This window comes from Varroa destructor, unplaced genomic scaffold (assembly GCF_002443255.2).
Source record: "Varroa destructor unplaced genomic scaffold, Vdes_3.0 BEIS01000006.1, whole genome shotgun sequence".
Lineage (NCBI taxonomy): Eukaryota > Metazoa > Arthropoda > Arachnida > Mesostigmata > Varroidae > Varroa > Varroa destructor.
In genome coordinates this window covers 21,231,948-21,504,077 of record NW_019211459.1, presented here as the reverse complement: position 1 = coordinate 21,504,077, position 272,130 = coordinate 21,231,948, and the positions used below count along the sequence as shown (strand labels likewise).

The window sequence follows — 272,130 nt, the reverse complement described above, 5'->3', positions numbered from 1 at the left end:
TGCTTTGTTGCTTTTTACAAGGAAAAGCCGTGACAATCAATTGACACAATTTGTGTGTCCGATGGGTTTCGAGGAAATGTCTACATTGAGACTTGCAGTTACCACGTGTTTATCAGCTTTTCGAATTAAGTTTGAGCTCCTTGGCCATCGAATATTTGGATTTTTCTTTATGATTTGGATAGTTCTGGATGGAACGACAGCTTACAACTCTCACCAGAAGTCGTTACTCGAAAGGGTACGCTCGAAAGGGTCTGACAAATAGTAGCTTACACAGAATCATCTGGCCAGACCAACGGCCAAATCAGTCGTGCGGCTTCACTGTCTATATCTAGCGCAATAAATTAGATCAGACGTCTACGGGACACTCTCGCCATCGTATTACGCGTACTAAGGCGTACTACATAAAACGTCGTTGGTTCGTCTTTGGATGAAACTCAAACTGAATAGACTCAAGCCGGTTATTCCACTTTACGCCTTTATAAGGTTTGTATTCGTTATCGTGCAAAAGCTAAACCTATAAAAACTATGCACCTATAAAAATCTGAGAAAATAAGATATTTTCTTAGTGAAAAAAGAAAATTGCTCCAGCAGCTACACGGTGTAGCGGTATTTAGATTTGAGTAGAATGGAACATAGCTTTTTATCAGGTAGATTGAAAACACTTAGAAGCAAATTGGAACGATGTTTGATGAGTGACGCTGGCAGGCAAGTAGGCCAACCTACCACGGCCGTATCTGAAGATCCAGTATTAAGTGTTCCTTAACTAGTAGTAAAATTGCAAGAGCTTCACAGGGGAATACATGCAAATTTGTAGAACTCAAAATTCAATAATCATAGTTATAATAAAATAGCAAGCTAGGTGACACAACTTGCCACTAGCGGCTAATTTGGCCGCTTGTAAGTTCACGCATCTAAGCGTTATCCCATCATCATTGGACTTTACGCAGCTGAAGATCTGCGTTTAATTAGGAAGACAATAGTATTTGAAAGGATTGGTTATACGACCGGGATAAATATTCGAGAAGCATCGGTAGGTTTAACGTGAATCGAATTGTTTAGGGTGAAAGGTCAAATATAATGTATGGCAAGGAAGAGGGAAATTATCCAGAGGACGAAGACATAGCGGACCTCTCAAACAAACTGAATGATAAAATTCTATAGCTATTTTAAAGAATTACGCGTTTGTAAATAGAGCCGATCTATATATAAAAAAAAAAAAGAATTCGGTTATATATTATGTGTCCAATATATTCATTATAAGTGGTCATCCTGCTTTCAAGTCTAGATAATCCCGTAAAAATGACACGTCGCAGGCTTAAACGCTATTTACAGTGGAACTATTCAAGCTACAATTAGCAAATGTTTCGCATTGAGACATAAGCAGAACGGCTCTCTGTATTAGGCAGATTCGTCAGCGGTCGTCAGCGCATGCCATCCAGGCCCCATATAGCCAACCTTAAAAGGATAAGGTTAGTCAATATGACGTTATATTTTATTAATGTGGTCCTTATGAGAAATAGTATGTAGTTATTACCTACTGTTTGTGGGAGATATTTCTTACAACTACTTATGAATATATATTAGTACTCTCGGCAAGCAGAGGTGAGCCTCTTTTGACAGAAACCTTTACCACAATCGATATTATAGACTATATGGCATTATTATTGGTTATCGTTATTACATCGAATTAGTTCAAACAGATGTCACAGTCTTACTACTGATATAAAGGATTCTCAACTGGAGAAGGCGATAAGACAGCAGCCATTATTACCATCAAGGGCTGATCATAGCAATTCCAGCCTGTAGGACTACAATCTGAGAGGGAGTCCAAGGACATCTTTCATTGTGAGCAGGATAATTCGATGTGTAACGAAGCCAGAAAAGCCAAGCCAAGCCAAGTCGAGTCATAAAGGCAAGGGATGGCCTAGAAGAAGCAACTCGATTACCCGATCCCGTTTGTCTGCTTAAGACAAAAACTTTTATAACTGCTCATTTTGGTTCTCTTCGAAAGGAGCAAGTAGTTGCACACGCTCGGTTGGTACGTCGCCTTTATGTAGGAACATATAGAAATGATATCGTTATTATTACCGAGAAATAATGTAGTAATCATTTTCCAAATAGACGGTTCGGGCAAAGTGTTGCTTTAGCGGGCAGGGTGTCGGCAGCGAATTCTGCACAATCTGGAGACTGCAATTCAGCTATAGATCAAATTATCCTCTGTTAGGGAAGATAATAGTCATATACTCTGTGCTCTCGTAAGCTGCTATTCCAATGCATGACCCCTAACTAACTACAAAAGCATTCTGTGCGTTTTTGCAGAAACATGCTAGGCCAAGGTCATTTAGACGAAGCCTCGTACGATTTTGGTGCCGCATTTAGATGACATGGGGGTCCAGACAATTGCCGAACACTTGAACTTCCGTGCCAGTCATGCGGGTATTCGTTCGCTGCTAAAAGCTACGACGCATGAAACGTCACTTCAAGGACCTCAAGTATCTTTCATTAGTTAGGTTATAGACGCCCCGTCAATTACAACGTATTATATGAAACAGACGAAAGGAATTATCGGATCACGTACTGAAATTCTATCGGAAGCTCCGTCGAACACTAGCGTTACACTTAGACAAGTACTGTTTTACGTCCCTACCAAAATTTGCCCTCAAAGCCTGCAGTGGACGATGTTTACCTTTCTTCTCGAGTTCGATATATGCACGTTTCACTTAGTGGAAAATATCCGCACGGACTTTTCCCTCTACAGTTATGCTTAGATTTGTCCGCGACGTTTGCAAGGCTCGATCTGAGAAGCCCCGTTGCTACTGGATATTAAGGTTCCAGCAGCGCTATAATGTCGGCCACACTAAGCAGTCAACCGAGTCTTCTCAGATCGGCTCTCTACGAATGTAAATATATGACGCAGGTTTGTTTCCTTTGCCCTGTTTACTGTACTGTTAATTTTTCGAAATTAAAGAAGTTGCACAACTCCGAAGCACGCCCTTACCTCTACGTCCGCCCCAATATTACTTTTCGTGTCTGCTACGGTAATGCTTAACGCACCTTTTCAGGTTCACTGCAAAAACAGAAGGCAACCTTGATCAATCCCAAGGCCGATACAATGATCGACGACTGTTTAACACCTTCAGTTTTTATTACTAGTACACGATGTGCAGCAAGAGCTGGAAATCGCTCAGGAAGCAAGGACAGGGTTAATGAGGAGCTGTGAATCCGATGGTCGATCGGGCGCCAGAGAAACAAGTTTACAAATGTTTTAACGTATTGATTGCAATACGTTTTTTTTCGAAAAAATGAAGGTTAACGTTCAAAAAGAGCATTCCTAATCGGGCGACCCAGGTAGAATTTGTATATTTAGTTTGGATAAAATTAATGACTAGACAAATCACCGAGCTCTCATCGCGGAGAGCGGGAAAGAAAGAGGAGGCTTACCATTTTAAAGCACTTAGTTGAAAGGAGGATAATATGGGCTCATAGTCAAGACAAGTCGCTTGTTAGTTTAAGTTTGGGTGCGACATATATAGCCTGATAACTGCTGATATAGAAAAATGTATGTAAACAACGATGTGTGTACAAGGAAATGTATGAGGGTTTCCCGGGGCATTTGTTCACAGTCGCATTTATTTTCGTAAATGGGCGCTAGGTGGCAAAAAGTTTGTTGTTACCGTCGATTTGCAGACATTATTCGCTTAAGCACGCTTTCAAATCGCCAAACGAACTATTCCTGTTTGTTTTTATTTGTATCAGTTAAGGCCGATCTAGCCACCGGGGGCATCCCGTACCAGACATTAAAGCCGACTTGCCGCTATGCGATATGCTCTATAAACTAAAAATGCTAAAAGGACCTACGACCCGCCAACACACACGCTGTGGTCGAGGGCAAGAATCATTTGGACGCACCCCGTGCCAACGGATCAGTAATATAAAGAAACCCTGCATCATTATAATAACTCATAGACTACAGGACGGTGTATGGCCAGGTATAACATCTAACACAAGGCGCTCTTATAGCAAAGTAATGTATACGCATGTTGTTATATTGTTGTTCTACACTCAACAATAGTTCGGATAAAGTGCGCATGATCCGATTGTATCTGCTTAGTTAGATATAAATTCATTTGGCTCATAGTAGGTGCGTTATAAAATAAAAAAAAAAAAAACGTTTACCCGCTCTCAAAGGTTTAGGCAGTATATGATGTGGACGTTCCGCTTTCTAAATGACATCCCATCTTGGGAAGGAATAAGATCTGCTTTTGTATCTGGCATGGCCATATTTATCGAATGTTGTTTCGGCTGCTAGCGGATCCGAACTTTGGTTATTACGCTACCGTTGTACTATAGCTATAAGGGTAGAAGTTTATTCGATTGTTTGAAGCTCTATCGGAAGATAGTCTTATCAGGTTTATGACTACACTATGAGATGAAGGTGTGCCTTAAGTTAGAACTGATATACTTAATATAACCACCTTTTAGTAAAAAATTATTGTTGTGATCAATAATTGTCGTCAATATTGTTGAAGCAGGCACTCTTTTTATTTAGCATATCTTAATTTTTTTCGCATCATTTTTGCCCATGGCTCGAAATGTTGTCAGATCGCTTCATGTTTTCTCACTGGTGCTCAATTGCCACATGAAGCGATCTGACAACATTTCGAGCCACGGGCAAAAATGATGTAATATAGATATTATTACTATACTAGCTAGAGTATTGAAGTAATGCAAAAACAATTTTATAGGTTATTTGCAAAATCCTTTTTTTTTTGAGATTGTTTCTCATAATTTTAATGTAGCTTCAGGTAAGTGTTTTCCGCGAGAGAAATGGGCACTTTTTTGTCTTCTGCATAAAAGCTGCAGATGTTAACAAAATCTCGTCTTGAAACGACCCTTTTTTAAGGCCTCCTAGGCGCATCATTCTAACGTAAATCCTGTTTATCTTCGTATTATGTGACCTGTAAACAAGAACGAATGCTTTGCGAACAAGCTTTCTAACGAGTTTTGACAATCATGATCGCTAATTATAGTCTTTATAAAATTAGTAATTAATAGTTCATTTTTTTGTTTTTTTTTTTAGTTCGTTAAACAAATGTTTCTCGTCTATCGCGTCTCATTTTCGGTAGTTAACCTCGTCCGTCCGAGTGCGGTCCTTTCATAGGAAAAGAAGCAATGGGCCCTAGTCTTCAAAACTCGAAATCTATGTTACGTCTTTACATCTATCTTCAACATTTTTTGATCGAAAAGGAATTCACAAATGGGCCACTGGTTTGTTCCATTATCCACTACGGGTACGGACTTAATACGATGACAGCAGAATACTACTGGTTGAACCCGGCACCGCTCATAGCGTCCGTTATGCGATGCTCCGAAGATCTTATCAGTCCTTGGCATTATAATCCAGCCAACGGGATTATAGTGATTTTTTACTGCTATGAATTCAAGACCTCATCAATCGCAGCAAACAGATCAGGTTATCCGTCTGGGCTGTTGGTTCAGGATGAATTTTTGTGCTTCATCTCCTCCAAAAACACCACCGCGCCGGCCACACTTTTTTGTTGTTAAAGGCCCAGTTTGTGTATTTACATGAAATTAGTTTAGGTATCAATTTTGTAGAACATCCTACAAGCACGACACAATTTAACCTACCTTATTTGTTTATTTATTTTTTTTTTTTTATAAAAGGCAGGTACAATATATGCTTTTTTTTTTTGTTTGTTGGGCCGATTCTGTCGACTTTCGGCGCCTATTTCAGTTTCAACATTCAAATAAAGTAAGAAGAAGTAATTAAAAAAAAAAAAAGAACTTAACAGAAGAAGCTATACGTTACGGATTAAGCAAATAACTATCTCAATATAGCCATACAGCTTAATTTGATCCCTTCAAATATCTATGATATCGGCTCCACCTACTAGTTCATCAGGTTTTAGCTTATCGTGTCTTTTTTATATTTATTTTTTCATCGTATCGTATTTAAGTTTGTCGTTCAGTCGAGTGAAATAAACAAGCTTGTGCCACAAAGTTTCACCCCGACGCCTGCACCGGCGGAGGCCAAGAATGATACGATCAATTTCTGACATTTCACTCCACATTGTTTCCGATGGCGGAACTAGATGTAGAAAGTACTTGAGAAGCAGCCGATACAAGAAACACTATAGGGCTTCTGTATGTCACCAAAACAATAGCTTCATAGGCGCGCTGAAACGCAAACGTAACATAGCGACTATGTACAGCAATTAGTCCGTAAAAAATGCGAATAGGCTTGTTATCGTCGTGCGGCGTAGCCGTACTCAGTGGCCTGCTCAAATAACAAAATTTTCGCATTATAAAAACGCTTTCTATTTTTAAAAAAAATCTGTCAAACATGTATATGAATTGAGTTTTTACCTTAGATCCTAGTCGGCATAGTCGTCCAGCTCGATTATCTCACGAGAACAATACCATCATTTCGCCTTGTCCGCATCTGGCTGGCAACAGAAGTTGAGCCATACTTCTTCTGTTGTTAACGTATGCTCCAAGCAAGTTTTTTGTCGATTAGAGCTCCGCAAATTTCACATGGAGTACACCACATCCATATACAACTGGCCAAAAGTCAATCCACCGGTCAATCCACCCATTTTAACTGAATTGCCGTATTTTAAGTATCTCATTTATAATTCTAGCTTTGGCCGACACAGCCCGTAGACTCTAAGCTGTGCTTTCGTAGTATGCCTCTTCAATTGCGACTATGTGTTCTTGGTCTGCGAGTTCCAGCATTTTGTTACTTCATCGCCAGTTTTTAGAAGTCCAATCTCTGTTCTTGAAATGATTGCTGCATTATTTACATAGTGCTGTGTTTTCGCTCAAAGTCTCCTCGCCGAACGTATTTACTAATTTTCAGTGAATTTTCGCAGCGTTGTGGCCTTCGAAGGACAAAAACTTCACTAATAAATCTTCATTTCGGAACGTGAATATACTGTTTCTTTTGAAGTAATTCCTCTTCGTGAATGATTCGTTGGTTTTCATTCACAAAGTATTTAACAGCTGAAATTTCCTCTGTTGACGGCACGCGCTTCAAAAGTTGTATTTGCTTGTAAAGGCCTAGCATACAAATAAACGAGACATATTAATGTCTCGTTTAATGGATTTATGGGACAACACCAAGGCCTAGAGGTTTTTTTTTTATCTTTTCTTCAATAGGTGGTTACATTGAATGATGACACAAATATGATTGATATAGTTGTTCTCTTTCAGAAATGTCACTAAACCTTGAAATTGTTCAAATTTCGTTATTTTTTTTAGATTCTTTCAATGAATTTTAGATTCTTTCAATGAATAAAGACTTAACATGATGTTAATTTTTTATTAAAATTGAACTTACCAATTGACATTGAGAAATTCATTCAAATAATCACTCGAGATACGTTTTAACCCCATTGTTACAAAACCAATACGATCAATTGCACCTTTTATCATTCAGCAGTCTTAAAAGTATCCATTGTACGTAAAGAAATAGGTGCTGCATTTGTATTCACTCGTCGTCACTCATTGGTAAGCGTCAAGAAAAACTACCCTTACATAGAATACCATTTTTCCCCCTTTTTTTTTTCATCTTTACCTTTTAAGCGGCATTTTCGATCCTAGAATTAAGATTTAGCTATCGCGCTCCGATTAAGCTTATCGATTTTTTTCGACCGGTATCAAGAACGACCTCCCTTCCCTCCTCTCCCCACATAGATATCCATGTAAACATTCGGCCAACAGAAACATTTTGCCAATAGGAACACTCTTCCAATAAAAATTCTATTTAAAAATAGCCCATCTTAGCCTATACAATTTTCTTGTAGACGTGCATCTAGAAAATCCTGCAAAAAAAAAGGCGAACTTTAAGAAGACGACTAATTAGCCCAAACTAACCTGAAAAAAGGCTATCATCCAGTTAATGTTGCGCAGGTCAGGTGCGATGTTACATATAGACATATATATATACATATATAAACCTCGTGCTTGCTATATATGTGTATGTATATACAGCATGTTCACGACGTTCCTAGTAGAATCTAATAGAACTCAAGAAAAGTTGTGAAATATTCTAGATTGAGGGTCAACCAATGGCGAAACAATCTTCACACCCTGAAAGGTATGAGATTAAGAAAGTCCGCGTACTATAAAAAAACACCCTCGTTTCTGTAAACAGCTTGGAGCGATAATATGTATATATAATTTATTGTATTAAAAATGATTTTAATGAAAGTCTTATAAACCGTGTATTCGGTCCATCCAGGTTCATGTGATTCTTACATACAGATATACAAAAAAATATTTTTCTTCATATCAGTAAGCAAAGGTAGCTAGTGACACATAATTATATAGTAGTAGAAGGTGAAATATGCTTATCGATTATAGGCCTCATTTCAAAAGGAAACCGTCCAATAGTTTTGAGGACGTGAACGAGATAAGCGTGATAACACAAATATTTTGATAACAATGAAGAGCTTCGATAACCCTAGCCAAGATACTGACATTGAGGATAAAGCATATTTCAACAGCGTAGACGACGGTGCAAGCTATTATGCTAGTCCGATGCGACATCTGACCAATGACGACTTCAATAATGAAGGGCCAGTAATTCAGACTCAAGAGAGTGGTACAGGTTTGCATGGCGGCAATAGCAATAGACGACGAGAAAAACGTCAAGGCTCTCAATCGATAAGCCATTCTATTAGCGACCGGAGAAGTACACGATGGTGGCCCGACAGCCGTCAAAGCACTAAAGAAAGTCGAAGCAAACGGGGAAGTCGAAGTAGTCGGGATAATCGGGAAAGTCGGAGTAGTCGAGACAATCGGGAAAGTCGGAGTAGTCGGGGTAATCGGGCGAGTGCAGGCAGACAGGGAAATCAAAAAAACCAAAGCAGTAAAATAGGTCAGGAAGCTCAGAAAAGCGTTCAAGATGACAACCATGAAAGAAGACACAACGTGCAGGGTTTGTTCGATGAAGCCGAGCCTGATTCGGGTTTTTCCGGTAGCTCTCACACTGCCATCAAGGACAAGCAAATCTCTGCAGCTGCGGATAAGTCGCCCGGTCAGGGCGAGAGTAGTGAAATAGATAAGGCAAAGTTCAGCCCTGAACAATCAAGCAAGAAAGACACCTTCCGATTATTGGGGCAGCCCGATGTTGGTCGAACACCCAAGAGAAAAGTAAAAAAATCTATCAGTGAAGACAGCGTTGTACAGTTAGAGGAAAAACGCCGTAATCAAATTGATACTCCTAAGAGTACCACTAAACTGGCCGGTGTGGTGCAGGAAAGCAAAGACGATTTTAGGAATGTGAGTTTAGTGTTAAAGGTTGAAAAGAATGAAAGCGTGGGCGGAATGAATTTAACCCTTTGCGTCAGTTGTCTCGAAAACTGTAAGAAACCAAGTATCGAAAATCTAGTCGGTGACGAGGAAAGCAACTGTAAGCGAACCGTTGACGGAACCAAGACCGATAATGGCGATTTAACCCTCCGTAGCGGAGGAGGGTCCGCTCAAAGAACTGTTTTCCTGGAAAATATAATTATGATGAATGAAACTTTTAAAGGCAAATTCTTCGAGTTACGATGTTCGGTGCCTATAGGCAATTCAAACGGACCCCCAATTAATCTCGAATTCAATTGTGAGGACGATACATATAACGGAGCCAAGAGTCGTCGAACGCATCCTGGAATCACGCTTCCCTCTTCATGCAGCCAGTGTCCCACAGGAGTGCACAACGTTTTTGCTGATACATCATTTATGCAACCTTGGTTACAAAACTCTTGCTTGTTGACCGAAGCGGAACCAGCATCACGAGGAGGTTACTCGACTAAATTGGACCACGATGGCTTAAAGAAGCTCAACAGATCCTCAGTAGGATGGGGTGTCACAAGTCAGCCGGAAACCGTAAGATTCCCTGAGGCTGACTGTGTGTGTATGCAGCGTGCTGACAACCTACCCCCTACTTACTTAAGTCCTTTCTATCCTTCCCAAATGCCTACCACGTTTCCATCAGGCACAACGATGCCATCCACTCAAGCCTTCAGAAATTCTTTCTCCGCGCGGAACTCCCGAGATAACCTAGCATCAGAAAACTTTACGGGAAATAGTTTCAGACTACCTTCGACGGGGTTCTCACAAAATGCCTTCTCTACGTGGAACCGTCGAGGAAAATTTGCATCCGGAGGTTGCGCGAAAAATGCCCCCGGAGCACCCTTGACCGGGTTCTCGGGAAGTGCTTTTTCAGCGTGGAAGGATACTTTGGGTAACCTCGCACCTAAGAAAATCGCAGAAAGTGCCTATAAAGGAAAACTTGAAGCTTCATCTTTGCAAAATGTCTTTTCGGCAGGGAGGAGTGGTATAGATAGTCTTAAATCGAGGAAATTTACAGGAAAAGCTTTTGGAGGACGGTCAACCCCACCGCGAGATGCCTCCTTAGCGTCGAAGAGTACCCTAAGAGAGCTCGCATCTGGTAGATTCTTGAACAAAGACATAGCAAAACCTTCTACTTCATTATCGCGAATTGCACGGTCGGCGTGGAAAGATAATCCAGATAGCCTTAGATCACGAAGATTTATGGGAAAGCCCTTGGCACCGCTCTCACGAAAAACCTCGGGGAAAATAAAGCTTGCAGCTCGCAGGTTTGCAAAAGGAGATCCCGAAAGACTTTGGACTCCATGTTCACGAAATGTATTCTCAGCATGGAAGGGTCCTCAGGGTACCCTTGCGTCTGAAAGATACACGCGAAGAACACTAGGCAGAGGCTCAACTCGGTTTGCACCAAGCCAAACCCGTCCCTTAACAAAGAAAGACCTTTGGAATGATATCGCATCAGAAACATACGCACAACAAGCTCTGAACGAAGGTCCAAGTCTACAAGCGGTAAGTGAAACTTCCTTTTCAATGGGACCAGGCTTCTGGGACGATATCGCATCGAAACGATACGCACGAACTCTCAGCAGAGATTCAGTCACGCTCGACGAAGGCCACTTCTCACCAGGGAGGGATCTCCGGAATGATATCGCATCTGAAAGATACATTCGAAGAAACCTAAGCGGACGGTATTCACAGTTTTCCCCAAATACTCGGTCCGCAGGGCTCGACGTAAGGACTAGTCGGATACCCGCAAAGTATGCACGAGGTACTCTGAACAGAGACTTGATCCGGTATCTGCCCGGTGCCTTTTCACGATTTACACATGCTTGTTTATCAGGAATTCCACTGCTGTCTAGAGGAATGCCTCTAGACCATATCAGCCGCTTTTGCCAGTTCAAGCGTTACCGGGATCCACAAACTCGTAATTTGCGTCTACGGCACCATATGTCTCCTCTAAACCCTACACTACATTAAATATTATGTCATCCAGGGGTGTTTGCCGACAGAGGATGACAGATCTACATAAACGGTACTGATGGACGTCGGTTTGCTGAATTGTAAAGACCTGGGAAGTTTTCGCCGTCCAAACGCTCTTGATGTACTACTAAATTTATCATAGTTGTTAGAGCTGAAATGTTTGGGGGTGATCTTTACATTATAGTTGTAAAAGGACAACTATTTATGTGACTTCTCCAATTTACTAACTTAATAAAATGACAAAATAAAGACTTGATTAATCCTACTGGTAATGTGAGTAATCACTGCTGCTACTGTAATCATTGATTGACAATTAAATATAATGTTCAAAATAATGCAAGTACTTGCTGAATACAAATGATTGATTACCAGCTACATTCGATTCGGATAAGAGTATTTATGAGATTGCAGAAAGTTCTTTTTCTGATGAATGGATAGAGCACAATTCTGTTAGAAAACTAGCATATTAATTTTTACTCGCCCTGGGTTACTCCGTAGTCCAAAGCTACTAGTCTTACCTAGGGATGACCTTTTCCCTATCTTTCACTTCGGCTACAGTAGCACAATGGAATAGAGGACTTACATGTCAGAATCTTATTTTTACCTCTCCACATCATTTTTATGAGATGAGATGATCGAAACATTGATTAAATATCATCACGACGCCGTAACCATTTTTTGAATGCCACCGTCTACGACCATAGTTAGAGCCATCCTGTTCTCTTGCAGAAGTTAAAGAAGAAAACTTATGACCATTACAAGTGTTTTGATCTTCACATCGACTGGTGCCTTAGGTAAATAGTACCTTGAACGACTTGTCTTTTCCAGCACGTAGCGGCTTTGAATTTATACCACCCCGCGTGTCCCGGAGTTCGCGCGTGAACACGTTACCACTTCACCATTACAAAAAACCTTGGAGACGTCTATGAAGCCCACAATGTTTTAAGTTTTGCGCTTAGTTTGCGATAACGTGGCTAGGAATTCCATCAGACAGCTGTCTCCCATGGCTCACGAAACGAAGTCTGCCTATGTCAAGGTTTCAACCTAAACCACAATGTGTTCCTAATATTAGCACACAAATATATTTCCTACTAATATATCCCCGAAAAACGCTTGCCACTGCTTTCAAGCCAAACCTTCTCTTCGCTGTCGATCAGCTGTAAGGGACCCTCACCCTCGAAATCGGAAAGGGCCACTGCAGCCGTCAGCCCGTAGGCGGGTCGGTCCGTCCGTCAATCAGTCGCTCGACTGACTCTTCCATTGCCCAACTGTGTGATGCAGAGAAAGGAAACTATACGTAGATGCTGCTACAGCGGCCCGTTGAACGGCCGCAGTGCGCAGCAGCCGTCAAAGGAGTGAGAACACAGAGTTTCTGAGGTGTTCGTTTGTGAAAGATTACTTAGTTATGGCCGGCTGTTGCCCTGTGCTCGAATAGCGACGTGCATTTAGAGGTTTCGAGTTTGTGTCACCCACGAGGTCAACATCTGACGAACTGCTAGCACTAACAAAGCATAGATACAACCAGCATGCTCATAGTCTGAGAGAAGCGTATGTACATGCACATAAATAACTAACTGTCTGACTGTGCGTGCCGCGGAGGTCTATATCGCTGATTTGTAGTAGGACCGAGCGGACTGTAACACCGAGCATGCACGTAACGCGCTATCAGTGTTTTTCGAAAAACAAAGTGAGTAAAAAACTATAACGCATACGTGCTCATTAGAGAAACGCGTGTTAATTTATACCATATGCCCTACTACTGCCAAACACCGGTATCGACTTAATTATCAATATGACTTTAGCGGGTGAGTAAGGTTGACAAAAAGTGAACCGCGTTCGGTGTTTTACAACTGGGAAACCAGTTATTACAATCGTTGCCAATACAACTGGTGTTGTAGGTCACCAAAAGTTTTAGCGTCTTTTATCCTATGCGGTAACGGAATGTCAGTGTCAACGGTCGTGCGCCGTCGCTTCCCAGGCGACGAGGAGCCGATATATGACGACATAACGATGACGCCATCGTCAGGCGCCAGGGCTTCCGGAACTGGATCATCAACGTCGAGATTATCGTTCGGTAGAGACAACAAGCCCTTTGTACACGTCGAAGTACCGAAGGGTGTCTGGGCGCTTTTGTCATTAACATTTGCCTGCTCTATCACACTGCTCTATGTCAATGTTGACATACGCGCGATTAATATTGACGAGTTCAAACAGATCAAGAATATCACAGTGAATCAGGCAGCCAGCTACGCGGGATTAGAGCACTGTGGGTCAAGTCCAGTTGCGTGGTTACATGGTAAGGGCCTTGAAAGCGGGCATCTCCGTCACGTAATCGATGGGTTCCAACGTGCTGGATATCGGGTAGAGACACGTAAACCTTCCAAATGGGATGTCCTATGGTCTCATGAATACCCCTTTGGCGATCTTGGTTATGAAATTAATAATCTAACGCCTGGCCAGAGGGTCAATCATATCCCCGGAACGGGGTATATCACTAATAAGGTCAGTCTGGCTACAGGAAGCACGACGAAGCATATACCCATTGCATTTAAATTACCCCGCCAGAAACAAGACTTTCTTACTTACGCTAAGAACAATCCGAAGACTCTCTGGGTACAGAAATCAAACAGTCATCGCGGTATAGTGGTCAAGACTGCAGATGAGGTCGATTTTCATCTTGAGGATACCTTCGTACAAGAGTTTATAAAAAATCCGCTACTTATCGATGGTCACAAATTTGACATAGGAGTGTATGTGGTCATGACATCGGTGAAGCCTCTCCGAGTGTACATTTTCGAGGGTGATATTCTGCTACGTTTTTGTTCGAAGTCCTATAAGCTTTCTCGCGACCCGGACACATACGTGGTAGGAGATAACTATTTACCTATTTGGGAAGTACCGTCTCTGAAAGCGTTCTTCACAAAACATAGGTTTTCAATGAAAGACAGTTTAAACATGCACTTGCGTCAGAGTGGTCTAAATCCTGATAAGATTTGGAATCAGATTCGTGAAGCTGTGTCAAGTGTGTATTTCGAAAAGCAACGAGACATTGAAAAAGCTTCGAGGCGCTTTTTATCGACTACGCCCTTCTTCGAGATGGTCCGCTTTGATTTTCTGGTTGACAGCCAACTAAACGTACATCTGCTTGAGGCAAACATGTCCCCCAATCTGAGTTCGGCACACTTCAAGCAAAATGCTCGTCTGTACGAACAAGTCATCTATAATATGCTGTCTGTGACCGGGATATCGACTCCTCGTTCATCATTCCATCAGGGTCACTCCGGGATGGTCGTGTCCGATCAGGACCTTGTCGTGTATCCAGGACAATGTGTGGCCGATTGTGCTGGTGATGGCAATTGCCGTTCATCTGAACTTTGCGCACTTTGTGCCACCTGCTGGGAGGACGACACAAAGGAGGCGCTTATATTAGCCTTCAACGAACACATAAATCGCGGTAAATTCCGTCGCCTCATACCCCTTCCGGATCGGGACCCAGCTGACAGTGATTTTATGAAGCATCCGTATAACCGGCTGATGTATCTTTGGTTTAAGGGGAAATGCCAACTTGACGAAACCTTCTGTAGCTAGACATCGTCCGATGTTGGTAATCATAACAAACAGATTCTTGAATGGTATGCGGGTATCGTTTGCCTTCCGTTCGCGAGTCTGCTTCTCTTGGAATTCCTTTAGCCGACCAGATTTCTGTTTAGGAAACAATCGCTGATATAAAATAAACTCTTGCACCAAATAAGCCTGTATCTAGCTAAAAAAATGTTAATTCCTAGCCTGGTCACAATAATTTGTAACATATTTCAAATCAATGGTAAGGGTACTCAATTACATTCTTTCTATTTTGAAATTTGTCAACAAATTAAACTAGAGTAAGCGATAAAAATAGGACACGGTCATGTCTATCCGCAGCTACATGACATAATCTGCTACATCTAGATTTATGTATGCAGAATTATATCTACGTAAGCTTTTTGCACGGGGCTAAAATCTCTAGAAACCAACCGGTTTACTACTCAGCTCAGCAGAATACTTAGATCCTTACATTTTATCGCTTTCCTTTAGTAAGTACTAATTACTAATCGTTTAAGCAGGACAGTTGAAAAGCTCTGAAGGCGCAAGGCCTTGTATAATTTTGAACGCGATAATGACAACTCGCTATACTATGTTATATAAAAATATGTAGGAAGGAGGAACATAGCCATGTTTTATATATCGATAAATGTGCCTTTAGCGTCAATACTGATTTCGGTGCAAATGTAAGCACCTCTTAATGTAATTATTGACAGATATATTTTAATAGAGAGACAATTATACAAGATTGTAATGACAGATATTTATCGAACTGTGTTTGCCACAATTCAATGACCATATTACCGACAGGCCCGGCAAGGTAACGGAAGCTGCCTATAGTATGATCCGTGTGCGCTTGGTCAGCTCGACGATTATAAAAACAAATGCAAACTTGCTACCGCAAGTTTACGAAGTTCAAAGAAATTTATTTAGCTATCTTGTACGTATATGGACACTGCATTAGGTACGTTCTTAAAAACAGATTCGAGGAAAAGCTATGCGTTGCTAAGGCGTCTTATCATTACTTAATTAAATTAAACTCATGATCTTGTTTAACAAGTTAGTAACTATTGCGCGGCGGCAGATGAAGAAGGCGGTCCATTTGCAACCACTGTGGGATCTCGCGTCCAGTACCCCTTCTAAAATTCAAAGTTTCCTTCAAATTAGTAAAATACCCAATTTCGGCTTGCCATTGAACTTTGATTAGCGTCAACGCAATGACACTTCCTGCTCGCGGGACTCTGCTTTAATTAACCCCTATTATACCGTTATTATCCCGTTATTGCGTACTGAATAAGTGACAGCGCTCAGTAGTTCTAGCCGTCACAAATAAAATAAAAAGCTTAGCTAAGATGGAAAAAATCCTTTTATTTAGATAAAATGTACCCTAATGAGTGGTGATGATGAGCTTGGAGTATCCTGAACTTGTTTGTTTCCATTCAAACAACTATCCACAGCTAGTTACATGCTAAAATGCTTCTCAGCACAAAGTAAACATTCTAAACAATCATCAGCAGACCACATCAAAATGATTTACTAAATCATAGACTAGATTGAAGCTTGCGTCAGAGCTCCGAAGAGAATAAATCAGCGAATAATAATAACATCAATAACAAGTTCAATCTACTTATCTCGGCAGGTTCCTATTAAATGAATGTAAATGTAGTAACAACTTACTCTGCAACGCTATGAGTTTATTCAATGCTCAATCATATATTTTAACTTATACCTGTGGCCATTTAACAATAAGCTCTGTGATTTTGTACTCTCTGGTAGAAAGCAGCCTTTACATTAGGTCTGTATTAACATAGGCCTTCAGTATCCGAAGGTATGCAATCAGACGGATTTCCGTAACCTCCTCCACCGGGAGTTTCCACGCGAAGAATATCATTGCATTTTACGTAAAGTGTGTTTTTCGAACCAAGGTTTACCTGTAATGTCCCGCAACGTACACAGAGGCTGATGTTTTTCTTCAATATTGCCAGAAAACAGGAAGATGCCGACAAAGGAAATCCAAACATGTGTATGAGCTAACTGAAGTGTTCACTCTCATGTAACATAAAAGAAAAGCAAAAACTTTACATTAGCTAAACACATTAGAAGCATAAGACACATTGTTGTTGATTGCAGAATATCTGTTTGGAACGTTTTATCTATGAAGTTATTTACCTCACGACCGTTAGCCATGATAAGGGTGTTTCGACCCTTGATTCCATCCCGTCCACCTTCCATGCCGTAAGGGGCAAACACTCTGCGTTCAGTTAGCACTGACAAGGTGAAGTTCTTACGGAACATCAACTCTCGAACGATACCGTTGCCACCACAGTGGCGACCTGCTCCGCCTAAATAAGCAACACGAAAAGGTTCAATTAAAAAAGCATCTTCCTCTAACTCATAGCAAAACGGTTCTTCTTTTCAGTTATTTCTTATGGCGTTCGCCAGTATGGAAAAAGCTTTGCTAACCATAACGTTCTGAACTTAGGTTTGTGCTTATTAGCTTCATGTTACAGTTCAGAGGATCGCGTCAAGCTGTCCTCTTCTATTTGTGACCTGTACGTTGAGCAAGGACTCAGTAATGGACTACAAATTTGTACTATCTACCAAAAGTCATACCCATAATTACCTAAGACTTTAATCTTACGCGCTATGGGCGTCGGCCCAGTATGTTGGGATGGAACTTGCAAAGTGCGATTTCGGATAACGTATATAAAATGGTACTTATTGGTGAGCTTCTGCTTGTCATTAAGACAATAAACTAGGCTCAATTAGAAAAAAAAAAAAAACTAAAATCCAGTTACCAGTGTTGTTTCTGACGTGGAAACGATTCACTATAACAGGGTATCTCCGTTCGAGAATTTCAACATCGGTAATTCGGGTATTCGTCATATGCGAATGTACTGCAGAACGACCATTCCAATTTGGGCCGGCTCCAGTACCTCCGCCAATAGTCTCGTAATATCCACACGTTTCGTCGCCAAATGTAACATTGTTCATGCAGCCCTGAACGACAATGAAGAGAGCGATATCAACTGGACGTCACGTATCGAAGTGATGTAGAAAAAAAAGAGTGAAACGCTACGATGCCATTCATTATACGTATGTTGCATCATACGCTGCATTTGGAAATAGGTCACCAATTAGATGGGAAGAAAGTAGGAAGACCACATGAAAATCTGTTATACGCCTAAAATGCATAAAATTTACTCTATGCATAAATGTATTACTTGAGCCACTATGTTAGACGAACTCATATACGAAATTAGGTGGATACCTGCGAGGCGGCACAGACTTCAAATGCCTTCAGAATGACATCGCACAACCGTTGAGATGTGAGTACATTTCCACCTACAACAGCTGCTTCATCTGACGGACGCAGTAGAGATCGTGGCGGAATGATGATCATAATTGAGGATAGACAACCCTGATTCAACGGTATATCGTGACCTACCATGGATCGAAGGCAGTAAATAATAGCCGAGTGTGTAACGGCAAACGGCGCGTTATAGTTACTATAGACCTTGAAAAAGATAAAAAAAAAAATATGGTATTCGGCATTATTGAATGAGTCAATGTTCACCAGCAGGTATTCTTGTATATAACGTAATATCAACGAAAATGGTATATAGGAGTTTGTATGATTTATAATGAAGAACAAAGGTGAAGTCCTGAAATATTGGGAGAGGCCTCGATCGAGATCGAGATTAACTTTTTTATTGGCTTGGATTTAGTTCTAGGCTTAAAAACGGCCACAGCCAATTTAGAAAAATAACATTTTCTTTATACATTTAAAAACAGTGTCGAAGCAGATTACAAATAATGGATTTTACAAGTGTGCTTCTTCGGCGAGTAACGTGGTTTCTCTGCATCGACCTCTATATAACCCAATTTATATTTTGATTCAGTTACATTACATACTTATCATTTCGTGTTAGAATTTTATGTGTTTAATCCCAGTCGCGGTACACTGTATTTATCGTCCTTTTGAGTAGGAACACGTACCTCAATGGCGGTGCCGGTGAAATCAAACACAGCCTTTCCGGTCAAACAATCAATTTCCACCTTCAGCTTAATTTCGCTGCCATCATCCATAGAGTCAACAGCAGACAAGCAGACCTGTCGAATTTTTTCAAGTCAAGAAAGGTAATGTCAATTACGTTTAATCTTGCATAAATGAAAAGTCAAGCTCAACTCAATGGTGGCAATGTTTGTATTTATGTAGTATAATGCGCTGTGGGGAAAACTATTCATTACGACTTCATTAGCACGTTCAAAGATTATATACCCTGATCTAACGGTCCACACTTCGATATGGACCTTGTAAGCCCCCGACCAGTAAGTTCGTGTTTTCTCTCACGGGAAACTCACGGGATCTCAGGGGAAGTGCGAGCCTATCCATCTCTAAGCAATGCCTACTTCTAACTGTTTGTTTCGATACCTTGGTTTGGCCTTTGCCTCCTAAACGCTTTCCGATATCTTTCAAAAGCGTAGTAACAGCGAGCTCAGCGTTCTCTTGAATGTGATGCATGTAAGCTTGTACACCATCAAGACCAAATTCTTCTATAAGTCCCTTCACGAGGCCGATTCCTATACAGAACAAGTATAGATATTCAAGCATCATGAAATTATTCAATATAACCAAGATGTGCTGTTGTGAAGTTTTTTTTTCCGCAAAGAAGGGGACTAGAATCTGGCAAATTACAGAGAAACACTATTGCTATTTGATATGCGTAAACATTACACTAACTAAACCGTTCTCGAACAGATTTAAAATTAAAAACTGCACCATAAACATTACTGTATGTACCCTTATTATTGGCTGCTATTTGCGCTTGCAAGTCTGCAATATTCTCGCGCACGTTTCGTGCTCCCGACGAGTTCTCTACACGCGCCGGCGCCATGAGCTTATCGATGAGTGCCTTCTCTTGAAATACGCCACGATCGACAATCTTGAAGCTAACAAAAATTGCACCCTCTTGATCGAGATTTTGCGAAGTTGTGGGCATAGAGCCTGGCGTGATCCCACCAATATCTGCGTGGTGGCCTCGATTTGCAACGAAAAACACAGGTTTCAGTCGGTCCTTAAAGAACACCGGCGTTATAACTGTTAAGTCAGGCAAATGGCTGCCCCCTGCTTTTGGATGATTTGTGAGAATCACATCGCCTGGGTGCAGATCACCCCTAAGTGCTTCAAGTTGGAACTGTACCGCCACCTGCATAGCTCCAAGATGTACAGGTATATGTGGAGCATTGGACACCAATCCACCGTCAGGACCAAAAAGCGCACAAGAAAAATCTAACCGCTCCTTAATGTTAGTCGAAATCGATGTCCGTTGCAAAACTTTGCCCATCTGTTCTGCGATGCTCATAAACCGGTGAGAAAAGATTGACAACTGGATATTGTCCAACGTTGCAGTTAACTGTTTACGAGAAGATGTTGTGTACTCAATAAAGATCTCAACATCGCCTTGAGCTGTGATTCTCGCCTCGCAGTTTGGCTCCACAATAATGGTTCCAATTTTGTCGATAATGATCGCAGGTCCTGTGATCACTGAGCCGGGCGCGAGTTTTTCCAAAACGAATATAGAAGTATCTAGGAAACCTTCTTCAAAGAAGCATGACATTTTTTTTTCAGGTGTAGGCACAACCTTTTTTGGCACGTGCGATGGACTATCTACGTAAAAATCAGACATCCCAATTGCTCTGACCCGGATATCGTCGACTATGACCTGCCGATCGGGCAAAACGAAACCGAATTCAGCTTCGTATCTATTGTGAAAGCATGTCAGAAAATCGCCGTACTTCGTAAATTGTTTATCTGGCTTATTTACAGTCATGGCCTGGCACATCAAGGCACAATCGGTCTTCTCATAACGCATGTTAAGGTAAACCTCGTGTCTGATACGGTCTTTACGGAATCCGTCGTCGAGAAGAGGCTTATCGCATTCTTGAAGCAATTGCTCAACTTTTGATTCGATCTCTATGAACGACTCTGGCGTATACGCGACAGCCGTGGGAAGCTGACGTTCCTGAATGACGTCAGCCAACGCAAGTCCATATGCGGACAAGATGCCCGAATATCGGTGAATAAAAATTTTAGAAATGGAGAGATTTTTGGCAACAGCGCAGGCATGTTGGCCTCCCGCGCCCCCGAAACATGCCAGGACGTGTTTCTTCGGTTCAAAACCCTTTGATTGCGTTATCGATCGAATCGCTCGACACATTGTCTCGTTTGCAACTTTAATGAAGCCGAGAGCTATCTCCTGTACACACATCGGTTTTTGTCCAGATGATTTTAAAAATGTATTTACCTCGCCAGTAAGTTTCTCCATAGCCAGCATTGATCTCTCTTTATCCAGTGGTTCGTTCTCACTTTGGCCAAAAATTGTTGGGAAATATTCCGGCAAAATTCGTCCAAGGCACAAGTTCGCGTCTGTAACTGTTAACGGGCCACCTTTTTTGTAGCAAACAGGACCAGGGTGAGCACCGGCAGATTCTGGGCCCGTGACAAAGAGGCCAGCTCGAAAAAATAACATCGAACCACCACCTGCTGCCACCGTATGGATATCCAACTGGGGTGACTGGACCACTACCCCTGAGATCGTTGATTCGTATGTGAAATCAAACGTACCGTCGTATCGACTTACGTCGGTCGATGTTCCGCCCATGTCAAAGCCGATAACTGGCGTTGAGGCGGTTGTTCGAGCGTAACCAACAACGCCACCTGCAGGACCAGACAGGATGGAGCGGGAACCACAGAAACGATCCATTCGAGTAAGTCCACCGTTTGATTGCATAAACAGCACTTTATTCTGCGTGAGACTTTCATCGAACCCGCGACAGAAACCCTTGAGGTACTTCGTGATACACGGTGTGAGGTATGCATCAAGCGCTGCCGTAAAGCCGCGGGGCACTGCCCGCACCATCGGCATGACCTCGGATGAAACTGAGACGTGCATGAAACCAACTTCTTCAGCGATTTGTTTTACACGCTGCTCATGATCTGGAAATGCGAACGAATGAAGTAGCACTACGGCTAAACTTGAGATACCTTTACCTTTTACGATCAATAAATCCTGACGGAGTTGGATTTCATCTAGAGGTTTCATAACTAACACCTGTTCTCCGGTGATACCATTGCGACTTTCGATCCCTCTCCAGTTCATTTGACAACGTTCATTTTTCAGGACAACCCGCTCGTTGACCTCAACAACATCTTCGTAGAGCACGTCGGGACATCGCACTTGAAGATCGAATATGTTCGGCCTCGCTTGATTACCAATAAACAACAGATCCCGAAATCCGGCTGTTGTTGCCAGTGCCATACGTTCACCTTTTCGTTCGAGAAGGGCATTTGTAGCAACTGTAGTCCCCATTCGAATCCATTCGATGTTGGCAGCATTGATCGGTTCTCGAGAAGGTAACGTGTGACAGCCTTCGTCGCTTAAGATTCGTCGAATTCCCTCAGTCGGGGCATCCGCGTAGTTAGAAGGATCTTCGGATAGTAGCTTTAGGACACGAATTTTCCCATTAGGGCATCGAGCACATACATCAGTGAACGTGCCCCCACGATCGATTGCAAACTGAAACATTTCTCCGAGCTCTTCTCACTGTACGCCGAAAAATTAAAAATTAAAAAAATTAAAAACCAGTCTAATATGTGCCACTCACACAACTAGCCCTGCAATTTGCCTATGCACACGAACCGTTGCTTGGATTAGCTACAGCGTCTCCTCATGCTACCAGTCTTCCTATTACAGGTTTTTTTCTGGCCCAACAGTGTCTAAAATCGTGGGAAATAAAATGTGGAGAGTGCTAAGGGGCTTCTGAGCTGCCTTTCGTTCAAGAGTGGCCTGTGAAGCCAAGCAGTGGCCATACTGAAATCATCAAAAGACTAGTCGACTCTCGATTGCTCCAGCGCCTCCAACGATAACGCTACACTTTCTACGACGACAGGTCCAACAATAACGCAAGCATATTGAAACACCACATCATCCAAGCGGGATCCATTTATAAGGCGCTCTTCACCGACGCTAATAACTGAGATGTTTCTTCAACAGATTAGTGTCCTTACAGTGTAACCAGCTCAATGGATAGTCGAGCCTTTTGTCATCTCACTGCTTGATGCCTAGTTAAGCGATTGTTAGCATTTATCGAATTTCTGACACAGTTGCTATGGAGACTGAGCTCAGACGCCAGCTCAGAGAGGCGGCGGGAATAGCTGACTGTCAGCTGTGCAGTCAACATCTGACAAGCAACCATTTTGCTCTTTCCAATGGCGGAAGGCTTTGATCTTAACACGACGACCGGACTTTGTCCTATTTCACCTTCCGACTGTTGACTTATTTAGATAATAACTGTTTCAATTGAAATATTATACATATATATATATTATACATATATATATATATATATCTAACAGTTCAGAGAATGCAAAATTATGATTAACAATTTGTTAAGCGTCGACACTAGATTGGTGTACATTTTAGATATGGTATATCTAATGGATATTCTGGTCTAGACGCTACACAAAGGTACAGTTATCTTGAGACTGATACGGGTCTCATATAGATAGGAACCTTTCGTGCGCATCTTATAGGTTTAGGCCGCCTAAGGATTTTACTGCACGTGCGGTTATTTCTTTCTATTTCACATGCTGTTACAGATAAGTCGCTATCATGTATGTTGAGTAATATTTGTAAATATTTCACTGACTAGTTATCTGATAAAGCAGTCTACAAAAGAAATCCTTCCATAATAGTCTACACTATTTGTACATGTCTGTAGTTATATGTAGTAATAAATTTCAATGTAGATATTGATAAATTTGTCTAGAAAGAAATTTCCAATTACCATATTTTAATTAATTTTTTCCATGTGCAAATGTATCCTAGAATATATTACTTAGAAATATTTTTATCGTTACTTTTTGCAACCATAACAGATGGTTTACGTCGCCGAAATCATTCTTCTTTATGATACATTACAGCAAGATAAATTGTGACTTGTGTGGCCGTATGGTCCATTACTCGGATATGCAGTGAGAGTTGGTGAGTACCTTTCTCTACCCTATGAGATACCTAAGAAAGTTATACTCCAAGATTATCAAGCCTCGAATATTTCTCAGAATAGTTCGTTGAAAAGGTGGTCACCTGACCCTCTGAGCCCCCGGCAGGCGATCAATTGCAATTCTACAAGCCACTCGAAATATAATTTTTTACCTATTCTAGCCTAATTATTGCTGTTTCTCATGTTTTTTAATGATCTTTTTTTGTTTTTTTTTTGCTACCCAACTATGCATAGATCCGCTACGGTAGAGTATTTTGAACAAAATATATAGCATGCGCAAAATATACAGTTTCTGTTCTAAAGTTTCCCTATATTTACGAGAAGCGTCTATCGACACTGAAACAGTTACATAACTTTAAGAAAATACCACGCATCTTGTCCAGAATGTTGGGCCTATCGGACCATCTCACCGAGCCTTCTATGCTTTGTTCCGTCTCCATCATGTCTACACTACCAGAAGGAGACTCGCCGCCGATTGGTTCGTTATAATTCCGTCGTTTTACCGCTGTTCGTTTGCATCGCGTTCGGTCGATGTCATCCCGTCTATTAACGAGAGAGGCAGACAGTTAATTCGATGGTGCGGCCGCTACCTAGATAGAATCTAGATAGTAAGTGTCGAAAGTGGTGGGGCAGCAAAGTAAAAAAAAGGACCGAGCAGATAGGACAGCAGCCTGTCTGGCTAGCTGGGTGAGCGAAAACGAGCGAACCGCTGAGTCTGCCGCTACGGTAGTGGCACAGAGGCCAATCACCAAGTTCTACAGAAAACTAGCAGTAGTAGAATTTCTGCTAGAGCTGCGTGATTACCATTTATGTTACTGGCCGAAGAAGGATTTCAGCAGGAAAAGTGCAGTGGAACGGCCGGTTCGCGGATCTGCCCATCCGGCCAGGACCAGCCGTACTCCAGTTGGGCTGCAACAGCGACCTGCCATCAGTAGAAGCCGGAATAGAACTGCGGTTTAACCGCGGGGACAGTTGATACCAGTGAAGTTGATTGTGATTTTCGTTAGGTTCTGCGTTTTCGAACGGAGAAATTGGAAAAAACTTTCGACAAGCGAAATTCTTACTGCAGGAGATCCGCTGCACAAACGCCGATTGTCTAGGACTCAGCAACTATTGCAGTGGCAGGGCAGACATTTTTCGATCAGTCGGTCAATCGTGGAAAAGAGTGTCCCTACATTACCCTTTTGGATGCATATGTAGAACTGCATGTAATTATTGTTGAGTTTGTTGTCGTATTATGTCGTGTGTGCGTATGCGGATGTGTCTCCATATAATCTCATTTTCGTGTACGTCGTCCTATGTCGAACCAACCTTGCGATCTATGCTATTTCTTGTCGTCTGATTGGCAGAAAGAGCCAGACGTCCATAACTGCACAGGAATGAGATTGTTCCTCTCTGCTAAGTTTGTCGGAAGAGCGCAAAAATCGAGGCTAGATTAAAAAACAAATCTTCTTTTCAAACAAGCTATTACCGGAATCGTCTCAGATATTTCGACGACTGACCTACTGTTCGCGTTCATCATTTGCAAGGAAGGCGAACCAGTGACTAAAAAAATAGAACACTTACCGGATTGTATAGACAACACTGCTTGTTTTCTTTCTATTTGGGACTACATCTAGCTATTCGAAACTCGTGGCTTACCTACTCACCAGCTGATTGGAAATTAATCAGCTACCTTGTATATTTAACTGTTAATGCTAGCGCTCGACGTGGATGTACGCCTGCCCGTACCGATTCAGGATCAGCTGTCTATTCAACTGACCTGAAGCAGGGCTACTGAAATGCTATAACAACAGATATTGCTACTGCCAAATAGAACACTGCTGTTCTCCTGAGAAGATTATTGCCGGATTCGTTGATGTATTTGTCGTTCTCGATTCATTTCGTTGTCATCAATCGGTAGCTGGTAATGTAGCCTCAATACAGCTGATGCCAGAATGGAATACGATTGGATCGGTCGTACGTAGAGGGTGTTGACGTGACGTTACCGGTGGTGGTGCTGCCGCTCTAAGAGTAGTTGCTGTTAGCAACGATGATGACGCTGGTGTCTTGCAGCTGAGAAAGAAAAGATTTACTGCACCCGTTGCTTAGCTAGGAAAAAAAAGGTAACAAAGGCGATTCACGTCATCGTTGAACAGGTTTAACAAACAAGCGTTGTAGTATTTCATGAGGAGCGTCAACCTAAAAAAAAAGAAAAATTAAAGGGGGCTAAAAGAATACGGAAATTGGTTAGTAAATAAAAAGTTCAGTTAGAGAGACAATTTTTTCGTCGCCAAAATTCAACCGGTTAGCGTATCCTAGTAACCCCAGTTTATTATTTTTTGTAAGGACGGAAGCCCTCATGTCAGCGCTAACATCGTTATAACGACCGATAACGTACGATTTATTAGTGAAATAGAGTTCAATCACTTAGTGGAAAAAGCTAGCCGATCTTGACCTAACAACTCCGACGTATTTGCTGCTTTGTATTTTATTATATCAGAAGTGCTTAAGCTGATTGCGGTCATTTTGCTGCTGCTTCTAGCCCAGCCGACGTTCGCGTCAAACGAGCGTCGCAATCAGCAGGCGAAAAGTGTTGGCTGGGCCCCCCTCTAAAGAACAAAGCAAAAAGAAAACATAACTGTATTGTCCAGCGACTCGGATTCTGACTGGCGCTGTTGGACTGATTTGGTAGGTGGTAAAAGGCGATGCTGGTAGAAGAAAAATAGAGGATTTAGTCTTGCGCGAAGGTCTATGCCATTGAAGAACGGTGTATATGGGAGCGTAGCATTATTTCTCTATCGGAGCAAACGACTGTGGATTGCCTTCGGAATAAGTAGTGCTTGTCCGGTCATTGGTGGTCACGGTTCTTGCCAGACTTATCGAATAGTCACGCAAATTCGAAAGCCTCCGCTGCCGGCTAGACCAAGAAGCGAAACACGACTCTCTCCCATCGCTGTTTTCCCAACGATCAACTGACAAGCACTTAATAGAAAAGGATACACAAAACCTACCGTAACAGCGATAGCGAAAGTGCAGAAAATCGGCAATAAAGTCCAGGTCAAGACTTTTTGTTATCGAGCAGGACAGCGTAAGGACCAGCAGACAAAACGACGACGAAGACGGGAAGAGCATCGAATAATTCTTGATCCTACTGGATTGCAGTCATGGGCGATCAGCTGACTGCTGAAGAGGTTCGTATCGTGGGACATGCAGTTCAGCATTGAGTGTACAGAAAGGAATTCCTTGGTTTAGGGCCACGAGACTATGTTGAATTAACAGCTAACAATTTTTTATGACGCCTTTTATTCGTCGTTTAGAAATACCGGGTAAGTTTTTGTCCAGGTTACAACATAGTCGGGCAATGAAAATGTGTAGTTAATGTTCCTTACTGCGTTGAATTATGGTTTCGGTGTAGCTAAACACCGCAAAGCTCCCGCGATTATTTAAACATTTTAAGTTGTAAGTGGGGTACTATCATTGAAGCTGCTGATTCAGAATCGTACATGTGGGGTACATCTGCTGCATACAGAGTTTGGTCCATATCTGCTTAACTACAACCTTACGTGGATATTTCTTAAGATGTTTTGCTCACTTGTGGCAGGCTCATTTGGTTGCGCCTCAGGCCACACAAACTGTAAACGCGCCACATGCTATTATCGCTCTCCAAGGACACTATAAGAGATTGCAGCAATATAGACAAATAAAAAAAACCTATCCAAACGAAAGTAGACGACACGCACATTTGAAAATATTTGAGATTAAAAATATGCTGCATTACTTGAGTCAAGCAAGAACCCTATACGTGCTGCTTAAATTTTCGACTAGGGGTTGTATATGTTCAGGAAGGGTATCTCGTACACGTGTTTGACCTGCCAAGGGTGACTGTAGATTGAAAATTATGTGCCTAGTTTTTTTCTGCATATCGCGTTGAGTGATTTTTTTTGTTACAAACTTTTTTCCGTAGTTGAGGAAGAAACGCCTGGCTCGGCTAGCAACGCCTCCAGTAGAGGCTACGCCTGCAGTCACTGGTGGCGCTGCTCCAATAGTGACCGCCCCTGTGAGTCCAGCTGTTCCTACGGCATCCCCCCATGGACCCCCTGGTTCCACAATAACCACGACACCGTCCACTTCCAGTGTGCATGGAAGCAAAAAGGATATAGGTAAGCAAAAAGAACACAGTTTTCACGGGGCAAGCGATCCGTTTCTTTTCCATGGATACCCTCCAGAGCAAATTGAACTTATGAAATAGATTACACCGTGCTTTTGCAGTGAATCTGCAGTGTTTTCAAGCTTATTTTTAGTCACATTCGCACAATGGTTTCGTTTTAAATCAGTGGTTAAAATTAGACGTACGTTTTTTTCGAACTCAAATTAATGTAGTGGAAAAAATGTAAAACAATTTCAGACGAACAGCACTAGGCAAACGCTCGGTATTCTACTGTCAATAACAGGTTCGGGTCCTAGATTCACCTGCAATTGCACCACTGTATTTATTAATAGTATCGGTTAAACTAACGTAACTTTCGGTAACTCTGTCACCAATTCCTAGTAAACCTAATGGTGTGTGTAACTTCTTAGAGACAATTTTCGATTTTGTTTTATTATATTCTCTTCGCAGATGATTTATCGACTGTTGTTTCAGCAGCAACAGCTCGCAAATCTTCAGAAGATGCGACTGGCATGGAGTTGGACGAGTCTACGAACCACAGCGTAAGTCATAGCCATGCGGGCGCTCATCATGCCGGATCGAAGAAAGGCGGACCGGCTGGCCTACCAGTCGAATCCTGTAAAAGACAGAAGTCATTACAGGGCACGGAGCTAACCAGAGTTCCCGGAGTACACGCGTACGACCCAAGTACTGCACCTCCTCCGAAGCGGTTAGTGTTTAGTGTTGAAACTACTGAACAGTTAGCTTCAACTGAAGATTAATGTGCAATTCTCGCACTAAAAACTTCCAATTGAGCCATATATCTCCCATATATCTTGAGCCATATATCTTGACAGTACAATGCGACCAGACAGGCCACTATCTGTTGTAGCATTACGTAATTAATACAGCGCACCAATGCAGATACATAGCTTCTGCACTGGATGAATCGCAAGGCTTTTCAAGCCTAGTTGTCAGCTGTCCGATTAATAGTCTTCCATTTGAATTCATTCAACAAATTATTGCTACTCTTTTTCTAAACGCGCGTCGCTGATCATGCCCGTTCTGTGGATTAGGTCGACACCTGACAGCGACGCTGAAGCGATGGAGGTAGATGAACCGAGCTTCGATAGAAGCACAACTGCAACAACGATACCCTCAGCAACGGCCGGTGCAGTTGTCCAAGCACAACATGCACGTGCGTTCGTTGCGTGCACGTCGATAGTCAGCACAACCCAAACGAGTTCGACGACGACGACAACGACGACAACAATGAACCGGATGGAACCCACAATAGGAGGGACGATAGGGAGCGCAGATGTCGCAGCAAAAATTTCGTTGACCGAAAGTGACCCAAACTTCACCAGAATGCAGGACACTATTCGCAAAATCCTACTCCCTGAAAAAGCTAATCCAGTCTTGCTTGAAGTTGGTGCAAGCATAAACCGTAGTACAGATTTCACAGGCGTCGCTCACATTGTTAGTATTAGCAATCGTTTTACATACGATAGGATGTGGTGTGTGTTATGATGAACAACGTGACGGTTAGAGCCTTCAACACCATTTAACATATTGTGCAAATTCTCGTTTCTTTTTATCTAAATCATCGCTGTGAGAGAGAGAAATAAAATATCATTTATTTCTCTCTCTTTCAAAACATATATATATCCCGTTGATAATCAGTAGTGTTCAACGAGTGCAATTTAAACCCATGCAATGGGTTTTGACGATTCGACTTTTCCAAGAATTTCTCTTCATGCGTTCTGTGTGTATGTTTGTTTGTTATTAACTCCTATTGTGGTTATAGGTTGTAGCTAAATGTATTGCCATGTACAGAGAAGCAGAAAATGAGGTGTCAAGACCCAAAGCTTCTGGGCCTACGAGCGCCTTCACATCTGGAGCAGCCTCATTGCCTGTCCCTGCTGAATCCGACAATCCAGTTAGCTATCTGGCAGGCTGCTACGAGAGAACTTTTGTCCTGGAGAAGGAGCTCCTTCGACGAAGTGAGGGATGTCCCATACAAGAGGTGCTGACAGAAATAAGAGTCCAGTGTCTAGCATACAGCCGATTACTTTTGTCTGGAGCGATTACCTGCCGGTGGTTAGAGGCTAAAAGTCGATCAGAGTGCTCGGCCCCTGATGGCCGCGGCTCTTCGAGTTTACATGAGCTGCACGAAGAGTTCTTCAACTCAATGCTCCAAGAGAAATTCCCGCCGAATTTTGTCGTCGATCTCATATTGGGCTGCAGTCATGAGGTGTGGTAGTGGTTTTGTGATTGAAGTTTTATTAATCGTCTAATGCTTGCCTGCTTAGTGGCTGTAGAGTACGAATAGTAATTTAATACGATAAAGGATTACTTTCTTGAGATTCCGGTCCTTAAATATCTGCTGGTTTCTCTATTACAGTTTCTAATTAAACTATAGACTATTACGGTTTTATGAAGAGTTAACTAAACGAGTGCTTAGAAAAAATAGAAAAAATAGTTAAATTCGACCCGAATTTAATAATATTTTAGAATAGGCAAGAAAAGTATATATGCGCTTTTTATCGGTTGGAAAATACAGGACTGTCTATTCGTTTACCTCTTAAGTACATGAAAAGTTTATCTTAGTGTGCTTTTGAGGCATTTTAATAAAATTACAGATAGTCCTTTGTTGCTGCTATTAAATAGAAACACCTTGATCTTCTTTTTATGAGCAGGAATTTGCTAGTATTTTCAATCCGGTAATCAAAATGTTATACATTGGTATGGGAGGTGCTTCCTACGCACATCAGGGCTATCGCGAGTACCTGAAGCTTTTACGGGAACTTTGCACTGTGAAGTACGCTTCGAGCAACGTTCGGCCGTTTTGCGATTTACTGGTTTCTAACGAAGCCTTCCTACCACTCGAAGTTCTAGATAGCCCATACGCAGGCCTTGAGGTAATGCATCGATCACTGCTTGGGCCGTTCCTTTCACTGAGCTTATTTGCTCAGGACAACCCGGAGGTAAGCGTAATGGTTTTTGTATGAAATATATCTGTATAGTAGTTTAAGAAATCCACTATTCCCGTGCTCAATATTTGTATAATATGACCTGACCATTCTTTGGTTTTTACTCTCGTTATCATTTTTAATGAGCTCTTTATTACAGAAGAAATTTTGTCACAATTTATCACTGCTTTTTAGGTACTATTTCGGGTTGGGAGAAAGCAAATTTAAACGATTTTATATGCAAGTAATATAAAATTCTGAATCAACTGGCTCATGTGACAGGTTGTTTCGGCTTTCTTCGGTGGAGATCACTCGATATCGCCCAATGGTGTATCGCTAGTTGGGCGTAGTAATCAAACAGAGGCCAGCGTGTTACAAGATATGATGCACCTCAGCAGGCAGTTACTCTGCGATATTGTTCACGCTATTCTAGTGAACCCATCATCACGGGCGATTATGCTTTCATGGCTAGTATCCGTCGTGAAAGCGAATGATAAACGATCTCAATTACGCCCTGATGATATGGTCGTGGCGACAGATGGCTTCATGATCAATCTTATGGTCGTAATGCAACAATTAAGCCTCAAAGTCCGCGCTGATAAGGTACGCCCTAATAATCGATGTATATACATATAGAATAGAACAATGAAACGTTTTGACAAGTTTACAAGGATTATTCTTACCGGTTTGTTCGTTTTTATGCTATACAGTTTGTTAGGAATTTGGGCTAGTCGAATACGTAGAGCCTAGTTTCATAATTAGAAATTGTCCTCTCTTATATAGTATTACTATTCTACTAGTATTACTATATAGTTCCGTTTGTGTCAAGCATACGAGTAGCTTGTATCGTTACTATCAATTTTATCATAGGTGGACCCGTACTATTTGTTCCACCCGACCAGTCAGCTGGGCGAGCACCAGTATAGCGTCAGCAAGGACACGTGCCTTCGAATGACAGAACAGGAGTTGATTGAATTTCGGGCCGAGCTTAAGGCTAATCCGTCGTGGCAACAAAAGGAGACGAAGTTCACAACTGAATGTATGTTTCTTAGCGTTTACGTCCACCATCTCTCCATCGTTCCGTGTGTTCAACGATACGTACGACGGTTACGCTATATTCGTGAGCTGCAACGTGCTGTCACTGAGTTGGAAGGAACCGAAAGCCTATGGAAAGTTATCCCTCACCTAAACAATCAAAACAGTCGGAGCTTAGCAAAATGGCGCAGTCAACTTAAGAAACTGCACATCAGTAAACAGTCAGCTGATGTGGTCCTCTTTGACCGGTCGTTGGTACTACGTTGTCTCGACTTCTACGACAATCTCGCTCAGCTTCTTCTGCATATACTAGGCACGCCCGTTACGCAAACAAGCAGTAGCAGTATGATACCGCCTGTGTCAAAGCTGTTCTCCGCGATGCCCGCCTGGTTTATCGAAGACATTGCCGACTTCATTCTGTTTGTCATCCAGCATAAGCCTCGATACGTCAGCGAATTGAATTCGGCGGCTTTGGTACACCTTCTCGTGTTGCTTGTATGCGCCCCACACTATGTTTCGAACCCTTATCTGACAGCGAAACTTATCGAAGTTATGTTCCTGCTGTCGCCAGGCGTTCAGAAGTTCACCGAAAAGCTCTACCTGCAGATTCGGACAAATCCGATTGCGGAACAGCATCTGATCGTGTCTCTAATGAAATTTTATGCCGATATCGAAACGACGGGCGCATCGAGCGAGTTCTATGATAAGTTTACGATTCGCTACCACACTTCCATCGTGTTCAAGTTGTTATGGGAAAACCAGAATCATCGACACCAGGTGATCGAGGAATCATCAAACGGGAAACAATTTGTCAAGTATGATCCATTATACGTTTTGAAATCGAAACTGAAAGTATAAAATTGTTTTCCGATTTTTCTTGATATTCGGTTTATTCAATTTAAGCTTTTATTTTCTGCTTTTACTTTTATGACCATGTGTTCATCCTGCAGATTTATTAACATGCTCATGAACGACACGACGTTTCTACTTGACGAAAGCCTACAGTCATTGAAAAGAATTCACGAGCTGCAGGAAGCGATGAAGGATCAGGCAGCGTGGACTTCCCAGCCACGTGAAGTTCAACAGTCACGGGCCGCGCAACTTGCCACGGATGAACGGCAGTGTCGATCCTATCTGACTTTGGCGCGAGAGAGCGTCGACATGCTGCATTATCTCAGCCAGGACATCAAGGAGCCGTTCACAAGGCCCGAGCTTGCTGACCGTTTGGCAGCAATGCTCAACTTCAATTTGCAACAGCTGTGCGGGCCTAAGTGTAAGAATCTCAAGGTTAAAAATGGCGATAAATATGGCTGGGAACCGCGCCGACTACTAAATCAGTTGGTTGATATCTACCTGCATCTTGACTGTGATAAGTTCGAGCAGGCCATCGCTAACGATGAACGCTCATACAGGTAGGTAGCTGTTCCCTGCTTTAGGCAAACTGTTCGATCAATCAAACTCATTTATTCATTTCTGTTTTCGTTTAAACACTTTATTCAACCAGATAAATAAACTGATGATAGTAACTTGGCACAATAAATCTAAACGTATTCTTCGGTTTGTTAGCGAGCCAGGCTATCAGATAAGTATTGTCTTACCTAATTCAATGTTATGTGGTATAGTGTGTCAAAGCTATTTTCCACAGGAGGATTTGTATGGAGTTTTAGGTGGCCTGATGGCTCGCAGGGTTTGCTGTTCACTGCATAATCTATTTACATATATCCAGCTCCTCTAGGTGACAACTGAAACACATATTCATCTAGGCTATATATACGATTTAGATACATACAGCGTGTAGCCTTGTGCAGGTGTCTACGTAGAAGACGTGTACTTTCAAATTAGTTTCTTATATTAATCTTGCAGGCCTGAACTTTTCGAAGATGCAGTGTCAAGAATCAACAAGGCGATGCTTAAGAGTGATAGTCAAATCAAGCAGTTCCAGGACCTAGCGGCTCGCGTCCACCGGGTGCTCAAGGTGATTATGATAATAAATCTATTAGACTTATCGTGTTAAGACATTGATTATATTTCAACCAAGATTTTTTATATGCTCATTACGTAACTAATACACTCTCATTCAGGAACGACGTGAGATAGACTTCTCCGACGCTCCCGAAGAGTTCCGCGACCCGCTCATGGACACACTTATGGAGGATCCTGTATTGTTGCCGTCTGGCCACACCATCGATCGAGCCACCATCGTGCGACACCTACTTAACTCTGCTACGGACCCCTTCAACCGGCAACCTCTTCAGGAGGACATGCTTACCTCAGGTAGGTAGCTGTTCTAAAACGTAGATAGTTCTCGATTTGTCGTATTATCTTCACTGAGCCTTAATTAACGTTCGTTCTAGTTCGTTATCATTATTATGCACTAGGAAGATGGTGACAGTCACCTTATTTATGTGCGTAACATTGACCAAGTTATATATCTTCTATATTTTCAGGGCAAGAGGATTGGAGCGTTATATTTCTTCATTTTCCTATTGCTGTATAAGTATAGTTGTATTTTCTTCAGCTTTAAACGCTGCCATATACTTGTATTAACACTGAATATAAGACCTATGCTTCATTTCAGCTACGGATCTCAAGGCAAAGATCATGGAGTGGAAAGCACAAAAATATCAAGCAGCAAGAAGCAGCGCGAGTGCATCTCACAAAATAGGCTGTGAAACTTGTCCAATGGAGAAGAAATCGAATAATGACGGAACAGGAGCCGGGCCCTCAAGTGGGCAATCTTAGATCGCTCAGAGGATTACCCCCAGAGTAAAACTGGAAATAATTGATGAGGGACGACCTAGCCAACAACAAGGAGACACCGTCACTATAATTAATAGGGCAACAAACGAATGAAGCACAAATGCTGCTTGTGAAAAAAACTTCTTCGAATTTCGTCTGCTTACAAACGTGATGGGATGACGAAGCGACACACGAAGAAACACCTGACGCAAACAAGCAACAAAAAACAAAACCCAAGTATGCGTACATATATATATTATATATAATATATATATATATATATATATATATATATATATATTATATATAAGACTCAGTCACGTGTGAATATACTGCTATTATATAGAAAAAGATACAGTAAATATATTACGTTAAAGCGTTTACATGGAAAATGACCGGACTATCCACCCGCAGAGATCACATGGCAGTAAGGTCTTGTAAATTGATCCTTTTCATAATTATAGTACGCGTTTTTTCAGTTTTTTACTTTCTACACGACATTGTAAGTCTGTCATATAAGCAGGGCCTGTAAGTACTCTAATAGACTGCGTACATACATTCGTTTGTCCCAATGTTTGTGTACGTATTTGTAGGCACAATGCGAGAGGTTCGTAGAAACTGACAACCATCTTCCACTTTCTACAGCGCTTGATTAATTTCAAATGAACTTGAGCTTCACCGTAACAGAAAAGTGGCTAAAAACGTATTTCACATTATGCTTCTATTGTTTGACAACGGGGCAAATCTTGACCAAAGCAGGTAATAGCCCAGCGCTCTGCTATTTCTGAGTACGCGTCCGCTAAAGCAAGAGCCCATTGTATCAAGTGCAGTTAACATGTCAGAATAGGGCAAAATCCGCAACATGTGTTACACACATGGTAAAAGCCGCCGACAGGGAAACGATATCCAACAAGGGATGCATCGAATTTTGTAGTTTCCTGCTTAGCTAGGGGTACGTGCTAGACAATATATCGAAAGGATCGATACAGGCAATGCTTGTGGATTGGTTCCAATTAGAATTCAATCGAATTATTGAAGACTGTAGGTAATCTACCTATACAATATGAAGCTAATTGAATGGCTCTAAGATAGTAAGTTGTCATAGCTTGCTTTGTTCTGTCAAGCGGTCGATTCGCTAAGCCTAATTCCCGGTAACAGTTGAACGGCCAACTGAGATAGCCATGCTCAAGAAACACGCTTTGCAGACAAACCCTATAGAGTCACGCACACTGCACTTTGCTAATTATTCCATTAGCAACTCGAAATTATGGCCGAGATCGGGGATGAACAAGGTGCTTTCTAGATTTGTTTTTGCGTAACGTCAACGAGTAGAGAGTTTTACATGGCTATCAATGTATCAATGGGTGGGACTACCAAGGCTGAATTACGACGGATGATGAATTTATAGAAATAGGTTATACGGTGCTGCATTTCGCAACCTGACATAGTCTACGTATGAGTGATATGAGAATTTTGTTAACGAGTGGGTGATTTTATCTGAGGTAAGGGTAGCCAAGTATGCGCCCCTTCTCGGCTCGGCGATAAGTGACAACAAATGGACTAGAAGTTTTTACGTTGACAGATTGAGTATGAAATTCATCATACAGTGCTTAACAATTTTTATCAATGGCAAATTTTTGTCAAACTCATAATTTAACCTTGACCCCCGTTCGTGAGTTACAGGCAAATGCAAACAGATTCAGACGGCCCTTATTAGAAATGCTTGGATAACAACACATCATTTTTCGCCTTCAGATAACAATACGGATTAAAATATTTCAATTAAAATAGGTCTCGATTCTCATCTCGAAAGTGCGAGCACTCTCGTTAGAATCACATTGAAGGCATATCGACATGACTTCGACCCAGCGTTTACGAGAAAACCACTCCGGTTTTTTCTTCAGGCCAAATTAACAGGCAAACTCTTGATACTGGACGAAATGGTTCGTAAGTCAAGAATCAGAGAAAATGATAAATGGACGTGGCGTGATAGGGAGTGATCAACAGTGTATATGAACATGATGGATGCGAGTGTGAACCACAATATTATGACTGATGACAGTTTTATAAATTATACCACGACCGACCGACCGACCAGCCGGAGTCTGTACAAAAAACTAGGAATGATTTATAAAACAGCTGAAGCTGAAACAATGTAGGTGTAAATAAACGATACATGTTTTGCACTTAGCTCACTATATCTGTCTTTATTTAATGCATTTGTATATTATACATAGTGTATATCATTACAGTTACAAGTCTATGTATTAATGTACCATCGTCCAAAAATTTTCAATGAGAACAGTTGATAAAAAGCCGCAAGGATGCTCAACTTATTGAGAGCATTTATCTCTTGTTTATAGATGCAATAAACAATTGAGCTATTCAATGAAAACTGCGTAACCGTAAACCCTTAGTAACTCAATCATTTTCTGTGAGACGTAGCTATAAAAGAAAATGCCACTGAAATATAAACGGCATCTATTTAAATCTATTTTGCCTTTTTATTAACAAGACGAATGTCCTTTTTCACTGGACGTCTCAGGCAGCGAAAATCTATAGTTGTTGGCGCTAAGTTTGGAGCTTCTCTAATACGATGTCAGGGGCATCTCGAACGGATGAATGTGGCGATCCTTAGGCGTATCGCATGATCCTGCCCAGCGAACCCAGACGCGCTCTGAACGTCTGCACGAATCCACTCGTAACCGACAATGAGAAGTAAACGTCGAGTTGTTGGAACCACACACCTACATATATGAAAGTGATAAGTTAAAAGATCAATATCGACGTATTGATATTGCAATGCTACGTAGCATATTTCCACTGATAATAGCATCTATCTATAAATAATGTGACCATTTGTTGAGCGGTACGCATTCAGTTAACAAAAATAAACACAATGCAAATATGCTCACCGGACGTGCGTTCGGATCATACGGGCACGAGTCAGGACATCTGCAAGAGGCCTGGCCTTGGTGTTCGTGACACTCCTGATTGTTTGGGCAATATTTGGTTTCGCACGGCACTGAAAGCCACAGGTGGATCATCTGGTAGGTTTAGAAGGTCTAGAAGCAAAAAGAACACGCTTGTGTGCGCCGCTGTAACATATTTTCTTAATGGCATAGTTACAGTTGTGCAGTCCAGTTGTTATTAACTTATATCGTAGGTAACTTTTTATCGAACAACAAATACGTTGTAGACGGTTAACCTGCTTTTAATCTGATGCGAAAGCCCAATGATTCAAAAAGGCTTTCGTATTTTGATTTTTTACAGCTTCAGGAGTGTTTGAGTACGTTACTCGGTTATTCTTTTAATGTAGCAGACAACAATAATGGATGCGGTTCCAAAAAGATTAGGCGCAAACGTTAAGGTGATGAACTCGTTTAGGAACTTACGGTCGCTAACGGTAGGTCGACGCGGTGGCAGTTGTGCAGCAATAGCTGCATTTAACCGATCGATATGGTCGAGAGTCACTGTAAGTGGAGGTCTCACCGATACCATGACGCCGGGCCGCACTGAGTTTAAAAAGAAGTAGCGGATATCACCAATACGCAAGAGCTCACATTCGGCATGGAGACCCTGGCAAAGTATCATAAAGGTAAGTGCGAAAAAAAAAATTTGAAATAGAGAAATTTCAAACCGAGCAAAACTTCATATTTACTGATTAATTGTTAGAATAGACGAATCCAAGGTGATTACATTTTACTAAAATAAACAAGCCATCTTAGACTCATCAGTGATGTCTTGGTTTTCGAGCACCGACGTCTGAAAGCGTTGCCAATGTACATGGCCCCTCAGACACAGCGCGCGTATATCCTACTGCCATTGCACCACTTTGCTATCCGGCTTGCGCGAGTATTACGGTTATCGGCTTGAGAAAGAGCTTAAAAACGGTAATATAATATATACGAATCTCCTTTTAATTTTTCCTACATGCCTTGACAATCATGATGGAGCCTGCAAGGTCCGAACTGCCTTTCATAACCCGGCGGATAGCCACCTGAACGGAATTCTCATCCTGAACGCTGAAAGTTTTAGGGATGATTATCAAGAGAAGATCGGTTGCACGCATGCGCATCTCATGTTCTATATACGTATGCATGAAACGTTTTTAAAACAACGGTTCGTATTTGAAAAAAAAAACAAAGAAAAATACAAAAGCGCAGAATAAAGTCGCACCTAAATGGTAGTGTCAGTTTTTTTAAACATTGCCATTTAAAGTTCCTCTTACCGGTCAACAGTCGCTGACACGATTACCTTGGAGGCTTTTTCCGCAGTTGCAATGTCCAGTCCGTTACAAAGATTCTCAGAACTTCCTGATGAACTTTGTGGCGAAACACTCATAGCACTCAAGGCGACGACCAGCGTCACGCTAAAGTGATACATACCTGCCGCGATAGAATTAAGTTTTATGATAGTTCTTGTATTTATACAGATCTATAGATATCGGCAATCCTCTACAGCGTGTCATTCGGTGTTTTTTCGTGTTCCATTTTCGTGTTCCTTTAAGGAGTATTGTTTTGAAAGATCTATGCAGATGGTGATAAACTTTGATCTCTTTAAGGCCTTTGTCTTATAGAATAGGAACATTTCAACTTCGTTTCAATTTAAATTGCAACTCAATCTTACTATTCTATCTAGCAGCCAAATTTTCATTTGAGAATAGTCTAAGACAGTCTGTATGTATTAAGAAACCAGTTGCGCTCAAACAAAGCCCGTTACCAAACAAACACCATTACATTGGGACAAACAAAATGTTGTTACTGTGTATATTTATATTAACTATTTTTGGGAACTGGGGTACGTTAACGTTGATCATACTCACTGAAATTCGGTGATAAAATATCCATTCTTATACTCACAAACTTAGCACAAGTTTTAAACGAACTGTAGATATATCGAACACAATTATGTAGATAACAACTTGATACAATGGGGGTTATCCTGCCGTACAAGGTGTGTACGCCAAACTCAAAGGCACAACATAGTATTATTCACAGATTAACTATGTTCACAGTCTAGGTCCTTTTTTCCTGTGTTTAAACCAACGGATTGTCGAGCAGAGCAGGCTTACGTCGAATCTGGCCCAGCAGCAGCAGCTGACTAGCGATTGCGTAGGAGGCATTTGCGCCAAACATGGCGAAAAGCGAATACTCGCCACACGGCACAGCCCATGTTGACGATACGAAGAGCTGCCTTTAGTTCTTCGATGGCGCTGAAAAAAGGCGGCTCCACCCAATCGGCAGTAGCCCTCGGATTCATCGTTGATGTCCTTCATCTAGCCTGCTTTTCGGGTAACCTACCCCAAAGGTACATACAAATGGACGTAAACTACCAGGCCGATATCTACACGTTTTCGTAGCAACTTTCTGAATAACTTGCTCATTACCACGAAATGAAGTGGCATCAAAGACAAGTGCGTGTATTTATATGGGCACCTTCAATAGTAATATGGATCGAAATGTCCCGTTGCTCTCCTATTATACGTTGTGTTCAACAGCTTAGTCATCCATGCAATACAAGTTATTATTGCCCATTAGTGTGTAGCAGTTATGAATTTCTAAACCAAAGCGATACATGAAGAAAACGCTTGCGTACGAAAAATATCGTCGAGACAAAATCAGCAGCAGTAGACAGGTGAGACCGTCGAACCCGTTCCCGCTATCGAATACTGTGTAAGCTATAGATGTTCAACGTGCTCGCCGTGCCCATTACATCGTAGCACCATAATGTAGCGCTAAACCTACGATTCATTTTTAATACATTAATTTCATCAGCGAAAAATTATGTGTTTGCGATAGGAAAAGGGATGTGCTATATGGACAGCACACATGTGCAATACCTTTGCTTCGATATGATTTGCTTTGGGTTAATTGTCATCTATATAACGGTTAAGAATCTCAAAAGAAACCCGACGCCCAGATCTAGGCATTTACGAGGCTAGGTCATGGTAGACATATTATAGCAAACAATTAAAACAATCATAGAGTCCGCCCCCAAAGGAAGACACTATTTTCCCATCGAGCGACTATTACAGGCAGATAGACTAGACACAACTGTACGCCTCGTTGGCTAAGCTGTCGGTCCTGATTTGGTATAGAAATAATGACAACGCTCTAGTTGCTGACAATTTTGTGTTTCGTTTCTGTTACGGGTACTTGAAATCACTAGTCCCAGATAGCTAGACTTGGATCAGGGTGGCCGACAAAACCTGCTTTGCCTCAGGCTCTTGTGAGTAGCCGGCAATAAATGATATTTCAAATGCATCGTAGGATGCGTCTAGCGTGCTAAGTTTCGAAAGCTTTTCTGGTCCTGGCTGAAAGCTGCTCGAAACAGTTGTAGCGCAGTGTGCTGCCAGTGGGGGATTTCCTATGTTAGCAAGATGGCCTTACCGGGACACTGCAGCATAGGACCGTTTAAGCGGTGAAACGTCCGTGTCGTTAGGATTTCGAACTGTCTCCGCAGCCTCCACTGCGCAAACACTAGAGCCGCTTCTGTGAAGGTATCGAAGAGCTGAGCGAAAACTCTTCGAAAGCGGAAGTGGCACGTGGATCCGATTTGAAATTTGAATTGTAGCGGGGCAAAGGAACGGTGTCGACTTCTGTCGCTTGTTTTTGTGAACTGGGTGTAACCCACATAAATGTTGATATAGCTACGGATGAAAAAAACAAGATTGTTCCCTGCGCTCTTGCTCGATGGACATCAAGCTCCGGCGCCTGACTACTTCAGTCTATTCACTATTATTTATGACGATTCGATCCAGTCCGGCGATCCTGAGTAGACCGACTCAGAAAACATTTATATGGCGGATACTTTTAATTTATCTAAAAGTCGTTTGAATAGCTATCTGGATACATTCAAATGCATGTTAAACGTTCAGTTCCCAGGTATGGATTTGTCTGCTTTTTGAGGAGTAAACCGCACAAAGGCACTGACAACACCAGGTATTGCCTTCGTGAAGGATGGTATTCTATCCTACGAAAATTTCAGTAGTCAGCCTAAAATCACGTAGCCATAATCTCCCTGAATAGGATAAAGCTGCGTTTTATTGGAAATGTAAACTTGGTATAACCAATGTTCTATTGTGGCCCCTCAGAAGCATCGGTAATGGAACATATGACTCTGTTTTTACCTTGAGACTTCCTGGTTGGATTGTGGTTGTCTTTCACTCGGTGGAAAACGTGGCAGACGGACAAATGTCAAGTTCAGATAATTTTGTACACTAGAATACTAAAATTATTTGTTACTTTCGTGCTGGTTTCTTCTAAGAAGTGGCATAAAAAGATGAAGGGCATTTGCTTGAACTATGCTTGAAATCACGCGGGTTTGAGATCGAATCTTATACGTATACTGCCGCCATCATGGAGACAAACACAACTTATAAATGTCAGATGAGCCTAAACTCCCTAGGAAAAATGCCTAATGACTTTTACAACGCTTGAAATGACTACTGACTGAGACCTACCGAACAAAACAATTTTACTTTTAATTACCATTGTCATTATTACTATCGTTGCAACTTTGAATGTGTTAAAAAATCGTCCCCCCAGGGGCTAAGTTAAATCCTCTCTTATGAGAAGTCGTGTCGTCCGTTAAGACAATTATAGTTTTCTTTTCACTCAATATGGGTAAAGCACTTTAAAATTTTACTTCAAAGATACTTTAAGTAAACAATATCCGGGAAAAAATTGATGGATGGCCACTTTATCGTAAAACATCGGTAATCTCGATATATAATTGTCTACTTTAGCAGACAAAAAATATGCAGCATCTGGCATGATATGGCAAGGCGCCATATACTTGATCCTCTGAACGTCTCTTACAATATTTCTTATTAAAATGCTAGAGACGTTTGTATATGGTCGTCGAAGACTGGTAGAGTTGGCAGTTACGGGATGCCAACCGTGCTTTTGCTGTTACTCGTAATTCGAATACGTTTCAATTCAAAGACGTAACATTATCTAGGAGCAGAATCAGAAGATGAAATTTATATGCTCTTAATGTTACAGTAGATAGATAAGGTAGAAATATGAGTAAACATAGCTATAAAAATAAAGCTAAACTGCCAATTGCGTCGATTTCAAGGTTGATTAGGTACTAGAAATGGTAATGCAGGGCTATTTTTATTATTAAAAAATTATTAATCGATTTGATAAAGCAAAGCTGCAGCGTCTTTTTGGGCTATTCAAACTTTAGGACGCCTGTTGAAACAAGAGGGGGGTGTGGTATAGATGCTAATGCGCATCTCTATCGGTGTGGCATCATGGTAACTGTGAGAGTGTAGCCATGGCTGACTTAAACCGCATCGTTTGCAAAACGTTACTGCGGCATCTTGTTCTTCATTGATCTGTTGAAGGAAGGCTCTGCTCGGTAAGACCCGTCTGAAATAATACCTTATAGCTTAAATACCAAACGTAAAAGAGCTTTGACACGTATTGTCTAAAATTTGTCCTTGAAGCAATGCAATGAACACATTGTTTGTCAGTTATTTTTTTTATCAGCGTAGGAAGTGAAGTCAGGACATACACTTCAATTGCTTGAAACTATTCGTGAAGACTATTTCTTTTTTGCGCAACAGTACCTCACTTTGTTCAAGCATGTACACCATATATATATATATATATATATATATATAGGATGGGCATGCTTCACTACAGGGAGGGGGCGAGGAAATAGGTGACGAGATCTCGCTGATATGCAAAAGGAACGTTATCTACGAGGGGTTAACACGAATCCAACTTAAATAGGAATGCTCGATCGCTTCACTTGAGTTCTTGCACAGTTTGACATCGTCGCTTTAGCAAGTTATAACTCGCTAAATGACGCTAAGTTTCGAGCATTGCCCGAACTAGTGACTTCTCCGAAAAGTATCTTCGCACAGTTCTCTGTATCTTCACTGATGCGCTAGATAGACATGGTAGCTTATTCTCACGCAAAAGAAGTTATGTAGGAATAGAGAACTTCGTAGATATAAACGGTGAAAACAATCACTTCAGGTGACACCGAGACGCTACTGCGCCGGTTCGCAACTCGGCGCCCTTTCTAGCGTTGTCGGGATCACAGATCTGATTAATAAAGAGTTTCGAGTCGTTATGCTGTAATTTACGACAAAACGGAGGAATCAGGGAGATATTGGAGAGAAAGAGCGCATATTGTCAAAGACCTGCTGGATCGTCTTGGGATAGAGTAACAAAACATACATTTCTATCGCGTCAACTATAAGAAGTACAGCATGCTTAAATCATAGTACCAATAGACCGATATTATATTCATACATGAGAAGATATGATAAGATTGTAACAGTTATCAGAGTGTAACTAGTTTATTACCAACGACAAGTTTTAAGTGTCTCTAATTATGTCTATAGTGTTTACAGGCGTCCACTTTATCGCTGCGTTGACGGGGTAGATTGAATTTCATAGGATTCTACAACATAGAAATTACTTCTTGGCAAAAGAAGTTTAAAAAAAAATCATGGCATAAACATTTCGACTCTAAATAGACCCTTACTCAGCTGGTGGTCTAATGAAGGCGCCTATTCGAAAACAAAGTACACCTACTTACACTGTATTAGAAAAAAAAACATAGTTAGCTGAAAAATTAATTATCGGAGCTATATAGACTATAGTTTCAGCAGTTTTCAGATAATGTTATGTATTGTATTATCAGATAATGTTATTATGTAATGATAATAACTTGAAATGCGTTACGTACCTTCCTGGACCTAATATATAAGGGGAAATCATTTGAAAGAAACAAATATATACTTGCCACTTAGTAATGTGACCCTTTTCTCAAGAAGCAGACCTCTATATCTACTTGTTCCCTTAACAATTAGTGTCCTGTATTTATTTATGTTTTACTAAAATACGTTCGCTCGATGAGGATCTTAAGCAGAGAACAGATATCGTGCCCGCGCTACTGAAGATTGTGTTGACGATAACGCGACCACCGCGCTGAATATCTACCGTTGCTAGGAATAACAGTCCCAATGTACGTTCTTAAATCCTTCAGTCTGCTTTGCTCACGAGCGCCGTCTGCTGTCTCCTGCAGGTGGTATATCAATAGACGAGATTTTGTTTGAGAATTTCAACGGCGCCGCCACAACCGCCAACATTTAAAAGCCCGCGGTCGATGTACAATGTCCCTTCTTCGTATAAGGATAACACTTATTTAGGCGTTATCAGAAAAGGGATCTCTGACGAAGTCGGCGGTACAATGTGCCTACAGAGGTCAGTGCGAAACTGATGCGGCACTCATAACTTGGAAGCTGGCTAGGGCAGTGTTGTCATCTTCTGCATATTTCGCAGAGTCGGACGAGCATAAGGCTTCTAAAAATATAATCATTGCATTGTTTAGCTGTCCTGCCTAAATCTAAAAGACCGCTAATTAAGCTACCAAGGAACATGGCTATTTTATAGCAAATATTGTATTTGTTAACTATTTCATCATGGGAAATAAGTTTGCTTTGTGAATAATTTCCTACTTCGTGTGTTTCACATGATTAGTCAGCACTCGAGTCAAGCTCCAGAAATTTGCCGACAAAATTACTTCGAACCATACAAAGCTACCGGAAGGATTCAGTTTAGACATATCAAATGCACAAAACACTCACAAAATTCTTAGCAATTGTTCGAGTTCGTTGGGTATTGTCCTATTCGTCTCACTCAGCCTTCCAAGTTAGCGCGAAGTAGTCACCCTTGAACGATGGTCCAGGTACGGTGACATAATTCTCGCCCAGGTGAACTTGATCAGGAATCGCTGAAACAATCCTCTACCCATCGGCTCTTCACGCCGCTTGTGCTATTGTTAGAAAGGCTGCGCACTGATAAAAAAAAAAACAGATTTCGAGTACTGCAGCAATGGCTGGCTTCAAAGAGTCGACACCTCGCCCTTTCTGGCTCTTCGTGCTCCTCACATTTGCATTGGCCCCTCGGTCGGGTGTTACCCGAAAGTTAAAGGCACTACATTAACTGCGAAGGAGAAGATTTAACTGTTCGAGGGGGGGGTGGTTGGAGGGGCTAGACGTGATGTCATTTTAGAACGGCTCCTTTCTTGAAGCTTAAGGTTGACGAAGGTTGAGATTGTTAAGGGTCAGGTTATTGCGGGGGACTTTACCATCTGTTCGCCCGATCGTTTTGCCTGGTTATCGAGGGCCCCTTACGCCAACGACGAAACGAACTCTTATGAAGGCTCGACCACGACGAGATTGCCGAGGTCGCCTCCCGACGGGTGCTCCTCATCCTCTTCGTCGAATGCTTCGCGTGGACTCATTTTGCTGGACCGTAATAGATACGCCATACCCCCCAGAGGCAGTTCGACGACTAGAATCAATTGAAAGAGGTTGATTTTGCAGTCCAACTAAGGACTCGTCGAGAAAACTGTCGCAGAGGACAGAGAAAAAAAGAACGGGCGGAAAGCCTCAAGTCGTTGCGCCCGTAGGCGGTTTGAAACAGGAAGAAAAATGCGGGTTGAGCTTAAAATGAACTGGCAGCGTAGATCAGTTCGTTGGTGACGACACTAGAATGTGTTCTTCAGCACTCAGATCCGTTTCGAAGTAGGTGCTCAATTGAGGGGTACCTGCTGCACAAAAAGAACGAGGGCTTCGTCCTCGTCCACCAACGCAACATCGACAACAACACATCGACCTGTGCGAACAGAAATACGCATATAGGCCATACATAACACATCGGATGTGTCTGCTTCTATTGCTGCCAATGACAAAAAAGCAGTGAAAGCGCACGAGTGTCAGGTCACTAAGCTGAAACAAATACGGTAGAATGCAGAAAAAAGGGCACACTGACTTTCATGCCCTCATTCATGATCATGCCCGAGGGCAGTTTACCGAAGCGACTGTAAAATTCCGATCCTTGAGAACTCGTATAAAGATGATCGCCGATGGTTAAATTACAAAAATTCAACAAAATGGGTACTTCATTATTTATCGCGCTAACTCTGATATGCATATATCTGATCGTATAGGAGGGCATCGCTACACATTATAATTAAGGGTGGGCATTTAATGAAATATTTCAGGCTTTTCTTCGTTAACGACTCTTACCAAATTTCTCGACACTATTGGGTATTCTTACGGTGAGTGACGTTTGGCGGTTATGCCACCAAAACTTAGAACACATAAAATATTAAGGACTCCGTTGTAAGATTCATTAGGAACGTTCTTTTCTATATGTTTGCGTAGCCGGACAAAAGTCAAACCGTATGCCAACGAGCGGGGAGTTCGTTCTCGTTCATCTTCTGCCTAATTTTCTGTTCGTTGACCTTATCTCCAATCATCTCTGCTCTCCCTGAAAACGATTGGGTTCTTGCAAAAGAGTCAAAATTAAATCGTTTGTTTGCGAAAGAAAAACAACACATTCGAGCGACAGCTACAATGCTATATCGCCTTTTTTTTTTTTATTTCTTCAGTTTTTTGTCGATTCATACAAGATACTTATGTTCAACTTCAGCGTTCGATCTCTCGGAAGCTCTACATTTGCATATCTTATTGCACTGTGACCTCGATGATGGCTCCATTGTTCAACATACAAGAATGACTGTATACTTTATACTCTGCAAAACCAAAAAAAAAGACCGTTATCGTATTAACACGGAGACTCCCTCTATCGCTTTGACCAGTGAGTATGTTCGCGCAGGCAGTACGCAGAAGAGACGAGACAGCTTTTAGTTCTATCCATCGAACAACAAGACGCCTAAGACAATCCACTCGGACGTAGAAGCGAAGCAGAAGGTCGGCGAAACACAGCCTGAATAGAAGGAAGGCATCGTGCACCGAGCGTTCTTGTCCGTTATGGTGTGGCCTCCTAAACAAGCTAAAAGAGTTAGGGGGGCCAAAACTAGCTATGCCAGCCTATTCCAAATCCTCCACCCACTCGTCTCGGCGGCATTGAGCCATAGAAACGTACATATACAACGTATAATGAGTAGGGCGAATAAAACTAGGAACTTCAATAGGGCCGCTAAAAGCCTGTTCGGTGGCAGAAGACTACCTAGTATCATCAGTGCGAAACCATAGACCCGTAAATAGTTCAACAAAGAAGAAATTGATTTTTTAGGTGGTGGTAAATCGGCAACCTGAGAAAGAAGAGCGAAACGAGGAGCGACGCGAGTAGAGAAAATGGCAGGAAATTCGATTCACGCTTGTAAATCCGTCCTAGCTAATCGAATCGGGTTTGTCTCTTATGCTTTACAACTGTAGCTCTTGTATGCGTGCGTACTAAGTGAGGCGGACGAGCTGCTCGATAGAAGAGATAAACACACCATAATGTCGTTGTATTCGATAGCTGTAGACCATAGCACGCCTCAAGTTCGATCTGGGGAAAAACAAAGATGCAAGTCCCCTCTAGTTCAAAAAACAGAATCAAATACTGTGATTTTCATTTGGTGCGGGAGAGTTGAACTAACTACTATTCAAGTAATTTTCCACTCTATGCTCTATATATATATATATATATATATATAGCATATACCGCAATTACCTAGCTCAGCATGAAAGCCTTTTTTTTTTTAGAAAAAAAAACCTTTGATAGACAATACGGCCAGCTACTCATTCTGACTAATTTTTAGCTGCAATGAGGTGTTGCAACCATGAAAACTTAACATACTATTATTTGCGAAATAAACCAAGTGTTGATCTTTCCATACTAAATATATACTCAATATTTTACTTTTCCTATTCTACTCTTGTATATTCGCGCATTTTCAATGTGGGGTTCAGCTCACCGCTCGGTTCCACTCTCGGTTGGAAGCTATTCAATTGGAACCCAGTGAAGGCTAGCTGCAAAGTAGCCGCGCTTTGCCAGAAAGCTATGAAAAGGCGAAGCTTTAGAAGACAAGGAAGGAACTGGTGTGATAGTACTTTTTCTATTTGACCCTCACCCCTCGCTACCGTTTGTATCCCACAAAGCAGGACTATCCTAACCAAGCAGAAGTTCAGGACGGGGTTAGTGACGACAAAGTGATGGGTTTGCTTCTGCTTTTAGCTAAAGCGTGTATTTTTTATTCGTTGTACTGCGCTCGCACGCGAGCCGAAGTGCTCTCCGCCGGGAGAACGACAGCTCCTGACTATGCACCAGAAGTGGATTTTTTAGGCAGGTGCCTCTATAGCGCTCATGCCCCCTCCTTTCAACCCGACACTGATATGGAGCGCGAAGGACGGAGGTCCTCCCGCGCAAAGCGAGCCCGCATTGAAGGTTAACCCCATGGAGGTACACGATGAGGTACAGAGGACTTCTCCCTTTCGTTCGCTGCGAACTCAGCTTCATTTTGCTACCGCATGATTTCTTAGACCACCGGAGCCAAATCAGACATGTGTCGAACAAATATGGGTTGCACCCTTCTGTCATGTGCCAAAGCCTTATGGCGAAGCAGGAGAAGTAGAGAATGCTTGTTGAAGTATTATAGTTTTGTAAACGTCACCGGCGGACCTCAGATTTACTCAGTATTGACAGCGTTCACTAGTCAGTTAAAATTGTAAACAGCATTAGAGAGAATGGTCGCTGCTGCTAAACATGGCGACCCTAATGATTGCCCTTGCTTACCAACCAAAAAACGCGTGCAAAATCAAGGGTGAAGTGTCGATGTAAATGCTACTTAAAACAATGAATATATGCAAATTTCGTCAACATATAGATCACGGCTTTTAAATACGTTAACGTTTTGCACTAACGTTTTTTCCTAGAAGCACGTGTAAGATTAATGCACCAGGGCTACTTAGTGTGCACGGTTGAGAGAGTGGCGTCATGCCGTGTCGAACTCGCCCCAAAAACTAGTCGCAGGTGCTTCATCATGATTTACGTAGAGGACGGGTCAGATGGGTTGAAGGTTAAGGCATGAACTCAGAAGGTGTCGACCCGAAGTACTGTCTGTTCTCTGTTTCGTGCTACACGCTTGACGTACGATGAAAGCTCGATGATTCGTGATCGAAGGGCACGCTTGGGCCAGCACAAGCGCCGAGGAGGAAGCTTCAGCATGCTCTGCATGATCATAATAGTTATAATTAATAATTATTTTAATACGCGCACTTTATTCAAAAGATCAATAATGACGTTCTTATTAGTTTGACATAAACTGCCGAGTGTGTCAATTGAGACTCCATATTATTTACTGGCTTTACACGTTTGAAACACCTTTTCGTGGTGTTGATCTGCGTTAGGACATAAAATACGTCTTTATAAGTTATGTTGCCTACGTATCTATACGGTGTATATTTTCACGGTGAATGTAATCGATGTTTTTTTTCCACATTTCACACAGTCTATGCGGCGGCTATTAAGCATTGTATTTGAATGGACCGTGCAGTCCTTAACAGTTACTTGTAAGTAGAAAGGTGTTTCCTGCAAAAATTGTCAATATGAAAGAGTTTCAACTTACTCGATCCAATTATATATAGAAGATCATTTTCGAAATTATTTCGTGCGGTTTGATGTTGGCGACTTAACCGCTAACGGTTTCATTTAAGGATCGAATCATACATACATCGAATACAACTAGAAACAAGAGGGGCAATGTTCTACAAAAAACTAAGTCAAGATAAAGCTTTTGTTACTCAGCATGTGCATGCGAACAAGTTGTAACTTACTTGTCTTTCGATCCAGTCCACAAGCTATAAAATTGATTCTAGTTTTAGAGAGAGAATCTGGCACTGGTATTTTCGAACAATTCTTTTGAGTAGTTGAACGATAGGTTAAAGTGTGCCGTTCTGCTCGCATGAGCAGTTTAAAAATATTATGTTTTCCTCTATTTTAAGGGATAATGGTGGCAATTTACATCAGCGTTCCTGGTTGACACATCAATTGATATTTGCTAATTTAACCAGAATTCATTTACGGCTTGTCTTAAATAGTATATTTTTAACTCAGACATATAAAGAAGTCTGTTACGCTGATTACACGTAGTGTGCTGTTGCTTTAGAAAAAAAATACTGCTGAACAACTAAATCGAATGGGTTGGCTGATCCCAGGGTCCGGATAACCCAACTTTCAAAATGCCCGCCACTGACTTTCGTCTACCGTTTGGCTTCCATAATTGTAGCTAGGTCCTACGATGTGACAAAGTGCGCATGACGTTTCGCCGTACTATACCGATGTTTATATGACAAAAAAAAAACAGCTTGAGCGCCAAACAATGTCCTATATTTTCCAGTAATATATATAGCAAATTTTCAGCAAGGAAATAATATTTGTATATTACTAGCGACAGTTTAAGCGCGGGAGTTTCTACCTGCGGTTTAAACCATTGTCAATAGCTGTCCTCGGTACTGTCACTTTCTGTTTCTTGACTGCAGATCTGTTCTCTTCAAGACGGCAGAACAGCGCCTAATATCCGCAGCTATCATTTGGAGGCTTACGAAACCATAGTCACAGACACTTGGCCTTCCCGGTTGTCCATTTCTCTTTTGAAATCATGTTCGTCTTCCTCTACTTTAATTAAGTAAGCATAGCAACAGACAATCAGACAGAATTAATAGAGGCTTGGTAAGGTAGCGGCAGGCATACGACGAGTGATATACTTTCGAGTAGAGTTCCTAATACAGTTGTCTAGAACCCTATGATCATATACAATGGATTTTCTCAGCTAAGGGCTAGTAGTGTCGCTTGTTACTCAGACGATCGTTAGGTGGACGTCTGAAAAATAGGAAGGTTTTTGTCAAGAAACAATGCTAAAAGGAGGCTATACGGCCGAACAATTTTCAGCAACCCTGTGCACTGTTGTCATAATGTCGAAAGGAAACCAACGCGACGTTCCTCTGAAACCGCCACTAAAACAAAGAGCAGGTTCGGGTCTATATATATATACGAAGGCTGTCATCGCTATTTGAAATTACCATTTCTTCGAGAACGTTGTCCTCCTATGAAAAGGTTGGCGCTTTAAAAATGTCTCGGCACACTTACACCTTGGAGCGAACGATTCGTTTATCTATTAATGTTGTACCTGGATTCAACTTGATGATGACTAACGTACCGAGCACAAGTAGATGGGTAAAGGTATCTATCTGACCACTATCCGTTTTATAGGTCTAACCGCGGCGAGGCGTCAAGGTTCTATCTTGACCTGTGTTATAACGATACAAGTGGGTTACTACAAAATAGCTCGCTGTTCTGAGTGCAACGCTTCGACGTGCTTTTTCTCACCTAAGACCATGATATTTTGAACTAAGTTAACTTCAGTTAAGTTGAGAGCTTACTTTTTTACTTTTTGGTCGAATATGGAACCATGTCATGTCGTACACTTGCGAGCTTCCATAGTTCGAATAAAGCCTTTATTGTTCAGTTGCTTCTGTCGTCTTATCACTTTAGTAAGTGGATTTTGTATGCAAAAGTTAGTTACTATCTACATTTGCATACTGAATCTGAACTTTTTGAATTCTATATAGAATAATAGAAGTCAGAGAACAGTGTTTAATCTATGTAGTTACTAGTCGTTTTCTTTTGACCGTTTATTCTTGGCTATAATTCGAGCCAAGTGACTCTATCTAACCCCGAGCTGCTGGAACGTGGGCAGGTCGAGGAAGTTATCAGAATCGATGCTTTCTGTATTGCTTGCGCTCTACGTTTAAGGACCGATCACGTGTTTCGCCGCTAACTCGACAGATTCAATTTCACAAGCGAATGCGTTCGGAACCATCAGACAAACGCTCCCTGCGACAACACGCACCCGTCTGTCAAGCGATAGGGTGACAACCGAATACAAAGGTTCATTTCAACATGGAACTAGACAATCAATACGACAACAATAATAACAGGCATCAGTAGCCGAGCTTGTTACTCACTAATTTTATTCTACGATGAAGCTACATATTAGCCACTTTGTGCTTGAATGAAAAAATTCAGCCAAGACCTCACTTGAAACGTGTGCAGCTTTACTTTCTACAAGTTGTATCATATACTAACAACCTCAAATAATTCCAACATCGCTAAACATTCAGCAAAAAATGACCGTTGGAACATTGTGTTAATGTACGATTGCTATCATAATATGTGAAAGCTCATAGTATTTTTGTATATAAAGAAATTCGTTTTAGCAGTTCTTTATTAAGGAGCGCAGCAAAGTATGGTGCTATTTTACATTGGCCGCCTATCGGTGCCTTCGATCGTGGGCTTTTCACCACACTGTGGCCATCAGTAGCCCGAAAAACTACCATGCTCTTTGATACGCTTAGTAACCAACACTTAAGTAATTAATAGGTAATAAGTTTTGATCCGGTAATTGTCCAGGCTGCTTGATAGATGTCGAAAATTAATTTAAAATTTTTTCTTAATGTCGTCGTCATTATTGGTATCGTCGCCGTCGTCATCATCACCATCATCATCATCATTGTCGTCGTCGTCGTCGTCGTCGGTTGATGTGCGACGTGTGCACGATCAGCAACTGTGCTTAAGCGGCGTGTCACTAAGGCGAGAAAGATTTAGTCGCACGGGGTATACATTCGCAGTGGTGGGGTTACTTCACTTCGTGATCAACTTCTCAGCACATAAGCTACCACGTATGAGCTAGTACTGGTTTGCTATCCTTCTTTATGCGTCCACACTTTCGGTCCGTAAAATTTTCCCGTTGAATTGTACCTCGTTTGCTGGTTCATTTCGTGTCTGACGGCCTTCGTTGTCGGCCGCTCCCTGCTTATTTCACTTCAGTCTTGGCTCAAATGTGATTACTGAGTCCTCGGTTCACCTTCATCCCCATTACACTCTGCCGTCCACTAGGGGCGTGGGCGTCCACTGTTGGGGGTGGACTGCCAGCATTAGGGGCAACAACATCGGCAGAAGCAAACCGGTAATAGTCAATAAAAGTAAAGTACTTTATCCTCAGTGCTTCTTCGTTTGCTACTTCACTGCGAGAACAGTCTCCGCTACCGTCGCCGCTGTTTTGCACCTTCAGAAGCAGTGCTACGATCGTCGATGGCGTCGTGCGCCACCGTAGCAGCAGAAGCTACCTCAGGAGAGGTTAAAGTCATCATCTTTCCCAGGCTCGTCTCGGCAGCACGTGACGCTTGTTCTTTTCTTTCCACTTTTTGCTCATCATTATTATTATTATCATCATCTTGGTTGTTGCCACTTTTTGCTACGTCGCTCCGTCTTCACTTTAGTCAACTACTCTGCCTCGTTTGCTTTCGATGATGCTGCTGGTCATGATGGCGATAATGTTCCCTGTTATTCGCAATTTATTGTTGTCGTTGTTGCTGTTGTTGTTCGATTCTCTCGTCGAGTCGCTCTCATCTCGTCGTTGACTCCTTCGGCTTAATTTTGTTCTGCTTTTCGGCGATATTTTTCTTCTTTCCTACTTCTGCTCTGTTCTTATTCCTGGCTCTCGCTATCGCCCCGGCTGCTACCGCTGCCGGCACTTCACTTCTACTGCTGCTATATTCGGTTACTTGTTTCACTATCCCCGCGCTGCGGTCCAGCCGTCCGAGTTTGCGGCCTGCATCTAGCCAGAGCTGTTGGCCGTTTTTGCCCCAGGTGTGGTAAAGAGCCATCGTTTTGCTACAACTGCGTCTGCTGCTATGTCTTGTTTTGTTCTGCTTCTTGTTGTCGCGTATTGACGCCGGCCTACGTTACTTTTTTTTACTTTAGCTCTGAGCTTTAGGACTGCGAAAAGACCATTGCGTTGAGCTTGTCAAGTCAGCGAAAGGCGGCCGGCTAGCTAGAACGGGGAAGATACCGGAGAGAGCGGCGGGAGGAGGGGGTACGAAAAGTCAGAAATGATTTGGCAACGTGACTTGGTAACACTAACAGGTGTTGCTGCCATTGTTGTCGTTGTTGTTGTTAGCGAGCGCTGCTGTCCTTGTTAGATCATGTTGTTCATCTATTTTATATAGCGGTATGCTGGTACAGCGTTCGCGGATGAAAACCGTACGGTACATTGTAGACATCGAAGGAAGCCTGTGCACCATCACATCGATGTTGACGTCCGCATTGAATCTACTGTGTTTACCAGACAGACAAACAGACACAAACGAGAAAGCGAAGAGGACTCAGATCGCCTCGATGCTGCCGTCTTGTTGGTGAGATGTTGGAAAAGAACGACGAAAGCTCTGCAGAACTCGCGTCAGAGGCCAGCCACTCCCGTAACCGCCCCCTCCGCCTTCTTCAAAGCGTCCATCGGTGGTAATTGCCAACAAGAAAGGACGATGTACGCGGGTGACAGCGTGCTAGACGAAACGGTTATACGATGGCGCGGTGATCTATACATGTTTTACCCCCAACCCTGTATCTACTCTCAGGCGTTTAGCTGCTGTGCGCGAGTCCAGCCGTTGAGTGTTGACGGCAAAGCAATCGGCTGATCGAGCTTGATCGAGCAAAAAACAGATCGAAACAGGTGGCCGCTTCTTGACGTTGGTCGGAGTGTAATGCGAGGAGCGCTACCTTGGTTCTAAGAGGAAAAGTTATTATCACTATGTTTGCCTAGATACCATATGTTTCTGTCTTAAGAGATAAGTTGTTTACGCAGCTAGCGATGGATGTTGCACCGGGATGGCAATCCCGATGAGCAGTGATCATACGAAGTAGTAGTAAAAATAGATTTTGTAATGCCTATTTAAGACACAGCTTGTGGGTTTCAGCTGATAAACAATTTGCTCAGATGGATCGGATAGTTATGTCGCACCCATCGAAGGAGTTTATTGTACCATTATTTGATCGTCCGGGCTCTATTAAGGCAGTATAACGGTTTTAAAGTCTGACAACTTTGGATCTTCTTTCTCGCGTTCGTTCTCTTCTCGAAGATGCTTCTTCCGGTCGATAACAAAGTCGATTTCATGTTTACTATTCTCTCTGGATATTTTTTTGTATATCAGTTCGATGCAATCTTTTGATGCACACGGTCGTCCCCAGTCTAATCAAAGACTTGTGGTACAGTCCGAATTTACGTCAAGCGTTATATGCATTTGTGTCTAATAAAGTGACGTTTTCTTATAATCTTTTTATGCCACGCTGATATTAATGCCCGACTATGGGATAAACTGGTTAGCGCTTATCAACAGAGATGAAAGATTACGTGAGCATCTGTGCCTATAGGATACAGCGCCGTTCTTATATATCATCGTAGATTTCTGTATGTATAGTAAAATAGTGCTTCGGTGAACGGAACAATGTTTACGTTCGTAATAGATGATGAATCTATAGACAAAAATGGCTAGTGCCACAGCCATAACGATGCTCAGGCATTGTTGACTGTTTAGGTTACGTTGCTTTAATCTGACCTTGGCGGCGCTAAATGTGAACATCTCCAGCTTCCGGCCGTCCTATTGAATATAACGGTCGATCTGTATGATACATTACCTAGCAAGCCTGTAATGCCCGCTTATCGTATAAAGGTCAACTTGATGATAAGTTTGACACCATTTTCATGCAAGTGTCGTTGACCTGCTGTAAGCACAATTAAAGCCAAAGTGATTTCCGCCTATTTAGGCCAGAAAAAGTTAACTTTTTTATGGCGCTAAATTTCAATTTGAAAATGTTTCTATACAAGTGCGGGATGACTAATTTAATAAGCAACGGGTGTCACTGATATTATCTGCAATATTGATCGGTCACGAGCATTGTGTCTCGTTCTATATGTGGATAAGCCTGTACAATGATCTCGCTGCTGAAGTTACCGCTTGCTACCGGATACTAGTTTTCTTTTTGCCTACTTGACTCAGATATCTCATGACTTATGACGTTGTTATTATTAGGCCGATAACTATAGTGCTAATTAACGTCGGTACTTCAGTGACGATTTGCTTTGCTTATTTCTTTAATTAATTAAACTTTCTATTACTGCTGATCTCTTACCTTGAGTCCGTACTTGTAGGTTTGATGATATCCTTGCTTGTCGATATGGCGATGATGGCCACAAAATCCAAGACTCCGTGGGGCCCCGCTTTATCATTTTTCTTCCACCTCACTCACGCACCCATTCGTACGGCCAGCCTGCCTAGAGTATTTTCCAACTCCTAAGGCATTGGCCTATCTTATTGGCTTTGACGGTTCTAAGGGATGACTAGCAGTAGAAATCATACTGCGAATAATAAATATTATTGCTGGTTGAGGCGACAATTGGCCCTAACGACTCGAGCTAGCAAGCATGCGAATATGCCCATGATTGGCCTGAAGAAAAAGTGTTACTATTTCCTGTACGGTTAGCTGGTTTATGTATCATTTTATTTGGCGATTATTAGTAGGAAAGCATAACAATGTGGTAACATTTCGGTGAAAGCCGTCACAATAGAGGGTTCATAAAAACTCTACCTTTCAGATTTATGATGGAAACATTATTGATCAGAGGCCGGACACCTGTGGGTTATCCGCAAAAGCGGCCTTTTTTGGACGAGTTATATCAAATCATTAAACACAGCGAAACTTCGATTATCGATTTCCATCTTTCTCTGTTGGCGACCTGTGTGGACAGCTTTTGGTTGGAATTGAGCAGAAAATGCGCGTCAGAGATATATAGAGACTAAGAAAATTACCTGAATTTTCTTCAGCGTTCACTAAATGACTTTTTGAATAATGAGTCTTTCAGGATAGACGCCTCACTGTACGTTCCTTCCCTAGGCTCACATAGTATTAGGTCGAACTTATCTATGCAGTCTAAGTTAACCGATATTGGCTTTCTCTTGGAATTAGCGCATATCATTATTTTTTGTTTGCCTCACGTATCGTACCCTTCAATAAATCTATTTGTAAAATTAAATAGAAAAGAATTGCGACTTGTATTGGTTTTTTTGAATAAAAGAGTCTGCGGCTTATTACAACTACTGCTGCTTCAGTTGTTGTTGTCGTCATCGTCGTCGTCGTCGTCGTCGTCGTCGTCGTTGGTCTGGCTTCTATTGACTCTACCTTTTGTTTATTTGCACCAATGTGTCAAGCTTACAGCCTCTGCCACGTCTATTCTCGGACTCCGATCTCTTTTCTCTAATCAAGACGATTCTCTTAGTTTTCTTTTTCTTCCATAGTTTCTCCTGTTTTCCGATCCGGTGCGCGGTCAAAGAAGATTTATCATCGGGAGCGTAGACATAGGGACAAAGCAGGGAGAGAGACCTGTATTCGTTCCCACTACGACAGTTGCGCGACAACCTCTCAGCAGTGGGTCGTGGCCCCCAGTCACAGCCCCGGACACATACTACCGTTAGTACAGCTGAGCTGACTGTTACAAAGCACGCACCATACACAAACGGTAGTTTTAAGGAAAGAACAAAAAGGAGGGATTCGCTCGCAATTGGCTCGCGTCTCTGGTGCAGGCGACAAGTCGCTTAAGTCGAATGAACAATAAACGCCCTCTCGGTTTGTCGACCGTTGGTTGTGGTTTAGCTTTGGGGCGATCGGGCTCGTGTCATCGTCCAGGCCGTGATGATGAGTAGTGGCGGCAGGATCGCGTGGCCACCGCTTAACTCCAATGTTCAGAGATAGATAGATAGAAAGCGGGTTTTGTATTATGTGTCGGCTGTAAAATGCGAGATAGAAAACAGCTGTGGCCTGTGGGATTTACAGTCAATTATCAAGCCTACCTACTCGAAGAATAAAGGTTCAATATGTGAACAATAATTACATAATAAACAAGGGTAAAACGTTGGGTCGAATCAGCAAAACGTCAGCACATACGGTCGTTAAAAATGGCTTAATATAAATTAAAGAAATAGAAATCACCAAGGCGATGAGCTCTCCCATGTTACTCTACTTTAAGGTGACAAAATGGGCTTAAGTATACTAACTTTTTTTTTTTACTAGTTTACTTACTTTTTTTTTACTAGTTTTTTTTTTTTTTCAAAATTCTTAGAAGGTATTCAGGACGTCCAATAAATACAATATTAAATTATCTCCTCCAATAGATCTCTGTGTCTAAATGATTAAATGAAGGTTTATACCGCAAAGCCATCGTTCACCACACGTTACGACACCATGACAATGTGTCTAGAGGCGGGAAGGCGTGTTCTTGTCGTCTGATTATGCATAATACGGTTCCAGTTCCACTATTCCCATTCTGAGATTTACCTTCGAAATCTGGAGTAGGTAGAAGTGTTTGCTGTCAGAAAGAATGCGTGGCGGCTCGCCAAAATGGATCGTTGGGCATTGTTGAAACCGTTCGTCCTGATCGATTTGTCTTTGTGACATAGCCTCTAACGCGCGATTGATTAGGCGAACGCCTATAAGTGAAATGTATCGAAATACTGCGCTAATTCGGTAGATGATACAGCGCGGGTCCGACGTAACTCTGCAGGCGGAAAGAAGCGCGCCCCAATCATCACAGTGACTAGTAGTCATGAACTCAAACAAGTGTCGTCACTGATTTGGGGCTTATTATCTTCCAAATGATCTAATAATATCGATAGGGCCTATTGATCAGCACGAATCATTTAGGCACAGGTTTGCCTATTGCATGTTTTGGCCTATAGACAAACGAAGAAAAAACTCATCCCTAGGAACGTCAAGAACTCTGGCCGCCTCAGTAATATTCAAATATAGTTAATACGTTAGTGATAATAATTAATAAAATGATGGTAAAAATCCTGGCCTGTTTGGATTCCGTTCGATTTCCTCGTTATTCAGTCATTATATAGGTAACGCCAATTAAAAAAAAGTATTTTTCCTACGTCAGTCCGCAAAGTCACATGCTGTTTTTTTAAGCATGAAAAGCTAAGGAGGAGTAGAAACAAAAGGCCCAATTTGCCATTTCCGGGTGACACGTTTAACTAACTGAATTAGAGCGGAACCTGCGCAACTGCGGAATCTTAGAGATGGACATCTTTGATTAATTATTATTAGAAAACAGCCCAGAAAATACACTCGGTCAAGTACATGTTGCATTCTAGATATAAATGAGATAAATAAAAATACAGAAATTATCCTAATGAAAAATACTACACAATTTATACAAACGCTAGGTGTGTGTGTGTGTGTGTCATACATAAAAACTCACAAGTTAAAGCTGCGAATTAGACTTTCTATTTCTTCTACCGTACGTTTCACATCTGTAGTGATGCTGTTGGCGGTGTGTATTTTCAAGCAAGATTCTTGGTATCAGCTTGTTTTTTCTAAAATCTCAATCCATTACGGGGTGCGAAACGATTCTGATTTAAAAAAAATATCACACAAATCAGCCTTATTCATACTATTTCATACTTTGTACAAACGTAGTGATGTTAGCGCATACGCAGACTGATAATCCACAAGATGGCTTTTTACGGCGACAACTTATTTTTTCAGTTAGCATTGTCGTATTGAGGCCAAATCTAACAAATACAAGTTACACGCATATTATAGACGTATCAATATAAGTTTGAGCCTTAGTCACACTTGATGTTGGCGTCATCATCTAACTACCAATTATATCAGGCTCAGAGGAACCCTCACCGGAGGGTTTCTGATGACTGAATATGGTCGAGTCACACTTCGGTAATTAGCTCGGCAGAAAGCCGATGCTACTACTCTGGGGAGCGGGATGATCTTGATATAACAATATGATCAGAAATAACAGAGAGGCTGCAGAGATGGATCAGTTAGTGTACTAGGCAGATATTTTATGAATCACCTTGTTTTTATTGTCGGCAACGATGAGCATACTTATTATTGGTAAGTTACATTTCGGTTCAAGCTTAGCTCGCAACCTCATACTGATCTGTATGGCCTGCAATTGCACTATTTAATTTCACCTACGCAATAGGACGCCAAGATTTTTTCCAATGATTTACTGATTTGTACATGGTAAAAGCCATTGTATAGACTGAAGATCTGTTTCTAGCAAAATATGTCACATGTATAACAATATGTCTTCTTTCTGAGCTGATTTTCCTAGAATCGATTTTTCCTAAGTTTTCGGGACCAACAATTTTCAGAGTCAATTTGTATCTTAGACGTTAACAAAATAATGCTTCAATACTAGTGCAGCTATTGTCCTACTAGCTCCGATCAATAAAACAGGCCTATTTTCAGCAATAATTTTTGAGTGTATGAAACAAAGTGTTTAAAGTATCCTGAGGATAGTCGAATACAGGACATTGTTATTTTTTTATATTTGCAACGCAGCCTTTGGTGCACCTTATCTATCGCTTTTATTTTTTTTCTTACTATAAAGATGAATATTAAATCAAGCAAACAATGAAACGTTCGTCGAGACCGAGAATCCTAGAGGATTTTCCGTATCATCGAAGCGCCATTGTGCGGATCGCTAGTCAATGACCAACCAGCGCCCGCTGTAACGGTGAAATATTTACAGCTTTTGGCCGAACTTGTGTTTATCCTTGGCTGATTTGCTTCTGTTTTTCAAAGTGAAGGATGAGTCAATGGCGGGTGATGGCACTGCATGTATACTGCTCGGCAAACCAGTCGACTCCATTGTCATTTAATTCTGCTAACTGCCGACATTTTGCCTGCGACCTGGTAAGGTCTCTGGTTTATCGCTATCGTATCAAAAGGCTTGCCCGCGCCCGATGGTAAAGCAACGAAAAAAGCGAAAGCCTCGGAGTGGATAGACATGTCGCTTATTGGACGTCCTTTGATCACTATCCGGCAACTGATCAGCTGAGCAGCCCAATCAGACAGCGGGCGAACGAGATTATTCCCATGAACAACGTCATCAGGATCATCAAGAAGGAAAGTGCTCATGCTGACTGTTAGACCCACTTACCCTTCTTAGAAGCTATGAAAATCTGTCATACGAGAGCTGTCTTAGGTCTGGCCCTGCTCCCGCGCCACGTAAATCGACACACACGTACATATAATAGGTGTATTGGAAAAACCTTTGCACACCTGTTTGCCAGCGACCCTGATCCAACAAGGCGGCCGCTAACACTTAAAGGAAAGACGACAAAACCTCGCGGCTTCTACTTCAGTCAAGCTGTAGTAAGAGCCAATGAGTCAGAACGAAAAGACACTAACCAATTTCGTCGCGTTCGGCCCTGTTCTTCTTTCTTTGCTTAAGCCTGGGTAGATCCGCCGGTAAACAGTTGCTAGCTGTGGATGTCTCCTTTTCAATTTACGTGGACAAGACAAAAAACAGAGAAGTTCCCAGCCCTTCTTCTATGGCGATGAACGCAATGTTGAAAGTAAATCAGCTTTCTCAGAATTCTAGAGCACGCTTTTCATACACGCCTATCATGCATATGGGTGTAATGTCCGTGATGGAATCTGATACACCACAACAATTAGTTAATCATCCTTAAAGTAGCGCTTTTTTTGAAAACTTGATTTAGGACCGATGAGGACCAACAACTGGGCCTTCCAGTAATCCAGAACGCTGTAATCCAGCGTTCACTCTATACCCAACACATTTTAAGCTGCGAAAACAAATGCAACTTAGTATTATATGGGTAATGTGTGTCATCGTACATCTTAACGTTCGCGCTAAATATATGCTGAGAATAATTAACAAAAAAATGCCCAGTGATACCATATGTCACAAAAACAACAATTCGGCAAAATAGAAAACACTTGAATTTTCCCTTCTGAATAACTGTGATTACTAACGTACGAATCGAGGTAGCGATTAATTTCGACCTATACCAGCTGGCAACAAATATGGATTATTTCAACCGGTGCCACCGTTTAAATCATTCGCCTATCAATGCTGTTTCATAAACGTCCCCGTATTACTCGATACGTACGTAGGTATGACATGCAGTGAAGACTCTTGGATTTTTTTCTCAGTCCTCTTTGTCTATAGTTCCCTTGCCTCAGAATTAACTACGACTACAAAACGAATGTGTATTTACTTCTCGCATCAGAGATGGATATCCGCCCGCTGTCAGACCAGATCAGTTGACGCCGGCCGTAGCGGTTATACGCACAACAGAGCGTGACATCACATTCACAGTTGATGGCTGTGTGTAAGGGGCTTCGGTCAAAGGGAGGTTAGAATATAATCAAACTACGGTGGCGGAGCGGAGCGAACTGGGCTACCAATGCTTTTGACGCAGAAACTACATCGTTCATACAACGAAGACAGGAAGATATCAAACGATGTTTTCGAAAATTTATTTTTCAGTAATTACAGCCGGGGCTATGCAGAGTCCCACACTCAATACGCATTCTACATAGCCCATGGCTAACCATTTCTGGCAAGGCAAGACGAAACGCCGTCACTACTGATGCCGATATAAAACGCTACCTTACGTATGTTTGGTGAAGGTGACATTGCACGTAAAGACCTTTTTAGAAATTTTCTGAACCCAATTCGCTCGACGAACGAGGTGTTAGGTAAAAAAAAAGAACACTTTTTTCCCTTACAGGCAGAATTTAGTATCATGTACATGCATAGAGTAGGAATGAGTCGCATTCAAGCGCGCACCGTCGGAGCGGGAGATCGTCCGGCACAGACTAACGACGATTAGTTAACATTGTTATAGAGTATTATCAAAAAAAACTGACAAGATAGTCTAAATTAAACAAAGATAACGGTTTTCCTATGCAGCTTAAAGCAAGCTTACAAGTCCTGTCCGATGGATTTTCTGCATAGTGACGGAAACTGAATATGTAAATGGGGGGGTACTAGGATTGTTTCTATATGTATCAACAACAGAACTATCAAGACCGAACGTAAGAAGCCTAACGCTGAAGAACGAAGCATTCCTATTAGCAAATATAAATAAAATAAATTAATAAGCGTCTTTATTTTAATTTGCGTAGCAACGTTCCGTTGACCGCCATTGTTCGATAAAGTAACTGAACATTCACAATTTAGGTAGCAAATTGTGACTTCAGAAGTCGCTAGTCAGGTATAAGGCGTTTACCGATGTTTGTCACTCGTTGCATTCAGTCCGTAGGTCCTTTTTTGTTGCTACGGTAGATCGGTCTACTCGGTCAAAGGAACTCACAGGTCAGGTGACAGTTCCTCAAAGTAAAGCCTCAAACCACTCAGCATTCTACATTAGGTATTGTATACGAAAAAAACGTGCCACTTTGATAAAGTAGCCTCTTAACAACAATAACAAAACTAATCGCATGGAACGCTGCGGTCGATCCCATTTGAATCTATTCGCACGCACACACAGATTCGAAAATTAGAATAATCATCGTCAGGGCATCCCTGATTCACATATAAACATCCCCCAGGCCAGCAATCACTTTGAGAGATGAAGCTTAAAAACGAAATAACGAGCGAACAATAACATTTTTCGTTTGGGCTGACCGATTTACCGCTTCATCTAGTGGCTTGACCCGATTTGCACCGAGGTTTGATAATTGTTTTGTGAACAATTCTCGCCCCAGGACCTACTCCAACGGCGGCACATGGCGAACAGAGAAGGACCCCGCAACCCACTTCTACGCATCGAATTCTGCCGAAGAACGGGAACGAGCAGGACCATGTCTGGGCACGAACGTCGCCGCAGGGACATCTTCGAGCGACACACTTATATTCATCAAGGTAACGGAACAGAAACCATATCAAAGCACAATAATGCGGGGCCGCCCGCACCGGGTAGCCCCTTGGTGAAGGCGCATCAGCTGGAGGGAGCAGTCGTCTCGGGGGAGCGTCATTTGCGCAGAGAGTGAAGTTGTGAAATAGTTCGACCCGAACCTGTCACGAATCGAGCGCCGCGATTTCGATTGGGTGGCGATTTTTGGGTTGTTATTTCGTGCCGCCACCAAGTGATACAAACAATAATAGAAGAGCCTGATACATTGCTGGTATCGGCATGGAAAAGATTTTGACAATAGCAATTATTATTATTAGTTGAGAAACTAAAAAGCTTGACTTGTACATCTATAGTAGCGATCTGTATAAATACGCAACCAGTCGAAGGGCAGAGAGGAACTTTTTAACCAAATCCTATCCTCAAAAAAGACTAAAGAAAACAATATTAGAAGCGTCTTGTGCGATTAGAGGTTAAAACTCAACTGCCCAAGACCGATGCCTGACTGTTACTGTCTATATCTAATAATGAACTATTTGTCTGCCCCACGTTCAACATACTTGTTTAGTAGCTCTTGTGTTTCTTTTTATAAACGTAAAAATGCTATAGGACCGAAGCCTCTTCTCACATTACGCAAGAGACCCTTTTCGACAAACTTCTCAACCTACCGATCTATAATACTTTCCTAATAATGCTCGCTGAGAACTGAATAGATATGGGGAACTCATCGATTTTGAACTCGGCAAAATTACTCTCTATTAGTACTAATTGTTCCCAACAAGCGACAGAACTTATGACCCTGACTACCCAGAACACGATCATCTGGAAAGATTATGGCAGACTTTCCAGCTGATAAAAGGCTCCCTTCGCTATAAAGGACCACCCCTGAGAGGCTGCCATAATGGACCAGTAATCTGCTTAAGCCATCTTGCCAAATCCTTTCGGCACGTATTATGTGACATTACAATTCCAGTCCGCATGGAGTAGACTTCTTTTATTTACAGCTATATAATAAGTTGCCCAAAAGAAATATCCCGATCCCCGTAAGAGCTTTCAACTTTTAAAGGCAAACAAAGAAACTCACCCAAGCCCTGTATGCATTCAAATATACCATCGATAGGTTGATTGACAAAGAAATAATTCACAACTGATCGATATATGAACCACTTATAAACACACACAATAAATAAATATACAGCGTACTTGAAAAGTTAATTTCGTGACCGAAATATTCCATGGCGGGAAGTTCAATTTCGACGACTCTCGTTAGGCTTAACGCCGGCAGGTTGAATATTATCACTCGGACGCCGTACGAACAACTAACCACTCTGATCGACTACTCGATCTATGTAAAGACCACATGACAATAAAGATGGTCAATAAAATTTTCACTAGTTGGATCCTAATTTAGCTTCATCAACTGATTCAGACGGGTGAATCGAGCCTGGTCTATTAGTCTCATTCAAGTGTCGTTCAGTATTAGCGTTCATCGATACAATCGTCTGCGATTAACAACTATCCAACGACTCTCAGCTATCTCCATAGAGGCCATGACTTGAAACTAACCCTTACTGGCGGATTCTTCCATCAGTAGTGGATTGCGTCGTATCTGAGTGTAGTTACGCGACTGATCGATGATGAACGACCAAAATTTCTGATGAAACCACACAAGACTGACGCTTACTACAATCACGCTACCCGATCGTATCGGCAATTCAGAGGAGGGATAAAGTTACAATGAGATCCCTCATAACGATACAGGATGCCTGCTAAGACGTCCTATAATTAGCTTTGTGCACAACGAAAGGACATCTATACATACTAGTAGACTAGAGCATTGCTCGACCTTTACTGGAAGAACTATATCAGGCATTATTGTAAACCCGCTATTAATTGACCGTATATCTGACCCTGGACCTAGTAATAGAAACATGTTTTGCAGGAACATGTTGTAAGGAAGTGGACACAGATGCAATGTAGATTGAAAGCTGAAGTGGAAAACGAAGCAGTGTGAAGGAAACTGCCAGAAATCACATATATACTGTATGTCAGAGAAAATTAAGTGCACAGGAGCTCGAACGAGCCGCACCTACGTGTTTCACATTATTTTCAATATTATTATTTGCTGGCCAACAGTTTCACTAGTTTATTGATTATTTATTTAGCCATGTAGTACATATCCATGGACGGCTCACCCCGGGGTTCTTCTACCGGAGATATACCTGTTTTTATTAACCTGAATTGTTTGATTCGGTTTTCCTGTATGAATACAAAAGCCGACAAAGAGGCCCTTCGACGCGATTTAAAACGTACCGTGCGCTATATTTATAAAGGAAAAACATACACATAATACGATTTCCATACCTAAGCGACCTAGTAATGTCGTTGACCTTTTTACAGGCCGCCAGACTCAGCGAAGAATAATAATCGACTAGAATCATTTTGTCGCGATCGAGTGCGCTGAGTAATGTCGTTGATGACAGAATCGAGAGCAGCTATAGAGCCGTATCCGCCGTGTCCACACATGTACAAGGAAAGACGGCAAGCATCTATCGGATACGTCTTTCGACTCATGGCGTCGATTTCGCTGAGTTATCGTTCTATGCCGAAGTAGCAGATCTCGCTCTTCAGGCACTCACTCCAAGCTATGAATGAAGCTGCCCTGCGCTTCATGTTCCCCGTTCAGATACGAGTATATCTAAGGAATATCACTCAACGCCAATAAACAGGCTTTTCAACGATTCAATTGATGATGATCCTAATTCCCCGCTCTTTAGGCCGTCTTAACCAGACCTAAGCATCTTTTTGCGTTTTATGGTAGCAAGGTCGTTAGCAAGCTAGCTTGTCAGCAAGGCCTCCTCTAACGACTATCTTTCTTGGAACCCTTTCCCGCTATGGCATGTTCAACAGAGGTATCTGTGCATACCTATAAAAGAAATGTAAACCCGACCAGTACTGTATATCAACGTGATCTTGAGGGCAACAAAAGTTATGTAAGTTCTATTTGCTTGTATCCATAAGCTAAATAAAAGTTTCACGAAGAACACAGATATGTTTTCCCCGAGTGGTTTATTTTTAATTCTAACCATTCCCTTATATTGTATTGCAATATTGACTTTATAACAGCATCAAATTAAGGGCCTTTCGACGATTCTTGATATATATTACGCGTCGCTTAGGATTTCGACCGATATTTAGAAACAGCAAAAAAAAAGCCATCTAAAAGTTTCTGCGGTCTGTGTTTCGCGATTTGTCGGGTCTGTTCTCGAGCTTCGTAGGGGGGGGCTTCGCATACAACAAGAATGTTTTGCCAGCCAAGGCGTTCTCCTATGGATATAAATTATGACGTAGTTATGGCGCAGGGATGCTAAACTATTACTGGAGTATTATATAAATAGCACTAAGTGGTTAGCATATATGAAAAAAGCTTAAATTATTTGCATATGGTAAACTGAAAGAAAGAGATCCCTTTCAGTTGTAATCATGGTGCCATTAAAGACTCTGTTGTCATACTGTTACATTAATCACTTTGTTCAAAGGGCTCGGGGCAAATTTATCAGCAAGCACCTGGCCATCAAAACACGGAATGCGTTTTTCTGGGATTCTATTTCGAATAAGCTTTAACATATCAGTATCAAAGAGGAGACAGACTCCTGTTCTACATAGACGCTTTCAGATGTTCATCGGCGGCAGTACGGAAAACAGCCTTGTTACGATAAGGTTCGTGTAGATATTGCATTGAATTATTAGTTTACATTATCACACGTTAGCCTATAACTCTTATTGAAAAACTTCGCTAAAGAGCAGCGTGGGAAACTGCCTTTGGCTACTCAAAGAGCATAAAGTAATGTATTTTTCACGCATTATCCAAAAGTATCGCGGCCAGCACCCTGATTCAGCACATCAATCGACCATTACCCCTCTGCTAAAAAGTTCCTAGAGGGCTTTAGCCCCTGAAAAGGGCTATCGTTTTCGATTGCTGACTCCCCAACATCAGCGATATATGGCATACACAGGTTTACACGTCCGTTCTGATACAGTCACAGAACCGCCTGGCCTTTCGTAGTCTTTTCCAAATCCTTGACACGATATCCGCCTTTCCGTATTCGAATAGATGTTTTTTCTCCCCTTATGATGTGTGGCGATAAAAATAGAATCTTAGCGCCTACTCTTCGTGCTGTTCCTGTTTTTGGTTGGAAACTCTGCTGTCACGGATGACTATACCGAGAACGAGTCGAACAAGACAGGCTGAGCAGTTCTGAGATAAATGTTCCTTGTCTCGTTCAACAACTCCAGAAGCATTGGACCAGCACCGAGTAAATGAAGGAAGACTCTATTTAATACGACATTGAGATGGAAAAGTTACTCAGTGGGTAGACTAGCATGCCCACTCGACGGTAACCGTGTAATTATGGTGTTGCATGTTAAATAAACGTGCATATGTGCACACTATGATGTTCGAACGTAGCAAATGATCGACCTAGAGTTTCATGTTGTTTTGAGCACGACACGTGCACGAATCAAGTATACAGTTAAGGCTTACAACAAAGATACTGTACGTAAGTTAAACTTTAAAGAGTGTCTGTCTATTTAATGGTTTGAATTCGCTCGCGGAAATGTTCGCAAACTTCTAGCCTGTAACGTCGTCGCATCTTAGATTTCCCTTGCTTTATAGTACTATGCACGATTCATTTCAATGACGGTAGCACGAGCTATGAGGCTAGTATTCACCCCCTTAGTTTGCCCTTCAAGGGCCAACCCACTTGGATGCTCTGTAGACCGCCCATTACCCGTTACATTATGGGTGGTTTCGAATCAACTACACAACGACCAGAATTCAAAATGTGCGCCAAGAAAGCCTAATACCACTAGTCATAGGATACGCCAAATTGAAAGAACCGCATTTTAAGGCCGGTTAGTTCTGCTAGATGCTTCGACGACGGCAAATCGACTTCTCAACGCCCACAATTAGATGTAATCCCTTCGCTAGTCGTTTCGTGCCTGTCTGTCGCCCATTGTCCGGCTATATTAGATAAATCAAATTTATCGATAACATAGCCCACAAACATCCCACGGTGCTTATGTCGATAATTATACGCTAGTTGTTCAAAACAATAATCATACCATTTACCTACGATAAACTACCTACTATTAATTAATAATTCCATAACTTTCGATATCTAACTTAGCTAAGTTAGTAAGCTGTCTCCCTAAGCTAAACATCTGACGCCACACATATTTTGCCCGGATGCTATCGATGCCTACATCCGTTACGTATAATAGTAAACAACTCAAATACAGCACATGCCCATGTTATCACGTTAGTTTAAATAAAGGTCAGGTTGTAGTTAGTGGTGGGTTACAACTCCCTGAAAAATCTCGACTGCTTTGTCGGGGCTCAGCTGGCGTGCGCGCTTCGTTTAAGCGTCGCACCACTTCATCGTCGTAATTCAATTAGTCGACGACGAAGGCGCGGGCCAACTTCACTCCTGTTCTGCATGTTGTGCGTATCGCGGCCTCAACAGCCATCCTTTTAGTAATTGCTACGGCCAATGCTTGCACTCAGAGCCTTTAAACTCTTCACCTTAACCACCCAGCCCGACTGCATGCAAAATGCCCCTGCGCAGACCTACTATAACAGCAACTGCTGGCACTAAGTCTGCCCTGGTTATTCGGCAGCGAGCTGATCTATTTTTGCAACATTGTATTTATTTGACGGTACGAGTAGTTCCGACATAGTTGATCTATGAGCGCGCTTTATATTCGAATTTATGCCATCCAGCTGTAACGAACGGCGACAGAAAAAACAGACACCATATAGTGAATGATACATATTCACTGGATGACTGTATCGTAATCAATGTCGGATAAACGAGACACTACAAATCAACTATGCTAAAATTGCAGGAACTTTAATAAACTTTTTACGTTCTTTATATATATACACGTTTATTGTGTGTTCGTATGGACAGTGGTTTCCGACGGGTGTACTCGTCAAATTGAGGTAATCCGTATCAACATTTGTCGGAATGTATACAGTAATCTAACGGTACTATGCTTCCAACGGTGCTGGTCGAGATAAGGTATCGCAGGTCTATTCTGTCTAGGCCTGCAGGACATAGAGGTCTACACTGTTGCAGCATCACACTTTTCTCTAACCGGCCCCGTACTTTATTTGGTCGTATGCTCGAACAAACTCTTCCACTAACCTCGAACCTATCGACATACTTTAATCAACGAATATCTGTATCATATCAATTATAGCTGTGCTAATACGATATCAGATATCGTTTGCTGCCTTTAAGTAACGCTATATTGTCATATCCGACTCCCAACGATTCAGCTCCTGCCAAGCAAGGATACCTCGTATCTGCTTGGATCAATTTTTACCGACATGGAGAACGGAACCTCCTTTTTAAATTATTGTTTCAATATTTAGTCCACACTTTCCATTGCTTTATATGAAACAGCGTACAACGTACCATGGTCGTGTTCGAGTGTGCCCCTATCAACACAACATTGAGCAGGCGATAACATTGCCCTTTTTGCGCAAAATGAGGATAGAGTTAACTGGACTTTTCATGCAATTAGCCTGTCGGTGTTATTATAGATATCTATCTAAATTATACACCCTAACCAAAGCCATACAAGAGGCTAAAAGGTTTAAGGCTGTTTGTTAGCTCTGGACACTGGCTCAGATCGCATGGCTGCTATCTCTTCGGATTACAGTCGCTTTTTAGACAAATTATTATACTTAAAGCTGAATTTGTATGCATAGAATTAGCGTGAGTTAATTAATAAATGAGTTTTCGAAATCACCGATTTGATACACGTACGTACACACACATACACTGATGATAGGTCGGGAGTGGGGGGAGCCGCTGCGTCACCACTCCTAAATTAAATGCCGCATGTAGCCTAAGTGAAAAGTCATCAAAACCATCTACCTTTTTTTGCCTGTAATTATTACTAGAGTCGCCTGCTCTGACATCGGACTGCTGTACTCGAGTTCGGACCCTCAATTACTTACGCCTACCGCTTATTACAGGACATTCATCTTAATAGTGCGAACAAAATTGGCGAAGGTTTTAGATCTTAGGTTGGCAAAGCAACCGGAGGTAAGACGGTCAATTTTTTCTACTATGGCATTAAACTGCGTATTTAGTATGCTAATTATAATATGTAGATAATATTTGTGACTGCTGACAGCCAGCCGATAAGTTGCATACTAATACTTCAACGCTGCCTGCATAGGTAAAGCTCCGAAGTGAATCACCTCACAGAATACATGTCCGAAAAATCGCCTCAGACGAGGCCTAAGACGTTTTTTCATCGGTACCCACTACACCAATCACTCGAGGCGGAAAAAGTTAAAATTGAGTTGGTCTTTAATCCAGTTCAATGCAACCAATTCGGTATATGTAAATTTTTCCCATTTAGCTGCACCGCGCATGGGATGTTTCCCTTGACGAATAGAACACCTACGCATTTCTACTACTACTCAGCCTACTACTCAGGCTACCTCTCAGGCGCACCTACTACTCAGCTACAGCTAAAGACGTCGTATTGTATAACCATATCTGCCTATATTCTTTTTATTTATTTTATCTTGCTTTGAACTGTTGATATGGATGTATTGGTGTAAATTCCATCTTATTTGCTCGGTCGACTCCGCCTCCTTTACGCGACAAGGTCAGACGGAGGAACCAACTGGCTGCCGCCATTATTCATCGACAACTGAACGGGGCCAGGAAAGCTTAGAGATCTGCCGTTTTCTTCGTCGGATACTTCGATACGTCGCTTGTCGCTCCAAAGCTTCCGCCCTACCGAGCTGCTGTGCTTCGTACCCGGCTGACGTTTAGCTTGGTCCCATAGTCGGTAGATAGACAGGGACGCTGTTCTGACCGATGTAGCAGCGACAGCCGGCGGCCATCGACGCCGATCTTCAGTCGTCAAAGAGTAGCTTGGTACCAGAGCTGCGATTAAGAAAGACACCAGGGCGGCCACTGGCGATTTGACGGCGGAAAAGGAGATTTTACTCCGTCGATGCTGCCTATGAGGAGACCAGACGAAGGCGAGCAAAGCTAAGCAGAAACAACACCTGCCGAACGAGGTTATGAGGTCATCGGCGATACCAATATCGGCAGAAGAGCTGCTGCAGTGGAAGCAGACAGCTCCAGACAACGGCCACAGTAAAAAAATTGCAGGGACAACACCCCTAGCGTCCATACGCGGACAACGCCGCCGGTAAAATAAACAGGAACTAACAATAACCTAAGATATTTATGAGAGTGCCGCTTCTCGATGTCCTGAAAATTGACGCTATTAGGCATAGTTGACCGATCAGACTTATCTATGACGGACTACTGATTATGTTGGTGTCAATAGATACAATATTTCCGTGAGCGGTCAGATTTGTCCGATTGAAATCGGCCTGCACAACGAAGCAGTGATGTCCTTCGGTGGAACTAAGTGCGTATACTTGGCCATCCGTGTTACCGCTGGTCTGCAACTAGGAATATCTGTCATCCGTTACTGTTAGGCTATTGTGAAACGGCGCACGACCTCCGTTGAGGTCGCACTCACGAAAAACAGGTTTGAAACAATAGTATAAGGTGAAGTTACGATTGTGGTTCCTTTTTAATAGGCAATGTTAACAGGACTTGTTATAGGTAATGCGACACAAGACAAAACATTCACGGGACCAACTCTCCTGAAGCTTGCGCCGCCCTTTATTCAGGTGCTGTTACAGTAATAGATCTTGGTACAAGTAGGCTTCGACCTAACAAACAGTAGAACAACTAGGTTAAAAATAAGAAAGTTAGGTCCCAACACAACGTTCGGTGATCGCTTAGTATGCCGTCTAGGCGGCATGGTGAACATGTCGCCTTGTGAAGAACAGGACAAAAATTCTAAATTAAGATTCTAAGAAAATTCTAAATAAGAACAACGTAACGATAGAATGTTTCTTACATGAAGTGAGCATGACCCTACATGAAGTGAGCACGTGTGGAGCAAGCAAAAATCCTATAAAGAACCAACGTATAGAGGGCACAATGAAGCTTGATCAAATGGTAGCGTACGGCTTACACACCGTTCTACCGCTGCTGTAACCCAGTAAATAATACTACGCTAATGATTTTTTTATAAACACAATTGCACAGAATGTATTCAGAGCTGATATTTATTACGAAAGCCCATTTCAGGTTTGAAGTTAGGAGAGTAATCGGCATAGCTGTGCACCGGGTCACAGGAGACCCGCTCCACAGTGTACCCAATGCACTTAAACGAGATCAAACAGTCTTTACGCGAAGATATTCGGCAGATTGAAGATTACCACGGCAAGCGATCATCACTGTTGGCGTATCCATCCTTTGAGAGCCGTTAGAGCTAGCATTCTGGAAGTACGACGCGCAGAGTTCGTTTGTATTGTTGGATTCGTGGGAATTCATGTATACGTAAAAAAAAAATCTATAGTATGTTTCTCGTTCACTTCTTAGTGTTTTCCCGCAAAAATGCGCCTTACGAGATTATGCCGGAAAGCTTTACTCTTTGTTTAAGATCGTGTGGGTGCGTATCGTACCGATTACTTTATCTCTCACGAAACGCTTATAATCATCAACTTGTGATAAAGAGAAGGGTTTCTACTAGAGCATAATAAATCTCGCACCAGCTGGTTGAAGGAACCAGCGTACCTTAGAAACGTCCGTAGATCAAGTAAGGGTGTATGCAGTGAGGTAGGAATTAGGCAAACGACGCAAGTACTATTTCGTCCACTATTACTTACAAAAAAAACATAGAAAGATCCAGTTCTCTAACATATTCGCACAGTGTTCTCTTTATTCGGTTCTGTTGACAAAGATCTGCAACATTGCTTCCTAGCCGTTATTGTTGCCAGGAAAAAAAAATAGTTCTATTTTCCTTCAGCTGCGTGAAGTATTGCTTTAGGTAGCATACAATTATATACGATTTAATAAATGGGCTTCAAATTGAAAATAGCTCTATCTGTCTGATTGTGACAGTTCTGTTTAATGAAAGCATTTCCGTAATACACTCGAACCTAGGCCGTGGATCATATTGGCTATTACCTGAATCACTTGTTTAGTCAACAAGCCAATTTCATACGGTGATGAAAACACTTGCAACTTTCGGTGTGTAGACTGAATGAACGGGGCGACAGTTCACCTCTCAACCGATGGCTGACGGGTCAGTACTTGTCCTAACTTGTTTGATAGCGATTTTACACAAAATGAAAACGCTCGTAGCTGAGCGGCAGGCCGAAATCGCCGGGAGTAGTTGGTTTCTTCCGATCGAAGTCTTCTTTTTCGTGCGGTTCGTCGGAATCTGTCTACAGCATCGGCCACAAGTTAGTTCGTAAGGGATGATAGACGCGGGGTAGATCATCTACCCCCTGAAGAAACGCACGAACTAACTATCAGCAAAAAGTAAGCCAAAGATTTGCAGTTTCAAGCATGTACGTATTTCGCATTTCGATATTTATGCGTTCGTAGGACACGTATCTTGCCTATGAATTGTATGCCACTCTCACAAGTAGAAATACTAGTCGATTTCTAGTTGTAAAACATGTGTGACTGATCGTATAACGTACAACATTTATATTTTTTTGATTATATAATAGGTTCGGATATCTCTCGTGCCTCTAGTACTATCGGTCTGCTAAATAGCGTATCTACTCAAAGATGTGTACTACGTAAGTCTACAGAACGTTATGTATTCAGCTACTCCAACTGAACGCGATCTTCACAGCATTAAAGTATCTAACGGGATGGTCGTGCAACAAACTAGGCAGTAGCGTCGGGAACTAGGAATCAGAGCGTCGCCGTGTCTAACCTAGTTAGCGTATACAAACTGACCCAGTCTTGTACACGAATTCTTTTTTACCCAGCAGATTGTGATCATTTTAACTGTGGCTAACTCGATTTGAAGACAGGACAAAAAAAATTATATGATCGTGCTAACCTAAGTTCCCAATAGTAATTGCTTTTAAATGGGTTTATTAATATCGTCGTCTGTCCTAACAAGAAAATACAGGAAGTAAACGTTTTTAGCTTTACGTCTGGATGAAGCGTTCCTTCAGGCCGTTGGCTACGCGCCCGAAACTGAATGTGTCCTTTTCCGGTTTGGAACCTAACCTGCCACGTGTCTTCAAGTTTAATAGGCAATCGCGATAACAGGAGGTTACAATGCTATGTTACTTGTTAGACTGGAGAAATGTTCCCTACCTAGAAGCTGCACATATACAACAACGTATATATAAAGGCTGCATTGCCAGAAGCAACGTTGGGCACCGAATTGTCCATAGTTAGATCCGAAGAATATCTGAACGAATGTGGTTCAAGGTAATCATCTCACGACCTCCGTAATAACCAAGCAAAGTACCCCCCAGAGACAAAATAGTGGCGCACTCCAGGTCGAGGATCGACCAAAAAATTCCTAATGATTCACATGTTAAAGAGAGACCTGCGCTTCTGGCAACTGACTTGAGATCCTTATACATTTCATATTAATCACTAATGTGTAGCTGAAAGAATGTCGAACTATGTGAGAAAACAATTTTGACCTCAAAGAGATCAACTGTTTGAGCGTTCGACACAAGCAGAACCACGCACCGGGAAAAGGACCGAATTATCTTGCATAGAACAGCGCCAGGCCCATGGCAGAAATTCTGGATAACAACCCTTCGCTTGCAATTAAACGAGGTCAGATTTGATGAAAGCCGTCTGCTTTCTTTTTATGCGCTCGGAAACATGCATTGATACGCATTTCGTGAAACCATTATTTCAATGTACGAACCGTTACTGTCCCTCAAGAGTCCATGGAACCGGTCATGGGGCTAGGCTTTTGTTGGGCTTAAAGGGCTGACGCTGCAATACGTTCATGACAGTTGAGCTTAATGTTTAAACCCAGCGATATGCGATTCGGAGAAAAGATCAACACAGGATTTGCTGTTTGATTCACTGTGGATGTTTCATACTTTGTCTTAAAATGCGTAAAAGATAATTATCCAGTTAACATGGCATGGCGGGAAAGCTTACAGCCACACTCACGATGTTCCAACGATATGTGTGGGCGCCTAGTAATCTAAATTATTAAGATAAGATGGCGCTTTGCAAACAGGATTCGCAAAAGGCCGTACTTGACTTGACAGACAGCATCACACGATACGTGCAGAGACTACGTATTTTATATAACTGGCAACGATCTATCCCTGTTGTTAACTGTAATGAAATTGACTCAGCATATAATATACGTTGAAATCAAGATAAACGTCCTTTTTTTAAGAACGAGTATTTTATCAGCTATATTCTATTCCTATCAAACATCGGCTGCCATTCATCTGTGGTTACGTAGAAGGTAAATCTTGTTTGCAACCGGTACCCTACTTAAGAATACTTTTTGCCATACGGACTCATCAGATGGAATTTTGTTGAAAAAACTATTATTCCCACATTTCAGATTGGTCGTCAGAATTGGTTTGAGGTACAAAAAGCTCTAGGTCGGATTTCCTAGCGAAGCACGACGGTACCTAGGTTGGTTGGCAGTATTCGGCGAAAAGTCCTGTCTTGTTCTGTCATGTTAGGGCAAATTTAGTTCCGCCAGATAGGTCGCTTATTGGGTGGCAGAATGGTAGTTCCGAATCGGTACCGCTATCCGGTTCGGATATGACTGCCCGAACTGTTCGTCGATTTACGTGTGCATCTGTTCCTTGTTGTTTTGTCTGTTATTGTCCTGTTGTTGTTGTGTCACGTTTTCTCTCGGAGTTGAGACTTTGGGGGGCGGCGCTTATCTTGAGCGCCTGTAAGTGGAGAGGGTCAGCCCCGGCTATAGGAGAGATCACCCATCGGGTGAGAACGGGCCGCCTTTATAAGGTTCAGGTGTTCATCCGTATCTTCAGTAGATGTAGTCATAAACAACGGGGTACAACGAGTTGTGAGATAACTAACACGTCAGATAGTGACCGCGCGCGAAACGCTTAATCGATCTATTATTATATTGGTAGTGGCAACATAGCGAAAAATTTAGTGAAAGAACTATTTCAAGTGAAAAAAGAAAGGCATTGAACAAACAGCAAAAGTTTGTGGTTTTTAAGTGCTTACGAAACGTTTTCCTTATTATTACTGTTAAGTGAGGTAGGAACGCATATATTAATTAGTGCGTCCTTCCTATCTACTCCGACGGAAAAAATCACTTCGATCTTGCTGGTGGTATAACGTGGTTTTGGCCGTCAGGATATTATGTGCGTGCCCAGTCAGCCGTTCGCCCGTTCAAAACTTTGCGTTATGATGAACTCATCGCCACAGGCCGAGCTACCAAATCAACAAGGCGAGACGCCCTGGAACGATCTGAATAGGTCAGTTTTAATTTGTCGTTGACGTAAAGTATAGTTTGTTCGTAGAGCTGACTTTTTTTAAATATGCGCGGGTTATTTGAAGGCGAATATCTCTTAGCCAGATAATTAGAGAGCGGTTAGACTGTACTCGTTCTGATGTTAAAATGTACTTTGCTTTATTGTGTGTTACCGTACTAATAAAACTGTGTCCATTAGAAATCAAGTTGCTAATAAGGCTTGATAATGCCCTCATTCGAGTTTGAGTTTTATTAAACACATTGTTATTTCATCGCAACGTTGGACACAAACTCCATAAGAATGGGCTGTGACCCAACGTAACCATTCGACTCATAATATGTTTGAAATCGTTTTGATTCCACTCAACACGAAGTGTTTTTTAGTAAACGCAATCTCTTAAATCGTGTTTTGGATTTTCATTTTTTTCTTAACTTGCGAGTCTATTCTACCTTTGCAGATGTACCGAGTGGTTATGCTCTTGCCGATCCGATCGAAGTGAAGATCGTCTAGGTTCGGGTGATCACGCGGCTTGCCCCTGCAAAAGACTTCAAGAAGATATATATAAGTGGCGTATGATTGGTCTGCAGTTGCGAACCCTCGCCGATGACTTCCAGTGGTCGAGACGGAGGAAATCGCGATCTTCAGCTGTCTGCACGAAGTCACTTGCAGCCGTTAGCGGAGCATTATCAGTTCTCATCAGTAGTTGCATCCATTTTTTTTAGCGTTAACGATACACCCATCTCAAGAACTGGTGTTGGATCAAGATAGGCAACATTTTTTACAAGCAAAAATAAAACACTCCCTTCGGACATTATCGTATCACCAGACCTGTTCAGTTGACATTGAGATGCTATTGGGAGTCGACTTTGGAAACGCCAACCATAGAAAATCCAGTAATAGAAATGCTATTAGTACAACGACGATGAACACAGATCATCTGGGGTGTTATTTGTGCATATGGACAGTATTGTGCGAAGCTCATACGATAAAAACTCTGAGCACGAGAGACATACGAAATGCATGTGTAGAGATCACTTTTGAAGGCGTCAAAAGATCATGTAAGATTACCGCTATCACGTCCCCTCTAGTCGATGTACATACGATACTTGCTATACGCAAATATACATGCATAAGATAAGCAGGAACACTGCGTGCACGTAATGAATCAGTTTTCAGTTTTATCTGTACGTAGAACAAAGGCGAGCTTATACGATCGATCTAGCGACATTGTACGTTACTCATTTGTGAAAATTTATCATTAGCGAGAACATTCAATACTCTGTACATACTATGCAGATATTTAACCAAGTGTCACATCCGATGGCAGTGTATTATCTCCTTTACTAATAGGGTAATAAGCAGTAATAGGGTAGTTTTAGCCTGTATATTGTATATAATATTCGAAAGTGGCATTTTTCTATAATCGATACCTTCATGTACTTAACTTTTATATCATAGAATGCCTCAAAAGTGGCCTTTATAGGATCGTCTATCGAAACTTAGAAAAGTCGAAACGGTTGAAAAAGTAAAGTGTTATATAGATTTTGTGCAGCGCCAGATTCTGAATGATGACCGAAAGATTATTTTTATTATCTAGTGTATAATGGATGTGATCTCGTTTATTATCGTTAGCACAGATACAGAGATTTTTTTGAACGTTCATAGGAAATACGTTCATACTTCGATAATGGCGTATTGATATGTGTGTAGGTAATGAAAAACACCTTGCAATAATAAATTAAATATTATATTCAACAACTTCTGCCCATTTCCTGTGCTTACTATTGACAGGTTAGAAACCATTTACAAAGATTGTATAATAAATTATTTTTTATAGACGTAGTATAGCTGCGATCGATCGGGCTAGTTCAAGAGCATAACGTGTTTCTATATTAGTATGCGCTAAACTATCGACCCAAAGATGATCCCTGGACGAGACATTTCTCGCCGAACTTAAAATTTACATAATTTACATGTAAATTTTAAGTTCGGCGAGAAATATATATATATATATATATACATTTTTTTATATCTATATTTATATATATAATTTATATATTAAACGTATATTAAAAATTTAACCTAGACTGATCCTAAACTGGTTAGTACATCTCAATGCAAGTCCCAGTTTTAATTATGCCGAGCTAAATATATGTACACCTGTTAAAGCTAATGCAGTGCTGTGTACTCATGCAGATGTTTTGTTGGTACCTAAAATGCTCAAGGACTTCTATTTTGATGCTTGCAGGCTATAAAGTTATCACTAAAGCAGTGAATCGGTAGAACTCTATATATATATCGCGTAATAAAGTTATGCAGCGTAATATTATGATGTGTTTAGGCATAAAATCAGCAGGTATTCGGTGTTATTTTTGTGTAGTCGAAATAAAGTTCCTCCAGCTCGTTTCAATAATGGAATATATGCGAGATAAGGAATAGGAATGGCTTTTTTCATTAACAGAACGTGGTAATTATATATTTAATGGATCATCGTTTAATTGGAAAGGCCAGGAGAAGTTACTTATAATAAGATCTTTTCATCATTTCAATCATCATCATTTGTCAACAATAGAGCTTTTTCGTTCTATCATGTGTTTATAGAATGTTTTGTAAAAAAAATTGCCTGTATTTGTTACAAATGTATTGTTACCTTAATTTAGGTGGGGCCTTTTTATTAAGTCCTTCTTTGGCTTGATTTGTTGCCACAGGATACTTCTCTGGTACGAGGTGCGCAAGTAAAAAGAAAACTGAATACTAAAAATGCTAAAAATTCGCTTAAAAATCACTTGCAGAAGAAGGCTTAATTCTGTTAGTCTCTACGACGTCCTGTCTCATCCAGTTTTAACACAGTCAAAAGTTTCGATGCAGGGTTTGATGTGATAATATTATGAGCGAAAAACTATTAGTTAAATCTCTAAACATTGGCCTTAAAACAGTCTATCGATTGAACTTATATCACTCCCTTCCGACACTTGCGTAACTTAAATTGGATCTGGTGACCAGTTTTACAGTCAAATGTTAGCTTTGATATAAGTTTTCTAGTATAGATTTAATGCCTTCATACCTTTAAGAGCGAAATTAACTTCTCCAGGGATCAAAAGAGATCAATTATCGAAAATGGACAGTGTAGAAGGGCGGGTATTTCGCTATATGGGGGCGAGGCAGAACAAAAAAGTCGAAATGTAAAAGCGGCCATGAGAAGCTTATAAATGAAATTCATACATATGAACATATTTATACAAGTGTCATATATTGGATCATCAGTTTCCTCATAAAAAGAAGCCTCTCAAATCTACGCGTATTTGTGCAAATAAAAGGGACACAGGTGGCCGTGTTATACCGCAAAGGTATTATAAGTAATAGCTTTATGTGTAGTTTTCTGTTGTACTTAAGATTTGAACCACTCACAGAATAGGACAGCGTGTTTCAACGTACTATGAGCCTGAACTGCCATTGGATCCATGACATCCGAATCCATACCATTTATTACACAGCTTCTAAGGAGGTTTGAAAAATGAAATCGATGAATATGGAAGCACAGACCGCTTCCCAGCATTTAATTGACCTCTTCAAAGCAGTCAACTATTCGTTACGAGCCCTGTGCAACCGATAGGTGTGTACATTATGCTTCTGTTCTATTGCAGAAGGCGAATATTGCCGCATAATGCCACCCGCAACAAGTGCACCGCCGAAGGCACCGCGCGGCAGTTTACACTGGAGAGAATATTGCATCAGACCACTCCGCCCAGCTGCTTAAAGGTCAACCCACTTGGAGCCTGAAAGTGATCTCTAAGCGTCCCGCCGTCTAGTTTTGATCAGCTTCGACGCAACGCTCTGGTTCCCTTCTTTGATCTGCGCATATATCTCGAAGCGTCGTATTAGTAAGGATTCCAATATGGCAAACTGTCCAGTAGGTTACAGGGGCTGAAACTTGTATGTCCAAATGCAAACTTAACGCCGCGCTGTTTTGAAGCATTACAATGAATATTTTCCATAATATTACGCTAAGATACGTCTCCTAGTCGGGGTCTTAGATGTTAGCGAGATCATTCATATAGGTAAAAGTTTCGAACGCCATCGGATGGGGTGGGCGTAATTATACCTAGAAACTATCCGATCAAAAATCAGTCACAAAGCAATTTCTTTTCTCAAACAGTTTAAAGTAATTCCAATGCTGAGTCGACGACAGAGCGCTCGTAGGCGTCTTTCAGATCTAGTGTTCGCTCAGACATAATGATTTGTTGCTTCAGATACTCTTGTCACTATCGTAATCTGTGTGTAAACAGGCACGATTAGGCCGTATATGGACGTTTGCCCTTCAGCATATTGCTAAGGCAAGTTCGGAAGGCAATCTTGAAACATTTGATGTGTTTAGACAGATTTATTTGCTGTTGCACTGCACGCTAGAATAAAGACAATCCCAAACATAAGACCGCCTGACCTTTTACTTACTTATCCTACTCCTGTTATCTGCCACATATCTAATCAAGGGGGCGCGGAACTGCCCCCAATTAGAATTTGGCTGTGGACCCACTTTAGCCCTCTAGATATATATAAGTTAAAGAAGATCAGAAATGATTTGCTTTCCGTTAGGTCCCTCCAAACTGGTTTCTTTGAGTGCTCTATGCTGTAAGTAATGTAAGTTATGGTAAGTGATGTAAGTTACGACAGTACCAGAAACCAGCACATTGGTCAGACAACAAGATACTATTAAATTCAGTTTCAATGTGCAGGTCTTCAAATGATAGAATGAAGTAACATTATTTCACATGGCAGCTAGAGGCTCCGTCCTACAAACATGAGTCACAGCTGGCGGTCAATGGCCTGATGTAACCTAGGTTAAGACTATGTTCAAAGTATGCAGTTTTCGCTTGATGTTTTCAATCCGATTTAACGTATTTTCTAATCTAACGAAACATATTAAATTTGTTAATTAATTAATTAATAACTTGGAATACATTACACACAATTCCGAACGGCGATTGTTTGGCACTAGCTACGTGTTGGACAATTTATGTGTAACCTTATATTCACTTACTAGAAAATAGCTGCTCAGTAACATAAGCAATAGTCTAACAAAAGGCTAAGAATTTTGTTCGATCTACGTTGCCTTCATATTTGTACCGGTGCAAAGTGACAATTATCTTTGAGCTCATTAAATCAGCCAGACCTTCAGTTTGCGTCCCGAACAACTGGTTCGTGATACTGAAGTTCAGTGGCGAAAATCGTCAAACATGCCACGCCAAACGTGGGCCGAGAAAAAGAATTCTACTTTTAGAGTGTAACTATTAAAGCATTAATTGGCCAGGAACGGTAGGCAGATTGAACAGACTAACGTGAAACGTGCGATAACTCCACATTTGGACCGATTTAGTTAGTATTTTGTCCAAATATGATACCTCCATTTTATTTCAGGGTGCACCAAATTCAAACTCTGCTTTTTAAGTCAGTGTCTATAGATATCGAGGGAAATAAATATGCTTATATACGGGCTTCGACTCCTAGCACAAAGCGTGACCTAGGTTAGACGTACGGAATTTCTTAAATATACTGAAGTAGTCATATAAATTTAGAATTTATCTAATATACAATTGTCTATATTACTCGTGTGCGTTTAGTAATTATAGACCACAAAAAACTATGTTTAGTTGAAAAATCAAGCCGGATCCATTTTCGATCAAATCGGATACTGTAGGAATTTTTATTTTCACTAAATAGCCAATAATGAATAATTTTAATTTGCTTTTAATATCTATTGAATGAAACTTCAACTTATAAGATCCATATTATCAAGTACTCCAGCTGAGTCACTGGGGTCAAAGGCTGTTAATGTTTTCCAAAAAAAAGCCACTCCTTCTATGCTCTGTACCAGTGCACGTAATTGCTGCAAGCACTACGTTTATTCACATTATAGTAAATATAGAATTTTCGATTTTTTACGAAACCTTTACCTGTAATTTCAATCAGACAGCATATTTGCTCATTTGGACTCGGATCCCCTCTGTTTCAAAAGGATTTGCGGGCAGATACCCAAACCCATTCCTCTATTGAAGGAGCGCAAAAGTTAACTTCTCAATTGAATTAATGAAATCGATATGCAAGTACACTGGAAAAAAAACACTTTATAATTAATAAATCAGTATTTTTGCATGGCAACCAGCGATGCTGAAGGAAGGCGACAGTATTCATGGAATATTTATATCTATAGTTATTTTTGGCGTTTCAATTTTGCGACACCGCAGTGATATTAAGCAGATAGAATGGGACTCACAACTAGAAACGTCGACGTTAAACGTAACATGTTGTCTAAGAAAACAAAAATCAAATAATGTTTCATAAGAGTTAGTTTGGGATATACTATAATATAGCTAACTACAGTAAAGATCGCGAAAATTCTGGATTGAGTGTTTTGTGCATGCGGTCCACAGTATAATTCCAAATCCTTCTTTGATTAGATTCAGATGTCAAGCCTCAGCTATAACTGACTACGATAAACTTTACGTTAGATGTTGTGACCATTTCTAAGTTTCACCATGATCAATAGGTACACTTGGCCTTATGACTCGGCGAAATATAGTCATATTTTTTAGAACTGCTTTGTCGTTCCCTTTTGAGTTTGACGACCAATGCATTGTAGGCCGAAACGCGATATTGTATTTTGTTAGCTTGGCCGCAATGGGCGCCATCTTGAAGGCCATTGGCATTCTTAGTTACAGCAAGTCGTCAACTGCAGCTTCCGTTCATATCAAAATCGCTCTTCCCCATCGAGACGAAACGTATCACTGTTGTTCTACTCATTTTGAGTAATCTATGGTATCAATGATTCGTCTGCAATATGAACAGTAGAAAAATACATCGACGATACCTTCTGCGTGATCTTTATGCATGTAAACTCTCCGTGAAAACTATCGAATTGAGGTGATACACGTTGATGATTTCATCTGAGTCACTGGCACGAGTCCTCGTTGGAGCGTTTTCTTTACCTCTCACGTCACTGAATGTCGCAGAAAATCAAACCCATGTTCGTACTACCATATATGAGTACGAAACACTTAACTATAATATGTGACTATGATATATATATATGAAATGTTTTAATCTTTGAAATATAAGAAAATAACGGCAAAAACTAAATAGAAATATCACCGCCTAAATCAGAGATAGAGGATAAAACTTATTTAAATAAGTAAAAGACTTGCGGCACCCTGGCCGAATCTATAAAGACAAAAAGGAATCCGCGTTTCCTAGAACGACACATAATTAGCAATGATATGTAATATTATATACGGAACCAATATTTTTCATTCCATGGAATGGCTGAAGTGGTTTCTCTGCCGAAAACATTGACAGGCACTTATATGCATTAAGGATGTAGTAAGAAGAACGATAACAAGAAGACATATATTTCTCATTGGATACGATAGGCTAGCATTTTGCTTGATATTTAATCACTAAAGGTTGATCCACCACCGGCGTAAAAGAATTTTTCTTTTTAAAGGGCCTAGATATGCTGTTCTAATTAAAAAGTAACCAGTTTGTCGACATGCCATAAACAGACCATGTTCAATGCTGACTACGTGTGTTGTCATAGCTAAACTTCAACATAAACTTTTTTATATATATAATGACTCGAATTTGTGCCCAAATAAGCTGTTCTGTTTTATCATAACAATTCAGCATAAGCCTAAATAGCTATGATGCTATATCTCGTATATCGATAAACTGTCAATCTTTAAATTACAGTAGGTTGTTATGTTCTTGAGCTTTTGTTTGCATTTACACAACAGTGCGACCTATATGAAGATATCCAACAAGGAAATTATGCCTAATCCACAAAAAGGTCCATCGATTTTGTTTATAACGTAATCGTATAACGCGACGATTATATGTGAGCGTAAATCATCCGCATCAAACAATGCGTTTCGTCTGTCGTGTCATGAGGCTGCATTCAGCCTGACACTGGCAACGAGCTTGTAACTGAGAACTTTTTAGCCGAAGAAATTAAAAGTCCCAGTTGAGGATCGATCCACCACCCACCAGATTATGAATGGTGCGGCCTGTTTATTCCATCACATTCCCCTTTAATCTCGCTGCGGCACTCTTACACAATGACAATATCACTGACTATTTCTTCTATATGATCGAGTGTGTCAATCCGCTGGTCATGTGGAAGGATTCACGAGATCTCATCTAAACCTATTCTTGTCATTTTGGTAATGCTCGTTTACTCGCTAAGCCAATCGCTAGTTTAATCTCACTTTATTCACAAACAGAACGCCCTATAGAGCTCGCATCGTCTGCTACGCGGTCTCTTTGTTTCTGTCTATCGGCTTGTTTTTTGGCTGCTTTTGAGCAGACGCTCATCAGCGGACTGATCGAGATTCCACTACTGATTTAACGGTACTCAGTGAACGGTACCGTACGCATCGTGTTATGGAAAACCACCGACGTGACTTGTCGAATTTCACTATCGAGAAGTCTGCTTGTACATCGGCCACTTCACTAATTAGAACTCTCAAAGATGAATACACTAACGGTCCGGGACTTAGTCTGACCGCATTCAGCTAGCGATGTGCGCATGTACGCGATATACGATGTTGGTAATCCTCCATGATTGAGACTGTGGTTCAGTTTAATTGTATGCCCATGGCTTTCGAAGAAGAAGCGATATGGATATTATAAAACGTAATTTGTATTATGAAACTGATGAAACAACGTTCACGAATCCGTCTATTGTTTATAACTTAACGTTTCGGATTCATGAAGTTCATTTGCATGTAATAGCAACATCCGTTATTTCGGAGCGGATTGATCTATACGGCTTAAAACTCACTCAGGCTGTTAAAGATCTTTTCCACAGCCTCAGATAGGTGAAAATGTGAAGTTAACTATGAGGCCTTGGTGTAATCGATAAAAAAAGAGTGAATGTAAGATACAAATTTGATTAATACGTAGGGCAGAGTTTCTGCAGTAAAAAAAAAATAGGAAAATTAGTTTCAAATGTCCTGCTCAACGCTACAGTTGTTCAACTATTAAATATTAACTTTAAAAAAATATCAACATTTTAGGTGATTAGTTAGTTTTAAAAAAAGGACAACTTATGTCCTTATACGCATTAGCATTTTATCAGTTTAGTAAGTCCTCAGTTTCAGACTGAGCCCTCGACAATGACACGTCATTACGGGTCATTTATTTCGAACATTACCGACTCGATTTGGGGGTTTTCAAGCCAGTGTCAGTAGGGATTATGTGATCAGGCCAAGGAGCCTGCTGCCAACCAGAGACACAGGCGGATCGAGAGATAAACATGAAAGGCCAACCCTGTAAAGGACATTGTCTGCGGGTTGGAGGGTGATGACAATGTAGACTAAGGCAGATCAACGCCACTAAGAACAGACCAAAAGTGTCCTTCAAGCAATCTAACTCGGACGAACTGTGCGAAAGTAAGAGCACCTATGCCCATACGGGTCTTTGACTGCCTGCGATAAGCATATGACCAGAATAGACGAGAAACCAGAATCAGGTAGCATATGTACTCTCGATTAGTAGATAAGCATCGCTTTTGTCATACCACAACTTTTATATCGCTCAAGGCAGTAAACAGTTTGACAGGCGGTAGGGAAGTGTATTAGATTCAATCAAAATAATACAGACAATCTGGAACATTTATACATCAAACTAACTATATGTCCATGTTGGATAGTGCGGCGATAATCAACGTAGACGAATACTGTCCCTTGAGTACCTATCGAAGTTGAAGAGGAAATCATCGATATCTCTAAATGAAAGCTTGACATTTATGAAGTTGGTGTAGGACGCATAAAACTGAACTTCGCGTTTCTTCAAGAAGACAAATAGCCGTAACTGTTTGTGCGTTAGCCGAGTGTTGCTTAGGATAATGACGCATTGAAGCGTATTCAGTTATTCGAAAATTTTCTGCTACGCGAATACGAACTACGTTGAGTTATTTGATCATTGTAGATAAGGCTGTTTTTGATTAGATAATTTTCTTTTATGATTCTAGCAAAGCTTATTAGGAATCTGCTTTGAATTTACCGCGTGCTGGGTTTTGCATATTAGAAATAACCTACGAAACAGCTGAATTGAACGGATTCATTTTCACGCGGGCCACGCTGAGGGACACGAGACAGCGTAGTCGATCTATGAAATAAAACGTGGACACGTTTGCTTCGGGACTGGAGTTCGAAAGAAATTCCTAACCGCATGATCGGATTTATACTGGAGACAGTTATGTAAACTAATTTATCTTGAGTGCACAAACAAGCATTTCTTATGGCATATGTTAACCTCGTTGAACATTATGGTAACCTCGTAGTAACGTGTTCTAAGCTTGCGCCTATAAGAAACACCCACTTGGGTATTTTCAGTGTCATGGGATAGAAATTAACCTTAACTATCGAGTAAATAGCTTCACAGCTAGGCTTTCGATTTCAATCCGCCATTAGGGAATGAGCGCTAATATAGCAGCTGTCAGCTATAAGCACTTATTGAAAACAGCATGTGATACCCATTTGTGGGTTTATTGCTTCAAATAAAGGACCACCCGCACAGCCTGAAATTGGGATTCATTCAATGGGCTCGCTTTCAGCTTTATGTTACCAAACATCAACTAACAATTATTCCAATGGTCGCTGCCATTTTAAAAAACTGAAATAGAACTACGAACGCCCGTTGCATTTTAGATAAACATTCACTCAGTCTCGTGGCCGGCACTAAGGTAACCGAACGCGCATTGTTCTAAAGTAGCCTATTTCGTGCTTCCAATGGCAGGTCGCCGTCATTAAGTAACAGCAGCAAGCGCTATGAATGTAAATACACAGGGACAGAACCAACAAAAACATTTGGGTTTTGAGACTGTTACACTGTCGCCATGACGCAGCGTATAGAGCTAATGATAAAGACAATGAAGCTTGCTAATACTTTTTAATGTCATACCTGTCCTATGTGGTAAAGAGGCCTGATGCCTATTTACAGCCTCATTTGTGTGTTCCAGTTGTGTTGTATGAGCATTAGAGTGCTTAGGACTGTCAACTGCATGCCTGTATATAGTTCGCATATACACACATCGCACACGAGAAACGCTTACGGAGTTTGTTAATTTCGCTGTCTTTAAATGTTTTCGATAGATACTTAAAATGTATCTTGTTCTTTTGTATTGCAACCATTTGGATAAACTACAGGTTGTTTGAGTATAGGTTTGTTTAAAGAAATGTGTACGGAAGAACCATAAAATGATGACTACCAGGAAAAACCACACAAGACTATAGTCCAATGCAACATGCAAAAAGCGATCATAACTTGCCTAAGTTAGCGTAAAGGAAGTGTGCCAACGACCAGCGCATGTATTTCTTAGTCGTAAAATCGGTTAGATCATTTTTTCTCCCGAAAAACTATAACTTCTTAGGCTGTTAAAATCCAGCGGACTTTGAAATACAATTACCTTTAATTTAGTTGTGCTAAAATGATGCTTTTTTACTATAAGTAGAGGATATTTATTTTTACTTTATAAATACTTGCTTCAGCTTTTTAGACAGCCATATACCTGTCATTCTTATACAATTTTTTTACTTATTGCCTTTCGGAGTAAATCATTAATGGGATATGCTTGCCCATCACTTGCCCTTTTTAGGGCATGGAAAGCCCCGTAATCATACGGACTTAGATCGAAGGAATAAGCAAGTTGAATCCAACGTTGGATATTCAGTTGCTCAAGCCGGGGAGTGTTAACTAAGGTATGACGAGGAGGTCTTGCGATGTCAGACTATCAGATGTGTGCCTTCGATCGCCATGCTAAGAATCCATGAGTCTCGCCATCTTCGTAGAGTATGTCATAGTGCCATATGCCCATAATGTCCGTTGCATTCGGTCCAAATTTACTCAACACGGCCCATTTCTCTCTACTGCGACGCAGTCTTGCGTTCTGGCTGGTGGTAAACATTGAGCTATTCCTGGTCTATGGCGACCATATGCTCCACGCGTTTTTTTTCTACACAATTCTGCAAAGTCCATGGTGGAATATACCACATACATTTCCAGTCGGCATTTACGGTGTTTGGGTTATAATCCTGGGATACGTCATATGTGAAATGCCAGTTTTCGCCCACAGAGACTTTGGACTCCAAGTTTTGCTTTCGTGAAAAGCTTCCTCGATTGTAGCAATGCATTCTTATGTTTCGAATTATGACGTCTGGTCACTTCGTTGCTGTGATCTCTACTATTAAAACGTTTGCACCGTTCACGTACTGTACGTTTTTTCACCTTAGGGCTCCTTGCCTAACGTCTTCACCAATCTTCGATAAATTTCCGAAGCACTGTGGCCTTTGCGGAACAAAAACTTGAACACTGAGTGCTGATTTTCGACATTTTCATTTCTTTGAGTAAAGTCAACCGGCTTTTACTCGCAGGTCTCTAAAGGACTAAAGTATTCACCAGCCAAATTTCCTTTGCCAGAGGTGCGTAATTCGGAAGTTCGTCGAATTCGCTTGTAACAGCCTAAAAGATATTCATTATGAATCATGCGAGCGCTCTGCTATAACCCCCCTTTCTTCCAAAAACATCTTGGACAAATCGCTTAAACATTTATTACTCTTAACGATATTGATGCAAAATGCAGTACTCATAGCCAAGTAATTTCACTCCAAACAGGAAAAAAAAATAGTTTTTTGAAAAAGATATTTTTCTCAAAGGACTTCCGTTTTGTGCTGATGTAGATTTTGTCAGGGGATGGAGATTAACATATCCTGCAAAATATTTGCCATCTTTTATTACCGTCTTCATATTATCTACCAACATGCCCATCCTGAAGATGGATGTTCATATCTATCTGATTAAATGTTAGAAAAAAGGCAAACCAACCTATCAGCAGTCTCTAGCTGTCCTAGGTTGACCCGATATTAATTTCCTACCTGATCAATGAGCCACAATTTACTCATTGTTATTCAATTCGATTCTCACTTTTCGACAGCACACTAACGAAAGAGAAGGCAGCAGTTACATTCGAACTTGAAGTTTGTGTCGTGGGCATATGCAAGGGTCAATTACATCTATGATACAAGTGTGCAGGCGATAAACTTCACGCTTCACATACTTGAGAAATTTTTTTTGCAATTTATATATTGTGAGCTCTCTCAAGAATCATGTTGACCAAAAACGCTTTCTCCCAGAACGAGGAAGGGCTCGTAAATGCCATAACTCCACAACGACTCCCCAGTTGAAATCGGGTAACGACTACTCAATAACAAAGACCATTATCATCACCGTTAAAATGGATCCCTCCAGTATAATTAAGGCTAAAGCTTATTCTTCTTTGTTGTAATCACCTCTAGCTGCTAGCATGCTAAGTTCTACAGAGGTCTTCAACACACTAGTAGTAAACTGTTCGAAAAATGGTGCTTTGGTAGTACTGTTGCGGTTAAAAGAGGTCTGGCAAAGTAGGTGCTATGAGGACGATATAGGCCGAGAAGGTAGGGTTCAAATAAATAGCTGAGTAAACTGGCCCTATTTATGTCTCAGTACATTTTGATGAAAGGATAGATTTATCGTCACTACTAGACGTATCGATCGTGATCATCTTCTATTCTACTTTCGACAAATAGACCAATATCGTTTGAAGACTTCGTATGTATTCATATAAGTGAATGGAACTACGTGTCGGAAATTTTTACGTTAACTTAACGTCGAAATAATATTTCGGAACACAAGTTGTCTATTCTCATGATCAAGATCACCATTTCGTAAGCATTATATATAAACACTAAGCATATGTGGTACGTTTCTATTTAGATGATGTCTGTGGTTCACTATGTAGGTAGATGTGCCTAATTATCACTGAAAAAAAAACGAGCCGTCGTAGCATTGACAGCAATCTGCAAAAAGTATTCAGTTAATAGAGCCCCGTTCAGTTACGGTAGCGTGGGCGTAACCCGTCGTCGCACTGAATGATTTTTGATGATGAGGAAGATTTTTTTTTCGTTGAACGCACAAGTTGAATGAAATTCGAATATTAACCGCCGCTTGAAGTAACTGCACCGCTGTGGATATGGCGCTGTGCTTCGCATCCGACGCGCATTGAGTAATCGGCCAGCCTGAGCAGTGGGCACAGAAATTGTCGTTATCGTTGTTGTTATTTGTAGTGTTGTTGTTGTTGTTATTCACGTTTTGTCTGCCAGGTGAATTTATGGTAGGCAAAATATAGCGCCGAACCGTTATTTAGGAACGGGCTGATGAAGATTTGCCGAAGAGGCTCACAGATTCGGTGTAGCTTGGCTGCTCGGAGTGGAGTCTCTGCTGTGAAAGTAATGCTTCAATGAGAATCCATTCTGCAGTACCATCGTCCTGCTTTACAAGGCGGACCCAGGAATCTTAACAGATATGTAGGCCTATTCTTAGCCTTATTTTGTTGGCCCCGCTGGGGGAGTTACGTTGTGGTGATGATTATTGTCGCGGTTGCTTTAAGAGCTTCATCGCTCGATAAGACAACAAAGGATTTGAATGAAATATGATGAAAAATTCTAGCTCGAACGAAAAGAGACTTATTTTTATTAGAATTTGGTGAAGCATGTAGCTGTGCAGACTGCTTCGTCATGTTTCAGGGACCTGTACTGTTTGAAGATGATAACGACTCTAGAAGCTGTGCACACGAGAGCTCGCTGACGTTCCTATTCCCTACGGGATATTGTGTTAATATTTTTTGCAAATTATTTATTACTCTGACTTCGTAACAGACTTTGTTGTTATATGTTTTCATATTCAGATAACTTAATTACCTCAGCTGTAAGCCACCCACCCTCAAAGATCTTTGTCTACCCCGGAGACTCGAGCCAATAGGAACGACGTAATAATAACATGTTTGCTTAGTAAACTTGAAAATATTTAGTGAAGTGAGCACCGGATATAAATCCCGAAACGACCAGTTGTTACACTAACAACTAGCGACGTTATTTTTTTCTTGTCATCTCCGCCATTTTCCACACTAAACAGCCATGTTCCATACATCTTGAAACAGAATGTCGACGTAGTTTGACATCGGCCCACTGTGTCATTCTAAAGCTATCTAAAGTAAAAGCCTTTTCATATTCTCGAGCGAGAATATCTTAATGGGTCAGTCTTCTATGGCTAGACCTTTTGAAGTCTATTCAGATTGCCTGATATTGGCCTTTAATTTTATTGGAGGATCACCTGAAAGCAGGAAATATCTGTGCACACTTAAACGTTGCAGTCCCGAAGATAAATGCGGTTCGTTTTCTTTTTTATTGTACTTCAGCTCGAAACAATAGCGTGAGATTGTTCCAGTCGGCACCCATCCACACACAGAACAGTTAGCGCTGTTGTTGTACGGACTATTATTCGTTTGCCACCAGGGTACTCTCACAGAGTAATTTCGTTGCGGCCGAACCGGGATCTACCGGCTGCCGAAAGGGAAGAGAGTCTTGTTCTGAGGAATTGAGCGTTTGTCGTCGCTCTCATCGAGTTGGCTGTAGCAGTATGAATTGCTGAGATCGAGTGAGTGGCCGTGGCGACCCGCCGAAGCCCTCCTGCACTGAGAGTTATGCTGTCATTACAAAGTTGACATCGCCGTTGCACGAAACTGTAGATCTCAGCGATGAATTGGACCAGACTGTAGCATACTGTGTCCGCTTTAGCCTAATCAGTACTGGCCTCTAGTCCGTATGCGATCATTGCCAAATTAGCATTTTGTATGAGTGAGTGTGCGTCGTAGTGATTTTGTTCATGACCAGAAACAAAAAAAAAAACGCGCCCATGGGTCAGACACAGCACCGCTATAGCTACTATATCGCATCACATATCTCACCCAGCGTCGTCACATTGTTCATCAAAGAGCTGTCCTACCGGCAGGCACTATCCTGTCGTCGATTAGTAACTGCCTCCGAAACTCCCCCTGAAGCTTCTTCCCCAGACAGAAACGTTTCTATGCATTTCTTCTTTGCGCTATATCCCCCCCCCCCCCTTCTGTCTTTGTTCTTGTCTGTTTCATTCTTGTAGCTCTCTTGGGTAGGAACTCGTCACTTCGGATAGCTCGTTCTCATGACGCTGAAACCATGCCGGCCGCATTTGCATATAAGCCCGTTACTTGCTACCTACCAACCGCTAGCGCTAACGCTAGAGGCAGCAAGGGACCGACGATGCTTCGCGTGAATCCGCAACCCGGGCCGCTGTACAGTAGTTAGCTAGATGCTTTCAGCTAAGTTTGAACAGACACCGTAGAATCTCGGTTGCGTTTTCGCGGAATGCAAGTACCGAAATTGGTGATGCTGATGGCCGCGAAACGACGCAGTGCTAAAGATGCCTTGGGCATACTGTCTAAGCCACAGATACACATATTCGTGCACGGTGGGTACCGTTTTTAGAGGCAGGAACGGCTGCACTGTATTGGGTCAGTCTCAACGGATTCACACCTAAGAAAAATGCTGTCGAATTATTGAGAAACAAGAAAGACATATGTATACTTATACTATCTAAAGCTTTTCGGCATTGCAAAGGCTTAATGCCCCTCTGGTAGGCTGACCATTACCCAGTTCATAGTTAATGTCACACCGCACTTATATAGCCATACAATACGTATGTGAATATTTTGACCTAAATGATTGAGTCGCATACGACCTCCGCGTAAAGCATTCCGCTATTCTTCTCGAAGTTGATAATTGCCTAAAAGTGATAACGTTGATTTGCAAGACGACAGTTTTACGGCGAGACAAATATTGACAGTTTCATGAATCGATGTATTAACGCATCTGTAGCCGTTCCGAAGGATTATTCTATCTCTGTTGTACCCTGTTCCACGAGAGTACGTCACCGCCCTTTAGCTGCGTACGAACGGATTTCTTTCTAATTTGGATCCTCTAAAAAAAGGTTCAGTATAAGCAGGTACTATTTCGATGCGGCAGGAAAGCAGCGAATTCCGCATTCCGCAACAGTCCTCGTCTATTAACGTATCAGACAAAAATGCCTCGTCCCTCTGACTACTCGACCGGAACCGACCCAGTACAACCCGTTGGCGTTCATAGTCTCTCTCTATGAAGACTGCTCTCATGCTGGTGTTTGGAAATCAAGCAGTTGACTGCAGCGCCATTACTCAATCATTTCGATGGTTCATATATCTTACATAATTCATTAATTCCCACATATATTATTTAGTTCTAATAGTACACTACACAGAGTAAACGTCATAAACCTTCTATGGTGTTCCTGCTTGAACACAACAGCCGAACGGTAGCGTTTGTTTCTGCCTTCCCAATTTCCCTTTTAGGGTATGCCCCGTTTGGGCAGCGTCCCCCTTTAGGACTCGATAGAAGGTGCGCGACCACTCTCTTCTAGGCTCTCCGAAGCCTAGCAGAAGTCCCAGTCGCGAAGTGAAAATCGTCGAACTCGACCACTGTGAAAACGACACGAAGGAGAGAGCAAAAGGAATTGTAGTCAGGAAGAGAATTCGAAGGAGCGGAAAAACTGGATGTCCGCGCACCTGGTTAACAAAAGCCAGTAGCGAGGGGAGTCAGTGCATCCTTCGTAGTAAACCCTGTACTCAGGTCGCGGTGGACAGTCGAAGCAGTTGGGGCGGTGCTACAGTCTGAGAGAGTTCGGAGTAGCGCCTGCGTTCCTCAAGCCCGTTGTTGGCTCTTTTCTACTATATGACAATATTTGTAGAAGCAGCAGCAGCAGCAGTAGTAGCAACAATAATGGTATCTATTTGGCGTTTCGCGCACGCGGCTCTCGACTGTTGGTCCTAGCTTGCCTGCCTCGATGTAACTATTATAGTAGTAGCTCTCCCTTTGGTTAGTCAGCAGGTCCCCCGAATCCTACACTTCGGTCGGCTGTAGTCAACCATAGACCACTCGTTCTGTGATTCGCTAGGGGATATGGCCTCCTCTTTCTGTGACTATGCTATCGCAGCAGAGATCAGCTCATCTGAGAGATGCGCGCAAATGGTCGGGCAAAACTCTAGAAGGTCTACAGTGCTGGATGAGAGCTGGGACTATGACCGATCATTGGTACATTGAAACTTGACCCACGCTCAGACGATGAAAACATTGATACAACCTTGTAGTTAATAGCGGTTCGATAATACGGTTTACCTTACTTTTAAATAAGTAAAAATACCCTTAAATCGTTGTCATTGCGCGTAGAAGGCGACGAAGTAGTTCGTAATTAAATTGCATAAGCTGTTCGCGCATCTGCAAAGGTTTAGCTAACCCTCTAGCATTCTCAACGGTTCCGTTACAATAGCAATAGGGTTTGGATATTGCTTTCTTTATGACTACCCCATTCGCCAGATCTGTCCACATTCGGAAACTTGAAAGTTAATACCTTGCATCAGATCTAAATTTGATCCCCTTTCTCATATCGTTGGGCTGTCTGTTCCCTCCACGCGGATGCTAGCTACGATATGCCGTATCGAAGCTGCCAGCGGTCATTGGGGCGATAGGATCGAATCGAGAATTTTTGTTACAAAAAACATTAGAGACCGCTAGTCGAAGAGGGCCGCTTGCCAGTTTCACTTTTGTTGATACTTTTACTGCTGGCGTCAGTGATGCTTCTGCGTTCCTTCGGCTACATCCGCTATAGTCGTTGTTGCTTAGTTGAGATGCTGTTCGCTGTGGCGGAAACAATCACATGTTAGTATATGTCATCGTGCAAGTATGTACAGGAAATATTTTAATTACCGTGGGTACACGGTGTGATTTTTTCAATCTCGAACAACAACAGAAGCAGTTAACGAGAGTTCACACAATAACGTCTGACCTCGAATTCAGCGCACCCCGTAGTCCTCAATCGCACCCGTAGCGTTCGATTCTGTTTTGATAGACATTTAAGCGAGTTTGCGTCGAGTGAAAGACCATCAAGCGCGAAATTTTGACAACAATCACTATGGACGTTTGCGTTTCATCTTTGTGCTTCGCCACTGAACATTTTCTTTCTATGCATCTGAGCGATAGGATAGAGCAAGTGTGGGCAGGTTGTCATTTGATTACCCACGCCACAGTCTATCATATCGATGGCATACTTATTTGAAAAAATTTAGTTGACAAACAGCCCAATGGTTCCATTGCGTGAGAAAGTCACAGTCACACCAGCCGCAGTATAATCTATGCTTATATTTTCTATGAGTGAATCGTCCACAAAATCCTTCATACGCGGACCGGAAATTACCGCGCCCGGAATTATAGGCTTATCTGCGCTGGCTTTTAGGGTCAGGACGCATTTTAAACACTTGATACATTGTAACAGCTCTCTTGGCCGAAGCTTTCTTTTTCAAACAATCAAAGACTTGCGCTATTGCCAACTTGAAACGAGCGCCCTATGCCATCCAGTACTCGGTCTCGGCTTAAGCCTATTTACTTCTGTTTATATCTGCGTCTCTTTTAGGCAGCGTCTGTCTGACGGCTGTCAAGGAATAGCGTCCGCGTTGCGTCTTCTTTCTTCCCATTTTATTACGCAATCTGTGGTGCTTCATCTGAAATTCACTTCCCGAGAGGACGCCTAACCCGGTCAGCTTTCTAAGGAGAATGGCCCCTTCGTGCTAACTGCCACGAGCGAGTAAACTATGAGGAAAGTTGAGTACTATTTAACTTGCTAACTGGCACTACCCGTTGCTGTCGGGGTGACAGCAGAAGGTGCCAGGATATAAAAGGGTAAAGTTAAGATGCAACAGGGATATCCTTTCTTGTTTCACGTATGTATGCCCGTCGTGGTCGATGCGAGCTGGTAATTAAAATGATGCTTGACATTGCTCGGCGCAGTTTCCATTGCTGATATTAACGATCTGAAAATTTTTCGGTTGCGTTAATTTTATAGCTTTGATAATAGAAAATCCGAATAGGCAACGATAGCTATTTAGGAAAGCGGTTGAAAGTTTTGCCGTACTCCACTTCGATTAGGCCTAAGTTGGCTCTTGTGAATTTGCAAATTAATTCGGTAACCTGTAAATTCTGATGTAGAAAATGGAAACGTTGCAGAAACAGGTGTTATCAACGGTTGGGAATAGCGTTTTTGTCTTCTTTTCATGGGTCGATATGGTGAGAAAGGACAAGCTTTTTCGCTATGTTCAGACAATGTCTGAGCACTCTTATGAGGCTTGTTTTTACACGAGCTAATTAAAATTACTATGGCGTAATAATAATTACACGAATATTCTCAGCATAAAGGCTTAAACTGTTGATCGGCACTGACCAAATTTGATTCGGAGTTAACTATTGGTCTATATTGCCTAGTAGTTCCGGCTCCCATTAAACAACACGGGAGTGCTCTAGCTTCATCCTAGTTAACTGCCCCTATTAGGACGATGACAAAAAAGGAAAGCTTCTCTCCGGGGACCTCGTACATGTATAGGATACTAACCAGTATCAAAGAATAGATTACCTAGCAGAATTCTCTGTGCCACTCAGCTTCTGTAACAGCTTGCAAGTTTCGTGACGCCTTTGCGGAAATTACGCACAAGTCTCTTCAGGTCGCTTTGCTACTAGCATTTCCTAATAGACTGCTTGGTCCGGAAATTTGCAAAGGAAGGCTATTCTGACGTCTGCAATCGATTGTGGCTTTCGATGCCTGGTACTGAACGGCGATAGGCTATCTGTGTAGATTTTTACACAAATTGCGGATCTTTCGTTAAGCTCAACGATGAGCGGATAGCACGTAGTGACTCATGCGATTCGAAGATACTTCAAACAATGCATAATCAAATAATGCATTTTTGAATCAAACACTGATCGAGCCAATTTAGAACCCCGATATATAAAACACATGAAGGATCCCGTATGCGTTGCTTGCACAGCAATTTTTCTTTTACTTTTCTTAACCCAGCCAATGGTTTAATCTCAAGTTGAAAATTCATCATTCTTTTTTTGTTTAAGCTTCTTTGTTTGCTTACTGCAGCCTTCCGTTGAACCCCGTATATTCTCAACACATCAACGGCAAAGCAGGACGGTAGGGCTAGCAGCTCGAGTCTGCCTGTTCACACACACACACACACAGACTGAGGACATGTCATAGCCTTTAAGTTGGACTAGTTCAGGAAAGAAAGCAGAAACCGAACACGGGCCTCGATAGACAGCATCTCTCATAAAATCGTTGTCGAAGCTTTCCACGGAATGAGGATTCACTAGCGAGATAAATGGCGATTTCAAAAATACGCGTAACCCATCCCCAAACATGGCAATGGGCTCGTATAGCAAAAATCCTATGGAAAGCTCTTTTGAGTTGAATAATGTCTAGCGACCATTGCTTCAGAGATAACCGAAAATTCTGTGGGCGGCCATAAGTGGCGCGTAAATTTATTTGTTCCCATCACTGGGATCAATTGACGACTTAACTTACTGTCGCTTTTATTGCATGTTAACTTGGGTTGTTGACTGACATCGACCGGAGCATCGAGAGCCTATCCCCTATTCTAAGAGACTGATACGCTTTAGTGGCGCTCCTATGTCAAAACCCTTTTACACCCTGAAACCATTGAAAACATAAATAGAACTTGAATACAAACTTCGCGATTAGGCCCAACGAACTGGGCAAGATCGGCTACTTAGTGATAAGAACGCCAACAGGTACAGTTAATCAAAGCTGGATTAGTTACGAACTGGGTAGACGATCAGATCAGGATCGTCAACAATGAACTCTTGAGAGCCGGCAAAGGGCATTACAGTTGTTGATAAGCAATCGATAAGACGAACGGCGTTATAATGGTTTTGTGCATTTGTAGCAAACCGAATATCGCATAAAAAAGACTATCAAAAAATAGTTAGAGTTAGGTATGCGGCGCGTGCGTGTCCTTCCTAGCCCTGAAGCCAGTGGTAGTTATTAAACTCGGCTAAAAAGAGATACCCGCTGATGAACAAAGAAATGAAACAGAAATCACGATGATCTCCATCTAACGGAATCATATTGAGCTAGTGAATTGTTACGCTCGCTTTTTACAGATATGCACAGAAACACATTTGATGTCTATGGATGAAATGAGTTTGTTGCACGAATCTCTGATTAGTCCCGCCTGTGATAGCTTTGTCTGCGGTCTATGGACGTTACACGCAGAGAAATAAGCGAATAGAATACCTCTTTTTTCGGTTAGATATATTGGAGATTGCCTAATGACTTAGACGACAAAACGGAGTGAAGATGATCATGTCTTCCCCTAAATCGGGATTCGATGAGTGCTAAATTACTTGCAGCGAGGGCTAGCAGATAATCATGACACTGATGATCTTTGACGAAGGGTGACGGCGTCTTTTTCTGTTGTTTGTTGTAGTTTTTATCAGGCCACCCAAAACAGATATGCACGCTGATGACATGAAACATACGCACTACTTCGGATAAGAAGAATGAGTACACCTGTGTATAAAAAAAAAAATCATAATCGCATGCATATCTACGTATACGTATACGCAACCCGTAGACTGGCTAAAGATTTGAAGCTCTCTGTTACTATTTGTAGGTCACCCTCATCACCTACAGAAGTGGATAGGCTGTCCTAAAACATTATCTTAGAATATAGTAAAAAAAATACCCATAGAGAATTTCCTCGAACAGAATCTCATTAAAAGAACAGTTCTATATTCGAATTTTACGATATGATTTTACACTATAGCACAAAACTTGAGCATGCTCTGTTGAGAGTATTAAGCTCTGCCTGCATACCTTAGTGCCTGCACCCCTTCCTGAATCTTGTTTACGCTGTAGTCAGATGTTGTTCGCCCGTTCTAGCTTTGCGCGACTCCTCTTAGACGCTCGCTTAGGCGCCATCAGCCGCTAAGCTAACCGGCAACGGTCCTTCTTCTCTATAGCCCGGAAATGGTGAATCTTCAAAGCGGAAGTGTTGTCTTGCATCTGATTTTTTCGTTTCGGCCATCCGCTGACCAATTTCAGTTCTCGTTTACTATCTCGTAGGGTCTCTTTTTTGTCGTTTTGTTAGTCTACCCCCAAAGGCGTAGTGACTCCAGGGCGCAATATAAGAAGACAATGGAGCAGCAACGAGCTCGGCCTACGAGGCTTAATTGACACTTGACTGTTCATCGCAAGAGCCTGGGGAATGTGGCGCCGGCGGTCCTGCCGAGGAGGGTTGGAAACAGAGGGGTAAACAATAGGTAGACTCAACCAAATGTTTTTATTGGACCTACACATGTAGTGATCGCAACTTGCATTTTGGGCGCTTATTTTCGGTGGTTTGCCCATTTTGCAGCTCCGGCTGTCGTTGCTTATTTTCGATACCCCTTGTCTTTGTTGTTTCGGCCTTTTGTAGTTTGCGTACTGGGTAGCCTTTCCAGTTGCGTCATCAAATGCAGAGTAGGCATATAACGGCCACTCGTAAGGTGCAAGGAGCAGAGGAAGCGACGAAACAGCTGTCCCAGGTATGTCATTCCCATTTCCCTGCGGTATGCCTTTTGTAATTCTTGTCATCTTGTCCACTTGGCATTACCGCGTCGATTCTCGTTGTAGCAGGGTGTAAAGCTACAGAGAATATCGCTGAGAGAAATGACCAAACATTGAAACAAAGCCTATTCCGCCATATTTGAACAGAGTTTAAATTGTGTCATAATGAATATAGCAAACTGATTTTATGCCTATTCAGCTTTTGCTGTTTTTTTTTACTACGCTACAAATCTAAAATATTTGGAGTTCCTTTGAGTTAACGGGAAGTTAGGGTAGACGTGCCATAAGTCCCGTACGCCTAACTCATGACAATTAAACACGATTCGCATTTTTGCCAAACTTTGCATTTTCTTCTTACATGTTAAGAGGAAGATGATAAAAGGAAAATCCGCAAAGGGAATTTAGTTCACGATTAGGCCAATAAGTTGATTTATAGAAGACAATTTGATAACGCCGATGCGGTGTTTCACCGAACACAAAAATGTCACTTATCCTACAGAGATATCTCTGGGCTTCTGTTTACCAGATGCGGCTTACACTGGCATTAAAGTTACTATCTTCTTGTTCATAGACACTACCACGATTTGGCCACAGCCTCAGGGCAGTCCGTCCGTCCGTTTGTTTACGCGATGCTCCGAAGCGAGTTTCCTGGTTTGCATAATTAGGCTATTTTTTTTTTCAGTGTTCCATGCGGCCTCTGTACACACTGATAAGCAACCGATTTTAATAATACCATCTGCGGCGAATCACAATTTTATTCTGTGTTCCAACGACAATTCGTTTCATGTCCATATGCATTTCAGTAGGGGGCAGAGTACATCCGTTGCTGTTGTTGTTTGTGCTGATAAGGCGACTGTGTGTAGGCACGAAGTGTTGGCGTTGGACGACGCAACATTGTTACGCTGTGTTAGGGAAGATCTCTTTGAGACTGTTATAAATGTTGGGGAAGGAAGCCGTAGAGATAAGTTGAACGTGAATTGGTAGAGGATAAGGGTCTTCTATTTGATACTTCTTCCACCTTGGCAACTGTCTATCTAAGGACGATCTAAGGCACCTCTGTTAGTAGCGTTTCGTAAACTCTATCCGCTATACACGAATATACGGCCAGTTTTCTATAGTATGCGTTTTTGGATTCAAATGGGTACCTGGCGCTTATGATCCCATTTGTGAAAAACTCACTATAGAATGACTATGTCTATTGTAAAATGGCAAAGATGTCCAGGCGTGAGTGATAGAAGGTCCAAGGATGATATTGTGATATTTGCCATCAAGCCATAATGTTTAGCGCTTCAAAGTCGAACTTGGGTTGATTTTTTGTATCAAATTGATGTGTTCAGATATGTACCATTCGAATCATTTAAGTCAATGAACCATTTATTAGTAGGAAATACTTTAAGCCTTTTCATTAAATGTGCTTGTATCGGTGACGATTGCTCTTCGATACCACTTGATTGCTCTTCTAGGATTTAACATACCTGGATCTTACTCCACATTATAGAACGATTGTATTGTGCCCAACCACTACGACGGACTTCCTCGAGATCGCTTGCGTACAAAGTCAGAATGTGGGAATACCCGATAATGATAATTCCGAGGCATACTCCGCTTAGCTCTTATGGCGACCCAGATCTAAAATCGACATAGCAGAAACAACCGTGGTATATTAACACAAGACGCAGTCGCGGATGCGTGACAAAGCGAACGTGAACGACTTAACGATCACAGCCTCTGTCGACCTTTCATCTACGATCGAGCCTTACGGTCGAATGACGCGCATTTTACTGTACAAAACCGAATCTAGCTCATTCTCCATAAAGATCTTTTAGCTATTTCAGACAAGCTAGTTTAAGAAAAGATCGTACGCCTGAAGGGAACGATCTAGCTGGAGTTACAAATAGTAGTTAACCCTCTTTGCAAAGATGCCTTTAATAAAATTTGAAGTTTGTTTCAAAAGAAAATGAACTGAAAGTATGACAGTGAACTGTTTATTGTCAGATCACCGTTTCTATCATAACCATGCCCTACTTCGACTGTTAATGCTACAAAAAGATGCACTAGATGCAACGCTTTCACCTTAATAGTGATTTCTTTGCTTCAACGAGCTATCGTAGGCGACGCAGCTCATATCGTTCTAAGATAGCTGAGAATATGGCTGCGTTAAAGATTCCTTAATGTTGTCCGTTATTGCTACAAGATATCCTACTAGTTATATTCGTATCACAAGTTCTCATCGTTATAAGCAAGGTGCTGTTCACAACACTGTGACTATTTCTAGACAATGGGATGGGGGGTACAGATATTTGATGGGGGGAACTACCTGAACCTAGAGAGACATTCAGTACAGAATGCTGAGAACTCCTGTCCAGTTTGCAACAGTATATCGATCTTCATATAGGGACAGGCGATAGGAAGGCAGGGATCGCAGGCTTCGAGAGTCAGGTGGCTCACTGCCGAAAAGAGTGAGTTGCCTTTGAGCCTGACTATCTCGACTGAGCCGATCGGGTGTGTGCATAGACCGCTTAACGCTGCTCTTTTTCGCGGAGAGAATATTATCGCGGAAAACTTTGCGGATAAAATTGCCTCGTCAGCTTCAGCTTTCGAGCTTTACGCTGAAAATTCCGAGGAAATTCAATAGCGGCTGATCGTGGGAAGTCGGTGCAACGGCTGATTTTTTTGAGCTATTTTCGAAAACGGAGTCCATGAACGCTGCAGTAAGCTGCCACTTGAGCTAACTCGATTGACAGATCTCTGTCTGAAAGCGAAAACTTGCACAAACTCGAATGTATTAGGCGAGAGCACTATCGATTAGGCCACATTAATGAGTACAGATATCTACATCACGGAGCGATTTCCGATCATGTGTACACATTTTCGGCATAGTATCTGAGCGCGTTCAAGGATGCACTAGTTTTTGACCGGGTCCGAGGATAATAAGATCACCTATGGAAATGCGTCAAATTCTTGATTAGCAAAAACGCCATAGCATCAATAGATAGATCATCACAATGGCAAATATGGGATATTATGGTTAGATAGAATGGCGAAGTTCATTTTCTGGCACATTAAATGATTTTCGGTACTAGCGTTAAACTCACTGATACTCCTATTCGGGGCTGTCACACACGAAAAATGTTATGTCTTTTATAATTACACGTAGATTTTTCACGACTTCTCAGTTACGTGAAGTTCTGCGAAAACAACTGCAGACGATTCTATTGACGGGTAATTTTAATACATTTAACACATATACGATGGGTCAATAGATATTCTATCGAGCTCCGCTTATCTACTTACCTCATTGAACAACATTGTTTATCTGATCTATTGTTTTTTCCCCAAATAGGCGATCAACGCGTTAGAACGTTGAGAGTCGTATATGACCCATCAACAAGGGTACTAATGCGTGCTTCGGACTTCCATGGCATAGTAAACCGCATTCTCCATTCTTGGCCGGCACGTATCGTTAACCCCATAGCTCGTTACGACAATGTTGTTACAATTACATGACAGTGGTGTGACCGGAAAAGACACAGAGTTGTTAATAGTTTATTCTTTAATGATAATAGTTAATAAACTATTTACAGTAGTTTCATTGTTATTTAGGACGTGTGTGTGTGTGTGTGTGTGTGTGTGAATCCATATGCATATGTACAAGAACAAAATTGAGATCCCTAACTCCGCTTCGACTATCGGGTTCCTTTCTAGTCCATTCCAATAAGCCCAGCAATATCGTCTGACCACTGTCGTCTATCTGTGCCAGCGCAGGCGTTTAGCTATTTTTCGCAGCGACTAAGCAATGCTTCAGAGTCATTATATTGCCTAAGGCCTAATTCGCCTTCTGTTACCTATTCTGTTTTTCTTAAGTTAGTTCTTTCACCTTGCTTTTTTTGTTCTCTATGTTCGTGTATTTTCATGGTCGTATTTAAGGTTTCTTTTTGCCCTACATCATTTGTTAGCGTTACTCCGTTCTATGAATAGAGCGCTCCTATTTATGTTCTCTATTCTCAATAGTTTTTTTGTTGGTACTATTTCGTATTGTCGACATCATTCGGGCAATCGATGCCCTCGCCTTTATTGTTGTTATCAATATATTCTAAGGGCAGTCATTCGTTTTTCTTCTCTCATTTTTTTGACACCTCTTTGCACCTTATAATTGTTGTAGAGTAATTAGTTATCATACCTCTATTATAAGAATGGGTATGTTGATAGCTATGTTATACTATTACCAACAAGGTTTGTCATTTGTGTACTTCCGAAAAAACGGGATTTAATTAACATTCTAATAGAAGAAGTCTCGAAGAAACGGTGCCATCATCCGATTTCTCCTTTCACCAAATAAAAGTAGTTTATCTTTTGTTATTAAGCGGTTTGTCTTTCCTAGTTTGTTAATGAAGTACTGAACAATAATGTGATCGGTAGTACCTATGAAGTTTATTTAGATATTTCTTCTATTCGTTTGGCTAGCCATCCTGTATTTTCGTATCTGTATATCTTTTATTAGTACTGTAAAACTTACGGCAGTTAGGGTCCTTTTTCGAACACGCGTTTATCGTATTGGTTCGTTCTCCCAAAAACATATATATATCATGTCCATTTTATCGTGCAACCCCATACGTTTCGCATGTGTACCATGTACGTGTTTCATTTCAACATCATTGAGTTATTATTTATAACACTAATTAACAGCTTTTTCTTTTCAACACGCGCAGTTTATCCAACAATTCAATTTCATTTCCGTTCATAATGTTTTATTACTTACTTTTATGTACAAGTAACGTATAGGTATTTGCTACCATAGAAAATCAAAATAATTAAATTTGTAACAATTAACTCATTGAGTTTCAGCACCTTTTATCCTTAGTACTATCATGTTCTCTTTACTACTTAGTCATATTTGTTATTTTAAATTTAACCGGTTAACCTTAGTTTTAGGCCAAACTCAAAAAGCCAAAGTTACGTTTCTTGCTTGTTAGTTTACAATTAGAAAATGACATTTTTTTGGCGGAACTGTGTGTTATTAAAAGATTCCACTCAAGATATCATCTAAACAATTCATACGGACCACTGAATCCATAGCAGATATTCTATTTCCTTTTCTCTTTTTAGGGTTCTGACTTGTTTTATGAAGAGGCCATAGTCATTATGGAACCTTTAATACGTAATTGATTCTGCCCCGGTGGCTAATAGTGTGGGCAATCGTTGGACCTGACGTGACGAAATTCGACAACTATGTATTTACCGTCCTCATCACTCGAGTACATCTATCTTCTTACTTGTACATACAATTTTTTTCATATCTAATATCACCGTTAAGTGTTTGTGGCTGTCTTTTCTTGGCTACGATATATATTATATGGAAATGTCGGAGCAGACAAACGCAGTCCCTGCGTCTAATAACGATAATAATATGAATCCAACATGCAAGTGGTTAGACAATATACATCACTGCATACCGTTACTTCTTCAATGGAGATAAACAAAAACAAAAAGTAAAACGTATGCTTTTCATCTGTTAGCGGAACAATACTCCATAGAATCCCTGCGATCTGTGCTAAAATTGCTATCACACATAACCTAAGCTGTAAGAGCCTCTTCACCCCCCAACAGGATCGACATCCCGTGCAGGTGATGGGTTCATGGCCCAAGTAGACCATTGGCAACCACGTGCTCGCGAGAAACTTCCCTTGCTAAAACGCCTTGTTTTATCATGCGCCTGTTTCAATCGAGTACATTTTGTGAAGCCTTAGAGGTATTGTTCGCTCCTGTCAACTAAGGAAAATTGATTTTTCCACTTCGAAGCACGGTCGACGAAAATCACCTCAGCCGAAACGGTGTATTCGAGTCGTAATGAGCTCAGCTAATGAGTTTTGGTGTTTCTCTGTCTAGACAAGTGAACCCTTTAACATTATTTTTTTTTTGTTGTATCTATCGGAATACCCCGAAACTCCAGTGTTGATAAATTAGCTAGCAATAGAAATACTGTTCTCGTTCTAGTGGTAGCAACAAGTAAAATATGATGGTCATTGTTTTGTTTCTATTTTTATTTTTCACAATTTTCTGTACAGAATTTCCTTACATTAAACATTTTGTCCTTTCATTCCGCTAGACAGACAACCGTGTTGGTGTGTATTTGCAAACAAACTAGATCCCAACGCCCAACACACGGTTGCGTTCGTTCCTTCATCGGAAGACTTTCGTCGACCTTTACACAATCTTCAAGTGTCTGCTCCTCCACTTATTAGTTTCACAGTGTCTCTCTTAGGGGACAACAGGCCCCAAAAATCTTGGTCAATCTGTTCCCTAAGTACCGAAACTATATTGCATGAATTTCGATTTCGCGTTACTTCTTTTTGCTCCCTACTGGATATTGTCTGCAACATTATTGCAGTTAACATTTATAAGAGAGAGCATATGGCGAGCTTACCATTTTTCAACGACGTAATTCTGGTTTGCATACGTTCTTTATGATAGAAATCATGTATAGGGAAGATGAACCAAGAGATAGATAGCCAGTTCGGTAATAGAAACTAAGCTCTTTACGCTGGAATATCTAGGGACTGTTAGAGCATGGTGTAGTAGAAGACGCGTATTATATTAGTTCCTTGTAAATAAATCAGTTTTTGTAATTAATCTGATTTATCTGATGATTCGTTGCTTTTTTTTCATCACCTAGATTATCAGAGTATTAGAGTTTGGAGTCAAAACGACAGAGTTAATCTACCTGTGCTCACCGTATAATACGCCTTTGGTGCCCCGATGAAGCAATTATTTTCAACCTACACATGAATACGTTAGAAAAAACTAAATTCTATCCAATTCCTTTTGTTCCAATATTACCGAAGGACTCTAACGTGGATAGTTCTTGTCAAGCCCTATAAATTCAGCTCCATCTCCGAGACACAGAATCACGAAAGCTGTTTCTGTCTCAGACAAATGTAAGCAGTAGTTTGTCGTTATTCTATGCTATTCAAAAGCTTGCCGTGAGCGTTTTGCAATTTGTTCGTTCTCTCTCTCTCTCTCTCTCTCTCTCTCTCTCTCTCTCTCTCTGTCCCTAAGAGAAAGTCCTGCTTTGTACCTTCTTCTAATGCGACTCTGCATAGAAAACTTAAAATCTTCCAATTCTGTTATCCTTTGCATAACTGATCCCTTTTCGGCAATGCCTACCCTCATATATAGCGTACAACAAGTAGCACAGCGATGTATTTTAGCGTGTTTCCGTCGAGACACAACTTTCACTCTCACTTTAAGCTTAATATACTAGTATAGATTTCGTCCAAGCAAAAGGAGTTGGACGGAGTTCAGTCATTTTCTTGATAAGTTCCAGAGTTGTCTCAAAATCAACAATAACAACAACAAGAATGACGGTGTAGTATGTTGTCCTAGCATTATTGTTAATAGTTGTATGTCACATTAACTTGTTAACGAGAAGCTGTAGTACAATCTGTAACGATTGCTAGCGACTCTTCTGCCCCACCTAGCAGCAAAAACCGAAAATAGAAGGAAGCTCGACTCTTCTTGACGCTTTCTTCTGCCTTTAAAAAAGCCGCCTCCGGACGTTTAGGTCAACGCAACAAGTTATCGGTTATTATTATTATCCTATTATATTACTATACTGATGAAAAGCGGGTTATTTTTTCTCACCAAAGTTCAGCGTTGTAATACAATAGATCTGGTTCGTTTCGTGCCTTCTATACCGATAGCTGATTCGTCCGAGGCATATTCTATCACCATGATGCTTGTGTCTACGAGAAAAATCACCGTAGATTGTGTAAATATCTCTGTATGTGTGTGTGTGTTCATTTGTCCATGAAAATATGTCGTATCGACTAAGCCTACGTTGGGGCCCTCGCGGGAACTATTTCTACTATTGCCCCTAATGGCGGGAAAAGATCTCATCCTGTTTTTGATATCTAATTATGTTCTATTGTTGTAAACGATATTATCGATGCATATTATGGCACGACTGTCCGTTCGCTTGGATATCTTGTGATCCGGGCCTATTGTCTTTATATGTATTTATGCAGCAGACGTAGTATGGTAGTAGAGTCGTTGGTGTAGGCGAGGCAGCCATCCACAGAAATGCTCCTCTGCATAGAGGAACTTCGAAGAAAAAATGGGCGCCAAAATTGAATGTCGTTTTCCGATTATTGCTGCCACTGAAGGTAATGTGAATTGTGATAACTGGGGGGAAAAATGTTATCAATACTATAGGGCTCGATGTGCAGTGTCCTTTATAGTTATTGACTATTAGGTATTTCATGTCGTAGAAAGATTTAATGGACTTTTATCCGTACGGATATCTTTTGCTTGTTTCGCCAGATTGTCGGTTGACAGCGTCCTTTAGATGGTCTGATTCTAGTTGTTCACTCTGATTTTTAGTAATAATATATTCCTCACTTATATAGTAGAATATAGGCATAGATAATATTGGCCCAATAACTTTTTAGAACCTAGTTGAAAGGGCTGTTTTTTGTCACGAAGGCGAAGACATAAGTAAGAGTTCCGTTAATTGGGTACATTTGATGATGACTTCGTTTCGAATAACGAAAAGCGTTCTTCAAGATGATACTTTAACCATTGATTCCTCCCTGACTCGAGATATGTTCCCTGTACGGTCGATTACCGTGTCCGCAGTAGCCATAACTGACGCCGAATCCTAAAAATCAACCACAAAAAATTAAAAATAAACGGACATTAGAGGATATTACTGGTAAAATTTCGGCAAGATGTTAATTTATACTAAATGAGTAGAAACGGGATCCGCAAATTAAACTTCAGCACATAAATACACGTAACAAATTAACAAAGCTCGCAGAGCCATTAAAAAAAGCTTGTTATTGCATTATAACTATTAGTCGTTGACGTATGTAAATAGACATCTCTAATATACCGAATTTTTATGCACTGGCAACGGACAAGGTGCTTTGATAAGATAGGTTGGAAATTTAGCAAGAGCTGTCAACTGGAAAACTAAATCGTGAAAGTAGCTAAACCTCCCTATAACTCTAACCTTCCAGTATATTTGTTTATGTCTAAAATCCCACAATTTCGGAGCTCAGCAGGAAGCGTGCGGGAGCCGTTTCCTCTCTGCGGACCTAACACAAAATAGCCTAAAATAAAACTCGTTTCATTCAAGGGTAGACACATTTTGAAATTGGTGATTCTATAACTCGTTACCTTGGCTTTTAGACAGACATCGCTGCTCAAAATAAGAGAATTATAGTCATAACATAGTTGAGAAATAGCGTAGAGATATAGATTTCGGTGTTTACGGGGCAATAGGCCAGAGCAAAGAAGATACAGTGTGCGCATTGACCTGCGTACATAATGTGTCCCACCTTTCGCTTAAAGCAGCATCTCTCAACCACAGCGTTCATAATTTCATTTGAAAATTAGTCGAAAATCGCCTGTTTTTCATGTTACTAAAATGGTACAATGTTGTTGCTTGTTTCATTTCTTATAAATTAATATCGGGGTGGTATTCGCGCTTTTGGAATCTTCTGTTTAGATTAACGTTCAAATAAAGACGACAGCTGTTGAAGCCTATGATCGCAAGACGCCAAGGGACAAAATGCGATCATTTTCATGCCGAAGTTGTGCAGACACGAGATGTTTTAGGAAGTTGCTCGAAATTTGTCGAACTAGGGCCTGTTTGTGTGCTCGCGAATGAAAGTTAGACATAGGCCTATTTTTAGAAATCTAGTACGAAAAAAGCGTCGTGTATGCGCTCCATTTCAAGAGCTATCTACGTTCTTGCAGCCACACAAAATCACTCGCAGATGATTTGTCAACGCATTGATTTGGGACGTCTGAAACATAATTCGAATGTGCTTACTGTTGTTGCTTACAAATCTACAAGTAACCTGCGCTTACCATTGCATATGTTTTTAAAATTTACCAAACTTTTTAATAGGTGTTGCATTTCTACAGCCAGAGTCTCTCTTTACTAATGGATTGAAAAAAGGTCAGCACAAAACGTAAAAAGGTTGGTAGGAAAATTCTGAAAAGATAGCCTTGGCTTTTATTTGTTCGAGAGTGCCTGGGGAATTGTCGCTATGAAACGGTTTATTATTGAATCCTTTTTTCATTTGAATTCATGAGGGGAAACTCCTCCAATGGAAATTGAAGTCAGTATGCAAAACCCTATGCAAGCAAGCTATCGACGTAGGAATTTTTCTCTAATAATCTCGAGACGGCCACAACAGCCACCATGGACTCTCAGCACATCACCCAGGCATGCGACGTCTGCTCTCTAAGAAGCTCCTACACTTAGTTTACGGTACAGTCAAATAACGCTTGCCTAGCTTACATAATGCATTGTTTGCAGGTACGTTCAAATAAGACCGGTCGAACGATACCCACCAAACGTTGATAGAAGACGCCGATTCGAGCTGAGCGAATGTACCGGAGTCTTGTGTAGATCGGTTGACGCTGTTGGGCCAACAGTAACGTGCGTGGAACCCGTCCACGGCAGTAAATTCGACACTGGTAAAGCGTCATCCCTCAACAAGAATTGCGGCCCGCTACTCAAGCGTTGTTTTCGACGCGCCAGACTATAGTGAACACTCTGCATGTTGTGCAGGTTATGATGCAACGGTTGTGGAGCGGGCTTATGCACCAAACGACAGCCTAACGACAGCTCACCGGAGCCTAGGTCAGTGAGGTTGGCTTGGCTGGCTAGAAGGTGCGCAAGACTAGCTTGCATCGTCGAGTAATGGTCGGGACCTTGGCTGTGAGTTAATAGTCGAAATTCTCGCGGCAGTGTATCAGCTACGTCCATGTGGCCGTTGAGCGACACAACGGCAGATGGCGGATGTGGTGGAACTTGCGTAACGGCCGGAACGTTCCTCGAATTTTGGCTGCGCTTGGACAGATGCAATGAATGCTGCGATGGGTTACTGCGGATTCGTGGCTGGTCGAACCCTGTTGGAACAACGGTAGTGGGGGCCTCGATCGGCGCATGCTTCTTGCACGAGCCGGCCTGAGCCACCGTGGCACCACCGTAAGTTAACGTACCAGTAGACGACACTGGTAGACTTTTCGATGTGTAGTTCTTCAACGCTTGTGCTGTCTCGTCTGGGAAACCCATTTCGCGCACAACTCGGAGGCGCAACAGGGAACTGACCAGTGAACGTTTGTGGGGTGCTAGCGCAATTGTCTTGCAAGCTCCAGGAGTCGACCACAGTTCAGCTTCTCGTTGCCGCATTTGATGAAGTAACTCCTCGCTCGGCGACACCATTAACGTCTCGTCAGGCGATTTCGACTCGTTGTTCGATCCCGTGTCCTGACTGAGCGCAGGTTTCGAAAAGTCGTAGAGGTAGTTCGTCATTTGATCAGCGTCTTTCGTTCGCGTTAGCGAATCAAGTATGTTCTCTTCAGAACGTGTGACATAGGAGTTTGGTGACGGTATTAACGTAGTTCCGAAGGGCAGACTCGAGCAAGGCGTAGTGCAGACATGTTCTAGGGTCTCGAGCATGGCCTTTGCCTCTTCGAAGTACGGCAAAAAAAGACGTGGCCGTTGAGAACCCCATTCGGCGGCCCCTCTCTGGGGTGTGTTAGCCGGTATGAGTGCTACATGTTGAGACGTCGTTTTGAGCAGCTCAGTGGCTTGTTGGGGCGGCAATAATCCCCTATGGGCACAAACCTGGAGCACCTCATTTTCGCACTTTGGCAGAATATGTGCAAACCGAACCTTGCCGATTAGCTTTTTCACAACTTCTGGCGAGCCTTCACAAAATGCCGTATCACGGAGCAAATCGAGACTAGCTGATCGTTTACCAGAATTTCGGCACAAGGTTTCCTTGCCGCGTTCGCTTGTGTTGCGTTTCAGCTCAGCCGAATCGGTGGTACTTAGATTGCGATTCTCCGACCACTTAAGTATGGCGCTTAGAATTTCGAGTTCAGACGCTTGCACGAAGTCAGAGTCAAGCACCTCTGAGAGTGTATCAGCAGGGAGTTGGCTTAATGTGTACGGAACACAGGCCACGAGGGCAAAATCTTCCTTGAGGAAGTTCATCGCCTGTCGCCGGACCCATTGCGAAGCGTGCGCTTGCTGCGACCAGTTTAGTACCGGTACGATATTTTCAACAGTCATTAGTTCGACGATGAGATCCTCACAGTTTTGTGTCAGTGAATCAATTTCAAGCAAACGTGAAATTTGATAGATTTCCATAAGGTCCTGGAGCATGCTTTCCGCTGGCAACAGGCTAGCGAAGTCAACGTTGTCTTGATAAATCGAGAAAAGGATAACCTTCGAGTATTTGACAGGCACAACCGAACGGTCAAGTGTGATTTTCACATTCCGTTGCAGAAGCACACCCTCGCGTCTCTGTTGGCGAAGAATTGCGGCTTTGAGAAAACGACTACGTGCGGCCAGCAGCGCTTTGTGACACGCAAACTCCGTGCTCGTGCTGCACCATTTGCAGAAATCGCCAGCTGCACCCTGAACACAATGGCGCAGGTTTTGCGTACTAGCAGTCGCTGTCTGCCCAGTCTGGCTCGTGTGGTTAGAGAATACGAGCAGTGCGTCACAATACACTCCCGTCTCAAGCAGGTAACGCAGATCTTGCTCAAGTGGGTTAGGTATGCCGAACTGCTCAGACAGCTTGAGGAGGGTGCCCAGCGAGCCCGAGTGTGACACGCTCAGCTCACCTGTATAGAGGTATCGAATGAGGTCGTTGAACAGCTGGAGGGTAACTTCGGGGATGTCGATCTCGACGACGATTTGACTTCCCAGCGTCACGGGATCATTGAGGAGCTCACGGAAAAATGGACATCGGACACAAAGCACAGCTCGGTGTGCCGGAAACGAACTGCCACGGTAGAGGAGCGTGATATCGGCACATAACTTCGATTCAAATAGGGCGGCAAGATCTTTGCGCGCGGAATTGGCCGATGTTCGAGCGCTTTCCGCCTGCGTTTCGAGTTCACGCAACGCCGCCAGACATTCGTACTCACGGACGAGGGCAGATACCTCCCGTGCATTCCAGCCCGATGTACGGACGAAATCTCGGAAGATCTGAGCGTGATCGTAGCTTTTTGAGGAACGTCGCTTGCCGCGTATCAGTCGTTTCTTGAGAGTGGACAAGGGTCTACTAGCGCTTAGAGCGGCACTACGGGACGGGCACTTTTTGCTGTCGAGATTTGATGTGCCGGATGCGTAGGTGCCGCACTGTTGATGCGAGGAAGACGACGATGTTAAGCTCAGTTGATTCGATGGACCGGGTGAGCCTGCGCCCTGGGAGCCACCCTGTGGTCCACCTCCTGGATAGTGCACTGGCTGGCTAAGCTGTGCTGGTGGATGGGAGTGCGCATGCAGATCCGGTGGCACCTGCTGCGGCGGCGCTACTGGTCTTGACAGGCCGCTTTGCCCCATCTTCTGGCCGCCCACAAGGGCGCTACAACAACCAATACTCTGACCAATTTTTAATGTTGGATGGACGGCTCGACGAGCCGCCGCCGCCGACCCGAGAGATTACTGCAGACGGAGGGAACTAACAGCCAACAAGAAAGATCCAATTCTGCTAAACTACGGTGACTCTGCCTATGCCAGCCGAAGTCTATTTGGCACTCAATGTTGTCACACAGAGGTTCTCGTTATCTTTATTTCTCTCTCTCTTTTTCTCTTAACTCTATAAGCAGCGCTTATAATCATCACGTATTTGATCTAATGATGATAACTTCTCCCGCAACTGCTACTAACAGATATCGGATCATCGATGATGGATACTAAGCGATGCGCGGACAAATAAAGGAATCAATGGGCTAAGTAGGTAGCCCATGTCCTGTTAGGCCCTCACCCAGACGCACCTTTTTGGGCAGGTCCATCCTTGTTTTCGTTTGGCACCGATAACAACAGAAAGAAAATAGTCCGCTTGCTATCTCGTTGAGTCTTAAACGTTGTCGTCTAAAAGTCCGCTCGCCTGTCTAGCATACACTGTCAAGGCAAATCCCGTTGAAACACCACTGCTATATTCTCCCACTGGTTTTGCACTACAAGCACCTTTTGAAGTACGTAAAGGGACTGCGTACGTTACGGCATCTAGACGTCGTTTTGCTTCAGCCAAACCCTAAATGATGGTGTCATCGGGTTTGACACTTATAATGGTTAGTTTCTTTGTAGAACAGGCTTACGTTAATGCGACGACACCCGCTCTGTACTGCTCTGTTGCCTATAAGTATTTAATTACTGCGCTCTGTTCGGTCGAGACCCGCATGACCGACTAGTAGGGATGCAAGAAGAACAGCTCTAAGTAAACCTCGCCAGCTACTGGCAGACTGAATGGCTGCCCACACTACAGTGATTAGCACTGGTGTTTCCCTTTAATTGGCAGATTTGCCACTCCGTCAGGAATTCGACGTCAACCGGATCTTAGGCACACCATCCGCATGCAGGCATAGGTCGGTACAGGGCTCGAATGCGGACCAACCATATCTCGCTTACAGCTTCTTACCAGCTTTTACCATTCATGACTAACACCGTCTACCCTTTGGTTATCAACCAACGACGAACTGATTGACTCTCCTCGTTGGCGTGACCTAAACCAAGCCGCAATTTGCGATTCACCGTAACGTCGTGGCTTCGCTGAGATCGTCAAATAGGTTAGTTTGTTTTTCGTCACGGCAAGGCGGCTACTTCCGTAACGGTAACACAGCAGTTCTCCAATGGATCCGCTTCTCTCTAACGGATTCTACAGGGGTGCTGCTACACGACATACGTAGACTCACTCAGCAGTAGGCTAGTAAGCTGATCGCAGTACCTCAGACAGTAGAGCTCTTTCACACGGGGGGGGGGAGGGGGTCGTCAGTTGACTCCAGCGCGCCATCTTGCGCATGCGCGAACTCGCGCAAATTCCCCTTTCCCTATGGCCTACTATTGGTGATGGTCTCATCGTAGTGATAGAGCCTCCAAAGCCAGTGCCATTTCTGCTGCCGTGATAGTCTACTTCCCCTGATCGCACTCCACTCCCTCCCCCTGAGCCCTTCGCGTCCACCGTTGACCATGGCTCAGCCGCGTAGAAATCAGATAGCACGGTGTGGGGGTTCGGGAGACTCTCTGTCTGTCTGTGTCAATGAGTTCAACGCGTTCGCATACGCTGCTGTCTTAGGCAGATAAAAAAGGTATAACGAACGGGTCAGTGACGCAACAAAATAAAGAACTTGTAGAAGAAAACGAGATGGCGACATGTCAGAGCAAAACGACGATGACCGCTGACGCAGTAACCAAGCGCGCAGGACAGTCAGGACTATCAGGGGCCATGCGATGCGTCAAGGGGAAATAGCAGATGGTTGTACGGGTGAAAGCTGCTAATCGCCTGGTTTTTCAGGTTCAGGGAATGGTATACATCGCGAAAAACAAGAGAGGAAGCCCGCACCATAAAGCGAAACAGACATTACAACATCATATCCACTGCTTATATAAACACCAACTTCAACACCTAACGTTATGTAATAATAATGGTAACTATGTAATTATAGTTACCGAATTATGTTTGCATCTCCATTCCGATGTCGCGCAAAACCTAACTCGTGGATTGTGCTATATACATGACCTTATGCGCATGAACGCATGTATATGAGTTTTGCTATTGGTGCATACGAGAAAAACATAGCATTGGAAGTAATAGGCTGACAAAGAGCGGATGCCAATCACTAACTGTTATTAGAAACTAAACATACATTACCTAACTATTAACCCAGTGAAATTGTTTTTTTATGGATATTTCCTGACGATATTTATGTATAGGGCAAAAGATATATACACGTAATGAGATTCACTGTAGTCATAAAAGTCCATGATAATTAAACCAACATAAAGTCAATAGTTACTAAGAAATATTTTCCCCCTTTCCCTGCCTCTGTAATTTCTCTCGGCGTCATGAGTTTCTCTTTAATATGCTGTAGAAACGTATATGAGACCTGCTTTGCAGAAAATTTTAGTGCGGCCTTTTTTCTGGCTAAGCCGAACTCTTGCCTAAAAGTCCGAACCTGCCAAAAGCCTGAACGTTCCAGACTTCTGGCAGATTCGAACATACTTCTCAAATATATTTATCTACACTTAAACATATTTGTACACAATAGGTGATTTTAGATAATGCAGTAGATAATACTGAATAGGGCGCTCGTCTAGTCTAAACCTATCGCTAAATTTATTCCTGTCTACGGTTTATTGTCGAAGGGGTACCTAATAGTATTAAGGGTCAGAATCTGGACGACGCTTCTCAGTCGGTGATATACAGCTGGTCGCATGACGTTCTTGTCGCTAAGCAGATATCAAGCATAACGTTGACTAATTATAGCATTATATTTTTTTCTATTTTATATTCTTTCTATTAAAACAACACCGTCAGCAGAAACATCGCAACTCCAAACACCTTGTCTTCCTAGGCAATGATTATTGTTTTTGTCGATTTTTCTAAAGCGTCCAATAGTTGCTAGGGTACCACATCTACAACCGCTCAAAGAAATAATCATTTGGAGTCTCTTTAGAATTTATTAAGAAGTCTAAGAATTTATTAGCCTAAGCAGGGTTTTCTAGTCTCAGGTTCAAGGCAGCACTTCGATCAAATCTATATAAACAACGCGTTTTTGAATTGTGTGTTTGCGCAGTCTTGAGCTTATTCCGACAGAATGTCGAACGGTTGTTTTGCCATGGCACGATTTTCGGTGGAAATTTTCAGAGAGGGTTTGTTGGTGCAAGGCCAGTTTTTAACAAAAAACATTTAACCCGTGACAACCATCACTATACAAACTTAGCTCTGCTTTAAACAAGGCAACTGCTTTCCAACCCCACTTGGCACAACAACAGCAGGCTGTTGTCTAGCATTGAGAGAAGGTACCCCTTGCTGCGACTTTGCAAAGCACATTTGTTTCATGTTGATATCTACCTCGTGTTGTTGTTGTCGTCGAATGCTCTGTTATTCTAGTTGCTATAAAATGCGTTCTTATCTGATTTCTAGCTGACGTCGCTCACGTACGTACACCTGCACAGCCATCGACTGTTGCTTAGTAGCGTCGGGTCAAGACCGGTGCTTCAAAACCGCTGCGGAGTCCCGACGCGGAGTGCTGTTCGGTTGTCATCATCGCGGCCCTCTCTCACCATCGGCAATCGAGCACCGTAATCGAATCGAACCATCAGCTGCATGTGGCTATTTAAGCAGGACAAAGATGGTACCGAGCTTAAGCCGGGCATTGGCGATAGTTTCATTGACGGTCTAAAGCGAACTGCTGGCGGACCGATGACGTTTCACTGGTGAACTTCCACTGTCGCTGCTGGCCGTTGCACCCGATCGTGCAGCGAAAACATTGATACAAATCTGTCGCATGCAACGTCAAAGACGCGCTTTTCCTCAACTCGCAAAATCCTAAATGGTGCCACTGCTAAACAGCTCTTTGGAATTATTGAGGTTATCGAAGGAACAGCAAGAACTGGTGAAATGCTTTCAGTAAGGAGCGATGCAACTCTGCTGGTGGCGTTCTGCTTGCTGATGCTAACGGTACGTTTAAATTATTGCACTTTTTAACTTCAAACACTCGGTATATTCAGGTGTTTGTTTTTTTAGTATTTCTCTCTGTCGTCAAATACATCTGGCCGAAGTGTTACGTTGCTTGAAAATATCCAGCTTTCGTTTACGAAACAAACAATTAGAGAAATGGTTGGTTATGAAATGGGTTCATTCACGTATTAAGTTCCATTTATCGTTCGCTCTCAGTCGCTTTACTTATGCCGATAGCTGTTACAAACAGACGTTTGTGTGATTCGACAAAAATGATTAATTGATGATGGCCATCGATTATTAATCGTGATGTTCGTTGCTATTCGATTAATTCAAGATGTCGACATAGCAATCGTTCCTCATTGTTTTAATCCACCTTGACCTCGCAATAAGGCCCACAGAGCTCAAGTTGAAGTAACGCTAGTTCCTCTTTAGAGCCTGACTGTTTTCAAGACGAATCTACCAAAAATCACTAGCTCAACTTCACTAGTATTTGTCGACACGTGGATATTGGAATTCGATTCAGAGAATATTGGGCCACGGTATTTTATGGGCTACTTATTTCTAAGATATCACGATCGCCGAAGGAAAGCAACGCCTGCATGCTTGCAGCGTTTCTGCAACTGAATCAGCTATAGTCGACGATTACCTCAGTCGAAAAACGTGTTGACCCTTCAATCAAATTTCAGCTTATGCCACGACAAAACGTTTTAAAGACGCCTAGTAGGTTTCCTTCTTTGAAAGCCATGTTACAGAATTGTGTCATATACTTTCTTAAGCCTTGTTCACATGTAAATCTTGCTTGCTACAGCGGTAAGGTGATCGAGCAGAACGTCGGTACACAACCTTTGTGTAGCAAGGATACTTTACAGCGCCGCAGGCGCAATTTTGCTTAGTGGTTACCTCAGGCGACTGATCGGTATAACGCATCAAGTACTCGATATTATGATGTATGTGTTCCTCGTTAACATTCAGCACCTGCGCATATGTAGCTAGCGTAATGGCTGCAATTGCTAGGCAATGCGTAGAAATAAGTAGCTTTTCAGTGAATACAAACAACACGATATACCATTCTTCCTCAAAATGCTGCTATACGAAAAGCGAGCTATTTTATCGTGTCCTCCTGATTTCAGGATGGTATCAGTGCCGTGACCAACGTGACTATCTATTACGAGACTCACTGCCCAGATAGTCAGAAGTTATTTGTCAACCAGGTACGTCCATACGTAGGTAGATGTGCAATTCGCTAGCAACGCTTCTTGAGAGCGTAATTCAAAGTAGGGTACATAGGACGATATGGCCAATGCGCCCTTTTTCTAGCAAAAGAGCGTATACTATCAGATTTTCGAAGTTTTCCAGATGCACACGGATCAGAGCTTCATTGCGATTCATGTTACACTTGATACAATGTTGACCAAAAGATGCGGCTCTATGGGACATCTCTCTCAGTATTCTCTTCAGCGAACTTTGTTGAACGATAAACAAGCAAAATAAGCTATCCAACTGATCTGTCCCGGAACTAGGTTTGTAAAAGTAAATTGAAGACAAGTTACTTTTCATGAAAATATTGAGTTAGATTGCATGATCATTCTGGGGCTATATATGCATTGCAAGCATATATAAAAACGGATGCCGTCAACGCTAATGTTCTAAAGAAATTGAAAACGTAAGTGGCCTTATAGTATATCTCAGTAATATATACCTATATATATTTGAAACATCGTAGTTTCCCGTCTCCTTGCCATACATCGCTCTTACTAACAACGTGCCGTATACCGTCGTTTGTTTAAAAGAATTCTTGACGGTTTTATTGATGCAGAGCACTGTTGAGACAAAACAATCGTGTAGACATATGCACCGCATTTAAGCTAGAACCTACCATGAAGAATAGTTTATATTAGAATCACGCATAACCACGAGAGTTATACTAGCTTCAGTCTGATTAACTTAGGCGTAAAAAGTGGTGCGTAATTGATACTGTTGCTCTCTTTTCCCAAACAAAATGCAGCTTGTGTTTACGTCAGCACCGGGGTCACTTGTGAACCGGCCTCATACCACACAGCAGGCCCATATAGTCCTACCGTCTACTACCGGCTACTTGGACTAATAACATAGTTCGCTTCGATTAATATTTGTTTCAAAATGAATCGATCGTAGGGAGCTCATTTCTGTATACGTGTATTCTCAGACGATACTGGTATACGTATATATACGTATACTGGTATAAGTTTTTTCTTGTGATATTGCTTGTTTTCAATGGTAGCGTTACGCAAATTTTTGGCATTATAACAATATGAGCAATCCATACAGTAGTCATGTTCTGACAAAAGCCCAAAAGTAATTAAAAATTCGCACTCTGGCCTATTCTGACCCCTTATCTACAACAACTATCTTCTTCCTAATCCATGGTGATATAATAAACATTAAAAAAAAAAAAAGCCAGATACAATATTTTGCAGCTATTTCGACTTTTTGCCAACTTAAAGCTGCCTTTCGAGCCGCAAAAGCCATAAAAGTCAGCACTCTGGCTTATGAACATTGCAAAACTTATTATACAAGAAAACTTCGAGACAGGGAATCCCAGGACTGTTAAATAATGAACGACACTTCCAGATGAGCCAAACGAGTCAAGAATAAAGTCCCTTAGTTAGAGCATACTGGATATATTCTCTGTATAATTGTTGCAACTTGTTATCTAAAATAGTTATTATTTAGTGTATAGCAATTAGCCGATTATAATATATCTTAATTATTTCTTTGGTGTATAACCGTCACATTAGAAACATATTAACAGCTGCTTAAGCACAGATAATAAGCACATCTTATGACGCACAAAACTCAGCCTCCATTAAGACCATGCAATGAATAGTAAATCATGAATCCAATGTCCCCAATGATGACACACCATATAGGTTATTCCCGCACTTGATCTCTTCAAGTCATCGGTGCTGTTCAAGTTGGTCCCATATGGATTCGCCGATTACCGAGATAATAATGGCGAGCTGAGGTTAGTATGCATACAAAAATGATTACGATCAATTTTTTTGAGAACTGCATGATATTACTTATAAACATACATATTTTTTTGAATATTCCATTTCTGAGGGCCCTTATCTTATCATAAAAAAAAAAAGCATAATTAATCTAAACTGTTACAGTATTGTTGTGAATTCACATTACAGTGGTTTCCATTGATTGTTATAGAAGCATGGCTAACTATTCCTTGCCTATCTTAACAGACACAACTTACTCTGAGTCGAAAAGATCTAATTTAAGACTAAATCCTGCTTCACCTATTATCTCGAAAACTCTTGAAATACCAACTAAGTCTATTATTATTATTACTGAATTTAGATAACAAACGTCGATTCTATAACTTTGCCGAACGAAACTAGGCGCTTTGCGATGCACGTGAGTGTAAGCCCGACATGGCCTGATTTCGCCATACGAGTAAGCTTCTTCTAACTTCATATACCTATTCCAGTTTTCGGTGTCAACATGGACCTAAAGAATGTGAAGGAAACATGCTCCATGGTTGTGCAGCAAAACATTACGCAAATTTACCTGAAAACGTTGTCCGCTTTGCAGCTTGCACCATGCGCCATGGCGTTCGCGTTCTTGATTTCGTTGACAAGGTAAGTAACGTTGGAGAGCGATCCATAAAGATAATGGCAAGATAATTCCCATTACTCCATTTTGCCCTATCTGACTATAGTAGCCACATCTTTTTTACATCGACAAGCCATGACTACAATAAAATAACGCATTTTTATAGCAAAAAAGAAAACGTTATAACGGAAAAAATATTCCAACTGAGTTATTTAAATGCTAATCAATTATAAAAAAAAGCCTTGGATAGAGATCACTAGCAAAAAGCAACGATCTTCAACTTTCTATACGGTTCATAAACAAATGCCTCAAAGAAGTTCTATCATAATTATTCATGCATATGCATCTCATGCACTTATGTTAAATAGTTCTCAACGACTTACACAATAATTAAGAATCATGTGTTAAAATATACGCTTGATTTTACATCGAACAGCTTTCTTTCCCTTGCCAGTAAGGCTACTCAATTACGGGCATTGTGACTATGTTTTCAGTGCGCAACCCTTCAGAAATTCTCGGCAGCGATGCTGCGGGAATGCGCGGCCATCGAGGGGCCCCACTTACTCCGCCAAATGGGAGACGAGACCACAGCAGCAGCTGCGCGACTTTTCCCGGGCAGGAGTCGATTCAAATTTATCCCCAGTACCTTTATTGACGAGGTGAATAGTAATCGATTAAATTTTTTTACTAATCAGTTCCTCTTCTTGTTCCAGTACTGTTTCTTCTGACCACAGATTATTTTTAAAATGCTTTAATATTACTTTTCGAATAACTTATCTGTTTAGCCTCGGTTCGTAATTAACGTTACGAATTTTACGCCCGCTACTGCCGTCAAACATAGCTTCAAATTTAGAAGTCATCACCTGCGGTTCTTGTTGCAGAAAGCCTATGTTCAAGAATCAGTGAATGATCTTCAAGGAACGATCTGTCGTGTTGCCGTCGACAGACCTGCCCAGTGTTAGTGCTTTGTGAAGAAAGCTAGCATGTGTTGTATATTCCTTAGAAAGAGTTTTAGGCATTTATGCTTTATATAAGTCAGTATAAGCCCACGGAATGCTAATACGACATATTTTTTTAATAAAGCGGACATTTATAATAAACACTGGATTTTTACTGTAATAACTGCACCCGAAGCTTGAATGAATGAAAATATGAATCTTGCCTATCTATCACAAGAAAGGCAATAAGTAGAGCGGCGTGTTGGTAAGGCCATTTCCGATAAATGGCTCTATTTTCATAAATGATGTTCATTTTATTAACAAGCACTTTAAGTTGAACACTGGTATTATGTAATATTTGTGGTACCATTGCAATTTTATTTTACCAACTTGTTTAAAGTGTGTTGGTAAGGGAAATTACATTGCATTAGATCCTACCTAATCAGGCAATAGATCAGGTACCAGTTCATGCTTAATAATGCTGTACACTATGACAAACTTTGGTGCAGGCAAATGAAGGGGTAATCGTTCTGTTAAAAAAAATTAGCTCAGCAAAAGACTACCCTCATACAACTTCCAAATCCTTTACGAAATATCAAGCAAAAAATCAACATGGGAAACAAAAAGACATATTTCAAGATATACGAATCGCATGGCAGTTCTATTAAAACCTGACTTATTGGGCTCCACTTTACCAATTAGTAACTCATATACTGTCACAGTTAGGCTAGACACGTATAGACTTTAAATGTGTACTTAAGAATAGGGTCTATAAGAAGTATAGGTATATATTAGCCTGGGAAGGAAGTTTTTTTCCTGAACTGAAAGTACCATATTTTTTTATTTATATATGTAACCATAAGCAACATATAATAATAAGCTACTATGTTATATTTTCCCCGTCATTGTTTGTTGTTGTTGGCGATTTTCACCCACCTTTTCAAGAAACAATGTATGCCGTCTCGGCAGAAGGTAGCAGGTTTCGTCTCAAAGAAGTTCTTGAACTATGTTTCGGATTCTCGCCCGTGTTGAGGTTAAAACCACGAATATAACAACCCTATAAATAGAAGAGGTGACAATCACCAGTGCAGGATTCAAAGAATATAAAAGGTGCTACAAAATCTCTCATTCGAAATCCAGGTGGGCAGTTTTGACCATGTAACCGTGGCCTCGCGTTGCTATAGTGCAGGATGACCTCTCTTCGTTTGTCGAGTCTATTCTCCTGACTAGCTTCATTAATTCGACCCAAGTAAGCCAAATAAACGTGGTGATCAACTGTTTAATTCGTAGGAAGCAATTTCCAGTCAATTAGCCCCCGTAGCCCCACCAAGTGCAAAGCATGATCCTTTTTGAATAGATATCCGGTTGGACCCTGGGCCTTGGTTTCTATCTTGGGGCCACCCATTTCGATCTCTAATTTATGATTACATACATACACCACTTCTCATCGTAATTCCGTGAAAAATCTGTCATGGTGGCCACATGACGGACGTTGAGCGAAGTTTTGAAGTTAAGCCGTCGATTCTTGTTAACTTTTAGAGAGTTGATGAGGCACCCAAGCTCGAAGTGCCTTCATCAAACTCAGACCGTCGGTGACAGGCGGAAGGGGGACATCCTCTAGGCACCGGATGCTTTTTTAAATGTGGCGAACTTTTTTGAGCAGTCCTTCCAGCGGTACCATTGTTACGATACTCAAGACAGGTTGCGAGATGATTCAGCAGCGCTTTGACTTTCACAATATGGTAGTACAGAAAATGTTAACGATGCACTTTTTCCCACAAGAACATCTACTTCTGAGGCGTCTTTTCAAGTTAATAACAACGTAACAACGTAACAATTACAATACGCTGGTGGAGCAGGAAGATCGTTTTCGGAAGTTTACTTTATTATGATACAATTTATTCACGTTCTCATTAGAGAATCACTCTCAACAATGCTAAAACCGTCTTCGAAGAGCTTGAAAATATGCGAATCTGTTCATCACCTTTGCTATATGGATACATATTTTACCAAATTTCGACTAAACCCATATCAACGCCCATTGATACTTACATCAAAATGCAGAACAGATGCCAGAGGCTTCGACATGGTCACCCTTTAATTAGTGAATTCTGGGGGTACATGTCAATTCATATAAAACATTCAGTAATCCTTTTGCGGCATCTACGTTATTCAAAAGAAAAACTCATAGCAATTTTAGACCCATATACAGGATACGCAATAAAACGTTCCATATTCATTTACTTGAGGTTAATAATTTAAGTCGTTCGATATTGTTTAAGTAGGAAAAATGTATTCTAGAATAAAGCGAATATTTCGTGAACCTGACGTTCCACCTCAACCTTATATATATTTTAATGAGACGAACCGGCAATACGAACGATACGCTTTATAAAGGACCTTGAAAAGCGAACTTCGAGCGAATTGAATGCTTAGAACCGCTGCTTGTACCCTGGTCAATAGTTATTTATCAGCGACAATTAAATATTTTTTCTATATATGTCTATTTTTGTTCGCTTAATTAAAGCGCTTTCTTCTCACTTCATTTTCCTTCTTTCTTTTAAGTACTTGATGAGTGTGTGCAGGCGCTATCAGCTTCGATGGTTTTGTCTACCCTGTCAGCCGTAATTTGATGAAACATTCTAATATAATTTTAACACTACTGCAAACGTTGTCGTTGTTTACTCCTTTATTGTATGTTTTAGGAATATTGTAGTTAGCAACATGCGTTAGTATAGGTCTCTTTCTTTGAGGGCTGAGGCACAGCAAGCGCGAACTGCTATGCTTCATCTGCGCCGCCTATTAGACATCTTTAAAACTGTAGTATTAGGAACAGGTCAACTCAATTTTAGAATCACAAAGGAACAGCATCAAAAAAAGATACGGCCTTCCTCCCTTAGGCAAATGTCAGTCTACGCTTCTATCTGTCCGCCTAGATGCTTATATCCGTGTCAAGCAGCAGAAATTTCACTCCCGCCGTATGCCGTTGCTACTCCAAAAATTTACATTCAAAGTAGCCCTGCACAATGGATGGAATGCAAGTAAATTTCAGATTAACGTTAGCCAACGTTACAGATCAACATAACCTTAATGAAACTACTGAAACAACCACAGCATGCCCATGCGTACTGTAAGCCGAACAAGCCCCCAAAAAAATCTAGCAAAAAAAAATATAAACTCGTTCCCTAGTAAGAGAGTTTAAACAGTATATCGACAACAGCGTGACTGTAACATGAAAATATATCCGGTATGCTAACTGCAGTTTCCATATTCTCACACATAGGGTACAAATAAGCCAGTGCAGTGAATGGCCAATTATCTCACGCGAAAATATTGGGTATATATTTGAAAGCTAGAGAAACTGACGATTAAATAAATTTACTTACTACTTTCACAATTAATATTTAAAAAAAAGGCTGTTCTGCTTTTCGACAATACACTGAATTGTTTTGCTAGTTTTTTTGGGATACACGCAGTGTGCTACCATAATATTATTGTTACTTCTAATTTCTTAACTATTGCAAGCAACCTTTCTTGAGCATTTTATCCGCATTAGTAGGCTCTTGCATACTTAGCTGATGATCGCTCACGTCAAGAAGAAGCCCGTCAAGCTAAACAGAACTATGCGCCTTTAAGCACAAGCAAGATATAATGAAATAAACGCCTCAATAAATTCTAACTTAGACCATGATACCCAATTAGGGATGATACACGAGCGAAAAATGCTCGAACATATCATAAACGTTAAAGCTATTTGCCCAGAACTGTAAAATATATGTATTCCTTAAAAGCATTGAAAGGAAATACAATAAATAATCACTGGAAAACTTTTTTCTTTGCCAACAGCTTTATTTGCTTACAGGTCTGGCCAGTGCCATCAGAAAATATTTGCATGGTTACGTGCATTGCATATATGTGTATGATATATAACGTTTGATTATCAAGCACCTGTTACCGGTCGCTATCTGGGCTAGGAGAATGCATTCCTCTGCGTAAATACCCGTCCTTTTTTCTGGGTTCGATTAAAGTGCGAGCCGCGTTATAGATCGATGAACAGGCGCTTAACGCTCCCGTTAACAATGCCTCTGGAAGAGCCTCCGCCTCTAAGCTATAATAAACAGAAAAGGTTACTAGGAATATGGTTAGGTAAAGCACACATAATAAAAAAAACGGTTTAACGTTTACGTAACCTGTGAATACTGCCAAGAGTCTAGTATCATAAAAGGAACAAGCAATTTGCTTCAAACAACTTCAAACAATAGTCCCAAACGCCTGTCCTGTGCATTACTTGCTTTCAGCGCTAAAACAAAGGTAACATTATTGCATATTGTGTACATTGCGTATTTTGAAAAAAAAAATGTCATTGCTCGTATTTAGAGAGGGGAGGCAATCAATAGAATTAATATGATCCAAGCACGTCTCGCTTGTATAGCCAGGGTTGCATATGTCAGAATAAGGTTACTCCATGTTAGTTACGAACCGATATTGTTGCTGTCGCGGTTTGTGCCGAAAGTGCATGGCAGTGGCCATCGATGGTCCTTGTGTCATGCGTGAAGATGCTCCTTCTTTTCCGAAGTCACCTCCCGCACAAGTTCTGCTCTGAGCTGCTCGCTGAACAGCTGGACTTGACGGGGGCGTTGTTTCGAGGTCGAAACACGCAGGCAACTCTACCTCCAGTTCATCAAGCACCTTGAATGATGTACACAGAAGTGTATTAACAAACATTACTATACAGTAAGCCCCAAACAAGCATTTCCATATGCGCATAAGAGACGGTGTAAAACCAGTCAACGGACACTTTTAAGGGGCCACATTTCAAATATTGGACGAGAATTATAACGTTTTTTTTTTTATAATATGTCCGGCAATACAGTTCGGCATCTATCTGTCTTTTCAAGACGTCTAGTTTATATACCAAAGAACAGTACAGCTTCTTTTATTTAGAATTTTTAGACTCAAGTCTGTGAGAATTTCTTTTCTTTATTAACGCTAGGCACATATTTGTTGGGTGCCCACTTTCGTTCGGTATTGGCTTTAAGCAAAATGCAAGTATGTGCCTCGCAAACAGCGTTTCATGTCTGGCAGTTTGCTCTTGAATGGTTATTACATATTATTCAACAAGTTCAATTCTGGCTTTCAGATGGTAATAACACTAGTTGGATTAATTCTCAAGCGATTTCAACACAAAATCCGATGAAAAGCACATGGATGAAAATCACTCACATCACTTGAGATATCCTGACCGGTGGTGTTGTAGCGGTAAAAAAATCGAGAATTTGGAAGAAAAGATAACTTAGTTATTACATTGTTCATAGCATTACTATAGATGAGGCAATATATACGGAATCCTCAAAAACATATATCAAGCTATGCAATATTCAGGCTTCCCAATTCTTGACGACTTCAGCTACTGATATGTCCACATAGCGATAATTATTAGAATTCCATTTAGGTTTAACTGGTTCTAATTACTTTTACCAATCCGGCTCACAAAATGCATGTTTCTATAGAACACATACATAATTTTCTTACTAAGACTTCTAAGCCGTTCTACTAAGCCGTTCAAAACACTAAAAATTATTTAGATTCATCTATAACAATATAGACACTTCGCGATTGGTGAACTGCCCTAATTTCCTTCAATTTCTTCCTCGAATAGCTGCTAGTTGACTGTATTCATTCAACTGGATGTAGAACTCAACAAAGCTAAACAACAATATAAGTCTTATTTAATAGGCACTCACGTCGCTTGAGATTTCCTGCATCGAAGGCCGTAAATAAAGATTGATATCGTATAAGTAACAAATAGAAAAACAGAGCCTATGACATAGGTGTTATGTGCAAGTTGTTTTTTTAAATAGATCTAGAAAACTCTGTTGTATAAGCACATCCTATGCCTACAACGTTATCGAAGCGCCAACTTTTTGCAAAACTTTTCCATATATCAGTCATGTGTATATTGTGTTCTACTTTCCGATAGTAATTGAAAAACATGCCATAAAATTAGCATATGATTGATATATGGACACATATGCAGTAATTGTCGATAGAGCGATGTAAATCGATCATTCTTCTTCAGCATAAATAGATCTTAGTTACTTGTCGTAAGTTATTTTTCTAACCTGGACGGAGCTGTCTTCGCGGACTATGACATTGCACCATAGTTTGTGCCCAAAGTAACCATGATCCGGGTGAAATAATCTGGAACGAATAAAAAGTACAAGCCGTGTCTTCTAGTACGATTAATATAAGATTTGCTTTACAATTCAGTGTTACATGGACCATAAAGTGCTTCCGCGTCATATTTTTATTTAATGGATAATATAGGAAAAAAGCAAAAGCTTGTTAGGCTAGCTTGAAAAAAATGTTTTCTATTCCATAGGGCCAATAAAGCTGGTGTATAAATCTCATCTAATTGTGCTCCAACGTGTGAAATTAGCGTTTGGATTTTAGGTAATTACCAATAGTTCTCTTGTTATTGGACCGTGCAATGTCCATTTTATTGGCTACACACCGAAAATGTACTTGGTAATGACCGTTATGGGCTGGCAGAGAGATGGGTACCCGGATAACGCCTTCTTCATTCACCTTAAGCCTTGGGACCAACGCCGTGTGTGACTAGAATACAGCAACAATACAATATACCTTGGTACACAAAATATACAATCCGTATGACGTCTAGAGTAATCATGACAGTAAATGGTGCTCATATATAAAGGCAACCTACAAATTTTACACCGAACGATCTCGTATAGTCGGCTTTCGTTATGCTTTTGCATACTCTTGCAGTTGGGTCAGGAACTCACATTCCTGACCCAGTGCATTACCTTAATTTGAATTGTTATTATATATCCTGTCTTTTTTAGAAGAAAGTTTCTCTAGCAATAACAATCCCCTAAAAGCTTTCGTAGAGGAAGCTAAATAGAATGTACCGATCGAATGTATGCTTCGATCAATTCTCTTACCATTCCTAATTCGCCCCAGCATTGTCGTAGACAAGTTCCTTCAGGCCAGTCACGTGTTCCTGCATGCAAAATGGTATTAAGTACATCGTTATAATGAAAGATCGTATGTTTAAAGACAATTATAGATAAATATATATATATATATATATATATATATATATATATATATATATATATATATAACTAATGATCGCTTTTTTCTGATTCGAGGAGGAAATCACTGCTTGAAATAGCTGCACCACAATTAATAAGTTGAATGATTTTGGGAAATCACACAGGCATTAAGTAATTTTACCCGAGTTCCGTACTCTCCAGCCTTTTTCAATATCCACGGAAGGTTCAACCACGCTCCAGTCTGGAAAGGTCTCGTCTTCTATGAAGTCACAGGCCAAATCAGAGCTCACTCGAGACACCGAAGCGATCAAAGGTCGCCGATCTTCTGCAACTAGGTGATCATCCTGCGCAGAAACGAAATTTCGACCCATGTTACCGATAGTCAACAAAAATATATAAATATGGTCATAAACTTATTAGGCGTTTAGTGTCTAACAAGGTCCCCGATAGCTATTGTAAATTTGAAATATCAGGCTCGTTACATATATATATACTCATTTGAATGATGCAGGCATTCCTCCTTATACAAGTACTTCACCTACTTATGTAGCATACCTCACATAAATCAAGCCAATGCACATTTTCAAAACGAGAAGAAATTAATTGCCGAACTTCATATAACCGAGAATTGGGAGGAACCTGCAAAGTAATAGGAATATGATAGTTATATAACAAAGTTTATTAACTTCAATGTAAACTGCTATGTAAAGGAATCTAAATAAAAGTTAGAATACATGAAATGCGGCTGTTCTGGGACTGATATTTTTATTAAGAAATTCCAAGAGCATTGCCAAACTTTGACTATTGTTCTAGGTTGGGTTTTCAGTTGCGTGAAAGCCATTTAAGGCATCGTCCAACATATTCCTGTTTGGAGCGTTTAGATGGAAAAAGAATTTTTTATATTTATCCAATCCGTTATCTATTATTATTGTAAAATTAACGTTTACGATGTTCGATACAAACCTCAAGGTTTAACCGCACCTCTACTCGCTCCATCGTGGTTTATGAGGTAAGTAACACAGAAGCCGATTGTTTGCTGAAAAAATTGAAGGAGAATTAGGATCGATGGGTCATCCTCATGCAGCTGCACGGATTCACTTGGGACTGAGATCGGATAACTGAGAAATTTATCGGCCTCGTATAGTTTGGTTGGCAACTTAAACGAAACTGATTCTATGATTTTCACAACGTATACCATTAGAATTATTTCAATGGTTACTGAAATTGCAATATTACGGACAAAATAAATGAACTCTTTCCATTATGAACACATCTGGTTCGTTTTACCGATATGATTATATTACTTGCGCCAAAGCTTATATGGTTATATCCACATGAGCTTTGGCGCAAAAAGTGGCCATTAGTTTCAACGTGAGCATTTACGATGTGTACATCTTTCTAGCATCTAAATAATAGCAGTACAAGATCATGCACTGTATTAACCATTATTTGATATAACGATACCTAGTTTCCAATACGAACTTCGTTGAAACAAGGCGAAAAACGCATCAAATCTCACTCCTGGTATGATTAAATTTTGCTCTGTTCTCAGGATGAACTGTGAAGCGTTCGTTTACTTATAACTCGGACTAACTTGACAATGGGTTTAGTTTTGTAAACGTATTGTGAACAAATCATTCGTCAGCGCTAGTGGAACCCTGACTAGGAATAATATTATCGCAAATCTACGCCCGTTTTTATCTTTGTTCTTTTTTAAGTACTTAACAGTGTACATGCTACAGTGCAAACATTTCCATCTGTGCCCGCGCTTAATTCAAGCACTCAGACCATTGACTTGACGGGACACGCGATACGCAATACCACATAATAGAATAGGTCCTTGCGCTAGCCACTATTCAAGTGACGTTGCTATATCGAACAATTCCTGCAACACGCACGAATGAAAAAACGCATCGTTTCGGTTAAAGATGATGATGACGACAATTATAATCATTAAGTCTGAAAATTTTATTCATCTGCGCGCCGTTACGTACTGTACATGTTATTTGGTAAATCAAACATATTCCACAACATGATGCTTTCGATCTTTTTATTATTTTCTAGGTGAATAATTTAAATTTATGGCACGATCATATCAGTTTCTCAAGCTCGTCTACTTCAGGCTTCAAGATTCCTACCTTCACGGTTGTCCAGCTAGGGTAAGGCCCTTGCGCCGACGGATTCGTGAGCGACTAACTTGTTTCCTGGCCGAAAATAATTGATGGATAACTTCTTCAATATCACCGATCACTATAGAGTTCGTACAACTTCGATGACATAAAATAGATTAAAGCCTCTTAAATCGACTTCCACATTACCACCATATCGGGTCTTGACAAACATGTATGATTCGATACACGTTTTTTAATTGAATTTGGCCAATACAGCTTTTACGGAATTCGCACATTATTTTCATCTCATGTTCCGTCGGTTACACGGGCACCACACATACGCGAACTCGCACTGGAAATGTCGTCTGATTTGGCGGTCGAGTTGGATATTAATCTTTTCAAATAACAACCGTCACCCACACAAAGGATAGCGTCATCGTTTGCGTGTCACAACAACTAACCGGCAAGTGGAATAGTTCCGCCAGTAACAAACTGCCACATTGAAGCGAACCGAAGTCAACAACGAACCATAGTGCTAGTGGTATTAAACGAGCTAACAGGACCTTGTAGGCGCATGACCGACGACGCATCCGCTACAATCGCCGACCATGCTGCCACATTTCTGGTTAGTGGACACGTCAACCGACGCGCAGTTACTCGTATGAGTAGTACGTATACGTTCGTTTTCAACTGTCGCCAGTTCAAAGCGTACCTTTTCTCTACAAGCAGTAAATCCGACCAATAGTTGCACGAAAGTAAATTGACAATCCTTCTAAGCACTGCGCTGCCTGCTATTCATTCCATCATTTCAATCCAACAAGAGCTTTAGCAGAAGGACCAGAACAGATGTCCCAACCAACCCTTCCTCCTCGTCCATTCACCCATCGCAGCACCAGCACAAGGCGACTAGACGGCCGCTGTAGCTCCTACAAGCACAGATTGCGCGCAGCTGCAACAAAAATCAGCTGAGCAGCAGTTAACCTCAGGCCCCACATACAAGGTCCAAAGAGGCGCCCGTTCGATCTGCAGCTGTTCCTATTACTATCGATAGCAGAGCACAACACTTCGATAGTCACAAACAGGAATCAAAGACCTATAGAGCCAAACAAAAACCCCGTTTAGCCGGCAGAGCACGCCAGATTCTCTCGCCATAAACAGCGGGTGTGTGCAGACGGCATGATAACCGATGGCAGAAGAGAGAACATGAGGGAGGTCGAAGAGGGTGTTGCTAATGAAAAGATTGGCGATGTCGCTAAACACGAAAGTCAGCGATAGCAGTCAAAGGCCAAGCAGTGGTACTAGCGCCACCGCAATAGAGAAGAGACGAGCATTGTGATCAGCTGTTCGATACTCGCGGGCCCGGGTAATCGGATGATAAAGAGGCGGAGCCAGACGCTACTACATTTCCCAGGCCTACTGCAGCCAGTAATAGAAAGAAAGGAGCCAAAAGGGTAGGTAATAAGGAAACCGTGTCACTGACTTTATCATAGCATCACTCAGTCGTTGTTGTTATGGGTACTGCTGTCATTGTTGCAGATGTAATGTAAGCTAATCGTAATGCTATTAGAAGGCATAAAAGTTGTTAAGCCAGTCGTCTCAAACGTATTTGCAGGTTGCAGTGATCTGATGAAAGGTTAAATGGCCTTAAGATGGTGTGACGGTTGGAAGTCAGATGTAAATAAAAAGACAAAACCTATTTGTTATGTGAGCTGTACAGAAGCACCTGTCTGTGTGACTATGGCGGTCAGATGGTGTGGCAAGCGACGAATCTGCGCGTATTAGGGTTGAAGGAACGCTGGTCGTGATATTGAGAAACTAAAACTCAGCGAACATATTTTCGTTTTATTGATTTTTTATTTTCTTCCTTTTTAAATTAACCCTGTGACCTTTTTCATATCTTTTTGTTTTCAATGTGTTAAGTCAACATAGGTGTAAAAAAATGCATATTGTAAATTTTAATGCTGCAATTTTTAATTGCAGTAAATTGATTTTCTGATTTTTTATACTCGTTGAATTTTAACATCAATTTTCAGTCAGAATTTCAGCAGTAAAAGTTCCACACTAAATTTACAGATTTAAGTGAATTTTCAAATAATTTTTTCCTAATTGCATATTTGTATTTTTTTAGGTTCATTACAAGTTAACCGTTCACAGCGTTTAGTTTAAATTTATATTTAAAGTTGTATACGTTCAGATTAAATTGATAGTTAGCCAATACGCCTATTGCGGTGGGCATATTTGCTTCAACATATTCTGTCCTTGCAAAACTGACAGAAGTAGATGCTAAATGAACTTGTTCGATCGGTTAAGCAGCATGTTCGAAGTTAACGCGTCATCAGAAAAAAGGATGCACTAAGCCCGTGCATCGCAAACGTTAACGTCCTCTGTTAAGTCAATATCTTGTCTATTGTTTCCTCGTGGTACGTTAATAATCCCCATCGATGAAAGCTCTGTCAATATCAATATGTCTGTCATATATCAATAGCAATATCAGGGTCTATAAATGGCATAATTCAAAACTTATTAAGAATCGTTTTACTTCTCCATTTGATGTGCATTAAACTATATTACCATTAAGAAAACGACTCTCACGACCTGAATAGCCAAACACTTTAAAGTTGCCCGCCACAACAGGCATTTTTATGCTTCCAAAATAACGTTCCACGGTCATTTCTATGCACCACGAAAATTAGCCAGGCAATATCCCCGCAATGTTCCATCACCAAATAATATTAATAACAATAATATACACATCAATTATATCTAACCAATGCGGTCATTAGAGCTTTTACTTTTTAATAATTTATATATTATACAATATAAGCACTGATATTGTCGGCACCACCAAGGTATCGTACCACTCAATGCTCTCGTGTGGAGCGACGGATTAAATGATGACTCGCCACAAAAAGCAAGCTTTTTTGAGACCAGAAGCATTTCGTTTAAGCGGGGCCCGTTTGTTTTCAAGTGTCCAAGTCGCCTGCTGATTTGCTCACAATGCTGACGGCCCGCCTTATTTGTATGGCAATGGTGATTATATGTTGGTCTATCTATGCCGTCTAGTGAAAGCAGCAGCAGCAGCAGCAGACGTACGACAATTGCTAAGGGGGGTCGATAGCGGCTGGCAACGAAGTCGAAAACGTCGAGTCGAGTCCGACGAGTTTTTCTAGTTATTTTTCCTCTTTCCTACCCTGCTTCCCCTTTGTACGTATACACAATCGCTTAATCACCTAATCAAGGAACTGTTGCCTTTGTGTGCGTCCATATTTCAACGGTGATCATTGAGCCTCATCTGGTTTTATTCAGCTGAAGTGAGTACACTGTTGGTGCAGAACAGCAGCCGTCGTTACAGGATACGAGACGCAGTACTGGCCAAAAGTAGTCTTGCCTGCCTACCGCGGCTGACCAATATCAACGGTTATGTTATTGGCTTAGGAAAGGAGTGCGCATTCATGTTATAAATGGAATGGGAGCACTCTAAACCGGAAACATTTTGACTGAGTAAAAGCTAGCAGCACCGCAAACTCGTGAGCAAGAATATTGTTACGTGTATGATTTTAGAAGATGTAACGTCAGTCGAAGACGCTAGGCGCGACTACTTGCTAGCTAGAGGATTTGAGAAAATCACTTTAATGTAAATGTCGGATTTAATACTGCTAGGCCTGTCGTGGTTGTGAGTCAGACCGACATCAAGCCTTCAAGAAGGAAGCGTCCATTTTGTCGAATGTATCTGCCGGCGTCTCCGATCCCGAATCTTCTATAGATAGCATATGAATTGCAACGAGAGAAACGGAATTTCGGATCGAAATTTTTGTGTCCGGATTGAAATTTTTGTGTCCCTGTGCCAGAATACATGCGTATATAAATCGAGTGCATTTGTCAACCAATTTTAGTGTTATCCAAAAGCAGAGCACCGAAGACCATTAGAGTTTCCATGTAATGTTTATTTTTTTTATTGCCACATAGTCAACTGTTTTGAACTACCATCATCGGGTCTGGTCAGTTCAGTTTTGACTTTGTGAAAATCTTGCTCTAGCTGACGATAACAATACTGTCATAAGCCGAAATTGCTTTAGCCGTTAGAACTAGAACCGCTTTATCAAAGAGCGAAATCTTTATGTATCAGGATGGTTGCACGTACCCTATACGTAGCGAAGCTGCTCCATTGCAGAACACACAGCAACGAAGATTAATACGCATTTACGTCCCAGTGTACGGTATAGCAAACAGGCCGAGAGCGGCGACAAGCCCGATATAAGTAAACAGTGCATCCTCCATACAGATGTAATTTGTGTTACGACCTGCGAGGTGTGGTCATCACAACCAACCCAGCCCTTTTTAATCTTAATTACAGTATTTTTTTCAACGATTCAGCGGGGCGGGACCAGCCCCTCCCTCACTATTTGTAAAATTCGCACTCGTCTAATTCAGCCTTGTTAGTAATTGAGTGTCGTAAAATCTGCGTACATCTATCTACTGTTGCTGCTCTTTTTGGCGTCCTCTACCAGCAGAAGGAAAGTGAACTCTAATTATAGTCTGGTTGTCTGTGTGTCTGTTTGTGTTTTTGTTTGTGTGTCGATTTGTATGATTTGCGCAGGGAACATTTCAGTGCCAACGAATCAAATCACTAACTGAGTTGTAGTCAAGGACTTCGCTTTCTTCAGCAACGACAGCTGCCGCAGGGAACTGACAAGTACTAGATGCTGTGGCTATTTAGTTAGTGCTGCCGCGGGTGTCGCTTAGTGTCATAAAATTCAGCTGGACTAGTCCTAATTGCTTCTAATTAGGCCACAGTAAGCCAGCTAGGACAAAATTACGACTCTAATCACGTCGAAGTATTATTGTTTCGCTATTGTTGTTGCCGTTGAATCAGCTGATCGTTTAACGGATGTGCTGCATCTGAGGCAAAGTTGAAGCTGAAAGCAGCTAAGTGGTCAAGCAGTGTATAGATACACACATACATACGGGTTTTACTAACTATATAGTCGTTCCGTCAAATACTGAATAATGGCTGAAGCTGCGGAAGCAGGTGGAACCGAATCCGGTGGAGGTCGTCATGCGCGATTTTATTGCCATAAATGCAGTCTGCAAATTCTGCCTGTTTTACCGGTAAGCAATCTATGATCGGTCTATGATCGACAGCTTATAAATAATCGCGTACGTTTAACCGTAAATTTAAAAGTTTGCAAACGTAAACCAACGGCTATACATCAAACCGTCATGAGAAAGAAATTGATTCTATTCACATAATTGCCACTGCTCATGATTAATAGGCATGTTCGTAAGTGTTCTTGTGCATACTTCTCTGGTAATGCTGTCATTTCACTTGGAACATCTGTCAAGCTATTAAATTTTTATTTTTTAAATGTCTATCTTTTTCGAGCAAATCAGGTAGTTTTTAACACGAACTTTCAAGTTTGCTTTGACATTCAAAAAACATACACAATTTTTTATTGAGGTGACGCTTATTCCGTAGGCCTAACTTATGCTGCATATAGGACTCAAAAATTGACCTTGTAGAAGTGCCTATATTCGAAATCTTAGTCCTTAGCCATTTTTCTCTATGCGAAGCATGTGGCGTTTTCGGTATGTGCGGATGATATCAAATTCTGGGATTAGTTTCTGTAAGCTATTACGGCTGTTACATATTAATCTTTCAATATGTATGACAAAAAGTCTTCAAGTTAAATAAAGGATTATTGGTATCGACTGAGCTTTATACTAAATAGAGCTAGACTTGGTAACTCGAACATAAGTAAAAACTTTTCGCCTAGAGCATACAAATAGCATGTTTATCCAGCATGGTCGCACGTTCTGTTCATTGTATGAATATTGCCAGAGCTGTTATCGATAATTGACTATGCATATAGCAATACATCAAACTTGGTCCAAAAAATATCATACTGCTTACTTTTAAGAAAGCGTATCGTATAACTCTTGCTTCGATTCGCAGCGCTTTAAAATGATGAATATGACTCATCGCGCGTATGTTCGCTGACCAGTATTAATTTTACTTGTAAATTAATAACGGCAATTTGTATTGACATTAACTTAAAGAAAAAAAATATACATTTCATACTATTGGTAAAATAAAAACCCGATAACTACACAGAGTAGTACTCTTTTAATGCTGCTATGATGATTGACTTTCTGGGACCTGTCTGATGTCTACAATACAGGAACTTCTATGTCCTGTGTGCCGAGGCGGATTCATCGAAGAGATGTCCGATGCCGTGGGAGAACGGAGAGAAGGCTTTGCTCATGTTTGGGCTAATGTACTCAACCGAGGCAACAGCAGGTAAATTGAATAAAAAAAAATTAGCCAGTCGGATTTACGACTATGAAACTGTAGAAAATTTAGACTGAAGGAAGATACCGCTCGAAAATTGGATAATGTTCGCATTTGTTGATATTTAAAAAAAGTGGTAAACATGTTGCTGTGGTTGGAACTGTTAAATCATTTCTCTCAACATTACTTGATTTCGGAGTATTGACTAAAACGATGGTTATCAATAGTTTTGCTATTCTATAACTCTACTGACTTTTACAAAACTTTTCTTACTTTTTTATCCGGGTGGATAAACTATCTCATGAACAGAAAATTAGAGGTGGCTAAATTATACACAATGAGGCCTTACAAAATCTCATACGTTATAGACCTATTGAGCTAAGCATAGGTAAATGACGTTTGCATAATCTATGACTATCATTTTCGTTATTATTTTCAGCCGCTTACCGATGTACCTGTTTAATCATATTTTTACGAACCTACTGGAGTCCGCCAACACGAGTGGCTTAGGAAATCTCCAAGGAAATGGATTGTAAGTACTATTAGTGAATCTCTTACGTTATGGTAAATCGGCGTCCATGTATGCAAGCGAATTCTAAAAAACTGTGGATTTCTGAACTGAAAAAATTCTAAAAAAATAGAATTGCCGTGCTCAAATGTATTCACACCATGACGTATGGTCACTGTGAACATGCCCAGATATTTTAATTTTTGAGGGGCTTAGCGCAAGGGCATAACACGGTTGAAAACGTAAGCTTGAATTGTAAAAATGGTTACTAAAAAAGCCGCAGGCACGAAAACGTTGATAGGGATTAGGAGCTGCGGAATGGAACTGTTTTCTAATTACCTTGCCGTTCGTTTAACGAGGAAAAGTAAGGAATTATTTTACCTTTACGGGCGTTCTGTTACATAGAGAAATTCAGGGCATCTCCATGTACTGAAGCATGGTGCCAGAAATTACTAATTCGCTGGATACAGTTTTTGCCCAGTTGATTGAGACCATATGCTACTAACCAGATAATATTCGAGTAACATCTGCATAGAATGGGTACGCACTGTTCTATGTAACATACCATGATAAATAGCATCTTCTTCAACAACTCGCTGTATCATTTTGAAAAAAAAAACGAGATTCAGCTGCAATCAGAATGAGGTACTGACTTGGAGCGAAACTACGTTGCCCGCCTCACTTGTTTACCTTGTTTTTGGTCTGGAAGTTGCTGGTGATAGAAATATATTATGCACACCTGGCTTAAGTCATTTAGGCAGTGCGTTAGTCAGTTATATGTGCATTCTTGGTAAGGCTCGAAAGGACCTAACTAACAAACCTACTCCAGAGGCCGAAAAAATAGGCATCGGAATCGGAGACAGCCTGTGAGAGAGTGAGAGGGATAAAAGGAGTTCAACAAGCCACAGCCTCAGTCATAACTCTAAACTCCTTTCTTTTAAGAATAAACATCGACTCATAGTTTGTAAAGACATATTTTTCGACTGTGGTAGGCACCTCTAATTAATTTTAGGTTTTCTCCTCGAAGCCCGAAGTCAATGCACTTTCAGGATATGAACTCCATATCGTCTACATTGCCCGAATTGCAGACATCAGTTTTAGTTTTGCCCATTCTGTCTGGGTTGCAGCCAAAAAAACCGTGTCCACTAAGTATTTGTGTTAGAACTCGCGTACCACTTTGGAGTGTTTCCTTACGATTTCTGCTGTACATACTCTTGCTGATTGCCATTTTTTCTGCCCATTCGTTAACATTCCTTTTTGAGTTCTAACTTCGTACTTCTGTGAAAGCATGGCTAAATTCTCTCCGTAGTTTGGAGAATTTAAGGTTCTCTTTCTATCGCTGTAATAATATTTTAACCAATGGGTTCTAAAAGCTTCAATTCTCCTGATGGCAATTTATCTTTGCGTTTTTTGTGTTACTTGAAATCTTCTTTTCCCCAAGGTGGAAGCACCGTACAATACAACCGAGTCGGTTACAGATAAAATTTTCTGTGGTCCACCCCTAGGACTGCCCAGATTCAGCAATAGTTTCCCCACATTATTGATAGTTAAAATTGCTTTATGGCATAGTCGACATGTTCCTCCCACAATTAGCGTACAGTCGATCACTGTTATTCGGCCGAACCATGTGGTGTCTCAGTTTAATGTAAATCGCACCAACTTGCTTTCTACTACCTAGGAATGCTAACTCTTTTCCTGACGCCAATTTGAGGATGTGATTCAACGCTCATCCAACGTATTAAAACTTGCTTGCTGTTCCTTTTCATGATTTCCGCCGCCATATTGCCGACAAAAGCATTTGTCTGACTGTGGTAAGAAAGCCTCATTGGAGGATGTTATCATATCCTGTGTTCCACAGTAAAAGGTCCAAGGCTCATTCCTGCGGGACCCCATCGACATTTAAGAAGTTTCCCCATTGTACAGTATATATCTATTAAGACAACCATGACGATTTTACGTAGAAACAACACCACCTGTTTTTCCTTTGATGCACTGTTAATGTTTTTTTTTTAAGATACAGGCTCAAAACGTATCTAATATGGAAAACCCACAAATTTCACCTTGTTCATCTTGTTTCTAGCCATCTTCAGGATCCTGGTGATGTCCGTTGTAAAGTGGTTCTCTCCCAGTTGGTTTATGGGAACTAGATGTTCAATCTAGTTTTTTCCAGGGTCCGCTAGCCAAACTTTTTACAATTTTGCCCGCCACATTGAGCAGACAGACTGTTCTATCTACTAAAGGGAAATGTATTTCTCCGGTTTCTTCAGAAGGATGAGAGTTGCGCCCTTTTACGACTTTAAAACTTGTTTTTAAAACTTTTACGATTTTTAAACTTGTTTTGAGGACACCGTCGACCACCTTTGCAAAATAAGTGCTTTGCCTAATAATTGTTTCAATTGCGACCGTTCGCCGCGCTTAGTCCCAATGTTTTATTTTAACCGATTTAAGGCATTGATTATTACTATTATTACTAAGCGGCACCTAATGATGGAAAACTTGCGGCGGCTTCTCAAGGGTGTAACCTATCTCGCTTGTAGGAAACATTTATCGCCACTCAAGCTGCGAAGTCAGGCTTACATTTTGATTTGTCATTAATTTATTTACTGCGATTCTGTGCTTTTACCCCAGATATTATAGTCGTTAGATAACTCCTTTAGCTGTGTTTAATAACCGCACTCAGTTACTATTGAGATCTTAGTGTGCTAAGACACATTCAGTGTAGGTACCGAGGTAACAGCTCTCTCCCAGTAAGCGCCCTTCGTATTTTCCGCACTCTGTATTTGCTGTTTGTTTGTGGATTCCACCAGTATTCGGTAGGCGCCTTCCTTTGGGTTGCACTTATCTCTGTATTGATTTGCAAATTTGTTAGTAAATTGTTATACAGTATTATTACCCGTCAAATTTATAAGCATCATAACCGTGAATGTGTCGACTTTACAGCCGGAAAGTAACATACTTTTCAGTTAGTTCATGTTCAATGTTTGTGTTTGACACTTCAATGTAAAACGTTATAGCGAACTAATTCGATATACTGTCTACGTCCTCCCTGACCTTTTGTTCTCCTATATTGCTGATCGTGTTTTGGGACGCAAGCAATAGGTGAATGAGAAAAAACCTCCGTATTTGAAAAGAGAAGAACATTATCTAGAACATAAAGGTTCTTTCGCAACCTAGGCCCGTAGGACTTTGCCCCTGATCCTGTTTACACTCCTGTAATAACTTTTTTTGGTTACAATACCCAACAACTTATATTTGGGAATCATATAACTAGCTCTCGTATATATGTTCATTTGGAGAGATATGCGCCCCAACAATAAACAAATGTTTGACAACAATCTGTCATACTCTATTTACGTCCACCATCTGTAATTACAAATTATATGATTATCGCGACATCGAAATTCAGATTGCAGTGTTAAAACTATTTTGTTTCGCATTATTTATATTGGGTTCGGATACAACGCTGATATAATTTTTTTTAATTGTAAATAGATCACTTACTAAACCACCCTTGACTCGGTAAGGTTTACTTGTAAGTCACAGTTCTGTCAGCAGTTTATTTCTTATTAGAAAAACGTGTATTAGTATTTGGATTCCTGGTAGGGTAGTGAGTTTTCTTTCGTCTACGATCTAATGTGCTGAATAAGTCTCTTTTGTCATATATATATATATATATATACAGTATGCTAATTCTCAGAAAAGGAACGCAGCAACACGTTTTTTTTTCAATTTATTATTTAAAGATTATTAATATTAGCCAAATCAATTCTGATGATGCAAGTCCTTGGTTAGTAGGTCGTAGATGAATAGGGTCGTGTTAATGAGAGAACTCACATGTTCCAATTGAACGTGTTTGAAAGACAGTTCGACACTTGTTTAAGAAACCTAACGTTTGTTATTCATGTCTTATCATGTAATTCTTATCAGCATTATGCCTTTGCATGGCAATCCGGGCGATTATGCCTGGGGTCACAGTGGCCTAGACGCAGTTATTTCGAATCTGCTCAACCAACTGGACGGGGCTGGCCCAGCTCCGCTAACTCGACAGCAGATTGATGCCATTCCCGAAATGAAAATCTCATCTGATCAGGTATGAATTAACGCAAATGCGGCTATTGGATACTGAAAAAGTCTGAAGAAACCGTCCCATATAATACTTGAGGTAACCCACTGCCTACTTTAAAGGTTTTCAAATACATCTTAACTTCTAACGAATGTATTATGTAAGTCAAACGTGCTAATCAAGAATAATTCAGCCGCTCTAGTTTCGTTGAACTTTGATGATAAGCGCTGATTTTTTAAATAACTAACTGCTCGAGTTTCATCAAATACAGCGAAAACAGACTTTTGCGCTCCTACACAAATGTAGTAACAGTAATACAACAGTAACAATCCACAGTACCAAACAACTTTTAATCCTTAACCTCGTTACTCCTTATTCGCAGGTAAAATCGAACCTTCAATGCTCCGTATGCATGGAAGACTTCACCCTTGACGAGATTGCGCGGCGACTCGAGTGTGGACACTGTTTCCACGCGAACTGTATTACGCCCTGGTTACAAATTCACGCCACGTGTCCCATTTGCCGACTGCAGCTGACGAAAGCGGCAGGAGGTCAGGGAGGCAATAATCCGAGCACCACCACCACCACCACCAGTAATCCAGGTCACCCCGGTGGGGCCACATCTACTGGAACCCCCTCAGCTTTCATGTGGGGTGACGCAAACTCCGCTCCATCGTTGTCCTCATCTTCAGCACCGACGTCCTCTTCCTCAGGGGCAACGACTCGACCCGCAACTTTCGGCAGTCGATTCAATCCAGGGGCGCCATCGACGTCGGGTGCGATTCAGCGCCGTCCCGCCACCTATCAGGAGGATGACTGCGATTGATTATACCACGATAGACATATATGACAGATGATCCCAACCTAACCCTACGATTTACAAATTTTATCCACCATCTCACCGTCTCCAGCGCAGAAATGCAGCACCGAAAGAATCGCTCATTGTGTCGCATGCAGATGGTTGAGCTGCGATCCTCTTCGATCGACTATGGCCGATGGTGGCAATGTGACTGAACAATTCTCTCAATGTCTTTGAGCAGTGACTTCACAACCGTGCACTAACATGCCCTGTTTATCTTAAACCAAAAGAAAGTCAGAGGCTATGTGGATTCAGTGTATTGGTCGCAGGGATAGTCTGTCATCGTGGAAGGATCAAGAAAAAAACAATTGAAAAGAGGAAAGTCAGTCAGAAAGTGTGTGAGTATGCGCGAACGTGTATGAATGCAGGATGCGTGTTGTACCTCGAATATGGAAAAAAATATAACGCTAAAACTACAAAACGAAAAACTATAGAGCGATAGTGTTGAGGCAGCAGCCGCAGCGGCAACTCTCTAAGTTCAGAGGATGAGAACAAACAAACAAGGTGCAAACGGAAAGAACCAGTCAAGCGTACATTTTCGTGAGGGTGTTTCAACAACATAGATGTCATAAAATCACATCTTTATAACACGATGATACAACTTGAGTATGTATGTAGTGAACTGATTCGTAAGGGTGGGAATTAATTTAATCAGGAGTCGTAGTCAGCGACAATCGACTGAAATGTTGTATCCTCAGTTCGCGTCAGATGAATGCCGATATATGAAGTGGACTGTGGACGTGTTTTGATCGAAGTCGCTGATTCCTGGCTTATGTGGATCAATCTGGTAGACGTCTGAATGGCTCGAGTAGTTCCTAGGGCCAGTAACAGGATCTGTGTGTATCTCAGTGAAGGCGAGGCGTGTCAAGGGGACTTTTTTTTGCTTTTGTCATTCTGAATAGTTTCAATACTTTGAACAAAAACAACGCTAGCCGATGGATAAAGTGCTAAGCATCATCGTTTTCGAATGATGGCTATTATGAGATAATGCAAGAAAGAGAAACAATAATGGAACACTTGGTTAACAACCAATAACTGAAAGATCTAGAAACAAAAAATAATGCAAGTGGGTGCATAAGTATGTGGACTGTCTTCGGGTATCCCTTCCGACATTATCGTTATGCATGCTCAGATCCATTCAAGTGTAGAAAGAAAACCGTGAAACGCCAATGTGCGTCCCATAAAAAGAACGAGGCGAGAGCACTGCAAACAAGAAAATGCAAAACGTCATATTCATATATGATAAATTAGTATAGTTTTTTTAGGTATGATAACGATTCAAAGATATTACAGTATATAGAAATGAAACCTCGTGTGGTGGTATATGTTACTCCAAACTTAACTCTGCAGCAGCAGCAACAACTAGAAATGCCGATAGTGGTTAAACGGCGCCTAATGAAACAATCCTAAGGCTATTTCAAATACGAGAACGTACATTTAAAGTACGGGAGTAGGAAATTGCTAAGCGTGCTTGTAACAAAGGGCTTACAAACTAAAATTTCGAGTGGTAAGTTACACGTCGCTTGAGCACGAGGAATGTCGTTAACTATGATCATAATGGCCACGAAAGCATTGAAAGAGCTGAAGTAACGCAAAACGCTAAGGCGCAGTATTCTATGTAAAGGAGTTTCAAGCAAACACCGCAAATGAACGATTACTTAATTTTGTTAAATAAAAAACTAAATTAAGCCTATTCAATATGAAACGTACTGCGTAAAAATCATGTGGATTGTATATTATTCGCCTCTATGTGGTATAATTTATAGCTCTAACGAGCTAGTTTAGGATGTGCACCAGTTGAAGTTTCTGTAGCATCAGTACGCGTCTGGTGATAAGTACCGGCCTGTGTAGTTCATGTAAACCTCTGTAGTTCACAACCGGAGATAGCTAAAGAAAAAAAGCTCTAAGGACTTTCGTTATTGCTGGTGAAAAAGGCAGCATACTTAGTGTTCTTGGATTTGTACAGTAGAAGCAATGTTGATAATCATCGACCTACGTGGATGACAGGGGGTAGTCTGCCTAATGGGAATTAGAAGCAGGAATGAGAAATTTGGTAAACACTCCAAGGTTTGAAAGGGATTTCACTTCACTTGGATAGATTCTGTTTGTGACACGAAAGGTATGATTTTCTTGTAAGTCAAAGAAAATCACGTAAGCAGTGGTAAATAAGCAAATGTAAGATGTGCACGTCAGACCAGATTTACGGATTTTTTTTACGCAGACTTTTATCTCCTAATTATTCTATAACTTTTTCTCTTCGTCATACTCAGTATAACATCAAACTAGCAGTTATCTAAAATGGGAGTTCTCCTGGTACGTATGCAGAGGAGTCAGGTTTTACGACCTTGCGGTACTATAGAATCTATATGAATATGGAAACGTTGGCCACTCTACTGTAGTAAATGCCACTCCGTGCATTAGGATTTCAGCGACGTAGTTTCAATATGGTTTGGCATGATGTTAAAATCAACGCCACAGTTTTCTGCTAGCATAGCTGAACGGAACAAGTTCGAAGTGAAGACAAGATAGCTAGCGGAAAGGAACGATTAGAGAAAAATACATACAATAAAAAAACAGGTTATATTTCGGTTGGACATCGCATAGAATCATCGGTTTCTAGATCGAGATCTGAACTGATTGACCAGGAAATAGATAAGCTCATCGTTTACGGTGCGCATGAGTAAAAACTCAGTTTTCCTTTTAACGAGTGTGTAAGTGGTCACAAGATCGACATCTTTTGTTTGACACCGAGATAATTGTTTGCTGATGATTTCTACAGTTGCGCTATTTATTCGGAGTAGTTCGTCTGCATTGTGGCAAATAAAATAAGACGAAAAAAAGCTGTGAGCAGCAAATGTGTGTGCGTAGGCGCGTTCTGACGCCCGCTAAAAAAACCATGCCTCAGTACACTGTCTTACACGCAAAATAATTAAGAGGTTGCGAGAACAAAAGAAAAAAGTATCGACAGGAAGTGATTGAAGTTTTGCATATACACATAATTATAAAAATAGGAAAGTACATATATATATATATATATATATATATATATATATATATATATATATGCATACATACATACATACACACATCATGTGTATGCGGCACGAAAACAGCAGTAAAGAAGAATATTTCATGATGAGTGAGCAAAGAGAACGATGAAATAAACTAGGGTTAAAATGCTAATAGAATAACGCGCAAAGGGCGCGAGGGGGTTACGACAATAATATGAACAACATAAATGAAAAATAAAAACGGCAATCAGTTTCGTCGTAGCTGAGAACTGTGTTCCTTTGATTTACTTTATAGGTTACAAGTGCATAAGACAGCTAATTACTGGTCTTTAAAAACGCCGTTAAAATGTTGTACGCTTTGTTGTTCTGTCAAACAGTTTTTTCTACTACTATACATCGCTACACGATGCAAACAGTTGTTAAACGTATAGTATCTTTCAGCTCTTCCTTTAACTTTTCGCTATTGAACGCTTCATTTGAGTTCTTTACGGGCCTCTTTTATGATTTAGGTTCGTATTGACCTTACCTTGATAAATATGCCCTCAAAGTAGACCCTAATAACATTTGTTCAAACGTCTCCTATAAGAGCCAACGGATATTTGAATTCGCTTCACAATGCAGCCATTCTTGTTTCTAGTCATAGCTACAAACTGTAAAACAAAATATAGGATAAGCAAAGGGCTAAACTTGTAATTTTACCTCTTCTATGGTATTACATATGCTGTGAAGCGATAGACTACACAGCTTTTAAACTTAAAACATTCATCTGAGTTCTTCGTGGTAGATGCTAATTCAGTGAGTATGACACATTCATAGCCAATTTCATGACTCAAAATGGAAGTTATATACCGCCAAAAGAATGTTCAATAGGCAGACCTAATCCCTAATTTTGGAAGGCTTTCGAAAGTATTCAACTCTAGGTACAAGATCACTTCAATCCTATTAAACAATTATCGGTCCTAAAAACCTTGATGTAGTTTAAATTAATTATCGATTTTTTACTGTGCTCCATAATCGAAATAGAAAAGATTAAATTCTCGGTATATTAAGCTTGCACCGCAGTTATAGACGGAAAGTGCAGTGGGTATTGAAAACCTGCCACCTTGCTTTTGCATTGTCTTATGATATGTGTGCAAAAGCCCACGCGGTAGTCTGTTCTTTTCAGATTTAAATAAAAACACCAAACGGTACGAACAATTGTTTCGGCTCATATACATTTTATTTCACTTGCCCCACACGCTTAATCATTCTCCCCGCGTATTCCCATTGTACCATAAATACCGGTACAGTGAATCATTTGCATTAGACGACCCGTCACTTAATACCTTAACAAAATGTAGTACGGATAACTTAACATAACATATTTTCGTATTTCTGCGGTTTTTCATTAACATAGTTTCACGGTCTTTCTCTATGATAATATGTACATTTTAGTTGTGGAAAACCGTTGCCGGTTATTGATGGCAGCTGGATTAATACTTGCAAGATTTCATCAGTTTCATTTAAGCACACAGGGGTTTTATGCAAATAATTAACAGGAAAAGAAATGAAGCAGATAAATTTTGTTCGCTTTTTACAAATGCTTAGGCACAGATACTCTGTCAGTTGGAGTTTAGTTGTGTTTGCAATTTTAAAAAGCCAAATTCCTGATTACTATTTCATTAATATTAATGAGTAGGTAATTAGAAAATACATTTTACTTCAGCACTGAAGTACCGTTAACACTAGCCTCTCCGTTGGTGCTTCTCAGTTTATGTATGCTTCAGATACTTATATCTAGTTACCCCATTAGCTCTACCTACTACAATTCATACTTATCTACTATTCATTTTTTAGATATTTTTGGTTATCACGAAGTTGCGGTAGAAATTCCATGGCGCAGTAGTGCCAAGAATCTTTTCAGGTGTTTGTCAAGAATAATAGCATTAAACCCTATTTGATTTCAAAAGGGTAATGGCGCTTCACACATCTTCAAGCTGTGTTGCCTCTATCGCACCTGCTAAAATTCTGCGATAACAAACGGTAGCTTTGTAGAAGTTACAAATATTACGTAGTTTTCTTCATTATTATCAAGAGCAACTCGGCATTTTCACAATAGGTACACTGCAAGTCTATCATAGGCGACCCTGAAATACGTCATACCTTGAAAGAGCACAACGTCCATTACGGTTTTTCTATTCGAACTTGAAATGAATAAAGCAGGAAATTGCAAGTCAGCCTGAATGTTCGAAACGAGTTTTTGGGTATAATAGCACATACATTTTTCATTTAAAATTTTCGCACATTTTTTGTACGATCTAGACAACACAAACACACACTTCGCTAGACGTATCATCATTACCTAATACAAGTTAAACGGAACACTCAGATGTGTAGACACTTCTACACTACTAATGCTACCATCAGTATTAATAAATATAACTGAGGCATGATTGATGATGTTACAGTGATGAAGTACGAAGTCGGATCGCCTTACGCTTCATGTTGCTTCTTTCCCAGCTGCGGCTTTGACGTCAGCGATGCTCTCTATAGCAACACTTGTCCTCTTACGTACGTTAATGACAATTATGATTCATTCGTCTCATTTGGGGTTTCTTCTTCGTTGCCATTCACGTCGTTGTCACCTTCATCATCATCAGCAGTAAGTGCCTTGACGAGTTCCGCCAGTTCGCCACAGTGGTCGGCAATCTTTTGCAAATGCTTATTTTCAGCGGTCAGCACTTCGACTTCCTCATGGAGCTGCCTGTTCTCCTTCAAAGCGTTCTCTAAAGCGACTCGCCGTTGTTCTATACCAAGCAACGAATAGGCAAGCATTGAAGAACGTTTTTTAATAGACACTAATCGGTTCCACATATAAAATTTACATTATATTTGTATAACTTTTTTTTCGCTTTTAGCAGATTTCGTTACGTTAGGACGAAATTAAAGAACATAAATATAATTCTATAATAAAGTAATACCATCCGAAACGGCCTCTGCAATGGCCCAACTATAAACACAAGGTCGATGGAAACCCGCCATGTTGCTCGCACAGTAAACACGCAGTTCATTAGAAAATAACATACCTGCTATCATTCTCCAGTAGTCTACTGTAGCATCATCGCGTAACAGAAGATCATACGCATCACGGGAGACTACGGCAGATCCGGTGTTGTTGGGATTCTTGCGTTCAGCATTTCTCCGAGGAGTGCTACTCGCATTTGAGTCATTGCTTACGTCAACGTAGACGTCAAGATTAGCATGCTGCTGTTCTTGATGGGAGACTGGGCTGCAGCGCGGGCTCGCAGAGGCCTTTAAATTTGACCCAATCACTCCGGAGCCCACTGCTGAGGGCGGTTTGTTCTCCAAGTCGAAATTGAGCCGACGGCGTTTGGTATCCTGGAATCGCAGTTGACATATACTACTACAATTGAAAAACGATCCATTTATGAGTAATTAAAAGAAATTTAACTGCACTGAGGCTAGTAACCGTAGACTGGTAAACAAAACTTATTTCTGACTTTGATTTTTTATAATACGTGTTTTTGGTGCTGTCACTCAATAAATCAGATTGCAATAATATATTTCTATTTGCCTCTGAGCCGGCGTAGCTTTAGCAAATTAGACATTCCACATTTTTGCTGCAACAACATTATAAGAAGTCACGTAGCTGTATACCATAGCAATCGAACAACCAAGCACCAAACAAATGCAAACACAACGGCTTTTGACTAGTTATCAAAAGAAAGTGCAGCTGTATGGAACGCAACCCTACATTAAAGCATAACAAAGAAGGCGCAACAATAGAACAGCGTCAGAGGGAGAGCATACGCACTGTTTCTTAGATACACATCGAAGCAAAAAAAAAACAGTGCATGGAAGGCACAAGGAAGACTCGTGAAAAAGCAAGTCAGTGTACGCTGGTATGATTGACGAGTAGACCAAAGGTGAATTCAGCACATACTAGTTATGCATTTTTCGGTCCTGACTGCCAAGTCGCCTTTGTAGAGGACATTATGACGGCAGGAGTATCAAGTGTGTTCTAACCATGAAACAAATTACTAGTACGTGACAAAGACAACAAGAGCAAAGCTCAATGTGGTGATTTAAATATTTCAAAGTATTTTTAATTAAAAAAAGCACATACCACTTTCTTGATGTCGACCCGAAGCTTTCCACCAGAACCAACTAGCACAGCGTGATCACCTGCTGATGGTTGAAGTGTTCCTAAAGTTCGCCGGCCACTGTTAACTTGTACCTGCAAAGCAGTCCCGCAGAAATGATAACAAAATTAGCAACAGCCAATCTTATAAAAAAAAAAAAATAAATAAAGACGGATTATTTGGATGCATTAAAAGTGCTGTGCAAAATGTCTTTAATGTTTTACGCACATCAACTGATTTGGTCGACAACTTCGTGCAGGTCTGCTTAGGTGACTTATTCTACTCTAAGCAATATTGAATGCATTTTTAACAGAATTACGAACGAAACCAAAGCCAGCCACGTGCTCGAAGGTATCTGGCTGATTCTGGCCCGGTTACTGTTGTTATACTTCGACAACTGTGTGATGTAACACTGACAGTTAATAGCATCTATTATGCGTATTACAACGCCAGCACCGATGTTTAATGAAGGTCAAAATATTTTTGATGTCGAAAATCTAATTCTTCTAATCTAAAAAACTTAATTGTAATAGTTCTACTTAATCTTCCATGATATGAGACAAAGGAATCTTATAACTAATTAGTTGGTGACGTTATATATATATATATAATTCTCCAGTGAGCCTTCAATAACTCGTTGTGAGAAAGACTTGTTACGACACATAGGTAAAATTAGGAATCGAACCCTTTCAAGTGTATCACTATGACAAAGATCGTCAGCTAGCATGCCGTGTTGATTTGGGCGTGCCAGGAATTGAAACGACAAATATATATTGTGTGAGAAATATGAACGCGACAGAAACACGAATATCGTGCGTGACAGAACGTTACGCCTGTGTATTCTCAACGGTCACTTAGCATTTAAACATGGAGGGCCTACTGGAGAGAGTTACGACGATATACTATGGTTGGTATTGATCGTGCACGCTGGTCGGTGATAGGTTTACGGTGGCGTCTTCCCGAAGCAGCAAACTCCATACACTCCATCGATTTCCTGTATCACAGCTAACTCAAAATTTAGTCATATATTGATTGATCTGGTATGCAAACAATTACGTGTTGGAAAAACTTACCGGATCATTCCTCATCGTGCCGCCGGGTCTCTGTAGTTGGCAGCACAACCGCTTAGGGTAACTAGCTAAATAGCTCACAGAAAAGCCGGCCCGTATCTTATTAACGCATACACAAAGCTCTCAAGTAGTCAACTGTATCGACGAGTTGTTAGTGAAAGCGCAAATTAATAGGTACAGAATCGTAGCGGTTACACTATTTGCACAAATTTGCATCGACGTATTTCACCCTGGTCTCCTGTATCGCCTTAACAACGGATAGAAATTGCCCGCCAAAAACTTAGACCCGCTTCTGTGCAGACAATCGCATGTAAATAGTAATGCGACGATTTTCAACGAGGAAACTGCTCGTTTGTTGTGCGCTTATAAACAAGGGCCTGCGAGCGTCTGCAAGATCAATCCATCATTATGTCGTGTGCCGACGCGTTGCCCGTGTGCATTCGGCGGGAAAATTCAAAAGATCCTATAATACCAGTACATAGGACCCGAAACAACAGAAGGAGCTTACCCATAATGGCCAATGTTACAGATTAAAATGGAACAGCATGGTTAAACAGAAACCGTCAGTGATTTGTCGATGTCACTCAGTCAATTCTGCTCTGACGCAATGGTGCTAACACTGTTAACGAGAACATTTTGTAAGCTAACAGTCGTGATTGTCTAACTTCGTATATTCGTAGCGCTGTGTATCGGCGGAGGGTGATCAGTTGTTACTGTTGTGGTTAGAAAAGCGTCCGCGCAATAGCATGTTGCAACTTCAGAAGTGTTTGATATGCGAGTTTAGAAATAGAATTTTCTTTTAGTTTAAAATTAATGAGCACTGTTGAAACAGCCACTGCGCGCCTTATATTTTCAGTACGTACGGCTCAGTAATATGATAAAGGTTTATTTGTGTATAAATACACATAGAAGATTGCGCAAGTCGTACGATAATCACAGCGCCTCACATTTTGTTTATGCGCGGATGGTTCGCCCAATATAGTTAATCAAGATCATTATTCAAGTAAGACATCGTTCATTTGTAGCGGCTCCCGTGAACCCAATGACAACCTTTAAATTTCGAGTAAGTAATCGCTGTTAGTTAACACGAAGCTTAACTTCCGAAAACAAAAACACGTTCTATGAGAATTACAATTACAATGTGTGATTATATTGTATTTGTCGTTCTTAAACATATATTTTAAATTTTTTGTGAACTAATCCGAGATGATAAGAAACATCATTACTTGGTTAACAGAAACTTAAATAACTATTTTTTAATATATACAAAAAGGTAATTGAACGTTAACGGTTTTCGTCGTTCATTGCTTGAGATAAATTGTAATTTGGAAGTTTACAAGGGCTCACACTTGCCAATGGGTAGCTTAGTGAAACAAAGTTTTTATGTAACACAGCTTACGTTTACATTTTTTTTAAGAATAGTGAATCATAAGTTGAATGCTTGTGAAGTATCATTTCGATCCATTTCAGTTTCTAAACTTTAATCAGTAGATCCGTATGGGTATCAAATATCTTCATATTATCAACTAATGGTGTCACGCTGATCTTCACAGATAGCTACCTCGCAGTGGCGAAATACAGTGGATTTTGTACAAGGCGTTCGATGTTACTATCCATCGAGTAGTGAGTTAACGCAATCGTCGCAACAACTGCAAAAGAATAAGTTCAATAATCTCCCACATAAGCAAAAAGATCGTCGCTATGAGAAACAGACTCATCTCAGGATCAGCGCTGACAATGAGCCGGTACTTTTCGACGCAATTTCAACGCAGTAGTCATTTGCAAAACAAATTCAACTGCGATACTTACTGTTAAATTAATTCGTTGTAAGCAAAACTTGTCCGCCAATAATTGGTATCCTAGTGAAAAGAATCATTACCTTTTATGAACAAATATTTCCATAAACTGTTCTTCGCTGCTTTCAGTTGATCAGGAAAGTTTTTAACACATCACAGACTAGAATTTCTGATGGTCTTGAGAGTCTAGTTTCGTGGCAGGCTGGCGTGAACATCTCTAATCTGGCGCTATTCTCTGGTTCAGTCCAAGGAAGTTCGATGCGCGTATTACAAGAACCTTTTCCCGAATCAGTTGGTAACTTCTCAAGACCTCAGGTATCCTTGAGGCGTCATAATTTATTCAGCGGTCTGCTTACAAGACGTGAGAGCTGGACTTCATTTTTACCGTTTGTAGGTAGTCATCTACGAAGAGGATATGTTACCAGTAAGGCATTAGGTTAGTATCACCGTATGGGTAGCACATGGAGGATTATATAATGGACGTCATGTGAAGATATTAAGATTAGCTGAGACTATTAAGCATAATTATAAGATCTGTTTGGAAGTCGTTTATCACGGAATCAAAGGTATTTTTAAAAATGTTTATAATTGCATCACTTGTTGTATAATTATATACCACTGAAAAAACCCTTGATCTTTCTCAAGATATTATATATTACAGACAGAGCCTACGTTCTTCCAGTTCACAATTCATAAAAATTACATTCTAATGGCCTTAGTCATTTAAATTTTCTCTATATAGTAAATTTAAGAAAAATGATTGTGTAAGCAGCATAAACATGCTCATTTTCAAGTACAATGTATAAATAAAGCTCAATGTCGCAAGAAATACAGATGCATGGGTAGCTTCGTAGCTGGTTAGCATCTACGCACTGACCCTTGTGTGATTATATTTCGAAACTTCAGTTTCAACAGACACACATATCCGGTATTATCGTACTAGCAAACAAAGTTATAGTGCAATTTTTAGATGCCTTATAGGTAAAAGACTTTACTTAGGTTTGATTATTCTAAACAAATGTATGCTGTGGTTCTCTTTGGTGTCCTTTTTAGGCTAAAGACATTAAAGCACTTAAAGCAGTTTTTTTGTGTTTTAAAGATATTTGATGTCCTCTCTTGCAAAATCTTTGCGAATCGCCGATGTACATTAGACATTTCATGCGCTTTGTGACCTTGGCATTGCTAATTATATGATTAGCTTTCACGTAAATGAGTTTGATAGCGATGAGGCTGCGTAACCAAGCCGCTTGCACCTTGTTCAAATAATTATTCTTGGTTTATACCTGAACTGGAACAAAATGCTGGGAGCAAAATGCCTTTTCATTGAATTTTGAAGGCCCTGCCCATGGTCCAGAGATCCTTGAAAATATATTACAGACAGCGAACGTATTGGTTGCATTTTAATCAGCACAACTAGGTGACTTGGTCATTTGATTTGATCAAATACAAAATGCATACGCTTATATGGACTTGACTGTTAGTACTTGCGAACCTCAGAGGCAGGAGTTCGTGATATAGCTTGCAGACGCCCGAGAACTCCAGCGGAAATCTATCGACTTTTATCTGATCAACTTTTTTTGTTGTTTTTTGGCCTTTTATTATATCGGTTTTAGGTAAAGTATCGCCGAATGGCACAGCAGCTTCAACTCCGCGAAAGTACGTATTCTGAGTAGACTCACTAGCTCAGGCTCGTAACTGATGATGTTTGAGTGACAACATGTGCTTGCGGGTAACATATGCTTTGTTAACAACATGCGGTAAAATTACAGACATGTACCGTGGGCGCCTGAGATGACATTACGGTTGCATCCTAAGTATCGTGGTTCAGACCCTATCTCGGAAATGATGTGTTGGATTTGGGATAAAAAGCGCCAATCAAAGCTACGTTATGATCATAAGGTAATTAACAGAGTAAATTGACCTTCATATCTATTATGACTACAAACATATGAGTTTGAATGTGTATATAATGTTTAGATAAAATATGCAACTTTCAAATCAACTGAACAGCCAATATTAGCGAAAAGTATATAGGTTACAACAGACTTTCCTGAAATTCTAGTAGTCCTTAAATAACATAATTTTAGCTACATAAATGGGCAAAGCATTTAGCTGTTCGATGGAAATAATTTTTTTTTTGCTGAGAATCAGCAGCCCGGCCGCAAAAATGTTTGTCGTTTTTGGCAATGTGAAACATAGAACCCGGTCCGCTAGACTTGCAAGCACCCACATTACCACGTACATTACTCCGCACGACGGAGTGCTTTCCATTTTTTTGTCATTTTATCTTACTCATTTGATAATAAAGTAAATCATCGACATACCCTTTAGCACAGCCATGTAGCGAAGCTCAGCTTTACCCCTGGAAAATAGTTGCTTTTATCGACGCACTGTCTACGCCGCGCAAAAGCACAGTCGGTAGCCGTTAATTCTAATCAACGAATATGCTGTACCTCGGTGTGACTTGTAACTTCGAGGACTGCCCTCGAAGTTAAGCCGAATGCGCTGGAGAAGCTAAATTGACAATTCCATTTTATCCATTTAGATATTCTATTACGTCTGTATATATGCGAGAGCACTTTTTCATCTATTAATTTGCAAGTGGTCTATCAGTTAGTGACTATTAAGTTCGAAGCAAATTGCCTAATCTGGTATCAGTGTGTATAATTCAACTGATTTTCGAAACAAATAAAATTTAATGTTATGGAATGAAATGTTACTTGATACTCAGTGGTTTATTCACTGTAGTCACCATACGCATTTTTTTTTTAACATACTCGTTGCATTAATTTATATCGAATATAATTTTTCTACTTTGATATTGTACAGTTGACTAGACGCAACCCCTCATACGCTGCTGAAGAGTTCTGAGTAGAAACAAGATTATAAATAAATATCTTATCTATTATAGAAGTAGAACATTCCTCTAAATATACTTCCTTTCGTTCACAGGTTGCCCTACGAGATCAGTTAGCGCTTTACGTGTTTGAGGAATACAATTTAACAATTATAGGCTCTTCCGCCAGTGGCTACGGTTTCGAGGATTCGGACATAGATATATGCTTACAGGCTAGTACAGACTTACACTTATCGAATACCAAATTACCTATAATTTTTGGCATAGGCGTTAAGTTCATAATATAAACCTGCTTATTATAGTACCGTTGTTACGACTACTTCACATTACTCTTAGTATATAAGGACATACTCTAGGTGGCTTTTATTTTATTTATGGCCGTGCACCTATTTATGTAGAAGTAGCCATTTTCAATGGGAATCTATAGAGTTTATCATTTTTCTTTCAATTTACAGTTCAAGAATAATTTTCTTCCCATTGACTACAACAGAGTGAAAGTGCTTCGTGTGCTCAAACAGAGGCTGGATGGCGAACCTGGAGTGAAGAAGGTCTCGATGATTCCAGCGATTGTACCGATTTTGCAGTTTCAGTACCAGTGCGATAAAAGCCGGTATTAAGATCTCTTCTCGAAATTCCTCTACATGTTTCTGCAGAAACTATACAAATAGTCCCGCAAATAAAGATGTTAATTAATTAAATTTCTAAAATTTAACCTAGCGCATTGTGTGAACCCTTTTCACCACTAAGATTATCATGCAGGCTGGATAGGTTTAGGTTACTAGCGACACCGTTTTGTCATTGAAACCGCGCTCACAAATTATCACATCGTCCACACAGCTTTGGAAGAACAGTCTGAATCAGAATAATTTAATGAGCTAAAACGTTAGCAGATTTAATTTGGATCAGACTTTACGCATATTTAACTACATCTCGGATAAGATCACTGTAATTACTCATATATATATATATATTCTCTTTGATCAATCTAGTCCAAAGATGCGTGTGGAATTGAATATGGAAAACACAGTTGGCATAATAAACACACAGCTCTTGTACTCGTACTCCAGAATGGATTGTCGAGTTGCTCCATTCATCCTCAGCGTCAAAAGGTATTGAACCAGGATATTCTACGAGATTGTGTAAGCTCCAGCAATACGTACCTAATTGTATAAAAATCATAATAAATCGTATAATAGTCATATGGTGCAACTCGAATAATGAGATCGCATTTCTATTTTAAATCTTTTATTTTGGAGTGACCTATCACTCTTTTCGAGCAAAAATATTATTATATTCACCCTTATTTTTGTTCACTTTCGACACAAGAAGTCCGAGATCACTAAGGTTTTTACTAATCGAATAGATGAAAATATTTGAAGAACCAGAAAGTTTTAACCTTTTAGACTACCGTGCAGCGAAACGTAATACAAGGCTATTTAACTTATATTAACCGTTTTCAGATGGGCATCAAACATGCAGATAAAAAGCGCCCAGTTCGGAACCCTAAGTAGCTACTCGTTGACCCTTCTCATGCTGTATTTTCTTCAAATGCAGGGCATAGTTCCTGTTCTACACAACGAGGTACCCGAGTTCTTCGAGGGAAGGTATTACCGACGTATTGATTACTTGACATCATCCAATATAAGGCTGAGAATAGCCTTTTTTTTTGCTTTATTCATGTTTCGATATAATGTTAGTGCCCGTCAATAAGCTCGCTGCCGTAGTATGTTAGAAATACATGCATTCTTCATTTGTTGAATCAGTTCGGTATGAACATGCAGTTTTTTACGCACAGATATATTGTGTCCCAAATCCGCACTATACTCTGGACTACACTCTATATAAGTTGAGTCGTTATTGCTATTCTAACAATTGTCCTAAGTCCTTACCTTGCTCGTAATATATGTTACTTTTATTTAGTCACACATATCGTGATATACATACCAGTTTATGTTGCATTGTGCGAAGGGCTACAACCATATAGCAGTTATTATTAGCGAACGACATGACTGTATTCTGTTTGTTTGGGACTTATACAATCGTATAGATAATTGTTCATTTTTTATGAAAGCTGATATCAGTTTTGCTGTGAAGATAAAAGCTGCGTTTTTGCTGATTTAGAAATTTCCTTTTTTTTTTTTGTTCAAACGGGCTGGACTTTTTTTGGCAAAAACCGATGGTCCATATCTAAGCAGGTTAGTACTACTAATCTTCGCAATGAAATAGGTCTCGTTTAAAAAATAAATATGACGGAAGGTTAGGGTCAACCACGTAAGAATGGCTAAAGCTGTATATCGTTCATATTCGGTTTTTTCAGAGGCTTTGCTAACAACGCGGCGTTACTTCTACCAGTGTGGGAAAGTAAAAATGAACTCACGTTAGGCGAGCTGTTTAAGCAGATGCTCGAATTCTACTCAGATTTTGAGTAAGTGGGTGTGCAGTATATATACATTACATTGGCGTGTTCATGGTTATATGTATATATCTGTAAATATAAGTGTATATTCATACGGGCTTATTTTTTCACCTTAATGCAACTTCATAGTTCTCTCGCATTGATCGAATAAGCCTGCTTGAGAGGTCTAGAGGCATATGCGACAATTTCTTTCAAATAAAAAAATTGTCGCTGTGTTTCTTATGATTTAGTTTTGAAAATTCTTGCGTGTCAGTTCGTAATGGGGCAGTCATTTCAAAGGACGATGCTATTGAAAAAGATCCCGACATCATACAAACAAGCCGGAGCAGAAACACCACAACCTCGTCACGTGATTGGTGGAAGTTTATCTTAGTGCAGGAACCTTTTAATTTCACGAACACGGCAAGGTTAGTAAGACTTGTCCTGTATTTAGTTTTTACATCTTAAAATCCTAAGTTGAGTATAAGTAATTTACTTTGGCCACTTATGAGAATCGTTTTTATCAAAGCATAAGCATTCCTTTCTTGTTGTTGTTAAGGTTATATCTGTAAATACTTTTTTAGTTGTAGTGTTCTCCGGCTCCTTCTTAATAGAACTCAAGGGTAGCTCTGGATAAAATCAACACATACATAAAACTAGTCAGTCAGTTATAGGAATCGTTCTTCTTGCTCTTACTGTATGCGTGTTTTCGTATCTTTTCACAGGTCGGTATATGAAAAGCGTAAATTTCAAGAAATTAAGAGTGTTTTTCAACGAAGCCTTCAAGTTATCGATCGGCCTGGTGGACCAAAAGTCCTCCTTTTCTAGAAAACGCATCACGTCTGTCCGACATTATGTTCAAGATTAAAGGGTAATCTAGATCAGTACAAAGTATCACAGACACGTTGCGGCGCCCACGTTGTTTGGGCTAAATGAACTTGAAAATTCAATTTGGGCTATTACGGGTTGTAACCTCTAAGTAATTTTAAGTTTATAGGCAGCCGTGCCCCTAGTTGTCGTAATGTGACCCTTGCTCCTATTGGCAAACAGGGAGCCGGAACAGTATACGCCTGGGTTGCGTCACAGTGCCAGATGTATCATTCATTAATTTGACTTTTTTTCCAAATGTATATAGGTTACATGTATATAAAAAGTACTTGATATCATATCTGGTACCCTTGTTACTTAATAGTGAAATAGGGAGTAGAACGAACTATATAAGAAAATTTATCAGTTGTGAATCCACAGAAAAATGCTGCTAGATTTTTAGGAATAATAAAAAAAGCCTAGGTCGTTTTATTGGTACCAAAAATAATTTAATGATTACACATTATGATTACATGATGATTACTACTGTCTGCTGTATGTCACGTCGTAATATCACGATGTAATATCGTTTTAGGTTATGCCTTGAGCCTTTTCCAATAATTTAGTTTAGAGAATAATGTTGTGATAAGCCTCGATGTCATTAGTTTACTATTTATGTAGCTCTAATTTCCTTTTGTATAGAAATTGTGTAGCACGTATCGTTGGCGGGACTTCAGGCAGTAACCTCTGGTCTCGTTTAACAGTAGGCTTTTTATGTAGTTGTACCACTCTAATAACAAGAACGTGTATTTTCAGCGCGGTTAACTCCACAAATAGATCACACATAGTAAGGTAAACAATGGGTGTGCAATTTATATATTCAAAAATTCTAATGTGAGAACACTTTTAGTTTTTAAAAAGCGACATAAAAATCGACATATCATTCGACCCCATTTTGAGGGTTACCGAGTCACGCGAACGGGAAGCGAGAGAGTGGTACAAGTACCACGACAAATATTTATATCATCTGTCCGTTGGGTCCTATCTGATTGAGAGGAAGCTTCTTTTCATCGCGAATATTCAAAAAGCTTTTTAGTGCGCCGTATTTCTTCATAAGTCGCAATCGGACCTGTCGTTGATTCTTAAGGTTGTCCGTCTTCTTCAAATGGACCTCCCAGCCGGGAAGCCGCGTATAGAAAGGCTCTGCTTTTTTTCTTGCATAGATCATTCTGCCCTCGCTAACAATCATATTGATGTCCAATTCTTCGTAAGGATCAATTTCGTCTTCCTTCCTCACGGGACCAGTTTTTGGACTCGCAACAATTCGTGGAAAGTAGAGCTGCTCTGGGCGAAACTCGACAACGTGCAATCTCTTTTCATCGGCGAAATCCTGCAGAACGAACATCGAACACTAATTTATCAACTAATATACATATATAAACAACATATATATAGTTTAGAATAATTTACTACTGTAAGCGTTCTATGAAAACATAGAAAATGTTTTTTTACGAATTTCGAGCGACTATACTGATTTGCGTTGATTATATGGATAAAACAAGCATATTTATGACGTTTATTGAACGTATTATACACATACATTAGTGCTTCGTACTTCGACAGAATCTCGGCATTGAATGTGGTCAGCAATAGGTGCAGGTGCCCTGGTGCCTGGTGGTCTATATAGAGCAATAGGTGACATCTGCACCTACTGCTATATATAAACTATATACCTATTGCCAAAAAAGTGAATTTATAGTCGTTTATCTGATTTGTTCTTGTACTTGCCTGATGAGTTTTTTGTTTTTGCAAACCAATAAGAAAGGCACGAGTGAGGGACAGAAGGTTCGTATTTCGTGTGTCAACTTTTGCATACAGATTCTGAAAGGTAGAACATCAGCGATTGCCATTGCAGAGGTTATTGATCATCCTGTTAAGGATGGTCCCTTAACATTCCGGCAGAATGAGACTGCGCTGCCAAGTGACGCGCAGTACAATGAATGATCTCGTGAATTCTTAATTCACTCTCTTTCAGAACAGAACAGAGTAAATCAATAAGTCGACAAGTATATATCTTGTAAAAGAAGATCACTACTTTTTACAGAACTGTGTCCGGTTATCTTACTTTTCAATCGCGTTTATGTAGATATTACTGTATGCTACAAAAAGGACGTGGTTGAATACCTTGATGCCTATTAACTTGCAAAGCGACATGATAGCCCGATGACATTTGAGTCCATAGCCCCGTTCCTTCTGCTTGACTACAATCTGTAATTTAAAAATAATGGCGTACTAATCGTTAGTCGGTGTGAAACCGGCAAATATAATTTGTGAAATAAAGCTGTTATTGGCTATCCTGGTTGAGTGTTCTGAGACTGGCAAAGCACATGTTTTATTGATGATCAACTTTTTCTATCACCTGAATGTATCTGAGCTTATTCTACCATCGATAAGTCTAGCCACAGCCTTATGTATTGTACTTGGTCAGATGCAAAGTCAAATCAGCAGTGGCTAAAGATGTGCCTGAAAAGGTTACAAACTTTCGTATAAGAATTGAGCAAATCAAATGCCTACAAACTCTTGCTTAGTAAAGGTACCCTTCTTAAAATTTTATTACAATTAATACATTATGGGCGACGCATGTAGCTTACCCTTGTGCAGCCATACTCGCTGAAAAAGTCATGCAGAACCGTATGCTCCTCAAACATGGGATAGTGACACAATCGAAGTAAAGCCCTATTTTTTGCCTTACGTAAGGCAGTCTTGCCATCAGGCCCTCTACCAGTAGCGAAGCCGAGAAGGCCCTTCCCGTTTCCTACAGCCACTACAGCTTTGTGTCGTCGCACACGGCCCAAATGGCTCTAAAATGGATAAAATACAATATTTCGTACACTTGTCTAATCACATGTGTATATATATATATATAGCGGCTGGTGATATATACATCTGGATATCTGCTATTCACGATATTAGTTAGTTGTGGTTTTCTACCTGTCGATGGGATTATCCTGGAATTCTGTTTAGGACGATCGAATGATTATAATACATCAGAGGCCACGCAGGCAATTTAGTGATACTTACCGTCATATTCGAGACCAACCTAAGATCTAAGACTACACTGTCAAAATCTTTAATATCGATGTCCTCAGGGGTATCAGGTGGTCCCAAAGAACGGCCTGGCGCCCGTGTTCCCGACCAGCCTCTCTCCAAAGGGGTCAGCCTTATACGTCGAAAATTGATCTGCTGCTTATCTCGCAACTCAATTAACCGTTTTTCTCGCTCTGGGTCAGGGGGCAATTGTTGTCGTTCAACTACTTCTCTTCCTCGAAAAATCGGTGCGTTCAAACCTGGCCACAGCATATTAATGCGACCGCTGCCAATTTTCTACAGAAAATAAAATGAGTTTAAATAAATTATTTGACCTAGGCTAAATTAGAACCTCGGATCAATTGTTGGAAGAACAAAAATATCCTTGAAAAAAGATTACATTTTAGCAAACCAATAAATATTAAAATATTGTCCACCAAAGAAAAAATACTAGTTTCAGACCACATTCGTTTTCCTTTTGTTTATCGTTAATATTTTTTGTTTTTCAGAGTAAATTTAGCCGCTTCCCAATGTGTTTTTTTAATGATGAGTTTATGTTTACGGTCATGTAATCTCGTGACTTTTATGCTTTTTAATGCGGTTTATATTTTATGAAATATCGAAAAAACTGTCGCATTTTGAAAAACAGTGCGTACACTTCAAAACCCGTGCTCAATAGGGTATTCAATGTGGGTACAAACCGATGACAAACTTGGAAAGCGAAAAAAAACAACTTGCCCGCTTTATATAACACTAAGCGGTTAGAATTGCCAACTATAAACCGCAATAATTGGTGAATAGACCTTAGATTTATGTACTGTAATGTAATGTAATAATTCTAGTAAGTGTTGTTAAATTAAATCGATGTAATATACATCAAGTATTTTTTTTTTAATAACAGGCTGATTATTGAAAAGTCACCGGCGTATTCGGGATTGCCTTGGAAATATGAAAGAATAGGTAATCCTTCCGCCTGATTTACTGTTGGCCATAAATTGTAAATGTAATACATCTTCTACGTTACGACAAGATAAAAGACCTTTTTTGTGATCTGAACTCGTAAATAATTCGGTCCTTAATTTGTTATCAGCTAACTTCCCTACAACACCAACATATTGATAGTATCATTTGTCGAATTAAAAGCCGGTTGATTCGGGCCTCCTTTGAACAGCATGCAGAATCAAAAAAAAATCTCTTATGGAACGAATAGTACTCGTTGAGATCTTACTTGGGGTACCGAAAAGAATACAAAAATGCGCTAACAATAGTTGTTGTTAAATTATGTTAACTTTTGTACCTGTCCTCGATTTAGATCTTTTGACGCCTTTTTACTATGTCCGGATGCGCGGCCGCGCTTGCGACCGGCATTACTGACAGAAGTGACTGATTTCCAAAGATCTTCGGCACCAAGTCGGACCAAGAAAGTTGCTGGGCGGATAGTCTGAATCTGCGCACTGGTCGCCGGAACTGCGGTGCTCGATACTGAGCCGATTGATAGTTTGGCCACACGGCCTAGAATTGAACCTATCGTTAGCATTACGACCTGTCGTACGACGCCTCTCGTGAGTGCTCCACACACTCCTTTGTCCTTAGATACGAAGGCGTCCTAAACCGCGCGGAAGCAATCACCCTTGTTGAGCGTTTCTGTACACTTGTGCAATCAGTACCATGTTTGTTTGGTGTCTGTTCCTCACTAAAAAAATCGCTCCCTACACAACGAATAAATTGTCAGTGTATCCCTCATCATAACAAAACGTTGCAGTAGTTCGAACAGCGATTAGGCGTTACTGCTAAGCTGTCGCTTTTCGCTCAGCTGAAACTTCTAATAGAAAATTGAGACTTTTTCCTGTCTGCTATTGTATTAACAGTAGCGCCTCTTTTGTGCAATAGATGTTTTTTCAAATTGAGCTACGATTAGGTAACGTAACTGCTTTTGTATGGCAACAGTTAGCTGTCGAAATCCTTGCAGTTGGGAGTCAACGTCTTTTGCTGTTCAGATCAGAAAAAACAACTAAGTCGAAAGTCTTACCGCATATCGTAGCATCGGCAATTACTAAATTGTTTCCTAATATCGATAACGGTTACTTAGGTCGAAGCAAATAAATGCAAGTTATATTGTGTTAATCTTCTATCCGCGTATGAAAATGGCCATTGTTTGCTTTACCTTCGTTATAGGGATAAAAAATAGTTGTGGATTTTCTTAAGAAATCTTTTTAACTAAACACATTTTCTTGCACATTAATGACTTGTGAGTTACAATAGAATATTACGCTCGCTACGTATTTTTTCCAATACATAACATATATACTGAGCGAGCAGTTGCTAATTTCCGTGTGTTCATCTTCACTGGCCCCATTGTTTCAAGCACCACCTTAGCGAATTGTTTTTGGAACGCCCGCCGCAATCTGCTTAAGGTGGCTGTTCGGAATAATCCCGCGACGCCGTTGACTAACAGACCAGCCATTAAGAGTCGTGGAAGAAGGGAGAAAAGGAGAGATGAAATAAACATTGCTTTGGCCAACTTGGCGGAAGCCTATGTCATGGTCTGCTTTGCTATTGTCCTCATTATTGGAGTGTTGGACAGCATATCTCCCTATCGTAAGTGTGTTAACGATTACCGGAAAACATTCACTTCTATTCTTGCATCGAGAAGTGACACTTGACTACGAAAGTTTTAGCCCACACCAGTTTGTCTAATACCCATTTTGTACACTGGGAAATGCACACCTTGTATTGGATGTCCACAAACAAATAACCGCTAGCCACCTCTAGGCAACGTTAAATCATAGTACTTGACGTGCGAAGCCAGTTTTTTTTTTGCTAATGAGAACGGCGGAATCGAAAGTTGTACTTACCGACAAAGTGAATTGTTGATCCTAAAGTTTGGCTCCGTCCTACGGCACAAGAGACGCGCCGTCGTTTGTAATTCTGTCCCATTGTTGCGTCATCAAATACGCTCAGTGTGCAATAGGCATTCGAGCATTATTATATAATGCCGTAGACGTTACCGTGTATACGGCTAAGAACCAACAGCGTACAGCTGATCGACAGGAACTAGATCGTGTGACACGGCTAAATGTTATCATCCTTACCGTCAATACAAAGACTGGTTGGTTCGTATCTTAAATCGAATAAATATATAGTGATGGACACACTTTAATGAATTACAACTACTCCATCTTGTCTTCCACTGTCGTTTGCATCCAGCTGATGTAAAACTCTGTTTTTGCTTTGACGTTAGTTGGAACTGTATACTCAGTGGGCTCAGATCAGTTTAGCTGTATAACATCTCGCTGATAACTGTCCAACGAATCGTCAAATTGCAGACAGAATCATTGGCTAAATAAGTCGTCCAGTATACGTTACACTGTGGCGCCCCTCCGGTTACAGCGGATGCCATCTGGGCCTGACGCTGCCAGCTGTTCCATGTTGTGCAGAGGACCTCTTTAGAAAATGATTCTTGTGGTCAATTATGTGGTTAATGCAATTTTCGTATTTTTCGTATTTGTATCATGATTGTTAGGAAGTGAAAATGCTACCTAGACAAGTTGTTGTTCCTAGTCAATGCCACAGTTGCTTGGCAGATAGTGTGCCCCCAGGTGCATTTCTTCAAGCTATTATGCTGAGTCTGACTGGTGGACATATTGTACTCGTGTACAGAATCTAGCATCAGTTTGTTAGCTGTATGACAATTGATAGAACGAATATACTACATCCAATGGCTTATGTATTATTGAGGATGATTTGCGCTAGCTTCGGCAACTGACCACGAGAATTAATTTCAATAGTTATACCGCCAGTATAACAAGTGCTCGATATAGACCGGTAGCAATATATCGTATTGCTTATGCCAAAACCATGTATTGGGAACACCTAGGCAAGAGAAAAAGAGTTTTTTTTTTTTTTTTTTTGGTGTGTAGCTATGGAATACGTGCGTGCATATGGTTGGCTGTTCAGTACATTCAATTTCAACATCGTAATTTTAGTGGCTGTTACTCATATAATTTTATGGAACTTGAAAAAGTATTCTGCGTACTATTTAAGTTATAAGCTATAACGTTTAGTTAATAAGCATTTGTCAAAAGCGGAATCATATTGCAAATAATAAATTGTTGCCTATTAATGCTCATTTTTCAAAATTAACGGCTTGCTTTATATTATACTTGGCTAATAGCGAAAATAGTTACAATTTGCTTGAAACGAATCTACTGGCCTGCGGCAAAGACTCGTATTAATGACCTTTATGCTTTTTGTGGGTTTCAAATTATGTAAAAGAACATAAATTTTTCGAGAGAATGTAACGTATTAGCTAGTCACTATTCTTCGAGTTTTTCGTACATTTATACAAAGAATAATCAATAGAGGCCCTTTCCCTGTATCAGCCGTATATTCACTGTGCACTATAGCATAAATACGCTTTTCCGTGGTGACGTGGTGGTAGTACTTGAGCTAAGCACCGCCTTAAACGACCAGCTGTTTCCAGCACAAAGTCTGTCTGTGCCGAATTTCGAATCTGGACTACCCCATCCGGTATCGCAGCGTCCAAATATCGAAACGCCCAAACATACTTGTATGACTCCTTCGCATGCTAATGAATGAATGAAATGAATAGTTATTTTCGTCGTTTCCAAATTTCGAAACATCTCTGACTGATCGTTATTGTTCCACCTTTACAGTACCCGTCTAAATGATTCTTGCGATTACGTGAAAGAAACCGAACTGTTGGCGTACATTTAAGCGAAGTCAGAAGACCGGAACATCAACTTATTGCCAGGTGTTTGTCGAAAGGCTAGCGACAGAAATTTTGCACGAATTACCAACAACAGGTCCTGAACAGGATGTCTGCGATCCTTGAGGAGACAAAAGGATCAGCGGCATCTGTCGACTTTTTCCAATCTTTATTGGCTGAAAATGAACCCCCACCGCTCGAGGGTTTGCTGGATAAGGTAAGGTAGTCTAAAATACGTAGAATAATAACCTATAGATATTAAATGTTAACCGGCTCATTATACTTTCTACGTCAACCTAAGTACACAATGCTTTGCAGACTGCTCTTGTTGCCCCCAGCGAAAAGCAGTACAATGCGCTTTGCAAGGACCTACAGAAAAGGCTCAAGCGAGGTCATGGAGAAACCATTTATGAGGTTGGTGGACATAAACGTCTTTAATCAACATGTTAGTGTGTGGAGGGTTTAGGTTATACGTGTTCTAAAGGGGCTGAAAAATTCATCTCAGAATTAATGATCGTGCGTTCGGCTTGCTTTGATATATTACTATCGATCTAGTTTACTATCATCGCGTATTGTATCTATAACATAGGAGAATCATTTTGAAATGCATTTATTATGGCATGGATGCATTACGTCAGAACGATAATTCTTTTTGTTCAAGCGATTGTCTCTTTCTGGCCACATTTTACGACAGGTTGGGAAGGGAGCCGCCGAAGGTGGACTTACACCCGAGGAACTGGGTGCGTCAGTAGCGACTCTTCGTTCAATGGCCGACACTCAGGAGTGTGATTGCGTTCAGCTTAGAAGCAAAAAAGAAGCCGCTGGACAGGTAACGATGAAAAATAAATCCGTTGTGATAACAGCTTGCTGAATCATCTTCTTGAGCTTTGCAGAAGTTGATCGCTTGAAGTGAAGACTGGGACGTTGTACTTGAGAAACTTAAAAAAAAAACGTTCAAATTTACTAATTTCAATTTTATGACAGAACGAGAACTATGTATAATTTATAACAGTAATTTTGATTAGCAATATGTGTGTATATGTGGCACTCGTCGTCAGCGAAATTAGAAATTAGGTTCAATTAATTGGGTTTTTTTCCGATTTTAAATTACAAGAGTCGCAGAAATTGCGTGTTACACTGCACTGAGCAAGAAGATAATTGTATATAGTATGTTACTTACGAATACTACCCTATGCATTTTTGTCGGACCACCCTTATATATTCCTTGCCGTGATACATAATCTATATATAAATGTATGTGGATAGAAATTTAGAATATAGTAATTTTAATACACACATAATTTTTGGAGTAAGTTAGACTAAAATATTTCTTTGCGTCCTGTAGATTCCATATGTTTGGAAGTACAAAAATATAAAGGTAAAACGGGTTTTCGATGCATAATTTAAGGGTATATTCAAGTAATTCTGTGTACAAGATGAGAGTTTTAATTTAATACAAAAAACAGGCAACTTTAATTGTTTGTTATAAAAAAAAAAGTTCTAATTGCCCGTTGTAATACAATGTAGTTTTCATTTATAGGTTGCAGAATTCCTAGTCCGGCGCCGCCCTCAAAATGACGACTTTCAGGAAGTCAGGTGAGTTAAAACTTATTACCTGTTTATTCTTCAAATTTGAACTTGTTTTATACCAGTGAGCAGCAAACAACTTAAGAAGGCGAATCTTTATAGTGGATTAGTGAAGATTTATTCCATTGAACGACAATAATATTAGGCTGATTTTTCTTGTTGGTGCTGATCTAGAACTAGATACTTATTATCAGACGTTACATTTGCAGAAATGACTTCTTTTGCAAATAGGTTGTTGAGAACAGTCTTGCTCTCCGTATATCAGGTTGATGTGTGGCAGATTTTCCTAGCAATTGTTCAAACAATCATCAGTTTCTTCACTGTTTCAGAGTTGCCGTCGTGGGAAACGTTGACGCCGGCAAGAGCACACTACTTGGAGTACTTACGCACGGCGAACTTGACAACGGTCGAGGATTTGCAAGACAGAAATTGTTCCGGCATAAAGCGAGTATTTGCCAAATTTGTTAGACTGAATATCGAAAAATTGTAGAGCTAATCCGAATATAGTATAAAGCTGATTTAAACCGTTAATCATTAAAGACCTAATTAACGACGAGTAATTGTTTTTCTTTTTGTTAGTTGGGGTATTCTTAACTAATATAAAATAGCATAAACAGTTGTCATCGATATCATTTTATATTCACTAAGAATATAAAATAAATCGCCGTTTTGCATGCTTTCGTGGTCCTGATGTTTTAGCACGAAATGGAGTCTGGTCGAACGTCATCGGTCGGTAACGATATTCTCGGATTCGACTCACTCGGGAATATTGTCAATAAACCCGATGCTCATGCTGGCCAACTCGACTGGATGAAAATCTGCGAGGAATCGTCAAAGGTCTCGACAGAGATTATTATTATATTAATTTCGCGGAAATTTATTACAATTTAAAGAAACCAAAACATATATGTTTCAATTTTCGGCGTATATAGCAATGCGCCTATCTGTGCGTAGTGTCATAGCCAATATGACAATATCTTGTCGTAGCTTACCATAGGGCAAATAGAAAACGGATTCACAATTGCTTACATAATTCTGCACGAATACATCCACTTCCCTACAAATCTTATGTTTTTTCATTATATGTTTCACTATGCATGCGACAAGAGCAGGTGGTCACATTTATCGATCTTGCGGGGCACGAGCGGTACCTGAAAACCACTATCTTCGGAATGACTGGCCATGCACCAGACTTCACTATGCTCATGGTAGGCACTCGGTTTTCATCCACAAATAACTCACGATATAATTTCCATTGCCTATATATTAGTAAGATTTTCGCAAAAAATATGCTTAGTAAACCGTGTTTTTAATGTATTGTTGGCAATGATGTTTCGGAAATGTGACATGTGATTTGAATTAAATTGCCTATGCCAAGGTCAATGGCATACATTGGTCCATAGTAGCTTACTGAGGAGAGTTCCACTGAAATGATCTTTATTCGAGCGTATTACATTAATGGTTAAAATGTAATCAATACTTATTATTGCATTAGCTTCCCAAAAATTATATCGCCAATATCAGAACCTACGAACCTTTTCTCAGGTGGGCGCCAACGCAGGTATCGTTGGAATGACAAAAGAGCACCTTGGACTAGCCCTGGCTCTAAACGTTCCTGTTTTCGTTGTAGTCACTAAAGTACGTAACTAATACTTGTTTTCAAATGATGATCCATCCTAATTATTAGTCTTGATATTTAATGCAAATACTATATACCAAACTCATAATAGTTTCAAAAATACCATACATCGTCTGGACTCAAGAGGTCATAAAAAACTGATCTAATTTAGATCTCTTAGGATCTGTCTATACACAGATTTATTTTTCATATTTCGTAAATTAGCCCTCATTGCTTCCAGATTGACATGTGTCCTGCAAACGTGTTGCAAGATACAATGCGGCTGCTGGTAAAGATTCTCAAGTCGCCTGGATGCCGTAAGATTCCCGTCGTTGTGCACTCCCCTGATGACGTCGTCGTTTGTGCAACAAATTTTGTCTCTGAACGTCTTTGCCCCATTTTTAAGGTACTCTATACAGAAATCAGCAAGCATTTTGAATTGATAAAAACTATAGAGAAACTGTGCTCATTTTTTTAACGAGTGACCATTGATAAATTGATAATAAAAAGCTATATTTTCTCGCCATTTCAAAACATCCGTTTTGGGTGGGTTGAAATTATTAGGTATCTAACGTGACCGGTGAAAATCTGCCACTACTGAAAACGTTCATGAATCTGTTAACGACACGGATGCCTGGTCATCTCGACGACGAACCTTGCGAATTTCAGATTGACGACACATACAGGTAACTGCTTATGTGGGCACAGAACAAATAGTTGCACTGTTAATCAATGTAAGCATAGAGCTTGTTCGCTCCCTTCAATAAACTACAATTTTCTATTAATAAACAGTTATTCAATGGAGGATAAACGGCACCTAAAAGCGGAATTGGAAGGCAATTATTTGCTATCGATGTAATGAAGCATTCGAAATGCTTCATTTACTCATATCATGTAATATTGTAGATACGGATAATGTAGTGGTAAAGATTTGAACGAAGATTTGAAGACCCAGCCACTGCGGAAGTCCGCTCCCAAAATACAACGCATTGGTTCAATTCGTCTATATCGAGTGTATTATCCATAGATTCATCCTGACGAATTTTCATGTGTGCTTGGCAGTGTTCCGGGGGTAGGCACTGTTGTTAGCGGTACGACACTGAAAGGGGTAGTGCGATTGAATGAGACACTTTTGCTTGGCCCCGACCTACTCGGTCACTTTAACCCAGTTCAGATTAAGTCGATTCACCGCAAACGGATGCCTGTGCAACAGGTAAGTGGCCTGGTGCATAGCCCTACAGCAGCAATAACATCTGTATTGCAATAAGCTATCCCCTGTATTCGGCAGCGCAGTTCCTCGGGGCGCAACACGACTCCGTTGGGCTTGATCATAAGCCTAGCAGAGATTTTGAAAATATAGGTATTACCATTTTCTAAACAATGTAACAAATGCCCTTTGTTTACGAGGTGTATTGTCATGACGTATGCCTTTACCCTAATGCCTCGTCTGATGTGGCACTTTTCTATGCGTGACGTGTGATATAGGTTCACGCTGGCCAAACAGCGTCGTTCGCCTTAAAGAAGCAGGTTCGCCGTTCTGATATCCGAAAGGGAATGGTGTTACTCTCCCAGAGTATAGTTGATCCTCAGTCGTGTTGGGAGTTCGAGGGAGAGATTCTTGTTCTGCATCATCCCACAACGATATCGCCCAGATATCAGGTAATTCAGTGTAGGGCGGATTGACTAGTATATTGACATTTAGAGCTGCCCTTTAAAAATTATTTCGTGGTAGGATTTTTCTACACTTTATATTATTCGGGGTCACTATTACAGGCGATGGTTCATTGTGGAAGCATTCGACAAACGGCCACCATCGTCCAAATGTCTACTGAATGCCTACGAACAGGAGACAAAGCGCTTGTACATTTCCGGTTTATTAAAAATCCAGAGTACGTTCGTCCCGGCATGCGAATGGTGTTTCGCGAGGGTCGAACGAAGGCCGTCGGTAATGTGCTTCGCGTGTTGATTAGCCCAGGGGGTCCAGGCACCGCTGGCAACAAGAAGCCTCATCACCATCCAGCGAAAACGCAACGAGGCCATCATCGGGGCCAGTCAAGATCAGGCGGCCACGACACAGCGGCGGCGCAAGATCAAAGCACCCGTCAACAACAGCAACAACAACCACAAAGCATTAACAACATCAGTACTGATTCAAAGATGACAGGCACGCTTCTAGAGACCTCTTAGGAGCCGCCATCTAAAGCAAAAGAGGGACGAGGCGTCAGTGGAGGAAGCAGAAGGCAAGGGCGTACAGAGAATGAAGGTGTGTGAAAGACAGAGGCAAAGAAGAACCGAACGAAAAGAAGACTATATATATAAACTGCCTGTCGCGCCTATTGCAATTATCAAACAAAAAGTTGTTGAAGTTGCTCACCGACGGGCAACGTTTTATGTTCTTGTCAAATGTAGGGTTCACACTACTTTTTTCGTACACATATATATACATATATATAAAGAAAAAGAGTTTTCGTTGTTGACGGTCGGTGAACAACTTGAACGGCTTTTTGTTTAATAGTTGCAGTAACCACGATGGCATCTCGTAGTTAATATATGGTTACGTAATATAATCTCAGCAAAAAACAGACCGTATATAGACATCTAAAGGGTAATATTTACAGAGTTAGAGAGAATTATACACACACGTACGTGTACTTAGAGCTTCACCCTGATGAGGGTAACAATCCCCTGCAGCGGATGAAAATATGTAAGTAAGTTTTCATGGTTGTCAACAGCCATATTGTTACATACTATACTGTATTCATAATCGATTAGGACGAATAGAGTACAGATACGATAAACATTTGTAATATTTATATAGTTTTATGTCAAAAAAGAGATAGTCAGTTATACACTGTACAGGTAGGAAACATCGGAGAACTGTAAAAGAAGAGGTAAAAAAGCTGCTGATGAATGCAGTGGTTGAATGAGGAATACATTTAATAAGAAACTTATATCCACACAAGAGCTTACACTGTAAAAAGTATTCCGGTTATTTGTGGAACTACGAGTTCAATAACATATAGATTATACATATATACATTTAAAAATACAGAAAGTAAAGATTCCTAAATATTTGCTGTTAACTTTCATTATCACTCTTAACTTTATATTCCCTTTAACTGATTTCTTCTCCGTAATCAAAACATTGCTATAATAAAAATTTTTTACAATGTTCTCATAAATTTTATTGCCTGCTTTTGTTCCTCTTCAGTTACGTATAGTCCGATAATTGTGTCAGAAGCGCAGTGATCGCATAATGAATAAACAGTACTTCTATTTTTATTTTAAGAACGCTTTGTTGAATTATTGGTACTAACTAAGATTAATTAGTTATGAACTGTCCGCAAAATAGTTAGTTTGACAACGATGCATAATGGTTTGACAACGATGCATAATGGTGGACAAGTTTATTTTAAAAAAGTCAAAAGAAATACATGCACATATACATATTAGACGAAACCAATATATGTTGTAATTGTTTTTAGTTTTTTTTCTGGGAAAGGTTACTTTGAAATGCTACCGGTTGGGAGGTAAGTGAATACATTTTTCTTCATGTATATTATGGAAGTTTTCTACATTGAAAATTAATTGTTTCTTGTAAAACATCGGTTAGACGTTTCGTGCGAATCAACGTTAAATAGAGAGTAGTAGTTTCGCGTTTTCGTTTTTATCGATTCAGTGAATCGATACAAAGATTGCATTTATAACCAGATCACGCCGAAGGCAAATTGTATGTTATTGTGCTAACAGAATTCGGCAAGAGCGCAGTGCCAGCGGCTTCATTTCGACAGATGACGACTAACCTTTTTTTTTTTTTATTCACATCTTCGGTGTGTAGTTTCTGGTAAAAAAAAGAGTCTTCTTAGACAGAATGCAAACCATTGCTTAAATAAAGGCAAACTATTAGTAAAGCTTAGCAATATTTGAAAAATCATGGGGTGTGGTGATGAAGCTTAACGCTGACAGGATGACAGACCGCTCCTGTTCAGCGTCAAGTAGGCAGAGATGCTCGTCCGAGTATGGTCTAGTGATGTTGGAGAAAAACACATTGCAGTGGCCAAGGCTTTTCAGAAAAAAATCATCTGTCGCTTAGCTAGTTCACCCTATTACGTCGTTAAACCGTGGTGTTAGGTACTGCATTTCATGTGTATGGAAAATACCTAATGTGACAATTAAGATCAGGAGTTTGACAAGGTCACATACCTAGTCAAGACGTCGAAAAGAACATTCGAGAACCAAGAAAGAAGAAATGTCAAAATGCAAAATCGGACACCGAGGAACTGAATGGTATCATATATATTCTAGTGTAGATTTATGGGCAAAAAATAATGGAGGTAAAATAAATCGTAGAAAAAATATCGTATCACACTGTTTGCAAAGAAATTTGTTTTTCTTAATAATGCGAATTTGGACCCCTCACGCATGTTGCGCTGGCCTGAGCTTATTGTGACTATCCAGAACATTTCACCATTTTTTCGAAACGAAGTTGTTTCGCCAATCATATTGACATATCGTAAGTTATTGTTAATACGCACTAGATAATTGCTTGTGAATTTGCGCTTGAAGTACGGTGACATGGCAAACCTAACTATGGAAAAAAAAACGATGTCATCGCCTTGAATGGGAGTTTGCGAACTCTGCTTGCTGATTTTTGTACATCAAACAATAATCATAGGTATGGGTGGCTTTGTAAGCTTCTGCATAGACTCAATGAGATAAAAAAAAATTATATTCTCGATAATTGTTACCTCAATCGACAATTATGTCCTAAGTGGATTTTTCACAATTAGTTAACAAGCGATGCCTCCTAACAAAATCGATAGTTTTCTTTCAAAGATTCTTTTGTGTGACCTTATTGGGTGTCTAAAACGTACGTCATGCCATCTAACATAATAATTTCCTGTTTTTTCGCTATACAGACAAAGGAGCCAGCGCTCCTCGACGACATCGTGCTTTTAGCAACTTCGCTCGTTCGCTCGTGACCTAGACAATTTTTGTCTACGTAGGCAAATATCAAAACGTTTATTGAATTTAGGCGCGAGTGGAGGAAGAAGAGGTAATCGCAATCAGAAATGATCCATTCGGTCACTGACTGGCTTTTGTTATAAATCTATATTTGTACCAAAATTGGCTGATCACCGCAATATACAAATTCCAGTCGGCGCTGCGGGGGCTTCGCTCCAGTCAACGAGTTCACTTTCAGTTATTTATACAAAGCTTAGAGGATTTAGTGGGCAACCTTTACAGTAATTTTTACAAATCTCAGACCGCGACAAACATATGGTTCAGCCATTTGTGAATCAGATTAAGACGCTTTTGCTTTACGTCCGCAAATTTACTTTATTTAGAGTCATTCGTTGCAGGTTTGTCCCTTCTAGCGTTGTAAGCTAGTATCCGCTGATTCAGAGGATTTGCAGATGATTTTTGCCATTCTTTGCGGATCATTTGTCGTAGCTGGGATAACCGAAGATTTGGATTTTCGGCCTGAGGTAAACAAACATGTAAAAAAAAATAGCATTACCACCAGCATGATTTTTCTTGGTCACCGTTTTTCATAAATAACGCCGATTATTACTCATCTATGTGTGTGTATAATATTAAAAAAAAATTAAATAAAAAACGCGTTTTCTTTTTTTAGTTATTGTTTTTGCGACGAATAAATGACATCTGCTTGAAATTCATAATATGTACGCTTTATCCTAGCGAGCAACAGAACGTAAGTTCTGAATCAACTATTGATTTTACAGGCTTCAAAGCGTGTCATAAAATATCTAAATTAGCCGTCTGTTGTTTTCTTAAAAAGAGTATTCGACTAGTCAATCGCATTTTACCGTGTGATGGATTACGTCTCACCCACCTTAACCACAGGCAAGCGTGCAGATTCAAATGCCTGCCAAGCAACTTTGAGCCTTCGTTCAGGATGACGGTCGAAATCGGCCTCGCCGCTCGTGTTCAGCTTCGACATAAGTTTAATGGCATCATCCAGGGTATGCGCTCCTTCGCCAGTGCCAGCCATCTGGAAGTCGCAGCCACGCATGCAAAGATGAAAAAGTCAAATCATTGGAAAAATAGTTTGCTTGCATATTTGCTAAAGATAGCTAGAAGGTATCTAGGACGTTGAGGAATGTAATAAGAATTTACAATGAGCAGAGGATACAGGAAGCCCAGCTTCAGATGTATATTCAGAGTGTGATGATTAGCATAAGATCAAACTTAACTAGAACCAAGCGGTAAGTGGACTCAGAGTACGTTCAACGTTTTCAGTCTAAGCTGTAGTTCTAGTTTTAACTTATTTAAAGTTAAGAATTATTAATTATAAGAACATCATATAGGACATCATAGCTCCGATGCTACTAACCTTATTGAGATTTTCAACAAGCCCAAGATCCTCCTGAACAACGCGGTTGTCTTTTTGCGTAGCGGCGTTTGCTGTGGCTATATTGGCTAAATTCTTTTCGATTTGGCTTCGCGTCATCTAATACAAGTGAACGTAGTGTTATAAAATATATAAAGGGAATATTGAGTTCATATGGAGGTAGCATACGTTATAATAATAGAAGGTTAAATAAAAGGTAAAATCTCTTGGCTTAACAAATATCATGAATCTGACACTGCCTATTCATGACAGTTCCCTAAGTAATTTGAAGTACTGCACATAGCTTAATTAACAGCTCCCCTCCACCGGCTTCCTAGAGTTAAGATCTACCTTGTTACTAGTGGACTTTTTATCCGCGGACTCTTTTCCCTTCATCTGCGACATTTCCTCCTGGAAACAGAAAAATAAACACTTCATGATCATCATTATACAATGCGCATTGAAATTTGATTACACTTTACACATTTTTCAGCCATTGCAGGAGGACTAAACTGGTGAAGAATGCACGTAATTTTCTTTTTGTCTATTTTTTTTTTACTAGTAGTCCCTTTTTGTACTAAGCTCTCCACTTGCATATGACAATTTAAGTCGTGTGTCTATTCCAGCCCAATGTAAACCGGCGCTGTCCGGCTTCGTTTCCAGGAACGAAAGCATGAAAGTCGCAGGACTAATTAACATTACGTTGTGACGACCATATTTAGTAAACAAACCTGAAGCAATTTTTCGCGTTCCTTTTTACGCTCACGTTCCTCAGCTTCCTTACGTTCTTTTTCTTCTTTTCGAGCCTGTTTTTTCGCCAGCTGGAAAAGATTGAAATCAAAGAATGGTTGAATTAGTTACGATGTTTGCTTAGCTGTTTGTTTAGATAGCAAACGGTCCTGATCAGTCAATGGGGAGATCTACGAAATAGTCGATCCTTTTGTAACGAAACGAGTATGTCTGTTCTGCACGGTGTATCAATCTAGGTGTTAACCTGTTTGTCGTCGTCGCGCCAATATTCATCATCCTTAGCTTTTTGCATTCGCTCCTTTTCAGCCTGTTTCAAGGCGTCTTTCCGAGCCCGGGCATCGACCGCCTTCTGGTTCGTCTGCAGTTTCTTCGGCATGGTGCCTGCAAGAAGAAACACGTCAAATATTGTACATATTTAAATAAGCTAAGCAGACGACGAAAAACGCTTTTTTTCTCTTTATATCAATTAAAACGTCATAAATGTACAAAACGTGCAGCTCATTATCAGTGTCGCCCAAATATCGCCTCTGATGGGTCTTATTCGTAAAGATCCATTGTGAACTCAAGAAACCGCCCTTCGACAGAAGTACCCTATAAGTCCTCATGTGAGGCACATAAGCCTCTTTATTAACGTCTTTAATTGTCCTAAAAGCTTAAAGAAATCCCAGCATCATTGGATATTGCTACACAATAGTTGGAGAATGGAACTATTCACGATCAATGGAACGATGAGTATTCATACCCGTACTTAATAAGCGATACGCCTTCATGCGTATTGTAACCGTAGCTTGTACAACAGTTGGTCTTGACCCAGGTATTTACAGCCTTTGTTGAGCACTACCAAACGTTTAATGTAGTTCCTTGCGAATTAGAAAATTGCGAAGGGAAGATCCTTATAAACCAAATCACCTTACGACTCGAAAGACGTATGAGTTTAATCGATATACTAATGACTTTTTTTTTGCATTAACTCAGTACATGTACGTGCAGATTAAAAATTAAGCGTTTGTGTCTCAAACGAATCATTATCGCTACTTTAGTATTAAGACTGTCTTTAACAAAGCAATTTAGACATACGTACGACACACGCTAGTCAGATTTGCTTTTTCTATTAATTAAACGATGCGCCATGATACAACATTATTGGTTATTTCGACATCGAAGGGTATTTTTAAAGAAAACGGTTTCTGTGGTTAGCTCTGACACCAACTGCATGCAATCCTTCCGACAGAGTCCCATAAAAATGTTCGCTTAATCACCCTACACCTGCCAGTAGTTCCTCATCTATAAAATCTATCTAGCTGAATCGACTGGTCATCTTCTTTGACTAAGCGAACAAATCGAAATCAATGTCTGTGTTCGATTCGGTTAGAAGAGCTTTTTCCATGAGTTTGACAAAGTATGTTTATTAAATACTGTAGGTCGTGGGGAGCCTTCGAATGATCAGTTCAAATAAATATACAACACATGCTCACCGATATGTGTTGTGCAAGTATTTGACTTTCACAGTTACACCTAATCAAAATGAAACTTAACACAGAAAGAAAAGCAACCGAGGAGACCTTTCGTACCTCCACAGTTGCTGATCACTGCACTAGCCCAAGCGATCCGTCTGTTAACGTTACTTCTCGGATATTGCAGAAACTCGACAATAGCAAAGGTCATACAATACAAGAGAGAATATTTTACGGGAGAAACGCGTTGATGTTGAAGCAGTAATAAAGGAATCGGCTTGATGAGTAGATCATTTACTCTCTCCTAATCGAATTATGTTGGATGAGGGAAAGTAGAAATTGTTCAAATTAGGCTAACCCCTAATCGAGTTGTCGAAACTACTGGGGCAGATCTTTTTAAGATGATTTATGTTTTCATCTGGGATTTTTTCTGCTGTCATCTGCTCGGACCTCTGCGAAATCTGGAGCGTTGCTATCCCTTGATTTTATATAGTTCCTGATATAAAGCTATATCTAAGAAGGAAACTGTAAAGAGATATAGGCTAAGAATATCGGTCATTGGCCGTGTTAATTATCTTGAATTAAACTGCGAATAAGACAAATGCTTTGGTTTTAGCTTGCCCGTGGTGACTTTTTAGACGCATAGAATTGTATTGCAAGGACCTATACACCGTTGATACTGGACGCATTTTCAGTACTCGCAGCACTAGACATCGATTTCCTAATCAGTAGTGATCTACCAAGTTGATTATAAATTACAATCGCCATGAGCAGGAGACAAATCGTTATTGATAACTGAGTTAATCAAACGTCATCTTCGAACGGAGTCGTATGAATAATGTCGCATCTCTAAAAAGTCTGCCTGCATTTCTTTTATCTGTTCTACATAGGTAACGGCTAGATTTTTTTTTTGTTTTAATGAGGAAAGAATTTTTAGGTCTATTTTTAGTTTTTAAAATGAGTTCGTAATAGCTGGATTAGTAATTGTGCTTAGAAAAGCACGGTTGTAGCCTAGGATTGTTAGCTTTTTCTACTGCTGCTGAACTCTTCGATACGATCAGAGCTTGGCGATGTCCATTCCTAGCGTTCTATCATAATCCGTTACAGCGTATATGACTCGAATGATAATTTGCATCGTTTAATTACGTTAGGTTCTCCGGGCTTAATTGGACTTATAATTCCTTATAAGTATGTATATATGTTTGTTTCGATCTCATGCAGCTCTCATAGATTTTTTTCTATGCGTAGCTCATATAAAAATCTTCGACTTAAGTAGCTGGTTCGTATTCACTTTTAGTCCTTCTCACAAGATTTAAGGCCTGTGCCAGTGATGCAGGTTATTATTTTATATTAAAATTGACGTTAGTTTTAGTTGAGGAGTTCTGTTGGTTAAAATTCTAGACCAAGCTAGCTTTAAACCTAATTGTTAAAAACATCTGCACTAGTAATGAGTTAAAGGTATTTGCAACACAATGGACAGCTGATCGCATCGTGTAGTGGGGTGCCTTAGAATACTAAATAGAAGTAGAAAAATAGGAAAAAGAAAAAAAGTATATTTACAGGGTGGTGCGTTCGGGAAAGATCGGGGGGAAGTTTGACGGGCTGTTTGTCGTAGCGGGCGTATGGCGGTTCGCTCGTTTCACCTAGTACCGGTTCAAAGGCAACTTTTGTTTTTAATAGAAAGTAATAAACCTCTTATCGCGAACAGTATCAGTGCGTCGTTTCAAAATTTAACCGAAAATCAACTGTTGTCCGACATACTCGCGCTGAATGAATCTCTGCCAGGATTAACAACTTTTAATTTCGTTCGTTAGTTAGATCGACGTTCCATGCTCTTGCCAGTTTTCATGCGGTTTCTTAAAACACTAAAGAAGATTTAAGGAGCCCGAACATCCATAAAAATTGCTCAAAAAACATATTTGGGCTTTCACTACAGAACTTAATGGCCGTTTCATACCGATTGCCAATTCGGTCGATGAAATAAGCTCCAACAGTTACTCATGTTGAGACTGTTTGACAGAGCGACTTTTTCCGCCTTTTGAATTTTTTACCCATATGGAGTCCTTTGTACCTTCGAGCTTTTGCACGTTTGAGACTTCTAGTCTGCTGTTATCCCAAAATTTGAGTCTACTGAAATTTTTCTTATATCGCAGATTGACTAGTTTACGTATACCAACATCGCTTAACGGACGGTTGGTGTTATTAAAAAAATTATTTGTGAATTGAAGAAAGACTATTTTGAACATGATTAATTAGTGATTTAGGCCCTAAGGCTATTGTTGCAGTAAGGAAAAAAGTAAGTAAAAACAAATATAACAGTCAAGATTGAGAATTCTATTGCGTACAATTTTTTTAAATATCTGCTTTTATTCAGATACAGTCTTGAAACTAAAATCTAATCTTGTATTTGGTGTTATGCAGGCAGACATTTGGTGTAATCTTAAAACCTTGCAGAATAATAAAAGCGATCGGGTTTATAACATGGAAATAAATTTTGTTATAAGTGTGTTTTTTGAAGGATAATCAATATTTCTACCATATATAACAGTATTTAAGAAGTGAACTTGCTCCAGCTCAACATAAGTGCTCTATCTGGAGTTAATCTTGCCGACTACGTATTATTATTACCAACATTATTATTACCTGTCCTTGAAAAATTGGCGTTTTTATTTTCATAGATATCTGTCTTAGCCAAACGTAAGCATCAAATCTTTACTTATATGTTTTCGCCCCTTTGCCATTAACTTGATTCCACCGATCTAGCTGGCTTATTTCTGATCGGAATTCCGTGTCAGTGCCTATTATTATAGTAAAAAAAACATTGTTACACAGTTAACTCCATTGTTCAGTATTGCGACATTCTAAGGTTTATTTAACAAAATTACCGAGAAAAAAACTGCTCTATGTTTCGCAGTTTGAGAGGAGTGAATTTTATGTAGAAACGGGCTGATGTCAGACGGTCTCAGAGATTATCATGTCTGAGTTCGCCGCTTATTGTTAACTGTTCGTCTTCTAGACACTTGATGATCACTATTGCTTCGCGCTCTACTTGAAACGATGCGGATAACCTGAAACAGAGATAAAATTTGGGCCAATAATATGTTGTGATTTGTTATATAACTGGGGTCGTCAAGCAAGGTTACTGGACCTGTCTTCCGATTTGGCCTGAATCACAGCTTTTCGCCTCCCATGATGCTTAAGGTCATCGCAGAATTAATAAGTATTGACCAAATGTTAACCAGTCGCGAACTTTCCGGCCGATTGGTGAGTAATTGGCATTGCTTCTTATCGTCAGTGACCCTAAGCCATACGACGACGTAAGCCAATAGATGCAGGATATCCACGAGTGAAATCGTGCAGCGCGTGCCCGTGGGATGTATAGCTGGAAGCGAATGATATGGCAACACTGTAGAGAGAGCTTTCACGTACAAAAACAGTAGCGTAGTGCCATTATCTGTACACTGGTTCTTGCTGGGTCCTGCACCCAAGACTATGCGCCTAGATGCGGGACTGGTCTTGATTGGTGCTGTTAGTAAGTTTGTCGCTGCCAGGCTCTGAGATTATTTGATAGTGGCCGTTTCATGTACACGTAATAAATAAAACCAGGACTAATATGCCTATATCGGATAAAATGGTGGAGGATATCCAAGTTCAGGCTTGTCTCAGGTTTGTTTGAGACTGCCTGAGCCATATCGGTGGCATTAATTGATAAAAAAAAAAGGGTGCGAGACAGTTTGAAGACTTCTCAATTAAAGCCCGATGTTAATTCGCGGAAACATTTTACCATTTTGATCGGGAATCTTAGTAAGCGAATCATGTGCGACGAACAAAATCCGATTCATCAACTTTTTCTCTTGAACAGTTCGATGTTCCCAAAAATTTAGACAACGATAAGCATGCAAACATACCTTGCCATTATCAGAAAGCAAAGGAAATACATGGTTTGAAAAAGAAACGCAGAAATTTGCTTATAGCTCCATCCAAACTGTATCAAGCGACCGTTATTCGGTGACGCCTCACATCAACCAAACAGACAGCTATTTCACAAAAATTGAACCCTAAAAACTGTACTCGAACCGAATTTATGCCAATCTCTTAGCAGACGACTGTCGTGAATCCGCCAGCGCCACTTAACGAAATTGACTAGTCGACATTTTTGGATAGATTACGATCGTCTCCATTACGAGGGTTGCTACAGCACGCGGTGGGTTTCGAGGGGGAGAAGGCCCCTTTCCCATCACATGCAACATCGAAGCTATTGTGTGGTCAAATAAGAAAGCTTTGCTACCGTTGGGCAGCGATGCTGAAAACGATTTTTTGGGGCTCCATTTGATCCATCCTGATTGGATGCTCCATCTTCGGTTTGCTACGATCGTCGTGGGAATAGCCACTATGAGGGTGGCTATCTGCTTTCTGTTGGAACAAAGGCAATGCTAGGAAAGCGCATTTTGCCTAGAACACTGCCGAGATTAGCCATTGAGTTTAATTCTTCGGATGTAGTATCTGGGAACGAACATTGTTGACGCGGCTCGTAAGATGAGGCATACACAAACGGATACATACGGGGAACATACATTTTGCATGCTTATTTTTGGGTCGAACTGAACGTATAAAGGTATGGGCACGAACGCTATCAGTAGTTGTCAGAGCAAAAAAAAAAGAAAAATACAATTAGTCGCTGACAGCTCTGAGTAACCAAGATTGGTCGTATTCGACAATTAGTAGTAAATGTCAGTTTACCAAGCAGTTATATTAACTGACTATGAATCTATCCATTTGTGTAACGGTTGGCGTTTAAAAACGTAACTTACCGAAAGAAGAGAAGCGAAAGAAGAGATTTCTGCGCGATCGCGATGAGCATGTTCGACATTGGGAGTCAAATATGAATGTTCTACTGTTTCTGCTCGTTTCCGCATTCAGAAACAGTAACCGAGGTCCGTCAAAAAGGCAGCTGTCGTCACGTTAAAGATACTATTTTTTTTAACTAGTTACAATGTTAACTATAAAGACGTGAATATTTACTTACGGAAACGTTCCGCGTTTTCGAAAAAAACAGTAATTTTACAGATACTTTTAAAAAACATATTACAAAAGTTCTCCCTGGCGCTGCTTTCGGTCACCTATATGCGAAGGCTGCACGTGTATTTTCTAACTCTTTTTAGCCCCGGCGTTGTTTGGCACTATCTTGTATACGTCGTGTAAACGTCATAAGCCTTCAGAGCCGTTTCCACGAATTCAATAACATTGTAGTCCTGAGACTCCTGTTGCGCTATGCATATCGTAATTTGCTTAGCGCTTTATTCCATCTGCTGGTGTTATGCTTATGCAGCGTTCTAAGTGAGGAGAGGTATTGATTCGCATACCTCGCCGGTAACGGCTTTTCGCCGTATTGCTGATGTCGTCGGCCGTCCTATTATTCTTTCGAGGCTACCGAGAATTAGGGTTTATTTTGCAACACTATTATGGCCTGAACAAAGTTTTCGCAAGGTTTTAAGATAATCTAGCGGGGTCACTATTAAATGCGTTAATAGATCGGTCTTAATCGACTCTCAAAACCTACGATCTCGATCACCATATATGTTACTAGAAAGACCGATCGTAGTACTGTATTCATTAGCGTTAATTGAAAAAGCAAGGGCGTATCACGTGACTGAGGACGGGGCTGTAGAAAAGGGACTTCTATTTAGTGGAAAGGTTAAGAGTGTACTTAATTGATTGTTCTCTGTTACGATGGAAAAATCGTGGATATGGGCACATAAGCTAAGAAAGTTTGTGCTTATAAGTTAATCAAAGCTAACAATGCAAGCTTCCCTGAAAAGGTAAACGGCCAAGAGGCCTAATGCCTCGATTTGAGCCTAAAAGGTTATGGTCATAAAACCAACTTATTGTTAGTCAATATTTTTGTTCCCTTTAATCCACACACCCATCACCTTTAATATCGTTAGCAGATCATAAGCGACTAATAAAGTTACTAATGTATGTGCTTGTATTTCTACCGTTAGACCACAGCTAATCTTCACTGAACTTTTTTGCATGCTATTTATTCTTAAAGCATTAACCTTTTTATTCCTATTTGTATTTCGTCTTTGGATTCAGGTTTTGTTTCGACTGGGAACTTATCATTATATCTTATATCATAGGTTCGCACTTTATCTTATAGGTTTCCAGCTGCTGGTCACTGCCAAAGGCGAATTTCTATAACTCACACTCCTAAGTTTCAATTCAGCAACGTCGGGACGAGGAATCGAGCGAGAGTCATTCGGACATTGAGACAAACACAAAACATGGAGCTCCATTCCCCGCTAACTTGCCCTGGTTTGCCCTTGGTCTCTACTTAGAGTAGCAGTCTTTCCCTGAAATGTAATTGAGAATTGGTCGATATTTATTCGGTTTTGCGATTCAACGGCTAAAAAGTTGCCAGTTGCGAGAAACCGGAAACTTCTTTGCCTCAGCCCGCTGATAGAGAAGCATAACAGTAGCAAAGAAAGCACTCCTATTCATGGATGAAATGTCGTTGGTATCTTTGCAAGAAGGGAGGCCAAGCATGTCAAAACGCGTCCGCCACTGCATCAGGCCATAGGTTTGCCAGTCAACCATTGAATGAGTGCTGGAAAAGAAGCAAATAGCGTGATTTGCCTTCGCTTATGGAGGGAAAGAGGGATATTCGCATGAAGTATTTCGAAGACAAAGTTCGCCGGCAATACCGTCTGCTATTCGAGGACAAAGTTGCTTTATTGCTGCTGTGGTCCTTTGGGGAAGGCGTAGAGGATAGTGAAGCGTCAATGTGCACGTTTTCTTGGTCAATTGGTCGCCGTCGTTCGCTGGTTTGATGAAATAAGGAAAAGAAAAAACATGAAAAATCGAATTTTCAATCCAATGGCATCACTGGGGACATTTCGTATCGTTATGTTGACCCTACTGCACAGGCTAAGCCGAACTGTACCGCAGGTGACTAATATACGGGTCCTATTGCGATGCTGCCCATTGGATTCTATTTGGATTATGTTAAAAATGTACACGCTTGTATTGATGCAGATACATATCATGTAAGGTAAACTACCGATCAACGAGGGTTGGATGAGTTCTGGCCTTCGATAGCCAATGTCTGATTTTAATCGATACTTGGGTGTATGGATTATAAACACATCGATGCGCCTTGAGAATAGCTTTTGCTATCGTTTACTTTCTATGATAATATATATACATATCTATATCTATATAAGAACCTCAGATGTAGGGTTAGTTGGAGACTATTCTTATAGCAATGTACGATTAGAACAATGAAGCTCTTTCTTCTCTTATGTGCAACTATATATTTACACTAGTCGTCCATTTTACGCGCCGTTGAAATGTACCTGTTCGTAGCTGCGTATATTCCGCATGTTCATTGAAGCTGCCCCGGCCGTTTCGAATATCGCTTTTACCTTGTGATTAGAGACAAAAAACAGCTAAGAAGCTAAGCTTCATACACAAAAACAAAGTTTCGTTTATATCATCAGGCTATTTTCTTAGAGTTGTCGCAACAGCGAATTAACCTACAGACAAATTTGGGCAACAGAACAACTCTAGGTACGCGTAGGGGAAGCTTGGCCTGTCAGGACATACATTTGCACAAAACACATAAGAATCGGCATGCTGCAGATACGAAAGCAATTATTTAGTCGTTTCAGCTGACACTCCACGTATCTGAAACCAAGTGGGTCTTTTTTTTCTTAATCAGTTTAGTAAAATGCTCACATTAATAACCACGAAAGCATTCTCTATAAATTTCCTTTAGTCCTGCTTTACCGCCAGCTGTTCTGAGTTTATCTCTGAAGAACTACTTGCTTAAATAAAACTTAAGCTCCAGCGATAACGTAAGCAAAATTGGTATCAGAAGGCAACTTGACATAACTCGAATGTTTATATCTAGGCATCCGCAGACATGTTCTCTCAAATTTCTTTCAAAAGAAAGTATCTACCGGCACAGCGAAAGTGTGGATCTTGCCGTTGGATATCAGATCATTAAAAACCTAATTTGGAAAAGAGATGTGTCCGTTATGAGAGCAAAAATAGTACCACATGCCAATAAGCTTGATCATACACGCAGGTTGTGCCACGTATTTACGCTGAGCGCACACACCTGACTATTTCCCTATTAATGGGGTTCAAGAAGCTCCGGAGTCAAACGTTATGAGGCAATCCGAAGTAAGAATCGGCAAAGGATCTTGTCTCGGCTTCGCGTGTATTTGTTTATCTTTTATGAGTCCTTATCGCGTTTTTATTGAATTTTTGTGTTACTCTATTCCAAGGGAGAAAACTAACACTGAAATAATTTGGAATCTCCAGCGCGTTCAACACCATGCAATTCGCGTAATGTTTGGTTTCGCTGGATAAGCGTAGCTTCAAAAATTCTCAGCACATAGTTCCTTTTGGTAACCCATTGAAGTGCTCAGCAGGAGCCAACGTTTTTAAATATTCTTGGCTAGTGGTTTGGAAAGGTACTGGCTTGCTCTAATGTTTTATTTCTGGAATTCTGGCCTTACACACTGAAAAAATCTTAATAATAGAATGCAAAATCCGTGCGTTTGAGGAGGCAGTTGCAATAGCGCGGAACAAACTTCCATTAAAAATTAGGAATTCCAAAAAACTAAGTAGTATCTTGACTATATATATATATATATATATATATACATAGTTGAGATACTACTTAATTTTTATAAAGTATAAATATATAGATGTAATATTACAACTAAGGACCACTATCCGAACATGTTTGGTTTAAGATACCTTAGATAAAGAAGTTTTAAAGGGAGTTTTTTGCCAACAAATAAATAGGTGGTGCCTTTGAAACAAACAAGGTTTGCTTGGAATAAAATAGACGCCGTTGGAAAAGTACTATTTTTCGAATTAAGAATAATGCTAAACATTTCTTACAATCTCACGTTTGAACGAATTAGACATTATTCCAAGTTAAAAATCAATGGAGATTAAAAAAAACTAGTCGTCGAGTTTCCAACTTAGGCAGTTTTGCAAACAACAGTATGTGTTTGCAAACTAGGAATTAAGGCTTCTTTTCGAAACTTTGATGTTCGAGAGATTTATATTATTAGAAAAAAAAGTTTCAGCACTACAAAATACACCTTCAGAAGTCAATCAAATTTTCTTTCATTAGTGTAACAGTCGTAATTATGAAGAATAAAAAGTGCTGTTTTCTGCAGAGGTCGTAAATAAACCAATATTTCTAATATTGCCCATCCTGTAATAGCCAACAGCGCAGAGGGGGCTAGTAATCTAAACGCGCAAGCAGCCCTTGTTTTGAAAGCAAGCGCCTTTTATCTGGAAGGCGGTACTATTCATATGTGTCCTCACGAATTCAGCACAATAAACTCGACAAATTATCCCGGGGTGGAGTCTCGGTTGTAATTTTCGTACCATGCAAAAGAGCAACTATGCACATATTTTTCAATGTATCTGTTTACGCCTCGACCTGATAGGGCTCCACCTTAAGAGCAACACTGTACAGTGAAATCTCTCACGAGCTGTCGAAGATTGCTGCTGACTCACCACCATGACCCTCTATGAAGCACAATTCAAATGTACGCACACAAAAGGCGTGTCAAAATGAATAATTCACTGGTGTCGATACCGACAATTCTGAAGCAAATACAACGATCAGCAGATCAGTCCTGGTTGCTAGGAGCAACTGGAAAGGTCTCAAACTAAAAGACAATGGTCCCTCTCTAACTGGCTGCTTATACACACATACGACAGGCTAAGTTGGCTTATAAAACGAGACCGTGCCTAGTGGTGTGAAGGATAGCATGTCGGTAGCACAGGCAGTCGTTCATTTGTTGAACTATAGACAACGACACTGAGCAGTAGCTTCCATTGGTAGCTGTTGGAAACTCAGTTAGCTCTGGCATGAGGTTAGCTTGTATGCTAATTGCAAGTCGTAAAGGGTTACTGGCCCGCTCCGCCGACCTCCTGCGGCGCTCCAGAACCCTAAGCTGTGACAAGCAAGCAATGTCTGTTGTTTCATGTGAGGCGACGAAAAGGATAAAAACGAACGACGATACTCATCTCACTTCCTGACCTTGAGCATCTTAACGACCACTCCAATGAAGTCAATAGGATAGGAAGGAACCTTGCTGCTGTGGCTTTGTATCAGTATCAAAGCTTCTTGGGCATCATCTCGACTAGCTTGCTTTCCCTTTATAAGAAATATGATTGACGTCATTTTGTTTCTTTATCGGGCCTCTTTACAAGAGATTGTAGTTCAAGATACGGTGCGCCTAATGCCATCGAAGACCCACCATTGTTCTGGCTAAATAGGACATAGTGCAGTTATTTCTGTGCCTACTAGCTTGGCAAATCCTCTGTATGATTTACCATAGGTAGCAATACGTTGTTAGGTTTTTGTCTGTAGAAGCTCTATTACAGTTTGAAGTTCCTAAAAATACTGCATAATAGGCATGCAGCACATGCAAGGAATGTTCTACGCAAAGCTTTAAAACGACTACATCTGTATCTCTTGCTTTTTATGAGATTCAAGATAAGCCGCAAGTTATATGTCTTTGATACAGTAACTGAGAACATATTAAAGCACCCGAATATATAAAGCTCTCTTCAATCGCAATGATTATTGCAGCACGAAGACCTCGGTGCTCGTCCTACAAGAATCAGCTGGCACAAGATTTCAGACTTTTATGCGCATGTTAGAACGTTATATAATTATGCGAAGCAAATATATATACAATGCATTACATGAGAGGGCAGCTGCGACGCGGTCGTAATTTTGTCCATAAATGCTTTTCTCAGGTGATTCGCGTCTGCAATTGCCTGGGCCGGTGAAACTGCCACACCAAACAGTCTCTTTATTCTAGCTAGTTGATTGCAAATAAGTATTATATTAAGTTGGCCATATAGTGTGAATTCTAGGTAGGAAATACTACCACAGTCTTTTTTTTTTTACATAAGTGTTTATGATTCTCGTCATGGAAACTTCGTAGCCGAAACTGGATGAGCTTGGTCACTCGATATGTTGTTTTAACGAGGTAGTGTCATAGGCCACTGAACGATTACTGAAAAACAAATTTTGTAACTATATGATTGTGGCCGACTACCCTCGTCCTGCTTATACGATTTGGCGAGACTGGACTTTTTTGAAGCCCTTTTTTAGAAGCAAAGTCTGGGGTTAGTTAGTTATTAGGGGGTTGTCTAACTGGGGAACTAAAAGGGTATACCTGGCATTAATTTTCAACAACCACGCCCGATTCCTGTAAAAAAAAAAAACTATCTTAAACTTGTAAAAAAGAAACTCCGAGGTGGTCGTAAAAACACAAAACAATGAGCACTACTCTCTGCAATATGATTTTGGCAACGTGCATTTGTAGCATAGAAGAATTCGTGGCACTTATCATACTTTGAAACTGATAGATCGCTAGCGGGCATCCCTAAATGTAGCACTCGTAAAGATGAGCGTTGCCTTGAGCGTCCGAACGAGGGGTCTTTGAGGGTCCTTGAGCGTGCCGAACGGCGGTCAACAGATTTCCAGATCATCTTGATCTTGCCTTATTGTGCTTGCCCGTACGGACTAATACAGCCACGGGGCCTAAAAGATTTGATGTAGTTAAAGTAAATTACGGTAGGACGAACGAACTTTAAATAAAAAAAGCTGCCGTTTGAAGGGACTATCATGGAATAGATGAAATCAAAATAGCTTCATAACCAATATCATTTGCTTAATCTTTTTTTTTCGATTTTTCTTGTTTACTCCGTTATCATTAATAGATAGAGAAAGAACCCTGGTGCTCTGGTGAAAGAAACCTATATAAGGTTGATATGGTCGATTTCGACTAAAAGAAAAAGCACTATAGAGGAAGACGGCATAGGCAATCAAAAAGTGAACTATGACCCCATTACGCTTTCTAATAACAGACAGTTTGACGTGCAAGATCCAAAGGGCTGCTATACGATAGGCAATGAAAGGATTGTCGAACGCTGAATAAGAGGCAACTTTGTGGTCCCCAATGTTTGGTCCTATTTCGTCTAAATGCTTCGCGTTCTATGGTCGACTCCGCCGTTAGGTGCTCTATCAGACAGATAACGTATCGATACGCTCCGTGCATATCTACACGGATAGTTAGTTCCGAAAAGAAGTTATGATTTTCATTTCTCAGACTGAACTATTTCAGTGCCTGAAAGCCTAGTTATTATCTCATGATTACACATCCTAAAAACTAGAGCGGACTGTGTAATTAGCAGACGACTTCCTTCTTCATATGCCGCGTAAACAGTCACATTGTTTTATGCCATAAAGCTGATCCCGAACTAAACGCAAGTTTATGATAGAGAAAACATGTTGTTCACTTTAGTTTACGTCGCTCTGCCCGACGAGCTTACGTTCATAGACCGGCTGGAATAATTAGAACAAAAATATGAGTTTAGGCAAGCAGTAAGTAAACCCGTCCGTCAGGAAAGAACGTCAGTCATGATTTAGTGCTATTCATTCCGTTGGCTTTGTAAGCTAGATAGATAATCGATGATTCAGTCGATGAGCTGATCAGAGCATCAGACTCGCCGCGTAAATACTAGAAGAAATTATTAGCAGTGTCCTCCGTGAAAACATTGTTTGCACAGATAAAGGTTTTTGGAAGCGGGAATAGAAAGGACATGTCCAGCCTTCGCCAAAAAGTCGACCAATATGCCTTCGTCCTTTGTTGTTTTAGGACTGATTCTGGCTGCCTTATAATTCTAAAGTATAGTTACTAATGCTTTTGTTTCACCTTCAACTATTCGTGGACTGAGCCAATTGAAGACGCTTTGTCAAGGTTATAGAAAATGTATAATTTATTGTATAGAATCTTCTATATTTACTCGAATGGTTTTTTGACGCATCTTTGGCTTGGAGCCCCCATAACTTCCGAATTCAATATCTAGTTGGACCTTACCATGCAAGCCACAACCTGTCCAGATCCAGCTTCGTAGCTTTCATTTCTATCTCTTTGTTTACCTCTATCTCTGTTGAACTATCCGTACATTTACTTACTTAAGCTGTTAAGATCATCTTTATGTATCAATGATTCTAACATGGGTAGATGCCTTAGAACCTGGTATGTACTTGACAACGATGCGGAGCAGTTGTATAAACAATGCTTAGCCTGGATTGGCGTTATAAAGTAACTTAGCAACTCGTACGATTTTTCTATTGTGTTACTATGTTTATAGCTAAATCCGCTTCTCATTGCCTTCTGAATGTTTTTCCTAGACCCAAAAATGACTCGATTTGCAAATACAAATATAGTTTTTCGAAGACGATACCTGACGTAGTTTTCTAGGATACCTCACAACAGGTAAACTTCTACAGATGACGTACATGGAATAGATACATAATTCGTACATGCATACAATTTGTATGTAGTCATGCAAAATCCCATCGGAGAGCTGCCTTAAGCTGTAAAATTTACAAAGGAAAATTATTCAAGTGTTAGATTGTAGTTAATAAGTCACACGCGCGTAAATTTCGAATATAATTTTTGAGCCGATGCAGTTTCTAACAAACGTTTTATACAAAGGCCAATGCGCTACACTTTTAGTGTACCTACTTTTTGTAATTATTTTAACTGATTCTTTTGGCAAGAGGGATCAATGTTTAAGCAGGCTTGAACATGCAGTTTGCCCTAGCACTATTTCTTGATTAACCTGTTATCCTTAACCAGGAGATATTTATTGACTTCTAAAAGAATGTTGGTTCTCAGTGCTGAACGGTACCAAGGACCCATGGCAGCATGTAGGGCAGAATGGATCGTTTTAAGCTCCGACCAGCCGCCTAAGACACCATGCTTTCTGTTATTTTCAGTTTTCCGTTGGCTGACAGAGTTCTGTAGCTTTAGTCACCGCATAGTAAAACTGGCCATGTCAGGTGCTCCTCACCCAGGCTATATGGCCTGTGCCGTTAAAGCCTAACTCATAACGTACATTTTTAACATCGCACAACGAATCATTACGCATTAAAGTAGGACTCACTGCACCATTGGTGGAAACAGTCCGATTTTGGCCTACGCAACATGCAAAATGGAGAGTGTTTTTTATATTACTTTGGGTTACAATGTTATCAATAGGACGTTTAGTACATTTATGCAGGTTGTGTTGAAGCTTTAAGCAAACTATCCTATGTTCTTCTTTATATACATTATACTTGCCTTCAGAATCATTGCTTTGTTTGCATGGTCCGCCATAGCATATTAATGAAGACAAAATTTTCGCGTCGTTAAACTGCGTCGGAATATTCACCGAGACATATGAGCCGGTTCTACACTTTGGACAGAAAGGTTGTTTTTCAGCTCATTATTGATACAGGCGTTTTCCTGAGCACCCATCGGTGGAAGGTTGCCATTGGCAATAATGTGCGATGTCATTGTTTGTGTCCTATGTGGGCGTCTCCGAAGCGAAGGCCGCCGTAGGTGGAAGGCGCCGTAGATGACAGGGTTAATCATTGCAGTTGAACTCCCTAGAAATGCAAACATATATTGAGTCACAAGTATATATATATATATTTATACTTGTTATATTAATGTCAGTTAGCTGAAGTACAACCCGCTGCCGGTTCCAAAAACCTTTCAAAGCCTTGAGGCTTGTGAGCAAATAATTTATATATAATTATTGTATCAATCACGATTCGGAGTAGACGAATGTTTGCCATACCGAAACAACAACTAATCAACCCTGGCTTTGTCACTAGATCTTGAAGGTTTACGAAATAACTATGTAACTATCATACTATGAATAAGAAACCTTTGAACCTAAAAAAACAAAAAAAAGCATTGATGCGTTACATATTGCGCTGAGTATTTTGATAATACGAGTCGTGGATTCAACTGGAGTAAACAAGGTATTGGCCGTTTGTGCAACATAGTATTTTCGACGAGTTCCCAAATCATACCGAAGAAAAATATTGCAGAGCTCAATTCGCCCGTGATTCGCTGGTCTGGGTCGAGATTGAAAATAAAGATAACCATCATGGCATAGTACGGGGTCCAGCATATGACGAACGTTGCCACAATAACGATAGTGATCATGAGCGATTTTCTTTTCGCTTTTGCCAGAAGACGACGCCGCGTTGCTTCCATGGAATGGCCTTCGCAAGGGGAACTGCTCTGGACTAATCCATTGGGACGTGATGTCACAATAATGCCTCTCTCGCTCGCTTTAGAACTGACGATTGCCCCTGGAAGTGGCGGAAGATCTATAAAGATTGCGCACGTTAGATCTATAATTTGTTTTGTTCGTACGTATCTTCAAAGATTAAATTTTTCATCTACGTATGTACCATACCTAATTGTGACTAGATTTTTTCTATATGTCACGTCCTCCAAATCAAAGGTTCTCGTTCAGCTTCTGATATTCTTTGAATAAAAATGTCAATTACTCCATTAGCAACACCAAGCAAGTTACCTCTCTATGACCAATATTACGCGTATGCGCACCATGTATTGTATGTCGTTGGAATAGCTCTTGTCAGGGCAAACTTGTTTAAACCTTACAAAGCTTTAGGTTAATAAAGTAAATATGTAAAAAAAAAAGATACATATAATTGACGCAGATCGTGTATACGCGATGATGTGGGCTGAATTCATATCATACAGCGATCCTATCTGGGCTGACTAAGGCCCCTCAGACAGCGAAGACCCATCAATGAAGGGAGCTTGTTGCGTAATAGACTTGAAGGATTTTCAATCAATTTTGTCATTTCTAGACTTTGTCATACACTCAGTCGTAAGCTCGGTTTTCGGTTAACCTGATACGCGCTTTTGGAAAAATAGACTCAAAATGATTACATTATCCTACAGGTTCATTAATTGACAGACGGAAAAACGTAACATTATGCTAGCCAATCTTCGTATAGTTATTAACTAGAAACGTCATTTATAATTTTCGGTAAATTCTCGGTAATTTGGTGAAGGACAGACGAACTGTCAGAAAGACAGTATGTCTGTGAGAGTCTCTTTTCCTAGACTGGTGCTTACTTTGACCTCGTCTATCAGGCACTGTTAGTAACTAAAAGGTAAGAGAACTATAAAAATCTGAAGCATATGTGTTCCGGTAATTTGTCCAATGTTTGTCCTGTACACGTGGGGAAATACACTATCCAGATTTAATCGTACTAACACCGTATAGAAAACGGTTAGTCCCGCCATATAGTTTACTCGCTTCGCCTCATATACCAACACCAACCTATTTTCTTGCTATCGATTATCTAAATAATGGCATGATTCTGATATCCCAGCTAATTAAATATCCTGAACCAGCTGAAGAGCTCAGTTTTTAGCCACTTTTTCTGAAACGAACGCACCGAAAATGGACGGTTGCTATGTTATTTGCCGATTGAAAAATATTCGTAAAGGCAACAAAATCGAATGGTCCGGAAAGATCGGCCAACTGCTAACACATTTGTGGGGCGTCAGTCCCCAAAAAAAAGAAGTCTATAATTTGGCAGAGTGATGAGGTGATCAGATACATCGGCTGACGGACGCGACTGATTACCCGGACGTTAAAGTGTCTAGACTCGTCAAAATGTCATCCGACGTTCACTTTTCTAACATAGCTGATCAGTATCCGAGGAGCCGTCGACTTCGCCGATGCTATACAGAAAGTTCTCGTTTCCAAGCAACAATAATCGTATCATTACTAAAGTAGCAGTTTGTTCGGGATGATAGGGTATTGCGAGCTTCAGACAGCTATTGGGTTGCGTTCCTTTGAGGTCGTTTGCAAAAATATTCCATATGGGTATTTTGCCAAAAAGTCCGTATCAAAGCTTTAATATTATGCCGAAAATAGGGTGATCTCAGTACGTGCTTGCACTGCATGTGTGGTAATAGATAAAGGACATTTGACCATCGGGAGACTACAGGCTCAATTCAGGAAATTGTAGCCTGTCCTAAAGTAGCAGTATGTTCACATCCAGATATCTATTGCTTTAAGCGAACTCTTTTGCCGACAGATAAACAACTCAGTTAATGTTTCTTACAAACACTAGTTGTTATTGATCTGTTTTAGGCTTACTTTGCCCTGATAGCTCTTGATGTCATTTTGGTTAATGAGTTTAGCCAGAGCGTACGGGCTCGCCTGCAAAAGGCTTAAAGTTGTCTCATAAGAAAGATTTTAATGAATTTAACTACTATTACACTGCTATTAAGGTTACTATCAGTTAAGATTGTGAGAACTTACTTTGTACAGTCCATTTCAAATCGCAAGAGAAACCTACGCTACGAGCGAAAGTGTATGAAAAAATATAACGAAATACAAAAATCGAATAGCTAAAAAACAGCAGCACTTTACTATGCTTGTTGGGTAGTTTCCGGTATAAAATTGTCTTCTATTTAAAAAAATAAAAATACGTCCATCAACAAGGAATATCGTTGCCATTGCCAGCTAAAAGGCACCGCCATTGGCGACTGCGTAAGACACATTTCTAGCTAACGTGAAACTTGCCAAATTTTAACCCCATAGACAATTTCACTTTTGTACACCTGCCTTTACATGCATCTCCCATAAAAGGAAACCAAAGAACTTTAAAATAGTTAATAGTACAATAATAGATGATACTTATTGACATACTTTGGCGCTTATCAAATCGAAAAAATCGGTGCTGTACCTATGCGTCGACTAACGAAATACTAAGAAGCAAGCCCTTCGATGGCGCCCGCTGATCCAACGACGATGTTGACTAAACGTAATTGAACATCCAGGTAACTTTTTGTTCAGTGTCTGCCTGTATCTGACTCGCCGGATAAAGGTATGGGCAGATAAAGATAAACGGGTGAACGGAGAGTCTCTGCCGTTAAACGATAAGCTTTGCGAGACAAAATTCAGGTACAGTTAGAACGGACACAGTGGCCTTCCAACTAGACATCGCTGTGAATTCACCGGCTTATGAAATGGAGATAACTTCAAAGTGGTAGATACGTGGATTTTACAACGAACTTTAATATAGCAGTTGATTTAACAAATACGGCATAGTCAAACGTCATCAACAATAGGCCGAGTCTGAGCCATATATGTAGGTAAACAGAGCTAGTAGCCTCTCTAAGGTCGTACCCTAGCCTGAACACTCATCGGTAAAAGCGCAGGTCCCGCATTTCGTACACCTGTTTAGACATTAGATTATAATCGGATCGATAGGAAGGAATAACTTAACTGCATAACCCGGCTACGAACACGGCTCAATGTATATTGGTCAATTGAAGTTACCCGTTTTCACAGCAATTCAGACGTGTATGATTCTGACTGGTAGGTGAAAAGTCGCAAGCCTGACTTGAGCAATGAAAAGCATATTGGAAATCTTAAACAGCATGAAATTGAATTTCTTGCCAACGCGTTGCTACTGGCAGGTAAGCGCCGATGCGTTACCGCCGCTAGGCATACTTGTGTGCGTGATTCTTTGAAAATAGAAAAAAGAAGAATAGTACGCTAGTTGTTAACGTATTGTGCCGTCGTGCCATCGCGTAAAGTCGCTAAATAAACTTGAACGCGTCAAACGGGACCGTGCAGTTCGGATGTACGCAAGAGTTCAGTGTGCGTGTACGTAAAAGCAGGCGCGACAGTATGATATACTCATGCATATTGGATAGTCGACTATTAACCCCTTTTGATAGTGCGAATGCTAAGACCGGTTTCAACAACCTGAGGGCCAATAAGAAAAAGCGTCGTTAGTGCAGATCCCCTGTTAGCCTTGGAACTTACGTTAAACAACCCCTTCTATTTCGTTGTATCGGTTCATTTTGGAAGGCAAAAAAGCAGTCGAACTTCTTGATGATGGTTTATTGATGATTTACTTAGAATTGTAAGCGAGATGACTATCTGTGAACTTACTTTTAATACAAAACTGCCATGATGATAGTTGAAGGATCTTGATGAGCATCATTAGTGTATGCTATATCTGTCACGAAACAAATTAAACGTAAAACTTTAAGGTGGGACGCATTGCGATCACTAATAGAAAATGGTCTTTCTGCATATAGGCCAAGGGAAAAAAGTTGAATATGTATGTGCACACTAATGTACAGGCGTCTAAGGAAGTCGAACCGAGATTATAGTGTTATTAGTATTATTCTATTGCTTTTATTGTCGTTATTATTATTATTATTAAAAAACCCAATGAAAAAATAAAGTAGATTTTGTTAAAGCAATTATGAAAGCGCTTTTATTGTTTTTCGGTTCGAGGGTGGAGTGCACACGTCTGAAAGAAAATATACGTTCTTTAATAGGTCCAATAGGATAAGTTTTATTGTTTGGTGTTTTTTCTATATCGCATCTTTTGTTTACACTACAGACTTATAAAGACATGAAAGTACAAAAATCGATCATGCACAGTACGTTAGATAGGAATATATGCTCCTTCCGACCCCGCCATAATGAACGAGGACAATCTGAGATAGAAGAAGGCGTCCTAGGAGATACAATATCAAGCCACTGTCATCTGATCAGATCACTTTTCCGTCTACTTCGGTAATCACATTGACTAATTTATAAGCTTCAGTTGAAAAAAGGTGCCAATACTACGTTTTATTTTGACATGAAGTACGTCGATAGTCTATATAATAGGGGTTATATAGTTCCTCTTTTTCTCGGTCACTGATCTGTGAATGGCTTTCAATTTCAGTGGTTTACTTAAAGTGTGACTGCATCCAACGATCGAAACTTCAATATTTAGGCACCTATAAACTTAAATACGGACATAGTTCTATTGCATGCAATGCAACAATGTGATTCAACTTAAACATATAGACACAGACACTTCCAAGTAAAGACTTTCACCCACATATATCACTCATCTTCGGATAGGATTTGTATCCATTTCTGATTATTAATGCTGGAAAATCCTGATGGTCGAATCGCTGCTTGGACTCTTCATATTCGAGTTCAACAAACGCCACTAGCACGAGCAGTTACCAAAAACACAGATTTTTTTTGGGCCCTATTTCGGCGAGTACTAAAATTCTATTCGACTACGCAGGCCGGACGTATCTGCTCGCCCAGGACTATGCTGACTTTTGTCGATGAAGTCTAAAACAGCTGCACATTGTTGCCTTTAATTTAAAATTACCCTAATAATTTAACAAAAATATTAACCAAGCCGCGATTTCTAACTTGTCTGCCATATATCTTGATGTAGGACCGAGCAGGCTGCACCGAGTGGATCCGAATAAAAGATTATACATCGGTTAGCGAATCACAGGTCGGCTATCGAGTGGTGTTATTTTTAATGGTGCTATGCCCCAAGGAAGCGTACGCTAAAATTTATACTTTAGCAAAAGCCGTTTGACAATAATGAGCTGGATCACGTTTTCCCAGGGTTTGTCTATGCTTTTTTTCTGCCTCAACTCCCTGTTCGGAATGGGCACCTTTTTTTACGAAATTCTTCTGCCAAGCTTAACTATAATATCATGTTTCGTGTAAGGTACGCACGTAATAAGGGTAAAATGAACTAATCTAACACGACAATCATGCATTACGGATAAATATTGCTACATGCAACCAAACAAACCCCTCAAAAATGCAGCGTGTCCGTGTTCTTTTTCAGGGTAACAGTGTTGAGTCTTTCTTATGCTGCAATAAGGTTGTTAGCGAATTCAAATATATAAAAATAAACATCCGCAATAATTTTACTAGAAACGGGGATTCGGCAAGCTGAGAAGCTGATCGTGCCCAACTTGGCGGTTGGCGTGACACTGCTTGCTAGTGTTTGCGCGTCATATAGCTCTATAGGGTACTTTCACATTTTCGAAGCTTTACCGTGATAGAATACAGGAAATAGAGCCACAACACACAAATTGTCGTCGCAACTTGCGCTATCCACGTCTGTGGAAGTGGAATAGTTGCGAAACGGTTGCTTACGTAAGCCGATTCCTTAAAATGCCCCTTTGGGTGACGGTACTCCCCGTGAGAACATTTAATGATTAGCACCATAGCTAGTTAGAGGCAGTGTACAAAAAAGGTAAGATAGCTTTTTCTGGAAACGATCATAAATGCCCCTAACATATCATGGCGTACTATATACCGCACCTCGCCTACCATTTACTCCTTCAATTATGCTTACACATTGAATTATAATAAATTGAATCATAAAGCTCTATGGGCATACGATACGTACGGCACTTTATTCAGACCACGGAGATTTTTTTGTTTCACTAAAACGTTGTTTACCTAGCAATTGCAATATTAGCAAACAGCCACTAGCAATTACGTAGACTGCTAGCGTACAGTGAGGTCTAATTCGCACGTTTTGTCCGTATTAATTCATCTTCGGGGAACTGCTGTAACAAACGAATGTTTTGATTTCGTTTCCCAGGAACTATATACCCCTGCACCTAAGGGCAACGGATAACACTCCTGGCCCGGCCAGGAGTTACTCAATATTATTAATTCCATACGTCTACATGCAACCCAAAGCTGCAAGTATGACGAACCGGTATGGGCGGGACCAGCCCTGGGTCAATTCTAGTAAACTACGAAAACTCAGTTCCCTTTGTGTAACACGTTATTTATTATGTTGTTATGAAGAATGCTTCCCGCCCATATAGCCTGTTCCTAAACGTTCGTTTCTAAATAACCCAATATACCTACATCGTGTTGTGTTTCTCTCGATACGTTTTTTTTTTTTAAATAAAATCAATTTTTTAATGTTTGAAAAAACATCATTGAAAATGCTTATTTGTGCCCTCAGCCGTTGAAATCGACGGTTATTACAGTTCTTCGAGAATCGCTCTGGGGCAACCCGTTAGCAACAGGAACAAAACGGCCAAATCAATCGCCTGAGCCGAGTCTATTAAATTGCTTACCTAACTCTGTCTCAAAACAGCCTCAATTTATGGTCGCAGTGATTGTCTCGCCCCTTTATTGCCTTTAAATTGACCTAGCACCAGTGTTGCATAGAAAGCTTAATGAAACCTGCCGCGTCAATCATATTCTGTGCTAACTAACTTAACTGTATGTTGGTGAATAGGCATTGTTTTCTTCATTGTGCACTACTTATACAAGGATATAGGTTCTTCACTCTAATTACGGACGGGTTTTTCTTTGATGCAAAATCACTTCTTTCTAGATAATTATATCGACACATCGGAACCACAAGTTGACCTGCCCAATTCAACCACGGTCACACGGACAACATCTTTGTTTCCTGACCTACTCAGTGATGAAGCCGTACTTTATCCTAACCAAGTAACAGTTGCAGCCATTGGCAACGATAGACCTCGCATACTCTGTGCTCGATGTCATATGACGTTCCTCGCCTACGACCCTGCACCCACCGGCAGGTTTCTATAGTCCTACTTTCTTAAAAAAGAAAGTAGCTGGGTAATAGTATTAGTAAATACTATCTACTTTTCGCTTCCGTCAATCGAATCTAGAGCTCAGTAACTGCATCGTATGATGCTCCCTTATGATCCGTGTCGACTGTGACCAGAACTAATTCAATAGTTATTTACCATAGACACAAGCGGCCGAGTTCCAATGATACGACAATGAAGCCATGAATAAATTTAGTATGCATTATGTACGAACAAATATATATATATATATGCAAAACATACCATAGAACCTATATAAATAAAAAAGGTATTATATATATATATATATATATATATATATATATATATATATATATAGTACGTACGCATGTTCGCTGCTAGAGGCGTTCGCTCTAGCCTTATATATACGGGCTTTTATTTACGTATACATTTCTGGAGTAGCATTCAAATGTATTATCGCTATCAGTAGGTTTAGCATACAAAAAGACATATATACGAACCGTTATATGTATGTTATCGCACATCTATATTATGGATTCATTGTGTGTAGTGTTAAAATAGAGTTAGGATTACAGAAACATAATCGTATGTCAAAATCTAGCTGGTCGTAGTCGTATGCCTCTCCGATCTACATACAACTTCGTCACTGCTTCAAGAGAAAGCAAATATGTACTACTGACGGCCTTCGGTCTTCGTGTTACTTCGGAACCCTTTGTGCTACGTAGAAATTCATGATAGAATGGTACACAATTTACTATCGCGAAAGAAAGCAATAGTTTGTACACAATGCGAACTATCAGAAACACGAATATCAGACACATATATATACATAGAAGAAAATAGTTAGCTAATTGACGTAATCCGCAATACGCTTATGGCTCGCTGCACGTAACAACTCACTTGCAATGGTATGGAACGTGGCGGCATACGTGGCCACCAGCGTCGTTAATGGAAGCATGAACATGAGAATCAGCGAGGTCGATGTGTAAAGTTGCTCTTGCCAAGGGGCCGTATAGAAGCCATACGTGACACACTGGTAGAACTCTTCCTCAAACGGGCCGCGGACCACACGAAAAATAAATACCTGGAATATATATCACAAGGTCATTTACCATAAAAGCACGCTTACCATCAGGCAGTATTAAGCTTCAGGTTTGGACTTGCCACTTAACGTTCGTTACGCGTGTGTGTGATCCATATTGTTGATGGCAAAGCCCATTTTTATCTAGTAATTTTACGCCGACAAGGAACTGCTGTAGATGCACTCATGCAATAAAAGCGTTCTTACAAAGCATTGCTGAGATGTAATCGTATCAGCTTGTTTAACATAAATATATATAACATAAATAAAAAAAAAAAACGAGAGAAAATCACGTGTATTTTTTGCCCCCAACTGGTTTCTGATAGGTATTCTTATAATAAAACTTTCGCTATTTCCATTCTGTTCACTAGCTCGAATATATAAGGGGATACTTAGAAGAATCTATTTGTGCTTGCTGTGTATTGAAATTTTTCTCGATAACCGTTTACTTTCTACGAGTTGATACGCGTATGAATGCTGATGGATGCAGGGCACGTATTCCGTCGACCATCTTCGTTGACAGCCGAGAATGCCGCCGTCATAACCTTTTTTTTTTTAATTTTGCGATAAGGAAACGGGAAGCGAGCTCGTCAGACATGCCACTATCTTCGACAACATCATCTGGCAGCCGGCATCGTTAACGCCAGCATCTGCTTGTGCGTACGCTTCGCTCAACGCTCGCCTAGGAAGGTACTCGATCATCACCTGTCGATATCTAACTTAGGCTCTTATAGCTGATCATGCAGCCATGTTACGTTGATTAATTTTTCTGAAAATGTTATCCTACATGAAACAAGTTCCATTTAGCCAAATTCTCATTTTAAAAACTGCTTGTCCTTGGCCGTATCAGCATTATATAACATCTGCAGTGAGCGCCACATGTTTATAGCTTGGAAACAGCTATAAGCAGAATCAGCTGATCATGTTCAGTTAGCGCTAATTGTTTTAACTTCTCAATCCTTAAAGTTGACATGAAAGAAGCGTCTCTACGAAATGATCGGTTTACAGACTCATTCTATACGAACCTATCTGACATAACAAAACGGCACAAATACTTTTATATAACGAGCAGGATCAATCACCATGGCTAGACCATCGTTAGCTAATTATAGTACATCCTGCACGACGGGTGTGGCCTAATTAGTGAGGCTACTTATGTTGCCCTGAACACCTTACGGGCACGCGCAGTACTCCCCTATCTATAATTCACTTGCATCTAGTTAATTTGGACTGCTTTGTTTTACACAAGGACAAAGCATAGGTCAGCTGCAATCGAAGAAAAAAACTGAAAATTTAAAGGAGCAATGAAATACATAAATAAGACGACAATAGGCAAATATTTCCACTGTTTGTTGGAATCGTGTGGGTGTCATCGGGAACATATCCTCCACTTGATTGAGTAGCAGTCATCTTCAATCATATCTAAGTTGGTCTTATCTGAGTATACATGTATAGAAAAACTAGCATAAAGTACCGACAAGCGGTAAAAATTGAACCGTATATCTATATATACGGTCTGATATGTCTCTTTTGGTAAACGTGCATTCTTCTGTGGGAATTGAAATGGAAAGTGCAGCATACCCCAAAAACTCTCTGTACGCTTTCATTAGACACGTTGAGCATCGGGAAGGCTGGGTATTTTCGGCAACGGGTCAAGAGATCAATTGCGACTACCCTGGAGCTGGGTTTAGAATCAAGTGTTTAATTATTATTTAGCTTTAGATTAGTATCGAACAGTGAATATAGGCAAAAAAGTTTGTATCGTTTAGAAATGCTCGACACTAAACTTACCTCTTAATTTGAATCGGCACCTCATCTGAAAGGCTAAGTTATCAAACTAGCAAAAGAGTTATTTGTTTAACTTGCTGCCCCTATTGTTTTATCGGTATTCGTTAGATAACCATTTTAGATTTCAGATATATAATTCCGACCATATGGCCTTTTATTATGATAAAGTATGCACATTGATCGTCCACCGTCTATATGTGCGTAACACTTGTGCTATTGCACATTTGTTTCCGTTGTAATTATATATATATATATATATATATATATATATATTCATCTTGCGGTTATAACCACTTGGTTAAATTGCGGTCATTTTCCCAACGTCATAATGAACAGTTTTCGCTTTATCATAAGAAAGCTAAAGTGGAGACAGGCCGCGCCTACGCCGGCGGCAGGCTGTTGGAAAGACCGGGATCGGTAAACGGAAGCGTCGACCTTGCACGTACCTATTATGGCTTTCGTACGTTCTTTATTTGGTTTTTTCGTTTGTTCTTTTTAACTCTTTCATGTAATATGGATTGGGCGGTTGTGCTTGTTGTTCTCGAGTCAGGGGAAACGTATCCACTGGATCAGTGGAAGATTTGTTTGTTGAAAGACGACATTTCCGTTTATATGAACAGTTGTTATGTAAGTATAATAGGGTCGTTAAAGATGGCGCGGCTCTAATATAGCCACTTACTAATCAAGCGGGTCCGATACGGTGAACTGTCAAAAAGGAAAATAAATGAAAAAAACTTAATAACTGAGCTCGTCCATTGCTCATATACAGGTAGTTTCTTTATATGGAATGAGCGAGGCTTATGGCAACGGTTTGCCCACTTATGTTGTTTAAATTAAGCAAATTTTAAGGCTATATGAATTATAAGAGAAGTGGTGTATAATTTTCTATCGGTATAAGGACAAATTGTGAGGCAGTTTTACTAACAAGTGCACTGATTAACTTTTAGTTTTTCGCGCCTACTATCTCCGACAAAGAAGCATGTCCAGTCAGCAAATTCACAAAGACCTGATCGCGTTTGGGTCACTAAAACAGTCTGCCATTTATCTCATGATAGGGTATCGATTTTTTTCTCAATCCTTAAATTTTGTTTTCTTTAAAGCATCACACAAATGGTAGTGTTGCATTTTCCGGAAAATCGGGGGTCTTTCTAGCTAAATCTGTTGTATCTCTTGTTCTTTCAATACGCTACCGATTCATATAGTGGTAGGCAATTACAATTCTCTGCTTACTTTTTTTTTGTTTTTTTTTTTTGCTTAATTTACCTGTTTGTCAATTATAACTGCATAGGTTACTAATTTCAATTCATGTACGAGTCACTGTAGTGAGCTACGTCAACAGACCCTTGAAGATCCATTTTGGTTACCCGAAGATCCGTACTTGACGAATTCCGCGCGAAAAATCGAATCAATAGACAGCGATGCCACGAACAATCTGTATTAAATGTATTGCTTTCCTTTATATATTTATACGTTATATACAATGTTGGAGCGCATTTCTCCCGTAACTTTAGAGTCGGAAGTTGTTCAAGGGTCAGCTAACAAATACGTTTTATATACTATCCTATGCGATTTCTCTATTCAGTTAGTAAATTGTGCTACATATGTTATTTCTCTTTTCCAACAACAGCAGACAAGGCTTGTCTAGAAAATTACGGTTGCGGAATAACTTAATAATAAGTACTTGCACATTATCCTTGTTGCGCCTTTCGTTTTACCAGGCCTATTCTACACCTGGTAAACTCCTCGCTGAATAAGTGTGTGCATGTCGTTCCCTGTCTGGCTAGCCAACGAAGCAATAGGACAACATATCTGCTTTTAGTCAGAGGGGAATAATGGCACAGTGAATGTAGCGATACATAGTCAAGCAAAAATGGCTGTTCTGTATATTACAGGGTACTGAAGGTACGGTTATTTACGTTGTCCTTGCACGGCACGTAATTCAATGTAAACTAGACAGGCATAATTAAGTATTAATAGAGAGTGTCCAAGTAATTATTCACAGTTATCTTCCTGAACTTATCCTGGCACCCCTATTTAATAATTTTATATAGCAATTATGCAAATCGTAGGTTAGTTTTGCAGAACGATTTGATTGATTTGCCCGCGGTACGACGTGGTTGGGTAAGAGTAGTTTTGTTAACTCTGGGTCAACGTAAAATGTATTCGTCGAGCTAAAGCTAGAAAGTATTTGCACTATTCATTCCTACTGTAAGACCCATTTGGGAATGTTTATCTGTCTGTCCAGGGGCCGAAACCTTTTTTTGGCGCTAATGCCCCAGCGAAACGACGTTCTGCGTCCTTGTTTCCATTCTAATTATTGTCATTGTATTATGTTAACGGCAGTCATCTTGGCGGCTAAGTTTACTCATATATAGCTGATATTAGCTGTGCATATTGAGGAAGGCTGATTTTTTCAGACGCCTGCCTTTCACATAGACATTCTAAAAGAAAGCTGAATAAGGGAAAGGAAAGGAAAATTTCTTCGTACACAAATTTATTAGGCACATAATTGTTGTAGATTGGCAGTCGGTGTTCCCACACATTGGTATACATTAGATTATGATGGGTCTAAACACCTGCCCCTTCCTTTCGGGCACTCTGTCTTAGAAAATCAGTTTCCCTTAGAGTTTCATTTGCAGATAAGACTGTACTTGAGATCTGCTTATACGCATTTATATCTTCCACATTGACCGAGTAATCGATCAATGATTTGAAAACTCGAATGGAATTATGAAGAATTTTATTTATTCACAGAAATTGCGTAATAGGCAGACCCAATGTATCTGGTGATCAGGCACGTTTCTAAAGAGTAGTAATTTTCCTTCCTTTTAAGATATTTAATTAAGATATTTTAAGACCATGTTCATTAATATGTCTTCTTGAAAAACCTGCACACGCCCGGCTCCTACCGGATTAAAAGCTCGACAACTTTTAAAGGGCTTTTGGCACCCTCTTCAATTGTGTCAACCATAAGAGTGGTTTAAGACGTCTGGTTACTATCTAAAGTTCCCAATCCGATTAATCTCTTGTCTTGTTTGTCTTCACGCCGGCATAATCCTAACACAACTATTTGTATATATAAATATATATGTTAATAACGAAAAAGAAAACTGTTGCCCTCCCCGGCATATATATTTGAGCCATATGATAATTAGAATGGCCTGAAAGTTTTGTGATTTTATGTCCTTGATCATCATTATACGATCTGTTTTTCCGCATGCTTTACTTATTCGTAACAAACGCTTCATAGCCTACAGTGGTAGTCTCATCCCACGCTGACTTAAGGCGACCGACATTATTGTTTGACTTCATACGTTATATATATATATTGGCCTGTTGGCTAAAGTTCTTGAGTTATCTTATGGGAGACCGGGCACATAACGTAGTTTCAAACTATATTATATTATTGTTACTTTTTAAAGCTGAAAAATTTGCAATGAAAGTTCATGCTCAGCTAAATATAATTACCGTGGAACGTAATTTTTCAATAAGTTAAGCAGTTGGAACAGTTCAACGGTTTTAGGGTGAATCTCAGTGATGGATCAAAGAGCGGCCAGGAGGGGCATCTCGGCGTTAACTAGCGGTATTCGAACAAATCCAACTTATTATAAGACGCGCTATACAAATTTAAGACATAACACTAAATACTGATTTCGTCGAAGATTGTCATTTATTCTAACTGATGATGATGATGATGATGATGATGGCGATGGTGATGATGATGATGATGATGATGATGATGATGATGATGATGATGATGATGGTGGTGGTGGTGGTGGTGGTGGTGGTGGTGGTGGTGGTGGTGGTGGTGGTGGTGGTGGGTGGTGGTGGTGGTGGTGGTGGTGGTGGTGGTGGTGGTGGTGGTGGTGGTGGTGGTGGTGGTGGATATTTCGTCAAATCGTCCGCGATAGTCCTTATTAACATTTATGGAATTTTCTGTGTTCTTGTCGATATCGTGCTAGTATAAACCTGCTAAAAACCGTGAATCCAAACTTCAATGAAATGAAATGAAATGCCTCTGAGCAGCTTCCAACTCAGTTCATGCATAGTTGATTGTACAGCCAGAGCTGGTGTAGCTATAGACAGTTTACTTCTTTCATCTCCGACTAGAAAAACGACTCTGATTTTTCATACGAAATACTAACAAACAACAAACGCATGTTTACTGTTTAACAGTTCATACGAGGTTTGGGGAAGCCTATTTCTCTCCTATAGCATGGTTTGTGTTTTACGTTCGGTCCCACCGTTAGGTACTTCATCCCACTGCTGGTTCTCTTACGAATTATGTCTGCGCTAAGATCCAAACCCCGAGCGTCAAGTGTTTTTTCATTACGGCATCAGAAAGACTACCATGTATACACATATATATATATATACATACATAGACACAAGAACATTTTAAAAAAATGGGTATTTTATTATGCTGAATATTAAAACCATTACTGAACGACATGACTACTAAAAACTAGCAGCTCGACCATAACAAAGACGTTTCGCAGGCTCATGTGAATGCCTGGAACTAATTTGATGGCCTAGTTGTATCACTGAAGCATCCACTGATTTAGGAGAAGATGCTTCGCCTACAGTTCTATAGTTGAGTGTATATATATAGGGTTCTATAATGAGAATCGAATCAGTATATATGCATATACATATATATGCAACATGAGAGAAAGTTTAACAAGTCTATATTGCAACAGACAGACAGACAGACAGACAGACCCGATGTACAGCTGAATTCGGTTTACCCCACACCTCTCACCGCCAGTCCTATTGACGTTTCTCTGATGTATATCAAACAACGCAAAATAGTCCTAGTTTCTTTTTTTGTGTTTATCACAGCTCTTGAGCTAATCTAATATGTTAGAGATAGAAGTGTGCGTTTGCTGCTGAGTAAAGGTTCGTTCGGCTGCAATGTACTGAATGAGAATAGTCGATTGTGTAGTTTTTACGATTGATACATGTATAAAACTTAATACAATTTGACAGCCGTAGATCTATAGGAGTAAGATTCGTTCGTATGTTTAGCTTTATCTGGATAGAGACAGGCGTTTTTCTATTTTTCAACGTCTTAGAATTCTATTAGCGTTGCCAAAAAACGGTTGGTTCCGTAATCGAAGCGGTAGATGCAGACTTAACATAGTTTTTTTCGTATATCGTAATGATCGAGCATGTTTAGTGTATAGCACTATGTCTCTGTAAACTGTTCAAGGGAAAAAAATAGACATCGTTCTCTTTGAATATGAAACTGTAGGTGGCCGTTTAGGATAAACTGTAAAATGTTTTGCCTGACTTCATAAAGAAAATTGCCAATTTACATTTTTTGATCTCCTGACATTTCCAGCTAGACTAACGTAGCGAAACAGGTACCACGAATCCTAGTTTTTAGGTATCATCAAAGGTTTCTCGAGTGTCTCGCTTTACAAGTAAATATTTTTTCGAAGTCTGGTGTTGGAATCAGTATGGTGGAATATTATAATTATCCGTCGACATACATATTTGTTTTTCTATCATGAGACACCTCGATGAACGTTGGACGAAGCATCGGCCAACCGGTAAAATAGTCCTCTCTAAGATTCGATGACTATGTCCTTAATCAAACACGCAAATTTTAGATAAAAGAAAGAAAAACAAAAAAAAAAAACCCTAAATCGCCCTGGAGATCATAGAAAGGCTAGCTCAATTCTAGGCAAACTTGAAAAACCATTATCTACACAAAGGAGCTCAGTTACAATACAAAAGGTACCAGCCATTTTTCGTATTCGAGTTAGCTGAATATCTTTGTCAGAGTAGCGTGTGCTAGAGCTTGAGCCTCGAGAAAAGTAAAAATTGTCCCTTACGTCCTCGATGACACCGATCTTTTCTACCTGGATAGCTAATTCGCCTAACTGCCCCAGAGTTTTTCATTTGACAAAAAAATTCATTCTATGCAAAGCCCTAACCCTCGCTATCTTTTTCACAAGTAGGTAGTATACCAACCTGCGGTACTGAAAGAAGGGCAGCAAATAACCAAGCAGAAATGATCACTCTTCGAATCAAAGCGATATTCGCGTCCCGCCGCAACGGATAGCGCACAATAAGCAGTTGATCTAATGCAAGAACTACTAGGATGAAAGTGGACAAATAGAGGGCAAACACTTGCATGTATTTGACGAATTTGCACATGGACTCGTCGGCGAGCCATTGTACAGTGTACGTCCAAGCGGCTTCGGCCACAATACAAAAAGAGGTCACTAGAAGGTCTGCAACAGCCATATGAGCTAGAATCATATACAAGGTTGAACTATGCGATAACATTCGACGTTGTCGCATATTAAAAATCGAGGCCAACGCCATTGCATTTGCGAGTAAGGACACCCCGCCGATTAGAGTTAAAACCGCGACACGAACTATAACCCATTGAGTCATTTGGGGAGCTTTCTCTAGATGAGCCTGTTCTTCGAGGATGATTGCCTTATTTCCGGCTGGCATCGTGCTTTCGTTGACTGTCGAGAAGCATACTGACCCTGAGCTTATTGGGGTACAGTCGGGTAACTGGTAGTTTTGTATAATCTCCAGCCTGGTCGAATGTATGTGCGATGAATCCATACGGTGGGCTCGAGTGACCGCAAATGTTTAACCTGATTAAACTTTTCCTACAGTGCCACTGTTTTTGATGAGGCGCTATTCAATATATTAGACGTATTCGACGCGTTGGTGTGTAGAGCTTAACTGATAGCCTGGTTATAGCGCACCGATTGGACGAGTCATTATATGGACGGCGCAGTGTAAGTTTACGAGAACTTATTTTTTACTTCGTCGAAGATGCCCTTGCGCACACAGACACTCGCACGATAGTGCATACCGTATCCTCGAAAAGAGTGATTTGACGATTACGCCTAGTGTCCTTGGAAGTACCACGCCAAAATATTGTATCCATGACATTTCTTGGTCTGCATTCTGGCCTAGATTGCGTCCTCTTACCGGCTAGTATTTTCCCGGTTCGAGCTTTCCTATCGCATATTGGAAGAGAGCTCAAGCTCCCTTTCCTTGAAGCGAGGGAAAGGACAGACTTTTTACAGGGAGAATTACAATGGCTTCGATCTACATGAGGTCTTTGCCACACTCAATCTGGGTGCTGGTTGCCATTTGTATACATCCTAATCACAGGGAATCGGTGACCATTCAGATATTACCGGATATAGCAATCTGTTTCGGATAATGGACTTCTCCGTATATATTCTCGTATGTATATGACCACGTACCTGTAAGGGCTTCCGACCGCTTGCGTGGGTGCCTCGTTTTGCTGCGAGGGCAGACTTGTTCCGGTAATGGAAAAGTTAGTCATGCGATCAATATTACTACTGCAAACGTGTAGACAGATGTAGGGCTCTTCTTCGCCGAGAAATAGAAGAGGCCTAGTGTTTAATATCCTGTGGCCTACGTATGGGCTAAAATGTTAAAAACATTCCTTAAATGCTAAACCTTTGTCAGGAACGATTACAGTAAGAAAACAACAACGCGTAGGAACATTGAGGTCTGCCTCCGGGTGCTACCGTAATTTACTTAATGATAGATTGGCTTGAGGGGCTGAAAGAGCATGAAAAGTTAACCTATTTCTGCATTAAATTCGTTCTCAGAATGAATCTTTACTATGTACTTATGACATGCAGGCGGCAACTGTTGTTTATAAAAAACTTGCCTACGTCTATACTGATACATACTTTTGAGAAATTATACGTTCGACTTCCTGTTATTCGTAGCCACAAGAAAACCCAACGGCCTTCGATTCGAACCCAGCGATTTATAAAATATGCAGTAATTGCTGCACGTGCAATAAACTCGGTCTCAAAGATAACTCGTAAATTCAGTATATCGATAGTAGTATCTCACAATACGCCTTGGTGATAGAGATGAGGCCTGTCGCAGTCCTAATTAGACCCTAGCAAATTTTACGCAAATTCTAAGAGGTCGAGATACACGATACTAAAAGCTAAACAACAGGGAATATTTCGTAGTCACCAAAGCTATGTCACTCTCCTCTAGGTAACGCCTTTTTTCAAGTTAAACGTCTCCCTTTATTGCAAGGATGTTTTATATGCCGTAAACTGGCAATTATCAATTAATACTTTACGCTTGATTGTTTGTACAGTAAATTCTGTTTATTAAAATAATAAAGAAAGCCAGTGCGTGGCGTTTCTATGGATAACTGGTATTCCAACGACCCGTTTTTTCGTGATCGGAGCTCGTCAAAGAAAGAAGTCAGCAGTATCCAAGCAGTGTAAGCTAGTTCTATTTCTTCTTAGAAAAGTTTCTAGTTACCCTGGCCAAGTACGATAAATGTAGATTACATTGTAACGAATCATAAAGACTAACTTGATTTTCCTTTGAATTTTTAAGGGCGGAATAATTTTTAGCGGGAATAAACATTTTTTTAAAGAAATATATTTCAGCCAACAAAATTTGCAATAAGCCTGAGGGTTCTGGCACTTATGACGCCCCCGGTCTACTTAACCCAATAAAAAACGAGCTCCTCGTAAAGAAGGTATTAACCTGTTGTACTATCGGAAAAAATTTCCGATAACTATTTTTTTGTCATTAGCTATCTGCTCATTTCGATTTGGGGTCCAGCTAACTGGCAGATCCGAATATTGTACGGTAGATGTATCAATTGGGTCGACTGTGAAGAGCTTATCATTCAATCACGTACGTCTTTTTTTTCCTAATATTAAATGCTTCTCGGTGGGCAAAGGCGATTAGAAAAATAAAAATAGGCCCTGATATTGAATGGTATTTCTAACCAAAAAAAATGTTCAATAAAACTGAAATATTTTAATTTATCATATTGCTTATGGACTACACTCGTAATCACTGCCTAAAAACCTTTGAGACTTTCAGAGTAATAAAGCAAAAGACAGAAAGAAAAGACGGTCGAATGAGTATATTTGAATTTCTATGTATATTTTATGCTAACGAAATTAGAATTCTTGCACTATTTGAGAAATTTTAAGAAAACATATTCTAAATGAATCAGGATGGCTTGATCTGGCAATAGTTCCAACCAACGTTTAAAATAATATTGTTTATCGTATCGTAGGCTTTGCTAGAATAAAACTCGAGCCTAAAAGGCAGCCTACGGCCTCTGTGGAACCGTTTGACATTTTCAAAGTCTCTCAGACTTTCCAGACTTAGAACCTGAATTAGCAGTGTCATTCGGCAAGCTGTAACATTTTCTCGCTGGGTTTTCTATGGTAGATGACTCCCTCCTCGAGCTGGACCAGTCCCTTGTGGTAACTTTTCCTCGAGCTTTATGGGTTCGTTTTCGGGAAATATGAAAAATTGAAAGTTCAGGGTACATACGAATACGAGCTAAAACATCGAAGGTAGAACTATGTTTACGTTGTGTGGCGTAATGAATTAGCCTGTCAATCGTTTGGAATATCTGTGTTCGCAGTTTTTTAACGTTAAACAGGACATAAAGATTTGCAGTAATCGAAGTTATTGACAAAGCGAAACATCAAACTCACGATTTTTAAGAATCACGCCAATATAACTAGAAGCCTATGTTTACCCTCTAAACTTATTAAATCTTGCCCTAGCTAGAGCTTCAAATGTCTAGATATTTCTCTTGGCATGTTTTGTTTTTTTGAGATTTAAGTGGAACAAAGCTAGCACATATGAAAATGCTCCATAGCATCCGTTTAGAAGAAACCATATTCACCAAAATTGTGTCCATCAAATTATTCAGTTCCCGTAGTCCTGTTGAAAATAGATTACTAGAAAAAAATAAGCGGATAAGTGTATTACTTCAATGATAATTAAATCCTATAATTATCGCAATTACTTGCTTATTGTGAAGGGAGGCAAACAAGTTAAAAGCCCAATGTCCACTACCACTGAGACGTTACTGTTTTTCCTTATCGAAAAAACCTTAATCAGTTTAAAATCCACTGACTTGGCATATGTGAAGCGGGGCCCAGGTAAAGGCTGAACTGCCACACAAGCGTACATCTAGTATGAAAATTTTGCCTTTGTAATTGGGGCTTAGTGTTGAGAGGGCCAACGAGACGACTATCAAGAAAAAGCCTTACTAGACCGATCTGAGCTGGACGTTCCACTCTGGCCAGGGTACCGTATATAAAGATTGTGAGTATGGGTTTTCCGTCAGCATTTTCGCTATATCATAGATCGTATCAACGTCGTTAATCAATAACTTCCCCAGAAGAACATACGCGAGGGGTCATTATATATAACCTGACAAGGAGTTTGGCACAGTGCAAATATGTGTGCAACTCTACAAAACATATGGCTATTCAACAACATAACTGTAGAAGAGAACTGGCTTATATTCGATCAGTTTGGCAACCTTACGCGGCCACCATCGGGCAATATGTTGCATATCGTCTTTTGTTAACCAGAGACGACATCGTACTTTTTGTGCGTTGGCAGGAATTAAAAGTATACAGAAATCGATCGTGGCATACATAGGATCAGCAGACTAGTTTAGCCGACTCGCAAGCCTTTCTAGGACTAGAGCCTATATGAACGTTTTTTCCCATTTTGTGAGACAGCAGAGATGCAAGGTGAAAAGATGGCGTCCTTTTTTTTTTAGTGTCCCGAGGCGAAGTTTGTTTCAATTCCGCCATTGGTAATGCCGGGCAGCACTAGACCGCCCTATTCACAGGGTCTGACAATAGCATAAGGCCTCTTTGTAGATTTTACATTCTCACTATGGGTAGATATATTAGGCTTATGAGATTTTTGCGGCTGCAGTAATACATCGCTACCATATGACTCTACGACCCCACTTAATGCTTATCATATTTCACAGTGAAGCTTTCTATACCTGCTTATGCCTAATTATCAGCATTTGGTCCGCAGGTAAAAATATATTTGAAAAAAAATTGAACAGTTGAGCGTGTCCTTAATATTAATGCGGTAAGCCAGAGTGTATCAAGCTGGGTCAAAATAGCGGGCTTTGAAACCTAATGTTCTATCATAGTGTTTAAAACGAGTTTCGGTAAATGTTATGGGCTTCGTGTAAGATGAACTATATATGTATATATAAGACGCTTTAAGGTTTTCTCATCGGCTTAAAAGGATGGAGTAACTTTCGCTGGCTACAACAAATCGCTTGCTCTGCATTTTCAACGGCAAAAAACGTGTTGAATACAGCACTGAAGTGCAAAAATTTTTTGCCAAAATACAGATGTCCAGCTCTGATTTGAGAGAAAAGCTGCAGCTGGACCTTATAGAGTTGATAAGAATATTTACGATAAATCTGTTGATGCGTGTACTTAGCGACACGTCGTAATCAATGGGATCACAAAGGCTATGTAATAACGTAACTCGTTGAAAATGTTTGGTGAACCAATTGTCCCAGTCACTGAACTACCTACCCTCGTACCACCTGGAGACAACTCGATCGTTCCCCGTTTTACATGATCTGGTGCTTGCAAATATTTATGCAAGGATGTTTCTACTTCGTTAAGTTATGGCTTTGGCCCGCAAGTACTACTCTCAGTCAGCATTTACGCCCTATTAGAAACCGTTAGGCCGGCTCTCGTTGCTCCTGCTGGCCTGCCTAATGATAATCGATCGAAGACTGTAAATCCAGAGCATTAGTTTTTAAAAGCTTGACTCACAGAGAGCAAAGATTACGCAAAATAAGGGATTACATAATATCTAGTAGGCGACAGATCACAGTCGCACTGTTTCATCCTATGGCTCGAAAACAAGTTATTCTCTATCCTATGTTTAGAGATTGTCAATCGGCTTTTTGGTTAGAGTTATAATCGCATTGAGAAGGCCTCCTATACGCAAACTTGAGCCTTGCCTTAGGGCGGAACTAAGTGAATCATTGCAACTTAGAGCTATTATCAATCATCATCATCATCATCATTTCTTCAAGATGTGCCCGGGCGCTCCAGAACGGCTTTTATTTGTCGTGAATATGTTATTTTTATCATACGATTCCCTCGTCAGGCCTAGTCTGCTGCCAAGATGAACGTCACTGCTTAGTTGACATCTAAATGTCACGCCTATCTTCGAATAAAGTAAACGTTTAAGATAAACCAGCCGTTAGCTACAAACATTAAAAGTGGGAAAATCCAGTTAACAACTACACAGCTGGTCTCGCTTCTAGACGAAATTTTAAACTTACAAAAGCTACAAGATCAGTGATGAGGGGCGCGGCACATGCATACACGTGTGCTGTAACGTAAATGACAAAAAAGTCAACTGGTATTTTTCGGGATTTCATAACTATAGTTTGCATTTGTGTGTCTGTAGGCAGTCCTCTTCTCAAAACTAACCTAAGTATCACCTATATCCAGCTTGAGCTCGACAATCAGCACATCAGAGAGCCCCTGTGGCACTCTACAGTCGTCATAAGTCCGTGAGATGACACCCACTTATGCTAAACAAAACTCAAATCACCAAATAGGTTGTGTGCTTTTGCATTTAATAAAGGGGGAGCCACAGAGTCTATATCTGGGCCCCCAAAAGAATCTAGTGTAGTTGGCTGCAGGCGTCATGTTTTCGCATACGTCAGCCGTCGCTTCTAGTGGCTCGTTCGCACGCATAACTTCAAAATCTCCAAAGTAGAATGCGTTTATCCTACGACAGTCATTCAGTCAGTATTTATCTGCATTGTACTTCCGTGTAGAGGGATCGCGCTCAAATCACCTACAGCTTGTCTCCGTTTCTTAGAATAACCCACAGTAACCTAGAAAAGAAAGGGGTTCACCCGATTATTTACAATGTCGTTCGCGTGAGATAGGTAATAGTGGACTGCGGTTTTGAGAAGTCGACCAAGATACATTGCGGCTAATATCCTCGGTTGACGGCTTGTAATGAATTTATACATAGTGCGTAATAAAATCTACAACTTACATTATCAGGCTCTACGCTATTCCGGTGCCTGTTTTAAGTGAATGAAGCCAATGCGGCCAATAAAAGAAACAAAGTGTACAATCTAACCCTATATTAAATATTCGTTAGGATATATATTTCTATGTTATTATTGGGTTATGAGCTTGCGCCGTTTCTTGACCAATTTTACATTGGATTTTATATCAGAAAAAGTACACCTACTCGTTTCAAAAACCCAATACAGGATTTCACATTTCTTTAGAAAACATCCATAAATCCAGTAGGATCAAGTGCCATCTGCTCGAGCTGTAGCTTAAGCTCTGCATATTGCATATGTCTTTGAGATCAGTCCTTAGCCTTGATGCGTTTTACTATCTCTTTGAAAAAACAGCCCTCCTGTCTCGACTCGGGTAGCTGACTCTGTGCATCCGAACTCAGTGATTTTATTGGGTTGATCCCGATGTATAAAATGTCTCAAATAATGTAAATGTAACCCTCCCTGTTTATTCGGGTTGGGCGTTTTTTCAAAAAGTATTTCTGCTTTTCAAAAAAAAAATCATTATGATTACACACAAAAGAAACACTATAGTACGACACGAGGCATGCGCTGCTTAAATTTTGAGAATTTGATTAGATATCTCGAGTTTTACGTCCGCTGGTGCCATTAAAAATAGGTCTAAGTGTAGCGGGCCTCGGGGCTGCCATGGGATGTTTACGATTGGCTTTTAACCTAACCACCAATCATATGTTTCTGGGTTAGAATATCACCACATGCAGCGTTATGGGACAGCACCTCAATGTCCAGTGCTCAGATAGCCAGGGTTCTGCATGTGAATTTCATACGAAATCATCACTTCATTAAAGATATGGCAATGGTAGATACATAATGGTACACAAACAAACATTATTACTTCTACTACTATGTTCTTCTGGTAAAAAGAACATAGGCATACGCAGTCTAAACTATAATTTTCGCACACTTTACCTGTACAGAAACAAACCTCTGTCCGCCACACGGAATATACCCAAACAACAAAATTAACGTTAATATCATAGGTATCCAGAGAAAATACCTGATAATTTTGGGACAGAGCCGCAGTCCGTAGATAATCTCATTTACAGGCCGTTGTCGTCGAGCTACAGCTGCGGCTCACTAGACAAAGGTTGCTTAATGATGCCAAGCGCTGACAGCAAGGGCCAAATATGCTAACAGGCGGGGCTAATTAGAGGGGCATCTTGCATACAACACCGTTATTATTCGCCCTGTGACTGGGCTACAGCTGCATCATTCATCGAACCTCCAATCCGTTTCTGGTCTACATAGGTTGTAACCTATTGTTAAACTGTTGTTAACGGTCTGTCGTTAATAGCTTGCGACGACGATACAATCGATGTCTGGCCTAACATAAATAGGCATCGCATTTTTGTATGCGGCCGTTAGGATGCCGATAACCGATTCTGGTAATGAACGACTAAACACAATCAGTAATGCACACGTACAATAGAAAAACCTGCACCCGTTAGGTAATCTTAAATATTGTAGGTAAGGCTGCAACTAAAGTGTCGTGATCAATGCTAAGGAGCATTATGGGTTAAGAGCGCTATCGTGGCTAGCATGTTAAACGGCAGTAGAGCTAAAAGTCGCTGGTTTAAGTCTCGAGGTGGGACACACTTAACGATACGGTACACTTCTGTAAAACATAAGTTTTTCACGATACAGTACAAAGCGTATTGCTAGATACACAAAGAAAAAGAAGACAGCAGATGATTTGGTGCGTTTGTAAATACTGCTAGAATGGATTTTCGCTCGCTTTCTCGCGGAGTGCTTTTCTCTAATGCAGGAGTCTCCAATGCAAGGTTACTTTTTAACTTTTTGCTTTGCGTATTTTTTGTGTATTTTCTAGAAAAAAAAAAACCTATTAATTCCTGAAGAGCCTGAGAGAGAGATATATATGTGTATATATATATATGTCTTATAGTAAAGGCATACAGAGATGAACGTCTCTCGTACAATATAGAGAATCGTGCAAAGTAAATTTTTCCGTTATTCCCATACGTATGAGGGGCGAATTGCGGTAGTGATTTAGAATGCGCCTTATCTTACTAAAAGATGCTCCGATGAAGCTAGTAAAAATGCTCTTGGGAAGCAGACCAAGATTAGCTCAACCAGTGTAACCTCCATCAATCAATCTGCACTAAGCACTTTGTATGTTGACTACCATCGTCAACGCGCTATTGCAGATAAATAAAACGCTAGTGAAAACCTTTATCTTTCTATATGTTATTTACCATAACAGACGGAAAGATACTGATCATACGATACAATGAAGCACGCGTTATACTCTCATTTTGAATGTTAGTAAACCCAACATTCTTCACAGCTCTTCAATAACAATATCAAACATTCTCTAATACTGTAGATCGAGGCCCAACTACTCATAAATGCTCTTAGGTATATAAGAAGACGCATTGCACACACAGCGGAACATATTTATAGTATAAACTATACGCTACGATTGTATTACGTCCTTGGACCATATTCATGTTAATACCGGTACGTAAGTTTTACGCCCGAAAGGAAAACTCCAAAAAATTATCCTATGCTGTGTTATTAACTGGACAAGATATTACCTCGTATAATAATACTAGCTTCGTTCTTTTTTTTTACCATTGTATTTGGAAAGGTATCGCTCACGTCGGTCCTCGCATCTCGTAACTATACCAGTTCATACCATAGTAGTAGCCCCTGCGTGCTGGTTGGTATCCCACTGCTGGGTATAGGTGCTTTCGTCCATTAGCCATAGTGAAGAGCATTACCGCAGCGAAATCGGTAAAGCGGTTGATGAAGTGACCGGGACGTCAAAAACGAGAACCGACAGGATGGCCACCATCATCAGTAGCGTCGTTCAACGTTTTGAGCGGATAAACGCTCATCACCTATAGAGCCACTTACGATCTTCAGGTTCAAGTAAGGGGTCACAGTTTTATTGCCATTATTGTATTGCTACGTCCATTGTTCCGAGGATGTTGTTGATTGAAACGAGAACATGTGGCGAGGAGAAAAAACTTGGAAAAAACAGGAAGTTCTCATTGTAGATATATTCGTACTACTTTTTCTGTTTAGCAGTTTTTCTCATTTTCGAGGTGTACAGCCTGTTTGGCCACAAAAAAGGATCTACTATAGATTATGGCGACACAAGATCATCATCATCATCATGGGTGATGCCTATGGCTTGCTGGTACGACGACAACCACAACAATAACAATGAGGGTGGTAATTATTTGGTACTGGGTTTCTATCTATTGCTGTATGGACAGCTAATTACGGGATGCTGCGTTGCATTATTGACAGTGTGTGTATTTGTTGTTTCTTGCTATCGTAGCAGTTGTTATTGTTGATGGGGCGTCTAACGCTGGAGTCGACGACGCTCCATGATGCCGGCGAGTCATGGGCGACGATTTTGATGACGGCATAATACGCACGGATACTATTTACCGGCGTGGTAACATAACAAAACATGTCATGAAACGAGAAGCGAGGATATTGTGGCTAGTTCATAGTCCGTACCTCCATTGTCAGCGTATTAATCACATATGGCCACTTATCCAGGTATACGACACTGCATGGCAGAAAGAAGGCAGATACGCTGAATACGAAGCGAAATACGTACGAGGACCCCAAAAAAGATACAACTAAATCGCGTCCAGTCGACATTATTGTTATATCTAAATATATACTGTACAAGTAAAAACGACAAAACTGTAACTTATTTATATGCAAACACACGTGAAACAATTGCTTTCCTTCTATGTGCTCGGAAGCCATTCAGCATAGGTTGCATTGAAAATTATCGCAACTAACGTAAGTAAAGTTCCGACAGAATAAGCTTTAGGACGATGAAATTAGGATAACGGCCCGTAGCTGCGAATGAATCAGGCGAGACTTCGTTCGCTCGGACAATATAGGGGTCGCTTTTTCTTTATTTCGAATGTATTTTTAGGCCGTTTACCAGTCTTTATATCAACATTCCTATATCGTAATTTATTATAAAACACAAACGATCATACAGGTGTACCCGATGATCCATGGCCAATATGTAGCAGCGATATCGCCGTCGAACGAAGTGCCTATTTAAGAAGCTTTTTTCCTCGACCTCCAAGATCACTAGAAATACATAGCGTTTTTTTTTTTTTTATAGGCCTATCCAATTTACAGCTAATTCTAACTGGTACGGATCAACTAGACTGCTGGACTAGAAAAGGACCCTTTTTAGCAAACGCAGTTTCTTTTTGGACTCTTTATACAACCGTTAGAACAGGACATGTCACTTTTGTAATTATAAAAAAGCACTGTACTTTGTATTATTGGATAGGCAAATTTGCAGGTTCGACATTCCTGCCTGACAGCCTTTTGCTGAAGTTCTGTTTGATTATTGCGAGTATGAACATCTGCCGAGCTTTGCTAGGGTACCTTTGTTTGTTTGTTTCCATGAATATCCTGCTTGCATAGTTCCGAATGATGGAACTAACGCATAGAAGAACAATTATTTTGTAAGAACACTGGGATTACCGTTATCCCCTGTGTTTATATTTCATTGAGTCTTACTATTATTGTATGACGATTCCAAAAGGCAGACGCCAGCTTCGTTCTGCAATACTATAGCAATGTTTTTATGTGCATTGATAACAGATTATTTTATTGTTGACATGAAGAGGCTATTTATTGCCTTTTGATGCTCGTGGATCCCAAACCTTGACCATCAAGCTGTCGTGCATATGGCTACCGCGAATGTCTATGAATTTTCATATAATTTCTATCAGCAGTTCTTATGGATACACGGGCTAATATCTTCCTATATATAGTTGTAAATCTATAAAGCCGGGATACGAGTTACAGGACAAACAATTTAAATCTACACTGACTGCAATGAGATGTTTATACTTCTAGCTTGTTGTCCTGTTGTCGTTACGGCTATATATATATATATATATATATATATATATATATATATATATATATATATTACGGGAAATGAAACAGTGTCGCTGAATAGAGTGTTAACAGCTGCCAGCTGGCTCTAAGCAGCAACAGCTAGACCTAAGTTTAGATGTTTATATGTACATGGGCGCTAAATAGAAAAGCTTTTTTTCTGCATTTCCTAATGTAAGCGCCTGAAGAACGACTTCAAGTGAGTGAGCCTGATAAACCTCATAAGCTGTATCTAGCGATAAAGCTCTGGAAGTTGTTGTTTTCTGCTTTAAGATAATTCCATTTTGTTTTTTTTTTCGATTCAACCAAGTGTTTCAACTTCTGCAAGGGCAGCTTGTCTGGCGTGGCTATAAACTTCTTGTGTACCGATCATGTACTGTATGGGATTACATTGAGAAAAACTGTTGACGTCTTTTACCTCGTTTCCGCTTGTAGTATAAACGTCCATTTTGGTCGTAGATAGCCATATACCGTTGAAAATGCCCTTAGGCAAATTCTACAGTCAGCAAGATCCCACGTGTCATATTCCTTGAACCGAAACATTTGTGGCATAGATAAGATACACGAGGATACGGGTCATTTTCGGGTCCTTCGAATCTGGCCGGTTAAGATCGGCTGATGCCATTTCGAGGTCCTGAAATCATTTGGCGTTCGGCGCTTCCGTATACCACCAAGCAGTTTACATCACATCAGTTGTTGCGTATCCAGTATTGCACGCTTCTCCATATAACTCGCTGCAGGAGGTGGGTCAAGAAAGTATTTTTAACGGAGTATAGAGGTCGAGGTTATTGTACGCGTCGACATTCGTCGCCATAATATCAATATAACAGTTGTAATTATAATCGGAAGCGGCGTAAATTCCTTCAAACTGATTAATCTAAATCAGAACTCCTATATATAAAAAGTAATTTTGAATTTGAAGAAAAAAAGATTTGAAAATGAAAACACAAGGAATGGAATAGAGGTAGTTCGAAGAGGTACTTTTATAAAAGAACTTCATCGAGTTAAACGGCTACCCGCCAGCGAGCAGAAATACCAATAATGCTACAAAGTAAACTCACTGGGGAGGAAGACTGTAATCGATGGGTTATGTTTGCGGCTGAGACGAAGCTTCTCATCTCATTTAGCTCAGCCAACATTTTCAAATTGACGTGTGAATGTAAATAGTTCATTTTTATTGAAGGAGCCTCCCCCCCCCCCCAAGGAATTTATCGCGCATTCTGTACTATGGCTGAAAATGTTCTTTACATCGATGCATGCTTCTAGCAGCATGTGCTGCAAGTGACTTATGGAAAATTGACCAGCTTCCTGTTGGTTCACATGTATACATTGCTAGCTAGTCGAAGCGCATCGTACACGAGCTTTGCGATGAAACCTTCCTTTCAAATACGTTTTGGTAGAATGGCGACTGTCGTTGTTTGTGGAAGTACGAAATCAATGAAGGGCATACAATCATAACAATGATAACGTCGCAGCCACAGTAACAATGACTACTTAGCATCTTTGTAGCCAGATGAGGTAGTCAATCATCTTGGCTTTCTGACTGACGCCGAACACGTCTAGATGGGCACAACTGCACATCGTAGCCTTATGCAAATAGCACATATACGACTGAATGATGATATATGTGTATTAAAGATGTATGATGCTAGTGTATTCCTATAATACCGTCGTTGCTTATCCTACTCCCCCCCCCCCGCTACCTCCGTCATAATACTACTGGTGATAATAAATCATCAGAGCCGCATTTGCTGTTGCTGATCTGATGATTTATCTTGCCGTTCAGTCTGACGCGGATCATCGCAAAATGGTCAGTTCCACGGTGCTGCTGAAGTGGTTGGTGCTGTCTTACAGAAGGATCGCCTGTCTGGATACCAGCTCGTCGGAACTTAGTATTGAATTATACATGTCAATTATGTTCTTCAGGCCTTCCATGAGTAATTTGGAGGGGGGGGGGGGGACCGGACGCTTAGCGGTAGGTTTTGCTGCAGGCCCACGTAAGGCTCTTTATAACCAAATGACAATGAAGCATTCACTGGTAATTTTGTGCTATAATAAGAACAGAAAAAATGCCAAACTCGAGGTGCTACTGTTATCATAATACAGCCATTACGGGTAATTATGGTGGCTGTCTCCGTGTATCCATGCCCCTTTGACGTGAACTGACCACTTCATTAGATACAAAGGTATCTACAGATGAAGTAACTGCGAAGGATGAGTCGAAAGACGGGCGGAACTGGGGCTAATAGAAGATAGGGAAAAGCGTATTTATATGATGCTGCAAGCTTTGCAGTTTTAAAAATTCCAAATTACCGATGTCTTAGTTGCCAGTTTACAGCATAATGAGTAAACAATGAGTAGTTCGGTACGGTGAATGTCTAGGTTTCTTTGGCGACACCAATGGTTATGCTGACGGCATACGAAGCAGCGTTAGACCCCAATGGGGTTTCCTTTTTTGTAGGACGTAAAATGCAATTTATTATTGGGGGTGTTCCATACAAGTGAACACAAGCCTGTGCCAAATATCTGCGTCCTAACCGTGATTAACGAGGTAATGAATACAATGAGGGGTCTAGTTTCGGGTACCATATTAATGTTTTAATTTGAAAAAAAAATTTAAGTTTTGTAACGTTTTAAGTAAAACAAACAAGGAGGTCTATAGAAGCATCGAGCCGCGCCACATCGAAGGAGGAGTCATCAAAGTGATTTTATAGACGGAGACGCTCGTAACGGTTAAATATTACAACGTAACTTGGTGTATCACTAAGTAACTGTCTAATGATTTTACTATTTTGAAACAACGTAGAGTACTTCATGCTCCATGCTATCCAGGAGTATACTAGCCTTTAGAAGTTCAGTTGGTTTCCTTCGGATAGTATTGAAATTTCAGAGCAGTCAAAATTTATAAGAACCGGTGTCTAATAGATTCTACTCCAAAAAGTGCCTTAGTTATAAACGGTGATAACTTTTACTTGGGTACAAATAAACTAGGTCATACACAGAGAGGACAACGCACGTGATTTTACCGTGTCTAGTTAATAGTATAATACGAAGGGACACCTCTGGCGAATTTTATATACGACAATCTGTAAAAAGAGTTAGTTTAAGGAGGGTAAAAAACGTACGTACTTCTGTGACTTACTAAGTTACTACCTGCAATCATTGAAGCAGAGTGCAACTAAAAAAATTCGTAGATTCTAACTGAAAACCGCTTCATATAGACATTCTGTTGTGTCGTTGAGCCATCAATCAGCGCGTAAATAATGACAAAGTCACCCTTACCTTGGGGCATGTTCTGCAGGTATTGTACATAGGTCCTACTATACACACCATTTATCATAGATTGTTAGATTTTTTTATCCCATTCATTAGAAACTAGTAGGTTTTATTTTTTAATGAAATAATGTACCAACAGCTTGGTTTCTGTAAAGATTGAGCTTTGCCTGTTTTTTGTCGTTGTTGTCTATGTCATCGACAAGTTTGTCAACGTGACATCTTAGGCCGCAAGGGTGTCGAAGCCTGATTTCACATCAGGCTTCAACATAGTTTCTTGATTCGTCATTTCCCGCGTGTGTTTTTCATTGTGGCTGCATGGAGCACAGCAATGCAACCAGTGATAGATCGTACCTTTTGTAATCTCTCCTTGAATTTTCCTATTTTATTACTTGAACCAACGAACGCCAGACACAAAACGGCCAAACCCACTTTGGTCGCTCATGATCATATTGCATCCCAAGATCCCCGATCATCTTCATCTCCGCGTTGCCAAACCGCGCTTCTTACGAGCTGTGTAGCGTTAGGCAACATCCGCCGTGCAAACGTCAAAAATCGAAGACCGAAGCATTCGGTCTGGCCGAGCGAAAGCGGATCGCTATCGACGCAGTCGCCGTGTGTGATGATAAACAACATTAATGTCGAGGCTGATTTACATCGATGATAAGGCATTACAATTCAAATATATTAGAATAGCCATAGTGAAGTGCTGCGGTCGGCGGCGGTGACGGTAGCGGCGGGGTATAAAAGAAAAAGAACATAGACATAGCTAAAGCGATCATCAATGAAAAGGACATCAATAACAACTGTACAACGCACCTATTCGTCTAGGTAGACTTCGTGATAAAGAGTAATTGTGTGGGCGGCAGGGCTGCGGAGCAGTACTCTCGTCGCACATATCCTGGCTCGCGAAATTCGAACCGTTGCTAGCAACAATGGCCAGTCGCCGTGTGATAGGTCACTTTTTTATCATCGACGCGTCGGTTTGCATTTTGCACGACGAACGACATCCGCGTGATGATTGGTGATCTCGCTGACGGGGGCTACTGCTACTGCAACGGCAACAACGGTTGACCGACTAGGGATGGGGATGACACCGACGATTTGTATAAAGTATCAGGTTGGCGTTGTAATGGTAAGTTGACCTTTACCTCCACCATTCGAGTGGCAGAATTAGCAGACGAAAAAGAGGCAATGCCAATTATAAGAATAATAATGCTTCTATCACCACTGGCGATAATAATCGGGGCTACAGTAATGCTGAAAAGAACAATATTTCAGACATGACAAAAAAAAGACACTGATTAGAATTAACTGTTATAATTACAATGTGATATACGAACAGAATATGATGTAGGACTATGTACGAAACAGGATGTATAGTATCTAGAGACAGACCCAATCAGCGTACTGGCCAGCAGCGGCGGGGGCATCGTTCCCCCATTTGTTTTTTGCTGCTTACACTGTTCGCAGGTGTGTGGGCTGTAATACGATAAAATAACCTAATCGTTGCCCAACTAGGAGAACAGCAGTTACAGTGCCTGAATTATGAGGTGCTGGCATAAATGCGGCGGGGCAAATTAAACGAGGAAGACCTCGAGCCGAAAACGCTCACTGATCAAAACTTGCGTTAGCTTGACTAACGTATCGTCAGCCGTGTCTGTACGCGCAATACTTTGGTACGTTCAGCCGGTTGTACAGTGAACATAAATGCTATAATAACCGTGCAAATGCAATAATTATTATCATAATTGCGCGCCAATATTCAAATTCATTTATCAGCATCTGCTGTATTGATAAAAAGAGACTGACATGATGGCAGGGCACTGGTTTGCGACATAATGTAACAATGTAATTTTTCTTTCTTGTTTGCATTAGATCCCTTACTGAGTAGTCTTAACATCTTGGTTGAAGGTAATGTTGCCTCTTCGTGGAAGTTTTATCGATTTTTCTATTTGGAATTAAAGTGAATAGATTTTGAAATCGTGCAATGGGATGATTGCTCAAAGCTAGTTTATCACTATCAATATGGTCGCATGGCGTTATGTTGTGGGCACCGTTTGTGTAGCTAGTGCATCATACTGGGGAAGATTTAACTACGGGTCTGTTGACTGTAGCTGGGCATAACATTCTACCTTGCTGGTTCTTTTTCTATCACCTGAAAAATGCAGTTCATACATATGCTTCTCTCGCTGCACGATGCATTCTATAGTCCACGTGTACGGTAACTGCACTCGTCTTGATCGTATGCGACGGGTAAGTACATTGTAGAGTCCATCTTTTCTAGTCGGCCTACCCTCACCCCTCGGAAGCACAGAAACAATAACAGCGTGTTCATTCTCATTGCCGCAAACCCTGGTCCGTAGTCTCAAAGCGAGTAAATTCGAGACCCGTCGCTTGCCAGTGATTTTCCTCGGGTTTGCCGTTGCTGCAATGGTCGCACCGGCTTCACAGGGCCATGTTACAAGGACAACACATAAAAGCAATATCTGCGGAATAGAGCTCTGCTGCGGAACGTACTCTATTTCTTGCTTCGGAAAGTTGTCGCTGCGCGAGGACGGATGAAAAAGCATCAATACAAATACTAGGCGCCAGAATTGACCAGGAACACCTAATAATGGTGCCCTAGGTGACTACTTTCGGGATATAGAACTGGGCACACCCTGCTCGCCTTGGAAGCTTTAAATATCAATTATTATACGAGCAGCTCGTTTCGAGTCGACTACCTCGAGCTTGCTGGTAAAGAGATGTGGAAGAGCTGGTAAAAAAGGATCCTATAATATTTGTAATAATATCATCAAATTAAAGTATACGTAGTACTTCTTCTTAATAAGAACCTTACGGATTGCGGTTAAAAACAGTTTCAGCATTGACTTGAGCGTTGTAAGTAAACAACGGAGGTTCTGTTTCGCACAATGTTATATCATGTCAGACGAAAAATCATTATAACGGCAAGGCTATATACTTCCAGCGCTAACATAACGCTTACGTGCAACGATAAATATTTACAAACGATATCTTGTTGGCTACGACACGAGTCAGCTTTGCGTTTCTCCGTTGTTAAGCGTACTGTGATGACAAATTGGCCATCAAGCAACAAATCAAGTGTTGTCAGTTCCCTACTCTTCACCCATATTATTTTTCGTAGCGTTCAGGAGTAATAAAATACCTGGTTGCGGGTAAGTCTGAGCAGTTATAGAACGTTGTAGGCTCTATTCTCATGCCAGAGGAAGCTAGTTTGGATGTCAGACCATTACGTGACGTTACGGTACTGACTCACTCTAACCGTCCTCATCGCTAGTGCATCTATAAGCTAAATAACCTAGATGTCGTAATGAAACAAAAATATGCCATAGAAAGAATAGCAAATCGTCGACGACCTCATCCACTGTTCAATGAACAATTAAATTAGTGTTGGAACATCCACTGGGAGATGGCTTGCGCATTCATAGGGTTATAATGCTCGTACTAGATGTGACATTGTTTCGTCACTGCTTTCTAGTCAGCTTGTAAGTAGGCTGGTCCTATTTTGCGGGAATTTAAGCCTGCTAAACAGTAGCTAGTTACAAGTACCTTTTTCAGTAGTTGTCAATTTATAGCAATGACCGGTTGATAGGGGACAATCTGAACTGATTCCGACATTTTGAACTTCGACTTGATAGTAACAACAATAAAACTAGCCGGCCCTTACCAAACATAGTCAAACTATTGTGTTTCCATTAAATCAGGAAGCATCTGGAACAATGAATAATATTTTTCGAGAAAAGATTACTAGAACATTTCAGATAGCTCCGTGTTGATCGAAGAGCAACTTTTTCCTTACACTATTACACTACGTTGCAGTCTCGCGCAGGATTTTATCGAAGGACATGTCCACCGCGGACAACCACCGCTTACTAATTTATTATAAATATAGATACGTTACTGGGACCTAATTCATTGTGTGAGACAACGACGAAGCCTAAACAGAATAACCGATGAACCTAAAGTAACTGATGAATCGAAATCAAGTTTAAATGGTCTTTTTTTTTTTTTTTTGCCACGCTAATAAATGTTCAACAAGAAAGAACGCTATAGTGTCATTACAAAGCATTACAAAGTTATAGCCCGTAATTTTAGGGAAGTAAATTATTTGAAAGAACTTCTTCATTCACTTTTGCGCCTCGGCAAACTTTGCACCTCCCTTATTGCATGAAATACATGATTAGGTTTTCTTTGATAATGGAACCCGTGCACGTTTTGATTGTTGGATCATATGACGCTGCTGCTGCTGCTGCTGTTGTATTCGAACACTTACGGCAATCTTTGACTACGCCGGTTTTAAAATAGGCAAAAATCGAGTGTCGACAATGGTGTAAGCCAATTGCGCAGTCCTCTTGTATATTCTTTAGAAAATTACTTGTCGGCCATATTTTTAAGCTTTTATCATTTGTGGATCCTTTTAGATTCATAGAAAAATTTACTCTTCTGGACGGTAAGAGATGGTCGCTTTCTTGAAAGCATAACTGGCCCGAAAACAGATCCTTCCTTGTTAGACGTTATAATAGTTCTAACAGTAGTACTAGCGGTGAGTGCTCATACATAACGTCCCACAAGGCCTCTGCCTTGGATCAATTTAATTTGTCATTTTTACGTTAGATAGAAAATGATATTCTATTAAACATAGGCTATATGTCGGCAATATACAGGACATCCCATCTAATAGTTCCTACGAGACGACTTTATTTACAGTCGGCTGTAGATTAAACGTCGCGATGGTACGACGAAAACTATACAATTATCGCTCTGTCTAGACGTGATGTTTCTACGCCTAAACATTGAGGATCGGTAATGGAGACGCCATTTTTATGCTTAGATCAATAAGGAACAATGATATATTGTAAAATCTATCCTTGATTGTTGTATTCGCATCACATGGACAATTTAGTTCGCTAACATACCTTCAAGCATTGACGTTTTCTGTTATTAAAAACCCTGAATTATATATCAATGATTTCAAAAGCTGCTTTGCCAAGGTATGTCTCCCGCTGTGGACGCTGACGACTTCGTTGAAAACAACCCGTCGAAGCTATTGAACCTCTACCATACAAATTTTGTCCTTACATAAAGCGAAAATTCAATAAAGGACTGATAATTTCTGCTTTTTGTCATTGCGTCTTTGTATTTCAGGGCGATCATTTCTAACTTCTGATCACATTTGTGAATTTTTAATTGGCGTTACAGGCGACTTCGGGCCATCTACTTATCGAAACGGCTGAAACGAACACTATAAATATCCTACGCTTTCCTACAGACTGAGCAGAACATCAGAGAAGCGAAGTTAAATAACCCACGTTCATAACGGTATGGGCCATTTATTCTGAGCTCGCCGCAGTAATTACCCCCATTGATAAAACTAGGGAAAGAGGATAAGTTGAAGATATTTGGGTACATTCCTAAGTTACACTGGTCGAGTGGCATCATGCGAACTTTTCCAAGTCTAAGATGCTTTATATAACGAGATAAGAGGTCCCCTCTATATAGCAGCTTACCAATTTTAGTAAATACGTATTTACAATTGTACACATTGGATGAATGTCCTATTGTATAATGTAAGAACGTGTGCGGTCCGTTGTTAGATCCAAGTGGGCTTTCCTTTGTCAGAAGCGGAACTAGCCTGCTGCACACAAAACGTGACATATCGTCCCGTAGAACAGCCTTTATTTTATACAACTACTGGATGATACGACAGATCGAGGGGGGGATACGGTGAAGATGGAAAAAAATAATGTCCAGCGGTAGGAACAGTGAACTCAGCACTCACTAAAAAAAAATTGATCGTTCCGTGTTAACGTCACTAAACACACGGAGCGTTCAATACGCAGTAACATGCTGCTATCCAATCGACCGCGTGCGTTTTGTAAGTCGAAGTCGTTATTACAAAAGGTTCACCATCTAAATAAAACCGATGTACATGGAAGTGTATTGATCACGACACATCAAAAGTCAACAGTCCTATTCCAAGACGCTCTGGCCTTTCCGTACTTCCAGTAAACTGATGACGGCAGCCCAATGAAGAAACGCCAAGGAATCCAACTACCTTCTATGACCCCCGTCCCTCTTCCGCCCCCGTAGCATTTGTAAACTGCACAAATTCCCCCATATCCGGTCGTGACGGCGACGATGAAAACCGACCCCAGGACAGCGGCAAGGGCAAAAAGCTACAGAATAAGAGTCCTTCGATGATGCTGTACAGCCGCAGCTGTTGATAGCGTTGATGCTTTATCTTGTAGCGGAATTGAGCGCTGTCATTATTGCCATCAACAGTGGCTTCTACGTTCAATATCAGTACTTTAACGACACCGCAGGCAGTACGATGTGTGCCGTCGCCTTGACGTCTTCTTTCCCTTAACGTCGTCAGAAAGGAACATTGTTTAGCCTTGTTGTTTTGTACTTGGCGCCTTTTTTTGTTTGGTTTTGGAACATTAATCGATAAAAAAAAAATAAGAGGAATAAAAGAAACGGTTATTATGCTGTATATATTTTTACACTTATCCAATCATACATCGTTGCTGGTAGTGGAGAGATCAAACACTCAATGCGTTTTCTGTTAAACATGAGTCGCATAGTCGTATGGATAAGTACAATTTTGTACCTGAAGTAAAACAAGAAGCTGGAAAATAATCTAGAATTTGTCTTAAATAGAAAGATCGTATAGGAAAGTCAAAATAAAGATCGCTCAAATCGCGACTTCACTTTGCCAAAAAATTGAGCACTATTGTGCGAAACCGATACCGTGGTGATCCGGGTAGCAACACAAAGTAGGATAATACAAACTGGTGTTAATTAATGATATTCGAGGTAAAGTGTGCCATAATTAGCAAATTGTCAATTGTCATAAATCATAATTGCAAGCGTTCGCTGGACAGAGTCCAAAATGCAATGTCAGAGTCGATCTTCACTTATCATTCATTATACCAACCCTGGCCGTCGAAGCACAAAGACATGTCAGCAAGCAATAAATAGGCATAGGGTGAGCTGTATTATGGGCTTAAATGCGGAGCATGACCTGTGGCCAAAAGCACCAGTAAAGGTTTAAGGACGAAATCATAGGAAATTGCATTTTTACCGCAATGCTTCGTGCAGTTATTCTCTATAAACAGTCAAATAGTCTCGAGTAGAAAATATGTGCAATATATAAAGCTATATTTATCCAACGTTACGCACCTAGTGACGCCTACACAATTAAAAAAAAGAAGCATTTAAAAAGCAGTGTTTGATAACTGGCGGTGTTCGAAACTTCCAATGATGACGACACAGCCCGGGGATATGTCGATGTATCCTCTCATAAAATTTGTAAGGGTTTAGATTTTCCATTTTTTTTTTTTCTAAAGCACAACAAACAAGTAGTGACGTTTAAAAAAACAAAGCATCATTGTTTTTTTCTCATAGTATAGATCAAAACTTCGTATCAATGTAATATCTGAGCGTCAGCCCTGTTAATGATGCAGTCTTATGTGTTTCGAATCTGCCGTAAAACGTCAAGTTACACCTTGACACAATATTCACGCTAACTACGACGTAGTCATAGCCTATGGTTGTTTAAGAAAATTTGCGAATTTGGAATATAGGCTTCTTAGCGGCGGGTGTCCTGTTTTTATGACGAGCATCGATATATAAGAGGCCTTTTATAGCATATATATACGCTATGATACACGTACGTATACACATAGGCGCCGAAGTGTATTGAAAAACACGGGATACGTAACTGCTGGTTGTAGTGGTCCGGGCTGAGATGGGTGGTCACTGAGATTTTGGGGCAGGCTGCATCATGTTAGCAAATTAAAAAGCGAAGCTACCGGACTCGTATACGCATATGAATATTAACCCTTCTTTACAGACATATTCTCTAACCTTCTATGTCAGGAAGAGGTATTCTGGCTATGACACTTCGGAGCACCGAGGGTTCGATTACAATTTCCTAGATTATAGGGGATACCATGGGAACGGTGATATCTAAGCAAATGATTGATATGGAACTGGCTCCTTTGTGAAGTTGTGATTAAAAATAGGCCAATAAGGAGCAGAAGAGGAAAGCTCGCATCAGTGCAAATGGCCATATTCAAGCCTGTGGAGTGCTAAATGCTTTAGGTCGTAGGTATTTTTGTAGAACTAGTTTTTTTTCTAAATATGTTAACAACTACTCAAAGATAAATATGATGTTAGGTGAACATTATCTATTTATTGGGAAGTAAGTAACTCAGATAAATTTATGCCCTTATGATCTTCCACCAAATGCATTTTCGTCTGCTGTAGTTGATAGTGATCGGGAAGGTAAATCTCTTATAATTTCCAACTTAGAAATAATTACACTTTGAGTGCCACTATTTCAATGGCTCAAAACGGAATTCAAAGGATTTAACTCTAAAACAGCTTGAGTGTTCCCGGGAGCTGGATAAAGAATCAGGGCATCTCACTCGATTCCTAGTCGACCCCTTCCACACTATACAAAAACTCTGTACAAAAAAAGACGTACACGCACCTCACATGTGTTACAAACAGAGCTGAATCGTTCTCGATGTATATTGGTAGAGTTACGATAAAGTGATTTGAAATATGTCAGGGGTAGACCTGAGTAATATTAAACTTTCTAGCTTGACGCTTATATAGACACCGCTGTCCTTTATCATTTCGAATTCAGCGCTTCGATCTAATATTTGTTGTTACATCGATTACACCTAACGAACGTCAAATGCCCACCCCACCCCAAGTCCAACTTCACAAGTTGTTGTCTAGTTGCGTTCGCTGAACAAGGGTTTTATCTGTTTTCTGAGTCCGTACAAGGAGTATTAATGTTTCCGTTAGAAAATCCATTCTATGAAGGATTGGCGATATTAGCGAAAAGAGAGGTTTCCGAAACAGTTTGACTACGGATCGTCAGATAGCGGAAGGTAACGTCAGTATTTTTGTTTGCAAGCTTGCCCGCATGTGCGTTCAGCAATTAATGAGCAACCTCGTTCGTATCAGTACGGGGAGGACCAGTCATTTTCACTGATGTTCTATGGCAGCTACGCTGTCAGCCAAGTAGATTTGTTGTTGTTGTTGTTGTTGTTGCTGTTGTTGTTGTTGTTGTTGTTGTTGTTGCTGTTGTTGTGTTGCTGTTGCTGTTGCTGCTGCTACTCCTTTACTATCGCTAGAGAAAGCGAGTGGTGATACAGAGCTTCAGCCAGTCCAGTGCTCCCTGACTGACCGTACATATAAATCCGTGTCTTCCCGCTTATTGGCGAGGTGCGCCGACCACTAATTCCGGTATCAATTCAACAAAGCAAGAGGAACGCTGAAAGCGAAGCACCGACTACTTCATGGCTTTGACGTATTTTGTTATCTGCTACTGCTGTCCTTACCACTTTGAAATGCCGTAACTGAAGTGATTCCTCTTCTGAAGCTGTTTCTTCCACTGAAGCTGGCGCCGACGGCGGTGAGAATGTCATCGGGAAGTGCCGCCGGGATATTGGCAGGGTAGCACGGTTACCTTTTGCCATGCGCCTGATGCTGCTGTCATGCCAGCAGTTACGTCGAATGCCAGCCGGCTGGTGTTGACAACTCTCCGTCAAGGAACATAACTAGCCAGCCGCAGATCCCCAGGTCCCCGCCAAACAGCAGATCATTGCCGGTAGCAATATGACGCGACAATACGGCATGTCTGACCGCCGATCAGCAGATGAAGAGGAATGAAGAAATAGGGGCCAGTTATAGGAATTTCGTTAGCGTTTCGTATATGATGGAGCGGAAAGAGCAGTGAAGTGCACAACCGTAAAAAAGAAGATGATTGCCGGAGCACATCTAGCAGGACCATCAACAACGCGCTACCCCCCCCCCCCATGTTGCCTGGTGATTTGTAGCGTTCATTTAATCTAACATCGCAATAGTTACAGCAGTAAAATGAAAATATATGCATAATATCGCGAGAATATAAATAGAACGTTTTAATATAATAAATCGATTCATATATTGGTAGTCAGACGTCATTGTGTTTACTCGTATAATTAATAGGGCATCTATATGACAATATTATAAAAGTAGATAAGAACGTACAAACGCTTTGCTGTATCTATTGAATTGAATTTTAGCTCAAAAGAAAGAATAATTGTCAAGGTACTCCTGTCGACGTGTCTGAGAGCTCACGCATATGGGCAGTCTTAAATGGAGCCATTGAATTCAGCGTACGTCGAGTGCGATAACATAGACAATTGGAAGCTGGGCATAAACCCCCCGCCGTAAGTAGCGTCCTGTCTATGCGCAGAACAATCACGCACTTTTTTTAGGTATGCAAAGGTATATAATAGAATAAGAAACACTATAGGTTTCACTGGTAAACTTTGTTGACGCAATTGTTTGGACGGGAGCCGAGAGAGATTTTACATTGAAGACATGTCTGAATCAAGAGTTTTACGTGTAATCGGATGTTTTGAATTTTTTCTTCAGTTGCTACTGGTACCGTGTGAAATTTTCTATAAACCATTAATTAACCTTAGTGTATATCCTGCTGTATTAAGGAGAACACAAAATTAAGGTAACGGCACTGTTTTTCGATGATTTAAAGTATTGCCCTTTATAATTAGCAGTTCATAATGATAACATAGGGCATGATCAAAACGTACAGCGTAATTAAGAACTCAATTAACCTACGAGAGTAGTTCATGAAAAGTATGAAAGTCAACGGCTGAACACCACAGTGACGGGTCTATTGGACGAGTCTATAACTACTAGAACATTGACAACATACATTTATGCCCTTCAAGCGATGATGGTGTACAACTCCAGCGTTTCTAAGGGCATTGTGAATGCGTTTTGCAGGTGTTTCTTTAATGCATTGCTTATTATTTTATAAAAAAAAAAAAAAGAAAAAAACTTATGTACTCGTTATTATTATTAACATAAACGTAAACGTTATTGCACAATGTTGTCAATCGATAGGTTGATTATATCATTTGCCATACGATCATTTTAGAATATATATCACTAACTGACATTTCCCACAGGCTGTTACGTGAAAAAAAAATCGCCAATTCAAAGCTGATAGTTGTTTTAAGGTAAAACGCAAGTTACCTAGCGATAAAAACTAACTTCTTATATTTAGCGATATGAAGTTGCTGCTTATTGCCAAGCTTCGATTCAGCAAATCGTGGTATCTTTACTGCGGGTGTCATTGCCTTAAGGATCCTGATGTTGCGGTAGCTACTCAGCTTGGCAGGTCCTTAGATCAGCGCCTACATTTGTCCGTCCTAACTGGAAGACCACCCCCTTCGTCGTTCACTCACTATACTTCCCTAATTGGTGCATGACAGTACGAGGACGAATTTGATTACTGCACCTTCGGCTCGGGACTTGTATTTGCCGTACTTTATTACCTTGGTGGGTTTGAAAGACAACGCGGTCGCATTACGATCAGCTGTCTTTGCGAACACTTAACTAGTGTGCGAAGCTCCTTATGGATGAAGAACTAGATTTTACTTACTCCATAAGGTTGAACGGCGACAGTAAATGTGTCTGCCCTAATACCTGAACATTTTGAAAGCAATCGTTTTGCCATTAAATGCTCCAACCACTGCCACTTAGCTTAGGTTCAAACGCTACCTTTGAAACAAAACTTCATCGTCACTTTATCCTAAATCAATGGGACCCACATGTTTTCCTGAATGAACGTTGTGAAGTCTTGCTATAGATGTAACCTTCTACTCGACGAACTCTGTATCAAGTGCTTCTCATCGAGGAAAATTTTTATGCGTCTAAGAGAACTCTAAATCCTCACAAGCCCTTAACACAAGACGAGTCGTCGAGGTAGTCTTAATCGATGTTGATGAGGATAGGAATTTCTTTTGTTCATTGTCCTATCACTGTCCCATAGCAGAGGCAGATCAGGGATCTAACCAAGCATGATCCGTACAGAGCCGCATAGATGATAGGGTGGTTCGCATTCAGTTAGCATTCCCATATCTAAACGTATGCTGTTATATAGAACAGCGCCTCTAACGGGCTACAGTTGTCGCCGCAGGCCCTCTAACTTAATCGTCCTTAATCGCTTTCTAAGGAAAGATTCTGGAAAGTTAACAACAGTGTTGGATTCGTTTCTTGTGGTACGGCGGACGTGCATTGTTTGTACTTTCACTTACAGCGAACCGGACGAAATTGGCCTGGTCTTCGCGACCTATAAACACCTGACGTGTGTAACTCATCGCTTATACAATACGTTTCTTTATTTAATCACACATGTTATACAGTATAACGGAGCTTGAGTCAGCTATCCCTGGTTTTTTAGCCACAGGTACAGCCGTCCGACTTACCGCGCCTGATTAGCTATATAATGATGGCTAGGGTTCGGGTATGCTCGAAGCTCTGTTTGAGCACTGAAAAAAAGCAATCACTGTAGAGGCAATGCATTTATTCCCAGTTGCCGTGTATTTAGGCCCAGAGGGTTGCGTAGTCGAGATACTGGCTTTCATACAGGGCCACCAATCGCAATAATAACATAGACTTGCTAGCATGAATAAAAACATTATGTAAGCCAGATAATGCAAATCAAATTGTTCACGATTGACCATTTTTCAAACTGGCCATGAATACGTGAGCCATGTCTTCGAACTAAATTCATTAACAGTGAGTGTTTTCGTACGGGATAGATCTATCGGTATAAACGGTAATATAGAAACGTATGGATGTGAAATGAATATCTTCATTAGGGGTTTGATTGAACCTTTAGATCGTAACAGGTGTTGTTAATCCTATGTATGTAGCTCGACGTGGGCCAGCGCACCGTCTACGACCTCAAGCGAATTTAGAGATGCCCTACGGTTAACAGGGTCGGGCTTGCTAAAAGCAACTCTTTAACCTTAACGTCTATGAGCACCGACTCTTTCGTGGCGTCAGAAAGAGTTTTTATATAATTTTCATTCCTTTCATTCAAAAATCATTCGGTCCTATTTTCTACGATAGAAAAGCGATCTTCTTTTTTTGTTCCAGAAGCCCATTATTTTCTGTAATTGGTTTAGTTGACGGTCTTCTTCGTGATACGGATAGCGAATTCGCATTGTCGATAATATAAACTGCTCGGAAGATATGAAGAAATATGTGTCTGCAAATGAGCGTTCTCATTTAAGAAGATGTTTTCAACTGTATCTACTAAAGCGGCATTTATAGGTTATTTAGTTGCAAACAAAAATACCCGACAGAACGTTTCAAATGGAATTGATTTTGTTTTTACAGCTACCGCTTTCCTCTTACGTTGCCGTGCTGTTGGATTTTCGGGGCAGCAATTCCACAACGTCCAGTATCTGGGCCCATTCAAAAAATTGACAAGTAAAAAGGCAGTTGGTCGAAGATGGCCAGTCACAACAGAGTTGATAGCAACTATTCTCTTCCAGTATAAGAAAATGCCCAAAACTAAGTAGAGACCTACTATTCAAAGACGATATAGAACGGGATTGATCTAGAGAGAGCTCTCGCAGTAATTAAGCAAGCGGAAAAATTCTAACCAACGTAAGTCGATGCGTCACAGTCAAAAGCGAAATTATCTGAATACATATTTGGGGGAGATAGTTAAAACAACACGGGGGGGGGGGGGTAAACTTTCGGCTCAGTTCTGTTTGAGCCTCGTGAACTAATCAGACAGAAGTAGATTTCTGACCACCTTATCATCTATCGGCTTCTTCTACTAGTCGGCTGTAATTTTTTCAACTTTTTTATCGCTGGGTTCTAGCCATCTATCTATTCCCATTCCGCATATGATACGATACTATATAGTACATATTGACTGACGTGGCCTTGCAAAGATCGCTCACAGTGTTGCGCTATTAACAATTCAGTTCCAGGAAGTGCCAGGTCAAAAGCTACTACAAGATAACGAGTGAATTATATGGATCATTAAATGTGCTGAACGAGTATCTGTACCATAGCGTCTGTATATGCGTCCGAGTTCAGTAACTAGCCCACTCGACTATAGAGGGGGGGAAAGAAATTGTCAAGAATATACTACAGCATTGCCAATAGGAAATAATTTGGCATACAAGCTTTTAATCAGACTTTTGTTGTCGTTTCATTGAAATCTATTATAACATATTTGAACTGGAGAAACGCACCGATTCCGTGATATCCGTGGAAACATTTGCCTAATACTCCTCTGTACAGCCCTTCATCAAATAAACGTGGTCCTGCGATAGATAAATTATTTCTAAGCAGTATACCATCTTGTTAAAGTGTTTAGGCGAACGCTTCCGACTGGACCACTTAACTGCTGCCTTCTTCGATTACTAAAATCAACATTATCCATTGGCCGAGTGCCTAACGTAAGCTAAAATTGTACCTTGGATTTAGAGAGCAAGTCATCAACGACCTTTGCCAATCAGCTTCGAGATATAATAATTAGTTAGTCTACGAAAATAACCAATCTTATTCCAGCTGTTAACTACATATGCCGTTAGATTTTGGCCAGTAACAATGGGTAGCAGTTCTCGCACCAAAAAGCTCTTCTGATCCCGATTTTTGAGAAAATTCCCTTGATAACTCACTTACTGAATTATAGCTTGAGAATCATCATTCTTCTTTGTTACACAAGCAAGGTAGAAACTTCGTTCTGACCGTGTATTCATGAGCGTCGATTGAAGGATCCACGATCAGAAGGTCGGCGCTCAAAGCGTGCGTCTCCCTTTAATGACTCGATATGTCTATTTGCTGAGTTAATGCAATACAGCATTTGGTATTTAGGAACTCTTTTTTTTTTTTATTATAGGTACACCGATCTTTGCGTTGCATCAGCGGCAATAGCTCTATCAACCTTAATTAACAGAGGACAGACGAGCTTAGAACTAGATCTAGTGTCTGTTTCAAGTAATCGATAATTTACAGTTATACTCTGGCTAGCATTGACTAAAAGTATGATTGACTAAAAGTGTAGCGGATTCTCACATACGCCTAGCGACATAACCAATTTTCGCTGAATGCTCTAGGTAGCTCTTACTAATTGACCGAACTGATAATCTCCGTGTTTAATAAAATAATATCTAAAAGCTCATATCTATTCTAAGTGTAAGAATTTAGACATATTTTCTAAAATAGGCGTACTTGGACCTATACAGAGCTGTACCTTGCTTACGAAGCTAAAGATAGCAACTGGAAGAATTTAGGATGAGCTGAACTAGGCAACATAGGATTTTGCATAAAAACGAGCATCTAGAGTCAGCCGTCGCGGCTTCAAAGGCCCAAGAAGGCAAACAGTAGGCCTTTTGCAGGACAGCGCACTAATTGACCACACCCACTTAGTGCCGTACACAGCGAAGCTGAGTAAATGAAATAAAGAAGAAGTCCTAGCTATTGCTTCGATTAGGCTAGGGCGTGGTAATATAGGAAGCCTGCCACTCTTTTTGCCTATATGGGGTCAACGTAAGCTCGTCAATATGAATTGCCCAAGGCCAATCGAGAATAACTTAGCCTTCTGTGGCGACGCCACCGATTAGTTCCGCGTGTAGCCGTGATTGTTGAATTCGTATGGTGGTATCCCCGCGATCAATGACGTATCATCAGGCCATTAAGTTCGTTCAACAACCGTCAGATGTCGTACCAAGCTAGCCTTAATTTCCAAGAACGATAAGACCGTTAGCTGACGTCGGATCTAGAAATGCAAAGAAGAAATACGGCTTATAGAACTACAATATCAGATTTAGTAGGGATTTATGGCCATGGAAATCAGTCATATCCGATGCTTATACCGATGCCTGCCTGAACATGCTAACAGATAAACAAATAGGCTCGCGAGTGTGGCATACGTGTCTCGAAAAAAAGAACGCTGAGCGAATTTACCGAGACTGTTTATTGATAAGCTAGTAAAGATTTTAATTGATTTACTACACACAAGACAGTCAGTGTCAGCTAAATCTCTTATTAATTTCAATAAAGTGAAATAGAACTAGGCTAGTGTTCGTTACATAGCATTATTTCTATCCCGTAGAATTCTGTTTCTTCATATTACCCCATTCAATGAAAAAGCCCAAGTACCTGCTAAAAACGTTTCTAGTATAACGACGTCTTTAGCATAACATCATCGATCCCTCTGATGAGTAGGATTTCAGTCCAGTCAAGAATAACCGGGTTTTGTGACTACAAAACCAAAGCTATATGGACTGAAGCAGAATGATAGTTAAGACGCGCGTCAAATGGCCATACTGGATGTGAAAATCGGCCTGTCGTAATGAGTTAACTGAACGTGTCACGGTCACAAACAACGTCTGAAGCCAAATATATGATATCTCAAGCTGTACTGTGGATGGCTGATGTGAACGTTCGATGTTGGCGTAATTTGTACGCAATATTATTGGCGGCCTGGTTCCACCGGCGTTCGCATGGACGATCAAGCAAGATCTACTCGTTTTTGCCTTGCAACAGCTCTGACCTTGCTCGACCTCAAGGTGGCACCGATCGCAGCGTACGGGATACGTGTCTATTAAACAGATTTTACATAGAAAAGCTCCAAAAATTAAATCGTATCAACATTTCTTTTCTGAAAGTAGCATTGGGTCAGACTAATCGTAGCGACACAAAATCGTGCCACATATCTCTTGGCCGAGCTGCCACTGCTGTTTGAAGATCTCCGTTGTCGCTCTGAACTCTCAACGCTCAGACGCTTTCGAGCAGCAACCTTGGGACTAAAAGGAAAAACGCTATTGGTACTACTGAAGGAAAAACGACTAGGAATTCCTCCCTTTAGGCACGATCAAAGGTTACGAGAGGCGAGGGACGAACCGACTAAACACGCAAGTCTTTGCCGTGCATAGCCTTCACCATAGACTCTGCAAGAAAGCAGATTTCCACGAATCTGAGGATACATGTAAGTGCTCTAGGTGAGGGGCAAATTGTACTAGTTACCACCCTACTCGCTGCTCTCTATTGTTATCTTTAGGACAAATAATAAAACCAACCCGCGCGAAGTGTTCTATACACGCGCTCCGCTATATTGAGGCACTGTATTATTGATTTATGTAATATTTTTAAGCAAACGTGAATAAATGGAATTTGATTGCATTCGTAAGGCTCTTGAATATTACATGGAAGAACTTATTTATCTGTTTGTTTTTTTTTTTTTTTTTTTTTTATAATTCACTGAATTAGATAAATTTCTCCATTTGACCTTTGTATTCGTGTGAGTACGAATTTATATGGTTAAAACTTTTCTGTTATGAATGTTTCTGTATGTACCCAATTTCATCTATTGTTTGACTGAAATTTGTCATTGAACAACTTTTACCCTTTAGTCGACTGCTAAGCAATGGTAGACTTACCACAGCCGGGACGAAAACTGTCGTAAATAAAAAATAGCTACCGTATTATGTAATAACTGTAATAAATTGTCAAGACTGCCAACGAGCGGGAACATCAATAGAAAGGTAAATATTCAAGCTTTGATGATGATCGAAGCTTTCGATTATCTAGTATAGCTAAGTAAACGAAGCATAAAAAGCAGGTCAAATGGACAATTTTCATAGAGTTCCATAAAAGCGTTCAACATTCATAATAACCCATGTCATCTACCGATGATCCCAGCCCTATGCTTTTTCTGTGTAGCCCAGAACCATAACAGAGACAAAACTTGCTTCAGCTTTAAGACGACCATTCTCTGTAGAGGAAAGGGTACAGGGCTATGTAAGATCGCTATTAAAACTAGGCTTTAGCCAGAAAGATCGCGACGTTTGCAAAATTTGTCGGTATAATGAATACGAAGCAAGCAGAACAAGTCTTCGACTAGAGGTGTAACGGGTTGTTCAAAAAGGAAAATGCCATTTTTAGGAAACTTCCGCCTGTCTCCGAAAATCTAGGCTACACTTCCTGAACTCGTCGGCGGGAGTATCGTATTCCCCTAAGCAGTACTCCGAAATCGAATTGAGCGTAAAAACGCGCTCAGTCTGCGAATTCGTGTGTTCTGTAAGCTTAGATTGCTCAGTGTTCAGTGGCCTAAGACTTGCAATGGAGCTGTAGCTTGCGCGGTAAGCAACATAAGTTCTGCGTATTCTTCCGTGGCTAAACCCTGCAGCCCGGGACTAATATTGATGGTAATTTTATGAGTATTTATCAGAAATATGTTTCGTGCATTGATGTAAAAGATCGTTTTCATTCTAATATAATTATCTTCTTCTCCGAAACGACGCAAACCTTACTCCGATATGTTTGGCAGCTCACTGACACCAGAAAAGATTGATAATATGTCAGGTCTATCTATGTAAGCAGTAAATGACATTTTAATAAAAAGGGAATCAATATTGATGTTGATGCCAGCCAGTTGTTATTCGGGCGCACGTCCAGTTTCAATCGCCCATATGAGCCGGTGATACGTAAGAGAATTGACGTTCTGGTACAGAAAAGGTGAACGCGGCCATTTTCTCTCGTTTAGTTTCCTGCAGTTTTGCTGCACCCTGCACATATATGAATTGGACTACACAGGTCAGCGTAGATTTCGGTAGAAAAAAAAAAAAAAAAGCATAAATGCGGGCAGTGATACCTAATCATTTTAATGGTAATAGTTATAACCATAAATGATACTATTATTGTTCTTGCTGATACGGCCGTTGTTAAACGATTTTCATTCGAGCAGTGCATCTTGTTCAGCTAATCGTGCCGCGACCGTTCGCCAAAGGACAAATTCACTCAACGTTAGGCCTAAATATTGCAACCGCGCGAAAACCTCTTCAAAATCCAAGTCGCGGCAAACTTAACGAATATCGAAAAGGAAAAGACGCCTATTAGGGTATCTGTCTTATTCAGTACATAATTCTTTAATGAACGTTGTAAGAAGAATCGACGCTTAAGTGGTGGCAATGGGAAACTGCATTGCGACTCTGGGTAACCACCACTACGAACTTGTTCCACAAACACGAATAAAATTAAATAAACGATATCGTTCTTGCTTTTACGGCGAAAATTAAGCATTTTTTATTAGGGCAAATGTCTAACTCGAAATATCTCCAGCGTCGACTGAAAATTAGCAAATGGACACTGTAGGAAACGGCGTATGGCGTCGTCTCTGCTAACAAAGAGGTTGCGCCTTACGGAGATTAACGGTCCTCAATAAATTGCCATAGTGAAAAAGGACAAGGTCAACAAGCGTAGCAGTTACGATCTATCTTCAGTAATATAGTATGACAAATCTTTCCCGCTGTTTGTTGTGGCGCAGGGCTGATAGAGTGTCTCTAAGGGATCGAACCTTAGGGAGGTAGCAAAGTGAACTGGCCGTAAACGCGGTGTGGTGTTGCATCACAGGGGAAAAAACCCTGAGAATTCAATCTGGTCGGCCGCATTCGTATAATGAAAGTGGTGCATTGAGAGACATCCGATAGTTGCCCACTATGATGGACTAGCGATTCGAGAGCCCCAAAAAAGAAGGTGGCCAATCGGGAGAAATTCATTACCGTCGACAATTCGGTACTTGAATATGTAAGCCATTACAACAACTATTTTAGCGTGTCCTTGAGTCAGTGTGTTTTGTTGTTGGCTCGAACGTAGCCTATAGGAGCTAGACCGCTTTTCATTAATATTTTATTTGTTTCGCACGGCTATTGAGAAGAAGCATCGATTTGTTCGACGGGGTTTGTGGAACTCATTCTATAGAGAAGAAGAGGACGTAGGTCTCTGCTTGCGATCGTCTTCCTTCGTCTCGTTAATTTCGATTATTTGCTTGTTCATGACCACGTCAGTCAACGAGGCGATCCGGCAAATATTGACGTCAATATCAGCAGCGTTTTTTTCCACCGAAATAAAGAAACAACGCTTAGCACAATTCATTAGAAGCACAGTTAGCGCACTGGAAGCAACCGACCGAAGCAGCAGCTTTGAAATAGGGTCTCATCAAATCTCTTGATAAATCAATCAGCTCAGATCACTCAGGTCGCGCAATGGGCCTAAACCATTATCTATTTTACGTCTGGTACTGCTATGAACGGCTTATTTCACCAGAACAAGAAGAAGTGTATTTATATTTCGTTTTCAGCTTGGATGGTTTTATACCTCCTTGGGTTTAATAAGCAAACGTGTTACTCCTTCATCGTTAGAGACTTGCGAACTTGTTACTCTATTGGGGAGAAATAGCAGCGACCTATAACATTTCGAAACGAGATATGGTCTGTCTATATTTTAGATTTATAGATAATTTAAAGAAATATAAAGCTTACTTAGACGAAGAAAAAATAAATGAAAATAAATAGTGCACTTTTTGTAGGACACTTCAAGGCTAGGGTATTTCGTTAGTATCACCACCATCTGGTTTGCACCGATTGATTCCGCGGGCACGATCTGATGATGGCACTCCATTCATTGGCTGTACTTACATTTGCTATTATTTCGTTCGGGATCAAGCAACCCTTTTGTACCGAATATATATATATATATATCAGGTTGTAGAAGTGGTTAATGTATGCCGCCTATAACGGACGAATGTGCAGCAGACACTCGTTTCCAAATTTGCAGCACAAGGTGCGCTGTAATTTGCAATGTAGTTTCTAGAACTGGCCTATACCGCGATAATAGATTTTAATTTCCTAGAGAAGAATAACTAGCAGTCTTTGCGATAGGGCAGGATACATCTTAAAATGGCGCGGGTTGATCTCGACGTTGTCATTTTTTCGAAATACGTCTTGTTTCTCTGGCCGAACAAGAAGTTGCATTTCGCTAAATATCTTTTGTACGTTCCGTATGAGCGATCCTCAGTTAATCTGAATAGTTTTCTCCTGTACGACATGAGCATGTTTTGAGCTTTTCGGATCACGGGACATTCTGCTGAGCACAAGTGATGAGACGAACAGGTCGAGAATCCCGCTTACTTTCAAAATCAGCTACGGAAAAGGTGTTGTTATTTTTGTTAGCAAATTGACGTTGGGGAAACCGAGACGTTTCCCAATGATGACAGTTACGTGGTCGATTTTTAAAATCTGCTCTTCATTATCATTTCAAAAACCATGTGAAATTACATTACGTGAGATATAGTCCACACAAACAGTTCTGATCACACCTAAACACGCCACGCACCAATTAAATATAGTGAAATAGGCAATAAAATTAAAAAAATTTGAACGTCAGTATCATAAAACTGGCTACATTATTCACAGACGTATTAGAGCCAGACTAAGATCTTAGCCCATCACCAAAGACAAAGGAAACATTATAGGATTCTACGTGGAATATTATCGAGCCAAATAGAGCCCTAAAAGCCAAGAAACACATATCGTTGCCAAGGCAACGATTATGTGTTTCCTATGTATCCTAAAAAAAATTCTGTTTTCAAGAAGTGATCGAGAAGGAAAGACAAATTGCAGGACAGTGAATGGTTATAAACAGGCTCTGTCTAATTAGGACAACATCAATATTCGATCGTAGCATATGTATTCAAGTCGCTACTTTTATTAAATCGATGTTTGTATGCGTTCCGGATTCTGTGGGGATGTCCGCAATAGAATAACTTCAACCTAACGAAATCGACACACCAGGATCACTCTTTTCTGGGCAGTATTAACTATTTGGTCGCAAGTTATCAGCCCACAAGAACCTAAGCTGTACTTGGTTACATGTCAGCGTTGCCTCATACGCACGCTTCCCTTTCGTAGGAGATAAGGTCTGTGATATATATTCCGACTATGGTTTTAGACAGAAGTAACCCTATAGTAAACCTCACCTGATTGCTGATAGAGCCTTCCTGCTTCGTATCTGAAAATATGTTAGTTAACAAAACTTTAATTTCTGCGAAGAGGACAATTGTTTGTTAATTATGACGCCATGGAATATTAGGACTTGACTGAAAACCTTTGTGTGGTTTTCTGTGACTGATTAATATATCATGTGAGAAAGAATAACAGATGAGTGGAACTACATACGAGTTATCAGTCGCTAACTGATACCCATACACATATTATGCTAAAACATAGGATTTTCTTATTTCATGTCTATTCTCGATTGTTACCGAACTAGCTCCTCTTCTGATTTTGATAGAAGCATGAACGGGCCCATTGCAATCTAGTCAATTTTTTGAAACAGATATTCTTTGCGACCGTGTATGTAGGATCAGCCTTCGACGTTTTAGCGTTCGCTTAATTCAGCATTGATCGATTCAAAAGAACGCACCGTACCACCGAAGCCTTTAAGTTAGTGTTAATGGAAACTGTTGATTTTAGCTCGTTCTCCTTTATGTTTACTTAACGACTAAAGTTTACAGAAACCAACCATTGCAGAAATATGACTGTGTTTATTAGCACGTGTTGGTCGTTTAGACAACGTTCGTCTCTGTCTTGAGGACTATCCTCCTTAAACGGCTTCTCCTGATGTTATTGTCTAGAAAACGTAATCGAGTATACCTTACCATATAGTAGCTCACGTAGAAACGTTGTTGCCTTAATTGGTATAAGTATGCCGCGTATATGTTGAGGTTGTATGTGGTATTTTAAGATCATCAATCATCACTACCGGAAATTATTAAAATTGATACGGCAAACTGACGAGCGACGTAACATTTTATAATTTATTATATGTTACGTTTACTTAGGCGCATCAAACCACATCGAAATGCCTTTTGGCCAATACCTCTTTTTCCTAAAACACCATTACGAAAAACTCTGTACTATAATGTTATTTTACGTGTAATTAGTTCACGAACGCATTATCTCCGTCATTGGTATTCAACCCGGATTGGAAATCAGCTCCTTACATCAGTTGCCAACGCCGCCGCTAAAGTTGTTTTTCTGCGCAAGCCAAAAAGCTATAATAAAAACAAATCATTTTTCTTGAACAAACCCATCTATTTTCTATGTCCTATCTGCCTAAGGCCCCGTTCACGGCCGGCAGTGATGAGTGTTATCGTGGCGAAATTCTGCAAAAGCATCCCAGTCCACTTCCGGACTTGTTTCTTTCGTCGTATAATCGGCGCATTACTGCCCACCTTGATCCGTTTACGGTAATTAATTCAGTTAGAGGAACTACGATTCATGCTGCGCTACACTGGACCGAGCAATCACTTCCACGAGCACCATTTGAAATCTCGTAGCGGCAGTGACAGCTCACCGTCAATCCGTGATGCCGAATGAATGCGCGCGTAAAATACTCAACCGTAACTTCCATCATGATCCGGGCGCGAAGGTTTGGCCGGCTTGTTTCCTCTTCAAAGATGAGCCGATCGCCCAGCCTCAATGCTATTACCTCTGTGCAGCGAGCATGATGTGAGTCTTCTGATACAATGATTGTCTTTCTGTGAGAAGAAGAACTGCGATGTGGCAGAGCAACAGGTCTTTTTCAGCTCGACACGCGCGACGCCGTCGCCTCTTGTGGTGTGTACCGTAGGGGAGAGTGACATCTCGAAGGGGGCAATCTAGCTACTAGTGTGATGATTAGCTGTTGACGTTCCTTGTGCGTTTAATGTAAAGCTTTGATTGTTTACATGGCTGATACTGCACACCCTATGGCATGTTTAGCAGATGTTAGAACAGGCTTCTGGCTATGGTTAATCGGGCATGGCGGGTAGTGGACCCTGCAATGGCGCGTATCGTCCGAAGAGTATTTAGTACAGCTTTTCCGTCGCCCTTGTTGGCCCTCCCAGTGTTACAAGTACGGTGATTGCTACTCAGGTGCTCAATATAGCAGACCGTTTCTTGCAGTACCGATCGGTCGCTGCGATGAGCGCACTTCTATTTTCTTCGTTTACTCCTTCCGCAAAGCACCGTATCCTGTCTATACCACAGGCGTTAGTAACGAAATGGGACGAATCAGCGAGCTTCGATAGCGAGAATCAGATGTTCTTGCCCGTACTGGGCTCTACATAGACTGCTGCTGCCGCCTCAAACACGCCACCTAGCGATACGACATCAACCATCACAGTGACGGTGAATCGGCTGGGGAAGATGGAAATCAAGAAATTGCGGCAGTTGCTGTTACCCCTCGCCTCGCGGTCACCCAGTGACTGAAAGAGCGGCTGCAACGGCAGCAGACCGCAGCCAATGCACAGAAGCTCCCCCCACAGCTGCCGCTCGCATGATTCGCCCGCGCACACTTCGTTACGTCAAGTATCGACAAACCGTTTGAGCTGAACGACTGGATAACTCGTAGTCAAGTGGTCGATTATCGTGGCGACCAGCGAAATAACGTTGGATAGTCAAAACGGCTGTGACGTCGGATCAATCCATTTGCGATGTCGTGTTGACATCGTATTTCACAGTAGGTTGTATTGGCGCTTTGAGCGTAACAGTCTCCTCCAGTCTGGCAACGAAGCATGGTTACATGTGGACGGGTGCGCGGATTTAAGGCTTTCGACAGGAACCAAAAGCTTTGATAGATGAAACCTGTGGGACTCTCAAAGTGAGCGTCGTTAGAGCGTCTCAAATCACTAAGCTGTAAAGGGGAATAAGCGCAATTATTTAGGGTGCATGTATGACATAGTGCAATTGGTTTCTAAGATACTGTGTTATTCTTCATAAGGTAGATAAAAGGTGACGGGGTACTGATCTGCTACTCTTTCGACTGTAGAGTGATCTGACTTCTGGTAGAACAAGGTGCATCCTTTCTCGGCTTTTTTCTTGCGGTGATAACACTCATTGGATTCACTCTCCTATTGTGAGTTACCCTTGCTCTCAGTTATCAGAGCTGCTATTATATCTCAAACAGAATGTTGATTAAAATGGACGCTAATCCGGAACCGCCGCCGCGACACAAACGCGGACGTAAGGCTTCTATGTTAGCGACACCCGCTGACGAAGCTCACTCGATTTCGTTAGAAAGCGCTTCGGACGATCCGCAGTCATTAACCGCCGTCATAACCTCATCACCGTCGTCATCAACGACTGGTATACCTAATCCTCCTCAAATGCAACCTCAAGACATACAGATTTCAATGCAGGTCCCTCCTCGACAGAGGAGGTTGTCAAGGCGCACGTCTAACCCCATCGACAGACGCCCAGTCGATCAAAATGACTTGCAGAAAGAATACTACGCGGCAACAGCTGCGGTTATAAGTACGGCTCGAGGGGACAACGCAGGATACCCGTTTAAGGATACCCCACATTCGATGATGCGGATTGCCTCCTCCGGCCATCACACAGCGAAGAATAATTTAGCAGCACATTCACAAGCGATAAACAATGGCTCGTCTCGAAGGCAAGTGACGTTTGTCGACGATGAGTTGGCAACTCAGGAAGGTCGTGCCGATGAAAATGGCCGGCCTTCGAGGACGGCACGGAGCACGAACAAGAGGGCCGGCGCAGGTGTACGAGGTAAGTTGACCTACGTGTGGACCCTTAGAGAAAGCAAATTTGCGAGAGCATATTGAACTAGGTGAAATTGGTACCTTTGTCTTTATACATGCTACTATTAATAGTAGTGCTAGCGAATTAATATTCAGTAACTAGTTAGCGCGGAATTTGTAGCAATGACCATATGTTTAACTTCTCACACAAAGTTAATGCCATATTAGCATCATATCGTTCATACCTAAATAAAATAGATCAATTAAAGTTTCTAATTTTTCAATTAAAATTCGATAAATCTTTTTTTTTTCTTATAAGAATATCAACTAAAAGCTCATCACGGATACAGATTGCTCTCTATTGAAATACGCCCCCATAGCTTTCTGATACTTCCTGAACGGTTTATTGTTTCCCCGACTGTTATCCCTTTCACTCGCGCTAGTTTGATAACATTGGTAATGCCGTCTATAAAGACAGATAGCGTTCATTGGGGACTCGATTTAATAAAAAAAAAAATAAAAAAAAAAGGCTCAAAATTAGGTAGTTACCGGTTTTGTTAATAGGCAAAGAGCTGCACATCGATTAAGTCTCTCTTGCGCCTGCTAGCCTTTTCTTTGGCCAGTAGTAGAAGTCTGCCGTTTGATCTTATGCTATTGATGTGCGGCCCAGCATAGCACCCATGACGACTTAACTTTCGGTTAGTTTTTAACAGTTAGACGTATTGGGCAGTAGCTTCTTTAACGCTACGGTAATGGAATCGTGTTCAGAATCAACGTATGACGATTTGAAAATGCAAATATGAGAGATTCAACAGTGGAATGGGCGGTGACAGAACTGCAACAGGGGCCTCGTGATGAGCCTGAGCGAGAAGGCTTCGTAAAAACTACGAAAATCCCAATAGAAGATCGTGCGCCTAAAATCGAGACTCAAAAAATCGTGACTAAAATGTTTATTTCATCATAGCTAAACTTCTGTTAAGGTCCAAGATTACCTAGGTTTAGGTACAGCGTGATTGAGATGTTCACCTATTTCAAACTGCAAAGAAAAACTTCCTTTTTTGAATTTCCTTCTCCAAACAGAATGACGACCCAAGTTATATCCTATTTTTTTGTATTTATATGTAAAAAAAAAATGTAAATATCTAATAAAAAAATATTTTTCGAGAATAAGAAAGAAACTGGCAAATGTTAGTGAGAGTCTTTGCAAAACTGCACAAGCCATCTTTACAGAAGGCTGTAAAGAAGTAAGCAATGCCGATGTAATTGGGATGAAATAATGTCTACATCAACTTGATTAATAGTTGAGACAATAGGAAGACTAGACTGGCAAAGAAGCTAGTACTGTAAGCTACTTTTCGCCAGGCACCCTCATATCCCTGTTTAAACATGAGAATCGTATTACGCTGTTGAGGAATAGCTAACAACAACATTAGAGGCCTGCATTGTTTAGACTTGGCACAACAACAAAGGAACTGCACCCGTACAAGTTAGCACATTAAAAAACGGGCATATCAGTGATATCAATACTTCAGGCTCTACGGTCCTCGGCGCGGACCTTTATCTATCGCCAAAGCCTTATATAGAAAATATATTATATCTTTAACGGGAAACACGCTCTTTATTCGTTTTTAAGTATATGTTACGAAATAAAAAGAAGTTCTGAAGTGTATAATGGTAGAAAATTAGGGCCAACGTCGAACACGTTCGGTTTAATTGCTGAATGTTGCTAATGACAAGTAGCGAAGCCCCGCATTGATCTGTTTTTCCTGCTAAGCGCAAACACATCTATGCCGAAATATTCATGACGCTTTTTATTGATGTTATCAAAAGTCTTGTTGTACGATAGCTGACCATCTTTGTTTATCGCTTCCCGTTTCAAATTTTTGTCCCGTGATGACCAAGTGTTATATACTGTCGAAAACCTTTTTCGCTCTACAATGCAGTTGCGGTGATCGGTGCGTTCGTTCGTTCGTTCGTTCGTTCGTTCGTTCAAGTGATTTAAAATTTTTACCTGAATTCGAAAATCAAAGGAGGCTGCAACGAAAAAGAGATCTAAGACACCAAATTTTTTGACTGAGTCAAAATATGACGGACGCAACCCAGTTTGCTCCGCAGACGAGTGAATACCCCATAGCTAATAGATGCAGGCCCATCTAACAATGACTCCTTCTTAAAGACGGTTCTAAGCAATTTTCGTTGAACTCGAGAAGTCGCATGCGATCCGTCCTTTCGTTAGAATATTTCGGTTTTTATTTTGGCACACCACCCTTGAGCAGTGCTACAGGGTTCTCGGCTAACAGACCGTATCCGTCAGATATCCAATGAGAAGCTTAAAGAGAACATTTTTTGCCTTCATCTTTAGGATTTGTGAGAATCTAATAGTATATTTGGGCCGCTTCAACTCTAGATCGTACTCCGTTTATACGATAAACTTCAGTGAATAGATAATCAATGTGGACCTGAATTGTACTACATAGCGATCAACAGACATCGTTTTGAGAGATGGAGCTTTTTTTTGGTTAGAGCGCAAGCATTCACCCCGCTTTTGCACCCGAAATAGGTACTTCTATTCCAGGCATTATAGTAGCGAACGGGGTTAGAAGTTTCTCGGTTGCTTTGATTCGTCCCGGGTTGATTTTTACGAATTTCGCCGCGTACGTTATTATAGACGCAATGCTATCTTCTAGAATTACGTACTACTAATGACCAAACAGGCCGAGGCGTGTAGAATTTATGACACTTCGGTAGGACTCGCCCGATGTCACGTCAGTAATTGTGGCAGAGACAGAAAAGAGACCTATCGAATCCGGATTTAGCAAAAAAGAAAGCAGCATCAAAGAAAAAAATCATTAACGTATATCTAGATACCGCTTGGTCTCCATACATTTTCGATGTACATATTTCGATTTCGTTGATCTAATTATAGTAGTAATCTTCATGAGTATAATTTTTAGTCTTTGAATATTTCGAAGAGAACTATTCTCTAAACCAGATCGCACTCAACAATATTCTCTTTCTTTAAGCTCACTCCTGGCTTTCCGAAAAAGAAAGGAACAAAAAAAACAGGGCAAAAGAAGCCATATTGCGGTAGCATGACTGCTCTGCTGATTATCGGTGCCGGCAGTGACCGATATGGTTCTACACAGCTTCTTTATGTTACTACTATAGCGGTGAAAGTGACCCAAATCCCGTTGAGCGTCGAGTCTCGTCACGATTGATAACGAAAAGAGTTTAGTTTTGTGTTTAGGTTGCCATAGCTTACAATTAGCCAAGTTTGTAAAGAGGTAAATTCATCCAATTCAAATACTGACAGCCGCATGATTTTGGAAAAAAAAAATGCAATGAATTTATGAATAAAAGCCTAATAGAACGATTCTCATCACACCTTAGGACCTCCAGCAGGAGCGATATAGCAACAAACTTTTATCCCCCCCTCCCCCCCCCTTCTCTGACATAAGATATCCAATAGCGCTAACGTTAACCTGTAAAATACACAGCGGTATTTAAACAACACTTTCAGACTTCGTCATGGCCATGCGCACATCGATGTCTAGTGGGAAAAATCAATTGTAAATTTTCGTTTATCCTGCCATAACTGGCGAAGGCTGGCTCTGCTTTCAGCCGACAGGTGGCGCCGCCGCCGCCGCCGAGTATCGCAAACGACCTATGTCCGTGGGCACGGCACGACAATCGTCTATTCTCTACATTAGCATATCGGCCAGCGCTTGTTTTTCTCAATGATAGGGAGAAATTTTCGCCACTTTCACTCCCGCCAAGTACATACTCACGCTTACACAGACACACATGCATTGATCTGTATGTGCGTATACGAGTGCTACAGCTGCGCTGGTGCCCCGAGCAGATTCACAATTGCTCTTCGTTTGACCATCAGGAACAAGCTGGCGGCAGCGGGGCTCATTTAGCGTCCTTTCGCGTTTGTTCGTTTCGGATATCGAAAGACTGCAGTCGTCGCTCATCGCTTGGTCGATCGGACTTCAGTTTCTTGAACTTCAGCGTCGATCGCTTGTTACTGCTGCTATTGATATTTCATTTTACTGTTATTCTCTCTAACGCGACCGTTCTTACCATTACTACTATGGCTGCTGCTGCTGATGTTACCATTTCAACTATCTGTAACGGGCAGCGTGCAGCGTCAAAGTCCAGTCAGCAGCAGGACGAAGACAAAGCTGTTCTATTGCCACGTTGCGCTCTGACTTTCGTTACTGCTGGCTTCGGTGACGAGATTTCTCTTGGCTGGGGTATTCTCTATCTGAATTCAATGTACGACTTTGCCCTGGCGGATGGATGGATCGCTCGCTCGCTGGCGGCTGCTGCTGCTGAATAGCGAGTCGCTGATCGCTTGATTAGTTATTTGCTTTGCGGCTCCTTGCCTCGTTGCCCATCCTCACTGTAGCAATGCAGCGTCACTCCGTCCGGATTTGTCCTGTTGGCCGAGTGTGCGTGCCTGACTGCGCAGGATGGTCTCAGCGTCAGTCTGTGTATGTGTGCGTACGTGCATACGTATGTACACATTGATTATGCGGGAGGAACGGAATCGGACAGCATATTCGAACGAATTCTGCTTGTTTTTTCTTCATTTCATCTTTTCGCTCGTGCGCTTCCTGGACTCGGGACTTCCTTCTCTCTACTAGGATCGTCAGACGACGTTCACCCGTTGAAGTGATGCTCGGAAGAAGTATACGTTTCCATACACTCATCGATCGTGTCTCCCATTATTGACTAGCTAGCGGTAAAAACGAAAGAAACAAGCGAGCCAATGTCTATGCATGACTACCCTGCAATATAATTAGTACGCGCCGTTTATGCTCGCTGACATTCGTTTTTTGGCTTGTCTTTCTCCATATTGATCATCCACTGTACTCTGGTCATATCGCTCTTAAACGGGACCTCTAACTGAAACGACATAATATGATGATGTTTTATATTCGGCTGTGGCATGAGTCCTGCTCATTTCAGGCTTAAGGATGCCTTAATAGGAATAGCCAGTTTGACTAACACGGTATAGCATAATTTCTCCTAAATAGTATTCATAGCTATTTTATCGACGCTCGAACAGGCAAAATCTGACAAGGATTCGTCAAAGTTAACAGCGGCACACTGTAATTCAACGGCTACGAACGATCGATCGATTTTACTGCGCCTTTTACTGCCAGTCCTAAGCATTTGACCCCTGAATAAATTATATTTATTATGGGAATGCAATACTATTCTAATAGTACTGTTCAGTTGCTAGGTCGGGCAACAATATTATTATTATTATCAAGGCTTTGCTATAGCCACAGTGTCAACGGTTTATTGATAAAGCATGGTAGGGCGGCGGCGGCGGCGGCGGCGGGATGATCGACACGGACGAGGAATGGCATTCCACTGTACAATTAGATACCGCCTCTATCACGATCATACAACGATGATGATCATGCTGACGGCCAAAGCGTCTGCTTATCCAAGTCCAGCACACAGTAGTGCTATTTCTTTGAAGAGCTACAAAATGAAGTGGCCGTAATGGTAACAGTTGTCGTCGATAGCCGGATCTATAGACGGCTAGTTCCTAGAGGCAGCCAGAGAGGTGGCCACGCCTACGAGCCTAGGGCCAATCTGCCTGGTCCCGCCGCACTACACACAATTACGATTGAGGATATAATGCAAACAGTCACATTTATGCGTCCCTACTACTTGTTACAGATATTATATAGTATAATTACCACTATTATGAAAAAAATCCAATGCAGTCAACAAAGGCATAGACTAGTACCGATGCGATATTTACACGAATGCACTTTGACAACAACACGATCAGACGCCACGGAAAACAACTCAATTAGGCCCACGCTGTCAACAACAATTAACAACTCCGGTAAGGTGGATAACATTAGCGATATGAATGATCGACACCCCGGCCAATGGCCGGCATGCCTAGACACATTACACATATACGATGTGCTCGGATTTTTTGCATCGCGCAGACGACAGTATATATTACGAGTTCTAATAAATTATTGTGTAAGTACGGCATTAAATTTTACGCGATACAAACTGCGTGTAAATGATACCAGTAGGTCATCGTGCTGTACGTCAGATTGCACGCTGTTGCGTCTGTACTTCGCGCGACTAAATCACGAAAGTGCCAGCTTAACACTTTACCCCAATGCGACTATAAATAGCGTAATGATCGGTCAATTTTACATGAGCGCTGGTTCAACGAAAACGGTCGGCAGACGTCTGTCAGCCGCTATTTTTCCTTCTCAATATGCTCTGTACGTTGACAACTTTGATACCTCTTTGCCAGGTCTCGATTCCGACTTTCTAGGCAGAGGAGTTTTTAGCTCGCCTATTATGCACGGTACAACAATATCGATATAGCAGGGGTCCGTTCATTGGCAGCGAGTTTCATTTTGCCCGTCAAAGTGACATATGCGTTTATGAAAAAGAATTCTTTTCTTCCACCTAACATACGTTCAGAACATGTGGCAGTTGCATGGCCACGCTATGCTCTTCAAATCTCCTTGGCGAACGTTTTCCGCTCACTCACGGAGTCTCAGACTGCGCATCGAACGGCAATCAAAAGACCGACAAAAGCTACTGCCTCGATACATCGCCGCTAGCTCTGTATATGAGTATTCCACATCGAAATCATCTTCATGACTTGCGTTTCGACACGTTGTTACGAGATACGGTGACTCTCGCGTCGGGCGTCACTGAATGACGACCTCAGCTAAGTGATTTCAGCGTTCAATAACATTCTATTCAACCGAAAATGATTCAAACGCAAAACGAGTGTTTACGTTCGGTACTGCAGGCCATTGTTTTAAGCGGATGACTCGCAACACAAATTACGGTGGCTGACGTCAGTTGTCCACGTCCTGTTTCGAGCCCGGGCCACCATGTGTCCGAAAGCAAACGCGTCCACATTGCGCTTTCGCGAATACGCTCGCTTTATTAACAGATTGAAGGTCATATTAGATAATTCTACCTTTTTGAATGATTTCGAAGAAGCATACAAAACCGATCTCAGTTATCTTTCTGCTATCGCTGGTGGGGGGGGGGGGGGGTCGAGATGCGATCCAAGCGCGTTCATGTTACTATGTTACGCGCTTCGGTCAAATGTATAAGAATTTCGTTCGTTCTTAGAGGTTTACTGGGCCTGGCATCACACTATGACCACGCTTCGTCTATAAACACTGTCGGCCGTAACTCGTACGACAATGAGATGCTAACTAGTATCAGCTATTGGAACGTAATTGAACTCTATGTATTGAATATACGAAGAGTTGAAATGAACAGTTGAAACTATACTGTTAGAGCGGCCGTTAGCACGGCGTGAGCAGGGGCTCCATATGGTAGCAATGTGGATCTTCCCTATGTTTTCTGTCGTTCGGTTAGAAATACGGCAACCTTGTTCGTTTTGCTATGAAAACGATCGCAGCATTCCGCCATATTCAGTAGTAAGGAAATGTTAAACTAAGCGTTGTTACTCGCTAGCTGATGTATCATCATCGTCATCATTGAAATTTACTAGCTGGATAAAATCCCACCGGCATCAAGAAACGTACCAGCTACAGAGTGGCCTATACCATTGTATAAACTATCGTAATACAAACGATTATTTTGTTAGACACGTGTTGGTGAACGACCACCGTGACCATCAACACGTATTCGTGATGAGGACATATTTTCTAACACTCCGAAGATGTATTTGTATGCCCCCTCAGAAGTTATTACATTTTGCGAAGAAGAAAAAGAAGAAAGACCTGATCGAAGGGCCAGCGTAAGGTACGCTATAGGCTGACATATAGATATCGTAATGTAAATACGAATAGCAACACTGAACGAGGTTAGGGGGACGGCAGAAGCCGGATTTTGCACCACTAGGCAGTGATGTTGTGCAAAACGGTGTGACCTAAATCGGGACTATTTTGGCCGAGAAGAAGGTCGAATATAGACTCGAGTGGAATTTTCCATATCATTTTGTTTCATATCGTTTAAATCTATATAACGAGTGGGGTTCTAGTTGTAAACTACTCCAATAGCATTATATTATATTACGAACGCATTCAGAGTAACAAGGGTCCGCTCAATTTATCTGAACGCTATTTCCTAAATTCGTATGTAAAAGTAATCAACCAACTGAAAGAAACACTGATAATACAACACGTCTCTTAACATGTAGAAGCGCTACATTTTGATGTTAAAATTTCCTAAGTGGCTGTAGCGATAGTTAAGTGATGTTAGCCGCCATGGTTTACGGTAGATCCGATACGTAAGTAAGTTCCCAACGACTCCGCAATCGTATTACACTCCGATTGCAAATACAAAAAACGACATGCTATCTATTGGGAACTTTTTAATCGTCATCAAGTAGCGCAATTTACTGCAATTAACTCGCTAACACGCCATAGGCGGCGTGTGCCATCTCTCTTCGAATCCCCTATGTTTAGAGCTTTGATGCGGTTGCATATCACGCCAATGGTTATGGCCTGTTGAGGTTTGCCGCTGCTGGTACTCGCGCGCCAGAGGCGGCACGGGGCGGGTCGGATCCTAAAAGCGTCAGTGTCACGTCGACAGACGACACGATAAGCACGCGACAACGGTCGCGGCTGCAGAGCCGACGTCAAGTTTAATCAGTCATTACGTTCGTCTGACGTCGTAGTCCGTCAGGCGTGAAGTTGCTCTCGTCACCGATTGGCCCTAATCGAAACAGCTGCCGCCAAAGCGTTTTGCTAGCGAGTGGCGGGTAAACTTTTCAAACAACAAGAATAACGTCGGCTCCCTAGCTAATGACAGTTGTCAAGACAAGGACAATTAGAATAACAACGACAACAACAACAACGAAAGGTATGTCTGAGTGCCTCGGGCGTTCATTGACCCCTTTTATGGGAATTTACGCGATGAACGGTTCCGGTTGGCTGGCGAATCCCGTTATCTAAGGCACTCAGTGGTGACCCAGCAGTTTCGGGCTCCCGCCTTTATGATCACAAGTGAAGCAGCGGTAGCCTCTACTACTAGGACCGAATGCAAACAAGAGCTGCTCATATCAGCGCCTCAAGCAACAGGCAAACCCATATTGATCAAGGCATAAGGTTCAGGCCATTAGGGTTCGTACGGTCAGTTTCATAACAATTACGTTAGAGAGTGTTCCAAATCGCCTGAATCTATTATAGGAGAACAGGAAGCTCGAATGAAATGATTAGGCCATTAGAGCCGGGTCACTATACAGGCAAAACGACATTTTCGTTCATAAACCATATTATATGTCATATTTTACGTAGATGTAAAGTGTGCATACCGGCCTCACGAAGCAGTGTAGGAAGAAAAAAAACAAACAAAGTGAAATCAGTTGATTACAAAAATCTATCGTGATTGACCAAGAACAAAGATGATTATTAGTACTAACTACCACTATGTCGTACGTACACACGTGCATCTTGCATATCGGTATGTGTAGCACGCCAATTGAATCACTGCATACAACTGCGACAATGAAGTTTAAGTCTAAAGTATTTACCGTATGGATTCAGCATTTCACAACAGCTGTAGAGCTGCTATAGCCATAGGCGCTGACCCTGTCAGCGCCGACTCATTCTAAAAATCTGCTCATAGCTTCACGCATCGCCACCGACCACGCGTACGAGTCAATATACGTGCAAATACTAACGCAAATATACAGACCCACATACACCTTCATACATAGACAAGCACGTTGACTGGTGACTGATGAAGGCTGTATAATGACGAACGGGAACTTAACGTCTCGATGCCTCCGGGTGAAAGCATTAGCGATAAATAAAATGCTAGTGCCGTCACTGCTAACGGCGATTCGTCAAGCGAACGTCGATTGACATAGGCAACAACAGCGTGTTCGCTGTCGATCTACAGCGCCCCAGTGTGTTTTGCATCCGCGTGGCGACTTTTCCATTGCTCGTCTGGAATTGCCGTTGGTCTTGTCCCCAGCTTTGCCCACCGTCTAATTTCCCAGCCCCTTCCAGCCCCCCGGGGTTATAGGGGTATTATTATCAGTACTGGTATTCTATAGTGGACCGTAGTGCAGATTGAACCTAGTACGACATAACGTTGAGGACTGATACAATCGAGGCCGCAATGGTGGTAACGGTGGCAGCAATAGCGGGCCGAATTACCACCTCAAGAAGCCCCATCGTTAATTTCATGGTCATCGCGGGCGAGTGGTAACTGACGGTTAGCTTCGACAACATAATCAACGTCAGTGACAACAACGGCTGACGTGGCGTAGAAAACGGGGATAGCTGCACGTCACCAGCCGGTGTCAGCAAGCCGATTACCATCTACGGAGTACGTCGTAGGCAAAAACAGACGAAGAAGGCGCCGCCTGTTGGTGCCTTCTTTGTCTGTTCGCTGCTATTCTATATCTGTAGTGGTAGTATCACCGCCGTTTCAATATGAGAAAAAAGCATGCACAGTTGTGTCGACGATTATTGCAATATGATTATAATAGCTTTGACGTAATTATAATTACTTTGATATTTCGTTTCGGAAGGAGCTCCATAGGAGCTAAGCGCTATCGATGGAAAGGAGAAAAATGAAAAACAATATGACCAAACGATAGCTGCACTTGTTTTTTTTTTTTTGTTTTCCTGCCGGCAAAAAACCTGTTTTTGCTGTTTACTGCATATCTATTTAGTGTAATGTGTGTGGTACTTTCGTGCAGCGGATTCGAATCAATTTCTCGGTATATTTCAACTTGTGTATGTTTTCCAAATCCGTTGGATACCGTTGACAAGTGCAAGTAACATATCATCGTAATTAGCAATGAAAACACGTTAGAAGGTGATGTCCAAGCGAACAGGGACACTGCTGTTCGCTCATAAGAGCCATCATAATTTTGCCCTCATTTTTAGTTATATATAACTACTAATTACGGAGTTACTGTTTGCAAATGTCCGCCGGCATCGGGGATATAAGCATTCGAAAGTTTGCAAATGTGGAGGATTTCCAAGCAAAAAAAAAACCCGTTTCAATACACGCTACTACCATAGTGGGACAACGATACTTGCCAAACTCAGCCCAACAATGCAGCGCAAGTCTGCTAGTGAGGTCCTAGAGCGTAAAAGCAATTAACACTATACTTTGTTCTTCATAGGAACGAGGTCGGATAGCTCGATTTTAGGCCACGTGTATTCTAGCTATAGCGTATCTTATTTGTGCCAAAGTGAGAATGATTTCACTGTTGGACGAGGGTACACGTGTATTTGTCTCCGATAGTGCTCAGCTTGAGAGTTTTACAAAGGGCAAGATGTCGTTCAATCACTCGGTTGGACAAAACACCACTTCGGCCGAAGCAGGAAACTTGGACGAAGGAAAACTTGAACGTTTCTTCAAGCGCGCTTTGCGTAACAGGGAATAGTTTTAAACAACGGAAATGTTATTTCAACGTTGTTCCGGCATCGAACATCTAATTATTGTTGTATTCAGTTGATACACATAACTGGGTATTTACAGTCCTCTTGTTGTCCATTGAATTCTATTGAGTACTAGCTGCCGTGAATGGAAGGCATGTCTACGCTGTAGATCAGTTGGTCGTTCGTCATTAAGATTGCGAGGCACTCCATACTTGACACCTTTATGAACTCAGGAATATTCAGAATCGTTAATATTGAAGCAGATCAAACCATCCTAAGCAACGATGACGGATCTTATCAGAAAACGAACGGCGGAAATACGTGTACATCGTGCACTAACTAGTCTCCCGGGTGAAGGCCACGAGCGGATCGAACAGCTTCCTAAATTAAAAACTGTTCGCCAAATTTTCAGGTTTGTATATTTTGTACTTGGATACTGACCGGCGCTACTGACCTGTGTAATTTACAAGTGTGAGTTTTTTCCTACGTATTTTACGTAGCTAAAAAAAAAAAGTTAATGATTAAAAGTTATTGCGCGGATCCATCGTCGTCCAAGTTCCACCGAACGCTAGCAGGTCGAGGCGTGAGTCAACAAAATTTTCACTTTTTCTCAGCGTCAATATCTGGCACCGGGGGTGTTTCATACGAAGATATTTAGAGACGAAGAGTCCAGCGTTTTTCAAATCGAACTTTTGCCATTTGCTGATTTTTTTTTCCTATGAAGAAGACGTAAACCTTGTGAATGTTCGATTGAATACATTCCACAAACATTTTCTAAGGTAATATTATGAATCTAATCACCTGCGAGAGCTCATTTCGGTACACGGATCACCGTGGCTAATGCCCAGTAGAACACATGGTATAGCTATCAATGAGAAAATCGCTGAAACAATGGCGGAATATAGCGTAGCCGTTGTCGTACTTGAAGATAAATCCTGCATGCGTTCGTAACTTGAAGCAAAAAGACAAATATACACATGACTGGTGTCTGCCTGGATCGTGCTATGCAATTTACGTAATCCATTACGGTAGTGGTAATAAAACTTATGTAAGTGCCAGCCTGGAGCAGGGCTTTTTTTTTTTTATTGAAAATAATCTATTCGCTCACTAAACGATTACGGACAGGGAAGGTCTTCTTGAGGCGCCTTTTGTATCGCATGCAATAACTGTCGTAGTGGTCATTTAAGCGATGATGGGTGGGAACAATATGTGCGAAGTCTTTAGTCCGTCTATTTTTTTTATTCGGAATCGAAAATTGATCGGGCTTATAACTCGACCCAGCTCGCAGTTCTTTATCTCCTATAGGAGCAATAGACGTACCACATTGGCTATATTTGATGTCATGTTATACTATAAATTGGCTACTCGGCAAATTTTTGCCTAATTTTTTCTTTTCCTATTTTGTTATCTGCCTCGACAAGAACTCATACGGGTATTTTTTCGTAATTTATTATTTTAATGGCCCATTACGTATATACACGATAATGTTAAGCGTGCACCGATAAAACTACTGCGCACAGGGCGGATGAGATTTAAGTTAAATATATTACTCAATCAAGATGTCCTACGAAGTTTAATAGACAACTAACCGATAATGGGCACCGAGTAATGAAAATCAAACAAGTAAGTGAACTATCGGTTAAACGACTTAGGTTCCTTATTCCTTTTTTTCAGTTCTACAGCTGAAGGTTATTGGGCGAAATGATGAACCCATTTAAATAATCAAGCATTAATACAAGCTAGATTTCTTGTTCAACTCATACAATTACGGCTCAGCGTTCTATTTTCAATTAAAAACCGATTTATTTAGTACCTCCTACAAACAAATACAGTTTTCCCGATGTCAATAAAAATCGTTCGAATACGATATAACCGATTTTACTCAAGTTTAATGCGTGTGAAATTTACTAGGCTTTTGAAATGTACCAACAAGAGAATAGTAAACACCATTACCGAATTTCAGTGATCTCCTACAGATCCATTCAGATGATGATGTATGAGTATGATCTACTCAAGTCTTCTATCAGTTTTTACAAAGCAAAACTGAATGTAATGATAATTTTTAGCATCGGACGTAGCACCCCTGTCGTAGCAGAACTCCGAGCTCTGAGGAAAAACTTGGCTCATAATGGTGATTTTGCTACTAATGGTATAGCACTGCTTTTGCGTGTTCTGTTTTTTAGATTTCGTCTTCCCTAGGGGACATACGCTTCCACACAAATCCAACGCGGTAGCACAATAACTGTTGTAGATAGGTAGATAATCTATCGAATTATCTATTATTGACGGTACGGAACGTCGCCAACTGATAGCGTCGCCGGCTGCATTTCCCGGCTAAAGCATCTCATTCTATTTTATCTAGATATATAGCTAGATAGAAGACCACAACCGTTTGGACGGATAGCGAAGAAAATCTTAAATACTGTATGTGCCCGTACCTTCTTTACCTTGCTTCTGTTTCCCGTTCCTGGGATCATTTCAGTCTTCGTCGTTACCGCCGCCATTTGGGCTATTTATTTAGGGGGAACGATGAAAGACAGCGAGAAAGTGAAAAATCACTGGAAGCCAACGGGAAGAATGTGACTTTCCTTCCAACCCAAGTATCCCCCGTCCCTTTGAAAAAGCCGACCACAAAATCAACTCGTATATGCAGCTAACAAACAACCAAGCCAGTCATACGTGAAAGTTCGCAGTGGTGCGTTGTGCAGGTGGCCCTGAAGTGCAATAGCGGCGGCGTCGTTAGTCACAAGCACTTCGTGAAGGAAAAAAGAAGCACAGCAATTCAATATCTCGACTATGGCCTAGTAGCACTTTTGCTGATGCGTGTGCTTCCAAAGCGGCGGCGGCGGCGGCGGCGCCGTCTTCGACGTTGTATAAAGACGAAATTGCTGTGTCCTATAGCAAAGGCCGACCAACAAGGAATCGACCCCCTGATCACTTTAGCTACACTCCCGTTTTCACCGTTCACCAATTGCGCCAAACCACACAGAGTCGAATACACACACAGATCGTTGTTGCTGCTGCTGTGGACGTTGTTGTTATTGCCCTGGTGGGTCGTGTTCAGCATCGTTGTCATTTTGTATTTATAAGGTAAACGTCTTCAGCGTCATAGCCGCTAGCAACACCAGTAGCAGCAGCATCCGCGTATCCATATTTTCATTTTATTGTCTGTGTGTCTATGGCATGCAAAAATAGCGAAAATGAAGTCAAGTCAATTAGCGTCAGAGGGTCGACTACTCAAGTATAAGCCGCTGGTCGGGTTTGCTAGCCAGTTCGGTTGTTTTGAGAAGGGGTTGCAGCATTCACACGTTTCGCGACGCTCGACGTCATTCGACAGTAAGAGCCAGATGGGTTAGGGGCGCTAGTGGTGCCTCACTATCGGTGACAACGTTTGCGGTCGACGACGTGAGCGAGGAAGAGAACAAATGATCAGGCAAGCAAGGTTTATATAGAGAAACACTACAGGGATACGATTTCGATACGATCAAAACCAGCACAGCTTCCAATATTGACCCTAAATGATAGAGAGGCCTAGTAAAGCTTAGCACTTCTTCGACAATATAGGGGAAAATAGGTAGGCGTTATGAGGTGACAATGAAACGCGGGTTATTATTTTTACATTCATGTATTCCATTGTAGGACCACGTAACAGCATTATATTGGCATTTTTGAGATCGTTCATAGTAGCTATTGGATTGAATGGACACTGGTTGATAAAAGCGATCTTCGTTATCGTCGTGCAGCGAAAAATAAGTGATTATAAGTACATAAATAAATGGATGGGCTGAGTGAGTTAACATATATAAATGACAGTCGATTTGGTTGCTAGAAAACATAGAGGGCGCGGAAGTAGGTGCAAAATTCAAAATGGCAGCACAGGGTGTCGTGCCTCTTTGGTGAAAATGGCAAAAGAGGGAGAGCGTGTAGTACCATAACGAGGACAAAACCACTTCGTTACTGATCTCAGCGTTATATATATCTATATAGTGTCGATATTCATAAAAACCAAATAGTGCGTTGTATTGTTTGTAGCTTTCCCTGAAAGCAAGCTCTGACTAGTAACAACAGCGAAAGACGTGAGGAACCTGCATTAACCTTAGGCTCATTGATAAAAAATAAATGTGAGGATTCCCAATATAAAATGCATGGTTTATTTCCCAAAGAAATCTACGAAGCAATCGCTTCGTTAACATTTTTCTTAAAAGGGAGCGCTTTAAATGATGCATAATTCAATTACTTAAATTCGATATGACGTGTAGTAGTAGGTAAGGTACTCAAAGATATTCTGTTCGGTGCAGAACGATCGGATCCGCAATGAGCGCAACCTATACTTTAGCTAAGTCTGTGACATGGGTTTTGTGGCAACAAACTTATTTAGTGCCCCCAAATCAACGACTGATTGTCAAGCTTTGAAGTTTTTGGAAGGTAAGTTATAAAGCTTCAAGTCGTTGACAATTGGTAAGACTATTAAGTTTTTATGTCATAGGGAAGTGCATAGTAGACTTTATTGTCTAAAGAAAGGGACCACATTAAGTTGTACAATTGAAGAATTGATCTAGATTTTTGGCAGAAATTGAGCCTTGGCCTTGGGTTTTCTAGGCCCTAGTCTCCCCTCTCCCTCTAAAGCTAGTTTTCCTAGTACCCTATACCTAGTAGGACTTATATAACTATTACCTGAAGGTCTTATGTTATCTGTGACTACTGTGATTGAAATTTCGGTACGCACGATCTTGTGTGATGGAAACGCCCATGATTAATTCTACGCCTGACTGATGAAGTTGCAATCGTTACGAATCTTGTCGGATATGTCCTGTTGCTTATCAGCGCACATGGGTCAATCTATGCAGACCCCCTGAAGAATACTTAGTTAAAACATTTCCACAAAGTGAAACTTCCCATTTAATGCTATTGGTTGATGAATCTTACCTCTGAAGTCATGGTGGCTGCTACACATTTCAAATTGCGTGTTTTTTTTCTATAAAATATTAAGCGAAAATACGAAAATCGATTTTTTATATGTAAAATCTTTTTGAAAAATTTTTGAAATTTATTGAAAAGATTCATGGACAAACGGCATGAGAATGGTGGGTATTTGATGGCAGTGGGAGACCTTATCAGATTGACTTAATTTCAATAAACCACGAACTTAAATGGCGATACAAACTGTAAGTATGTAGTCAGGGAGAAGCTTTCAGAGTCCCGGCCTCGATATTCAAATAATTAGCGTGTTAGCTCTAATCTACTATAAAATAATTGTTAATTATGAAATTGTGAGCAGTGAAACTTCGAATGAAACAGTCCAGTACTTGAAAAGGAAGATTATTTATTAAATACTATTAAATCATTATCCAGCTTCTTCACAATCACTTGCCCGCTCAATTCACGGTGTCTCGTTTATTTATAGATACTCATTATTATTTATGTTTCACAGAACACAGGCGTTCTTCAAGTGTTCCAGCGGCTGGATGCCGGGGAAACGTTCCTCGGCGCGGCCATTTAGCACCGGTAGTACTCGCTCCCCCACAGATATACCGACACTCCATCCTTTTGCTCCCGCCCGGAGCCATGGTTCCACCACCTATCGAGAGTCTTCTGTGCACATCTGCAGCTCCATTATCACTTCCGTATTGGCTTCAGCCTCCTGGATGCCGGTCGGGCGTCGCTAAGGCTCAAGGACCTCGAGGCTATACTCAGGTACATCCTTCACTGCCTTGTGCAGACTCATATAAGACCTGTGGTGAAGCTTTTACGTTAGTGAAAGTAATCTACTAGATTCCTGCAGGGGTTCGTACTTAGACGAGCCAACCAATATATAAACAACCCAAAGAGGAGTCCTTAAGAAACCAGTCTTCCAATAAAATGGCCCACGTATAGGACGGCATTTGAACAGCGATCCCCCATTCGACGAGTGAGATACAGTATCAAGTATTAGTAGATCAAACAACTGGCATGCGTTGAAAAATAAATGCATATATTGTCAGACTTCGCTATATACACAGCTTTATTATTTGAAGTGTGTAATAATCATATACCAATGGCTACTCATATGAACCTCAGTCTGCAGGTAAATAGATATCTACATAGGAAATTTTTTCATACGTAGCTTCTCATCAATGTCGAGTAAAAAGTAAAATGTAAACAGCGAAGACGTATCCGTACAACCCATTCATTCCACTACTAATATCCAACTTCTTCTATTTTATTTGGCCATTCTTCACCTTCATTATTTCATCCGCTTTTCCCTCGTTCGTTCGAAATTCGGCTCGTTTCCTATCGTCTGTTCATTCTCGCTGACCGAACAACAAAACCAATACATCGGATCCACCACTTACAGCAACAGCAGCAGCAGCAGCAGCAGCAGCAACAACAGCAAACGACGTTAGCATTAGCAAAGACCAAATCGTTGGTGGCGTCCGGCGGAGTTCGACCAGGGGCACTTGCCTCGGCAGCGTTGGGGCCACTAGCGACGGTTTCCGTCGCTACCGCACAGGGTCAGGCAAGCGCGCAAGGCGGGATTTCGGCGACAGGGGGTCAATTGCTGTTGCGGCCAGTTATCAAGACGACGATAGCCACGCCAACAGTAGCGGGCGCGTCAATGAATAGTTCTGGGTCCGTTGGCGGGAGTGGTGGGGGCTCGTTGTCATCAGGTTCGGGTCCTGATTCTGGCAGCGATTCGGATGCATCACAACCCCGAAACTCTCCACCGGCCGTGACAAAAAAGGTCAGTACGACTACTCTCTCGATAATGACTGACTTCGGTTACGATCCGTTATGCCGTAAAGATATTGCACGTTATTGCAATTTATGTACAAAAGGACGGATGCTATTGCAGTTTCCGTCGAACACTAGTAAATTTCCGGGCATTTTCATGAGACACATTTCACGCGTAGATATGTGTTTGTACGGCTTTATACGAAGGAAGTATGGCTACGTATAGTAACAGTTTATTTATATATGCAAGTGGCTTTGACTGTTGTTCGCCCCCTTTCGTGCCATACTTGCAGCGTGCTTCATGTCACCATTCAGATCCCACAGTTAACCCAGTTTTGAAACACTGAATTCCCTAACAAATGGAGTGTCTCAAAAATATACGATTTCAACTATCCGTGAGAGCTGTCTGGTCAGTATGGTATTATGCGTTGTCGTAAATTAGTGAATCGCTAGGAACAAATCCAATCTTCGAAACCCAGCTCTACACCCGGCCTACCTTACACAACCGTCGTATTCGTGTTTACGTAATGGATTAGTCAAACCTTGAAAAAAAAGACACACACACACACACACACACACACACACAATGTATTCCGATATTAATAACCTGTGCGTTCGACAGTCGCACGCGCTACGTTATAATTAATGAAGAACATCTTCAGTATCTGCTGAGGAAAATATCCAACGCTTCACGATGCACATCACCGGAGATATGATGTAAAATGGTTAAAGGCCGTTTTAAATATAATTATTACAGTAAATATTCTACGGCTGAGCATCTCGTTAAAATACATTTTCTTTGATCCAACGTATCAGTTTAGAACGCTTGTGGTTGAGCTAATACAGCCTGTCTCATTCAATAAAAATGAGGAATTTTAATGAACTCGTTGATTAGCTATCTATTCAGAGTTCTACATTTTGAACGCTTCCGTAGCAGAAGACCAAGCCGAAACGTACTATTGGTTTTTTCCGCAGTTTATAGAAGGCCGGGTATTTTACCGTTGATGATTAGCGTTGACCGGACGAGCCTTAGTAGACTATGACGTTCAAATATTGTACGTTTACTTAAATGAGTGAAGGTTCGTTTCCTTAAAAAAGAAAAACAGCTCCTTGATCATTTAGCCTGTTTGTTCCAACTTATTCGCAATAAGCGCAATCACTGTACCTTCGGAAATACTTCGCGACGAGAATAAAATTGATTGTCATCTAACAAATCCTATTACATTTTGTCCTTCTTACAGGTGGTTACGTTCAATTATCTAACGCAGGTTCAGCTCGTTGACATATAATTCAGCGACAGTTTATGTAAATTAGGAACTTGACTTGAAAGCAAAGGTACAATTTTCCGGAATCAAATTATTCCGCGAAAAGCAGTGTAAGCCGCCAGTGAAGGTATCCAGAATTCGTCGGGGACATTTCTTCGAAAAAATCGTATTTACGTCGAGGGCCCGTTGCGAGATGACGTTCGAATCAATCTTATTCAGTGTCGTCTAAAACACAGATGTGCAGCAGTAAAATATAGGCATAATTAGGTTTATATTGCATTGTTATTCCTAAAATGTAAATACATGTAGTTATAATAGCGGAATATTACTACATCGTTATGGCCTTTAGAAAATAAACGTTCAGTTATTTAAGGTGCTCTGCGTTCTGTTCTGTATGCATGTCTACGTGTTCGACCTCTATATAAAAAAGCAAATAGCGTATTTAAAAACTGATCACGTATTTTCTATAATCTTTACAGGGATAACGGGTTGGCCTTTTGTCTCTAGTTGTTGCTGTGGCCTGGGCTAGGCAGGCTATGGGTTAATGACATGTTCTCCGCTGTGCGTACATTGTGTAACGGTTGTTTGAGAGGTACCTTTTGGCCGAATGTGCGTATTCAATGTAAATGTCCAATTTAGTGCAACTGAGGCCTTAATTCGAGGCCTAAACTGCGCGGAGTTCCAAATCTGCCCAACCATGTTTCTGGATATCCTCTAAACAGCGTCAATAAAATTGCCTCCGTTAATACGACGAAATTGGTCAGATTTTTTTTTTTATTAATATTGCTTGATACACGTTTATACAGCGGGCTCGTATTTAGTCTGTTAGGAATCCAACACGTGCTTTTATATCGGCCAACTAGCCTTGCACCCGTCTGTTTGTGTAGTGTTTTAGGGCCATTTCGCTATAGTTTACGCTAATACACTTATTTGTGATTATTTTATTACGAACGCATGGCCTCCTCTTCAATGGATATTACGTTCATTTTACTCGGAACTTGACTTTTATTAACAATAGAGAGACTTGTACCGCGGGAAGGTTGGCGGTAATTGTCATGTTTCGGCCAAACAAGTACACGGTACATTTTACTGTTCCAATGTTCTATCGATGGCCTGAAGGAACTAAGCCTATTTGTCGTATTCTAGTCATAATTACACGACTATGATAGTTCAAGCTGACAACGATTCCAAGCTCATAGTTTCTTATGACAATCCAAATCTGCGTTCACTGCTCTGGTACGGTATACTAGCAGTAACTAGATCCCCGTTTTTAGGCCATTTTTAACAAAGAAAACATAAAATGTGATAAACATAACGCGTTGTTGAGCAGGACAAGATGTGGTAAAGACATATGAATCATATATAGACAAACTGATAAAATCTATAGAACTAATAATGATTATAAAATAAAAATATTCAGCGCACTATTCTATTTACCAGAAAGCTTGATTAGGTAGAGTGAAATTCTATTTTCATTTTAGTTTATCTCTTGGTAGGTCCGATAAACTTTTTTACATTTCCACTATCTTGTTATATCTAACGTTTTGTTGGGTCAGATAAAATATTTACAGGTGAAACACAATGGTATCTAGTGTTAACTTTGGTCAGATTGTAAGGCGTTAGTTAGGGTATACCTTACGTCTAAGCTAAGTAGATTTATTTATTTAAG

At 40.8% G+C, this 272,130-nt stretch overlaps 17 protein-coding genes and 4 long non-coding RNA genes across 66 annotated transcripts; 11 read left to right on the top strand and 10 right to left on the bottom strand.

The window, feature by feature from the left end:
• The first annotated feature begins 13,287 nt into the window (after window positions 1-13,287).
• TTLL15 (tubulin tyrosine ligase-like 15) lies at window positions 13,288-16,290 on the top strand. Its single transcript, XM_022811619.2, has one exon. The coding sequence runs from the start codon at window positions 13,288-13,290 to the stop codon at window positions 14,932-14,934; it is 1,647 nt and encodes a 548-aa protein (XP_022667354.1). The 3' UTR covers window positions 14,935-16,290.
• LOC111252938 (5-oxoprolinase) lies at window positions 16,022-22,993 on the bottom strand. 3 transcript variants are annotated; one of them, XR_002674418.2, is made up of 8 exons: window positions 19,733-22,993; window positions 19,364-19,512; window positions 18,928-19,041; window positions 18,200-18,445; window positions 17,727-17,928; window positions 17,098-17,270; window positions 16,860-16,976; window positions 16,022-16,067 (listed from the first exon to the last, which is right to left on the bottom strand). XR_002674418.2 is itself a non-coding variant. In XM_022811616.2 (7 exons), the coding sequence occupies exons 1-7, from the start codon at window positions 22,515-22,517 to the stop codon at window positions 16,731-16,733; spliced, it is 3,798 nt and encodes a 1,265-aa protein (XP_022667351.1). In that variant the 5' UTR covers window positions 22,518-22,993; the 3' UTR covers window positions 16,277-16,730. The 3 variants fall into 3 exon arrangements, 2 of the variants coding, with proteins under 2 accessions (XP_022667351.1, XP_086849523.1); XM_022811616.2 differs by lacking the exons at window positions 16,022-16,067; window positions 16,860-16,976 and adding an exon at window positions 16,277-16,859; XM_086993397.1 differs by lacking the exon at window positions 16,022-16,067 and having other exon boundaries at window positions 16,829-16,974.
• Window positions 18,932-37,064, top strand: Ube4B (Ubiquitination factor E4B). 4 transcript variants are annotated; one of them, XM_086993398.1, is made up of 14 exons: window positions 18,932-19,068; window positions 26,669-27,167; window positions 27,941-28,136; window positions 28,595-28,853; window positions 29,200-29,602; window positions 29,931-30,377; window positions 30,823-31,110; window positions 31,378-31,698; window positions 31,966-32,945; window positions 33,081-33,542; window positions 33,994-34,105; window positions 34,212-34,404; window positions 34,709-35,106; window positions 36,553-37,064. In XM_086993398.1, the coding sequence occupies exons 2-13, from the start codon at window positions 27,141-27,143 to the stop codon at window positions 34,870-34,872; spliced, it is 3,852 nt and encodes a 1,283-aa protein (XP_086849524.1). In that variant the 5' UTR covers window positions 18,932-19,068; window positions 26,669-27,140; the 3' UTR covers window positions 34,873-35,106; window positions 36,553-37,064. The 4 variants fall into 4 exon arrangements, with proteins under 4 accessions (XP_086849524.1, XP_022667344.1, XP_022667348.1 ...); XM_022811609.2 differs by lacking the exon at window positions 18,932-19,068 and adding an exon at window positions 24,428-26,099 and having other exon boundaries at window positions 26,477-27,167; XM_022811613.2 differs by lacking the exon at window positions 18,932-19,068 and adding an exon at window positions 24,474-26,099.
• On the bottom strand, window positions 37,049-56,798 carry LOC111252940 (agrin-like). Of its 3 annotated transcripts, none has more exons than XM_022811620.2 (6): window positions 56,658-56,798; window positions 39,101-39,257; window positions 38,807-38,894; window positions 38,265-38,448; window positions 37,785-37,894; window positions 37,049-37,616 (listed from the first exon to the last, which is right to left on the bottom strand). In XM_022811620.2, the coding sequence occupies exons 1-6, from the start codon at window positions 56,752-56,754 to the stop codon at window positions 37,458-37,460; spliced, it is 795 nt and encodes a 264-aa protein (XP_022667355.1). In that variant the 5' UTR covers window positions 56,755-56,798; the 3' UTR covers window positions 37,049-37,457. The 3 variants fall into 3 exon arrangements, with proteins under 3 accessions (XP_022667355.1, XP_022667356.1, XP_086849526.1); XM_022811621.2 differs by lacking the exon at window positions 56,658-56,798 and adding an exon at window positions 39,695-39,996; XM_086993400.1 differs by lacking the exon at window positions 56,658-56,798 and adding an exon at window positions 39,732-39,996.
• Window positions 39,994-67,263, top strand: LOC111252942 (uncharacterized). Of its 5 annotated transcripts, none has more exons than XM_022811622.2 (4): window positions 39,994-40,179; window positions 63,623-63,730; window positions 64,068-64,224; window positions 66,614-67,263. In XM_022811622.2, the coding sequence occupies exons 1-4, from the start codon at window positions 40,043-40,045 to the stop codon at window positions 66,635-66,637; spliced, it is 426 nt and encodes a 141-aa protein (XP_022667357.1). In that variant the 5' UTR covers window positions 39,994-40,042; the 3' UTR covers window positions 66,638-67,263. The 5 variants fall into 5 exon arrangements, 4 of the variants coding, with proteins under 4 accessions (XP_022667357.1, XP_086849527.1, XP_086849528.1 ...); XR_015330511.1 differs by lacking the exon at window positions 63,623-63,730 and adding an exon at window positions 57,802-57,992 and having other exon boundaries at window positions 40,000-40,179; XM_086993401.1 differs by lacking the exon at window positions 66,614-67,263 and having other exon boundaries at window positions 64,068-65,604.
• A 6,755-nt stretch (window positions 67,264-74,018) lies between these two features.
• LOC147754986 (uncharacterized) lies at window positions 74,019-78,173 on the bottom strand. 2 transcript variants are annotated; one of them, XR_015330038.1, is made up of 2 exons: window positions 78,032-78,173; window positions 74,019-74,557 (listed from the first exon to the last, which is right to left on the bottom strand). It is a non-coding gene; the product is annotated as an uncharacterized LOC147754986 (long non-coding RNA). The 2 variants fall into 2 exon arrangements; XR_015330039.1 differs by having other exon boundaries at window positions 74,019-74,561; window positions 78,032-78,172.
• Window positions 74,540-78,304, top strand: LOC147754985 (uncharacterized). Its single transcript, XM_086992651.1, has 3 exons — window positions 74,540-74,658; window positions 77,361-77,585; window positions 78,040-78,304. Exons 2-3 carry the CDS (start codon window positions 77,470-77,472, stop codon window positions 78,302-78,304), a joined length of 381 nt encoding a protein of 126 aa, XP_086848777.1. The 5' UTR covers window positions 74,540-74,658; window positions 77,361-77,469.
• A 21,971-nt stretch (window positions 78,305-100,275) lies between these two features.
• Window positions 100,276-118,096, top strand: LOC147754984 (uncharacterized). Its single transcript, XR_015330540.1, has 2 exons — window positions 100,276-100,954; window positions 117,935-118,096. It is a non-coding gene; the product is annotated as an uncharacterized LOC147754984 (long non-coding RNA).
• LOC111253230 (BTB/POZ domain-containing protein 7) lies at window positions 104,492-115,745 on the bottom strand. The gene is made up of 2 exons (XM_022812347.2): window positions 111,339-115,745; window positions 104,492-109,632 (listed from the first exon to the last, which is right to left on the bottom strand). Exons 1-2 carry the CDS (start codon window positions 114,349-114,351, stop codon window positions 109,547-109,549), a joined length of 3,099 nt encoding a protein of 1,032 aa, XP_022668082.1. The 5' UTR covers window positions 114,352-115,745; the 3' UTR covers window positions 104,492-109,546.
• On the top strand, window positions 117,982-123,180 carry LOC111252743 (GILT-like protein 1). The gene is made up of 6 exons (XM_022811111.2): window positions 117,982-118,471; window positions 119,605-119,685; window positions 121,384-121,478; window positions 121,956-122,106; window positions 122,575-122,739; window positions 122,962-123,180. The coding sequence occupies exons 1-6, from the start codon at window positions 118,412-118,414 to the stop codon at window positions 123,040-123,042; spliced, it is 633 nt and encodes a 210-aa protein (XP_022666846.1). The 5' UTR covers window positions 117,982-118,411; the 3' UTR covers window positions 123,043-123,180.
• Window positions 123,181-126,834: 3,654 nt separating this feature from the next.
• On the bottom strand, window positions 126,835-133,061 carry LOC111252415 (uncharacterized). Of its 10 annotated transcripts, none has more exons than XM_022810264.2 (12): window positions 132,236-132,375; window positions 131,562-131,982; window positions 131,061-131,133; window positions 130,653-130,736; window positions 130,279-130,441; window positions 129,984-130,042; window positions 129,533-129,636; window positions 129,141-129,219; window positions 128,763-128,777; window positions 128,242-128,256; window positions 127,499-127,707; window positions 126,835-127,126 (listed from the first exon to the last, which is right to left on the bottom strand). In XM_022810264.2, the coding sequence occupies exons 3-12, from the start codon at window positions 131,091-131,093 to the stop codon at window positions 126,970-126,972; spliced, it is 918 nt and encodes a 305-aa protein (XP_022665999.1). In that variant the 5' UTR covers window positions 131,094-131,133; window positions 131,562-131,982; window positions 132,236-132,375; the 3' UTR covers window positions 126,835-126,969. The 10 variants fall into 10 exon arrangements, with proteins under 10 accessions (XP_022665999.1, XP_022666000.1, XP_022666001.1 ...); XM_022810265.2 differs by having other exon boundaries at window positions 131,580-131,982; XM_022810266.2 differs by having other exon boundaries at window positions 131,819-131,982.
• A 459-nt stretch (window positions 133,062-133,520) lies between these two features.
• Window positions 133,521-147,199, top strand: LOC111252414 (E3 ubiquitin-protein ligase RNF115-like). 4 transcript variants are annotated; one of them, XM_022810263.2, is made up of 6 exons: window positions 133,521-133,659; window positions 136,806-137,317; window positions 138,388-138,506; window positions 138,937-139,029; window positions 142,933-143,095; window positions 143,451-147,199. In XM_022810263.2, exons 2-6 carry the CDS (start codon window positions 137,216-137,218, stop codon window positions 143,892-143,894), a joined length of 921 nt encoding a protein of 306 aa, XP_022665998.1. In that variant the 5' UTR covers window positions 133,521-133,659; window positions 136,806-137,215; the 3' UTR covers window positions 143,895-147,199. The 4 variants fall into 4 exon arrangements, with proteins under 4 accessions (XP_022665998.1, XP_022665994.1, XP_022665996.1 ...); XM_022810259.2 differs by lacking the exon at window positions 133,521-133,659 and adding an exon at window positions 135,264-135,519; XM_022810261.2 differs by lacking the exon at window positions 133,521-133,659 and adding an exon at window positions 135,526-135,735.
• A 926-nt stretch (window positions 147,200-148,125) lies between these two features.
• On the bottom strand, window positions 148,126-152,470 carry geminin (geminin DNA replication inhibitor). Of its 2 annotated transcripts, none has more exons than XM_022812980.2 (4): window positions 152,154-152,470; window positions 151,065-151,175; window positions 150,004-150,316; window positions 148,126-149,724 (listed from the first exon to the last, which is right to left on the bottom strand). In XM_022812980.2, the coding sequence occupies exons 1-4, from the start codon at window positions 152,166-152,168 to the stop codon at window positions 149,504-149,506; spliced, it is 660 nt and encodes a 219-aa protein (XP_022668715.1). In that variant the 5' UTR covers window positions 152,169-152,470; the 3' UTR covers window positions 148,126-149,503. The 2 variants fall into 2 exon arrangements, with proteins under 2 accessions (XP_022668715.1, XP_022668714.1); XM_022812979.2 differs by lacking the exon at window positions 152,154-152,470 and adding an exon at window positions 151,766-151,928.
• A 130-nt stretch (window positions 152,471-152,600) lies between these two features.
• Window positions 152,601-160,366, top strand: LOC111253499 (poly(A) RNA polymerase gld-2 homolog A-like). 4 transcript variants are annotated; one of them, XM_022812971.2, is made up of 13 exons: window positions 152,601-152,788; window positions 153,176-153,213; window positions 153,704-153,895; window positions 154,076-154,307; window positions 155,560-155,602; window positions 155,716-155,845; window positions 156,899-157,015; window positions 157,259-157,413; window positions 157,793-157,912; window positions 158,264-158,407; window positions 159,121-159,228; window positions 159,450-159,626; window positions 159,924-160,366. In XM_022812971.2, the coding sequence occupies exons 1-13, from the start codon at window positions 152,728-152,730 to the stop codon at window positions 160,024-160,026; spliced, it is 1,620 nt and encodes a 539-aa protein (XP_022668706.1). In that variant the 5' UTR covers window positions 152,601-152,727; the 3' UTR covers window positions 160,027-160,366. The 4 variants fall into 4 exon arrangements, with proteins under 4 accessions (XP_022668706.1, XP_086850011.1, XP_022668705.1 ...); XM_022812970.2 differs by having other exon boundaries at window positions 152,602-152,788; window positions 154,076-154,382; XM_086993885.1 differs by lacking the exon at window positions 153,704-153,895 and having other exon boundaries at window positions 154,076-154,382.
• A 95-nt stretch (window positions 160,367-160,461) lies between these two features.
• mRpS5 (mitochondrial ribosomal protein S5) lies at window positions 160,462-166,088 on the bottom strand. 2 transcript variants are annotated; one of them, XM_022812974.2, is made up of 6 exons: window positions 165,948-166,088; window positions 163,087-163,389; window positions 162,657-162,866; window positions 162,190-162,273; window positions 161,794-161,886; window positions 160,462-161,395 (listed from the first exon to the last, which is right to left on the bottom strand). In XM_022812974.2, exons 2-6 carry the CDS (start codon window positions 163,363-163,365, stop codon window positions 161,024-161,026), a joined length of 1,038 nt encoding a protein of 345 aa, XP_022668709.1. In that variant the 5' UTR covers window positions 163,366-163,389; window positions 165,948-166,088; the 3' UTR covers window positions 160,462-161,023. The 2 variants fall into 2 exon arrangements, with proteins under 2 accessions (XP_022668709.1, XP_022668708.1); XM_022812973.2 differs by lacking the exon at window positions 165,948-166,088 and adding an exon at window positions 164,390-164,801.
• LOC111253497 (GTP-binding protein 1-like) lies at window positions 164,878-174,317 on the top strand. Of its 8 annotated transcripts, none has more exons than XM_086993882.1 (14): window positions 164,878-165,010; window positions 167,769-168,038; window positions 168,140-168,235; window positions 168,483-168,650; window positions 169,362-169,417; window positions 169,738-169,852; window positions 170,108-170,245; window positions 170,521-170,616; window positions 170,954-171,046; window positions 171,268-171,432; window positions 171,591-171,712; window positions 172,089-172,239; window positions 172,512-172,685; window positions 172,800-174,317. In XM_086993882.1, exons 2-14 carry the CDS (start codon window positions 167,931-167,933, stop codon window positions 173,211-173,213), a joined length of 1,896 nt encoding a protein of 631 aa, XP_086850008.1. In that variant the 5' UTR covers window positions 164,878-165,010; window positions 167,769-167,930; the 3' UTR covers window positions 173,214-174,317. The 8 variants fall into 8 exon arrangements, with proteins under 8 accessions (XP_086850008.1, XP_086850009.1, XP_086850003.1 ...); XM_086993877.1 differs by lacking the exon at window positions 164,878-165,010 and adding an exon at window positions 165,370-165,690; XM_022812964.2 differs by lacking the exon at window positions 164,878-165,010 and adding an exon at window positions 165,400-165,690 and having other exon boundaries at window positions 168,516-168,650.
• Window positions 174,318-174,399: 82 nt separating this feature from the next.
• On the bottom strand, window positions 174,400-182,610 carry LOC111253501 (coiled-coil domain-containing protein 124-like). 4 transcript variants are annotated; one of them, XM_086993891.1, is made up of 8 exons: window positions 182,471-182,609; window positions 181,146-181,228; window positions 178,376-178,512; window positions 178,113-178,202; window positions 177,733-177,792; window positions 177,385-177,501; window positions 176,884-177,042; window positions 174,400-176,510 (listed from the first exon to the last, which is right to left on the bottom strand). In XM_086993891.1, the coding sequence occupies exons 3-8, from the start codon at window positions 178,505-178,507 to the stop codon at window positions 176,367-176,369; spliced, it is 702 nt and encodes a 233-aa protein (XP_086850017.1). In that variant the 5' UTR covers window positions 178,508-178,512; window positions 181,146-181,228; window positions 182,471-182,609; the 3' UTR covers window positions 174,400-176,366. The 4 variants fall into 4 exon arrangements, with proteins under 4 accessions (XP_086850017.1, XP_022668713.1, XP_022668710.1 ...); XM_022812978.2 differs by lacking the exon at window positions 181,146-181,228 and having other exon boundaries at window positions 182,471-182,610; XM_022812975.2 differs by lacking the exons at window positions 181,146-181,228; window positions 182,471-182,609 and adding an exon at window positions 179,703-179,845.
• LOC111253504 (uncharacterized) lies at window positions 181,928-189,859 on the bottom strand. Of its 5 annotated transcripts, none has more exons than XR_015330763.1 (5): window positions 189,661-189,859; window positions 186,941-187,009; window positions 186,290-186,406; window positions 185,792-185,938; window positions 181,928-182,653 (listed from the first exon to the last, which is right to left on the bottom strand). It is a non-coding gene; the product is annotated as an uncharacterized LOC111253504 (long non-coding RNA). The 5 variants fall into 5 exon arrangements; XR_002674690.2 differs by lacking the exon at window positions 189,661-189,859 and adding an exon at window positions 189,104-189,571; XR_015330764.1 differs by lacking the exons at window positions 181,928-182,653; window positions 185,792-185,938 and adding an exon at window positions 185,945-186,192.
• A 2,589-nt stretch (window positions 189,860-192,448) lies between these two features.
• LOC111253192 (gonadotropin-releasing hormone receptor-like) lies at window positions 192,449-211,795 on the bottom strand. Its single transcript, XM_086992862.1, has 5 exons — window positions 210,726-211,795; window positions 202,778-202,961; window positions 194,509-194,811; window positions 193,769-194,076; window positions 192,449-193,020 (listed from the first exon to the last, which is right to left on the bottom strand). Exons 1-4 carry the CDS (start codon window positions 211,332-211,334, stop codon window positions 193,856-193,858), a joined length of 1,317 nt encoding a protein of 438 aa, XP_086848988.1. The 5' UTR covers window positions 211,335-211,795; the 3' UTR covers window positions 192,449-193,020; window positions 193,769-193,855.
• Window positions 202,903-232,524, top strand: LOC111253193 (uncharacterized). 2 transcript variants are annotated; one of them, XR_015330216.1, is made up of 6 exons: window positions 202,903-203,029; window positions 203,530-203,648; window positions 220,283-220,566; window positions 220,982-221,460; window positions 231,085-231,204; window positions 231,892-232,524. It is a non-coding gene; the product is annotated as an uncharacterized LOC111253193 (long non-coding RNA). The 2 variants fall into 2 exon arrangements; XR_015330217.1 differs by lacking the exon at window positions 220,982-221,460.
• A 16,557-nt stretch (window positions 232,525-249,081) lies between these two features.
• Window positions 249,082-271,202, top strand: LOC111253191 (uncharacterized). 2 transcript variants are annotated; one of them, XR_002674517.2, is made up of 5 exons: window positions 249,082-251,120; window positions 267,917-268,179; window positions 268,820-269,206; window positions 270,438-270,728; window positions 270,941-271,201. XR_002674517.2 is itself a non-coding variant. In XM_022812267.2 (4 exons), exons 1-4 carry the CDS (start codon window positions 250,517-250,519, stop codon window positions 270,483-270,485), a joined length of 1,302 nt encoding a protein of 433 aa, XP_022668002.1. In that variant the 5' UTR covers window positions 249,082-250,516; the 3' UTR covers window positions 270,486-271,202. The 2 variants fall into 2 exon arrangements, 1 of the variants encoding a protein (XP_022668002.1); XM_022812267.2 differs by having other exon boundaries at window positions 270,438-271,202.
• The last annotated feature ends 928 nt before the right edge of the window (window positions 271,203-272,130 follow it).

What these genes read in the sequence shown, in the direction of transcription:
- TTLL15 (XM_022811619.2), top strand. Translation starts at nt 13,288, where the DNA reads ATGTCAGTGTCAACGGTCGTGCGCCGTCGCTTCCCAGGCGACGAGGAG.
- LOC111252938 (XM_022811616.2), bottom strand. Translation starts at nt 22,517, where the DNA reads ATGTTTCAGTTTGCAATCGATCGTGGGGGCACGTTCACTGATGTATGT. An exon ending in AATAGCAGCCAATAATAAGG is followed by an intron (nt 19,513 to 19,732) that starts GTACATACAGTA and finishes TGTTCTGTATAG; the next exon opens with GAATCGGCCTCGTGAAGGGA. An exon ending in TCATGGCTAACGGTCGTGAG is followed by an intron (nt 16,860 to 17,097) that starts GTAAATAACTTC and finishes GGGACATTACAG; the next exon opens with GTAAACCTTGGTTCGAAAAA.
- Ube4B (XM_086993398.1), top strand. Translation starts at nt 27,141, where the DNA reads ATGGGCGATCAGCTGACTGCTGAAGAG. An exon ending in TCACAGGCGTCGCTCACATT is followed by an intron (nt 29,603 to 29,930) that starts GTTAGTATTAGC and finishes TTGTGGTTATAG; the next exon opens with GTTGTAGCTAAATGTATTGC. An exon ending in TATTGGGCTGCAGTCATGAG is followed by an intron (nt 30,378 to 30,822) that starts GTGTGGTAGTGG and finishes TTTTATGAGCAG; the next exon opens with GAATTTGCTAGTATTTTCAA.
- LOC111252942 (XM_086993401.1), top strand. Translation starts at nt 40,043, where the DNA reads ATGTTGACGATACGAAGAGCTGCCTTTAGTTCTTCGATGGCGCTGAAA. An exon ending in TCGGGTAACCTACCCCAAAG is followed by an intron (nt 40,180 to 63,622) that starts GTACATACAAAT and finishes TTCAGTCCGTAG; the next exon opens with GTCCTTTTTTGTTGCTACGG. An exon ending in CACTCAGCATTCTACATTAG is followed by an intron (nt 63,731 to 64,067) that starts GTATTGTATACG and finishes TTCTCGCCCCAG; the next exon opens with GACCTACTCCAACGGCGGCA.
- LOC111252940 (XM_022811620.2), bottom strand. Translation starts at nt 56,754, where the DNA reads ATGATAAAGCGGGGCCCCACGGAGTCTTGGATTTTGTGGCCATCATCG. An exon ending in CCTACAAGTACGGACTCAAG is followed by an intron (nt 39,258 to 56,657) that starts GTAAGAGATCAG and finishes CTATCGCGGCAG; the next exon opens with GTATGTATCACTTTAGCGTG. An exon ending in GCTCCATCATGATTGTCAAG is followed by an intron (nt 38,449 to 38,806) that starts GCATGTAGGAAA and finishes ATACTTTGCCAG; the next exon opens with GGTCTCCATGCCGAATGTGA.
- LOC147754985 (XM_086992651.1), top strand. Translation starts at nt 77,470, where the DNA reads ATGTGCGTGCCCAGTCAGCCGTTCGCCCGTTCAAAACTTTGCGTTATG. An exon ending in CCCTGGAACGATCTGAATAG is followed by an intron (nt 77,586 to 78,039) that starts GTCAGTTTTAAT and finishes CTACCTTTGCAG; the next exon opens with ATGTACCGAGTGGTTATGCT.
- LOC111253230 (XM_022812347.2), bottom strand. Translation starts at nt 114,351, where the DNA reads ATGGGGCAAAGCGGCCTGTCAAGACCAGTAGCGCCGCCGCAGCAGGTG. An exon ending in GCGTCTTCTATCAACGTTTG is followed by an intron (nt 109,633 to 111,338) that starts GTGGGTATCGTT and finishes GTTGATTTTTAG; the next exon opens with GATTCGGCGTCAGTTATGGC.
- LOC111252743 (XM_022811111.2), top strand. Translation starts at nt 118,412, where the DNA reads ATGCTTTCAGTAAGGAGCGATGCAACTCTGCTGGTGGCGTTCTGCTTG. An exon ending in AGAAGTTATTTGTCAACCAG is followed by an intron (nt 119,686 to 121,383) that starts GTACGTCCATAC and finishes CACACCATATAG; the next exon opens with GTTATTCCCGCACTTGATCT. An exon ending in TTCTTGATTTCGTTGACAAG is followed by an intron (nt 122,107 to 122,574) that starts GTAAGTAACGTT and finishes CTATGTTTTCAG; the next exon opens with TGCGCAACCCTTCAGAAATT.
- LOC111252415 (XM_022810269.2), bottom strand. Translation starts at nt 131,093, where the DNA reads ATGGAGCGAGTAGAGGTGCGGTTAAACCTTGAG. An exon ending in CTGGAGAGTACGGAACTCGG is followed by an intron (nt 130,043 to 130,278) that starts GTAAAATTACTT and finishes TTTTGCATGCAG; the next exon opens with GAACACGTGACTGGCCTGAA. An exon ending in CATTACCAAGTACATTTTCG is followed by an intron (nt 129,220 to 129,532) that starts GTGTGTAGCCAA and finishes TATTCGTTCCAG; the next exon opens with ATTATTTCACCCGGATCATG.
- LOC111252414 (XM_022810263.2), top strand. Translation starts at nt 137,216, where the DNA reads ATGGCTGAAGCTGCGGAAGCAGGTGGAACCGAATCCGGTGGAGGTCGT. An exon ending in AAATTCTGCCTGTTTTACCG is followed by an intron (nt 137,318 to 138,387) that starts GTAAGCAATCTA and finishes TCTACAATACAG; the next exon opens with GAACTTCTATGTCCTGTGTG. An exon ending in TGAAAATCTCATCTGATCAG is followed by an intron (nt 143,096 to 143,450) that starts GTATGAATTAAC and finishes CCTTATTCGCAG; the next exon opens with GTAAAATCGAACCTTCAATG.
- geminin (XM_022812979.2), bottom strand. Translation starts at nt 151,807, where the DNA reads ATGCTAGCTGACGATCTTTGTCATAGTGATACACTTGAAAGG. An exon ending in ATAGTGATACACTTGAAAGG is followed by an intron (nt 151,176 to 151,765) that starts GTTCGATTCCTA and finishes ACTGCTTTGCAG; the next exon opens with GTACAAGTTAACAGTGGCCG. An exon ending in GGGTCGACATCAAGAAAGTG is followed by an intron (nt 150,317 to 151,064) that starts GTATGTGCTTTT and finishes CTGCGATTCCAG; the next exon opens with GATACCAAACGCCGTCGGCT.
- LOC111253499 (XM_022812970.2), top strand. Translation starts at nt 152,728, where the DNA reads ATGTCACTCAGTCAATTCTGCTCTGACGCAATGGTGCTAACACTGTTA. An exon ending in TTCATCCTCAGCGTCAAAAG is followed by an intron (nt 157,913 to 158,263) that starts GTATTGAACCAG and finishes AACCGTTTTCAG; the next exon opens with ATGGGCATCAAACATGCAGA. An exon ending in GAATTCTACTCAGATTTTGA is followed by an intron (nt 159,229 to 159,449) that starts GTAAGTGGGTGT and finishes CTTATGATTTAG; the next exon opens with TTTTGAAAATTCTTGCGTGT.
- mRpS5 (XM_022812973.2), bottom strand. Translation starts at nt 164,629, where the DNA reads ATGCTAACGATAGGTTCAATTCTAGGCCGTGTGGCCAAACTATCAATC. An exon ending in GCGAGTATGGCTGCACAAGG is followed by an intron (nt 162,274 to 162,656) that starts GTAAGCTACATG and finishes TTTAAATTACAG; the next exon opens with ATTGTAGTCAAGCAGAAGGA. An exon ending in GCAAGTTAATAGGCATCAAG is followed by an intron (nt 161,887 to 162,189) that starts GTATTCAACCAC and finishes TCTACCTTTCAG; the next exon opens with AATCTGTATGCAAAAGTTGA.
- LOC111253497 (XM_086993882.1), top strand. Translation starts at nt 167,931, where the DNA reads ATGTCTGCGATCCTTGAGGAGACAAAAGGATCAGCGGCATCTGTCGAC. An exon ending in GTCTTTGCCCCATTTTTAAG is followed by an intron (nt 171,433 to 171,590) that starts GTACTCTATACA and finishes TGAAATTATTAG; the next exon opens with GTATCTAACGTGACCGGTGA. An exon ending in CAGATTGACGACACATACAG is followed by an intron (nt 171,713 to 172,088) that starts GTAACTGCTTAT and finishes TGTGCTTGGCAG; the next exon opens with TGTTCCGGGGGTAGGCACTG.
- LOC111253501 (XM_022812975.2), bottom strand. Translation starts at nt 179,796, where the DNA reads ATGACCTTTGCTATTGTCGAGTTTCTGCAATATCCGAGAAGTAACGTT. An exon ending in AAAAGTCCACTAGTAACAAG is followed by an intron (nt 177,502 to 177,732) that starts GTAGATCTTAAC and finishes CACTTGTATTAG; the next exon opens with ATGACGCGAAGCCAAATCGA. An exon ending in TTGTTGAAAATCTCAATAAG is followed by an intron (nt 177,043 to 177,384) that starts GTTAGTAGCATC and finishes TGCGACTTCCAG; the next exon opens with ATGGCTGGCACTGGCGAAGG.
- LOC111253192 (XM_086992862.1), bottom strand. Translation starts at nt 211,334, where the DNA reads ATGGATTCATCGCACATACATTCGACCAGGCTGGAGATTATACAAAAC. An exon ending in CCCTTCTTTCAGTACCGCAG is followed by an intron (nt 202,962 to 210,725) that starts GTTGGTATACTA and finishes TATATATTCCAG; the next exon opens with GTATTTATTTTTCGTGTGGT. An exon ending in CTCTGCAATATTTTTCTTCG is followed by an intron (nt 194,077 to 194,508) that starts GTATGATTTGGG and finishes TTGCATTTCTAG; the next exon opens with GGAGTTCAACTGCAATGATT.
- LOC111253191 (XM_022812267.2), top strand. Translation starts at nt 250,517, where the DNA reads ATGTTGATTAAAATGGACGCTAATCCGGAACCGCCGCCGCGACACAAA. An exon ending in GGCCGGCGCAGGTGTACGAG is followed by an intron (nt 251,121 to 267,916) that starts GTAAGTTGACCT and finishes TATGTTTCACAG; the next exon opens with AACACAGGCGTTCTTCAAGT. An exon ending in CACCGGCCGTGACAAAAAAG is followed by an intron (nt 269,207 to 270,437) that starts GTCAGTACGACT and finishes TCCTTCTTACAG; the next exon opens with GTGGTTACGTTCAATTATCT.